General features: G+C 41.2%; 2 protein-coding genes, 1 long non-coding RNA gene, 1 other non-coding gene and 2 pseudogenes across 6 annotated transcripts; 4 read left to right on the top strand and 2 right to left on the bottom strand.

Moving 5' to 3' along the window:
• The first annotated feature begins 28,475 nt into the window (after positions 1-28,475).
• On the top strand, positions 28,476-171,508 carry STON2 (stonin 2). 2 transcript variants are annotated; one of them, XM_078054058.1, is made up of 8 exons: positions 28,476-28,610; positions 59,762-60,037; positions 61,880-62,155; positions 81,452-81,649; positions 111,885-112,055; positions 155,210-157,048; positions 163,051-163,253; positions 164,615-171,508. In XM_078054058.1, the coding sequence occupies exons 2-8, from the start codon at positions 59,950-59,952 to the stop codon at positions 164,696-164,698; spliced, it is 2,859 nt and encodes a 952-aa protein (XP_077910184.1). In that variant the 5' UTR covers positions 28,476-28,610; positions 59,762-59,949; the 3' UTR covers positions 164,699-171,508. The 2 variants fall into 2 exon arrangements, with proteins under 2 accessions (XP_077910184.1, XP_077910185.1); XM_078054059.1 differs by lacking the exon at positions 111,885-112,055.
• LOC118540359 (gametocyte-specific factor 1 pseudogene) lies at positions 128,145-128,706 on the bottom strand (annotated as a pseudogene).
• On the bottom strand, positions 166,093-195,537 carry LOC118536824 (uncharacterized). The gene is made up of 3 exons (XR_013440798.1): positions 195,419-195,537; positions 192,679-192,902; positions 166,093-166,567 (listed from the first exon to the last, which is right to left on the bottom strand). It is a non-coding gene; the product is annotated as an uncharacterized LOC118536824 (long non-coding RNA).
• On the top strand, positions 175,557-175,946 carry LOC118536812 (translation machinery-associated protein 7 pseudogene; annotated as a pseudogene).
• Positions 194,012-238,671, top strand: GTF2A1 (general transcription factor IIA subunit 1). 2 transcript variants are annotated; one of them, XM_036094031.2, is made up of 9 exons: positions 194,012-194,487; positions 198,310-198,411; positions 207,021-207,225; positions 209,058-209,122; positions 213,956-214,031; positions 215,155-215,288; positions 217,812-218,132; positions 224,988-225,077; positions 234,489-238,671. In XM_036094031.2, the coding sequence occupies exons 1-9, from the start codon at positions 194,458-194,460 to the stop codon at positions 234,594-234,596; spliced, it is 1,131 nt and encodes a 376-aa protein (XP_035949924.1). In that variant the 5' UTR covers positions 194,012-194,457; the 3' UTR covers positions 234,597-238,671. The 2 variants fall into 2 exon arrangements, with proteins under 2 accessions (XP_035949924.1, XP_077910186.1); XM_078054060.1 differs by lacking the exon at positions 194,012-194,487 and having other exon boundaries at positions 206,994-207,225.
• On the top strand, positions 208,247-208,390 carry LOC118536827 (small nucleolar RNA SNORA79). Its single transcript, XR_004917837.1, has one exon. It is a non-coding gene; the product is annotated as a small nucleolar RNA SNORA79 (small nucleolar RNA).
• Positions 238,672-242,550: the final 3,879 nt, after the last annotated feature.

Raw genomic sequence — 242,550 nt, 5'->3', positions numbered from 1 at the left:
CCAGGTGTCCCTCTATTACCACTTTTTTAAATCTCTGAGGTCTTTGACTTGAATTAGCCTGTGATATATAGTGAAATGTAATCTCAAGTTTGTTTAATTCATTGCCTTGTCCCAAAAAAGTCTTAAGAGAGGGCTTACAGAGCCACACACAATGATAAAGTTTACATGGATTAAGACGATTCTAGGTAAAGGGAAAGTGAAAAACAACATTAAACCAGGAGTGACCTTGGCACATAAAATGCATGTTAGGCTACAAATCTGGCCCTAACTTCCTAGCAGCCAACTCAAAAGGTAAATTGAGCTAAAATGTTCCAACTTTGAAGCATCAGATCCTTGGATAAAATGTCTGGATGATGCAAATTGTGGCAAGTGAGAAATCGGATCTCAAATGTTGCTTCTGGGAGTGCAATCAGCCACCCCACATGACCTTGACTGACCCTGGCTATAATTAATGTGGGGAAATTGGACATCAGAGCTGTAACATCCGCAGTTCGACCATTCAACTTGGGGTTGGTGTGATGCCTATTTATCACTTAGCCTCTTTCTGAGAAGTCATTAAAATAAGTTCTCGGTCTGCAACTGGATGAGAAACAGCCTCTCTCCTTTAACTTCCTTTAAGATAGTAATTTTGATTGCTTATACTAGCCTTGACATTTGCTAATACTATGTAACAGCATATACGTGAATACATGCAAGTAAATAATTAGAAGTAATTTCTGTAGTAGAAACCATTAAAAAAACTTTTTAGGCAAGGAAAAATGAGCTTTAGAATCTACCAGCTCAAAAGAAGGTGCTGTTGTGTTATGGGTCTTATATTCTTCCCATGTCATTTCTGCCACCACTTAGAAAGTCATCAGGTTAATCTTATGATTGGATCCTGAAACTTCTACCAACTTTGTAATTTATTGTTAGTATTACATTTTGAGCCAAACTCTTGATTTTCCTAGTGGCCAAATATTTTTGGTCTGGATTAATTTCTTTTAAACATGACCTAGTGTTAATGCTGAATTGTGTATTAAACTCTTAAAACCCCACATAATTTTTTCTCGTAGAATGTGGTCAGCTAGTTGACTTCAGAACATTCATATAATTATCTTCTGTTGTTGCTCAGTGCAGTTTCCCTTTGCCTTCTCCCTACCTCTCAATAGAACTAGCCTGTCAGGATTGAAAAGAACATCTCAGAAGTCTTGTAAGTGCTAGATATGAGGTTCAAGTATCCTAAATAAGGATTTGAACTTGGAACCTAAAGACGTCATTGATGTTTTTGCATGATTCAAGATATAAATGTGAACAACAGAAACCTCCATTCTTGGAAACAGATTTATTTCAAGATCTGAAAGCACAGCTGTGGGTTTCAGAGTTGGCACATCTGGGTTTCCCCGCTCACCCACCCACCCCAGGCCCTTGTCTGTAGTTTTTTTTCTTAGACAAATTTCATTAATTGAATTTTTTGTTCTAAATGAAATCTTTTAAAACAAATAGAAACTAATCCTGATTGTGCAAGGGGCGGGGGGGTGGTGGTGAATGTAGAGGAATCATCCAGCTGGTCTTATAGTAAAGAATTTACTTGAATTTTTCCAACCTACACAAATATGTTGTTTTCTCTTTCCATACTCTTTGGACAATGCTCTTTGGCTGGCGACATCTTAAGCAATGCACAGAAATTGGCTGCCAGAACACAGAGGTGAAAACAGTGCAAGATTTTCCTATAGTCCCTGTTTTGACACTAAATTTAAAAGGTGCTCTAAGTGGACTGTCCACACTGGAGCTGCAAACAGCAGCCTCTATGAGTTCAAAGGCAAGAAAAAAAAGCAATTGAAGAAGCCTTAAGTTTGTTTACTTGGTATCTGTGTTGTCTCACTCATTTGAAACTTAAAAGCAATTAAAACTATATAACTAACTTAACTGATACTTTGTGTCTTTGGGTTTGCTAAACCAAAGAAGAATCATTAGGTCTTACCAGACACTGTAAAATAAGTTAGGAACAGGACATTTATGCCTGAAAGCAGTGAAACAGAAGAAAGCCCCAAGAACTAGGATGAAACCCCAAACTTAATTACAGAAAAATTAAATTGCATCCCAGCCGACTTACTACTAATAAAAGGGGCTTTTTACTGATGAGTCATTGTTCTGGTGTAAGAGTCACGTTGACAAGTGGGACAGATGCATAAAGGGCCCCCGCACCACAAGGTGGTTCTTGCCTTCCTGACAGATTCTCCCATTGCCTCTCCAGGGGTGCACCATCCCTTCGTAGAAAAGATTAGTGATCAGTCCTGACCACACCGAATGGCCCTGCAATGCAAAGCAAGAGGGTAAGGACTCCATCATAACAGGGAAGGAGTTCTGCACTGGGCTCTTGTCCCCACAGCAGGTGGGTGGCCGAGGGCAAACCACTCACTTTACATATGCACCATGAGACAGGTTGCAAGGGATGGTCATTAAGGTTCTGTCCAGCCCTTGATGGTCTCAAATGCCAAAAGCAATGGAACTGAGTTATTTTTCCACTGACACCTGATTCTTACAGGACTTTGTGGTAGAGAAATGCCCTAAAGTGCTTGGCTCCAAATAATTTACAGGCAAAGTTATCCTATATGTTAAAAAGGTCAGTCTTAAAGCTTATAACATAGGGTTTCACTTCATCATGCATGCGACAGCCTTTATTAATCACTATGTCCCAGGTACTGAAATGTACATTGAATTTAAAGATGAGTTAAGATCAGGCTCTTGTGCTCTGGGGATCACCACCAACCACCATTAGATTGATTGACCACCAAATGTGAATAGATGACAGGCACTGAGTGCTTTGCATGCATTATTGAACTTAATCTGAAGTACTGCATGATGTTGATTCTATGTGTGTCATTCCCATTTAACAGATGAGGAAACTGAGGTCTAGGCTAAGCCATTTGCTTGAAGCCACTCAGTTTAAGTTATAAAACTGGAATTCACATAAGAGACTGTCTTCACTAGAAAACCCAAGTTCTTTTTTTTTTTTAATTTTTTTATTGTTATGTTAATCCCCATACATTACATCATTAGTTTTAGATATAGTGTTCCATGATTCATTGTTTGTGCATAACACCCAGTGCTCCATGCAGAACGTGCCCTCCTCAATACCCATCACCAGGCTAACCCATCCTCCCACCCCCCTCCCCTCTAGAACCCTCAGTTTGTTTTTCAGAGTCCATCGTCTCTCATGGTTCTTCTAGAAAACCCAAGTTCTTAAGTAGTGTGCTATGCTGTCTCCTCAATGCAGCATGGGGAGGTTTAGAGTGGAGGTGTGAACACAGTGCTGTGGGGAACAGGAAAATGTAACAACCAAATTTTGAATCGTTCTCCAGTTCACATGTCAGCCTTACTCTGGGCCCTGCTAACATGCTGTTCTATTTTCAGCATGTGTTGCTAAAGCCATGTTCGCAGGCATCTACTGCTGCTTTACAATTTAAAGGCATGAAAAAACATCTAGAGCACATGGAGGGAGCTTGGCTCATCTCTGTTCCACGCTGTCTGGGGCCTCTGCTGGGGTGGCTTGAATAGCTTCTGTTTGTTATCTTCCAGGGCCAGAACATCCAAGACAGCTCCTCCACTCACACCTGGTGCCTGGGCTGGGACGGCCTCATCATGTGTCACCCTCATCACGTGTGGGGGTCTCGGGGCCCAGAGTACCTCAAGAGCTGGGGTGGAGCTGCAAGACTTCTTAGGACCTGGCCTTGGAAGTCTCCAACATCATTTCCACTGCATCCTACGGGTCAATGAGCCACCTCGGCCAGCCAGATCCATGGGGTGTGGTGCAGAGGAATAGATGCCACCCCCCCAGTGGAGAATCAGATGGGCGGACAGAGTGAGAAGGAATTGATGACAGCCATCTAGGAGACGGGCCGCCATCATCACACATTTGTTCTCCTTCCTGGCATCAGCAACCTTTGAATTTAACAAATAGTCTGTTGGTTATGGAAAGGTCGGTGTTGGACTTGCTTTTGATAACTTCTCTGTATACAACTCCAGCTATTAATTGTGGGGAGACAGGGTGACACAGTGAATCTGACACCGGGCTCATCCTCGGGGACTCCATTTAAAAATGGCCCCCAGGAGCTCACAACCAAATTTAGCACTAGACCTCCCACATCCTCTTTCCTGAAATAGCTGAACTGGTGAAAAAGATTAATAGCGCCAGCAGGTGAGCGTGTGCATGCGCATTCGTCCCTGGCTTTGGGCATGCGCAGTGTTCATCCTCGGCTTTGGGCATGCGCAGTGTTCATCCCCGGCTTTGTTCAATTCCTTGCCTAGCCCCACATCAAGTCTGCCTCACCTGCTGTATGCCTCCCTCTGTATTTTCCCTTTACAGCACTTATCATTGATTATCCACAGCACTTGTTCAATCTTGGTCTCCTTGTTGGTAAATCCGAGGTAGACAGACACCATTTCCGTCGGACTCACCAGTGTGTGCCCCGAGCTTGGCATGCCTGACACACAAATCAATTCGGTTAATGTTTGAATTTGTGGATGGACTTAAAAATAACATTATTAAAAAACAGTTAAGATCCAGTCAGCTCTTGAGAAAACCTGCTTAAATGCAGATGTATGTGAAGGGTTTATTATTGTGTGATTTACCCACTTGGAGTCAGAGTCCCATGCTCCCCACCCCCACCCCCTCTCTGTTCTTCCCCATTGCCACACAGGGAGGAGAAATCCCTGCTAGAAAACGGCTCTCAGGGGAGGGAGAGCAAGTGGGTGCTTTCACGGGCCGTGGAGGCCCCCCAGAGGGGTGGCTGTGCTCCAAACATAGGGCAGGAGGACGCTACACTGAAGGCAGCCCCCTGAAGGCACAGAGCCCCTTGCAAATGGAAAAGCGGGAAACACGAGTACGGAAGCCACAGCGCAGCCGGCGTCCTCTGCCCAGCACCGCTTCTCCGAGGGTGGACGTAAGTTGTGTTGGGTTATAATGTAGATGCCCCAAGTCCCTTCTGCTGTTGTTTAATTGCTATTCTATGGCTCTCATAGCTAATCTTTTAAAATCGGAATCTTTTCCTCGGAGAATTAAGACTCTGTAGTTACCACAAGATCCACGAGAGGGCACCAAAGGGCTACCCCTGAGCAAAGGGGGCGGAGGCAAAACTGAGGTCTTTTCTGGGGATGGGGGAAATGTGAGGGGCCTATCCTCCCCTGCTTCCCCCAACAAAATCCTTGTACCTGCTAGAAGCACCGCAGGACCTTAATAACCACACCGGACCAGCACTGTGAGGTGTGAAATGTTCACAGAGCTTTTTCGCTTGTGTCACTGACACGAGGCATGCGTCCCCTAAAAATATTTTAGTCACTGTGGCAGGTTCAATGGTGGCTCCAAAAAGACATTTTCATGTCGTAACCCTGGCACCTGTGTATGTGGCCTTTTTCTGGGAAAAGTTACGGATCTCCAGATGAGATATTCTGGATTATCAGAGCAGGCCCTAAATCCCATGACAGATCCTTCTGAGAGAAAGACAGAAGGAGACTTGGCACTGACAGAAAAGGGGAAGACAGAGGAGAGAGTCCATGTGAGGAGGAGACAGAGATGGGAATGACGCAGACATGAGCCAGCAAGTGCCCGGAGTCACCAGAGGCTAGAAGAGGCCAAGGAACAATATCACCCGCCCCCCCAGAGCCTTGGGGGGAGCCTAGCCCTGCTGACACCTTGGTTTTCTACCTCCCGGCTCCAGAACGGTCAGACAATAAATTTCTGCTGTTTCAAGCCACCATGTTTGTGGTGACTTGTTACAACAGCCCAAAGGAACAAATGCAGTCACCCCACACCATGTATTCTCAATAGGGTCCCCAAAGGGGGAAAATTTTTGTTGTTGGGGGAGGGAGTATGTGAAAAAGTCTTAGATATTACGATGGGTTGTCACCCTCCACAGATACACAGTGGATATGTGGCATTAAGATTTTATTCATGGGGAGCTGGGAAGAAGACAATTAGAAAAATAATCTTTAAAAAGCTCCATTGGGGAATGGTAGTTTTTGAAAAGTTGAGAATCACTGCCCTACCCCTATGCTGCCCATACATCAGTACTACTTTTACTTGTCAAGATAACGTCTGAAAAAATTAAGATATAACAAAAACAAAAGGAAAGTAAAAAAAACTAGAACCAATGAGGCATTTTAGACTCTTCCCTCTTTTCTAGCCCCATAAGCACACATAACATGCATGTTGGGCACACTATGTAACACTGAAAAATCAAGCTCACTGCCTTAAGAGAGACACACAGTCCAGAGAGGGGACAGACCAGGCCACACTTTCAACCCAGTGGGTGAGGGGGTGACGGAGATGTGGCCCCGCCCCTCCTGGCTGGGGGAGGGGGACGTGTGGCCCCGCCCCTCCTGGCTGAGTGGGTGGTGATGGAGGTGTGGCCCCGCCCCTCCTGGCTGAGTGGGTGGTGATGGACGTGTGGCCCCGCCCCTCCTGGCTGAGTGGGTGGTGATGGACGTGTGGCCCCATCCCTCCTGGCTGAGTGAGTGGTGATGGACGTGTGGCCCTGCCCCTCCTGGCTGAGTGGGTGGTGATGGACCTGTGGCCCCGCCCCTCCTGGCTGAGTGGGTGGTGATGGAGGTGTGGCCCCGCCCCTCCTGGCTGAGTGGGTGGTGATGGACGTGTGGCCCCATCCCTCCTGGCTGAGTGAGTGGTGATGGACGTGTGGCCCTGCCCCTTCTGGGTGGTGGAGGGAGGTGGTAGCTGGGAGGACTTCCTGAAAGAAGGGCTGGAGTGTAGAGGACAGGTTGGAGTCAGCCAAGAAAGGGAAGCAGGGGCTGGAGGCGGAAGAGACACCCCCATCTGAAAACAGACGCTTCCTCTGTGCTCTGACCCACCCCCTCTACCCTCTCACTCCTACTATTACCATGTTGGCTAAGATCTTCCAGTCCTACCATTTAGCATCTCCATGTCATCTCTGCTCCCCTCCCCTTCGATCTCCCCCGTATACCAGACTAATCTTCCTCAAACAATTTACAAGAGACATGCATCTCCTCTGCTCAAGAACCCTCCATAGCTCACCATTACAGGCTAAAGCCCTCCCCAAGCTTGCTGCCAGAATCCCAACAACCTGGCCCTTCTTACTCTACCGGTCTCCTATCTAACCAATCCTGTGTTTTTACAGATACTGTCACCCCAGAGGTAAAAACATTATCACATTGACACTATTTCTTTGGCTCCAGCTCACCCTCTGTGAGAACCCTGGACCCATCTCAAATTCCTTCCACTTAGTTATTAAGAGTCTCCAAGCAGACTCAGACATGGTCTTGGGATCTCCTGCTAACTCCAGTAATGTCTCCTGTCTTCTTCGGTGGGTGATATTTCTTTTGAATGGTGTGGGCCCCTGCCCCAAAGTGCACAGAGTTACTCCCCATGGAGAATGTGTCTCTCAGCCCCATTCCATTCATTGGTTCCAAAGAAACGTCACCATGTGCTCTGCCCTGAAGAGAGACATTCATGAAGCAGCACCTCCAGATTTATAGCTGCCCCTCAGACTCTCGCAGGAAGCTGGCACACAGGGACAGACTAAGGTCCAGACCCCAGGCTGTACCCCAGGCTGTACTCATCCATCTCTAGTCCACTGTCCCTGGGACATATCTTTATGCTTTGACTGCTGTCAGTGAGTTCTTTCCTGTGAAGATCCTGAGACAAAGCTGGATCCTCAGCAAATACAGCTTGGATTCTCAAACGGTGGCCGACCTGCCTCTATGTATAGGGCCCTCAAGCGCACTGAGTGTGCTCCTTCACCCCCACCCACCGTCATCTTTCCACCCTCTAGATTCACTGTGTTTATCATCTGGGCCTCTATTTGGCATCATCAGTGCAGTCTCCTTGCCCCCCTGTGCTGTTTTGTTCTTTAAAACACTGAGGCAACAGAAGACAGAAGCTGTCTGACAGCAACCCCACACATCATCCTCTCTACCCTGCTGTTGGATACAAGGACATGAGAAGCAAAGACCCGCTCCCAGAGGTCCATCTGTATGCTGCCTCCCAAAGCCTCCTTGTCCTCCGTCTTCCAGTCTTATTCCTTCCACACCCACGAGAAGCTGAGACCGAAACCGGCACTTGTTGTGGGTGTGAAACAATTTCAATCTAAAACAGAACGGGAAGAAACAAAATGGAAAATCTCACGCATGTGCCCTCAGGAAGACCAAACTTAAGGACTAAGAGACAGATTTCCCAGAAGGGCCTGATTTACAGAAAAGTGATAATGTTGGAATTTTCTTGGATGAGAAGTTGATCAGAGATTGTCTCATATCAACCCTGGGAAGCTTTACCAGAGGCATGAGCAGGAGATGACTAGGTTGGGTTCGTCCCACAAAGGGGGCTGACTTGAGCTTTGTTTGTGCCACTGGACTAGTTTTGTCTGCTCGGGAAGCTTTCAAAGCTGGTCTCCATTTTTTTTTTTAATTTTAACGGACTTTAACTGATGTCTCCCCTCTTTCCATTCCCTGCCCACACACACAGCTACCCCAAACCCTCAGCGGACTCACCTGCAGCTTGCTACAGTTCGCTTGTTCCTAATTGCAGTTCTTCGGCTATCCTCAAATAAACTCATATTTTTAAGCTTACCTCAGTTTACCTCTTTGTGCACAGGAAGTGTCTCTCAGTACAGTTAACTCAGAATGGGTAGGGAGAATGTTGACCACATAAGATGATCTCATTTTCCCAATAAGAATCTCCAGAGCCTCTCACTGTTAGCTTGCATTTCTTTTGAGTGCAGATGACCATCTCTGAGTACCGGGAGTCATGCAATTCTTTCTCTGTGGACCATTCATCGTGTCATTTGCTCGCTTTTCCAATTGGGATTATGGATCCTTATTGATTTTTTATGAGTTTCCTATATATTATGGTAATTAATCTCTTGCTGTAAAATGAATCACAGTGTTTCCCCACTTTGATATTTGTTGACTGTGGCCGTGGTGGTTTTGGTCATCATGTTTTTGGTTGTGGAGTCAAATGTATCAATCTTTTCCTTTATGGCTTCGGGGACTTGAGTGATTATTAGAAAACTTTTTTTCTTTTTTTTTTTTAAGATTGTATTTATTTATTTGACAGAGAGAGAAAGAGAGCGCGAGAGAGCACAAGCAGGGGGAGGGGCAGAGGGAGAGGGAGAAGCAGGCTCCACTGAGCAGGGAACCCGATGAGGGGCTCGATCCCAGGACCCCCAGATCATGACCTGAGCCAAATGCAGACGTTTAACTGATTGAGCCACTCAGGGGCCCCACGTTTTTCTCTCTTTAAATGTATGTTTCCAACAAACAAAGAAAGGATGTCTTAGAAAATATGAACACTGATTACAACTAGATCGAGACCCCTAGGCTCCACGGGTAGGCTAATCATGGACACAGATCAAACTAATATTCTTTAAATGTTTGCTCAAGGGGTGGCTCAGATGGTTAAATGTCTGCCTTCAGCTCAGGTCATGATCTCCAGGTCCCGGGATGGGGCCCCACGTCGGGCTCCCTGCTCAGCAGGGAACCTGCTTCTCCCTCTCCCTCTGCCTTTCCCCTTGCTTGGGCTCTCTCACTCTGTCTCTCTCTCAAATGAATAAATAAAATATTTTAAATAAATAAATAAATAAATAAATAAATAAATATTTGTTCGAAATCATTTAGAGAACAGGGTGGAAGGTGGAGAAGGCAGAGGTGGGAGGCAGCTCAGCCTCCCCTCACCATCCTGAGCTGTCCAGCTCACCCTGAATGTGCATAATTCATGCAAGAAACATGCTCTACATCAGAGGGACCCTCTTCCCTGGAAGGCAGCTGGTGGCCACCAGGACTCCCAGAGCAGGTGCCCTGGGTGGGTGAGGGGTCCTGTCCCTCCCTCCGGACACTCCCTGAAGCAGCCCTTCCAGCCCCAGGGTGCGCCCTCCCTGAGAGGAATTCTTGGAAACACAGCGTTCGTCTGGTTGGTTGCATTTTATGGGTGGGTTTTAGCATCTAGGTGACATTTCCTTGCCCCTTGTGACTTGAGGGATCCGCCCCACTGGCCAGCCCTCCAACCTGGCTCTGCTCCTGATGAACGAAAAGAATAGATGCAGGTCAGAAGCAGGAAGCCGATTCAGCCCCAGGAAGGCTGGGCAAGGGGTGGCAATCATTTGCTAGGAGGAAACCAAGTCTGACGGACTGAGAAAGGAAACAGCTGCGTGTGGTGAAGGAAATGGCTCCCTCATCTCTGTGTGTGACCCAGAAAGGGGATCCAAGGGAAACAAGGAGGCTCGCCTATGTGTGAGCCCCATATGTCTTCAGGGGAGAAATGCTCTCCTGTATTAACCAGATCTGAACTGGAGAAGGACCCACAATAATTTTTTTTAATTGTGGGGTTGTTGGTTTTTTTCAATTTCAGCTTTGTTGACGTATACTTGCCATATGCAATTCTAAGATATTTAAAGCGTACATGGTGGTGGTTTGATATTCATATTCATTGGGAATGGATCCCCCACCTAGTTAATTAATACATCCATCACCTCACAAATGGATCTCTCTCTCTCTTTTTGTGTGTGAGATAAGTTCTACTCTCTTAGCAAATTCATTCCCCCTTCATGCCTCTTTTCCTCAAAGAATGTCAAAGGGAGGTTAAGGGTTATCCTAAACTGTTATTGGTGCCGAATGAGTAAATCAGCAGGGAGGAATAAATAGACTTTGACTGAGTGACAACATTTGTGAGGACTTCTTAAAATCTAGATAATCTAAAATCAAGAGAAAACTATGTTAACATTTCAAATGTTTGAATAAGTCAAGAAAGAGTCAAGGTTGTCACTGGAATGCTGTGTTCATTCATCCATCCCATGTCCTGAGGGCAGAGTCGAAGGGAGGCTCCCAGGGTCCTTGTGCTCTGAGGAGGATGCACCTGGTCCAGATGCCAGCAGCCTGGGGACTAAAATCAGACAGTCACCCTCGTCCTCCTGCCACTGGCATCCCATCTTTGCTCCAACATCAACGTGCTCAGTTCCAGAAGGTGGGCCGTGCCAGGTGTAAGTCAGGTGGCATGCCCTGTTGACAGCAGGGACTGAGACAGTGTTAGTGTTTCTCCACTTTGTTTCATTGCTGGTATCCTAAGGAACCATTGTAGATTTGTTCTTCCCCTAATCACCTGCCTCCACCCTCATAAAATTTTAATACCACACATATACTGAATATGTGTTTATGTACACTATGCATATCTGTGCTTTATAAATAGAGGAAGATTTCTTTGCCCCTGCCAAGAACACACTCACACCCCTTTAGGGGTGATATGGTCCCTGTTGAGAATGTGTGGTGTAAGGGATTGCAGCACTGCTGGTAACAGCAGAAGATGAGAAATCACGTGAAGGTGCATTAGTAAGAACTGGTTGGTCAAATTATGCCACACCCAAGGAATATGATACTATGTAGCCACAAAAAAATTAGGAGCCCTTCTGCATATTAATATGTCAAGATGTCCAAAATATATTAAGTGAAAAATGCAAGGAGCAGAATGTTTACAAAATGGTGCTATTCTCGTAAAAATGAGAGGAAGAATGTATATGCATGTGTGTGTACCTCAGTTACCACAAGAGAAAAAATATATGTGGTCCTAGTGACATTGGTGAGCTTAGAGGAAAAAAACTGAGTGATGACAGGACAGAGATGGGAGATAAATTTTGGACTGTATACCCTGAACCATGTGATTATGTTGCTTATACAAACATTCCATTAAAAGCAAAAACAAAAAACAAAAAACTGGGGGCACCTAGGTGGTTCCATTGGTTAAGCATGAGACCCTTGGTTTCCACTCAGGTCATGATCTCATGGGTCCTGGGATGAAGCCCCATGTCAACTGGCACTGGGCAGGGAGTCAGCCTGAGATTCTCTCCTTCTGCCCCTCCTCCAGCTCGAGCTCCCACGCACGTGCACACACACTCTCCCTCCCTCTCTCAAATAAATAAATAAATCTTTTTTAAAAGCAAAAAATCTGAATGTAACAGCATTTACACTTTTTGGTACATCTTCTTTAAACAGTGCTAGCAAAACTAGTAGTGTCCCCCTTTTACATCACCAATCGAAGGATCGTTGTCACAGTAGTTGGATTTAAGGACCTGCTAGAACCACAGGTGGCTTTTGTCCCCATTTTCTGTGTCTACAACACAGGAGTCGGGTTTTATCACCGTGGGGTTTCCCATAACACCTCCCCAACTGGAAGAAAACTCTGTGACGAGCTCGAAAATGGAGCTTCCTGGACTTCCCATTTTCATCTCTCTGCTTAAGCACACAGGTAACTCCCACATGGCCAAATGTGAATCCCCACTGTGGTTTTATACAATGACTTTTCACACTTGCCACAGTAACTTCTGTTCTTGGGCAAAGAGTCCCTGCCTGGTTTGGTGAATATCCTGCAGCCAAAACTTCCCCCAACATTCTTGCCTTCAATGACTCATTTCCTAGGCATGGAATATCGTAAGCCAGTGAGGAGCTCTTTACATGTGCAGTGTGCTGGATTCTTCCCCCTTCTGCCATTAAGGGTGCCACCCATTTGGATGAAGCCTCATTAAGCTCTTTTCTAAATTTACTCATCAGGTTGCCATCAACAGGTATTGAGTAAGTGTTAAGTATGGATTCATGCATTCAGCGCTGATTCCACTCTTGATAAAAACCCATGGCTTAGTCCAAAAGTCACTACTAGGGCATTTTGTTGATGATTAACTTGTATAAAATCATGAGCAAAACCCAAAAAACCATGGAGGTCACTGACATTCTTTTCATAGGTTGTGGAATCACTATGAATATGGTAGCTTTTCCACAGTCAAAAGCGGTGACATCATTGTGTTGGTATTGTTGTCATATCACCTTGAATTTGTCAATACTCGATTTATTTATTTATTTATTTATTTATTTATAAGATTTTATTTATTTATTTTGACAGAGAGAGAGACAGCAAGAGAGGGAACAGAAGTGGTGGGTGGGGGGGGCGGGGAGGGAGAAGCAGGCCTCCCAAAGATCAGGGAGCCTGATGCGGGACTCGATCCCAGGACCCTGGGATCATGACCTGAGCTGAAGGCAGACGCTTAACAACTGAGCCACCCAGGTGCCCCAATACTCGATTTTTTTAAAGATTTAAAAAAATTTTTTTTAGAGAGAGAGAGCACAGGGTGGAGGGTGGAGGCAGAGGGAGAGGAAGAGAATCTCCGGCAGACTCCCCGCTAAGCGAGGAGCCCAATCTGAGGCTTGATCCCACGACCCTGAGATCATGACCTGAGTTGGAATTAAGAGTCGGACGCTTAGCCAACTGAGCCACCCAGGTGCCCCAGTATTTGATTTTTTAGTGCTTGCAAATATGGTCTTCAAAAATAACTCAGTTCTGCCACCTTAGCTTTGGTGGAAGGACCCAGATCTTTCTGTAGTCATTGTATCCTTGCTAAGAATGGGGACACAGTCTGAGGATCTGTGGGTGGAGGTCAGGATGTAGCCCCTCCTGTTGTGGTGTTGGGGTTAGTGAGGGGTTGTGATGGGTCAGGAGCATGGAGCTGGTAGGGAGGGAGAAGTCATAAGGGGTAGGACCCGTAGGGTTAGCGGGGCAGCTGACCTCAATAGGTCTCTCTTGGGTGATGGAGGACCTAATTCCCCATGTCAGCCTGCTGCAATCATAGTTAATAACTAAAGGGGGTACAATGTGGCTCCAGCACCAGGAGGCTGAACTTCTAGCCTTCCAGCTTCAATAGGCACCAGTCTGAAGCCAATCCACTTTCTTCACAAAGGGTTTCTCTTTGTCCTCACCTAACAGCTCTTGCTGGTGTCCAAAACCCTTGGGGATTACCAAATTGTAGTATAACATTTTAAAAGACAATTCTTATCAATTTAGTTGTTAGTTGTCATTTTGATCTCTGGAGGAAAATAGCTGGTTGTACGTTTGACAACTAGAAGTCTCCCATTCCTTTGACGCTTATGAGAACTTGTTCAAATTTCCAAATAGAAGCAGAATTAAATGGAAATGTAATACATTATATTTTAGATTTATTCTGGAAATAATGAAAAATGAATTTATCATTAGGCTGGGGGTGGGGGAGGAAGGTCTCAGAATCATACTAGAAAAAGCTGAAACATTAGAGAGACTAAAGGTCTAGCTAATTGAAATTGTTAGCCCAGCTGTATGAAGCATTAGCCCTGTCACTCTATAAAGATCCAAATCTCTAGGCCCACCCGTCAGCCAGAAGCAGGGTACTGATTGACAGCCTCACTAGGGCTGTGTGATTTGAGGGGGAAAGAAAAGGATTTAGGGCGGGCAGAATCAATAGATTCCATTACAAACACCATATTTATTTTGTGCTCTTAACCCATTTTTTCCCCAGGCAATCAATAATATTCATTCAAGTGCCCAGAATGTCCAGAGCCTTAAATTAAGGGTTCCAAGTCTTTCTCCCTTGAGGAGCTGACACCCTAGCCAGAGAATAGACACACTAACACACCCACTAGTAAACTTAGAAACTGAGATATGACCAAGTACAATCATACACACTTTAAAATTTTTTTAAAAAAGAAGATACCCGAAACAGAACCTGAAACTATTCAGTTTGTGACCGTCCCTCTGACAATCTGAGACAAAAAATCTACATCAATGATTCCCAACTTTTCCCAGTAGAAGGAATCTATTTTTTTATTTCAATAACCTTTAACTAATAGTTGTCATATTTTTGTATATTCAGTTCGTGAACTAGGAAGGCCCACAGACGCATTTACCAGTGGCTTGCAATAACTCTGACTTCCACCAGGAGGCGTCAGCACACATGTTTTTAACCACGAGTCTACAGAACGGCACACTATTTAGATTGATGATGTGACTTCTCGTAATTCTCTTAATTTGTTGCTAGGTCTCTCTTCACCATTAACGTAAGAATGGACTTTGAACAACTGTCGTGGAGATATCTGTGGGATTAAAAAAAAAAAAAAGCATAGGCCCTGAAATCTAAAGACATGATTCTGGTTCCTCCTCTGTGTTTGTGGCTCTGTGATCTACACAAATTATCAACCTCGAGTTGAAACAATGGACATCCTAATAACCCATGCCCTGCCTTCTTCATAGGGTTGTTCTGAAGAGAGAATGTCTTTAACCTGAACTATTATTCAGCTTAATCCTCTGCAAAAATCTCACCCCTCAGTTAACAATAATGAATGTTAAGTGCCCCTTCAGGGATGAGTACATTGTAGATGCTACACAATTGTTCATTTCCTGCCCCCCTAAATATTTCCCAGTAAAATAAAAGATCTAGATCCGCACTGTCCAATACAATAGTCGTTTGCCCCAGGCGACTGCTGAACACTTGAAATGTGGCTAGTTTGAGGTGAGGTGTGCTGTCAAGGGTAAAATTCACAGCAATTTTCAAAGATTTAGCATGAAAAATAGATGTAAAATATTTTATTAATAATTCTCACTCGATTATATGTTGGGATAATACTTTTGATATATCAGATTAAATAAAATATATTACTAAAATGAATGTGGTTACTGAAAATCTTAAATGATGTCTGTGACTCACATTATATTTTTGGTGGTGTTGACCATGCAGGTTTTCAACTTCTGTCCTGCTATGAGGTTCCACGTTTCAAACATAAACACTATGAGATGGGAAAAGAAGTTCCAGGGGAAGCTTGAAATTTAGCTATTCTGCTCCTTGCAAACTATCCTTCAGAAACACACTCATGAGTACCTGTACAGTGCCTGTTTATAGTATTGTGTATAGTTTGAAGAAAATACTGGAAACAGCTGAAATGTTCAACAGTTGGGGACTGATAACTAAACAACGGTACATTCTTATATCGGAAATGTACAACTATTAAAAAGGCAAGACATGGGGCGCCTGGGTGGCTCAGATGGTTAAGCGTCTGCCTTCGGCTCAGGCCATGATCCCAGAGTCCTGGGATCGAGCCCCACATCGGGCTCCTGGCTCAGCGGGGAGTCCGCTTCTCCTTCTCCCACTGCTCATGCTCTCTCTCTATATCTCTGTGTCTCAAATGAATAAATAAAATCTTTAAAAAAAAAAAAGGCAAGACATTTTCCGTAAGAATCACCTGAAATGTTGTACCTAAAATTAATACAATGTTATATGTCAATTATATCTCAACTTCTAAAAATTAAAAAAATTAAGTAATCTCTATACCCAGAGATTCTATGCTCTTCCAACTGAGCCCGCCAGGTGCCCCTAAAAATTTAAAAATTAAAAAAAAAAAAAGAACTACCCAAGACACTTATTAAAAATACAAATCCCTAAAAACTCCTCAGGCCTCCCTCTGAGAAATTCTGACTCAGCGGGTCTGGGGTGAGACTGTATGTTTAAAAAGTGCCCCCAGGAGATTCTGATTCCCAGACAAGTTTGAGACACACTAAAATAATGTGTGTGTGTGTGTGTGTGTGTGTGTGTGTGTGTATGTGTATGTATGGAAAAGATATCCAAGACAGTGTTTGGGAAAATATTACATGGTGACTTTTGTTTATCACACAGTAATTACGTGTCTGTGTAAATATACATATTTATGCATAGCAAAAGTTTTGGATGGCTATGAGCCCCACCGAAACCTGCGGTTGCCTCTGGGAAGCGTAAGGGGAAGAGGAGACATCCTTTCCGTTTTCGCTTGGGTACTCCAACGTTTGTTTGTTTACACATCATTGAAAGGGAGGAGAACGTGTGATTTCATCCGTTCCCAAGTGTTGGGGAGGGAGGCGCGGGCGAGGCTGCCCGCCGCGCTCACAGCCCGGCCACCTTGGGTTCCCCGGTGCCGGCGCGGCCAGGTCCTCCGCCGCAGCTCCGGCCTCGCCAGGGGCTCTTCTCCCTCCCCGGCCCGGCCGCGCGGGGGAGCCCGAAGCCGCCCTAAATTCAGGACTGGGGAAGAGGGCTTTCGGGATCGCAGCTTGGCCAGAGGCAGAGCCAGGGCGGTGAGGTCACCAGCACAGCTGCGAACTATTTCAAGGAAACAGGTGGCCGTTCTGGCCTCGTCCTAGGCTGGGAGTTTGCTGAAACAGGCCATTGCAAGGGCGACCTCAGGGCCCAGCCTTAGAGCCTCTGTGTCTGGGAAAGGGGAGCGCAGGGTGACCCCCGAGCCTCAGGAGCCTGCAGAAAGTACCCTCCCTGACCCCTCAACGAAGGGCGGTCTGGTGGGCCCCGGAGGCCACCAGACGTTGAGCAGTAACCAGGGAATTTCGGCAGTCCTGCGCAGAGCTGTACCCTATCAAATTGGAATGTCTAGGATGAGGTCTAGGCATCAGCATTTTGAAAGCTCCCAGGTGATTCCAATGTACGGCCAAAGTGGGAGACCACTGGGGTAAGACCAGTGGGTATTGCAGTTAAAGTCCCTGGATCTGTAGCATCCCCTGGAAGACTGTTAGAGATGCAGAGTCTTACGCCCCATCCTGGACCTAGGAATTCAGAACTTGCTTTTCCCCCGCCCAGGTCCCAGGAGATCCGTGGGCTCTTTAGGGTTTGGTGGGGCCAGGAGATAACACACAGGCTCTGGGGGCTTGTAAAATGTGTGGAATGCTAGCAAAGCTCTTGACTCCTGTGTGCTCCTCAGGGGCCCCTCTCAGAGCCTCATTCTCCTCACTGATAGAATGAAGATAATGAACTCTCCTTTTAGTGTTGTGATGATTAAATTTGACAACACCTGTAAAGTGCCTGGTCCTCAGCACTCAGGAAATATGAGCTCCTTGTTAGAATTGTTTTCGAGGGGCGCCTGGGTGGCTCAGTCGGTTAAGCGTCTGCCTTCAGCTCAGGTCATGGTCCCAGGGCCCTGGGATCGGGCTCCCCACGCTGCGGGAAGCCTGCTTCTCCCTCTCCCACTCCCCCTGCTTGTGTTCCCTCTCTCACTCTCTCTGTCAAATAAATAAATAAAATCTTAAAAAAAAAAAAAAAAAGAATTGCTTTTGATCCTGAGACAGAACCTGTTCATTTGGCCAGCCTGGTATGAGCATGTGTCGGCCAGGCTTGTTGTCCAGCTCGTCCCCCATCCCACCAGCCTTGAATGTCTTTTCTCTCCAGGGACTCAGACCAGAAAGTCTGTGGCTCAATCCAAACAGTCTCTGAGTCCAGAGTTGTTTTTCCTGTTGAAATCATGTGATTGCTCCATCATTGGGAAAAAAAAAACAATAAAAGGGAGTAGGTTCTTGTCATTGCCATGGAAGCTTTTCTGAGCCAGCTGGAGAAGGGAAGGGCTTGGGGAAGGGGTTTGCCAAATCTCCGCCTGCCTGGGCTTCTTGATTGCAGATTAGCCCCAGATTGAGTGTCTGAGAAGCCGTGTGAAGGCCCCGCCCGGGACGATGTGCGGAACAATATGCTTGAGAAGGACAAGTTGTGTACAAGGTTAAGCAACCCTGTGCTTTTAAGGGTTGTGTAGCTTCAGCCAATAATGGTACTGTTTCGTTTTGTTTTAAAGCACCATTCGTTCACTTAACAGTTCATTAAGCATTTTCTACGTGCCAGGCATTGCATTATCTCATTTCATCATTAAAGTTCCCCCTTGAGGCTGGTATTGCCCTCATTCTATAGGTAAGAAAATAGGCTCAGATGTTTGGTTCGAAGGCCCACCAACCACTGAATGGCAGAATTGGGATTCAGATGAAAACTTTCCTGGACCTACCGCCCACTCTGGTTCACGTTACCTGACTGTTGCAGCCATGAGAGCTGGAGCTCTTTCTCGTTAAAGATGGGATGGTTTGTTATTCTTCGCGTGTTTTCCCCCTGGGGTTTAGAGGCACCATCTCCTGAAGGCCTCTGCCAGTCCCTTCATCCTCTGACAGGAAGCGTGTCAGTTCCACGATGAATCACAATTCTGCATTCGCCTGCAAAATACAAGAGTTTAAAATGATGCACCTTACTCTCTTTCAGCTTTCCATTTAAGAAACATTTATCAGGAATGTCAGGAAATACATAGATGACTAAAAAGGAGACATCAGTCCCACTTGAGAGATGGGAGCAGGAGAGAATGAGCTCTGGCCCCGGGGGGAGTGGAGAATAGTGGTTTTACGAGTCAAAAGGAGGGATTTCAGGCAAAGGGGACAGCATAGGCGATGGCACATAGACATGGGATGTGTCTCTGTGCTATTCTTTTTTTCCAGTTGCTAAAATCAAGGCCCCTTGAAATAAAAGCCAACTGGGATTTTTAAGAACAAACTTTATTTTGAATTTTAAACGAATTCAAAATTGTAATATTAATAGTATTGAATAATTTCTGGGGTTTTTTTTAGAGAGGGGGCAAGGCAGGGAGATGCGGAGGGAGAAGGAGACAGAGAATCTTAAGCAGGCTCCTCACCCAGCGTGAGCCCCACATAGGGCTCCATCTCATGACCCTGAGATCATGACGCGAGCTGAAATCAAGAGTCAGATGCGCCACCCAGGCACTCCAGTATTGAATAATTTCTAATACCATGTGCCACCCACCATCCTAAACACTTAATGTACCTTAACTTACCCCTCTCAAGGACCCATTTTACAGGTGAAGAAATTGAGACACAGAGAGGCTAAGCAACTTGCCTTACAACTATTACATGACTGAGCCAGGATTCAAACCCAAGCCTCTTGGCTCTCAATCTGTGCTCCCACCCACCTGCTATATTGTCTCTCAAATGCCAGATACCCTAACATATCGGTGCAGCCTCTGTCAAACTCATTTTTTTTTAAAGATTTTATTTATTTTAGAGAGAGAGAGAGTATGCACTTGCAAGTGGGGGGAGGGGCAGGGGGAGAGAATCTCAAGCAGGCTTCATGCTGAGCACGGAGCCCTCAGGGCTCAATCTCACGACCCTGAGATCAAACCAAGAGGTGGACATTTAACTGAGAGTCACCCAGGCGCCCCTCTGTCAATCTCATTTTGAAAATTCTTTCTGTAATTTACTTCTAGTGCAGGGCAGGGCTGTATCCCAGGAGATGTGTAGCTCTGCTACAAATATCTGTGTAGTAAAATAAGAATAATAGCTAATATTTATCAAGTATCTACTATATGTCAGAAACAGTGCTAAGTTCTTTATAAGCATCCCCTCATTCAATGCTCACCCAAATCCTCCAATGTAGGTATATTATTATCCCCACTTTATAAAATGGAACCAGGGCTCAGAAACCAAACTAGCATCCCACAGCTGGGAGGAGGCAGAGCTGGGGGTCAATCCCAGGTTGTCTAAAATCAGTTTTCCCTCCCAAAAATATTCCCATGGTGCCTCTTTATCTTGGGGGGTCATTTAGTTTCCTCTTTCTTAGTTTTCTTATATTTCAAGTAAAACTAATAAAAATAATATCTGTGTGCAGTTGTATATATCACAAAGGATTCTCAGGGGTTCAATCTCATTTGACTCTCACAGCAACCTTATCAAAGTAGAAAACACATCTTCCAGCCAGGTCTTCTCTTGAACGCCACATATCTAATCACTGCATTCCTAGAATGCTATCTCTCTCAGTGTTGACCACACCCCTGCCTGCACACACTGCCCCTAGTGGGGAGGAAAGGATGGATGAGAAGAGCACAAGGAACATCCATCCCTCGTCTACATGGCTGAAGACTGACCAGGGAGGGCAAGATGTCACTGCATCGGTCAGAGGCAAGAGAGGACCCCAATCAGAAGGGCCTGCTGGCATTGTGGAGCTGGAAATCCCTGGGAGGGATTCACCACCCCTGAAAACCTGGTGGGGAACCCATGGAGAGGATGGGGTAACTGCCCTGGGTGACAGCACAGAGTGAAGAATGCCTGCCCCCACCCCAGGTGCCCTCAGGTAGACCAGAAGCAGCACTGCAGTTGGAATATGGCCAGTCAAGACCAATGCATGGCCTACACATGAAGTTTAAGCCAACATTTGGCAGAGAACTGTCAGTAACCCAGAGCCCTAAATTCATCTTGTGTATGATGTGAGAGTCACCCCAAATCAGCGTGCCAGCACCACTCTGGCAGCCCAATCTTGGGCAGTCCTGCAAAGGAAGTAACACAGAGGCCAGTGAGGCAATCTATGCTCCAGGTCACTCTCCTGGATGGAGGATCCAGCCATGGGCTACTAAAGAGATCCCATAGGTATGAATCTAAGAGCTTTTCAGGGCCTCTCATCAATTCCATGTGCAGAATAGAGGGTCCAAGAGTGCCCAAAGCAAGAAATGTAATGAGGGAAGAGGTACATTTGGATCCTTGCCTAGGCTCAAGATACCCCAACTAGATAGCGCGTTAGCCCTAGCCAGTCTCCAGAACAAATAGGAAAATTGTGGGGAAAGCCAGTGCCCCATTTACCTAAGGGCAATACTGCGAGCAATACAAGTACTTTTCACAGTTATGGAAAAGCCCTAGACTGCACTAGTTTTTCCAGCCTCTCTTGCAGCTAGGGATGGCCATGCAGCTCACTTCTAGCCAATGGGATATAAAGGGAAGTTTACCAGATGGGTGTTTGGGAAAGATTTTCCTCCCTGATAAAGGAAAACTTCTCTCCCAGCTCAGTCCACTTTCTTCCTTTCTTGTATATGCTTTTCTGAAGATGAGATACCTGGAGTTGTGGCAACCATCTTGCATTCACAAGACAAGCAGCCTAAGATAAAGCCAAAAGCCAAGGGTGGAAGAACAGAAAGAGCCTAGGTCCTTTAGATGTCATGGAACATCATACCTTGGGGCTGCCAGCATCCAGACTGTTTATGTCAGATAATTACATGTCTTTACTGCTTGAACCATTATAACTGGTTATTCTGATACTTGCAGCTGGAAAGCATTCCTAACTTAAATATAGGCTATAATCATCCAACTCAAGAGTGGGCTAGACGTTGATGCCCAACATGCCGAGATTGAAAGAATCTCTTTTGAAAAGGAGCTTCCAGTCTAGAAATGAGATAAATATGCAAACAGATATGACCCCATGATGCCTAGTAACATTCGAAAAGGTGCATAGGTCCAGTCAATTACCTAAGAGAATTCAATCTTACTTGGCCAAGTATGATCACAGATGGACATTCATGGATGGTGGAAAACATTCCTTTATGGACCTGCCTCTCATTCACAGAGATTCAATGACAGATAGGATCCTACAGTCCCTTCTCTCCCAGACCTCCCTTCTTTCTCTGAATCTCCCCTCTGTGTGTTCCTCAGTCTTTTCTGCTGCATATCCAGGTACCATCTCCCCCTTGGTGGTTGCTGTTTATGGGGTGCATTTCTAGTTCCATCCTGGTTGAGCAGCAGAAGAGAGTTCTTGCAGTTGGCAGTTTTTTAAAGTTCTTCTTAGGATTCAATGTGCTTAAAAAAATTCTTCATAGTGGAACAGCTGAAACTTAAAAGCCCTTTTTTCACTCAATATCGACTTTACTTAGGGCATAGTGTCAATAGGTTGTTATGTTCTAAGTTTCCCTTCCCATCAGGTGGTAAATGGAATAATCAAAACAGGCAAAGAGGACAGAACACCATTTCTCACACAAAAATGTCAAGATGACAAAGATACTTGTTGGAAATTGGGTCCAGTGTTACAAGATGCAGGAAGGCATAAAAGAAGGGGCACCTTTGTTGGCTTGGAAGAGACAGGGAAGGCTTCACAAAAGAGTAGCATTTGTGTTGGGACTTCAAGGATGATTAGGAATGTATTAGGATACTTGGTTATAAATAACAAACTCAACTAAAGATAGTTTAGGAAAAAGACTGAATTGTAAAGATATTGGGTCTCTTTCACAACATAAAAGGAAAAGGTGAATGTCCTGAAAGAAGGAGGGGCAAGGAAATAGCTGGTCTGCAGCACAAATGGAGTGGAGAATCTCTTTCTGCTTTGTTTGCCTGTTTCTCTCTGCATCTTAAAGCAGAGAAAGAGTGACACCAATTTTTTGCTCTTCATAGGAAATTCTCAGGAACTCTGGCTGGCTCACCTTGGTTCAGTGGACTACCTGTAGACCAACCAGCTGTGATAAGAGGTGTGGAGTCATGTGAGAATTTGTCGGTCCCTGCCAGAGACACATGGGTGAGGCAGTGGAAGAAGATCCCCCAGAAAAAAAGAGGCAGGTGTTTTGGAAGGAATCCTGTTGTGGTTTGGAGCTGATATGTCTTGCTGTGTGCACGTGTGTGTATGTCTATGTATTTGTAGGGTACTAGGCAGATAAATAGAAATGAGCATAGAAGGGAAATGAAAGATGATAAGGTGGGTGTAGTTGGGGAACAGCATGCCATGTAGAGGGAATAGCACAGAGACATGAGAGTCTATGGTGCACTCCGAGAACTACAAATAGTTCTGTATTGGTGGAATAAAGTTAAAGAGGGTAAGAGTTGAAGGTAGAGAGGTAGGCTAAGCCTGATCCAGGAGGATCTTGTAACCCATGGTAAGGAACAGATTTCTTCCCTTAGGTAATGAAGAGCTATTGAAGGATTTTGAATAGGGGAGAGAAATAATCACATTGAGTTAGATCATTCTGATACCTATGAGAGGGATGGATCAGAGCAGTGTTTACAAATATGTGGTACCCAGCATGAGCAGACTTTATTTGGTGCAGAAGCTGGTTGTAAGTGGAATGGAAAAGGGACATTAAATTTCATTAGCTCAGGTAGTGAGAGAGTTATTCTTTTTGCAATTCTCTTTCAGTCTGTTTGATTTAGCCAAGGGGAAATAATCACTTTGGTGCTGATGTCTTTAATACCTCTCTTGATAATATTTCTCTTTATGAAAGAAAGAGCAGGGCCTCAAACTCAGAACTTTTGCAGCCAACAATAGCCAGCTAAGATTAGATAATGTGGTTTTACTTTCATTGTACTATTTTTGTGGTTAACATTCTATTTATGGCAAGTGATACTTGTTTTTCACGGATGATAATGAGATAAAAATTCCTTTTCAATGAAGCTGAGCTAGACGAGAGCCAATGTAAAGAAACAAGTACATGATAGTGCAGATGATACATGGATATGGAAAGACTAGTGACAGTGAGACACAAATGACTGAGATTTGGGATACACTGGAAAAGAAGAAAATAAGATTAAACACAAGAGACCGGTAAGAAGGATATTGCAATAGTAGAGGAAGAGAGATTTTGAATTCCTTGAGATCAGAGAGCCTTATATTTATTTTGTTTTGCACTCAGGAATAAGCCTTGAGGGCAGCAAGAATGACCGTCCAGTTAGTACCCTTGTCAGCAATGCAAAACACTGTCACAGATGTTGAACTGGATCTTGATGTTAATTCATTCTTTCAAACATTGGTCCTCAAAACTTCCAATATACTACCTCAAATACAATTTTAGAAGGTGGGCAGTATAAATGAATTACATTTTTAAAAATGTTTTAAAAACTTACTCATCCCTCAATTTCCTTTAGCTTAAATGTCACCTCCTCTGAGAAACCTTCCCTGATTTCTCTGTGTACACCCAGCTGCTCCTTGCCCTGTGCTTTCAATGAAACTTCCTACACATTTAGGCCAAACTTTGCAGAATAATTTCTTTGTGTGCCTCTTCATTAGGCTCTAAACTTCCCAGTGACCCTATCTTTCTTTTTATCCACAGCTCCTAGGACTGTTCTGGCATAAAAATAAGCAGAAGCTCAATAAACATTTGTGCAACAAATGAATCTTGCTGTGGGGACACCACATTAAGGAAGAACACTTAGAAAGTCATTACATTCTATCGATTTCAAATTCAGTGAAAGTTCAAAGAAGAGAAAGATCAACATGAACTCGAAGGTGTATTGAAGGAGTTAAGGATGTTACAAGGCTTGGCTTGGAAACAGGAAATCTAAATAAAGATTCTTCAACATCACTTCAGCATCCTAATAGCAAGATTTCCCACTCACTAGAGTGTGTGTGTGTGTGTGTGTGTGTGTGTGTGTGTGTATGGGGGATACTGGAGGGAAGGAAGTAAGGAGCCAGGTCCTTATGAGGGATTTCTCTTGTCTCTTCTCCCTGCCTGCCTTCTTGAGACCAACCCTTTGGAATTTGGCTGACGTTGTCTACAGTCCCTCTTCCCAGAATTCCACAGAGTGCATGGGGCATAAATATTTGTGGAATGGAAGCACCTTGCCATAAAAACAAAACTAAATGCTGTATTATTGACTGAAGTTCATTAAGAGTTCATAGAAGGGAGAAGGGTGGGAGCGGTGAGATCTTATTGAAGGATTTCTAGTGGATACAGGCTGGAGTCAGGCTATGGAACATAAAGACATTGACCCTCCCACTCCGATACCCTCCAGTATTTTTCCATATGGCCAGTTAAGATGATTTCAGTCCTCTAAACCAGCAAAAGCTACACTTAGAGTAGAGTAGCCAATAGCCACATGTGGCTATTTAAATTTAAATGCAATTAAAATTCAGTTCTTCAGTGGTACTAACCACATTTCACATGTCCAATAGCCACATATGCTAGCGGCTTCCAAATTGGATTGCTCAGATAAAGAACATTTCTATTAGCATAGAATGTTTGGTTGGACAATGCGGATCTATGGAGTAAATCCCCTCTCGGTTGCTGACGGTGGGAGGGTTGCTGACGGTGGGAGCATGGAGGTGAGACAAGCCAACTTTTAACTGTGTTTTATAGGCTTTTCTGTTCTTCTACACTTTTACACTGTTGGTTACTAACACTTCAGGATTTAACTAACATTTTCTTCATTGATGGTTTCCAAACTCTCTGAATACCTGCTGTGTACACGTTTTGTTTTGCTTTTTACAACTCGGTGGTTTTTAGTATATTCACAAAGTTTTGCACCCATAACCACTATTTAATTCCAGAACATTTTCATCAACCCAAAAGGAAACCCCATATCCACTCAGCAGTCACTCTCCATTTCTCCTTCCCCTGACCCCTTGGCAACCACAAATCTGCTTTCAGTCTATATAGATTTGCTTATTCTGGATATTTCATCTAAATGGAAACATACAATATGTGGCCTTTTGTTTCTGGCTTCTTTTACTTAGCATAATATTTCCCAGGTTCATCCATTTTGTAGCATATATCAGTCTTCATTCCTTTTTATGGTTGAATAATATTCCATTGTGTGGATGTACCACATTTTGTTTACCTATTCACCAGCTAGTGGATATTTGAGTTGTTTCAATTTTATAGCTATTATAAATAATGTTGCTAAGAATATTCACGTACAAGTTTCTGCATGGGCATATGTTTTAAATTCTCTTGAGTATGTACCAAGGAGTAGAATTACTGGGTCTTAAGGTAACTCTGTTTAACTCTTTGAGAACCACCAAACTATTTTCTAAATTAGCTGCATCATTTCATCTTGTGTAGATTTCAGACCTTATTCTTCTCTTTACCCAACAGTGCCTAACATATAGAAACTACCTATTCACTATTAGACTGGGCAGATGATCACTTTGACTCCCATCAAATATCCAGCCAGCCTGGCACTGGAGGATGCCCTGTTGAACGGCATAGGGGTGTGGCCCCAGTCTCCTTAATGCCACTCTATTACCTGTAAGGAATTTTAGTCAATCAGTTTGTTGAGTACTTGCTACTGAGTTCCATGTACTAGGCCAGGCATTGATAACGAGCTGGAATATTGTTGCTTTGTACTGGAATGAGAATATAACAGGGGCAAGGGGATCACTACCTTTGCCTGGGAGAGTTAGTGAAAGCCTCACCGAGGACAGGACATTTTCGTTGAGTCTTGAGTGCTAAATAGGAGTCACCACAGAAGAAATGTGATGCAGGAGGCACAACTAAGCAAACATTTTGCGAGATGAGATAGGGGACAGACAGATTCATAAACAGTTCCTGCCCACGAGAAGATTCCAGGGTAGACATAGTGGAATCCAGATTCTTCTTTCACTTCTCATCCTTCAGAAGGCTAAGTTTAGTGTGATGCAACCAGGGCTATTGATTTAAGAAATTATCTTGGGTCAACATAGTTCTCCACCTAAAATAGCCTTTCTTCTTTGGAGTGATAGTGTGACCAATCCAAATGGAACTTCTGCTTTGGCAAAAGCCACAGCTATGAAAAGTGAGCAACTGGAATGATGGGCTGATGTCTCCATGTGCTTCTGAAGCTTGGAGAGGGATGCTGGTATAAGAACCTTCCTCACACAGTCTATTTTGCTATGGTGTTCCCATCAGGTGAGGCTCCACCCAGGCCAGTCCATCTTTTCAATATAGAGTGAACTGATTGCTCATCCATTGAAATAAAACTGGGAAAACTGAGCTAATTTCCTTCTAGGGTCCTGGGCTCCTCAAAGTAAATGACGTTAAGCTTACTCTAGGGTAAAAATCAAGCTGTTCAGAGTCGGTCAAGCTGGTTTTCACTCCGGTCTTTCTCTACCAACCCAAATTTGCCCTCTAGAGTTCTGTCAACATAGGAGAATAGAACTAGAGGAAATACTTGTAGGAAAATGGTTACATATTTGTTTTCAAGGTATTAGCGCAACCAAAGTCAAAGATGCTAAAATATAAACTGTGCTACTTTTTTCTACTCACTGTTACCTGGATGCTTAGAGGGGGCTCCTTTTATGAGTGGTAAAACAAAGTTCTGGCGGAACGCTGAATTTATAGTGGTTCTTCTTATTCTTTAGAAAGGCCCAGTTCAGGTGAGACAAAATGTTGGGAGGGCTAAAGAACTATGGGAGAAGAAATGGAAGATAGGAACAATTTTAATTCGCTATGCTCTCTCTCCGTTCTAACTTGCGCCTCTTAACTGCAGTGTGGAATGACTGCTGGTGTGTCTTCCAGATGAAAATCTGTTACGCTCTAGGCTGATGTCACTTGGTCACACGTTTCACAGGACATGTGGACATCTTTAGGTCAGCTGTTTATTGTACTTATGTATTAATATATGCAAAGCACTTAGAAAAGTGCCCGGCAAACAATATGTGCCATAGAAAAGTTAGGGTTATTATTACTATAATTATTATTATTACAATTACCATTATCGTTTAGCCTTGTCTCCCTAGCTAAGTATTAAGGTCCTTGTAAATGAAGATCTATCTCACCATCTTTCTCGCTCTTACTAATTTGTTAACGCGATTAGGACCTCGCACAAGTCGCTTCCCTTTTGCGAACTCTGGTTGGACCACACAGAAATAGATTGTGCGTCAAGTCCAACCTAAGTCCACAAACACAATTTGGCGCCCACTGTTTACAAGCCACTGTCCTGCGTCCTACGCCTTTTTTTTCAGTAAAATGTATGAAAATGAACACGAAGTCAAAACCCCACGTAGGAGTGAGGCCGGAAAAGCAAGGATCCCCGCCGTCCAGCCTTGGTATGGGGTGTGGGAGAGACTCCAAGACGATCCCCACTCCCCGCCACCCCCACGCTACTTGTGCTACTTTCCGCTCCATCGCGTGCTTCCACAACCGGCCTCACTCGGCGCAGAGGGGCAGGATCCCGATTTCGTGTCTGTCTCGGTCCGGAGGTGCAGCGGGGACGCGAGGCAGCGGCGCCGGGGGCACCGGGAGCAGGTCCAGGCTGCGCCCCGCCCATCCCACCGCCCCGGCTCTCGGCCACCCAATCAGGGCGCGGCTCGGGCGCGCGCCGCGGCCAATCAGGAGCGGCGGGAGCGGCGCCAGGAGCCGGCGGGCGCGGAGCGAGCCTAGAGAGTCGGGAGCAGGCGGCGGCGCTGCGGCCGCGAGGGAGGGCAGCGAGAGCGGCGGGGCCGGGCGAGGTTCCCCCGGCCAGCCCTGCTGGCTCTACCGCGGCGGCGTTCCGGCCGACACTTGGGAGCCTGCAGGCGGCGTCGCAGGTAACAGCGCCCGCGTCCCGCGGTGGAGGCGAGCGTGCCCGGCCGGTGGGGCTCCGCAGGTGGAGCGAGCGAGGGGTGGGGGCGGGGGCGGGCCGCCCGCGAGGTCCTAGCGCCGCGGGTGCTGCCCCTCGCCCCGCGGGCCCTGCCCCTCGCCCCGCGGGCCCCCACACCTCCGCGCGTTCCTCGGTCGGAGCCCCGGGGAGGCGCGACATTTCCACCAGCCCGCGGCGTCGAGGGGTGGGAGGGGGTGAGGTGAGCCCGCCCAAGGTGGGCGAAGTGGGGGGGTGTCGTGGAAGACACCTGCGAACCCCTCACCCCTACGCGGACACTATTTGAGGACGGGTGTCTTCCCTGAAATGTGAGTCCCCGCGACATCTTTATTGGCCCGAGTGGGGAGGCGACAACAGGTGTCCCTGGGGACGGTGCCTCCCCCCCCCCCCCCCCGCGTGAAATCCCGGCCTTGGCGTTCCGCCCCACCTTCGGGGTGTCCGGAGACAGGACCCCTGCCTGGCCTCTCAGGCGCGCTGCCCGCTGGACAGCGCCCAGAGGCAGCCTGGACCCGGCAGACCCGGGCTTTGGATGGAGTTTCCTACGCGCGTTGCCAAGCAATTTGCTGGACACCCGCCTCTTGCTGGGTGAAGAAGAGTTGAAGATGAGAGATAGAGAGAGAGAGACCGAGAGAGAGGGAAAGAGAGAGAGAGAGAAAGAGAATGTGTTAAGTGCATGTGTTGTCCCTACTGAAAGGAGCTCCCTAAGGGCTGTGGGTGAATCATTAACTGTCGTCTTGTGCAGCTACTGGCCTCTGAAAGGGAGAGACACCCTTTCTCTCAGGCAGATCCTTCATGCTCTGTGTGCCTCACTCTCCTCATCTGTAAGGTGGCGATAAGTGATTTCACCTGCTCGATAGCTTCCTTTCGAGGATTGAATAAACCAATGCCCGAAAAACACAGAGCGCAATGCTAATACCCAGTAAATGCTGGCTCTTATTTGTTATACGAAGTGGATGGTCTTTTAAAGAGTAAATCAGATGTGTCCTAACGGGCCCAGTGACCATTTGGAGCTCTGAACAGCTTTCTAAACTCAAAGGGGAAAAATGCTATTATTAATGTTTCTGATGGTATCATTTAAAGGTAATACATCCTTTGAGGGATTAAAAAAAAAACTCCATTGGAATGGTGAAAGAGATAAATGGATTCCAATTAGTAACTGAGAAAAACTTTGTAACCTTGAAAAAATTGTTATGAGTGTCGTGTGAGAAGAATATCTTGGTACTTTGTTGACTGCTCATCTTTGATTGGTATGGCTGATGGGGGAGGATTTGAAGGTTCTTATACTTTCCAGTCCTCCCTTAGACAAGTTTAAAGAGTGGGAAAGGAGGAGAAAAACAAATAAAAAGCCCAACCGCACAACAAAGAGCCAGCAGCTCATAGAAACCTAAAATTGCCCTTCCCACTTTAGGCAGTTATTCCCGTGTCTGACCGGGGTGGTCTGGTGCAGTTCTTTGCCACTGTGTCACTTTTCTATCCTTGTTCTTTTCCTTGTTCATTTACCGAAAAATATCAATATGTAGCTGACTTACTTGGAATTCTGAACCCTCTGCTCCTTAATATCCTATCCTGTGACAAACCCAAAAGGACCTTTCCTAAGGTTCCCGAGGCAGTGTCAGTGGGAGTCTGCCTGGCTTAGCACACCACACTACCTGGGAAAGGTACAGACAAAATGCTTCAGTTCTGCAAGCACCCCAGTGCTTTTGCCAAGAGCCTTCGAATAAATCCATCCACTTAGAGGAAGTGATTATCTTCTCAGGGGGTAAGAAGCCCACTTCCAGATGCAAGTCTTTCAAGTGTCAAATTAATTCCACAACCTTTTAAGTTGTTGATAAGTAGACTTTTACTCTCTCCACCAAAATGGGATGATCTGAAAGCTTGCTGATGGAGGAGGGAGGGAGGTGTGTGGGGCACGAGAAAGATTGCTGAACTCAGAGCCAGACCCGCACTCGGTGAAAACTGTTTCTGTGGCTGGGAAACGTAGACAAGTTGCCTTGCTTTTCTGAGCCAAAGTCTCCCACTCTGTAAAATGACGGCTCATTTTTTTTTTTTTTTTAAGAGGAGTTGTTCTAAAGATGGTGCTAATGAATGCAAAGTTCCAAGGACACAATTACAGGTCTGTAGCATCCAAAGGGGATCCTACAGGTAGGAGTCGATCAGTTATACTTAGGAACGAAAAAAGACTTGATTGAGGGGATAACACCTGAGCTGAGTGTAGAATGATGAGCAAATCTCTTATGCAGATAGGATTGAGGTGGGATTGGAAGGAAAGGTAGAGCAGAGGAGAAAGACATTCCAGACAGAGGGAATATGGGGGATCAAATGTGCCATAATGGTCAGTTTAAGCAAAATAACAAATAACCCCAAATCTCAGTGACTTACAGGGCTTATTTCTCACTTATGCTGCAAGTCCAGTGCAGGTCAGTTATGGTTCTGCTCCTTATCTGTTTTCATTCTGAGACACACACTCCCCCCACCGAGGCTTAAGAAACAGCCTCTTTTTGGGACAATACTGATCTTATTTATGGGAATGGGAAAAAAGAGAACATGATAAAACAAAAGTATGGCACTTAATATCTGCTCAGAAGTAGCAGCAGACATCACTTCAACTCTTATGCTCTTGGCCAAGGTAAGCCACATAGCCAAACCCCATGTCAGTGGGATGGGGAAATACGAGCCTCCTGCAGACAGTGAGGTATGGCTGAGTAGGAGGGAAAGTGCAGAAGGAAACGGCCAGGGAGGTGGCCCAGAGGCAGATGATGAAGGGCCCTGGGTCCTGTGCCAGAGGTTTGGAACTTTATCTTATGGGCAAGGAGCAACCACTGAAGGGTTTTTAAGTTGGGGTTTGACATGGTCAGATTTTTCAGGCCAAGCACATGTCTCTAGTGGAAATGTGGGGAGAAGACTGAAATAGGTGAGATTAAAAATGAGAGATGGTAAGGGCCCGAACGAATTCAGCAGCCTTAAATCTCCCTCACTATCTGTCACATGACTTGAGATTCCACTGCTAGAAAATTACTCCCTTCTTTGTAAGTCCTCTCCTAAAATGCACATGCTCTCTCATCTTTTTTTTTTTTTTTAAAGATTTTATTTATTTATTTAACAGAGAGAGAGCACAAGTAGGGGAGCGGCAGGCAGAGGGAGAGGGAGAAGCAGCCTCCCCACTGAGCAGGGAGCCTGATGTGAGGCTCGATCCCAGGACTCTGGGATCATGACCTGAGCCGAAGGCAGACGCTTAACCGACTGAGCCACCCAGGTGCCCCCATGCTCTCTCATCTTAATGTCATCTAAAGCTGCGGTTCTCAAACTCTAGTGTGCCTCAGAATCACCCGGAGCCCTTGAGAAAACATAGATTTGTGGATCCCACCCCTAGAGTTCCTTAATCAGTAGGTCTGGGGTGGCACCTGGGGATTAGCATTTCTGACAAGCGCTCAGGTGATGCTGATGCTGCCAGTCCAAAGTCCACACTTGGAAAACCACAGTGCTAAAGGGAGAAATTAAGATGTGGTTGAGGAAAAGGCCTGAATAGCAGGGCCTAATGGAAGGAGGAGGAGTCTGGAAGGTCCCAGCATTCTCCATTTGGCAGATTTGCTGAAGGCTGGCAGTGACAGTGGGGTCTGTAAGAGTGACTGAGTCTCTAGGTTTTTATTACATTGCGGATGTAATTCTCACCCAGAGGAAATGAAAGAAGCTTGGATTCACAGAAGAAGCATATAAGTGCTACTTTATCTCCTCCCTTTGTAATTCTGCCCTGATTACTCCCTGGCCCCCCCCACCCCCACCACTGGTGAGCACACACCCTTTTGTCTGTCTCGAGACCTCTCACTCAAGTCTGTCAGCGTACATCAGTCCTGATCCATCACACTTCTGCTCATCTCAGCTTTAATTTCTTCTGGAACTGGGGTTTGCCCACTGGGTGGACATTTGGCTGAATTTTTAAATAGTCAGACCAAGAAATTTCTTGCTTCACTTGAGGTCATCTTCATGAATAAACATCTGTACCATATGATCATGCAAAGTGTGATCAACCTTCCCAAGATAAATAACCCCCTGAGAACTCAAGATGTCCATAGTTTAGCTTATACTCATGGGTGGAGCAGGTCGCAACAATGACTCACCGCTCCTGTAATGAGAGAGTATTCCAAGAGTGGACGTGAAGGAGAAAATATGTTGGCATGTACAACATGACACAAGAAATAAAACACAGTGAGGGTTTGTTTTCTTTGTCACTCTATTTTTCTCAATTCTGGATGTGGAAGAAGTGTTAACTCTGCCAGGGTCCTGATAATCAGTGACATGCCTGCCCACACTATGTGAATACATGACATACTTTCAGAGTCAGCATTTTGAGTGCTGGCCAGCAGGTTACAGTATTTGTTTCGAGGTAGTATGAGAGTATTTGTTTCGAGGTGGTATGAGAGTAATAGTCTGGGCCAAATGCCGCACATTGGGGTGTGGATAGACTGTACTAGGAAGTACATGAGCATGAAATTTGTATCAAGTAAGAAATGTCAGGGTGGCCCTGGACTATAAAATGAGATGTGAATAATATTTGAAAAGACCCTTTCCCTAATTGTGATTTGACAAACCACACTTACAAGGTGTGCTTTCTGAAACAGCAGAATGCCCGAGGATTCTGCACACCTCCAGAGGTGGATGAGAAAGTTTGGAGCCATGACCTATAGCCAGGAGGCCTGAGGCCATCTCTGCTGGCCTGTTTCCTCGCCAGGTAATTTTGGAAAAGCCAGTTGTTCCACTTCCTCCTGTGGACTTGGCCTCCCCTTGGTCAGCTCTGCAGTGAAACTCTGTAGCTCCCTCGATCTCAGGTCTCCAGGAAGCTTGGTCTAAAGTTGCAAAAGAAGGGCGCCTGGGTGGCTCAGTTGGTTAAGCGACTGCCTTCGGCTCAGGTCATGATCCTGGAGTCCTGGGATCGAGTCCTGCATCGGGCTCCCTGCTTAGCAGGGAGTCTGCTTCTCCCTCTGACCCTCCTCCCTCTCATGCTCTCTGTCTCTCATTCTCTCTCTCTCAAATAAATAAATAAAATCTTTAAAAAAAAAAAAAATAAATAAATAAATAAATAAATAAAGTTGCAAAAGATGTAGCAGACCAAACCCCAGGCCCGCGTGAGAGTCAGTGAGGGAAAGGGACACTTAAACTAGCCAGGAGGGATCTAAAATGCTGAGCATATTCTTTAGAAAGTGTTACTTTCCCCCATGGAAAAGCATTTATCTGGCAATTTGATATTTAAGAAAAATACACATTAAACCACTACATAAATAGTATCCTCTCTCTGTTTATGTTGAATAAATGTTAAATGTGTCATATATATTATCTCACAACTCTAGCAGTGTCAAGAGGTAGATTTCTTGTGCTATCGCTGGTTTTCTGAAATGCGATTAATGAGAAACAGTTGGCCAAAAATCTATAGACAGATAATAGAAGGGCAGGATTGAAAACTCAAAGTTCCTTGAGTTTTTTTGTTCATTGTGCACACCTCCACTGGCCTCAGCTGGCCTCAGACTAACCCCGACTTGTGCTCTGAGGTGGCTTCACTAACAGGTAAGGGAAGGTTAATGTTCTTTGTGCAGTGTCCTCATAATGAGTGTGAAGCTACTTTGCAGATTGCTAATGGCCCAGTAAAATCTTTTGAAGGCAGCTTCATGGGAATGGCATTGGGCATCTTCTGGGTACAAGGCTCTGGGGAAGATGTTAGGAATTCAGAGAAGTGTAATGCTTATTCTTTCGACACAGCCTCTGATCTGAGGGAGAAAGGGCATAATGTTTATACAGAATTAGTAGTCAGATAACAGTGAGATCAATAGTATAATCAAAGGGGGCACCACATACTGTGAACTCAGAGACGAGGAATCTTTCTGAGGTTGTGCTGGGCTGGGAAGGTTCATAGAGGAGCAGTCACGCTTGATTGGAGGTAGAAATAGGGTTTCGGTGGGCACAGTGGGTTTTAGGGAATGGGCCCCGGCGAACTGTGGCTCTGATAGTCTGTACGAGCTTGTCCAGGTCTGTGGCTAGACTTCTGTGTCTGGAGTGACGGAGTCAAGTAGGAGAGGACAGGGAGGTCTGAGGTAGACCACTTCTTAAAGTCTTCCTTTTTTGACTGCCATGTGATCGTCTAATTCTAATGTTCTGATGGCTCGTATTACATCCTGAAAAATGAAGCCATTTGGTGATTTGTGAGCAGATGAGTAACTCTGGACTCTACTTTGAGCTCTTAACATGTTCATTTTATTAATAGGAAAGCACTATGGAGCTAAGGATGTCAAACCTCTTTATAAATAAAATCTAATCCCGTCATAAACTCTGTCAGACTGGCACGCAGTTGGTTGGTCTCACTCTGCTTGCAAAATGACCTGGGAAGGTCAAGCAACTTGTTTCAAGTCATGCAGGAATCCCCTGGCACATCTGTGTGCACTGGACCCACCTCCCCGGATTTTTGGTGGTGTCCCGCTTAAGTTGCTTCACAGATATTCATAAGAATGGGGGCACTAAGCACTCGGAGCCCCTTCCATCTAATTAGGACTTTCTCCATCTACTCTTATGTCCCACGGGGGCTCTCGGCTGGCACCCCAAAGACCCTCGTTGATTTTAATTTGGGGATGGGATAATTACACACCCTTCTCTTTCAGGCTGAACCCCGGCTCTCACCGAAAGAGGTGCCATTTTCGTGCTGTGGGTCTGTGCACACACACCATCTGAACAAACTGGCCTTCTCAGCACTTTCTGGGCCAAATGCCAGCCAGAGTAGCAGGACTATCAGTGGCTTTCAATCTGCCCGAACTTTGAAGTGAGACACCAGACCCTTGCCAGCCTGATAAAAAATCACTCCGTTGGTTACCCTTTGAAGTTAGCTAATTGCTTAAAAAAAAAATAAAGTGAGATGCTTTAAATGAAAACAGATTTTATTCCTCTGTTTGCTTTAGAAACTAAATATATTTGTCTCTCTTGACTTGAGTTTTTAAAGGAGAAAGATTGTAATACCATAGTTAAGTGGATAAGGCTAGGGTGATCCACAGCCGGTGAGCTTTTTCGTTTGTACGTTATTTAAACGTGTGAACCAGAGCTGTCAGAAATACAGTTTTATTTGTGTATTTTCCCACCTTTGGCCAAATATAAAGTATTAATTTTTTTCTACATCACTCCTTGTCCTTACATTTCCTTCCACTTAAGACTCTAAATAGTCGAAGGGTATGAACAACTTTTATTAGTGAAATTATCAAAATCACTCTCAGTAGCCACCATTCATCGAGTTTTGCTATGTTCCAGGTCTTCTGCTAGCGTTTTACTCCACATTATCTCACTTAATTTCCGCCTCAACTCTGTGAGGTCGGGAATTAGTAGTACCGGGGGTTAAGTAACTGTCAGAGGTTGTCGTGAAGATAGGGCTTTGACCCCACCGCAACCTCCTAATTCTAGAAGCTGTGCGCTTCGTCACTATTGTATCTGGAAACTAAAGGAAAAGTGCTCTAAAGAGTTAACAGGGGCAGTCCATGCACTCTGAGCACACCCACAGAGATCCTGCTAGAAGGAAAACCGTCCTTGTTTTTGCTGTCAGTTCACATTGTCAGCAGGGCTGTTGACACACACGTGCTTCTCTTCTACCTACTTCTTTCTCCTTAATAAATTTGGTATGAGAGTCACATCTATAAGGGGGGGGGGGAGTGTTGGGAGGATCCATTTGAGTAAATTCAGCACATCCCAGGCACTCACCTGCAGCCTAATTGGCCCAGTAGCCTCCACAGCAGCCCCCCTGCCTCAGCTGCACCATCCATCACACTCAGGGGCCCTGGAGCCCTCCTGCTCTGCTGTTGGTCGGTGTTCAGTTCCTGACCCCTGAGCAGGCCTTGGGGAGGCAGTTCCAAGGAGACAGAGTCATTTGCTGTCACATACTAGATTCCGCTGGGTGACCTGGCTGGTCACAGCACAGTGCTGGGGGGGGGGGGGACTTTGGTCCCTTGTCATTTGGTTACCACTTTCCATTGAAGAGGACAGAGAATGCCAGGAACTTGGCAGAGGTGGGCCCCAGCCATAAGAAAGCAAAGTAGGTTCATTTCTGCACTTCCAGGGGGACAAGTCTGTTTCATGGATGGAGCGTGGTGAGTGGTTAAGAGGACAGACTCCAGAGCCAGACTGTCCAGGTTTGAACTGTGTGGTCTTGGGCAAGCTGTTTAACTTCCCAGTGTCTTAGTTTCCTTATCTATGGAAAGGAGATAATAACGGTGCTTGCTTCAGAGAGTTCTTAGGAGGATTAGATGAATTCATTAGTTGTAAAGCACTTTGAGAGCAATGTCTGGGAGATAGGAAGTGTTACATAAGTGTTTTATCAAGTAGCCCATAAAAAGTGGTAGGTGAACATCATTGTACATTGGTAGCCCGCGCTGTGATGGATGAAGTTCACCTAACTGCTTTAGGAGAGATGCTCCTGGCAGGTCGTACACAAACGATGTCTTATCTCATGTATTAGGGGAGCTTGCCATCTTAAGCATGGGAGAAATCTGTTTGCACAGTGTCTTTTTGTAAAATGAACATGAGAAAAACCGTGTAGGAGGAAGAGGGAGGTCCAGGATGACTTGATGTTTTTGTCACTCAGGGCCATGGCAAAGATGGAGCTGCCATCGTGTTGGATGGGGAAGGCTTCTGGATGAGCAGCTTTGGAGGGAAAGTAGCTATTCAGTTATGGAGACGTGACTTTTGAGAGGCCTATTAAACATGGAAGTGAAGGTGCTCAGTGGGCATCAGAGTCAGGGGAGAAGTCAGGGCTGGAAACATCTGTGTGGGGGTCCCTGGCTGGAAATGGGAGCTAAAGCCACGAAAGGATTAAAGCAGACCTAAGAGGAGATGGGGCCGTGGGGCTGAACCTGGGGGCATTCTAGCTCCAGTGGAAAAGTCAAGCCAGCTCTCCTTTTCCGGTTTGTTCTTTTCTTCATTCTCTAGTGTGAAATGAACTATGATGCTGGCGTTTTCCTTTGGAGAGTTTATTGCTTGAGCTCTGTCATGCTTGGACTTCAGAGTCAATAGACTAGGGTCAGATACAACTTGACCTCTTCCTCCCCTTGTGCCCTTGGGCAAGCGCCTTATCATCTGAGTCTCAGTTTCCTTATCTGGAGATGGGAAATGGTAGTAAAAATGCCCATTTCAGAGGTTTGGGGGCTCAGTGAGTGCAGCTATATCAATGTGATGAAGCTGTTAATCGTTTTATCACAGTAAAATTCTCACTGTTCGTGCCGTCGTGTTGGAAGTGAGGAGTGGTGACAGCTCACCACTTTTAAAGCCCTTTGCATTTCCCCTGAACTGAAAACCACATTTCAATTTAACCCATACTGCTATTTTTTTTTTTGTTCTTATTAAAAGTAAAAGAGGTCAAGAAGATACTGCAATAAATTCTGCACACATATGTCAGCCTTGTATGCTTTCTCTGTAATTGAAACACCGCATCCAGAAATCAAGTCTGGCCCGTGGATGCGGCAGTTGGTATGTGAATCACAGATACACAAGCATTCAGAGACCCGAAAACTGAAACACAGAAAAAATGGATATCCTGGCAATGACAGCTTTTCAGTATCATATACGCTAACCTCATGTGTGCTCTTTGCCACTGCAAGCCAGGTGAGAAGGCTCTCGCTTTTCTCTACTAAACTGACCCTTCCTTACTGTTTTAGATTCCAGTTTTATACTTGATTGGAAAATGCATCCAAGGCCTTAATTTCACTCAGCAAATAATATGATTCTGGATCTGCTTTTTAAAAAGTCTCCCTCTCAGAGCGAAATAAGAATCCAGAGGCAGGGAGAATCAAATTCTGAAGTCTTCCTCTGGATTCTCTAATTAGCATGTCTGCTGTGTTTGCATTTATGGGTTTATATGCTTTGAACTTGTGGCTTTTCTGTTTTGCAAGAGTTACCGTCAGTGAGACATCCACCAGAAGACATATAACTATTAGTGGTGGCAGGACCAAATACACATAACGGTGTGGTTGGTTTCTAAATCCCTGCTAGAATTTTTGAGAAAACTTCTCCAGATGGAGGTGGGTGGTATGAGGACTGAAGCAGAAAAAGTAATAGGAAAGAGCTTCCAGTGATTAAATTTTTCTTTCCAGTCTTTCAGGTTGAGGAAGTGAAGAGAATAGGCATAAACGGTGGGAAATTTCCATCAACTTGGAAAAAACAATAGAATAAATAATTCTTGGCCACGAGGTGAGAGCTCAGAGAGTCACAAGGTCAAAGATCCTGTCCCATTTGTCTGTGGTGACAAGCACCCCCCCAAAAAAAGGAACGCCTCACCTTAAACAATGAAGTGTCCCTGGGAAGCTGAAAAAGGTACATGCAAAGGGAATTTTTATAAATCACATCATTTCAGAAGTTCAGCAATAGTTATACTTTTTTATATTTCCCAAGTTTTCTTTAGTGAGAGTGTATTCCTTTCATAATAAAATATACATTAGAAAAATAGATGCAAAAAAGGGAAATTCACCAGGAGCGTGGAGGTGGGTGAGTTGTCACCATTTAAATGTGCCGAGTGGGTTGCATTTTTATAATGAAGATTATTTTGTCCTAGAAGTTGTAACACGTCCTAACTTATCTGCTCTCTAAATTTAACAATCTCCGAAAAAGTACGGGGTGTCGACAGTACCTGTCACCCATCGAAACCCAAGACCCTCGCTAGGAAAGCAGAGCCAGCCCTCAGTCAGCAGACAGTTACTCGCCTCTTGCACCGTGCCAAGCCCACCCAGGGTGGCCACCTTCCTGTCCCCCGCCCCCGTCAGCAGTCATGAACTAGGGATGTTTCTCGTTTGTAAGGGGGCCCGCTGCGTGAGGATCATGTCACAGTCAGCCTGGGGCCCTGCCGTAGCTGCTCCCCGAGAGGCCTGACTTTTAGCGTTGGGCTGGGTTGTTTTGGTTTATGTGCCTGTGGTCTGTTTTGTTGGGGGGGGAGCTGGAGGGGAGGGATTCTTAGAAAAGGGAAGGAGATATCCTCTGCATTACTGAAAACGGAAATAAGGAATTATCAGTTCAGGGTCAGTGGAAGCCACAGCGCCTGGCTTCCTTCTGCTGTGCTCTTCTGGAATGATTTGGTTTTGTTTTGAACAGTCTGAAAGTGACAGGAGCTAGATAAATTTTTCTAGGGTGGAGCTTTCCACAGGGAGCCCAAGAACCCCCTAGGGGATTCGTGGAGGGAACTTGGGCAAAGGTGTCTGTGAAGCACCCGAAATTGTAAATATGTTGCATGTATGTGTATTTACTTGGACATGAGGGTCTCTGGCTTAAATGATACTTCAAACACATCCAGAGATCCATACTCTTTTTTTTTTTTTTTTTTTTTTAATTAAGAGCAGTTCTAGGGGGAGACGTTCAAGTTTTAATTGTACATCTTGGCCTTGACCCAAACTAGAGAACTGTTTCTAACATGTGTATGACACGTGTATGTAGTGGGAGTATTGGTGTCAGTGTGAAAACAACTTAGGCGCACCCACAGAGGCCCGCACTATAGCAAGGGGAGGAAGGTTTCACTTCTTCAAGTGCTGGAGAGCTGGAAGTCCAGAAATGCACGCTCCCTGCATTTCTATCTAATGCCTCCCATTCCCCTTTTCAGCTGTCCTTGAGCTCACGTACAGCTGCCCTAACTCTCTGTCACCTGAAGACTTTGCTTGTTGAAGTTAACACAGTATCTCTTTTACCTGGTCTTCCTCTGGGTTCTAAGTAAACCAGGTTGATTTTGCAACAGAAGGTTGGATTTGGTGCAGGCCTTCATGATGGTGACAGGAGGAGGCATGCTCAGTGACCTCTCCGATGTCTGTTTATCTCATGCCCTGCGTGTGTATGTTGACCTTCACACCCTTCTTGTTTCACCTCCCGTTGTACATTCTCTCTAGGTGACCTACTCCAAACCCATGGCTACCAGTGACCTTTCAATCTGTGTTATTAATACTTATTTTTCTTCTTCTGAGTTCTTGATCTGTTTAACAGACCCTAAGACATCTCAGTGTGGTTGTCCCACAGGCCCATCAAACTCACTGGGTTTAAAACTGAACTCCTCATATCCTACCACCCCTCAATCATTCCTCCCCATGAAGTCCTTCTGAAGGATGGTGAATGTCCAGAAAAGTATCCAGTTTTCTAAAGATCTTTTTCTTTTCCATTTTTTTTTTTTTGAAGATTTTATTTATTTGAGAGAGAGAGAGCACAAGCAGGGTGAAGGGCAGAGGGAGAAGCAGACTCCCCACTGAGCAGGGAGCCCAATGCAGGACGCGATCCCGGGACTCCGGGATCATGACTTGAGCCGAAGGCAGACGCTTAACCGACTGAGCCACCCAGGCGCCCCACTAGTCTTTTTCATCCACTTACTACATCACTACTCCCTCAACCTAAATGAGCTTCAAATAGACTTTATTCCCATGTCTTGATGATCTTTCATTTTCAATGGCTCATAAAAAACATCTTTCCTTTTTATCCCTCATCTTGCCATGCCTCATCACTGTGATTACAAGCTGGTCTTCCCACCCTCCTGTCTGTCTTCCTCATTGCTTCCAGAATGATCTTTCTAAAATACATTGAATCATATCATTTCCTCGTTTAAAATTGTTTAATTGATCTCCATTACCCTATGACAAAACCCAACCTTCTTGGCATGGCTCACAAGGCCCTGTCTGACCTGATTCCTCATCTTTCCAGCCTTTTGCCTTACTATTCTCCAGGCTTATTTCTTCAGTCAGACTGAGCTGCTTGTAGTTTAGAAAATACAACATGCTTTCATTCATCTCATAGACTTTGTATGAACATATCACGTTTTATTATAGCCATTTTACGTGGGGGAACTTATTAAAAACTGTTACACTTCAAGTTTCTAAGTCATGTACAAAACACTCTAGCTCTGCATCACCCCCATCCTGGCTTCCTGCCCCATTCCTAATACCGCTCCTGAATCTCAGGCAATCCCTGAACATAAAATTCATTTCTTAGACTCATCTTCGCCTCATGCCATGTCTTATTCTTATCTTCAGATCCTACCCCATCTCTGATACATACATACTCCAGGGGTTGGGGTCAGTAATGAGTGATGTTCAAGAATGGAGCTGAGGGGGAAGGTCTGGGGATGAATATAAGAGACAAGGATGTCTGTTGCACATACTTTTCGGTACCCAAACTGGTTTTGTATGGTAATGTCACTGTTTAAACATGGCTAAGTCGAATGTCACCCTCTAGTTAACCATGATGCATTGTCTTGTTCTGTTGTTACTGATGCCATACTGCTTGGAATCTCCTTTTTCGCTGCCCCCAGCTAATTTCTGTTCATCTTTCAAGCCCCTGCCCAGGTACCACCTTCCCTCAGTTTTCTTCACTGACCCCAAGATGGGCTAGGTGCCGCTCCTCTCTGTGCTCATGGCACTGTTGGATTCTCCTGGGGTACCCTGATCACACCGTATTGTGATTATCTGTTTAATTTGCCTATCTCCCTCTCCAAGGCAAGGTCTGAGTCTCACTCCTCTGTCTCTAGAATTTCACTAGAACATGCCTAGCAACAGGAGATGCTGAAGAAATCTTACGGAATGAACGAAAAAGGTGTGAACGGATGATGTCTTGTGGCAGTGAGAATTCTAAGAACCTGCAGAAGCTCCATGAGCACAAATAACCCACAGTCCAACATTTATTAGGTCATCTCTTCCATTTTCTGTGTATGTGGGATTGCATACCAGTACTGGTTCCTGGCGAGATTTAACCTTCCTTTGTTGGTCACCTCTTGGGCACCACCTCAAATCCTCTTAGCCCCACTTGCCTCTGGGTTTCCTTGGTGACGGGCTCTGCTGGACTATACCATCCTACCATCCAAGGCCATGTTGGGCTTACTCCCACCACTTTTGGACTCAGTCGAAGCATCACCCTGTAGGGTGTGGGATCTGGCTTTCCCATCTGCTGCTGAAGGAGCCAGACAGTACACCCCAAAAGTATGGGGGAAGTTGGGTCACCATGGAATGAACTTTGGCCCAGTGGGGAACAAGAAACAGGCAGGACGTGGCAGATACTTTCTCTCAGAGCACTGCTCCCTTTGATGGAAACTTTTGGGAGGCTGCAGTCTCTACCAGCCTCTCTGGGGGTGTCTAATATGACCAGTGAGAAGTTTTGTTTCTTGTGAAGGCATGACTGGTCCCGTGCCATTTTATATTTGATTTCACTGTCTCATTTCTTTTTCTAACTCTAGCTTCCCTGGGATTGCCATAGAGCACTGGCCTAGAAGCTTGGTCTCAGGCTGTGACGTCTAAGGAGCCCAGCCTAAGACATTCAAACCTACCACTATTTCCTTAGAGAAATAGGGGCCAGTAAAGGTGGAAGAAGAGGGAGGAGCACTATAGGACAGGTGGTCTCTAGTGTATGGATCTGACAGGCCTTAGCTGGGAGTCTGAGCCTTCAGCCATGTACCCCCTGCCCTCTCTTCCCATGCAGCATTGACTGCCCTCATTTAGGGGAACAGGGCAGATGGGTCCATTAGTAGTAAAAGATCCATCATTTGGAACCTGTGGATCTGGTCCCTGTGTAGGCTGGCCATCTGTTTCATGATTTCCTATTTTTAAAAATCTTTCTAATTAAAAAAAAAAAAAAATCATAGGTCTTTATATGTCATTTATGTAGCAGAATATTATACAGCTGAGAAAATTGATCCTGTGAGGATGTGTGATATATTCTGGGTTTAAAGCCGAGCTTCACCACTTACTGCTTGTGTAGCTTTGAGAAAGTTAGCTGATCCAAGCTTCAGTTTCTTCCTCTGGAAGTGGGCGTTAACAATAGCACTCTCACAGAGCGGTTGCAAAGATCAGCTGAGATAATGCACAGAAGGCCGTCAGCACAGGGCCGTGCAGAGTAAGCTGGCAAAAGCTATTTGCTGGAGTTATTACTATTCTGTCTTTAAAGTACAACTTGAGAGTGATAGAGAGTTAATCTCTGTATGGGAAACAAATGTAAGGTGATATTTTTTAGCCCTTAAAGGTTTGATTGGGTTTCCAAGAGGTGCTTTTTTGGTAAATGTCAGGCCAGTTTTAATCTTGCTAAAACAGGTGGGAAGGCATGCTGAATAAACCCTTCCACAGAAGCAGTGTTTACCTGCTAGGTATTTAATTTTGTTGGACATGTGAGAGTCACATACAGTTTGAGACTAGTTAAATCTATTTCCCGTCTTTCAAGTATTTTCAAGGTTGCAAATGAATTTATATTAATTCCAAATTAATAAATATGTGGAAACAAAAATGGAAAGGTTTTACAACTTTGCTGTGGTCATTCAGAGAATTTGTGGCAGGGGAGATCCCAGGAAATAGCCTCTTGTTCCTTCTCTGAGGTGAGCTTCAGTTTGTGCCAGGTGAAAGGAAAAGTGCTTCCTCCATAGAAACTTGTAATGGGGATTAACAATGTGTGCACTGGTGATTTTTTGCCTTCCTGTACAAAGTTGTATTAAGAGTCATTAAACTTTAAACTGTAATCACAGTATATTATTAACTCTTTACAATGGGGCTTCGAGTCTAGCTGCTTTACTCTGTTCCACAAATGCTTGTTGCTTTCCTTCTGTATCGTTGGCCCTGAGCTTTGGTAATACGGTGACAAAGGGCATAGACCATCCCTCAAGGAGCTAACACTCCAGTTAATCTTCTTAAGGGTCAGCAGTGACCATGCAAGCCCCGTAATGTCTCTCCACAACATTGGACACTAGAGAAACATACCTTCTTGAGAGTTCTCTTGCTTTCATGACCCCAGAGGCCTCTGGTTTTCCTCTTAATTCTCTGCCATCTAGCTCTGTCCCTTTGGGCGTCCCCATTTTTCCTTCTCACTTCTTTGTTTCCCCATAGGTAGGCACACTACAGGACTCAGCCATTTTCTTTTGTCTGTCTTTTTCTTCCTCTGTTGATAACCCTGTTCCTTCCCTTGGCTTCATGTATCATCTTTTGGATGTGTGTGTGTGTGTGTGTGTGTGTGTGTGTCTCAAATCTAACTTTCTACCCCTGATTTTTCTCTAGGCCCCAGATCTGCATTTCCTATATCCACCCTTTTGTTTCACAGTCCTTGAATGTCAGGATATCCCCAATTAAAACTCACTGCCCACCTCCACTCCCAATTAACTCCATGCTCCTCCTTTCCTTAGGATATTTCCCGCCCGTCTCTGCCCTCAGTTCGGCTGCCATCCCCCTGATCACCCAGGCGTCATTGTATTTCCTTTCGCTGTGGTTTCTTTTGTTCTGTTGAATGAAGAATAAGCTCAAGGATTCTTATTGCTGTAAGCATTACTTCCATCTTCTTTCCCAGTCAGGGTTCTCTTCTGAGCATTTGAGATTTTCCTGCTCTTTTTTAAGTGTGGATGAGTGGCAGAAAGACGTGTGCGGGGCTCCAGGAGCAGCATTCCCATAAAGAGGCACTGTTCCTGTTGCCTTGTACGTACGTGAATGGCGCCTCCCAGAGTTGTGCAGCGTGGCGCTTCAGGGGTGTTAGAGTGCCAGGGGATGGAGTGCTGGTGAGGGCTTCTGGAGGTTGGGGGGAGGGATGCTGAAGGGTGGAGTGGCGGGGAAAGAGTTAAGGGGAGTTGGCAGTGCAGCCCAGGAGGAAAGTTATTTCTATGAAAGAGGGAAATATGGGGAAATAGTTTTTCTCTCTTCCTCTACCTGACAGAATAAAGCTCTGTGTTTTTCTAGGTAAATCTGTACTGAGCTGACTTCATTTAGAGCCACCCACCAAGCTTGAGATCGGTGGCTTAGACCTTGGTTTTCCTCTCATTCTAGTTCTTCTTGATATGGGGAGCATTGGCAGGAATTTCTAAAATGAAGGTTCCATGTTGCTGCCGCTGCACCGATACATTGGGATAATCCCAGATTCTCTTGTGACAACTGGACTCTTTTAGATCTGGTTTCCATATGGCCCAAAGGGGTTGGTCACAGCGCTGGTCCCACTGTTGCCCCGTTTGCTGAAACAGCCCAGATGACTGGGCCACACCAGCAGCAGGAGAACTGTGGGGCCGTGGTGTCTACCGTTTGAGGACCCTAGCCGCACCTGTCCAGGCAAGCTGCTGTCTTCAGCTGCATTGGTTGCGCCATGCACCCTCCACGGACGCTGCTCACGTAGATGATCATGCACATGGAGTCCCACAGTGGTCCCGTGTGACGTCCCTGCCTCCTGTACCTCCTCTCGTTAGGCATTTCCAGGCCAACTAATGCCTCGCAGCCAGCTGGTCGGGCCATTTCCTGTGTCAGACTGAAGCTCACACCACTACTTCCTTTTTTCCCCAAATTTCTAGGGTCTCCCCCTTCCTTCCACTTTCACTTCCTGAATGCCATGACCACAGGCATGAAATCAGCAAGTTCTTACCTTGTCTCTCTGCCAGGCTAACTCCTACTCATCCTTAGTAGAAATAATAATGGTAATAGATAACATTAATGAGATGCTTATTTTTTCTTAAAGATTTATTTATTTATTTTAGAGAGAGTGCACGCACGTGTGTGAGCAAGGGGGGAGGGGCAAAGGGAGAGGGAGGGAGAGAATCTTCAGCAGACTCCCTGCTGAGTATGGAGCCCTACTTGGGGCTCGATCTCAAGACCCCAAGATCATGACCTGGGCTGAAATCAAAAGTTGGATGCCCAGTCAACGGGGCCACCCAGTCACCCCAATGGGATGCTTATTATTCCCTGCACTGAAAGTCTCACGTCCAGCATCTTTTTTCATCTTCATAGGACTCTCTGAAACTATTAAGTAAAATTCAGGTTTAGAGAGTTTGAAACATTCTCATGATTATAATTAACAATGAGGGGCTTGGCCTGCTTGACTGCAAACAGAGCTTGTGCTCTGAATCAGTGTGCAATTCATCTTCCTAAAACCCACCTTGGATATAGCCTCTTCTAGGAAGCCTCCCTAGGCTCCTCCACCCCTGTGACCTTTGGTCATCCTCCATAGTAACCCATGCTGTCATTCAAGTTCAGGGCCTCTTAGAGGTGGTGGAGAGAAACCTATGTTCCTTCCTTTTTCTGTGGTTCCCAATATATTAAAGACTGAGGAAGTTCCAAGACAGGGTCAGAAAATATTTTGACTTTTCTTGTGTATTTGCCTTTAACTAAATTAAAGCCTTTAATACATATTCATACACAGAAACCCACAATGAAATATAGTTTTGCTATACACAGGATAATTATAGGAGTTACAAATCATGTTCATTGAACTCTTCAGGCAGAGTAGTTTGGTAATGGGACATGAATTGAAGGTTGTAGGAGGCACCTCTTTCAATTGTTGCAGTATATTCCTGTGACTAAATGTGTGCTTCCATTTTTAATCATATTAAAGTCCTTGGGTCGCCTGGGTGGCTCAGTCGGTTAAGCATCCAACTCAGGTCTTGATCTCAGGGTTGTGAGTTCAAGCCCTGTATTAGGCTCCACTTAAAAAAAGGATAATATTAAAATCCTTCACGAGTCTGGGGCCGTGGGCTGATTGGCCTCTCTGGCTTCTGTAATATCTATTTCTCTATCCCTGAAACTAGCACAGAGTTGGGGCTGACACATTGTAGGCTCTCCGTTCTTGTTGGTTGACTGAATGAATGAGCCAATGATCGTTAGAGAACAGTCTGAGAATTTAGAATGATTTGGGTTGGAATCCCAGCACTACCATTTACTAGCGCTGTGACCTTGTGCAAGTTACTTAATCTCTCTGTTCTCAGCTTTTGTCCTCTCTAAAGTGTTGATATTACTAATAGCACCTACCTCAGAAGGTCAGTTGGAGGAACAAAGGGGATGATGTGCCTCATCTATGGGATGACAGAAGTGAGCTTGCGCATGAAGAGTGCTTGGGGACAGGGTGGGGGAGGTAGGAGATGGGTCTGTGGGCATCGTTGTTAATAAAGGGAGAGCCGCTACAGCTGCTGCCCTGCGCTGTGCCTCTCCCTCCCCGGCCGGCCATGCAGAAGAATGACTGGTGGCCCCAGGGGAGTTGCCAGAGCACCTGACTTTGTTTTCGGGGCCCTCACCCTTTCCCCATTCTGTTGCTTGATTGACAACAATGTGCAGACCTTACTTTTGGAATAATGCTGCAATCGCTTGACTACTCTCACCCACATTGTCTCACTTAATAATTATTCAGAATTGTAAAATTGCCTGTGGTTTCAGGAAATTCCTGCCTTTGTTATAACATGTCTGGTACCTGCCCCTCTCCTGCCGACAGAGTTAGCACTGAGGATATTTGCTCCTGAATTTACTGAGTTCTTTAGCAGCATTTTCATTTTTTTTTTTCTCCAAGCCTGGGATTCAGAGCATCTCTCATGGAGAATGCTCCGTTCCAAACTCTTTTTCTGTTTCCACGAGGCCAGGTAGAGAATGGTCTGGTTGGTCTGGGACCTCTGCCTCCCACATGTCCATGTATTGAAGAGCAGAGCATGGCAGCACTCCCTAACTTGGGCTCCCTCCTCTTTTCTGTCCAGTTGGAGTCACAAGGTCCTGGGCTCTGAGTGGAGCTTCATGGTGTGTCTCCACACTGCCCATGCATACGAGAACATCAGCCACCCTCCTCTTTGGCTACAGTTTCTCTCTGGATGACCTGATCCATTCTGTGTAATGATGACTTTCCAATTTCTATCGCTAGCCCTGAGCTCCAGATTTGCATGTTGAAGTACACAGTTGACCTCTCTCTTGGATGTCTAATAAGCATCCCAAATGCATCATATTTAAAAAGAAATATTTATTTTACCTGTAGATTCTGACTCCTTCCCTCAACCCAATCAATGGCAGTACCATCCAACCCAGTCCTCAACTAGAATCCAGGAGTTACTATTCCACTCTTGCTCTCCCTACATATGGTATCCATTAGAAACTTGGAGACCCTGCTTCCAACATCTCAGATATGCTTCATTCTCTCCATCTTCGTTGCCCCCATCCTGATTCTGGCCACTGTAATTTTTTTTTTTGATAAATGAAACTACTTTTGTTTTCAGTTACAGTGTACTAAGTCACATTAGTTTTATGATATCTTTATTACCCTGTACATTTATAATCAGTAGTAAGAGAGTTCTTAATGCTTTGACAAAAAGTTTTAAAGATCACAAAACAATCATATTTTTCCCTTTGATTATGAAAATTGCTTTGCATACTTTCAACTAACATGGTCATTTTTTAAGAAAAAAAATTTTTTTTTTTTAAAGATTTTATTTATGTATTTGATCGAGAGAGACACAGCGAGAGAGGGAACACAAGCAAGGGGAGTAGGAGAGGGAGAAGCAGGCTTCCTGCAGAGCAGGGAACCCGATGTGGGGCTCGATCCCAGGACCCTGAGATCATGACCTGAGCTGAAGGCAGATGCTTAATGACTGAGCCACCCAGATGCCCCAAGAAAAATTTTTAAAAACTGTGTTCCAATACATAGAAAATTTACCATCTTAACCATTTTTAAGTGTTTTTTAAGTTCAGTGGCATTAAATACATTCATGTTGTTGGGCAACCATCCCTACCATCTATTTCCATAACTCTTTTCATCTTTTGGAACTGAAATTCTTTACCCATGAAACACTACCTCCCCACTCTCCCCACCCCTACCCACTTCAGCCCCCAGCAGCCACCATTCTACTGTTTCTGTGAATGTGACTACTCTAGGGACCTCATATAAGTGGAATCATATGGTATTTGTCCTTTTGTGACAGACTTATTTCATTTAGCCTATGTCCTCAAGGTTCATCCACATTGTAGCAGCATTTCCTTCCTTTTGAAGGTTGAATAATATTCTTTTGTATGTAGATAGCACATTTGTTTATCCATAACCCCAGGGATAGGCACTTGAATTGTTTTAGGCTGCCGTACCTTTCTTTTTTTTTTTTTTTTTTTTTAAAGATTTATTTATTTTAGAGAGAGAGAGAGAGTGTGTGTGTGTGTGTGTGAGTGGGGAGAAGGGCAAAGGGAGAGAGAGAATCTCAAGCAGACTCCCCACTGAGTGTGGAGCACAACGACATGGAGCTTGATCTCATGACCCTGAGATCATGACCTGAGCTGAAACCAAGAGTTGGATGCTCAACCAACTGCGCCACGCAGGCGCCCCTTCAGGCTGCCATCATCTTTCATCTCAACTGTATGACAGCTTCCTAACTGTTCTTTCCACTTCTACTCTTTCGTCTTCCCATCTGTTCTCCACTCAGCTTCTGAAAAGGCGCATTAAATTTTGTTGTTCTTTAAATCCTTCATTGACTTCTCATCGTGCTTAGCATAAAATCTGAACATCTTAGTTTGGCTTGCAAGATCCTATATTCCTAAAAACGAACTGCCTTTACAACCTTATCTTAGGCTCCTTGCTCACTCTACTCCCAGTTCAAGGTTTTTCTTGTTTGTTTGTTTCTATCTCAGACTCTGCCTTTGGTTCCCTCTACCTTGAATACTTTCTACTTCCTGTCCAGTCATGGTTGGCTTCTTCTCATCCTTGAGGTAGTAATTACATGTCACCTCTTCAGAGAGATCTTCTTCTATCACCCTAATAACTAAGATCCCTTCTTATTCCTTGTCTTAACCCTGTACTGATTTGTAGGTATTTTACTTGTTTATAGCTAACTTGTTTCATCCTTGTTTTCCCCTCTTGGATATAAGCCCCTTGAAGGCTTATCTATTTCATATTTATCTCATTTACTTTTTGTATCCTGAACATCTAGCAGGTGTTTGCTAACAATTTAGTGGATGAATTAATAAATATCCTATTTAAAAAGAAAAGTTTGAGAGGCGATTCCACAATCTGTTCTACTTCTTCTTGCCTTCCTTTTTGCTCACTCTCCCCTCATCCAGCCTTTAATACATTCTAAAATGTTAACATCCCTTGTTGTTAGGAAGAGTCATTGGTATGATATCATCATTACTGCACCAGTAAACTGGTTGAATGTTCATTAGCCTCCTGATATTCAAAGGAAAGGTACCCAAAATTGTTCTTTAATTTTTTATATTAAAATGATCACCCTTCCAGCCTTGCCCCCATGTCTCTGGAAAGACAAGCTAATTTTGTAGTGGTCTAAGTAACTAAGGAAGAAAAGGACATTAAACTTTTTGGAGAGAGAAATCCTATGTAGTATGTTCCAAAGTGCTACATGTGTAATTTTGTGTTCTTTTGCTGTTTGTATTATTTTTAATTTATTTCCTACTAGGGATAATAGTTAATGTCAGTTGAAGTTCAGTCCCTTACCCATACTGGGAAGTTATTTTTAAAAGACTTGTCCCTCAAGATTTTGAGCTCTAGAATAAATTCTCCCATTTTTAAACTATGAAGCTGGCATGGGATGGGTGGGTCCTCTATCCACAGTATCACAAAGTTGAAATTAAGGATTGGCCCACTGTGTGCTCACTTGGAACTGAGTCTTCTCCAACTTATGCTTGTGGTTGGCAGGATTCAGTTCCTTGTGGCTTTAGGATTGTAGTCACCCTGTGGTCATCTCTGTCTCAGTAATGGAGACCTTTCCTCTCACACTTTGAATTTCTCTGACTACTTTTGCTACCAGTGAGAGAAAACTCTGCTTTTAGTCACCCCAGTATGTGGAGATCATATGGGGGTCATCTTAAAATTCTTCACAGTTAATCTAGAATTGCACCCATCTTTATGTATCAGAAAACCTTATTACAGTAGTTTAAACAATATCTTTTTCACATAATAAATATAGAGATGAATGATTATTGATACTGGCTCAGTGGCTCAGTGACTGTGATTCTCTTGTCCTTTTCATTTGTGGTTGCAGTGTGATTATCATAGCTCCAGCCATCACAACCATATTCAAGATAGGAAAAAAAGAGAAAGGGAGAAGGATCGGGGCTGCGTGAGCATTATGTCTACTTCATGGAGACATGCAATGCAAAGCAAGACAAAACAAAGACCAAAACACTCTCAGAACTTTAGTTCTCGTCATACCTCTATCTGTGTCTCATTGACCAGAATTTGATCAGGTGGCTACCGCTAGGTGCAAGGGAGTGGGAAAGCAGGAATAGAAATTTTTTGTGACTGGCTTAACCAGTAATGACCCATCCCCTGGTGCTGGATGAGGAGAAGAAATGGATATTGCGTATCCAGCTAACATAACTGTTATACCTATTTTCTGAAAGGCAGAATGTGGTGTAGTGGAAAGAGTATAGAAGTTAGAGTCAGGAGACTTGTGATCCTGTCCCAACTCTGTCATGGTTCACTGGGTGACCTTAGGTTAGTCAAGCAACCTCCCTGAGTCAGTATATGTATCTATCAAATGAGAGAAATATCTGCTTTACTTATCTTAGGGTTATTGTAAGAATGAATTGACATAATCCATGAAGTTCTGTGCATCCTGGAAATATATACTACTAGTAATTTTTGGTTTTTGGTATAAAAATAAGAGTATTTCTTTGATTTCAAGAAATGTGTGTGTGTGTGTGTGTGTGTGTGTGTGTGTATGTGTATACACACACAAATATACATATTTAAAAATATTTTATAATCTCTAAGATGAGATGCATATTACAATCTATGGCATCTTAGTTTCAGTGAAATATAATAATATTTTGTTTAGCTTCTTGGAAAGTCTTAGGGTTATGCCTAGGAATATGGCCACCATTGGGACCCGCAAGATTCCTATAGACTCCTAGGCAACTGAGAGTCTTATGATGGAACATCTAAAGTGATAGACCTATGGCTCTAAAATACAGATGGAAAGAAATTATCCATACCAACTCCTTACTTTCATACAGGCAAAATATTAGTATTCCTATTCCAAATATGAAACTAAAGTGAGCTGAGTTTACCAAGATGGAGTAAGCCAGGACCTCCTAAGAGTTTGAGGTATTAGAAAGTCTTCTGCAAACCTTAAAGGGTGACTTCCTGCCAGGGTTATTCATTACATTCTGAATGTAACACACTGTTCAGGCACCTGGGAACGTCCTTCAGGGTCACTGCCTCAGGAATGCACCAAAGATCAGATACAGCCTGTTTTTTAGGCCAGGCATGACTTAGAGACTTGATTCTGAATGTGGAGCCATAGAGTTCTTTAATAACACAGCTATCAGGATTGTTTATTTTGAAGAAAAATCACATAATAAAATATTTGTAATTATAACCTTGAGATACACATATATGCATGCATGTAAATATATATATATATTTATATGTGTATATTTGTGTATGTGTGTATGTGTATATAATACACAAATAATGACTTTAGAGGGGACAAAAAACAAACATGTAGGGATGGGGAATTATGGTGTATGTGATTGAAAGAGAAATAGTGGGGAGTTGGTTCACAGAGAATCATGGATACATACTGATGTTGGTTGAAATAATGATATATATTCCTTTTGGAGTTCTTATGTATGGTTGACTTGAGGCTAGGGTGTTCATTTTATTCAACAACTTCCAGGGGAAAAGGAGTGATCAGTCTTTTCTTTTTTAGTTTTTAAAGAATAATATATTTAAATGAAAGAAAAAATGGTAAAAAGATAGTAGAAGCATACAACCAAAGCTACTTACCTTTTCCTTTTGGGAACATCAAAGCACCTGTTAATTAAAATGTGTGTGTGTGTGTGTATGTTTGTATGTGTGTGTTTTTTCTCCAGTGTTCAGATTCTGTTAAAATGAACTCTGTTCTCTCCTAAAGGAAAAGACTTGAGAAGAAGGAAGAGAAGCAGTGTTCCAGGTCTTGAATCTGATATAGGTCTTTGTCATAGGGCAATTGTGCCTTCCGGGCTTGTGAAGTTGTGAAACAAGTGGCATGGTTACTTTAACTTCATGATTAAATCTTTGTGATTTCTTTAGCCCACTGTGACAGAGGTCTCAGAGTACAAAACCATGCTGGATATTATTTTGTATCATACATTGCAAATTCTGAGTGCATAGTAGATGTTCAGGAAGTTGGTTGAATGTCTTGCTTTAGAAGAAAGCTTTGCAGAAATACATACGATCTATGTGGTCTTAGTTTTTCATTCTTTCTTCCCAGTTTTCTTTTTGACCTTGAGATGCTTGTCTTTGATCAGAAAAAGGCTGAGGCCTTACTTTAGGGTTTGGAATTGGCAGTAGGACCTAGTTTGAGATGTTTCTGCATAAACCCCAAACAGATGGCTGGATAGTGTTTGCCAGTAGCCTCAAAACCCAACAAGTGGATGCAGACATGTCCAAAGTAACTATCTAGTTGAATACGTATGGCAAAGAGATAGAAGAGGGAGCTGTCTAAATTCTCAGATTTAAATAACCTTTGTGGCTCACTAACCAAACAAGAATTATGTTACAGTATTATAACTCATAGTTAACCTAACAAAACAAAACATTTTCTCAGCTCTGAAGGGATGGAATTAATCCATATAGCTATATGAAACCCTCCTTTCCTTTTCATATGATTTATGAAAGTTTTCTTAAACTTCTAATTAACATTTCCAGGACATCAGTATAAAATCACCCTAATTTAGATGATCTGAACTGGACTCTTTTTTTTATTTTTAAAAATGATTACAAGTCAGAAGGAAATATTTCAGGGGAAGACTTCCAATTTTGGCTGTAACTGGTAACAAACTAGTCTTTGTGCAGTGTACAGCCATGAAACTACTGGATAAAATGTACGCAGCAACTGTTTTTAGGTATTGGTCAACAGAAATCACAGTATTTCAATCCTGAGAGAAGGAAAGCTCATGAGGTGAGCCTGATGATTACCTTGGCTCTCTTCCAGGGGAGAGTTTCCTGATGCAGCATCATATGCTGGAGTCTACACTGAGCACAGCAGTCCTGCTGAGCTAACGAAACAGAGATCAGGGTCTGGGGCAGTTGAAGCAGCTGGAATCTGCTGGACAAGGCATTAGAGAAGAGAGAGTAGCATGGGGTAAGGGGGAGCAGAAATGTGTCTGGGTATACCCAGGGAATCCTTGGCCTGGCTGGAGTGCAAATGTACAGACTGAAACCATGTGAGATTTACCAAAAGTGGTGGCTCCAAGGTTGAGAATGGGACCGAAATACTAGAGGTCAAGCAATATTGGGAGACGTTGACAGTCCAGCCCAGCCACACTGGGAAGATCTCCTTAACATATTATTAACATTCTAAGCATCCAGAAAAGACACAGAAAGTCTTTGTCTTAGGGGTAAGGAACAAGCTTTCAAGCAGGGTTGGTAAAACTCTTTTAAAGAGTTAGATGGTAATTGTTTCAGGTTCTGTGAACTATACAGCATCTGTTGTAACTACTCAAATTTGCTGTTGTAGAGCAAAAGAAGCCATAGATAGTATGTAAATGAATGCACATGGTTTTGTCTCAGTATGACTTTATTTACAAAAAAGGGCAGAGGGCCAGCCTTGGATCATGGCTCTAGTTTGCCGGCTGCTGTTCTAGAGTAAGACCTACTTCAAACCCACCCTAATAAGGTGTAGAGCCAAGTGCTGCTGAAATCTGCCATGGAGATTGAGTTTGGAACTTGAGTTCTGCAGTTGTTAGAGGAGCTTTGGAGACATCTTTGGCTTTTCACGGATCCATCCAACAAAGTGGAAGCCTATACAAGATGAATGTGAGCAAGCATTTTGACTTCTGTCAAAAATCAGCTCTGCAGAGGAAGATCAAATCCAGAATGTCTTCAGTATATCATCAACAATTAATAGGTATGCAAAAAAAAAAAAAAGTCAATAGAAACTAATCCCCAAATGGCCCAGATGTTGGATATGGCAGACAAAACCTCTAATGCAGCTATTACAAATATGTTCAAAGAACTAAAGGAAAACATTGTCATAATGAGTGAACATATAGGGCATCTCAGGTGAGAAATAGAAACTATAAAAGAATCTAATGAAAATTTTAGAATAGAAAAGTGGAATAACTGAGATGAAAAATTCACAGAATGAACTTAATGGGAAATAAAGATGATAGAAGAAAGAGTCAAGGAACTCGAAAACAGATCAGTAGAGGAGGAGAGAAAGCCAACTCCTCATCAGAAACAATAGAGACCAAAATACAAACTACTGAAGGAAAAGAAGTCAACCTCAAATTCTATGTCTACTGAAACATATCCTTCAAAAAACAAAGATGGAATAAAGAATGGACTATTTTAGAGCCATGCTGTTCAATAGAAATAGAGTATAAACCGTATATGTATTATTTTAAATTTTCTAGTTGCCCCATTTAAAAAATGTTAAAAGAAACAGGTGAAGTTAATTTTAATTGAGCCCTAGCACAGAGCTCAGTATACATTCCTGAGGATGCTGGTCCCTGACTTTGCCCAAGACACTGAGGTCCTGTTGTGGCCGATGGCTTCCATCTCCAAGCTTCTTGTCAGTGCAGTCTGAGGAACATTAATCTCCTGTAGGCACATTTCTTCAGTCACTCTCCCCTCTTAAACCTTAGGCAGCTTACCATTTCCCTCTGAACTCTTCTCCTCAGCTGTTAAGTCTACCAATCCTCTCTCCCCACATTTCCTCAGTAGACACCTCAGCTTTTATCAGACTGACCTCTTCACTGGTCTAGAAACAAGCCCAAAAGGTCTGACTCTTATTCTTCCCTTATGCTGATCCTCTGTCCCGAGGATGTCCTTAGATATCCTTACTCTTCCCTTCTGGTGGTCCAGAACCAAGGATATCCTTCCAATCCAAGAAATCTCGGTATTTTTATGGTTCCAGCCCTTGCAGATCTCTCTCTAGCTAAACAGCATTTCTGGTATGTCCTGTAGCAGAATTATTTCCAGATTTGTTGTGTTTGCTCTTCTGTGTCCCCAGCTAGATTGCAAGCTGCTTGAGGGTCACTGGCTCAAAGGTGCTTAGTATATGTCCAAACACATAGGGCTTATGAATATATATCAGAGGATTGGCACAAAACAGACCCATTTCTGTGACTCCCATCTTATCTGCCGACTGTGTTTTCCACCCCCAGATTTTAGTGTGTAAGGGATGCTGAGAAAGAAGCTGCTCTCCGAAGTGGCAACCCAGAGACTTCAGTGAAACTTATAGTGTCTCTTGGTCAGTCCTGCTGCTGATACTGAGTCACTACCCATTTGTGGTGATTTTAAGCTTCACTTTATGATTCACATTCTAAAAATGGGGTGAGGTTTTTATAGAGAACCCAAATTCCAGTGTGAACTTAGCCTCACAATTACTGGGTTCCTCTGTGGTTTCCAGCTGCTGGTACAACCACATCTCGTGGCTTATTGGATGTGGCTGTTTCATGGCAAATACCCAGAATCCATTTCACAGGATTATGATAGGTGGTTCGCTGTAATAAACTTGTTCTACCAGACTTTCTTGGGGCTGCTTATTATCCGTAACCAGCCCATGTCTGGATCTGGGATGGACAAGCTAAGGAAGTGTAGATAAAGCTTTGGGGCTTCTCTTTCACTCATACTTTCTGAGTAGTAGTCTTGGTCCCTTAGCCAGACCGTGCCTGTATCTGTAAAGAGCAGGTTGAGTGCTTGACTCCAAGTAACATCTGGGAGAACTGGTCTAAAAATGATTGAAAAGAGAAATCCCTAATGCCAGAATGTGGAAATGACAGAAACGGCAGGGAGAGGTTTCCATGAAATTTGCATTCTAGTCCCAAGACTTCACTAATGAGCTGGGTGACTTCTGGCAAGTAATTTAACAACAGCAGTGATGACTATAGCTGACATTCATACGGAGTTGGGCCTGGAGCCCGGCATGTAGTAAGCCCTCTGTGCGGTCACCTGCAGTTACCATCATCATTGTTACCGAGGGCTCGTTACTCCCAGTACTAAGCACTCCGTGTATATTATCTCTCTTAAGCCTTAAAATTATGAAGTGAGTCTTGTTATTCCTGCTATACAGGGGTGAAATGAGGCTTAAAGGCTGTACGGGATTCAAATCCCAGGCCCATGCTCTCATTCTCTGTTGCTGCGTTTGATTTCCTTAGGCCTCAGTTTACTCATCTGTGAACTTGAGAGTTAGACTGTTGGTCTTGAAAACCTTTGAGCTCTAAAATTTCTTGGTATTTGTCCCATTGCCCTCACCCTTTCCCTTCTCCTCTTCCCTTGTCCCCTCTCCCCCACCCCCCCACACTCATCTGTGAATTTTGCTGGATTCATCATCACGGGGTTGGGAGGATGTTTTCCCCATTGAGCTATGACGCTGCATGTGTCAGCACATGGACTTGTATTGTGGCTTTTTTGTTGTTGTTGGACCTGGCTTATATGCTGCTGTTATAGGGAGAGGAGGAGTCTTGACTCTTCTCTTTTGCTGTCTTATCTTGGCCTGCAGCCACAAACTCATGTTTGATAGGGCTTGAGAACAGCTTTCAGGGACAAGCCCGCCAGAGGCAGCTCTAGGGTCTTTGGGCTCTGCGTGGTTCTCTGGTGAGATCTGGTTTTGGAGCTCTGTACTCTCCAGGCTGTTTGCACACATCTGGTCCCGTGGTTGGTAAGAATCTTTGGAGAGGGACTTGGAAGAGAGATTTCCAGGCTTTCCATTCTCTGCACAGCTGGGGTATCCTGGCAGATTTCCACATGGGGAGTTTTCACAGATCGTTTCATTATGGTTCTGTTGTAATTGATGTTTGTAAAGTACTTTAGTTGGGTGATTTTTGCATATATTCTGGTACTTTGTGTGTGTGTGTGTGTGTGTGGCTGTGATCCAAAGATCAGAGTGTTTTGGCACCAGAAGACCTAGGTTTCAGGGATGTATCGATCACTTCCTAGCTTGGTGCATCTAACACACCTGCTTATTATGGCTCTAGTCGATCATTCTGTGGATATCAGGGAGAAAAAAGAGTCCATTTGTCACTGTTCTGGGATGTGTGAATTCTTCCAGTTAGAAGCCTGGAGGAAACATCTTAGGGCACCAAACAAGGGCCTGGAAACAATGAAAATGTTGGATAAGCCACTCCTCCCCCCCAAATTTCTTCATCTGTAAAGAAATTATAGTTATATCTGCCTTACTCAACTAAAATGGCTATAGAATCAAATGAAGTATCATTTGGCTCAGGTCATGATCTCACAGTTGTGGGATCAAGCCCCGCATTGGACTGTGCTCAGTGCAGAGTCTGCTTCAGATTCTTTCTCCCTCTCCCTCTGTCTCTCAAATAAATAAATAAAATCTTTCAAAAATATATTAAAAAATATGTTTCTGAAAATTATAAATGTATGCAAGCAGTTATTTTTAGGCAGTATTGTACAGCAAAACTGTTTTAGCTACCAAAAAAGACAAAAACTATTACATATTTCTGTTCTGGTTAACCCCAGCATAGATTATTTATAGCAGGTAATAATCTATACTACAATTTCCTCAACATTTTTTTTATTATGCACCAGTCAGAAGGCTATGAGTTAAATTTTTCTAGACTAAAATGAATATTGTAAGTATTCCATTAATAAGAACTGATATTGTTCAGGGTAAATAGTAGCTCTTTTGTGGAAACACATTAATTTTGCATTATTTCAGGTTTTATTAATTTATCATAAGAGCCAAGAGCTAGGTTCAGATTGTAAATGGACATTAATAGTACAAACAGAATTATGAGTCTATTAAGTATCTTTCTATATACATAGAACATAATTGTGATGTGAGTAAAGGCTAGACTTTTATGTACTAATTCAAATTGGCCTAAATTGAAAATATGTTTCTTTAATTCACATTTTTTACTAAAGCAAATATTCCCTTCCCATTTACTCCAAATGAACAAGATGACTCCATTTCTGTTTCTCTTGATTGGTAAACCATGCTTGGAGATACCATCTGGAGGTGGTTGGGTTTCTGCCAAGGATTTAAATCAGGCTTGCAAAGAGCTACCTGCCTAAGGCAAGAAAGTGCTATGATTTAATAGGAAAGAACATGCTTTTATTTTACCATCTAGTAAAAGAAAGTGAAAATACTTTGAAAAGTTTTAATTTTTGTTTTACAACAATGGCATTGTATTATAAATAGAAGTATTTCCAAAATATAATAATTGGAGAAATTTAGGATCTGATTGCTAAAATTTGCATGATTATTTACAAGTCTGATATGAAGGCCTATACAGAGATCTTGATGCTAAAGGCAGATATTTCTGTACAAGACGTGGGGACAAGACAGGGCAGAGAGAAGTAATACAAGTTGGAAACCACCGACACCTCTTTGTGGGCAGCGTTGAAAACCCTAGACCTGTGTGGGTTGGATATAATGTGATAGTTGTCCTTTTTAATTTTTATTATTTTTTTAAACAGATTTCTGCTTGGCAGATTAGCCAAAGGCAAGAGGGGCCAATCTCTCTACGTTCTGAGTGCCACCCTCTACAAGATCCTCACACCAGAGCCAAGACCCAAGTCCACTGTGCTACCATACCCCCACCCCAGACATTACTCTGGGGTCTGTCTGAGGCCATCAGTGTGAAGATGATCAGTGCCTTCCTAGCATGACGACCTTGGACCATGTGATCGCCACCCACCAGTCAGAGTGGGTCTCCTTCAATGAGGAGCCACTCTTTCCTGTCCCTTCCGAGGGTAAGGAGCACTCTCATTTCTTAAGTGAAGAGATCAGCAAAGAACCACAACTGTTTATAATGACTTCTACTTGATCATTCTTTGGGTGGCATCTTAATATGTGAAAAAGAGCCGGTTTGTCACTTTCCTAAGGTGCACATTCTTCCACTTAGGAGCCTGGGGGAAGCATTTTTAGGAACCTTCGAGTCCCAAACAAAAGGGCCTGGAAACACCAAAAGTATTGGGTGCTTTCTTCTAAGGAGCGTAAACTTCGTATTTACAAACTACTTTATAATCGGCCTTTTAGGGTGTCACTCCCAACAGCAGTTTGGAGTTCCTCGGTTTTTAAAGCATAGCTGTGAAGAGTGACAGGCGCTAGAGACAGATTGCTTGGGCTCGGATCCTGGCTGTCACAGCTGAGTGATATGCCCTTGGGTAGACGGTCTCTTTAACCTCTCTGTGTAGTCGTTTATCTGTGCAGTAGGGGTAATCACAGTACCTTCCTCAGTGGGGCTGTGAGGATTAAATGAATTAATATATGTAAAGTGCTTAGAACAGTGCCTGGCATGTAGGAAGAGCTCAGTTAATTGTCATCCACGATACGATGAAGATGGCTAAATTGACTTCTAGGGACCTGGTGCTCAGGGATGAAGGTCAAGGTAGGGGACGGGAGATCTTTGCAGAGCCTTGTCGGCTGGTTCTGTCCCCCTGCAGCTACTGCTGCCAGCTGCTATCAGCCCAGCTTCACTGAGAGCACCTGGAAAGTGTGAGTGGACAGGTGAGCCGTCCAGTATGGTGGCCATGGGGCTCTTGAGTCCTTGAAACGCAGCTAGTTGGAATTGAAATGTGTCTTAAGTATAAAATACCCACACTGAATTTCAAAGACCTAGTGAAAGTAAGATATTTCATTAATAACTTTTATATTAATTACATGTTAGAATTATAAATTTTCAACATAAGGAGTTGAAATTTATATTAGTAAAAGTAGTTCAGCTCTTTCTACTTTTTTGTAAATGTGGCTACTAAAAAAATTAAAATTACATATGTGGTTCAGCTTTTATTTCTGTTGGGCAGCGCTAGTCTAAAGGGTTTGGTTACATGCAGGTAGACTAGGTTGTGTGGCTAACGATGGCAGAAAAAAATTTTATATTAGTACTTTGATTTTTAAAAAGTTTTCATATAGTAAAATTGACCGCTTTTGGTATGCAGTTGAGAAACTTCAACAGTTGTCTAGATTTGTGTAACCACCACCACCATTAGGGTATAGTTCTTTAAAAAAAATTTTTTTTTGAAGGCTGTTATGTGTTTCAGGACCAATAAAGTGCTAGAAAGTTAGGGGCCTCATTCAGCTGGGCCTCATTCAGCGGATTGTTGGTACAGAGTTTACACCTGGCAGTCTGCAGACACGTGTAGTTTGGACTGCACGGAGTTTGAAGTGTGAATTTGCATGTGTTTAGTCCAGACAGAAGCTCTCCTGTTCAACCAAAGTCTCCGTCAGTCCCTGTTGCCTTTTGCTTTTCTTGTTCGACTCGGTTATATTTCTGTTTGGCCTCTATAAGCATTGTTGTTTGTGACTGCCAAGGCCTGGAGTAGATGCTAGGATAAGAACAGTGAATAAGATTTCCATTCTCAGCTTGCCTGGATACTGAATGTGGGCATGCTGAGGTTATCCTTCGTACACATTATTAGGAAAACACTCCTTTAGCATAGAGGCAGTTGGGCGTGGCTGTTTCTTCACCCGCACCCACCGGAATGGTGAGTCTTGTGATCACCCCTTACATATCCTTGGGATTTTCCTCCATGGGAGTTTTGAAGGGTGGCCTTCCTCACGTGATTGATGATGGTGTCTGGTATGTGTTTCAGGGGGCACCGAAGAGCACCTCCCAGCACTGTCGTCTTACTCAGACCAGTCTGAGAGCTCCTCCGGGGAGAACCACGCGGCGGAAAGAGGCTCTCAGGAGCTTTCCCACTCAGAGCAGGATGACTCCTCTGAAAAGCTGGGCCTCATCTCTGAAGCGACCTCCCCTCCTGGGAGCCCCGAGCAGCCCCCACCTGACCTGGCCTTCGCCATCAGCAACTGGGTTCAATTTGAAGACGACACCCCCTGGGCCAGCACATCACCATCTCAGAAGGAAACAGGTGAGACAGGTGGGAGGCTGGGAAGGGTTCGGGCTTAGGTCCATGCTCACCAGGGGAGCTTTGCCATGAAGAGGTGTGTAAGGACTGCTGGGAATCTGCTTTACCAGAGCCCTCAGGCACCAGCCACACAGCAGTGCTGGCAGAGATCTCTTCTGGCTTAATTCTACAACTAGGCTGTTATCAAAGCCTATGGAAGGATTTATGTGCTCTGGGCCATTTTTAGCCTTCTGTACTTGTCCCTGGCTGTTGACCTGTCTTTGGAAGTATGCATATTTATTTACCTATTAGGTATTGGAATTATGTTTACTCAGCCCCTGAATTATAAGCTCCTTACAGGCAGGAATGAATGTCTCTCAGAGCATGAACCACCATCAATTTCTAATAGAGTCACTAGTTAAACACGGATCTTCTTGTGTCCCAGACCTGTTAGATCTAAATCTTCAGGGGTAGGGACTGTCATTAATGATAATTCTCTTACTTTGTGGCATTGCAGTAGCCAGAAGCTGCACAGGGGAGCTTAGCGAAGCCAGAGTTGTTGTTAGTCCCCTCCCTGGTGACCTGGCTGCTTATTTTATTGTGCACTAAAGCATGCCAACACTGACTGGATAGCCTTCGTGACTGTCTTAGTTCTCTATTTGCTGTGTAACAAATTACCACAAACTTGGTGGTTTAAGCAACATAACTTTATTTTCTTACAGTTTCTGTAGTTCAGAAGTCCAAGTGTTGGATGTGGTGTCACTGGGCTAATTCAAAGCATTGGCAAGGCAGCATTCCTTCCAGGAGGCTCTAGGGAAGAATCTGTTTCCTTGCCCTTTCTAGCTTTTGGATGCTGTCCACATTCCGTGGCACGTGGCCCCTTCTTCTGCCTTCAAAGCCAGCAATGCTGCATCTCTCTGTGCCTTTCTTCTGTCATCTCATCTCCCTCTGATTTCTGCCCGCCTCTTGCACTTTTAAGGACCCTGTGGTTACATTGAGCCCACCAGGATAATCCAGGATAATCACCCCATCCCAGGGTCCTTAACTTCATCACATCTGCAGAGTCCCTTCTGCCATGGAAGGTGACCTATTCCCAGGTTCTGGGGATTAGGACATGGGCATCTTTTGGGGGGCATTATTTTGTCTACCACAGAGACCTACTAGAGAAAAGTAAGGTAGATACGTTTTATTTTGTTGGTGGGTTAAATGTTTTGCTAGTTTTAATTTTTAAAAACAATTCTTTTGGTTTTCAAACATGTTTTCAGCACCAATAAAACAATTGTTAAGAAAATATAAAACATAATTCTATATAATGGACACTTCCATTTTTACATAATTTATATATTATGTATACTTTTTATATTTTTATTTTTTTTAAAGATTTTATTTATTTGAGAGAGAATGAGAGAGAGAGAGAGAGCACATGAGAGGGGGGAGGGTCAGAGGGAGAAGCAGAGTCCCCGCTGAGCAGGGAGCCCGATGCGGGACTCGATCCTGGGACTTCAGGATCATGACCGGAGCCAAAGGCAGTCGCTTAACCAACTGAGCCACCCAGGTACCCTGTATTTTTTAAAAAGATTTTATGTATTTATTTGAGAGAGCGAGGGAGACACAGCCTGTGCACGTGCATGAGCTGTCCGTGGGGGAGGGCAGAAGGAGAGGGACAGACAGACTCCCCACTGAGCAGGGAGCCTGCCCGACCACGCAGGGCTCATCCCCAGGACCCTGAGATCATGACCTGAGCCAAAGTCAAATACGTAACCGACTGAGCCACCCAGGCGCCCCTCTACTTGTTCATATTTAAATATCAGATTTGGGGGCACCTGGGTGGCTCAGTCATTAGGCGTCTGCCTTAAATTCGGGTCATGATACCCAGGGTCCTGGGATCGAGCCCCGCATCGGGCTCCCTGCTCTGCGGGAAGCCTGCTTCTCCCTCTCCCACTCCCCCTGCTTATGTTCCCTCTCTCGCTGTCTCTCTCTCTGTCAAAATAAATAAATAAAATCTTAAAAAAAAAATACTGTATTTAAAATGTTGTTTGAGGGGCACCTGGGTGGCTCAGTCTTTAAGCGCCTGCCTTCGGCTCAGGTCATGATCCCAGGGTCCTGGGATCCAGTCCCGCGTCAGGGTCCCTGCTTGGCGGGAGGCCTGCTTTTCCCTCTCCTGCTCCCCCTGCTTGTGTTCCCTCTCTCACTGTTTTTTCCTCTCTGTCAAAAAATAAATAAAAATCTTTAAAAAAAAATGTTTGATTCCTGAGATTTTTGATTCCCCAAATTTTGTACCCAAAGGGAGTGTCCCTCACTTGCCTTACCCTAGTCCCAGCTCTGCATTCTAATAAGGTTATGGAATGTATTGATATTACTAGAGAACAAGTAAGAAATGACAATTTTCAAATGTGTTGAAAGCATTATTATGGCTTCAAAACTGCTCAAACAATAATCTATATGTTTCCATATGTGAGTTTAACGCATCCTTCTAGAGGTGGAGCCTGTAGGCTGCCTCAGGAGGAGCCTGTGGCTGGTTTTCTAGCAGACTTGAGGCTTGATGTGTGGGCAAGAAGCAGGAATAAAGCATGTGTAGGGCCAGCCCCACTTCAGGTAGTGTTCCAGGGACCCAAGAACCATGCTCAGAGCATCAGAGTGGTAAAGGAAATGGGTAATAAATCCAAGGCTCCAATTCCACCTTTCCTGCCAATACCTAGCCTGACCCATCAATTCCCTATTACCCAAACCAGCCCCACCCATGTAGGCTAATTCCCTCATGGGCTTCCTCACACAGACTGGGTTTGACAACAAGGAAGAATGGTTGATAGAGCTAAGGCCATGTAATAAGGAGAAAGGAGGCTTCGACCCTGTCAACATGGGTAATGCAGACATCCCCCAAGATAGACAGTTCCGTTCTGATGGCTATTGGGCAGCTCAGATTTTAATTTAAATCCAAAAGGTTGGGGTACTGTGCATTGTCAATAATATCATATATGTAACTGTGGGCATTACACCAAAATAACACAGATGTTTAACAGAAGTCTGTTGCAGCAAGTATCCTCATAGTGATAGAGACAGTCTGAGGCTTCTTGCATTCACTGCTGCCTGCTCTGTTCTTTTGGTAATACTGAGTTTTCCTGGTGTGATAGGCAAACTAATGGCCTCCAAAGATATCAGGTCCCACTCCCTGGAACCTGTAAATGTTCACTTATTTGAAGATAGGGTCTTTGCAGATGTGATTAAGTTAAGGATTTTGATTTTGATTGTTTTTATTTTTTAAAGATTTTATTTATTTATTTATCAGAGGGAGGGGGAGAGATAGCACAAGCAGGGCGGAGCGGCAGGCTGAGGGAGAAGCAGGCTCCCTGCTGAACAAGGAGCCTGATGCGGGACTCGATCCCAGGACCCTGGGATCATGACCTGAACCGAAGGCATTCGCTTAACTGACTGAGCCACCCAGACTCCCAAGTTATCGATTTTTAGATTGATATTCCTGGATTATCTTGGGTGGGGGCCCCTAAGTGCAATCACCTATGTTCTTTTAAAAGGGAGGCAGAGGGAGATTTTGCCCACACAAAGAAGGCTATGCAAAGACAGAACAGAAAGGGATTTGAAGATGTGACCTGGAAGACTGGAGTGATGAGTCCACAGCCGAGGAATTCTGGCAGCCCTGAGAAGCCCGGAGAGGCGGGGAATCTGTTCTCCCCCAGAGCCTCTGAAGGGAGGGCTGCCAGGCAGACATCTTGATTGCGGCCTAGCGATTCTGACTTCAGACTTCTGGCTTTCAGAACTGGGAGGGAAGAAAGTTCTGTTGTTTTAAGCCACAAAGTTTGTGTTAATTTGTTATAGCAGTTCCAATAAACAAATGTACCAAATCTCCAAAATCCTAAAACGGAACCATTTGCATAAGACTGAAAATGAGTCAGTCTGGGCTAGGGGAGCATCTATAATAGCGCAGGCCATTATTAAGCATCTGTGTTATCCAGTATGTTTTATTTCCAAAGTTTATAGCCTTTTATAATTTATTCATTGAGTCACTGAATATTTATTAAGCACCTCCTCTCCGTAGTTATCTTAGGTGCAGATATTCAAATACAAAACTGGGTAACAGAGTGCTCAGAATTTAACAGAAGTCCGTTGAGCTTCTTCCTGGGTCTTCTAGTAGGAATCCACAGCCAACGTATGCTCCCATGATTCCCCCATCTGCCTCCAGTTGACCGTCTTTTGGTTACTGCATGTCTTAAAAAAAAAATTTTCCATCTCATGGTAGCTGAAAATTTGAAGGTACTTTGAGGAAGCAAAGGAAGTAGTAGATGTGGGGAGAATTGCTTGCCTAGAAGCTTCATTTTATAACCAGGCCCATCTATCATCTCTTCCTGGGAAGGATCAAAGTTTGAATTTAAAGCATTTTCCCTCATTATTTATCATTTGATTGTGGGTCTTCCCCAGAGCTCTTGTTCCGTTTTGCCCTGGATCAATGGTGCCCACTTGGAGAAAACCATGTGTTGGCTGCATGGCCAGCTTCTATGAAATGAGTGGCCATCTGGTTCTTTTTAGTCTAATCTGACAATATAGAAATGATTTGTCCAAAAATTTCTCATTTATCCGCTCTAAAAAATGCTTCTCTTAGTGTATTAATTTTCAGCAAGCAGACCCTGGGCCTGTTTTGGGCTATAGCTTCACCCTGTGTATATCAAGTAAACTGTTTTTTAGTATGGACAGCCCATGATTGAAATAGAATCGGGGCAAGAGAGATCCTTGATGTGCTGTATTTAAACATGCAGGAATTGGGAATCTGTTGGTGAACTGTGGAATGTACCGGTGTGTCTCAGTGCATGTAGGTGGTGAAGTTCAGCCAGAAATAAGGAAAGTCTGTGGAAACTGTTTACGGCTTCAGCTGTCTTTCTAGCCGCATCAGTATCCCCAGAGCAAACCAATTCTCGTCCCTATAATGTAGCTGCAGTTTCTTTGTTTCTTCCCACTTTATTCCCACGTCCTGTCTGCTTCTGTTACGTGCCTGGCACTTTCTGGTCAGACATCTCTGTGTCAGGAGAAGGGGAAAAATGTGCGTTTTGGACTTGGGAGAAGGAAAGTTTCCTCTACCTTTCAGAATTTCTTCTGGCTGGTCTGAGACTTTAAATTGACATGAGACAGATTCACAGGAGAAAATAAAATATAATTTTGTACTATGGGAACCCCGCATAAACAGGAGGTTCATAGGCAGGTAAAATGAGGTATATATGCCATCCTGAGCTAAGGAATGGGAGAGGGGCCTGAGGCTTCAAAGGGGAGGAGGCCGATTCACAGGACAGTAAGAAGAGCAGATGCTTGAGAATTAGATATTTGCCCTGCCATCCAGATGAGTCACTCGGATAAAATTTATCTCTACTGGTAATAACCCTTCGTCTGGGAAAGATACTCCATTTAGATTCTTTAGGTAGTTAAAGGAAGGGCAAGATTTTCTCTCTAGCCCACAGGATCTCAGTTGCCTTCAGCTCAAAATAGTCCACATGCCAAACTGGCACATTTTGAGGAGACCTGTCTTGAACCCTTTCAGCCCCGTCCCATGCAGCCTCTTTGTGAATATTTTTTATGAGATGATCATGATCTTGACCTAAGAGAAGGAGAATGAGAAAGGAGGATAAATGGAACAGATTAGTGCTATTCCTAGTCTGGATTTTGGGAAGCAAACAGTGGAGCCTTACTAAGCCAGCTGGTCCATACCCTCACATCCAGGCTGGCAAGAAGTTGGGAAAGAAAGCACACGTGTGCACACATGGAGTCGTTAGGTGGAGAAATGTTACGTGGCATACTCCTTTTCCATCCCCTCCCCCAGTTCCCATTCCTGCACTGTTTACAGTTTTCCTGGCAGACAAAGAGCAAAAAACCAAAAGAATTTATCTTTTAAGCTGTGCCACCTACAGATAAAACCAAGAGAGCATTGGATTTCAGCCTGGAATGGGACTGTACTACTTGCTCAAGTTAAAATGCAAGGAGGCTGAAGGCACAGTGGAGTAAGGGACAAAGAGACTGTCACTAGTGGTAAATCTCTTATTTTCGTGGCATATGATTGTCGGAAGCTTCCCTGGGGAACTTAAATAAGCCAGGGAGTTGCTCCTCCCCACCTTGGTGACCTGGCTCCTGATTTTATCTTGCACTGAAGCATACCAAGGTTGACTGGACAATGAGGAGCAACAGCTGATGGGGAAGACAACTCCAGAAATGCTTTAAGTCCATCAGGGGGACACCTTTGTTTTGGGTTTCAACTAGTGCAAGATTTGAAATGAGTAAGTGCCATCATGATTGGTCTGGGAAAACGGAGACACATCATCTCTCTCAGAAAAAATATGAATAAAATCAGTCAATTGAGTGACAAAGCCTTTTGGTAACTACATATATAAGAAAGATTGCTGGCATCAATTCTTGGACCTGAGGATGCTAGGAATGAGGCGCATATGAAGTTGTGCCCCTTTTGTAAATATGGGTTCCTCCATTAAAACCTCTGAAATCTGATGGAGGCTGAATGTGGAATTTATATCTCTTTGACTTAACAAGAACACTTTGGCTCAGGCCATGTTGATAAGTATTCTCTTTAAAAAAAAAGATTTTTATTAGAACCTTAACTGCCAAACACTTAAACTTAAGACTTAAAGGAGCCACGAGAATACTGTTCACATCTTAGTCTGAAAATGCCATGTGATTGAACTGGGTTACCCACTGGAAAATGTCAAGAAATTTAACTGAACACTTATTTGCTGAACCCCGAATCCTAATACACAGATGTTCTGTTAAACCTTAGAAGAGCAGCAGAACACAGCAGATCCAAAGTGTTAAACAAGAAAAAACAGAATAACCCACCAAACTTCTGGTGAATCTGTTCAAATCAAAATAGAATCTTTATATTGTTCTCTAAAGAAATATTTTTGAAAATGAACCTAACCCCAGGTGGTATTTTATTCACATTGGGTCCCTTAGCACTAGTGTTTCTGAGTTTCCCTGGTGGCAAAAAGTTCTCCTAATTTAGTATTTTGTCTCCTACATTTTAAAATTCCACCATGTGCCAGGAGGAATGTAGCAGTCAGCTTACATATCACCTAAAGTCTTTATAAAGATCCTCTCAGAGCAAAGGCTGATTCCATGTATATGCATTTTACAAGTGTATGTGTGTGCTTAGAATATGTTTGCAAATGCATGCAGATAAATGGACTTGAAAGAGCAAAGTTCATTCCCAAAATTAAAAGGAAAAAATTGTGGCACTATTTTCAGCATGAAGCTTCCTGTTCACTCATCGTGTTATGCACTGACCTTCCTCCACAGACATGGCAATTTTGGGCAAGGCCAAGGCTGAATTGGACCCATTATGCAGATGCTGCAGGATACGCATAATTACAAGCATAAAAAAATTTTCATTTCCGGAACATTTGTTGCACAGCCCAAGCAAAACACTAATATTTCCTTGTGCTTCAAGTGTCTTCCCCAAAAGCTTGGGCTAAGGCCTTCCCATTGTGTCTGGGGAAGCTAATTATCTGGGACCAGAGAAAGAGCCGCTTGTTTGGGGGAAGACCAGGGATGATGTCAGCCTTTAAGAGGGAGGCAGGGGTGACAGCTGAGAGACTTAATCCTGAAGAAGACTAGCCCAGTGGTTAATTTCTGTTATACTTTTTATTCTGGCTACTGAGGGGGAATTGGTGGGTGGGAGTGGACTAAGATCCCAACCATTTGGTGAACATGTAGCCAAGGCCCATTGCATTTGACATGCATATGTATTTCCCTCTTCAATAGAGGACGTTTTATTTTCATTTAATACCTTGAATTGTTCTTTGCTTTTAGGAGTAATTAATGACCTTTCCGGAATCCATCTTCGACAGTGATGTACTAAGGAATGGATTCTAACAAAGCCCTTCTTCCTTGGGGCCTGATGCCCTCTGCCTCTCTCCACTGGGCACCACTCTGCTCTAATCACTACCTCTCCTGCCGTTCCTGACAAGCTCATTTCTGCTCTTGCTGGTTCCTTGGCCCCCAGAACTCTTCCCCTACATTTTCACTCAGAGCTCTGCTCAAGCATCATTTCCCCTCGCCCCCACCCCCTTTTTCCTGCATTAAATATCTTTATAGCCCATGTTTCTACCTGAAATTAGGTTATGTTTGTTTGTTTATTGTCTCTCTTCCCCACTAGAGGAGAGAGATACTGTCTATCTCATTTACTCTCTATCCCAGAATATGGAGCATGGAACTTAGTAGGTACTCACTTAGTATTTGTTGGATTAATGAATGAAAGATGAAAGATGTATATGAAACATCCTGCAGAATGACTGACTCCCATTTATGGGGCAAATGAGCTGTTAGGTAGAACTTGAGGCATGGCATCCTCAGTGAAGGTGTTATTCTTTTTTTAACAAAATAGGCAAAGAAACTAGGCTGGCCTCTTCCTCATCATGCCCTTCGGTTATCAGCTGTCATCAGTTTCGATTTCCCATTATTATACACAGAATGCACACACACAAACGTGCATATACATAGCACACAGATACACATACATATGTATACACACATAGTATATGTGCATAACATGTGCTTACATACACATGTGTATATAATATACGCATAACATAACTATGATACATATACAAACACACATATTTTTCCTTCTGGGAGCTGCCTTAGAAAGCACAATTAAAACTGTCCATTATATTTTTGTCATATTTGAAGCTATCATCATGCCATTTGGGCAGGGGAGAGGATCTTTTGAAAGTGACTTCTTCCAGTTATCTAAAAGGGACTTTAAGTATTTTACAAAAACTCCAATATTGTCCTCTTCCAGAATGTGCTAGCTTACCCAAGGGGTCCTTGTGGCCTATCTCACCCTCGGCATGGGACACAAAACACAATAAACTGCCAAGCATGCATTAATTAACTAATTCATTCATGCAAAAAATATTTAGGTGCTGGGAATGCAATTATGAGAAAATTGGCCATAGTCCCTGCTCTCCCCATGCGGAGGTTACCTAACGGTTGGGCAATCTGTTACCAGTGAAGACTTCTGGGGTAAGCAAGAGCTCCTCTGAACCAGTCCTGGGACAGCTGCTTGGTATTGCCAACTATGAGCTACCAGGGGACCACAAATGAAGAATGGAATTAGATCTATTTTATATTAATGCGTGGGCATGTTTACAGCATTGGAGAAATCATATAGCCCTAGTGAGTAGACATCAAAGTATAAATAAAGAATATGGCATCAAAATATATATAAGTATTTAAATTTTAGTCTAGGATCCCAAAGGATAAAAAGAAAATATTGTAGTTGCTGTATTAATTGTTTTAGCTGACAGCTTGTCAGTTTATTATTCATTCAACCAATGGTGCTTTGAATTCTCACTATGTGTCAGTCACTGTTCAGGGCACTGGGGATACAGTGGAATATTCTGGCCCCATGGAGCGTACTTTCTGCTGGAGAAGCCATACCAGAAACAATAAATATGTAGATACAGTGTAAGTGTGTTAGACAGTGTGGTTAGCAGGAAGGAGAGAAACATGAGGGAAAGAAAGAGAATGGAGTGAGGGAGGATGTGAAGTTTTACATAAGATCAGGGAGTGAGTCTCTGAGCAGTAACTTTTGGGTGAAGACATGGGGGAAGTGAGGAGTGAGCCTTGCAGAAATTGGGGAAGGAGCTGTCCAGGTGAAAGGAACTGTAAATGATGAGCCTCTGAAGGGGTGCGGTGTCGTGTTGGTGGTATGTGACTGGAGTGGAGTGACATGGGGAGAAGAGAAGAGTATGAGGTGGAGAGGTCATGAGGACTTAGACCACGAGGTGCTTCGAGGGTACAGGGAGGACCTTGGCTTTCGCTGTGGATGAGGTGGGAAGCCATCAGAGTTTGAGCAGTGATGTGGTGAGGTCTGACTTTGATGTGAACAGGTAATTCTGTGAAAGCTGTGTGACTGTTGCTCTGATGAGAACAGACTGAGAGGAGGAGGACACTTGGGGAAGCAGGGTGACTTGGTGGGGGGCCCCTGTCACCATCCAGAAGGGATGGTTTTTCCATGAAAGAGGGATGTGCAAAAATGACCTCCAAAGGCTACAGGAGCCCTAAGGCCAGAGAGAAAGGCCAACAGGTCCACCTTGATAAGAAGTGGTTTATTAAAGGGACTTAGGGACAGACGCGTGTCTTGGGCAGCTGCAAGCTGAGTAGATCTCTGTGACCCCACTTCCCATAAGACCTGCTTTTGTAGTCCTAGAGGCTGGGGAGTAGTGCGGGTAGACCACCCCGGGGGGAATGTTTGAGAGCAGTTGTGTGTCACGGTCATCTCTCCTGCGCTGATTGAGGACGTTAAGCCCCAAGGGTGTACTTAAGGGTGAGGTTAGACAAGAAAGAATGTTGGGGGATGGGGCAGTGCTCAAGAAGATGTCAGGTCGTCATGCAGATTTTTCCACAGATCTGTCCCGGGATGGTGTTAGTCTGGGTCACACAGCAGTGTCTTGGGTCAGGGTGGTAGCTTGGAGATGGTGGGAAGTGATTGGATTCCAGATGTATTTTGAATGGAGGACTAGCAGAAGTTGTGATGGGCCAAATGTGAGAAGAATCAAGGGTGGCTCAATGGGTTTGTTCTGAGCATCTAGAGGGATGAAGGAGCTGGTGTGGAGGGGATAAGAGGAACTTAGTTTCAGATAGGTAAGGTTGGTGACCTAGGTGGAGATTTCAAGTAGATTTGGACCTAAGTTTAGGTCTGGAAGTAATAACCCACTTGACCCCTTTTCAGTGCTTCCTTTGTGCAGACACTTTTCCACGTGGGTACAGTTTTAAGTCCCATTTTTAAAGGTGAAAACTTTACAGCAGAACAGATAGATTAAGTAACTTGCTTCAGGATGCAAGACCAGATGTAGAATGAGACAGGCAGTCTGGATCCAGGGTCCTTGTACTTAAGCTCTTAGGAAAGGAGGAGTCGCAGATTTCTATCTTTTTTCACTTTATTCTTTGCTGGATGGATGTGGCTGTGAAGAGCCCTGGTGACAGCAATCTGCTGTCCTCTGGCCCAAGTATCAAAGGCCTGGCCCCTGGGAGAAGAGTCAGCTCCAGGCTCCACACTTCCTCTCAATAGTTCAACTCATCTTGTGGCCTGAGGACATTCACTTCAGAACCTAAATAAAGTGATTCATCTGAGATTTCTTTTCTTTCTTTTTTTAAGATTTTTTAAAATTTTTATTTGTTAGAGAAAGCACAAGCAGGGGGAGCAGGCAGGCAGAGGGAGAAGCCGGCTCCCCGCTGAGCAGGGAGTCCAAGGTGGGACTCGATTCCAGGACTCTGAGATCATGACCTGAGCCAAAGGCAGTTGCTTACCCGACTGAGCCATATATCATATCATGTAGATATGATATATGGCAGTATCTCCTACACATGGATGTAGGATAAAGTAGATGGTCTTTCACTCTCTTTATGGTTCCTTTTGTAAAAAGAAGTTCTTAATTTTAATGATATGAAATTTGTTTGTTTTTATGCTTAGTGCTTTCTGTGTCTCGGTAAAGGAAATCTTTCCCTATCCTGATGTCATGAGCATATTTGGGTATATGTCTTCTAAAATGTTTTTCTTTTTTTTTTTTTTTTTAAAGATTTATGTATTTAGGGGCTCAGATGGTTAAGAGTCTGCCTTTGGCTCAGGTCATGATCTCAAGGTCCTGGGATTGAGACCCACATTGGGCTCCCAGCTCAGCAGGGGGTCTGCTTCTCCCTCTCCCTTTGCCTCTCCCCCTGCTTGTGCTCTCTCTGTTTCTCTCTCTCTCAAATGAATAAATAAAATCATTAAAAAAAAAGATTTATGTATTTATTTGAGAGAGAGAGAGAGAACACATGTGAGTATGGGAGAGAGGGGCAAAGGGAGAGAGAGAGAGTCTCAAGCAGACTCCGTGCCGAGCTTGGAGCCTGATACAGAGCTTGATTTCACAACTCTGAGATCATGACCTGAGCCAAAACTAAGAGTTGGACCTCAACCAGCTGTGCCAACCAGGCACTCCTAAAATATTTCTTGTGGAGCCTTTTATGCTTTATATTCAATCCACCTAGAACTGATTTTTCCATTTGGTGTGAAGTAGGAGTTTAATTTCATTTTTTTTCTATATAGTATTTTACTATTATTTCTAATATTTTATTCATTTTTAACATATGTTATTAAAATTCTACTTTGTTCATATCTAAGAAGTGTGATTCTGCTTAATAATATGAGGAAAAATATGCAAGGATTTTGATTGAGAATGTAGTAAATCTATAAACCAATTTGGGGAGAATTAACATCTTCACAACATTAACTTTCTTGAACCTAATTATACCTCTCCACTTATTTAGATATTCTGTACAATCTGTTAATAAACTTTAGGAGTATCTCCTCTGAGGACTTGTGCATCTTTTGTTAGATTTATTACAATATATGCTTGATATTTTTGTTGCTATCATACATGCTACCTTGTTTTAAGTTTACTTTTCTATATATTTCTTTAATTTTCAGAAATGCAATTATTTTTATATATTTATTTTTAAAAACACAAGTACTGTGCTAAAATTATTTGATAATTTATTAGGGTTTCCTGGTTATTTTCTGTATACAAAAATATCATCTGCAAAGAATAGGTTTGGTTTTTGTCACTCCTTTTTTTTTTTTTTTTTTACTGCCTTACTATGTAGGTTCTGACCACAAATAGGATGTTGAATAGAAGTAGGAGTAGCGGGTACCCATCATCTTGATCAGGATCTGCAAGGGAAAGCTCTCCAGCAGTGCACGGTGTTTGCAAAGGGTTTGGGGTTAGCTCTCCTAGGTTTAGGGAGCTTCTTCTGTTTCTAGTCTGCCAAAAATTACTACCACGAATAAATACTAAAATTTACTCAGTGCTTTCTCTATATGTATTATGATGATAATGTGTTTTTTTACTCCTTTAATATATTATTATGGCGAGTTACATTAATTGATTTAGTAACGTTAACCCACACATTATCAACAGGGTGATATTACCTCTAATGGGGCTAAAAATAGTTTGGGGGGGGGCAAAGAAATCTTATTCTTTTTATGTGTACAGCATAGTTATATATACAATACATGATAGATATACAGTATATCTGTCTTAATAAAATTTAAAAGGGAATTGATAAACTGGACCTCATCAAAATTAAAACTTTTGCTTTGTAAAAGGCCCTGTTAAGAGGATAAAGAAAGAAGCTATAGACCGGGAGGAGATATTTGCAAACCACATATCCAACAAAGGACTGGTATCTAGAATATATAAAGAAAACTCAAAACTCAACAGTAAAAAACACCAAGCAATCTAATTAGAAAATGGGCAACAGACATAAACATATGTTTCACTGGAAAGGATATACAGATGGCAAATAAGCACCTGGAAATATGTCCAATATCATTATCAATAGGGAAATGCGAATAAAGTGAGTTACCACACACACATATTAGATGACTTAAAAACAGTGGTAATACTAAATGCTAGTGAGGATGCAGAGAAATTAATTGCATGTTTAGTTTTATAAGGAACTGTCAAACTATTTTCCAAAGTCATTGTTACAGTTTACATTCTCACCAGCAATACATGAATGACCCATTGTATGACCTAGCAGTTGTACTCTGGGGCATTTACCCCGGAGAAATGGAAACCTAGGTTCATATAAAAACCTATACAAAAACCATACATGAATATTCAAAGCACCTTTATTCATAATAGCTAAGAACCAGAAACAGCCGAACTAACTGTGGTTAGTCCATACCGTGGAACACTACTCAGCAATCTAAAGGAATCTCAGAGGCATTATGATGAATAATAACAGCCAATCCTAAAAGGTCACATACTGCATGATTCCATTTATATAGCATTCTTGAAATGACAAAATTATAGAAATGGAAAAACAAATTAATGGTTGCCCTAGGTTAGGAACAGGGCATGAGGGGAAGAGGTAGAAATGAATATAAAAGGTCAGCATCCCTTGTGGTGATGGCACTGTTCTGCATCCTGACTGTGATGGTAGATATATAACCTACACACTGATAACATGACGTAGAACTAAATACATGCCTAAGTACAGGTAAAACTGGGGAAATATGAGTGATATTGGTAGGTTGTATTAATATCAATTTCCTGGTCATGATATTCCACTGGGGAGGGGGTACTTCAAGGGAGAGGATGATTGGGGAAAAAATTTGTCAGTGGAGCAGTAATGAAAAAAAATTGAGAAATACTGTGTTAAACCGACCTTGCATTCACTGGATAAATCCAATTTAGTCATGATGTAATTCTCCTTTTCATCAGTCTCTAGATTCTCTTTGATAATAATTTATTTGGGATTCTTGTATCTATGTCCATGATCGAGGCTGACCTGTAATTCTCATTTTGGAGAATATAAGTATAAATCAGATATACTTTGTCAGGTTTTGATGTCAGGAAATCCTTACCTCATAATGTGAGTTGATGAGTGGTCTCTCTTTTTTGTACTCAAGGACTGAAATATTTTTTTTTCTTTAAAGTTTGCTCGTAATGTGAGTTGATGAGGGATCTCTATTTTTTTGTACTCTGAAAGACTGAAATATTTTTTTTTCTTTAAAATTTGATAGAATTTTTCAGTAAAACCACCTGGCCTGACATTTCCTTATGACAGTTTAAGGATTGATTCACTTTATTTGATGATTATTGGACAAGTCAGGTTTTTAACTTTCTTCTTGAATCAGTTCTGAAGTTATAATTTCCTAGAACTTCTACAGTGTTATCTTTTTTTCAAATGTATTGATGTAAAGACATTCATTATTTCTCCTCATTGCCTTCTACATGTATATAGCATTTGTAATTATGTCTTTTTTCATTCTTAAGGTTATTTGTGCCCTCTTTTTTCTGGATTTTTCTTGACAGTTTTTCAATTCTATTACATAGTCTTAAAGAACCTTTTATCGATGTACTTTTTAAATTTCAATAACTTATGCTTTTATGTTTGTTATTTCCTTTCTAATACTCTTAGTTTATTTTGCAGCTCCTTTTGTAACTCAATAAGTTGGAAGCATATTGTATTAAATTTCAGTTCTTTTTTAATATAAGCAATACAGCTGTTCCTGATAGTACTGCTTACCTGCATTCTTAAAGTTTTCACATATACTATTTTCATTATTGTTTGGTTCTGAATATTTTCTAATATTCATTAATATTTCTTCTTTGACCAATAAATCATTTAAAAGTATGTTTCTTAGTTTCTAAATTTTTCAAATTGTCTTCTCTCTAGTTTAGATAAATAGATGCTAGTTATATCTAGATAAGTGGTTTGGATAACTAGAAACTTCATTGTATTGTGATCAGCGTTCATGGTCTGTTTGATACCAGTTTTTGTTATTTGTTAAAATCTGCTTTATGTCATAGCATGTGGTCACTTGCCATAAGAGTTCTAGGTGTGGGTTATGAAGAATATGTATTCTTCATCTGTTGGTCTATGTATGACCATTAGATCAGCTTGTTCATTTTGTTGTTTATATCTTCTGTTTCCTTGCTGATTTTTCTGCCTGCTTGATCTATCAATTACTGAGAGAGGTGTGTTTAAAAATCTCTCATTATGATGGTGGACATTTCTTGCTTTCTGCAGTTCTATCAGTTTTTGTATTAATAATTTTGAGACTAAGTTATTAAATATATACCAATTTAGGATTGTTATCATATATTTCTGATGAATTAAAACATATAATTTTATTGTGACCCTTTCTAGTACTGCTTTTTACTTTAAAGTCTATAGGCTACAATATATCAAATATATCAGGTTCTTTTCATTAATATATTGTCTTGTATGACTTTCTCATCCCTTTACTTTCATCGTTGACAAATCTTTGTATTTTAGATGTGTCCTTTGTAAACAGCATATTGGATTTCATTTGTTTTTTCAGCTTGATAGTCTTTTTCTTTTAGCTGGAACTTTTAGTCCATATATGTTTATTATCAAGCACTGATATAGTTTATTTCTGTAATATCATGCTTCTTTTTCTCATCTTTCTTTCCTTCTTTTAAATTAATTGTAGTTTTTGTTTGTCTAAATTGTCTTTTTATTCCGTTGACCTCTGAAGGTCTCCTCACTGTGCATATAATCCTATTTGACAGTTATTTTCTGTCAGCTCATGGAAGTGTGCATTGGCTTCTCTTATTGAGAAGGTGGTAGTCAATCTAATCATCATTCCTTTGAAAGTAATCTTATTTAAGATCTTCTCTTTGTCTTTGGTCTTGTATGGTTTTGATGTCTACTTGCACAGTTATTTTTGGTTACCCTGCTTGAGATACCATGGAATCTCTAATCTGACAAATAAAATCTTTCATAAGTTCTGGGAAGTACTCAGTCAGTGGTTTTGTTTTGTTTTATTTTTTTAAATATTGCCTCTCATTCTCACACTCTTCTTAGGAACTCAGGTTATATAGATACCTACAAGACCTTCCCGCTTTCTCTCCCATGTATTTTAAAGATTTTAATTTTAAGTAAGCTCTACACTCAAACATAGGATCTCAGACTCTGAGATCAGGAGTTGCACACTCTATGGACTGAGCCAGCCAGGTACAGTTCCCGTGTGTTTTATTAGCACCACGCTCTAACCAACTGAGCTAACCGGCCACTTGGTTCCCGTGTGTTTTAATCTGCCTTTCATGTTTTCCTCTCTGTCTTTCTATGCCTTCTGGACAATTTTGTATTTACAGTGATATTTTCCTTCTCCAGAAGCTCATTTAGATCTTTTTCAGTTCTGTGTGTTCTTTTCTAATATTTTCATTTTCTTTTCTTCTTTTCTTGTATCCTTAAACATAGTGAACATACTTATATTTCCTGCTTAGTAATTCTAGTGTCTGAATTCTTTGCAGGTCTGATTCTGTTTGCTACACCCCTCCCTCCCCTCCATGTGAAACTGAGGAACATTCTGTCTTGGAAGGCTGGCTTTGAGGTATCTTCCTCCAGAAAGGATTAGTATTTGCTTTTCCCAGGTGCCTGAGGCCACTACCAACCTGGAAATACTTCAGCTATGTTCTCAGACTGGAAGGTTTTCAGACCACACAAGTAGTTTTAGCTGCAAGTCCCTATGTGGGACAGCTTATAGTTATAAATTCTCAGGAGATTTCTTTTCTCTACCCTGCACCCAGGCTTAAGGCTGACAATTTTCTTTGCTATCCTTAGCTTGGGGGTGGGACTTATTCCTAAGCTACCCTTGAACAGATCCCTTTGGGAATTCAAGCTTCATGCATCAAATCTTCCGTTAGATTTCCCATCTTGAGTTAGTTCTAGGTTTTTCCTCCTTTTGCCTTCTTCACAAGACATTTAAAAAAACTCAAGCTGAAGAGTCTCCCTGGTTTGTTCAAAAGCCCCAGAGTATGAAAATCAGGTTGTGTGCTGTTTACCATTCTGGGTTCTGACTTGAACTTGGCCTCTGACAATTCTTTGCTTTCTTGCTCATGCTGTAATGTATTTTAAATAGTGTTACTACATTTTACCTAATATTTTAATTCTGTTTCCCTAATAGCTTAAAGTGTCTAATCCTTTATACTATAGGAAATAGCAGTCCTATAAAAAGCCATTACAAGTTCAGCTTCACTTCTGGCTTTTTGGTTGTTTATTTTTTCTTCTTTAGCCTTTTGAGTTTTATAGGTACAAGTTTAAACAGTCTTTACTTAGCATAGACTGTTAGGAGTGATTTCTGGTGTTTCTGTTGACATAACCAACAAATATTCATTGAGTACCTATTCACACCAGGCATTATTCTAGGAATGGGGGTGCAGAAGTAAACAAAATGGGCCAAAATCCCTGCCTTCCCACCAAGGAGCTTAAATTCTAGTGGGGAAGATACTGGATATGTAGTACATTAGATGGTGATAATGCTAAGGAGAAATGAAGCAGAAAAGGGACTTTGTATCTTCGGAGAGAAGAACTCAGGAATACCTTACTACTGAGAGGGTAACATTTTTAAGAGAGAGCAGGGGTGAGCCATGAGCACTCCAGACAGAGAAGACCTACGTGTCTTGTAACTGTCTAAGAGAATACAGAATGAAAATCCTCTGTGGTTTCATATTTGTTCCATGTCACATATATTGCTATTTATTCTTTTTTCCCAATTTTCTCTTAACCCAAATTTCTCTAAAGCCAACTCTATAATTTTGATTCTCCAGCTAGGAGAACTGACCCTCCCTCCCCTTTTTAAAGATTTCACTTACTTTATTTATTTTTGAGGGAAGGGGGAGGAGCAGAGGGAGAAGGACAAGCAGACTCTGTGCCAAGCGCAGAGCCCGACACAGGGCTCGATCCCGTGACCCTGAGATCATGACCTGAGCAGAAATTGGACACTCATCCGACTGAGCCCCCAGGCCCCCCAGAGAACTGACCCTTCTTGAACAAGCTATTTAACCTCTCTTGAGTCAGTTTTCCTTTGTGTCAAGTAAGACCACTGCCTGTCTCTCAGGATTGGTGGTGAAATGAGGTAACATTTGTAAAAGTGCCTGACATTTCATGAGGACTCAAGAAATGCTAGATCTTTCTCTTTTGTTCTTCCTTCCCTGTCCGCACTCCCTTCGGCGCTTGTTTTTGGTACTTGTCAATACATTCGCAACAAGATCCTCATGTAACACCAGGGAGAAACCATGTGGCAGGTTATTCACTGAAGACAAATGAGGAACATTAGAAAATTTCATTTAAAAAAAAGAAACTTTCCAGAGTGGTTTTGAAAGGCTGAATTTAGTGCTCAGGGTTCAGGAGAGAGTCAAGCCCTGTGCATTTCCCCCTGGAAGTTCTTGTTCATTGTATTATGAATCAGCAGCCCCAGGAATCTCAATTTGTATATGTAACAGTCTGCAGAATCTCCAGTTATAGTCAGGCTCAAGCAGGGGCATATCACATTCCTAGGCGAATACATACATATTCACCTATCTTCTCTTATCCCTTAACCTAACCTAGCTCTGATTTTGCAGTGTAATTTGGTGAGTTTTCTTGAGATTGTTGGCATGCCACTAAGAATGGGTAAGGGTAAGGGTGAAAGTTTTGGTTTGGATGAAGCTGAAATCTCAGTTTAGAAATAGAAGTAGAGCTGAAGATCACTACTTTTCTTTAGTGAGATTTTCTTCAATTTGAGAGTCATGAGACCCCCTTCTTTGTGGTACTGGTTTTGATACTGCCTCAGCGTGGGCTCTCAGTCCATCATTTTCCCCTGTCTGTCATGAGCGATATTGCCATCATTTCCTTGCCTTATATGGCCGTTGCGATCTCATAGGCTGTGAGCACCATCAAGGTAAGACAAGCACTAAAGATAAACAGAGCACAACTATTTATATTGTATGCTTTTGGGTTTTGCTCTGTCCCCAGCCCTGCCGTTGACCGTGCCCTGCTGGACGTGCCCTTCCTTTGACTCCCTGAGGAGATGCCCTCTGACCTCCGAGAGCAGCTGGACCACACATTCTGAAGATACCAGTAGTCCTAGTTTTGATCCCTCATACACAGACCTGCAGCTCATCAGTGCTGAGGAGCAGAGGACTGGCAAGGCTTCTCAGGCTGACTCAACTGGTAAGATGGAGCCCAGAAGGCTTTGCATATCACTTTTGGTGACCCTTTGCTACTTCTAAAATCTCTGCAGCCAGCTTTGTTTGCAGAATGAGTTCAGTGTAGCAGTCACCCAGTCAAAAAGCTAGAATACAGAGTGGTTCAAAATTGCATTAGGAAAAAACACGACACAGATTGGCGGATTGGTTGGCAGAGTGTTAATCCTGGGAAACCATCTGACATTGTATCTTAATATGCTGTTTTCTCATATTCAGTACAAGTACTGTTCCTTGTCAGTTTATTTTCTCCTTGCATGACCAAACTATACGTAATATGCACAAGGCTGAATCTTTCATCCACTCACCTGTGCACCTTCCCTTTTCAGCAAGAGGGAGGTAGATTTAAGCAGAGAAAAAGCAAATGTTATGTGAAGCAGAATGAGAGTCAGGACTCAGCCACTGTGTCCAGACTACAAATCATTTTGCAGTTATGTTTATTCTGTTGTGCTTGACTCGAGCTATACTTCAGTCTGTAACATCCTGTGGTCTCATTTATTAAATTTCTAGGTGTAAGAAGGATGCTGCCTGGCTTTGCAGGTGGAATAAGGGCCTGTTAACAAGCACTGTACTTGGGTTAGATTTAGGATGGCATTGAATAGATGTAGTGTGTTCTTGGTGTTTTTTTTATTTGGCCCAAGGGATTATTTTCCTTTGAAAGTGATAGAATTACCGGTAATTTCTCTGTGGATGAATTTGCCAGGTGTGTCCAACAATATTTGTTTTTCTTCCTCAAAAACATTGTTTAGGCATTTGTCTCTGGATCACTTTTCAAACTTGGGTAACATTTGCCCTTATGCTGTGTGTTATTGGAGGGGTCTACACATAGAGTTCTTGCAGACTAAAGGGTTCAGACAGGATTTGGATTGGTATTTGATAATACTGCAAGGAATCCTAGTTTATCACAGTCTGTCTTCGCAAGCCACAGTCCCTAAGAGCATTTTGTTTTTACACACTCTCCATTCTGGTTAATCTCTGTGGCTGATGATCATGGTCAGTGGCTGAAATGTGTCCCTACAACCCCATCTCCACTGTGGGGAGCCTTTCATGGTGGGAAGGCACCATCAGAAGCCGAGGCAGTTAGGAAGAGGCTGTACTCCGCCCTCGGCCTTCGCGTCTCCTGGCTCTCAGCTGCCTTTCCCAGCCTTCCCCTGGGGGATGCATATAACACACTGGTTAGGAGCACGCAGACTCGGGTTAGACTGCTCAGATCTTCCTCCTTCCATTTACCAGCTGTGTGACCTTAGGCAAGATCATTAGTATCTTTATGACTCTGTTTCCTTACCTGAAAAGTGGAGATAGTAGTCGTACTTACGACGTTGTTGTCCATTCCAAGTGAGACGGTTTATGTAGGACAACTTACATGATGCCGTACACAGAAGTGATCAGCACGGATGGAGTTTCTCCCCTCTCCTGCCCCGGGGTTCCTATCGCTTCAGAGAGGGGGAGGTGGGCTCCCCACTGTGGAAAAGTCAGCATCTCTAGGCTCAGGCTGTTTTTTGTCCAGTGATCTCCCTACTTAGATGAAAATCCCTTCAATTCCTAGAGGTTCCAGGGATGAAAATCAGAGTCCTACTCTGAGTTGGGCATGATTAATCTGTCTCCAAAGCTTATAATTATTTTCAGTGTCTCCCTTTTCTGAAGCCATGTTAACAGTATTACAGTTCCCACTGAGAGAACCTCTTCCCTCATTGTTTTGGTCAGGGTTCTGGCAGTGGGCAGATGGCATCCTCGAAAAGTTTGTCTGAAGAGGGTGTCATGAAGGGACTGCTTCCAGAGCCGGCATGAGCTAGAATCATGGAAGAGGGACTTCCTGATAGGTGCTGTGGCTGTAAGAAGGACAGAGCCACCTCCAGAGATTTGGCGCAGTGGGGAGTGAGGGGGGACTAAATGCCCAGACCTTGTGCTAGGCCTTCCTCCTAGCAGATCCCAGCTGGAAGTCAGAGGTCATTCCACAGGCTGGAGAGCTGCTGGAGAAGGGGGAGGAGAATGGATTTGGGGTGAGGGTGTGGGTGAAGCAAATGCAGAATAGCCAACACACTTTAGTCTTCACCAGGAGCTCAATGGCTGGTGACTCTGGGTGACTCTGGAGAAGCAAAGGCAAAACTAGGACTGTAGAATGAGGAGTGATGAGCTTAGTTCTCTCCTTCAGCAGGAGACAGTTTCTGTAGCTACAGGAGGCTAGAGGGGGCCTTTTGGCAACCATCTCTTTTTACAGAAGTAATAATAAATCATAGCCAGCACTTCCTGAGTCTGTGCTATGTGCTAGTATATGATGTGTGTCATCCCCAGCCTTGACAACAATCCTGCAAGGCAGATATCTTTCTCCCCATTTCCTACTTGATCCCGAGTCTGGAAGGTGAAGATGCTTGTCTGAGATAATACCACTAAGAAATGGATGAACCTGGATTTCAGCCAACTGTCCAAAGCCTTTTTACCATGATTCCCAAACCTGGAAGTGACCCAGAGTCATCATGTTTATCATTTTGCTGTCTTACCTTCCAGACCTTCTGTACAGACACACGTACTTTGCCATGGGGTTTATCTTTTTAAAAAAATTTTTAAAAGATTTATTTATTTGAGAGTGAGCACGTGTACACACAACTGGGGGAAGGGGCAGAGGTAGAGAATCTTCAAGCAGACTCCCTGCTGAGCGTGGAGCCCCACGTGGGGGTCGATCTCACAACCCATGAGATCATGACCTGAGCCAAAACCAAGAGGCAGACGCTTAACTGACTGAGCCACCCAGGCGCCCCAACTGTGGAGTTTATTTTTGGCATAAATAGAATCAAAAGGTTTTTTAAATAAGATGTATAGTAGGTGGAGTCTGAGGAAGAAGTTCATGTTTCCTTAACAGATATGAGCACGTCTAGATAACTGCTGGGTTTGTGTTATGGAAACAAGTTTCTAGACACTCCACTTTGAAAAGAAATCTCCTCATTCGTTAGTAATCGGCCAAGGGCCCAGGTTGGCCCAGGGGCATGCCTCCATCTCCTTCCCACCTCACCTGCACCCAATCTTCCAGGCCCAGAAGTGGCAAGCAGCAAGCCTTGGGGGCCTGGAAAAATGAGAGGCAGTGAGGTGAGTGGCCCAGGCTGTGTGGACAGTGTCTGGATGCAGCCCCAGATAGAGAAGCCCCAGGAGCCTCTTTCTGAACACCCTGACCTGTGTAGTCAAGGGAGACTTTGGCTTTGAAAAGCCTCTAACTCATCCTGGGTAAGGAAGAACAAGGTTTAGGAGAATGACCCGATATTTCTAAACCTGTGGCATTTATCTTCTACTTCAGTAGTGGGGAAATTATAAATGCTTTCATTTGAGCGCTTGAGAGCTTCAAAGAAATCCAGACACACTGGAAAGCCCCCCAGTCAGGTGGCTCCCTGTCCGCCACCTGGCACCAGGCCTGTGCCAGTGGTCAGCCTCTTGGAAGGCTGTACTGGGAGGCTGGGTGGTTCAGTCAGGGTACACTAAATCCTTGTGAGGGTAAGGAGCAGATTCTGGTCTGTCTCTGTCTCTGGGCACATCCTCTCCCTGGAGCCACCGTTCCTCATCTGTGAAGTGGGGTCGAGTGTCTCTGCCCAGGCTGGGCAACAGAGTGTGTGTGGAGGTGCTTCATGCAGCGCAGAGTGCAGCAGGAATTTTTTAAAAATCCTAATTTCACAGCTCTGGGCCTCATTTCCCTTTGCCATGGGAAAGAAGGATAATTACTGCCCCAGAGGACGGTAAACCATACACATGGTGGGATGAGACCTGAGGAGAGTTTTGCAGTCTTCAGAAGTGAGCCGTGGGGTCATGCAGAGAGGTGCTGTGGGAAGTTCATTGTGGTTGTTTTCTGGACCAAGGGCTTGAGGGTCCTGGGGAGCAGCTGCCTTGGGAGACTTTTGGTCTTTGCCCCCTGCCCCATGCCTTTTAGCACTGCAGAGGGAGGTATAGAGGGGGGAGAATCGCAGCCTCCATCAGGAGCGCCCTCGGCCCCAGCTGGCCTGGGCTTTCCCTGGCAGCTCGCTGTGCGAGCCTGCAGCTGGGGCAGAAGCTCTGTGATTCATCTTCTGTGTGCAGAGGGTTACGGGGGCCCAGGCCCAGCCTGTTTTCCTTAGCCCCATTGCTCTGTGCTGGGCCGCAGCAAGCCGCGGACTCCTCCCCTTCTTCTGCCGCAGGACTTCTGCACGGCGTTGGCAATCCCGATCCCCAGCCTACTTGTGGGAGGGCAAGACTCTGTGATCAACCTGCACTTTCTTCTCATTTTCTCACCAAGGGGGTAATGTGGAGGAGGAAGGCAAACAAATCCCCTCACCTTGGTTACATCACAGGGTACGGGGCAGAGCTGGAGAGCATGTTGATATCTGCTCTGGGATTCAGCTCTCCAGAGCAAAAGGCAGGAGAACTGGGAACAGGCAGGATCCTTAATAACACTTGTTTTCTCTCTCACCCACTGCCTCCCCGGGGGTCCCCTTTCCCTGGATGACAGATACACCCTATCATCTTCACCAGACAGCCTCCCTCTGTAACGCCGATAGTTTTCCATGGGATGATAAACAGGAAGAGTGTCGGGGGGAATAAAAATAAGCCTTTGGAAGTCCGTGGCAAGCAGGAAAGAGAAAATACAGAAATGTCTGCAGGAGCACATGCTGTTGTTAAGTGGTGGACTTCCATTTTGGTTTTCTTTTACATACAAGATAAGTGGAGAGTTCAAGTGTGGGATTAGAATGCTCCGTTTGCATTAAGCCTGGATGAAGCACACATAGCAGGTGTTTAATAATTGTCCGTTGAATGGATCCTTGAATGAAAGGAGTGAGACTGCAGGTGGGGAGAGTCATCTGCATCCCAGACATGTGTGTCCCATTTGGGTTTAAGAGGCCAGCATTCCCCCCCAAGTGTATCCCATGTGGCAGTTCAAGAAAAACCAAGATGCCAAGGGCCAGTATGTTAAGTCATGCTGGGCCCCCTCTGTTGGAGATTCATAGCGAGTGTTAGATTATTAAAGACTTCCAAAAGTTCTGAAGTTGTATGTAGGTGTGTATATGTGTAATTTCTATGTATACATATATGCACATAATTTCTATGTGTACCCATACACACATATATTTATGTACATATGAAAATACATTTAGCCTTCCATTAGCTCATACTGCCTCCCTGGTCAGATCTCAATGTTCAGAAACCCAAACATACATACACTGGCAAATTTGACTTGGAAGTTCTTGCCATTGCTAAAGTGTTGGGAAACCAGAAAAAAATATTTCGATGCATTGGTCCAGATTTACAAAGTTAGCCCTGCTATGTCTCAGGCTCTGCTACACCTCTTGGCCTTTCTTTTAAATTCTGGATTCAGCAGACCCAAGACTACATTTTGCCAGTCTTTCTTTGTACTTCAACCCTCGTGGGTTTTAAAACAAATGTAGATCGTATGTTCTTGATTCATTTGCATTGACCTGATCACAGTGCAATTCTGTCAGAACAGTGGGATATCCCCAGGGATCTTGGACTTTTTTTTTTCCCCTCAGAAACAAGTATTTATACTAGGTAGAAAACTATGGACTTGAGACCTCAATTTTTGTGACAAGATCTTTTTAGATGCTCAGAAAGTTTCTCTGGTCATTGTTAGTTAAGGATGGTGGGAGAGCATTATCAGGGCTGTGTGACTCCTTATAAGATAGGACATTTTTCTCTGTTGTCGGTTTTCTCCTAGTCCTGCTGTACTTGGTAGAGCACTAGACAGGAATTGGGGCCCAGATTCCCAGTAAACAGTAATTATTGTGCATGATGGAGTCATGGGGGGTTCTTGTTCTCAAGACACATTCGTATTTCATGACTTTTTTTTTTTTTTTTTACGTTGACTATATTTTCTTGGAAGACAAAAATAATTTGTTTTTAAAATTCTTTTGCCCAGCTACAGATTTCAGCAATATTCATAGTCTTCCAGTACAGTAGTCTCCTCCTCAAAATCAAAGAGCAGTAGAACATTTTTTAAGAAACAAATTACATCCTTTTTGTCTTTCAATAATATATATAAATTTGGCCTCATTTCTCTATTTAGGGTGCCCCAGGATCCTTGATATTCTTGTCTCCATTAAGTTGTTCAATTTGGATTTTAATCAGTGCTGAAAAACAAACAAATGAAAGAACTCCCTCTAATGACTGGTTTCTTTGAAAGTTTCTCCAGAGAGGTTCAAAAGTTTCTCAGAAACACAAATGTTTATTGAGTAAAACTGGTATTTTACCAGTTGTTACAGATATAAAAATGAGTAAGTTATGTGATATCCCAGGACTCCTACAAAGAAATGATAATCTGCAAACAGATTTTTTGCTATTAAAAGGATTTTCATACAGGGGTGCCTGGGTGGTTCAGTTGGTTAAGTGTCAGGCTCTTGGTTTCGGCTCAGGTTGTGATCTCAGGGTCATGAGATCCAGCCCCGAGTCAGGCTCCACACTCAGCCTGGGGTCTGCTTGAGATTCTTTGCCTGTCCTTCTCCCTTTGTACCTGCCCCTGCTTATGCGCTGTCTCTCTAAAATAATTTTTTTAAAAAGGATTTTCATACATAATTTCAATTTTTTTTAAAGATTTTATTTATTTATTTTGAGAGAGAGAGAGCACGAGCAGAGGGGACGGACCGAGAGAGAGGGGGAGAACTCCCTGCTGAGCAGGAAGCCCGACTCAGGGCTCCATCCCAGGACTCTGGGATCATGACCTGAGCTGAAGGCAGTTGCTTAAGTGACTGAGCCACCCAGGCATCCATGATACATAATTGTAAAAATAGTTTCTATTTATAGAATAACTATTATGTGCCAGGAATATGCTACACACACACACACACACACACACACATGCATTATCTCATGTAATCTTCACACTCTTAAAAAAGTAGGTATTACTACTTTATGGATGCAGAAACAATAGCTAAAGAGATTAAATGGTTTGGCTAAAGCCATACAACTTAAAGGGGTAGTGTAGGGGTTCAGCCCAGCTCTCTCTTCTGGGCTCACCTGCCCAGTGCCTGGTACCATGAGAGGTGGTGTTTATGACCCAGTGAACCGTGGGAAGCAGTCACGGAGAGGCTTCTGCACGCCTGCTCCTGACTCCTGTGCGTTCCCAGGGGGCTAAGTACAAACCTGCCTTACGCGCTCATCTCTGGACAGCAATGACTTGTTTAGGGATCCCACTCGACCGAAGCCTTCTTGGAAGCAGGAACCCCCTTGTGTTCATTTCCTATTCCCAGAATGCTGCCTGGCACACTGAAATTATACAGTGGATCTTTGTGGAAGAAATGAACAATTCTGATATAGGGCTGCAAGACCCTTCTTCCCAAACCTGTTCTCCAGTTACTGACGCCTAAGGGTATTTGCCGATTGAAATGTGGCTTCATGATGGGACGGAATTAAAAGAGAACAAGTAGGAGCGTCTAGTGTGGAAGGACACCTCTTTTCCCATGTTTTCAAATAGTCTCCATTCATTTTGTTTCTCCTGTTCTGTTTTGGGGGATTACTATAACCTTTTGAATGTGTCTTAAAAATTGATGTACATGGTTGTGTGTGGGTGTGGTGGGGGGGAGTGCTCCCTAAGTTGGGAGTCTCAGATTCTCACCAACCTTATACTTTCTGCATGTCCCTTCCCTACTTAGCCATCTCAGACACTGGAAAGATGGTGAGATGGGGAAGGCTTTTCTGTGGTAGCGAAATGGGTTCTTGTGGCTGTTGAACCAACTGTTTGGAGCAAAATCTGAGAAAGACAGGCAGAGTTTAAGATGTTGTGTTCCAGGGACGCCTGGGTGGCTCAGTCAGTTAAGCGTCTGCCTTCAGCTCAGGGCATGATCCCAGGGTCCTGGCTCTCGGCTCAGTAGGGAGTCTGCTTCTCCCTGTCCCTTTGTTCCTCACCCCACTCGTGCATGCACGCTCTCTCTCATTCTTTCAAGTAAATAAAATCTTAAAAAAAGAAAAGATGCTGTGTTCTAATCAGAGAATCTGAACTAGATATTGTGGGACCACTTAATTAAAAACCTGTGACCTTCAACCAGAGATTCTGCAAGTCCCTTGTAGAATTGCTAAAGCACTAATCCTAAAGAGGAGGTGATGGCCTTTTATTGATTACCTTCTGTGGTGTTCTTTTTGGCCTTATGATCCTCTTTTTATAGATGAGGACACCAATGCCCGGAACCACACATGAGTTAAGTGACAAAATTGGGATTGACTCCCAGAGTTGCCAACACTCTGCAGCTCACCCAGTCCCATAGGGCAGGGTTTAAGATGTTGTATCCTTTCAGTTTCAGACAGATGATCAAAACTGGGTATTTGCAACCATGTAGAATACAGAGGGTCCATGAATTTGGATGATAGGTCTTTATTGTCTCTCACCTCTCGGGGCTTAGTGAAATGAGCATATTCAATGATTCTGGATGCAGGCAACAAACCCCAGTTGATATTAGCAATACCGCCCACTTGATAATCGAGAGAAATCACAGGTGTTTCCATAGTAGGTTAGAGTTGTGACAAATATCACAAACGATCACTTATTTCATTGCTCCTTGGAAAGCATGGTAGTCATTGGTTGTATTACTGGTAGGGTTAACATGCTGCAGTAATCCAGGTAACGTATATGGTGGCCTGGATTAGGTTAGAGGAAAGTGAACAGATTCAAAAGACATTTAGTATTTAGAACAGATGGAATCCCAATCATACTGTTTCTCTCATTAGGCTTCAAAATGTTCCATTTCTATGTCTCTACTTACTCTTGCTTTTTACCCTGAATAACTAACTCCTTTTGTTCCCATGTGACAAAGTCCTACAGATTGTTTAAGATGAAATTCAAGTGAGGTTTTCTCATGCAAAGTCCTTACTTTGTGCCTTGTATGGTCCTAAAGACTGGGCATTCCTGAGTGAGCTACCCAGAGGGAGTTCTTCCTCGGAGCTTTACTCGAGGTCCCGGTCCCTGTTCCACCTCTGTTTCTGGTTGCATGGTCCTTTCATCTCCGGACCAAAGTCAGGTCCTTGAGGGCGACAATGATATTTTCATTCTTGGATTGTCCCAGCAGTCTGGTCTCCAGCATAAATGCCTGGAACTAAGGAGGTGTCCAGTGGATGTTTTTAGTTCCGTCTCTCTTTGCCCCATTGCGTCTTCACGATACCCTTGCCTCTGACCTCAGAAAAAAAGAAAAGCTTGCCTCCAGACACCATGGCCCCAGGTACACCTGTCTAGAAAGAGAACTTAGAAAAATAGAAATGAGTTTATCAGGTCATAATTTTGAATTGTTTTACGGAATATTTTAAATGTCTGTCATCAAATTCCCCCGTTAAGGTTGTTATCGCCCACTTTAAGTAGCTTTCCCGGTGAGTGATCAACATCACTGATTGAAAGGAGATTAGAAATTGCTCACTAAAGCTCTTGTGCAAACCACTTGACACCCAGCGAAGTCGGGCTTCAAGAAGAATTATGAGCTATGCTTTTCTCAAGTAATAAAATGCTAACTCGAGCACAACAAAATATCAGTGGACATAAAGTGCCCAGACCACAGAGGCTGGTATGCCGTGCCCTTTCAAACATTCATTGTCATTGTTCCTGAAGCTTTCTGGAAATAGATGTATTTGTATTTGGTCTGGGCTCATAATAATTGGTTTGGATTCTTTAACTATCACAGACCTTTACAGTTAGAAGAAATTTAAGAGATTACCTAGTAAAATGTCTTCATTTTATGGGGGAGAAAACCAAGGCCTAAGTATTGGCAGCAGAGCCAGGCCTTATAATTCCTTATCCCTCACCCACCATTTGAATTATTATTATTATTATTATTAAAGATATTTATTTATTTATTTTAGAGAGCGAGCGAGTGGTTGGGGGAGTTGCAGAGGGAAAGGGAGAGAGAACCTCAAGCAGACTCTGCTCTGAGTGCAGAGTCCGACGCAGGGCTCAATCTCACGACCCTGAGATCATGACCTGAGCCAAACCAAGTCAGAGGCTTAACCAACTGAGCCACCCAGGTGCCCCCTCTTTGGATTATTTAAAGAGATTGGCCTGGCACAACTGGCTCTTTTTCATTTTATTCCTCTCTGAATGTTTCGTCATCTTCTTCTTTTCTTTTTTTCTGAATTAAACAATAGATCCTCTTTCCTGAGGGTTCAGTTCACTTGTGAAAAGGTTAAGAGCTCTGGAGCCAGTGGAGACGCAAGCCTGACTCAGATCCAAGGAACCATTTTTTGTTTTTTTTTTTCCTTAATAATTTTGACATGAGATGTGACCATGGAAAGTCTCTAGACTCCCAAGCTAATGTGTTTTAGATCACACAACTCTTTTCCTGGTCCTGAAGTCTGGTGGGGCAAGGTCTAAGTCTTTGTAATTCTCTTTGGGGGCCCTTGTGCAGTGAGCTGCAGGCCATCTTACTGACGACACGCTGAAGAGCTTCTCTTTACAGATCTGTTCTCACCCACCTGACTTTACCGCAGGGGCATCTCTTCCTTCCATTTGCAAATTCCTCAGAGCTTAGAACAGCTCCTTATTAATGTTTTATTAACATAAGCTTTCTTGAAAAATGGGATTTAACTTTTCATGCTTGTTTCAAGGGAGAGAATGAATTCTCAGTTTAAATGAGGAAACAGATTGTGGGTCAAGTGAGGGAACAGATTTTACTATTTCCTATAAAAAGGCAGCTGTCTTTGGTAGAATTCACATCTGCCATGAGCCTCAAGAACAAATTCTTGTCACCACCTTGTGGTTCATCTAGAAACAGAGAGAAGTGCTAAACACAAGGTTATAAACATCAACAAGATGTCAGCCCTTCCCGAAAAATAAAATAAGATGAAAATTGAGAGGGAGGCGAGCCGTAAGAGATGCCAAACTCTCGGGAACTCTCTCTTGTTGGACGGGAGGTGGGAGGAGGGATGGGGTGACAGGGTGATGGACATTAAGGAGGGCACTTGATGTAATGAGCACTGGGTGTTGTATCCTACTGATGAATCACTAAATTCTACCTCTGAAACTAATTAAAGAAGAAAAAAAAGATGTCAGCTCTCCCCAGTGGTAGCACCACGGGTTGCTCATTGGCTCTTTTGCTGTGAAATGCACAATTGATTTATTTTTTATTTTTTATTTTTTAGTTTTATGTGGAGTGTTATGTGTATTAGTTTACCAGGGCTGCCATAACAAAGTACTGTAGGCCGGATGGCTTAAACAACAGAAATTTATTTCCTCATAATTCTGGAGGCCAAAATTCCAAGATTAAGGCATCAACAGAGTTGGTTCTTCTGAAGCTTCTGTCCTGTTTCTTCACGTGGTACTGTCTCTGGGTGTGTCTGTGTCCTGATCTCTTCTTCTTATAAGGATGGTCATACTGGACTAGGGCCTACTCTCAAGACCTCATTTTAATTTAACTACCTTTTTAAAGACCCTATCTTCAAATACAGTCACATACTGAGGAACTAGGGGTTAAGATTTCAACATATAAATTTGGGGACACACAGTTCAGCACATAACACCAGGCAAACAAAAGTTAGAAGTCATCTCCCTTCCCTGCTCAAGATACACAGATTGACGCTATAAACCCATCCTCTGTAGTCGTTGTGGGGCCATCATTAAGAGTGCCACTTGCTGTAGAAACTGGAGTTTGCATCTGATGCTCAACTACCTCCTTCAGCGGTAGTAAGGAGAAAGGAACTGGTTATGCCTCATAAATCCCTCACAGTTATGCCTCATAAATCCCTCACTGGGTGGCTCAGTTGCTTAAGCATCCGACTCTTGATTTTGGCTCAAGTCATGATCTTCGGGTCATGGGATCGAGCTCAGCGCAGAGTCTGCTTGAGACTTTCTCTCTCTCATAAGTAAATAAATAAAATCTTTAAAAAAAAAAAATCCTTCACTCAGCCTTTTCACCTGCTTATCTACAGAATGTCTTGGTGGGTCAGCAAGGAGCAATTTATCCTGCTCGACTGGTTGGCTTCCATGCCAGTTCAAAGTAAATATGTTAGTTCACAAAAGAAGAAATGCAAAGAAGTACTATGAAGAGATGATTAGTCCGCTTTCAGTCATGCAGATTAAACAAGAACGTCTGTCTCCTTGGTAGAGTTTAAATGATTGAAAGCGTCTCGTGTGGGGAGTGGAGAGTTGGGACTTTGCACGCCAGGAGTGTGGAAAGACCTTCCTAGCCCTTGGTGTCAGTTTAAATGTCACACTCTGTAACTCCTAGTTTATCCCTAGGAAGTAACTAGACATGTGCCTGGGTGTACCGTGCAGTACTGCTGACATTAGTAAAAGCAAATGAAACCAAATGGCCAATCACATAATCAAATAAAATGGAATGCTGTGCAGTCATAGAAAGTGTCTCAATTATATTTTTAATTGAAAAAGGTAGGTTAGAGAATAATCATTGTATATTGTATATACATTATACATTTTGTATAATGTATATACATTATACATTTTGTATAATGTATAATCATTTTGCTATATTGGCCTATATATAGTTTTGCTGTATTAGTGTGTGTGTACATATGTATATATGTGTATGTATATCTATATGTGTGTGTGTATATATACATATATATTTGTGTTTCTAAGTATATACAAAAAAGTTTGATAAGATATATCCCAAACTGCTAATATTGGTTATCTCAGGGACTTTCCTCACTGTGTATATTTCTGTGGGATCTATATTATGTATAATATTCATAGATCACTCTAAAAAATCAGAAAAGATAAGAGTGAAAATATTTCCATTTAGAAAATTAAATATGTTACTGGAGCTATTTTTAAATTTTATGATGTGTCTGGGGGCAGGCTTATTTGTCAGGGGTGGGCTGTTGAATGCTGGTCTCTTTGCTTTGGGGTAGGGGGTTAGTATTTCAGATACTGCTGTCATGTACTTGTGTTTCACTTTTCAGCAACATAATGTTAGTTGCGTATTCTTGGCAAGACGTAGATGTAGTGTAATGGAAAGCTACAGTTCTCTGGGTTGGATAGAGTCAAACAGCATCTCTCCTACTCTCCTGCTCTGTGATATTCAGCGAATTATTTAATCACATTGACTTTTAGTTTTCCAACTGCAGAATGGAAATAATAATGGTAATACTGAGCTTGCAAGTTTATTCTGAGGGTTAAGTGAGACCAGGTACGTAAAGTTCCTGGAATATAATAAGGAGTAGCCATTCTGGTGATAGCTGTATAATGTCGTTTTCAGAATTCAGGATTCAGTCTGTGGGAAGAAAATTTCTTAAAGTTGTGGAAAAACAGCTCAATCAAACCTAAAATAAGTTCTGTTTTATGTCCATGGCTGTTTTTTATAAACCACCTTTACAGTAGGGCAGTTTCTTTTGTTCTCTCAGATCCCATTGATTGAAGGGTGGCTCACTCAACATGCTTTGTGAAACCACTTTTGTCTTTGGCTTTTTTTTTTTTTTTTTTTTTTTTTGGCATGGAAATCCGGAAGAAGAGCTTTCCTGAGAAGAGGTGGGAGGGAAGGTGGGGAGGGAAGGTGGGGAGGAGGGGCTAGGGAGCAACCACCAGGAGTTGCTCCCCCTGCCCCTTCAGGATTGACTTGTTTGTACAAATTGGTTGCCTCAAGCAACACGTTATTAGTTTGAGCCAGAATGTATCCCGGGAGACTTACTGCTTTCCCTTTGCCAAGTAATTGTCCTTTTCCTGCAGAGGATGCTGGGATTGTGGGGGCATTTTCCACTTTGGCATGTTTCAATCCAGTTTCCCCCCCTTTCACTGAGTGCTATTTGCAAGGCACTGTGTCATTTCACTGCATTCAGAAAGCAAACAGTTGTGAGCTATTAATGTTTATTTTCAACTCCTGGATTTTTTCCTCCTTCCTTAAATACCTCAGTACTGGTGTCTAAGGAAAGAAGATTCTATTATTGGTCACAATATTCACAGTCCCTCTCTATGATGGAGCCCCCCCCACCCCCAGCAGCATGTTCCTGCCCCACTGACATCAGGCTTGGCCAGTGAAATGCAGGTGGAAATGAGACTTCTGGCATCAAGTTCTAGATGCTTCCACCACCAGTCCTTTTCCTTCTGTCAGACTCACCACATGCCACCCTCAGACCCTGTTGTTTTGGACCCTGTTTTGGTGCTCCTCTGGCTTCACTTGTCCCCAGTCCCCATCTTCTAGATGGTAATCTGGGTAATCTATACCCAGGACTCCAGAATCCTCTTCCTAAACAGCCCCGGGCCTGCGTCCTGGCTTCTTCCTGGACGTGTATACCCCCGTGCCATCTGCACTGTCGGTATGTGCAGCCCCGGGCCTCCAGGGGCTGGGAAGAGAGCTTGAGTGTGTGGCTAGGATGGGGTAGCCTTCATGGTGCAGGCTGGGGTGGGCTGGGCAGGAGGAGGAGGAAGGGAACAGGCTTCAGGCAGGTCCCCTTCCTCCTGCATGCTGATGTTTCTGTGTGGAGCCCTGAGGAGTCTAACAAGTTGCCGTTCTACCTTGGCCTTTCTGGGGTTGTTATGAACATATATCCGTCAAGGAGGATAGGACATACTTTATTTAATAGGTTTTTTTTTTTTAAAGATTTTATTTATTTGAGAGAGAGAGAGAGAGAGCACGAGCTGGGGTAGTGGGAGAGGGAGAAACAGATTCTCCACTGAGTGGGGAGCCCAATGTGGGGCTCAATCCCACGACCTGAGCCGAAGGCAGACGCTTAACCGGCTGAGCCACCCAGGCGCCCCTATTTAACAGTTTTTAAGTTGGTCTGTACTTTTAAATACTGAGACATACGTTAGGCAGCATCTGAATTCTTAGGGCAGTGCCCGCCAGTGCTGGGGATGAGTCTGATGCTCTAGACAGGGCCTGCTCTTTTGGCTCGGGCCTCGGAATGATGTGCAGTAGAGCTGCAGCTAATTCTTGATGGATGTAATTGGAGAGAGAAATCCTTGTAATTGTAAGCCACTGAGATTCTGGGGCTATCTATTCACTGTGGCATAATTTAGATTAAGGTCACTAATTCCAGCATGAAGAGGTGACGTTCGTTGAAGGTGTCTGACTTGACGCACCTTAAATATGATATTGGCACAACTTTTTGTTATTATATGCATGGTAGCGCTACCCAGGAGAGTCTGGAAGAAATCCCAGGAGTTGACTGGAGTTTTCTGAGTGGGCACGTATAGACCCTGTACTTGCCCGATTGCTCTCATTGCTGCTGCGGAATTACTAGCATTTAGTGAAATTTGAGGCCCTTTTTTCCAGTAGTGATGGTTGGTGTTATCAGTACATCTGTCTTGCGTCATTTCCCTTGTGACCCTCCAGATACCGAATTCAGGGCCAGACCTTGGGAAAAAACTTATAAAATGAGAAAATACAAATGAAGCCCCCAACATGAAGAATAGTGGATAGTATTTTTATTAAAAAAAAAAATGTATCTATTATCTGTGAATTTACATTCGAATGTACCTACCTATTTGTCTCCCATCTTGTACCAAAAAGAATGATCCCAATGAATGGTTTCCAGATGATATCTGCTCAGATCGTATCAAGTATGAGGCACTTGCTAGAGTTAAGAATAAGGTCTTTCTGACTCAGAACCAAGAAAAGTCACCTGGACCTCACTAGACAAGTAAAACCATGAACTTGGCCTTAGGAAATCAAATAGAGACATTCATAATAGCAGTTATGGTAATTTTATTGTAGGTGAAAGACACTTGGTTTCAGAAAGCTTTCAAATACATAATTTTATTCATTCTTTATCACAGCCTGTGAGATAAGCAGAAAAATTTCCCTTTTCACAGAGGAGGAAACTAAGGCCTATTAAGTTTTAGTGATCTGCCCTCTGTTCTGCTACCAATATTAATGTTGGTATTAGGAATATTAAGACATCAATCAATGTATTAATATGTATTATATACACATTATATTAATGTTACACTTTATATTTTATATGTTTAATATACTGCATATTATATATCGATATGTATTAATAACAATTAATTAATTTACATAATTCCTTGTCCAGGAGACTAACTGCTCAAACGAGCCCAAGATTTCAGTGGTTCTACACAGTTCCAAGTTTATTTCTCATTCACAGCACTGTGAATGCAGGGTGGGGACAGGGGCTGTACTCCAGAGTTCAGGGACCCAAGCTACTTTGTGTCCTCAGAGTCTCCTCCAGTCAGGTGGGGGGTGGAGGTGCGCATTTTGTTGGCAGAACTCAGGGCCTGGCCACGCCTTACAGCCAGAGGCTAGAAAATGTGGCCTAACTATGTGGCTGGAAAGCAGAGAACAGCAATATTCATGAATACAAGAAATCTCTGCCACAAAAGTTATAGAAATGCATATGATTATAGGGCCCTTGTTTAAGATCCATCTACCATTACATTTTCCCCCCAGCTTTACTGGGGAGTAATAGACATAGACTGCACTAACCATATTTCTAGTGTACAGTGTGAGGAGGATAATGAGCATATCTGCTGTGCCCATTTGTTGCTGGTGTCCATTTGTGACCCTCCCTTTCTCACTGTCCCCCCACCTCCCACCCCACGCACCCACTCTCTGCTTGTGCAGATTTGTTTGTGCTTTCAAGAATTTTGTAGAAATGGAATTGTACAATAGGCTCTTTCATTTGGCTTCTTTCACTTAGCATAATTATTTTGGGATTCAAGCATGTTGCATGTATCAGTAATTCATTTTCTCTCGATGAATAGCGTTCCATTATATTGGTATACTACAATCTGTTTTATTTCAAACAAACAGATGCAACTTTTCAGTGTTAAAGGACCTGTAAGTCATTCCTTCTTGATACTTTGCCTGACAGTCTGAAAAGGCTAAAATGCCCAGTCTTCTTTGGGCAGGTGAGAAGGAACAGCCCCGAGTGTCTCCGACATAACCCTAGTCACAAAAAAAGGAGGAGTAGATGGATCAGGTGTGGTGCTTTTCTTGTTTTTGAACCTTAGATTGGGTAGACTATTAATCAAGTACTGGCCACCTAATGTAGACCTAGCACTGTGCCCTGTGGCCTCGGGAACACAAGAGAAACATGACGGCTGATCCCAGGATTCGATAGTCTGAGATCGGCACTATCATCTGTCTGCTTGTCCCCTGGTCCTGGAGCTGCCGTCCACGCTGTGTGCCCGGTTCATGCCAGCATGGCAGCCCCGTGCCCTCCTGTGTCCACAAACGTTCTGTGATTTCCCCTGCCCAAACTTTGCCCTCCTTACCCCAACATCCATGGCTCACACTGGGGTAGAACCTTTCCCAGCCTCAGTGTCTCACCTATAGCCTGAGGCTGATGATGTGTATCAGGAACTGTTTACCAAATGAACTGTTTCTTTCACTAAATGAAATAAATTACTATTATTGAAATAAAAATTAAATCTTACAAAGTACTTACCCCGTGCCTAGTGGATAGTTCACATTCAAAAATTACATGTTTCCTTTCCTTCTGCCCTTTCTCCCCCCAAGCCCCTGAACCCCGCCTTCTGGCCCTATCTTACCTTTCCAGTCTGATTTTTAACCGCTTCCTCTATCAAATGTGCTCTTCATCCAAACCAAACTCTTTTTTTGTTCCCCAGGCATATACCCTTTGCTTTCCTCCCTTTGGACCTTGGTTTACGGGGTTCCTTTGCCATGGGCACAAATGATGTTCTTCTGTCAAGGTCCAGCCCAAACACCTGCACCTCTGGAAAGCCACCTTCGATTCCTCGTCATGCTCCCCACACGTACACCAACACCCCAAGGTGGGAGTCACTTCTCTGTCACAGCAGCTCCGCTGTGTCCCTGACCACTTTTTGCTTTATCATATTCATCCCAAACTGGCCCGATTGCTGTTCTGTGCCTCAGGGCTCTTTCTCTTGCTAGTCCCTCTGTCTGCAAGAATGTTCAGCAAGACTTGCACACATCTCGCCCCCTTCCTCCATTCAGGTCTCTGCTCGTCTGCCACCTCCCCAGATCACCCCATCTAATGCAGGGCCTCCTGCTCCCAACTTACGCTCTCCTTACCCTGCTTGTATTTCTCCACAGCGCTTAACCCCACCTGATGATAGTTGCTTGTTTCTGATGGTCGTGCCCACATGAACTCCGTGTGCGCAGGGACTTTGTCATGTCACTGGTGTATCGCTAGCACCTGGCACGTAGCAGATGCTTAATAATTATTTGCTGAACAAGTGAATATTCCCCACCAGATTACACTGTAGCCTCTATCAGATGGCCTTGGGGGTAAGAGCTGTGTCAGCGTCTGATTCATTATTAGATCACCTCAAACACATTGCCTGCAATAGTATCAGTAAATAACGACAAAAGTCAACAGTGAGGAGAAAATTCCCCACGGCCCACATGACTCAAGTTCAGGTTCATCCAAAGCTTACTGAGCATCTACTGTTTACCAGGAACCAGATACTTTTATATACGTTGTCTCCTCTGAAGCTCATAGCAATTCTAGTTAGAACCTTGGAAGGTTCCATGACTTCTTCAGCAGCTGCCTCCCTTCCTGTCACTGATGGAGCTGCACCACCTCTCGGCTTGAGGTCTTGCTTAGCGCTGCTGTTGCTGATCATCCATTGGTGGTCAGAGCCCTCTGCCCTGCTCCTTTGGCTTTCATTCATTCACTCACCCTACCCTGAGCCTGTAGCTTTCAGCCCTTGTTGCTGGTAAGGAAATACCTCCTGCCTTCTCTACCTGTACAGTGTGCTCCTTAGAATTCCTTGTCCGGGGGGATTCTGGCTCCCCTGCTCTCTCTGTAGCCCTGATTTCCCGAACTGTGGGAGGACTGACATAATCCCCATTCCCCTGCATTACTTTCGTGCCACTGTTGAGCTGCCATCATTCCACCCTTTTAGATGAACCTCCAGTGCCTACTTCTACCACTGTCTGTCCGGGTCATGCATGTCACACTCCTGACTTTGGCCCTTGACTTACGTCCTCTCCAAGCCTACTTTTCCCTTAAGGGTATTTCTAGTACTCTGGAGTCATGGTGTAGTGAAATGAGCACTGGACTAGGAGTCAGAAGAGCTCATCTGGAAGCCTTGCCCCGTAAACCTCCCTGTCTTCATCTGGAACGTGGCGATAATGATACCCACTCTTCCTGACTACTCACAGGGTTTATTGAGGAATAAAGTGAAGTATGCAATGTCAAGTTACTTTATAAGCTGTGAACATTATGGAGATGTCAGCTATTTTTGGCAATTGCCCTCTTTAGCTATTCTGCGGCATGCCAAACTTTGGATCTCATTTGCAGCTGGAACTTCTCTGGGTGGCTTTCGGGCTTCACTTGCTTTCCAACCCAGGCCGGACCCCAAGGGCAGTTTTTTCTTCAATAGTCTACCAGTAGCCTTAGAATTCTTTGGCCCCTTGACCTTCCACCATACCCCTTGGACAGTTGTCAATCCTGGGTAACCCCTACCAGATATTCAGAGTCCCTGTGCTGCTAAGCTCTGCTAAAAACCAAAGTCCTGAATTGATCCTTTGCCTCATCAAGAACCTTGCTCCTTCAAGTACCACCCCCCTTGCACGTTGTGTATCTTTCTCTCCCCCATCCCTAAATTCTCTCTCCCCTAAATATGCTTCATTAATTCTTACTCTTAACAAAAGTTTTTTCAGTCTTGCCTTTGCTCATGTTGACATTTTTTGAAAGACCATCCTCGATTAAGTTTCAAGTCCTAGTGTAAATTTTGGCAGGACTGACTCCATGGTAAATCCAAGAATATTATTTATGAAGCTTGTGGAACCCATAGGCATGGTCTGAAATCCTGGTCTTCCTCTAATTTAGGTCTTTTTCCCTCCCTCTAGTCTGTCCCATTATCTCCCTTTTAGATGCAGGATTTTTCACATGGCAGTGGGACTGACAGTCCAGCTATGTCCACAGAACCAAGGGAAAGAACAGCTCTTAGGAAGTTAAACAGGGTCTGTTCTTCACCCAGCATCTTCCTCCCGTGTCCTCTGTCTCTCCGGACCCTCCCTGCATATCTCGTTAGATGGAAACAACAGGAAGTGTTGGGGTGGGAAGGGGCAGGCATACTTTGTCAGTTTTTAGGGCTTGTACTGAGATCTCTTTCTCCCTAGCTTCTTTTTTCTTTCTTCCCGTTCTTTCTCTCTTCCTTTTTTCCTTGCCTTTCCATTACCATAGAGAGTTGGTTTTGGAGATTGTCTTGGAGAGTGTCTTGGAGAGTGTCTCTGGTCAGTCTTCATACGGGGAAAGGATCACCATTTTTAGTGCCAACTCTTGTAGTTAAAATTGGCAGCAAGTCTTTTTTTTTTTTTTGGGTGGGGGGAGTGGAGGAAGGCATTCTTTTTTTTCCAGTTTTATTGAAAAACAGTTGATATACATCACTATATACGTTTAAGGTGTGCCACATAATGGTTTGAGATACCTAAATTGTGAAACGCTTACTACAATTAGTTCAGCGAACATCCATCTTCTCGTATAAAAGAAAAGAAAGAAGAAAAGAAAACTTTCTCTTTGTGATGAGAACTCGTGGGATCTACTCTCTTAGTAACTTCCCGGTATGTCCTGCAGTGGTGTTAGGTATCCTCAGTGTGTAGTACATTACATCCCTGGTACTTACTTCTTCTAGAAGTGAGGTGGCTTGGCAATGGCAGCATGTCTTCCTTCAGAAGAGCAGCCTGGCTCCCCGTGTGGCACACCCCTCGCTGTCTGTCAGGCGTTTCCAAACTCCTGTTGTGTTTGTCCTTCCTCGGTGTTCCCTCGGCTCTCTCTCTCTCTGCCTTCTGCCTGCAGGTGCTTTCTTGCACCAGCCTCACTCCGGGAAGCAACAACAGCCCCTGTGCTTCGGATCTCTAAACGAAGACACGTCCCTCTTTCCTTCCAGATGCCCATGAAAGGCATTTTGGAGGCAGTTGGCAAAGAACTGGAAGCAGAAAGGGAGGAAGCTAGGAAGAGGTTGCTGAAGGCCTAGAGTTCTGGTTGTTGTCCCTCAAAACAATACACGGTGGTTGTCGTCACTATTTTAGAGGTTCTGGAAACTTGGTGAAGATTCTCATCTTAATGAGTTCAGGGCTGGATGATGAACTTAATACATTATCAAATTCCTTTGTTTGGAAAGCTCTGTGTAGTGTGTGGTGGGACTTAAATGGTGTCCTAATATTTAAGTAAATGAAGAGAAGGAAAAAAGGGAAACAATGAGCAGTCTTTCAAGAGATCTAATACTTCACTTCTGCTTTATAGGTACTTCTTAGATTCAGCACTTCCAACAGAGAGGAAGTGTGTGTTGGTTTGACCAGTTACGAATGCCCTGGAGGTGGCACGGTGGCTTATGGAAGGGTGGTTTAATAGAATCTTACGTGGCCTTTAATTATCAGGATTATCTTTAGCCACATTGCTGTGCTTGAAGCTCGACATCCATTCTCACTGGAGCTTTCAGGGGCCATGTAGCATCTTCCTCACTGCAGAGACTGGCTTTAGAACAGCAACTTGGACAAGCACACATTTACCACCTGCTTCCAAGGTGAGGAAAGAGGCAGTTTTGGAACAGGTGTGCAAACCTAAATCTTTTCTTCAGATAGAAATCTGAATATTACCTGTGGTGACAGACTGTTTCTCTGCTTTTTAAATGACATACTTTCTGCCAGAGACAAAAAATCTAAATCTATCCAAAGCTAGAAAATAAAATCATGTGGCTACTAAGTAGTGCAACACCATGGAACATGAAGAACTGAGCCTCACCAGGGACCTGAGACGGTCGTTTGCCAGGGTCCCAAGTGAAGCTGAGGTTCTCACCATGGTGATCACTGCCCGACACCTCTTGTTTTGAAGGATGCACTCACTCTCTAGAGAGAGAACCCATGCCGTGTTCATGCAGTGAATGAGGCATCACTTTGCCACCTACCCACTAGTCCTTTGGCAGCTAACTGCCTAATTTGAACGCTAGCTTCCCTACTTACTAGCAGTTTGGCCTTGTATAATACACTTCATTTTTCTGAGCCTCAGTTTCTTTGTAGACAAAATTAGAACCTAGTAACAGTTTCAGAGAGTTGTTGTAAATCTCAATGAAAACACTGTATTTAATACTCCTAGAAAAATGCTTGATAGAGTAGATGTGTTTCATAGATGTCAGCTCTTCCAATAAAATCATAATTATTATTATGGTTACTATTATCCCCATGTCTTGGATCCGTAAAGGACAAATGTATCTTTTTTCCCTATGACAACTTCTTCCCTTTTTGCAAAGAGCTAGACACGATCAGTCCCAGAAACAGTCTACTTGTCAACCTAGTTCTACGAAGATGACAAAGAAGTTCAAAGCACTGAGGTCTGTTTGATATACTCAGACCCATTCAGAGACCTTAATAGTAAAATATTGTAATATATGAATAATGATGATGTATTCCCTGGAATTTCTATCCCCAAAAGAGGGAGTTAAAGAATATTAAAAAAAATAATAACTTTAGTAAGAAAATGATTGGGTTTTCTTTGCTGGATTCAAAGATAATACTTGCTTAATGCTGTATATAAAGTACTTATTCATTCATTCATTCATTCATTCACTGTCTGTCATTTATGTGCTAGAATCTTGGACGTTTTAGAGTGTGAATGTGACTTTTTTCAGAATCATCCCAGATCTGCAAAGCAAGCTGGATGTTCTCATTTGCTGGTAGGTGGCATCAGGCAGCTCAGCCTGTGGCTTCGAGCCCAAGGAGGGCCTGGCCTACAAAGCGCACCATCCGTATTAGTAGGTGCAGTAAGAGCCATGACCTCCACCAACCTTCCCCCTCGCCCCAGTGGTGACACTGAGGAACTTCCTCTGGAGTTTGGTTTTGACAGGCCCAAGAGCTGGGAGAAATCCAGTCACCTCAAAGGGCTTATAACCTCACATGTTTATGACCCATTTTATTGCTGACTTTTGGTTTCAAAGGCGGATCTGCTGTGTTGTTTGAGAAGAAAAATCAGTCTCTTTCAGACAGCCATGGAGTTTGTTCCCTGGGAAGATGACAGGCCAAATCTTCATTAAGCTGTTGAGGAATGAAGGAGGGAGGGGCTCTTTTTTCCCTTCCACAGTGGCTGGCAGCAGTTAGGCTAGGCTGTGTGGGCTCCTGGGAGCCTTTTGTTTGGTTTCTATGGCTCTAACCTCAATTAGCTGCTATGCATGCAGAGGGGGCAGGATGCAGCTTTTCAGCTTACTTTGGTGGCTACAGCGGGGTTCTCTTTTTCTCCTCTGTCCAAGGCTGGAGATATGCATAAAGTCCAAGTCTGTGGAATCATTTGAGTCTCCAGTCAAAGTTCATTGCTTCACTGGTGAGCTTCAGGTATGGAAGAAAAATGGCTAGGGACTAACGGTTTTACCTGCTCCTGGTTCTGTGAGCACACCCCGCCATAGTGTTGAACTCTGATCATGCAGAAAGTCTCTGCTGAACTCACCAAGGCATGAGATCCAATCCTGGCTCTGCCCTTTTCGGGCAGTTTCCCAACCACCGAAACAAGTTTAGGGTGACCCGGTAGGGCCTCTGAATGGAATAAATGAGCGTAGATGTAAAGAACTCAGCACAGTGTCTGGCACATAATACTCCTACCCACATATCCAAAGATGTGCAGGGCCGAAGCCTCCTTGTTGCTTCCAGCAAGTATGCCAAGCATCTGTGGCCATCACAATGGAACAGTAAAAGTCTAAATTCACCGAGAAGGCTCTCATTTGCTTCAGGCTTCAGGTGTGGTACCCATGCGTACACGTATACACACGTGCTCACTCCTGTCTCCCGGCACTGGTGCCTCGGAGGTGGATCCCTTGGCCCCACTTGCATGTTTTGTTCTATGGTCTCCGGTGGTGCCATTTCAGGGCAAACCAATAGGAAATGATTAAGCAGACCCTCACAGTGAGCAGGACGCTTAGTCACAGTCTCTTCTGCCTCTTTCCTTGCCCTAACATAACCACTGGGCAGCTTGTCGTGGCTCATTTTCCAGAAAGGTAGCGAGAAGTCAGTTACATAGTTCCATCCGCAAGGCCAGCTAATCCTGGGGCATGGTGGGCTTTCGAGTAGGTGCGAACAGTTGGTGTGAAAAGAGAGAATTCCTGCTCTGGGGGAGCTAGTCTGGGAAAATAAAACTAGCACATCTGAAATAATTAGCTACCAATTAAGTGTGAAATCGTGTGTTACTGACCCCGTGTTAGTGTGCAGTGTGGGTGGGGGTAAAGTGGAGGGCAGCACTGTCTCCCTAGGTCCCTAGGGCATTGCCTTGGTGGAGGATTGAGCAGTGTTGTAAATATATACGCATATATTTGTTAAATAAATAGTAACAAAACAGCTGCCTCTAACAGCTCTTCCCGCATCTTTTCAAAGAAAATTAGCTCTGAGTTTTAATTTTAAGCATTTTATTATAAAACATTATTATAACATTAAAAGGCATTTTAAGAAAAAAAAAAAAGCCATCCCTAATCCTGCATCCCTAATACAATTAATTTATCAAAGACTTAGTTTCTTTGTTAGTTCTTAGTTTCATTCTTAGTTTCTCCAGTGTCCAGCCCAGTGCGTGGCACACAGAGGGGGCTCAGTGAATGTTTGTGAATGCCCCCCTGGCCCCCAGCACTATTTTGTATTACAAATATCCAGACAGTGGTTTTGTAAAGGGTGCCGAGTCAGGTTCTCTACCACATCATTGCGCTGACTTCTCACAGTGCAAGGGGTGATATGCTGCAGCTCAGCATGGTTAGGCGACTAGGGGAGTGCTTGGGAGCATCACCATTAGACCATAGAGCCTTCCTGAGTTACAGTAAGGATAGAAAGGTGGTGCCTAGGCTGGTGTGCTCCCCCCACCGTGCCTGCCCGGACAGCACCGTTTCCCCTTTCCCCCTTCCCCCTGCCAGGCTCCACAGAGATCGTGCTTATTCCCAAAGTATCCTTGCCAACAAGTTCCATGACTTCTGCCTACCTGCTTTTCAGGTAAAGCAGGCTTGCCTGTTGGTACTTGCATAGCTTTGAAGAGTCAGTCATAGATCCAGTTGAAATAAGATGAATTAAAACGGATCAGGTTCTCTTGTTTAGGATCTCTCCCCTCCTTTGCTCTCTTTCTCACTAGATAGTTGAAGCCAAAGCTAGGCTGATTGGTGCATACCTTTGGTCTCGGTTCACTGGACATATTAGTTTCCTAGGGATGCCGTAGTTACTTAACTACAAACTGGGTGGCCTAAAACAAGAGAAATTTATTCTCTCATAGTTCTGGGGGGTAGAAATCCTATATAGTATGTCAGTAGGGCCATGTTCCCTCAACAGTCCCCTCCAACAGTCCCCATGAAGTAATGCCTAGACACTGATTCTCAATGCCTGCTAAGTGCACAGAACCGGAGTCATCAACTGTTCTATCCAAAAATCAAATATGAGTTTGATCAAGCCCCTAGATCTGACTATGAGTTCACAGGAAATATAGGGGCAGAGGAACATATTATAAATCACACCATCAAATCAAAATGTGATTGTGGGACAATCTCTATGCCAAAAGAACGAGCTGCTTTAACAAATAAATTGCAAGGAAAAAATAAAGGTGGAAAAAAGAAGCTTTAGATTAAAAAAGACAACATTTATCAATCAATTGCCTAATTGATTTGAACAAAGTACCAAAAAAACACCTTTAATAGAGTTGGAGAAATTTAAATACTGATAGGATATTGGATATTAAATAGTTCCCTTTTGGATGTAATAATATTTTGGTTATGTTTATACACAGAATCCTTATCTTTTAGAGATACATACAAAAATGTTTGTGGATAAAACGATATGATCCTGGGGATTTGCTTCAAAATAATCTAGAGTAGGTAGGGAAATAGGTGAAACAAGATTTGAGTGAATTAGTAATTGTTGAAGCTGCTGATGTATGCGTGAAGGTTTGTTACACCTTTGTCTCCACTTTTATATATGTTTGAAATTTTTTATAATAAAAAGTTTAAAAATAGTTTTATAATTATGCTAAAAGTAAGTAGTTCAGAAGGTCTGATAAAGCAAGAAGAATGGAGGAAAAGGTCTGTGTTCACATGAAAATAAGCGGGTCCGTTTTCTACTAGAATTGTGCTCACCTTCTAGTTAGTATCCTGATGGACCTACCTTGGGAACTGCAGCTGAGCAGGCCATGAGCTGGGAGATCGTGAACAACAGAAACAACTTGGTTCCACTTTTAAAGTAATTATCACGCTCTCCCACCAACATATTTAGAGAGCCAGAAGCAGTGATGGTCACTACCTGATACTCGTGTTGTGCTGTGCCATTCACGAAATGTTTTACAGTTAATCTTCAGTCACAGCCTTATGAGGCGGATGATGATATTTGCCTCAGTCGCGAGACTGGGAAGCTGGAACTCTGACCTGTAACTTGATCAGAACATAAGTAGAACTGGGACCCAAGCCCTGTCTTGGATGCAGTCGAGCACTGTGTTCCTTCCCAGCCCCTGATTGCAGAACAGCCGAAGCAAGCGTTTATGTCTTTTAGACGTGTGCATACGTCAGAGCAGGGCTGTGCTCTGTGTACCTGGTGCAGACTTCTTTCTGCAAGGATGGTCACTGCTGAGTGTAATGGAGAATAAGAAGTAATGCACTGGACATGAAGATTATGCTAACAGGATGGGGGACAAATCCCCCCAAAATGAACAAGCTCCTACCATATTCTCGGCACTGTGCTGAGAGCTATAGTCTAAGGTGGGTATGAGAGTCAGAGCTGGAGGAGGGGAAGAGTTACATCCCTGTCTTTTTTTCTTTTTTTAACCCTTAGAGTAAAATGCATAGTATCCACTCAGCTGTAACCACACCAAAGGCATGTGAGTCTCTCTTCCTCCTTCCTTCTCTCAGGTGGGTGGGGAGGAAAAAAAAAGAGAGAGAGAGATAGGAGGATCAGGTCAAAGCATGGACATCCTGAACCAAAGCTAAGGCCTGGAGTGATGTCTCAAACTATAGAGATGCTTCTGCTACCATGTTAATGGGGGAAAGTACCCAGTGGACTAATTTTGAAGGCCTGTGGTTTTTACAGAAAAATAGATAGAGAGAATAAGGTGGTATCGATTCACACCATTCCTCAAATGACCTCTTAAATTCTAAGGCAGGGAAAGCTACGTCTAATTAAATGTCCAGTGCTTGGTCTAACTTGTATATTAATACTATCTCAGATTTGTGATACAATGTATTTTGTATATATGTATAGAATATGTTGGAGTCCCTTAAGCGATCATATGGGGTTGAAATGTATGTACATTTAAAAATTATTTCATGGCTGAGATAGTGTAACAAGGTATATACCCTTAGAGAAGACCCACATATTTTCTGGATTTGATTTTATTGATCAGTAAAAAGAGGGGTTTGTAGGAGCCAATCTCTCAAAATCTCTGAGCCATGGAACCTCATTTTGTTATTTTGAATGATTATGAGATTTGTTGTAGCTCTGTTTTTACAAGATTTTATTATGTCTAGAATGTATAGAAAGGCAAGGTGAGGTTTAGGAACAGAACCCTTAATTACAACATTATTCTTTTTTTTTTTTAATCCCCTATTCTTTTTTAATTATTTTTTTTGATGTAGTGTTCCATGATTCATTGTTTGCATATAACACCCAGTGCTCCATTCAATACGTGCCCTATTTAATACCCATCACCAGGCTAACCCATCCCCCCACCCCGCTCCCCTCTAGAACCCTCAATTTGTTTGTCAGAGTCCACAGTCTCTCATGGTTCGTCTCCCCCTCCGATTTCCCCCCCTTCATCTTTCCCTTCCTACTATCTTCTTTTTTTTTTTTTAACATGTAATGTATTATTTGTTTCAGAGGTACAGGTCTGTGATTCAGTGGTCTTACACAATTCACAGTGCTCACCATAGCACATACCCTCCCCAATACAACATTATTCTTAAGGGGAAAATGGGATCCACTTTATAGTGCCAATTTGAGAAGTAGTGTGGCAAAGATCAGGGTTGCTGACATCACGTTTACTTAATTGATACAACTTGAAGCATTTGTTGTGGACTTGTGTGCTGGATACGCACGGTGAGATGGCTCTTTCAGTCTGTGAATGGGCTAATGGTAACACCTACCTCACAGGGTTGTCAAGAGCAAGGTTTAGTCAAATTAATACATAGAAGGCATTAAGAAAAGTGCCTGGCACAGAGTAACTGCTCAATAAATGGGGTTCTTCTGGGGTGTCATTGTCATCATTGTTATTGATCCTCACAAAAACCTGTGATATGAGGTAGGTTTTAGATCCTTCCTGTCGTATCCATGAGTATCAAGTGTGCAGGTTACTACACAGAGCTGGCAAGGGAGGCTGAGCGTCTGACGCTGAGTCATGAAGCATACTGTGACCCACACGGGGGTCCCTTTTATAAAGCAGTAATCCCATATTATAGATCGACCTTTTACTTTTCTTGGCTCCAGTTTATCAGTAGCAATTCTCTGTGGTGATATGGAAAATTTCAACTATATAAAGATTTTTTTTTTAAGTGCCAGATAACACATCGTGGGCCTGCTTTAATCCTAATTATTTTAAAAGTATTCATATATGCTTCATATGCATAAAAACTTCTAAAGCAGATTCCTAAGAAATTCCTGACAGTAGTTACCTCTGGGGGATGGGACTAGTGTTTACAAAGAAAAGGTCGATTTTTACTTTTTATTTTATACCCTTATATACTGTTTGAACTTTTTTGTCATGAATTTTTTTTATAAATTAAAAAAAAAAAAAACTTAAAAAAAAGACAAGGAAAGTATCCTAGTCCATTTGGGCTGCTATAACAAAGTACCACAGACTGGGTGGCTTATAAAAAACAGAAATTTATTTCTCATAGCTCTGGAGGCTGGAAGTCTGAGATGGGGTGAGAGCATGGTCAGGTAAGGGTCCTCTTTTGGGAGGAAAACTTCTTGTATCCTCACGTGGTGGAAGGGGCTAGGCAACTGTGTGGAATCCCCTTTAGAAGAGTACCAATCCCATTCATGAGGATTCCACCCTTGTTATGTAATCATAGGCCCCACCTCCTAACACCGCATTGGGCATTAGGATTCCACATGTGAGTTTTGGAAGGACACAAACATTCAGATTGTAGCAGAGGGGGAGAAAAAATACAATAACCCATCTCTAGAACAATGTCTCCCAAACCCAAAAGATCCCCTCCTCCCACTCCAAAAGGCTTTGGGAAAGGAAACAGGGCACACTAGGTCCTGAGCTTGGAGACTCACAATATATGTTAGTAAACTAAAGATTGTGAAAAGCCACCATAAAAAAAACCTATATAGAATATTCTTCTTAACCTTTGTTATACCTATTAACATCCTGCAGAATTATATCTCATGGCATATCTGTTTTGGAACTGGTATAAAAACTTAAGAAAAGGCAACCTAGCCTTAGGTCAACTGCAAGTGGAAAAAAGGTGAATAGTTCTTTAGTAATTGTGGGTGACATAGCTGGTGGTAGTATGGTGTGATGATACTGGGTCTTCGATTCAGGCAAACCTGGGTCCAAATCCTGGGTCTTCCATTCCCTAGCTGGCCGAGCCCTCGCCAGGTTACCTAACCTCTGAGTCTCAGTATGCTCACGTGTGAGAGAGGAGGAAGGATACCTCCCTCCTAAAGGCATTTCAGGATTAAATGAGAAAAGTACCCGGTCCGTGGTCGGTACTCCTCACCCTTGGCTCCATCTCTCTATCTCCTTCCGCTGAAATACAGACAAATTGCTGAAGGATCCCTCCATTTTTGAAAGGCTTCACTTGAGGATTTAGCAGAGGCCAGGCTATCAGGTAACAAGTTCTTGCATCTTCAATGGGAATCCATTTCTAAAATCTTGATCTCTGGATACCTATTTCAAGAATGTGTCTCTTGTACAAGGGAAGGTTCACCGACTCTGGGAGACTGTTGAGAATCCTGTTTCTCTAAAAGTTAGAGCCTAAAAGAGAAATTCATTGTCTAAATCACACACCCAGGTTTGCCTTGCTCCAGGCCTTTCCAGGCCCTGCACCAAGGTTGCCCCTTGCTCTCATTTCCTGTGCTAGTGTTAATGCTCACACACAGTGGAAACCAGTTTCAGAGTTGAATTTAAAAGTATGTGCACCAAAGCATTGTCTTTTCAAAGTAACCTTTGTACAAAGCTCCTGGAATCTAATTACCCAAGTGTTATTTACCTCCCCCAAAATACCTGCGCCTGTGCAGATTGAGTTTAAAGTTCAGGAAGTATTAACAAAAGGAATCAGAAGCAAGATCTCAGACACAGCCTCTGAAGAATCTCCCTGTCTGTGCCTGGCCTCTCCCTCCTGGGTGTGCCCGCCTGGGAAGGCCAGTGAGTAACCTGCACATTTTTTTTTTTCCATCTTGGCCCTTCCCACCCAGACGAGAGGACGGAGTGGCAGACAGGCAGGCAGTCGGCGGTGAGCCCTGTTCAAGCATGCACGGAGCATACCTCTACCTGCACCCAGGGCCTGGACCCCTCGGCACCCCCGCCCCACCCCAGGAGGAGTCAGAGCCCCTGCGAGGGTCCGGAGGGGGCCTCTGCTCCCAATGGTAAGGGCTGCCAGCAGCAGGAACACTTCATTCATTTCATTTGCTTTGGTGTTGGCTTTTCTTTCCAATTGCGTTTAGATGGGAGAGTTTCTGATGGAGTTAAAGGTGTTTTGTTTGGTTGATTGGTTAGTTCTCAGTGGTCCCAAGACAAAGAAATGCCTTCCCCCAGCAGGGTTTATTAGAACTTGTAACCTGATAGCCTGGCCTTGAAACAAAACCTAACATACTAATTACTTCTGGTTAGTACAGTTTACCCTTTGGCCCTCTTAAAAAAAAAAAAAAAAAAAAAAAATATATATATATATATATATATATATATATATATATATATTTACCATATAGGTTTTGAAGGAGGAAAAGTGCTAAGGATTGTGGCCATTTTAATACATGGGCACCTCTGACTAATTGAAAAGTAGCTTGTTACTACAGTTTTAAAATAGACCAAGATGACGTTTTGTCCCAAAACGAGCAAACAGAAAACCCTTTTAAAAAGATTTCAGTATTGGACGAAAGATGCTAGCAGAGGGGCTTGAGCAAGGGAGTTACAAGATAAGTTGGTCTAATTAAATATATATGAACATGGAAGTATTGAAGCAAATCTGTAGTGCTCTGGGAAGAAGGGAGTCAGATGTTTGATGTGGGATTCATGTGGTATTTAAGGGAGAAAACTGAGATCTTTGTATAGTGTGCTGAGACTTCTTTGAGTGGAGCGTTGGAAGGCAAATGGAGCAGGCTGGGAAGCAGGTTTTCTGCGTGGGGCTGGTGCCAAGGATTTCTCCCTCAATTGCTGTGGGTGAGAGTAATTCAGAGTAATCAAGTGCTGCATTGTTAACAGGCTTCTGAGTTTCAAATATTTATTCTAAACACAGGCCGTTGATTGCACTGAATGTGAGGGAATAAAGCTGCTGCCCCTGGTTCCTGGCCTAGCCGAAACTTTAATACCTGGGGAGATTTCAGGAAAAAGGTTGTAGGAAAGATAAAGCTATGTGTAATGTGAATTTGATACTACACTATTAGAGTATATTTGAGATCGCCCTGTTCCTTGAACAGCCATGAGGAATTATACTGTGGTTACATTAGAGTGTTAAGATGCTGAGCTAAGGGGTTTCATAGGAGAATGGTGCAGAAACTGCAATAGAAATTGTCCAAAGCCGAGACACTCCCCTGACACATGTGGAAGTTTGCCTTGTGCCCGGATGTTCCTACAAATGCAGCACAGGTTAGTCCTTGGCACCGCTATGCGGGCAACGTAAGGATTCTCTAGGAAGGAGCACCTGGGTGGCTCAGATGGTTAAGCACCTGTCCTCAGCGCAGGTCATGACCTCCAGGTCCTGGGATCGAGCCCCACATCGGGCTCCCAGCCCAGGGGGAAGTCTGCTTCTCCCTCTCCCTCTGCCTCTCCCCTTGCTTGTGCTCTCTCTCAAATGAATAAATAAAGTCTTTAAAAAAAAAAAAAAAAAGCATTCTCTAGGAAGAGCAGCCGGTACTTCACATAGCTAGGTTTTTAGAGCAGCATTAAAAAGCACTACTAAAAAGTAGTGTGCCAAGAAGGGTATGAAGTTGTGATGTGTGTGTGTGTGTGTGTGTGTATGTTCAAGTGGGGAGGAGCACAAGCAGGGTGAAGATCCCCTTCTTAGACTGCATACCCCTCTTCTGACATTCTGTCTTTTTCTGAAAAGAAATCAGTAATTCTTCATCGTTGTCACTATCAATGTTCCTGTGGTGATAATACCAGTAGCTTACTTTCTTAGAGCTTTGGTTTGCCCTTAGCTAATTAATCAAAAGCATAGTCTGACTGCAGCCCAATCCTCCAGCTCATTAAAAGACCATCCAAGAATGCACTTACTTTTATGCCGAGTGAGCAGAAGATGGGGGTGGGAACCCTTATGATGATTTCACCTGGAGATGCACAGTTTCTATTTTGTGACTCTGTTCAGTTGTGATTGAAAAACAAACGGATGCCGCTCGGAGCTGCCCATGGAGTGAACAGCACTGGTAGCAGTTCTAGCCTTTGTGAGCGTTTGCAGTTTGGTTACTGCATGTTCGGGTAGAAAACATCACTATCCCGGGGGGCACCTGGGTGGCACAGTCGGTTAAGCGTCTGACTCTCGGTTTGGGCTCGGGGTCCTGAGATCGAACCCCATGTCGGGCTCCGCACCCGGTGGGGAGTCTGCTAGAGATTTTCCCCCTGCCTCTGCTACTTGTTCCCTCTCTCAAATAAATAAATCTTTAGAAAACCAAACGAAAGCCTCACTAGTGCTGCTGCACCTGCTTGTCTCCTGGATCCCATGCCCAGTGCTCGGGAGTGGAAGACCGTTTAGAGGAGAACGGGCAGTGTTTCCTCCTATTGATGGCCTGTTTTCAGAACTTTGTAGAGTTTCTTCTCAAACTAAATTAAATGCAGTATCTTCTTGAATTTGGCTTTTCTGAGGCATCTTTATGGTCAATTTAGCATTTCTTTTCATTTCATTGTGTTTTTCACTCACTCCTCTTGCTTAACCTTTTGAACAGTGATACCAAGCGGAGTGAAAACTGGCCATACAAATGGGAACCAAATATGCACTTAAGACAACCTTGTGTGTGAGCAGCCCGTGCTTTCTCCTTCCATCTTCCATGTCCCTTCCGAAGAGCCTCCAGGCACTACCCAGCCCTGGCCACTTCTCTGCCATGCTGTATTTTCTGGTTACTGGAATTCTTATCCCTACCGAACCTCACAAGTAGGTGTTTAGCGAAGTTAAGTAGAACTAACCCAAAGGTCATAGTAATTTTTCTAAAAAAACAGAACTGTAATAACTCCTGCTGCATCCCAGCCAGGCTACATACATCTTCAGGCGTGGGTCAGGGACACAGTTGTGGATTCAGCCACCGTCCTTTTACTGCACTTCCTAAGTGGGCACAGTCAAGCACGGCTGAGTGAAGCAGCTGGTGGCTAGAATATAATTAGCCTCAGCCTATAATCTTCAGTAAGCGCCAGTTTCCTGCTCCTCGGGGCGCTTTACCAGCCTAGTGTGTTATCTTTTTCCTGTAATATTTCTTACACTTTGGTGCTCCTCATGTCAAGGCTGTGGAGTCCTTTGCAGGATGTAGCCCTGGGGATCCTTTGGTCACATTTATCTGTAGGCACATCCTACGCCAAGAAGAGACATCGCAGAGAGACTCGCCCTGAACAAGTCCTCATAAGGATGGCATGTCATCCACATCATCTTTAAAAACCTCAAAGGATAATATGAAATAGTGCTGAGAAGAAATAGATTTCTTTTGCTTTCTTTGGGACTGAGGTCTTGAGGAATAAGTAAGGTATGTGTATGCAGGCAGGAATAGAAATGAGGAATATCAGACAAAACTTCACCCTGAGAAGTGTATAACTTCTTGAGATTAGGTGAAAACTTTGGCCTAGAAATCCTATTTGGCTTAAGGCAACCTTTTCTCCCTTCAGTTTTGTAATAGACTTTGAAGCTAGTCTCTTGTGATAATGACCTTGTAGCTCCCCTTATCAAGAGGTAAAGTCTGTTTATCCAGCCCCTGAATCTGAACGAGGCCCTGTAACTTACTCGGGCCAATAGAATACGCAGGAGTGAAAGTGTGCCTATGTACCAGTCCCCAGCATAGGTCTTAAGCAGCCTCATACACGTCTACTTGCTTACCTAGAATCTAGCCTGGTCACCCTATGGATGCTCCTGGACTCAGTTGCTGTTGCCCAGAGACCCTTGTTTCCCTGCTGATAGTGATCTTATACCAGATATATGAATGAGGATATCCTAGACCAGCCAGCTGACCTGATACATGAGCGGGCCCAGCAGAGATCACACAAACTGATCCGGAGACTCAGGAGGAATAATGAGTGCCTATTGTTTTAAGCTACTGAGTTTTGGAATGGTTTGTTATGCTAACAACAACTAATGGATTCATGTGGTCACCTGGAGATGGTACATCTATTTTCACTTTTTGGTCTGTTAACATCATCACAAATGCTTAGTGCAGCTCAGCATAAGAAATTCAGTCAGTGTTTGGAAGGGTTCTATTAGATGGGGGGCATTTCCAGTTCTTGTGATCATCGGCATTACTTTGAGACCTTTTTAACATCACATGTCGGGGTGCCTGGGTGGCTCCGTCAGTTAAACATCTGCCTTCAGCTCAGGTCATGGTTCCAGGGTCCTGGGATGGAGCCCTGCATCGGGCTCCCTGCTCAGCGGGGAGCCTGCTTCTCTCTCTCCCTCTGCTGCTCCCCCTGCTTCTGTTCCCTTTCTCTCAAATAAATAAGTCTTCAAAACAAAAAAACCCAACACACGTCTGGGCCTTATGTCAGATTATTCAACTAAATATCTGTACGTGGGGACTAGGAATCTGTAATTCCGAAAGCTCTAGTGATTATCTAGGATTGAGAACCAATAAGCTAGTGATCTTGTTGGTCCCTTCTGTTACTGAAAGATGCCGTGATTGCAGTTCTTCTGTACTTAGGAAAACAACACTCCCATGGTTCAGAGTTCCTTGATATACTTCAAGCCGCATAAGTAAACTTTGTCATCAACTTCGGACAATCACACTGACCTGATCTTACATGGGGGAAAATTCACAGGTGCAGACAGATGGCTGCAGTTATATGTTGTTTACTATTGTATCCCCTGAGATTTACAACGTGGTATAGACTCCATGAATAAGTCTTTGGCATTGGGGATGTAATAGGACCCTGCTTTGAGGACCTTATAGTCCAATGGGGAGGAAATATCAGAAATCTTTTACTTGTTACATATTAAGAGAACAAAGCAAACAAGTTTTTTTTTTTTTAAAGATTTTATTTATTTGACAGAAAGAGACACAGCAAGAGAGGGAACACAAGCAGGGGGAGTGGGAGAGGGAGAAGCAGGCTTCCTGCCGAGCAGGGAGGCCCATGAGGGGCTCAGTCCCAAGACCCTGGGATCATGACCTGAGCCGAAGGCAGGCGCTTAACACCTGAGCCACCCAGGTCCCCTGCAAACAAGGTTTTGACCCTTAAACTACAGGTGAATACAACACAAAAATCTCTGTAGCATACAACAGTATGTTTTTATTAACCCCTCTGTCTGCAGGTTAGGGTGGGGAGAATCCACTGATCTTGGCTTAGCTTAGTTGGGGGTGGCTTTATTCAACATGTCCCTCAACCTTTCCCTGAGATCAGCTATTAGCTTGGGCACATTCTTCTCATGGTGATGGCAGATATAAAAAAAAGCGTAAGCCACAATTAGCAAGCTCATTTCAAGCTTCTGGTTATGTCATTAATCTGTTAACATCTGTTGATCAAAGCAGGTCACATGGCCAAATCCATTGTCAAAGGCCAGGGAAATATAGATTTGCAGAGAGAAACTGTAAAGTCAGGATGAAGTCATTTCTTTAGATCACACGTTTGCTACCATCATTTCTTTCTCAGGCTAAAAAAAACCAGTTTTCATGTAGTCAGATCATTTGGGACCTTTTCCTAATTCTTAGCCCAGGGTTGCAGTGGTTAAAAGAGATTTGGGTGAATATCCCTTTCTGATGGCCCATCTCTCCCTGGATTGCTTGGTGAAAGACCTTTAGCCTGTGCCTCTGGTTAAGATAGGAAACTAGTGTTCTTAAATATGATTGAGCTGCTCAAGTGTTCTCCAGGGCAGAAACTATGTTTTACAGTGTTACTAAGAATAGCAACGGAGTACAGTTAGCATTGAACAATTCAGGTTTCAACTGAGCAAGTCCACATAGACATGGGTTTTTTACAGTACCGTAAATGTATTTTCTCTTCCTTATGATTTCTTTTTTAAGATTTTATTTATTTATTGGAGAGTGAGAGACAGCCACAAGCAGGGGGAGGGGCAAAGGAAGAGGGAGAAGCAGACTCCCCACATGACCCTGGGATCAGGGCCTGAGCCGAAGGCAGACACTCAACCGACTGAGCCACCCAGATGCCCCTCTTCCTTATGATTTTCTTAAGGAAAGATTTCTTACTTTTAATGTTATCAATAAGGCTTCTAGGCAACAGTTGTCTATTAGTGGTCAGGTTTTGGGGAGTCAAAAGTTACATGTGGATTTTCAACTCTGTCGGGTGTTGGCTTCCCTAACTCCCAGGCTGTTCAAGGGTCAACTGTATTTCAGGCCACTGATGTATAGGCATTGCTATTGATCAGTCTGTGCCTTTGGATCTACAGAGTGTATCAGATTTACCTCTGAGGAAACTGAGGTACAAAAGATTATGGAAATTCCACGAAACCGCATCTCCTGGCCATCCGAGATTAGCAACCTGTCCCGTTGGTTTTTCCACTTTTGCTCGGCAGCCTGATCGATGCTGCCTTGTTTCACAAAAAGCGTATGAGGATATCATTACCTAGTGAGTTTAGCTTCCTAAGAAACCCCTCCCTCATAGTGCTTATGCTCCATGGGAAAAAAAGAAGTCCAGCAGGAAGGTATTCAGTACTGTAAGATTTCTGCACTGCAATGTTAGGGAAAGTAAGCTGGATTATAAGTCCTTTCTAAATTCTCTTTCCTAAGGTTTCTTTGTTACTGTCTTGACCACAGAAGTAAAATGGAGTGGGGGCTGTTTAGATAGAAGTCCTCAGTGCTGCTTCCATGGGTTCTCTGAGCCCTCACCTGTTGTTTCTGTTGCGGACTGACTGACTGTTCAGCAAATGCCTGCAGTGGTTCTCTGACAAACAGGGCTATTTCTATTGTATGTGGAAAGCTGACTTGATTAAACAACTCATTCAAATTAATGCTTTGTAGAAGGCATGATATGGGAATAGGCATTTCTAATGGTGTTCTTGTCAGATTAGCACGTGCAAACAATCAAATAATGGCAGTGGCCCAGAATATGTAGAGACCGCTACAATTAATGTATAAGCTGGTTATCTTGGATAGGTTGTCTCCATTCTGGCGATGGCTTTGCTGAGAACCTCATGTGTCTCCCATATAATGCTGCATAATATGTTGTTATCTGAGCAATGATTTAATATCCTACTCCTCCTCTTGCTCATTGCCAAGGGCCATATCTGCATTGTTTACCGCTGAAAACCTAGGGCCCAGCACAAGAGAATCTAAATAAATAGATATTGGGTGAGTGCACGAGTGAGTGGATACTAGGACTACAATATCCAGTGCCTAAGACAAATTTAGGGTTCTTTCCAGGTAATTCTGCCCCCAACAAGGGGCAGTGAAGGGTTAATGTTCTCTTTGGGAGCTGGAGGGATTTGGATATGGATCTCAGCAGAGCTGCTTGAATCACATTCTTTCTGCTACTATAGCAACAGGTTGAGAATTCTGCAGGCTTTGTCGACTGCCTCCTGCCTACGTTGGAAATAAGAAATGCCTGTGTGCAGGCGACTTCATTGTCTGGGGGACAACTTTTTTTTTCTATGATGTTTCAATGAAGCAGCTTCTTTGCAGAGACAAAGAGGCCAACACAAAGCAGGGGCTAAGAATCATGGAAAGGCAGAGAGAGATCTTGTTTTGATTGGAGGGACATTTCTAGTCTTTTGTCTCCTGAAGAGGTATGAAGTGGGGAAGGATTTGAGGTTTAGTGGTAGTCGGGAGTATCTCTCCCTCCCTTCTTCATGAGACTTCTCTTCTGAGAGACACCCCCTGGCAGCTTTTGGAAACCTTTCTTACTATCTTTGCTTAACAAATAGGGTGGTGGTGAAGCTCTTGGATTATTGCCCATGTTGTGTTCACTTCTAAGTTTGGAGAAGCCAGAGTGGACCAGAATGTAGGTTTTCCCCTCTGTATTCACTCTGTATCTTTGTTGTGTACTGAGAAGGAAGGGCAAGCTAACTGAGACTGAGAAATGGTGGTGTTAGTCTTTACTTGGTGTAGCAGTGTTGTAAAGAGAGGGACGAAGATGGGAAAGCTGCTGAGGAAAGTTGCTTGGGTGGTATTAGATTGCCAGGAGGTGTCACCCGGCATTGAAAAACTGCCCTGTGAACTCAGGGCTCTTCTCAGGTGGGGTTAAGCTTAGCGTTTAGGGCTAATTGTAGTTCCTGCTGGGCTAATGGGTGAAGTCAGTAGACCTTAAATATCACTTTGAATTGGTTGGATCACATTGCCACAATACCGTTTTCACTTCTACATCTTGTTTCCACTTTGCATGTAGACGGCGAAATCCGCCTGGTTCCCTCTTTGTTCCTGGTTCACAGAAACGTTTTGGTCAGAAATACCTGAATGTGTCCAGCCGTTCTGCAGAAGCAGCACTAGGTTCTTTTATTAAAAGTTCAATTTTAGGGGCACCTGGGTGGCTCAGTCGGTTAAACACCTGACTCTTGGTTTCTGCTCAAGTCAGATCTTGAGGTGGTCAGATCAAGGCATTGGGCTCTGGGCTGAGCTTGGATTCTCCCTCTCCCTCCCCCTCTGCACCTCCCCTTCTGTACCTGCCCACCTACCCCCATCACCCCCACGCTCTCTCTCTCTCTCAAATAAATAAATAAATCTTAAACAAAAATTTAAAAGTTCACTTTTAAAAATCTTTTATCCCCAACCCACTACATACCATTTGAATATGGGATAAACCCTATGTCTGTATGTCTCAGAGTTCCCTCAGCTCTGCTTTTTAAGTCTGGTGTGGCCACCGAGACTGCGTTCTTGTGGTGTAGTCCTAAGGGCTTTAGGCTGAGAGCCAGCAGCCCTGGGGGTCTAGTCCTAGCCCCAGTGGCCTTGGGCAGCTCATAGGGGGATCTTAATTCCTTTGCATGTGGAATGAAAGATGTGGATGACATTGCTAACATTTCATTCACGTCTCTCCTACACACAAAAAAATTGGTACTGCAGTTGTTTGAAAAGTAAAAAAAAGCCTTTGCTTTATTGAAGATCTTATAATTTGCAGCTCCCTTAACTCCTACTCATACTTCAGGTCTCCACTTCAGTGTCACTTCCTCAGGGAAGCCTTTCCTGACCCCTGCCCCCCAAAGCACCCCCCCCCCCCCCCGGGCTAGAGCAGGGCTCCAGGCTTATGCTCCCTGCTAAGTGTGTTCTTTTATTTCATCACACTTAGCGCAGTTTGTAATGATCTATTTCTTGCTTGGGGGGGGGGGTGGTTTGTTTTTATCAATTTTCTCTCTCATTCTGAGACTGAGGACTCTGGGAGGCAAGCGCCCAGTCTATTTTATTCACCATTGACTCTGCCTAGGAACCACTCAGTAAACATTTGTTGAAGGCTCAACAGTGCTACATTAGGCTTTCTAGAGGGTACAAAGATGATTATATGACAGTCTCTGCCCTTAAGGATCTTCAGGTTTACTTTTCCTGTTTCTCTTCTCTACCATCCCACCCCACACCCAAAATATGCTGCAAGAAATGAAAACAAAAAACCCTGGGCTCTTGTCATTGACCTGATCATGAGACAGGTTTTAATTTTCCTTGATTGGACTGATTAGTCCTTTGTGACAGAATCCATGAACTGAAGCAAGGTCCTGGAAGGAGGTTATAGGAGATAGTACACAGAATGAAAGTGGTGGACAAAAAAAAAAAAGGGAAAGAGAGAGGGAGGGAGAAATGAGGACAAGACAGCAAGAACATTGAAATCATGGAATTCTATCTTTTTAATTAATTTGTAAGTGTCCTTTTTTGACTGATGGGCTTTATAAGCAAGGACATGTTTCTTAAACAGACTTCTTACCTTAAGTGTTGAGTAATGGAAACACAAAAAATTTGCAACCAAAAGGTGATTATAAGCACACAAAAAGTTGACTTGGCTCCAGAAATCTCTTTGCTTTAAAAACCAGAAGGATACCAGTTTTCAAGAGGATTGGCAGGTTCCTGGAAACCAGTAGAGTTATGATCAATATAAGCATTTGCACTGGGAAACTAGAGCTAGCCATTGCAGATCTAAGCAGCAAGCCTAGACTAGATGCTGCCGGGAGGGAAAAGCAAGAATTCCTTAGGTTGGAGGTGTGATGGATATTCATCAACCAGGTACAGGAGGCATGGAGGGAAGTTGATTGAATTAGAAAGTACAACTCCTTCTGGTCTCACTGAGTTTGCAGTTTATAAGGGGAATGACTTAGGGGAGATTTACTGATTACGTTTCTGTAGAAAGCATGAAATCTCTAGCTTCAAAAAGCCAAATAGCTTCAATTTATCTTGAGAACAGATAGAGAGGTAGAGAGTATGGACAGTTGAGATAAGGTAAAGTTTCCCTTCTGGCTCCTCTCCTTAGAAAGTTCAGCTTCCGCGGCAAAGGACAGCTTTTGCCCGCATAGTTGCCCCAGCTTCCGTTTCTCACCAAAACCCACAGACACGGAGGGTCTCCGTAGCCTGCCTTTACGCTTGGTCCGCTTGGGAGCTTAAACCCCTGCCAGACTATATCCCTCCCAAAGCCATTCCAGGAAGAAAAGAATGACTAAAACAATCACACAATCGCTCTTCTTTATGAGGAGGAAGGAATTTTAGCCAAGAATGCAAGGTGTGCCTGTGGGCTTTGTGCCTACACTGCACAAATCCTACACACGCCCACGCCCACACACACGTATGTCCATTCTGCTTTCCACTTAATTGGCGGGGACAGTATGGTATGCCTTGTTGGCCAAAGACCAGGAAATAACTGTGTTAGGTTGACATGTAGCCAAGCCATCAAGCTCATGTGTCTCACTAGACAATGTTAATTGGCCCTTCCTTCATTTACAAAAATATACTCAACAAAGATAATATGTGGGAACGTGGTGCTTTCCTATCTGATATCCCCTTCCGAGTTAGTTCCAGAGAAGGTCTGCTCCAAGCTCTGTCTTGGTTTCCTAGGAATTTGCCCCTTTCCAGCACTTTCACACAATTCTTTACAAAGCAAATCCCTTTGTTTTCAGTGGTAAAGCTTCTCTTTAATCTCGGTTCTACCACTTCCTACCCGTACAGTTTGGGCATGTTATTTAACCTCTCTGAGCCTCATTTACTTCGTCTTTATATGGAGTCAATAAGAATGTCTCTCTCAGAGGAGCCTTGTGGGAAGGAAATAAGATCATCTAAGAAAAGTTTTTTTGCACAGTGTCTGGCACATTGTTATTGTTTTTAGTCCGATAAAGAGATCTCACCCTTTTCTCTTCTTCTTTGCCCCTCCTGAGTTAGAAACACCCCTTGACATTTGGTACTTCTCAATATCAGGGTTCTGTTCCAGTGTGGGGAGAGGAGAGCAGAGCAGAGATGGCTGGGCAGGAATGGGGGTGATGGAGACCTGTGCCCTTGTTCTTTACTCCCTCCTATCACGTTGCTCTTTCCACCATACGACAGGTTCTGTACCTGTCGATGGCTGGATACAAAACTAGGTGCAGTGCAAAAAGGAATGTGGATTCAGCTGTGTCTTCCAGAAGTGGTAATCTAAGTTCCAGGCTCCCTTTTACCTGTTCTCCAAGTCTGTAACACCTCTTGCTGTTTAGCTCAAATCCTAGCTCAAACCTACCATGTGAACTAATGTGAACTAATGTCGAATACAACAAGCACTCTAGGGTTACCAGTGGTACCGGTATATTTGATCATGGAAGACAGGAGTAGTCATTGAAGCATTTGGCACTTAGAGGAAAACACTTGTAAAAAGTCAAAGAGCAGGTCAGCTAGCAAACTTTCTGAGCTATCCAATCTCTCGGGACTCATGGGCTTGAGAGGAAGGAGTGTGAATCACTGGAGCTGGAAAGAAGGCACAGGAGAAAGGACACAGGAGCTCCCCTGTCCAGCTCCCCTGTGAAAGAGTGGCCATTACAATGCCGCTGAGTAGCGCAGCTGGGACCCTGAGCTGCCGTAGCCCTTGTCTCTGGACCCACCCAGTACAGGGGATGATCAGACCTTCCATAACGTATATAAAGCACATGGCTTTAAGTGCTGGCATAAAGTCAATACTCAAGAAATGTTCACCATGATTAGCTCATGAATAACACCTGGCTGTTCTGCAGTTGGATGCAGAATTCTGCTTCCATATCACCACTTGTTGCTGATGCTGTCTGCAGCTCTGATTAGTCTTGACAGTTTGTAAGGTGGAACTGAATGAGCCGTTTTGAGGGTTCAGAGATACTGTTCTGCTGTTACCGTAGATGGTGAGAAAGAGCATATGACAAGCAGGCTCATCACACCATGAGCGGGCAGCTCTCTGGGGATGATGGCAGGACGGCACTGTATATATTTTTATCTTTAACGTGAATTCATATTTTATTGTTTCTTTCATGAGTCTCATCAAGGCAATGTCTTATTCATTCTGGTGGAAGTGGGGTGGCTTTCATTGCTATCTTTCACAGTAAAAAAAGTGGAAGAGTAGATATAAATTATAGAGTTTTAAACACTAGACAAATTCAGGGTTATCTGATCCAACCCCCTCACTTTCCAAATGGGGAAATTGAGGCCCAAGGGTGTTAAATGAATTCTCTGAGTGGGGCAGAGGGACAGGTCTTCCAGCCCTAATTCAGGGTCCTCTATGTGTGGTCTTTTCATTTATTGCTCTTCCAAAGTGACCATGGGCATCAAACGATTTGAGAGCCATTGTTTTTGAAATGTAAAGGTGGTCATCTGTGTGGAGGATTCTCAAACAAGATAATGACACCTTTGACCCAGTCTCTTCCTGTCTTTGGCACGTTATCCCTGACTCGACACAGGAAATACACATCTGTTATGTGAAAGAGGCAGTGATGACAGAATGAACAGTTCCTGTTTTTCCCCTCTGAAGGAGAACTCCTCCACTAACTCTGTGCGCTTAATACACAGTCATGATCAAAACAGATTCAGATCTCTGAACTCCATACCTGGTCCAGAGGATTGATTGAAGGAATATTTCATCATCTATTGAATATCCATCTTCTATGGAACCTCATCCTCTAGCTCTGGTAATTCAAAGAAAAGGTCAGATCTACAGAGCACAAGACCTGGATATTTATGAGTAGATTTTTCTCAAGGATGATTGGTTAAGTGATTTTTAGTTCTTTTAACTAAGCAAAATTTCAAGATATATGTTGATAAAACAAGAAGGTATGGAGAAAATATGCATTCAAGATATAATACCAATTGTTCAAAACCAAGATTCAAACATTGTAGAATTATCCAGACTAGATTAAGTTTTTCTCTTGATCTATAGATTATCTTCTTAGCAGTTCAGATGCAACATTTGGCATTTCCTTCTCTGTTTAAAGCCAATAATTACTTATTTATCAAGCAATTGTTATGTGTCAGACTCTATAATGATGCTTTTCATGAGATCGCATTTAATTTACATAGTACCCTGAGGTAGGTGTGGTTTTTCTCATTTTATTGATAAGGACACTAAGGGGTCAAGGTAACCAGATTTTTTGGGTGTTTGATGACCTATTTCTGTTCCCATGGAAGCAGGGCAGAGTAAGGTTTTAGGCAAATATCAAGGAAAGATTGTTAATCCAGTTGCTGAACCAAATAAAGCTTGACTATCAGAAGACCAGCCTATTCTACCTGGCAAGTACCATCCTAGAAACCCGCCCTCTGAATTTTGAAGTTGCAGCCTATTAAAGGAGCCATTCTGCCCCGATCCTCCCACAGTCCCTTAGCGTGTATGTCTATGGGTAAAAGATGTTCTCTCGGTAAATCTGGTTTCTTTTGAGAACTTCTGTTTCGTCCATCACTTCTTTCAATTTTCCCTGCACCAATAGCTAGCTACCCTTTCTTCATGGGCCCCTTCATGGGCATTGCTAGGGATGGATTCAGAATTAGAGCATGAGTGTCTAGGTCTCCTCTGACACCAAGAGGCACATCTGTGAATAAATGCTCCAACTACAGTACTTGGGACTCTATGATTGTGTGTTGTTCTTAGAAATAATTTCTGGGTCTGAGCTGGATTGCATAAATCCAGAGACATTGCAAGTCTTGTCACTTACTAATGGTGAAGGCTAAAATCTGTAAACTTTTTTTTTTGTGAAGTCCTTTCAGAACCAATTTACATTCGACAGACAAAAGCCATTCTCCTTCCTTAGTCACAATAATAAAAGCTAAAGATATAATAGCTTCAGATACAGTATCTCATTTACCAGCCACACCCGTCAGAAAGAATGTTAGTCCCTTCTTATGTATAAGGAAATTGAGACTCAAGTAGATGCTCCTGTGTTCAAGATCACATGCTGGGAAATGTCAGAGTACATTTCTCTAACTCTGAAGCCCACACTATGGTGTATTGTCCCTTTTTAAAAAAAAAAAAGGAAATACAGAAATTTACTCACCAGCTTTGACTCTGAGTTTTGAATGTTTTCGAGAAATCAAACCCCGTCAACCTCAAGGAATGAAGATTTGCCACCACTAAGGTCATGTTGAAGAAAACACCATAGTTTCTAAAACACTTCCAAAAGATGTAATCCAGAAATGCCTAATGTTACAATTGTATCAATGCAATATGTGTATGATTTGCCAGCTCAGACTCGTTTGGATGTATAATTTCTTTCTGTTTCTTAAAAATCTCTCTTGTTAATGTTGGCCTGTGCTCTTATTTTGTGAAACATGAAGGGCCTGAGCACGTGATTACTGAGATGATTTCCCAAACACCCTTCCAGTTACAACAGTGTTCCTATAGATTGTCACCCCTTTCCCCCCTGCTGCCTATTCAGGATAATTTAATTTTTAGAAGTGCTCCTTATTTAAATAATATTCTACACAACGTATTATTTGCTCTTCCACTTAAATTATCAGTACTCATTATTATAGCCGTCAGCACAAAAAAAAAAAAAAAGGAGTAATTATCATGCTTAGGCACAGCTGCAGAGCTGTCTTTGCTGGATACTTTGTTAAGGGGTTAATGCTCTGTTGTACCTTTTTATTGTCTGCTTTATTGGAGAATGTGCAGTTTTAGCTAGATTTCCCCTTCTTCATTTCCCTAGGAGCCAATGAGTTGAAAATGCCATTGTTTTTCCTAATGTGAGTGTCTGGGAGAACCAGCCCTGGGATGTCAGAAAGCTCATAGTTTTTAAAAAAAATCATACTTCAGTCATGAAAGGATGAGGACTGAGTTTCAAGAAGGTGAAATTTCTTGTTTGCACAGTGTGACTAGTCAAGCTGTACTTTTGTGCTTAGCACCAAATATAAAAATAGATGATGTCACTACAGGGAGAGTGAATGAAGGAATCAGTGGGATTCTTTGGTTGTAAGCAACAGAAATGGACTCTGGCTAATTTGAAATTTTCTTAGGAGGAGAGTATATTGGAAGGATATGGAGGGACAAAGAGAAGAATGTGCTCACAGAACTGAAGGAAAAACAGAAATCAAGCTGAAAAGCCATACCCAGAAAGGGGAGGTAGAACAGAATTTGGGTCTCTGGCAAGGACTCTCAGATGGTTTCTTCTAGTGCTGTCAACCGTTTTCAGTTTCATTTTCATTCCCTGTAGAGTAAAATTCCAGAGAAAGAGCTTTGTGGTGACTTACTTAGCTTATTAGCTCTTGTGGCTTTGGGGAGGCTTGGGCCTTGTCTGGCAGCCCCACCAGTCAATCTCTAGTAAGGCAGCCCCTAAAAAATGCATTTTAAACAAGAGTCAGAAAGTAATAACTATAAAGGAAAAAACTGGTAAATTAGACTACATTAAAATTAGGACTGTTTACCAGTAGATACTATTAAGAGAGTTAAAAGCAAGCTACATCATGAGAGGAGAAACTTGCAATAGACTTATCTGACTGGAAACTCATATCCAGAATATATAAGGAACTTCTACACATCAACTCCAAAACAGCAGACCACCCAATGGAGAAAAGCCTTGAAAAGGTACTCGCAAAAGAGGCTATCCAGATGAGCAGCAGGTGTACAACTTCATAGCCATCAGGGAAAGCCCAAATAAGGCCACAATTTGACACCACTATACACCTACCATCATAGCTAGAATGAAAAGGACATGGGGCGCCTGGGTGGCTCAGTTGTTTAAACGTCCGAAGAACCCACTGGTAGCAGGAAGAAGCAAGAGTCTTCGAGGGTCGGGATGCCTGGGTGGCTCAGTCGTTAAGCGTCTGCCTTCGGCTCAGGCCATGATCCCAGGGTCCTAAGATCGAGCCCCCAGCAGGGAGCCTGCTTCTCCTGCTGCTGCCACTTCCCCTGCTTGTGCAATCTCTCTCTCTCTCTCTCTGACAAATAAAAAAAAAAAAAGAGGAATCTTCTAGGGTCTGGCATTTGATGAGATAGATACTAAGTTACTGGGCATTTCCATTGTTTTCCGTGGCAGAACATACAGCAGAGACGTGGGAACATGCATGCCTGCAGCCAGGTTACTCTTACGTGCCGTAACTCTGTTGCTTGCAGGGCTGTTGTTGCTGCAGTAGTCAGCTGTGCCCAGACAGATGGGGTGCTGGTCTCTTCCCACTGAGCTTCCTCCCAGTCTTCATCGCAAAGGAGGGGTAAACCGCCTGTGCTCTCAACCAGAGTCTCTTGTCCAGGGTTCCTGGTTTGACAACATCCTGCTCAATACAACTTGTGTCTTCACAGCTTGAGATATGATGACTGATTTTTGGCCCAAGGAAGCTGGTGATGAGCATTGAAAGGACAAAGCCAATTTGCTTGCGACATCAGGATGATTCTTTCTGCCTTTGATAAAATGATAAGACTGCAGACCCTGATCTGGTGGTTTTTATCATAGGAGCATTATAATAGCTTCTCAGGGTCCAGGGAATTGATGTAAGTTTTTTCCGTGTTGGAAATGAAAGAGCTGAATCCAGGTGCTGGGTCGGGCACAGTCTCCCCACATCCAAAGCGCATTGAACTTTAAATGTGTGATTTATGTTGTCTTTTTTCTATGTGTGTTTTATACTTGAATAAAAATTTTATAAAAAGAGAATAATGAAAGCCCTCCAATTCATGCATTCCCTGGAGTAACCATGCCTCCTGACTATCCCTCCCTAACTGTAAGACTTTGAGCAAGTTACTTCTTTTGCCTCCATTTTGTCATTTATAGAAGGGAGAAAATAGCAGTACCTACCTCACTGGGTTGTTGGAAGGCTTAAATGAGATGATCCAGGTAAAGTGTTTATAACACTGCCAGACACACAGAAAGCAGAAAGTAACTGTTAGGTTCATATATTGTGCAGTAAGTTCTCCATACTAGGTATGCTAGGGGATGTAAAGAAGTATAAAACGTGGGCCTCAAAGAGCTTATAACAATCGTAATTAGAAAGACAAGGTATGTAACAGAACAAATCATTGACACTCCAAGAGGGTATTGGGAAATTACAGAGAAGAAAAACCTAAGAATTCAGTGGAAGGAGAAATTACTGTAGGTTGGAATGTTCTGGGCAAAACTCATAGAGTTGTGAGAAGTCAGAAGAGGGGCTGCCCTTGGAGGGGGCATGACAAGAAAGAAGTACAAGGGGATTTCTTTCTACTTCTGGTACGGGTTACATGAATGTAGTCGGTGTGTGAAAACTTCTGACATGTTCGCCCTTCTGTGTGTGTGTTGTACTATATGATTTTGAAGCCTGGTTGATATCTGATCTGAGGCAAGTTACTTCACCTCTGTGAATTTCATTTTCTTCACCTATAAACTATACTTAATATCTTACATAGCGTTGTCACGAGGATTAATGAACAAAGAGTATGTAGAACGCATAGTCCAGGACGGCACAGTAAAATAGTTCATGTACCCGATGTGCTAACTGGGTTAGAAGGTGACAGACTGGGATAGACCTTCCCCATGTTAAGATCTGGAGCCTTTATCTGGGGCTTATTGCTTTGTCGAGGGAATGACCTCATGCCATTATTGGTGTTGTGAATGGAACCTGTCACAGTTTGTCAGTGTGATGGCGCAGTGACTCAACCGCTGGGACAAAGGGCACTTCTGCTTATCAGAACCGCTGCTCGACAATTGTCCCACACCGCCACTGTCCCTTTCCTTTTCCTGTTTAGTCAGAGCTCCACCTGCGAGTGCGAGTCAGTGCCCGATCCAGGTGTGCATCAGTAAACATTTACCGAGTGTCTGCTGACTGTCAGGTATTATGTTAGACCCTGATGGAGCTGGTAATAATGAACAGAAATAGGCTAAAATGTACATAAAATAAGACCTGGGCTTTGCCTTCCAATAGCTATAGTCTAGTAACAAGATATATGTGCTTCTTCTGAAAGCTATTTATTTTCCCCCTCCTCTCCCCTCTTTGTCTCTCCTGTTATCCTCCACTCACCCACCCCTTCCCCCTCACACACCAACCCTTCCCTGAACTCCACTCCGTGGAAGCAGGCTACGAGCCATTTAACATGGCCTCTATCCAACAAAAGCAATCAACTCGTAGCATATATCTTCTTCTTGGCTCCCCCAAAACTTTAGACGGCCATGCCTTCCATTAATTATGATAACAGAAGCAGCCATTTATTAGGTGTCTGGTACATACAAGGCATTATGCCAGGCCCTTGCCTACATTATCTGTAACTCTCACAACATGCTGCAGGGCATCATTATCCCATTTTATAGGTGAGGGACCTGAGGCTCGGAGAACAGAAATCACTTGCCTGACGTTACCCACAGCCTGTTTGCGGTCCAGTGCTCTCTCCCGTGTGCCGTGCTCCTTGTGGAGCTGTTGGCAGTGTTTGCTCTGATGATTAAACATTGTAAACAGCCTTCTGCGTCAGTTCATCAGTCAGCTTCGCACATATAAACCTGTGTGGTTAGCAGAGGCTGGTGCCAGGGCCACTCTTGCTGTAATTATTCTAGCTTGACTGGAAATGTCAATAAAGAGCCACTCAGCCTCGCAAACAACTTCTGACCTCTTGTTTTGTAAATGCCTTAATATTCAGCAGCACTAACGTGCTGTGCCGTCAGGAGGGATACTGAACCTATTTCGTTATCTATATTAAAATCTTGGATGCAGGTGCCTCAGGAAGAGCCTCTGTGTATTGAGAAAATTCTGCCACTTTGGCCCTGCCTCACTAGGCTGTCTCTCTCGGATTAATTTAGTACTTGCCACTAGCCTCTGTTCTAGGGATCTGGAGACCAATAGGGCCATGTGATGCAGGTTAAAGGGAGCATTGCCATGAGCTGGGCACAGAGGAGGCCCCGCAATCAGGTGCATGTTCTGGGTGGTTTTGTGTGGAAAGGCCCAATGCAGAGTGGCTGTTTTTCCCACTAGTCCAGGTGTTTTGGGGTCCTGGGCTCTAACCCCGTGGAAGCCACTCAAACTGAGATAGCCAACTCTATGTAACACAGTCTCATGGCGTATGTTGGGCACAAGTCATGTTCACACGAGGAGGGGGATCAAAAGCCAGCAAATCACTGTGGGTTGCAGGTCTAGTCTTAAGCTTTCCAAGCCTTAGAAAGGTAATCACATTCTTGTTTTGAGAGGTAAGCCTTTCTGGGGATTGACGCACCATCTACAGTAGGGGACATATATTGGCAGTCCGACTAACACCAGTGATTTGCTCAGAAATAAAAGCTACTCTAATTTGAGTTTTTTCTGCCTGTGCTTAGATTTTTAGGTATTATTTCCAGTTCCCACAACCACCCCTCAAGCTGTTGGATAGTTACTCGCATTTCACAAATGTCAGTACTGAGCCAGCATCCCACCCAGGTAGACTTGGTTCCAAATCTTGAGCTCTTTCCACTCTTTCTCAGCACCTGAAAGCACTCTGTCTGCTGTTAGATTTCCAGTGGAGATGTCAGCAGCTTTGCCAGTTTGGCTTCAACCAACTCAGGCAGAATTATCAAGCATTTCCCTTTTTGGGTTCACACAGCACTTTGCATATACCTATAGGAGCACTTTGTATTGTATGGTAATTGCACTGATAATGTCTTACTTGTTTTTTTAATGTAGGGCCCGTTGCAGTACCGGGCAGTGTTGTGTAGTGGAAGGACTGGGTTTAAATCTTGTGTCTGGTTTCGCTAACATTTTATCCTCAGCATGTGACACACCACTTGTTAGCGAACGTATATGCTCAGTAAGTATTGAATGAACTAATGAATGAGTAAATACAATCTTGGCTATTATTTTTCCTCTGTGAATCTTTTTCATTATTAAAACTGAAGGATAATTTTATCTACTTTATAGGGCTCATATGAGAGGGCTCATATCAGTGAAACCAGGGTAAGTGATGGTGTGATAGTGACTTTTGAGATTCAGGTAGTGGTTTTAAGATTTGTCATGTTGCTGTATGTCTAAGCAGTTCACTTAGGTTTATTGCTACAGTAGTACTCTATTATATGAATATGACACAGTTTGCTTAGCCATTCTCCTGTTGATGGGTAGTTGGGGTATTTCCAGTTTTTTACTATAATTAATAAAGCTGCTATGAACATTCTTGAACAAATCTATTTGTGGACATATTTTTCACTTCTCTCACATATAAACATGGTAGTGGAATTGCTGGGTCATAAGTTAGGTGAATGTGCAAATTTATTAGGCTGCTAAACCATTTTTCAAAGTGATTTTACCGCTTTATACTCTTACCAACAATATAAGAGAGTTCTAGTTGTTTTCCATCCTGTAACATATGATATGATCATGCTTTCCAACTTTAGCCTTTCTGGTGGATGTGTCGTATCTCATTGTAGTTCAATTTGCACTTCCTTAGTGTCTAATGATGTTGAGCACCTTATCATGTGCTCTGTGGCCATTCATATAGCTTCTTTTATGAAGGGCCTGTTTTTTTTCATTGGTTATTCTTCTTTTTATTATTGATTTGTGGGAATTCTTTATGTATTCTGGATATGTCTTTTTTTTAATAGCTTGCCTTTTAACTTTTTAAGTGATATCTTGATAAATTGATTGATAAGATGCAATTTATTAAGTTTTTTTTCTTTCATGGTAGTGCTTTTTGTGTCATGAGAAATCACTGCAGCCTGCAAGGTCATGAAATGTTTTTTTATGTTTTCCTACAGAAGTGTTACAGTTTTGGCTCTCATATAGATCTATGACCTTTCTCACTTTAATTCCTGTATATGTAGAAAGAGAGGAAAAGGTTAAGGTCTATTTTTTCCCATATGTGGGTCTAGTTGCTCCAGCACACTTTATTGAAAAGAACTTCCCTCCCCCATTGAATTCTATGGCACCTTTGTCAAAACCCAGATGAGTATATATGTATGGGTCTACTTCTCGACTCTCTATTCTCTTCCATTAACTTATTTGTCTTTCCTATTATACTATCTTAGTTACTGAGTCTTTATAGTAAATCTTAAAATTTAGTAATAAAGCGCTCCAACATTTTTCTTCTTCAAGATTATCTTGGCTATTGACAGGCTTTGATAAAAACTGAGTTTATCAGTTTCTACCAAAGGAAAAAAAAAAAAAAAAGTCCAGGGATTTTGTTTGGATTTGCATTGACTCTATAATTCAATTTCAGAAACTTTTTCATCTTAACATTTTGAATCTTAAAATCCATTAACACTAAATCTCTCCATTGTTTAGGCCTTCTTTAATTTCTCTCATTAGTGTTCTGTAGTTTTCAAGTATAGAGGTCTTACATGTTTAATTTAATCTGTGTTTTTGAAATTTTTATGATATTGTAATTTTAAAAATTTCATTTTCCAGTTATTTGTTACTAGTATTTATTTATTTTTAAAGATTTTATGTATTTACTTGAGAGAGAGCGTGAGAGAGCGGGTAAGAGAGCACAGGCAGGGGGAGCTGCAAAGGGAGAGGGAGAAGCAGGCTTCCTGCTGAGCAGGGAGCCCAACATGGGGCTGGATCCTAGGACCCTGGGATCACAGCCTGAGCCAAAGGTAGACTCTTTTTTTTTTTTTTAATTTCAATTCTATTTTATTTAAATTTTGATTGTGTTTCAAATCTCATCCTCTTTTGTATATATTTCAAGGTTATTTTTTATCTGTTTTAAAGGATTAAACATAGTTACTGTAAAGTCTGTGTCTAATAATTCCATTTATCTGAAATTCTTAAAGGTCTGTTCCGTTTTTTTTTTTTCTCATTCATGGTACCTTGTTTGTGTTATTTATCTATTTATTTATTTATTTTATTATATGATCTTAATCACCGTACATTACATCATTAGTTTTTGATGTAGTGTTCCATGATTCATTGTGTATAACACCCAGTGCTCCATTCAATACATGCCCTCCTTAATACCCATCACCAGGCTAGCCCATCCCCCCACTCCCCTCCCCTCTAGAACCCTCAGTTTGTTTCTCAGAGTCCATCGTCTCTCATGGTTCGTCTCCCGCTCCGATTTCCCCCCCTTCATTTTTCCCTTCCTACTATCTTTTTTTTTTTTTTTAACACATAATGTATTATTTGTTTCAGAGGTACAGGTCTGTGATTCAGCAGTCTTACACAATTCACAGCGCTCACCATAGCACATACCCTCCCCAATGTCCATCACCCAGCCACCCCACCCCTCCCACCCCCTACCACTCCAGCAACCCTCAGTTTGTTAACTGACTGAGCCACCCAGGCGCCCGTTACTAGTACTTAGATATATAATTAGCTTTTTTAAGTAATGACTTTGTATCCTGACACCTTGCTGCATTCGCTCATTGCTTCTATGATTTTGTTGATATTTTTGGATTTGCTGAGTACACAATCATGCCATCTATGAAAAGAGTTTTATCTCTTTCTTTTGCTTTTCATTCCCTTTCCTTACCTTGTTGCCATGCATATGGACTCCACTAGAGTACTAAATAGATGCAATGAGATTGGGGGAAAACATTCAATATTTCACCATTATGATATTAGCTGAGGTGTGTGTGTGTGTGTGTGTGTATACGTATACACACACACACACACACACACACATATGCCCTTTATCAGATTGAGGAAATTGTCCTCCATTTCTAGTGTGCTGAGAGTTTTTATTACTGATGGGTGTTAAATTTTACTTTTCTTCATCTCTTGTGATGGTCTCACAAGGTATTCTTGTACAACACATTATTCTGTGCATGTGTGAATAACTTCTCTAATATTCTGCAGAAGTTCAGAGGAGTTGCGTAAGAGGACACAAGTCCAGGCACGTTTTTCAAAGTGACCACCAGATCCTAGTGCTGTGTGCAGTTTCGTGTCCCATGAGTCCCACCTGCGTCCTACAGTTAATTTGGGAATACTTTGGACTGTTATAATTTTCAGTTTCTCCTTCATCAGCCTTTATAATAGTGCAGATGTCTCTTATCGTGGTGGTAAACGTGGGACTTTGGGTGCTCTCCCCGCCTGCTTGCCTGTATCTTCTAATTTTTTTTCAGTGAACATAGATTGCTTGTGTTAAAAGAAAGTTTTTAACCTTCTGTGTAATTAGTAAGATTACAGATTAGTAGACTTTAGACCCAGTCCTATCAGTTCTTTCTGAAAACTTTTCCTCTATACTCCTAAGTTTTGCAACATTCCATGTTCAGGTGGAGAAGAAGCTGTCCCCTTGCAGAACTGTACGATTACCATTTTTTCTTTTTAAAATATTATTATCACAGGACTGATTGTACACAGGGCTCGTAATAAAATGTTAACACTGTGCTGTGCAACCACAGTGGTCAATCTCCATTGAAGGCGACTTCAAAGGCACCTGAAAGTGGAGTGTTACATCTATGACTTTATTTCTTGCTTCCTCAGTACATTAAACCTAATTTTCACCCTTTCCTTGTGTTTCAACCTCCTGTATAAAAAGTACTGTATTTTCTGCCCATCATACTTTGTGATAAAACTTGAACATGTATAGATCGACTGAAAAAAGAATTCATTTAATGGTAGATGACTAAACTCTTCTTTGCTGACCCTTCTATCCTTAATTTCTGGAGATGTTCCTTTTTTCCTCTTCCCAACTTTGGGTTCCTAGATGAAGCTCCCAGCACAATTCAGTTCAAAAGCCTGTTATGTAGTGGCCAGAATGGGAAAATAAACACAAAGAGATCATGCCTGTGTGTGCTGTGATGGAAGTGTAGATCAAAGACTTCAGCCCTGCTCGGGAGTTTAATGACTTCCAGCAGATTAGTCTGAGTCCAGGGTGGTTTTGCTCAAAGGTAACTCTCTCTAACCTTGGCTTTAAATTCTGGCATTTTTGTCTATCCGATTAACAGTTGAGGATTTAGAGGCCCGGAGCTAGAGAAGCCTCTTTCAGACCAGACTGAGAATGATAGCTCTAAGATGTGGAATAAGGACCAGATATAGGCTGTTATTTCCAGCGGCTGTGCTTTGTTTTCGTGGAACAGGAAGTCATTATCTGGAGAGCCACAAATCCTTGAGAATACATTTCCACTTCCAGAAAGGGAAGTGTCTCTAGCCTGCGAGCACTTAGAGCAGGCTTTATCGCTGGAGCTACAGAGCCCCCCCCCCCCCGCCCCCCCAGAGCCATTCTAAGTCACTGCCTTGTCAAAATAATCACAGGGTTTTTTTTTTCTTTCTAATCACAGATTCCTGATAGAGGGAATGTTTTCTGCTTTTTCTCCATGTTTAATGTGAATATCGGTTACTTCCATTGCCTGATGTTGATTATTAAAATTAAAATGTTCACACGAAACAAAGAACAAACCTCAAAATGAAGAAATAAGTGCCCTTTTTCTTTCTCTTCATTCATCAGTAATAATGAAAGTAATTGAAGATGGATAGCATGCCATATTCTGCAGGTGGCATTCCCATGCATTCCCATGTCTTCTCATTTGGTTGTCACAGCCATGTTGTGGTGGACAGACCAGATTATTTTTATTATGCTTTTTAAAAGTGAAGGAGCTGAGACTTGGAAATGGAGTCACTTGCTCAAGATCAGGTAGTTAAGCAGACACAGAGCGCCGGTCGGCCTTGTGGGAACCCACAGCGGTCAAGCTGAGGGTCGTGAACTCCCAGTTCCTGGGTTCAGACTCTAACTCCACCACTTATTTGTTTGTGACTTTGGTCACTAACCTCCATGCCTCAGTGTCTCCGAGGTAGGACCTACCTTATGTCGGTGTTCCAGGATCAAATCGAGAGTTTCAGTGCAGTCTGGCGGAGCACCTGGCGTCCAGCACATGACTGGTGAGCGTTAGCCCAAGTCACCGCTGTGGTCTTAAACGTGGAGGTGGGGGGGGGGGTGGTTATTATCTTTCTCTCCTTCCAGCTCCCTCTCCTGCCTTAAAACTCAAGTCTACTCCCCAAGTCACCAGAGATCTCCAGACACACTCCAGAAGTCACCAGGGGCTGTGTGGGTTTAGACAATCCAATCCCAATTTAAATACTCTGAAGAAAAACTAACACCATAAAGATCTCTCTCCTTGGCTCAATGTTGCCCTAATTCTGAAGACGGTTTGTGCTTCTCTCCACTGACACATGCCTTACCCCCTTTAATCTTAACCAGAAATCTTAAGGTTTTAGACAGAATAGTTACATTTCTCCTCTCTAAATATTTTTGGGACTATTTATTCTTTATTTGCTAACAGCCTTTATCAAATGCTGACTGATGTATTTGCCCCTGTCTGCTCTTGAGGATAGGATAGAAATTCCTATGCTATGCAGTGCGTGCTCTTGAAAAGTCTTTGAGGAAGCAAACCTCTGTTTTATGTTGTGCAACTTGCCCTCTCATGTAACTGAGGTTCATGCTTTGAGGTGGGCAGATGATTCCACCTTTATGTCCTTCGCTTGACTTCTCTCATTTATGCAAAGAAGGGGCAACAAGTAGGCAAACGCACCAGTTGGCCATGAGTCCAGCTGCAGAGGAGGTTCGGTCTGATCTTAGGAAATGCCCTCAGTGTAGGAAGCAAAGGTTACTATTTTTAAAGAGTGGAAGGCAGCATGTTTGTCAACATTTCAGCATGTCACAGCCAGGCAAGCTTTCGATTTGAAAATAGAAATCCTGATCCCATTACCTCATCTCTGTCTGCTGAAGTCCCTGACTTGAAATGTCAGTGGGATCACATTTACTTCCTGAAACAAATGATCAACATCAATCATCCTTCATCCACGATCACAGTTTCTTACTACCTTTCACATACCCTGCACGTCCCCACCGAGGCAGCCAGACGTTGCATATATGTACTGAAATGAATACCAACTGCCCTCCAGACTCTCTTGGTATACGTAATGCTCGTAGTAACAGCTTGGTCGGATACCGCCAACAGCTGCTGGCCCTTACTGTCTTGCACGCTGCCGGTTTGGAATGTTGTCCCATAGAAACTCTCATCTATGAATATTAAGCAAAAGAAAATGTGGGTTCTGAAACTGTACATGCAGAAGAATCCCTGCTCTGTAGATAGGTATATGTTCATGAATGTGGATGTGCACAGTGAGACAGCTTGAAGGAAACACTGTCATAGTGACATCAGTAATCTCAGGCGGCAGCAAGATTCAGGTGCTTTGATTTCATCTTAAGCAGCCTCCACACCCTGCATGGAGCCTGACCCGGGGCTTGATCTGAGATCATGACCAGAGCTGAAATCAAGAGTCAGATGCTTAACTGATGGAGCCACCCAGGCGCCCAAGGTGCTTTTAATTTTATGTGTTTCTGCACCATCCAAATTTTCTAAAATATAACTTGTTCCTTAAAATCATCAAAAAAGTTCATCTTTATATTACAGAAGCAAATTGTTACTTAGTTTAGAACTTGGTGACTGGAACAATTATAAAAAGCAGTGTGCTTTAAAATGAATTCACATTATGAGTGCCTTAGATTCAGTGGGCCTTAAATCCCAAGTTATCCCAGGCTGAGGCAAAGGACACTCAACCCTGGTCCTATGGACAGTTGGGGAACATGTCAGTTAAGTGGCACCTGTCAGCTCAGGATGTAGAAAGGTATGAGTGTGTTCTTGGCCTTCCACTTTCCCCTGTTCTCTGGTTACTTGATTTCATTTACTTTCTCAGAAATACTAATGGTCTCTGGGAGACTTTTGAAAAGGCTATGACCTCTTTGATCTGACATGTAACCAAGCCTCTCAACACACAGGTTTTGGTTTAATATATCTGTAAATAAGTCTTTATTCCAAGATTGCTTTTTGCATTTCTCTCTCTCTCTCTCTCTCTTTCTCTCTGTCTGTCTCATGCAACAGCTGCCCAGTTAGGACCTACTCAAACAACATGAGAAATTGTAGGACTTATTTGGAGCCTAGAACTACCTCACTATCTGAATAGTAATTACAGACCTTACCAAACAGCAGTTAAGCACTTTTGAATGTTTAGAAACATTCCTACATATATGTTATTTCATATTTGCTTCCAAACTAGAACAGAGATTATGACTATCCCATGTTACAGGTGGGGAAATGGCACAAAGAGACTTGCCCAAGACCATAGCAAGTTTGTGGCAGAGCCCGGACTAGAAATAAAACCTTCTGTTTCATGGCTTTATCGAAGCTCCCACAGTGCCAAATGTCTCTTTCCAAGTTGTTCCCCAAGGGTACCTAGACTCTAAGGAATAATCATTATAATAATACCACCAAATATTTATAAAATGTTTGCTATGTAAACTTTACATAAATTAACTCAGTCCTCACCACAACTTAAGAGGTTAATATTAGGGGCGACTTGGGTGGCTCAGTCGGTTAAGGGTCTGCCTTCGGCTCAGGTCATGATCCCGGGGTCCTGGGATCAAGCCCCACATCGGGCTCCTGGCTCAGCGGGGAGCCTGCTTCTCCTCCCTCTGCCACTCCCCCTGCTTGTGCTTGCTCTCTCTGTCAAATAAAATAAAATAAAATAAAATAGGTAAATATTATTATCTCCATTTTACAGTTGAAGGAAAGCCCTAGTACACTTAAGTAACTTGCCCAAGGTCACAGTGTCGATAGATGGAATAGCCAGGATATGAACCAGCCGAGAGCCACAGCCCGTTGACCACCTGGCAGTGCAGTCAGAACCTATCCATTCCCACCTGTTTTTGCCTATGGTGCCCCAGACCAACGATGACAATTCTTCAGAGAAGAGTCTTAAAATTCCTCCCCTCCAACCTCACCAGAGTTTAAGTATGTGTCTTGTATTGTTTAAGCCATAGGAATACTGTTCTATTTCCTTGTGAAAAGAATGAGGGAGAATGGAGAGGAGCAACAAAATAGTTTGGCTCAAAGCCAGACACGTTTGGAAGGTTCTAGAAATTTATATCTGCCCATGGTTCCTACAAAGATCTTATCATCTGGCTACTAAATAATTTGGATTGCAAGCAACCAGAAGCCCAACTTTACTAACTTTAAGCAAAAGGAATTTATTCTAAGGATATACTAGTTTACAGAATCAGAAGAAAACCTTCATCATGGTCTCCAAATACAGCAAAAGAGGGCAAGCCCCAGTGCACAAGCACCTTTCAAGTTTCTGCTTGTGATCTATTTGATCCTGACTAAAATAAATCACATGCTCCAGCTCAGAGGCAGTGTGGGAAGGGACTGCCCAAGAGCATGGATAGAAGAAGGAAGAATCTGAGGCCATTTTTGCTTTCTCCCACAGATGGTCAGGAACCTTGGCAACTTTAAGCCTCAAGTCAGCAAGAACTAATGTTCAGGCTCTTTAGCGTGCCTCTATCTGAATACCTCAGCTCCCACTATTCTCCTGTGCTGGCGTCAGTCTATCCAAGATTTCCAACAAGTGTCTGACTTTGCTTGGGTCATATGCATCAGGGGTGGGGCACCTTGATTGCTGAAGACTTGAATGAGAGGGGGGAAAAGGTTTGGTTGTGAAGTGGTTACCCAAAATCATGGGGGAGGGATGCAGGAGAGGCAATATGCGATTTCTTCCATCTGTACTGTTCACTCTATTGAATGTGTGTCCTTCTGCTCTGAATTATGTGGGTTGAATTTTCCTCTAAAACTTTATTGAAAGCAAAAGTAACAGTTTCAACCTGTTACTTGAACAACAGGACATTTAAAACATTTAATTTAAAGACACTTGCTGAGGGGTGCCTGGGTCGTGCAGTCGGTTAAGCCTCCAGCTCTCAGTTTTCACTTGGGTCCTGATCTTAGGGTTGTGAGATGAAGCTCCGCTTTGGGCTCCATGCTCAGCATGGAGTCTGCTTGAGCTTCTCTCTCTCCCTCTGTCCCTCCCACTCGTGCTCTCTCACTTTCTCTAAAATAAATAATAAATCTTTAAAAAATAAAATAAATAAATAAAGACACTTACTGTGCTAGTGATGACCCTGGCATGGGTCAGGATCTCACAGGCTCACAGACATCCCTTCTTCCTGCCATTGCTATGTCTTCACTGGGTGCCGGAGTCCAGCTGCAGCCGGGGTGGGTCTCTCGTAGGAAAGGACGGCGTCGGCGAATGAGGAGACACAGACACAGGATCAGGTTGCAAGCATCTCCTCCTGACAGCCTCGGAGGAACTTTATTTATATGTTAGGATATTTTTGTTTTTCCAAATCTTAGATCATTTTCTGGATTACAGCCATAGCCTTCTTTCATTTTTCCTTTGTAACGATTAACATGACCTTTATTGATTTCCGCTTATTGGCTTTCGCTAAAACTAAAAAACAGTACGCAAAGAGAAAGGTGCTAGACAGAGCGTGACCGTCTTGTTATTTTGTTCTATAGAAACTAATTCTTCGTGGAATTAGTTTCATTATGATTGCTTAGATAGGCGTAACTAAGATGAGTAGTCACTTTATCATGAAACCCCAGAAATATTCCCACAATTACAAAGATTGCCATAAACAAAATGAAAGAGAATAGCAGGAGCCAGCTCAGAAATATTCCCACAATTATAAAGATTGCCATAAACAAAATGAAAGAGAAGAGCAGGAGCCAGCTGTGGAGTCCCCTGTTTTCAGGATCGTCCCCCATACTTGGACCTTGTCAAACAGCATGAGTAGCTTGGCTCGCGCCAACTGGGCACCAAGAGGATAAACCAGAAAGGGAGATAAGACTGGTGGTCTGATACTGAGGTCATGCCAGTTCTTGACCCTGGCAGCAACTCCGACATTTATTTAGGTTAATTTCATAATTTCTGCAGAATTGGAAGACTGTTCTTAAAACTCTCTAGAAAGCAAGGAGGAGTGGTGATGAAGTCATATTTAGCTAGGTTCTAGGCAACAGGGAAAGCCTGAGATAGGTCATTAGCATGATCACAGGGGAGCTGGGGCATTTAGGATTGAATTACTGCCCAAATAATAGGAGAGTTTAAGGGAATAATAGATTATTCTTATTTAGCAAGATACTTCTCCCTTTGGACTGACAACCAAGACCATTTTTCTGGTTAAAATAGCCCATTTTTACAAAGAACAGGGAAGAGGTGATATCTTTTTGTATATGTGAAGTCATGCTAAGTATTTGAAACATGCCTAATGTACTATATCAGTTTTCTCTGAATGTTTGGTCACGTTTCTCCAAAGACTTGATCATGAGCCTCTAATGTGTGTGTGTGTATGTGTGTATAATATTATTATTTATAAATTACAAACATACTAGGTATTTTAGTAAATGTTTTATAACATGTAGACAAACATTAGAAATATTTAAAGGATGGGTTAAAAAGTAAACAAAATTAGAAGCTCTGATATTTTCTTCCCACACCCCAGTGGATCATTCTGTGTACATCTTTGGGTGCATTCCCCCACTTTGGGGACTACTTATCTGGAATATGAAAACATCTTAGACCTGCCCAACAATTCCATAGGCAATTCTTAGTACCAGAGGGATAATAGAAAGTTGGATGTTCTGTCTTGAGCAGAGTGTACTCAAGACTTAACACTTCTCTTACGTGATAGACTAGTGCTGCTTTGTTGTAGTCACAATGACGTTGTGAATGTAGACCCTCCTATCTCTTGTCATCCCCAAGCCTTTGGGGATTTATCTATGCAATAATTATGGAAAGATTTGGACTCATGGAATCATAATCTGAGACAGTCCTCTCTCCTTCTCCATCCCTCTTTCCCTTCCTTCCATTTTTCTTCCTCCTTTCCCTCTTCAATATGTCCTTCAATCTCCATCAGATTAATAATACAACTTCAAAGGCATTCTCTCTCTCTCTTTCTTCCCCCTCTCTTTTTTGCTTCCTTGAGAACTCTGAAATAATGTTTACATATTTTTTATTGTGATAGCTAACATTTATTGAGCTGTGGGCCAGTTAAATTCAGTGTCCATTAATGATCCCATCTACCCTCACGACTTTATGTTATTTGCCTTGACAGTTGAGAAATCCTGAGGTTTAGAGAGGGTGAAGTAGGGTGCCCAAGAGCTCATAGTTTTCTAATGGCAGAGCCAGGTTGACCAGACTCCAGGGCCCAAGCTTTACCCTCTCTTGCCTACAGTGACACAAAACAGGCAGTAGAGACCAGCACGAAGCCAGGAATTTAATCCGTCGTTACTTCAAACCACTTTTAAACTAGCCTTTCCCTTAGGAGTCTTGTGTCTACCCAGGAGACGCTGGTGTATATATGCCAGACAGTGTGGATGCTATACCAAGTCAGGAAAAGTACCGAGTGGGTGAACCATCTGGAAATAGCATTTCACTGTCTGCCTGCAGATTATCTACCTCATGAGGGCTTCTGAAAAATTTGAGATGTTCAGAAATACAAATCATCTCTACTTGCAAGAATAAATCTATTGTCGTGCTAGAAATTAGTTGCTGTCCTATTTTTCTAAGAAATTATCTTAACTTGATGTGTTGACAGTTTATAAATTTCATCTACCATCAGTCTGTATAAGAATGTCTGTTGGGCCACCTTGATGGCTCAGTAGGTTAAGTATCCGACTCTTGATTTTGGCTTAGGTCATGATCTCAGATCTCATGATCTCCTGAGATCGAGCCCTGTGTCAGGCTCCCCACTGAGCGTGGAGCTGCTTAAAATTCTCTCCCCTCTCCCCTTGTCCTTCCTCCCACCCTGTGCGTGCATGTGCTCATGCTTTCTCGAAAGAAAGAAAGAAAGAAAGGAAGGAAGGAAGGAAGGAAGGAAGGAAGGAAGGAAGGAAGGAAGGAAGGAAGGAAGAAAAGAAAGAGAAAGAAAGGAAGGAAGGAAGGAAGGAAGAAAAGAAAGAGAAAGAAAGAAAGAAAGAAAGAAAGAAAGAAAGAAAGAAGAAGAAAGAATGTCTCCTTTGATCTTGGTAACTAAACAGGAGCTGGATAAGTACTGAAATGAAAACAAATTACCAACTCCAAATTCAATTGAAAAGAAGTGGCTTATTTCATACAGGAGCTGTTGGTTGTTTTGTTATTGTCATTGCTGGAAAGTCCATATAAAATAAAGTAATGAGCTTTGGGCCATATAGGTGAAAGGGAATCATTTATAGAGATCTTTTCAGCTAGTGGAAATTGCCCTTAACCTTTGTATGGGTGATCTTAGACCAGCTGATGGTACCCCTGCCACCAAGAGACCTTTTGAATTTCTCCTGGAAGCTATATTATAGCCTAGCAGTTCACACATAGAAGATAGGCTTGATATAGACTCAGTCCGAATGCCCGCTCTTCTCCTTATCCCCAACAGACATGTACCCAAGCCTATGTAATACTGTGTGAGAGCCCCCAGCTCTGTTTCTTTGCCCTTATCACAAGCCCCCTGCTGAATTTACAGAGTCAGCCTTGGAGAAGTAGCAGTTCCTGTCACTAAGGCTCAAACGGGTTGTTGCTGGGCTGTTTCCTCATGTGGTAGCCAGAAGAATAGTGAGTAAGGTTAGGGGGGCACACATGGGTGAGACTTCCACTGTGGCAGAGGGACAGGCGGGCCTGATGAGTCACCTGTCCTGGTCACAGTAAGGGCATGGACACTGTCCCAGTGCCCCTGCAGACGGTCCTTGTCCTGGTCCCCACCTCTGGCACTTCCTGGGTATAAAAACTCTGCTCAACTCAGAGTCAGGATGGAGACCTTCTTTTCCCCTCCCATACGTTCTCCCTTACAGTAACTTCTGAATGCTTCTCCTTCTCTTTTAAGCTCCTGAACCAAAAGAACCTTTTCCACTTCTCCTTTCGCCAGAGATGAGTTGTTTTTTGAATTTCTATTTGAGTATAGTTGACACACAATGTTACATTAGTTTCAGGTGCAGAACATAGTGATTCAGGTTCTTTATGCCTTATGCTGTGCACACTGCGAGCGTAGCTACCATCTGTCCCCATACAATGCTACTACAATACCATTAACTATATATTCTCTATGCTGTGTCTTTTATTCTTGTGACGTATTCATTCCATAACTGGAAGCCTGTGTCTCTCACTCCCCTTCATTCATTTTGCCCATCCCCCCACCCCTTTCCCTCTAGCAACTATCAGTTTGTTCCCTGTATTTATAGGTCTCATTCTGTTTTTGTTTCTTCATGTTTTTTAATTCCACATATGAGTGAAATCATATGGTATTTGTCTTTCTCAACCTACTTACTTCACTACCATAATACCCTCTAGGTCCATCCATGTTATTGCAAATGACATGACCTCATCTTTTTTTATGGCTGCATAATATTCCAGTGTGTGTGTGTGTGTGTGTGTGTGTGTGTGTGTGTAGGTGTGTGTGTGTAGGTGTGTGTGTGTGTGTATGTGTGTGTCACATCTTCCTGATCCCTTCATCTATCTGTAGACCCCTTAGGTTTCTTCCATATCTCAGCTATTGTAAATAATGCTACAATAAACATAGTAGTGTATGTATCTTTTCAAATTAGTGTTTTCATTTTCTTTTGGTAAATACCTAGTAGTGGAATTAATGGATCATATGGTAGTTCTATTTTTAATTTTTTGAGGAACCTCCTTACTGTTTCCCACATTGGCTGTCCCAGTTTACATTCCTACCAGCAGTGCACAAAGGTTGCTTTTTCTCCACATCCTTGCCAACGCTTATTACTTGTCTTTTTTATTTTAGCCATTCTGACTGGTGTAAGGTGATAGATATCTCATTGTGGTTTTTATTTGCATTTTCCTGTTGATTAGTGATGTTGAATATCTTTTCATATGTCTGTTGGCCATTTTTTAAAAGATTTTATTTATTTGAGAGAGAAAGAGCACAAGTGGAGGGAGGGGCAGAGGGAGAGGGAGAATCTCAAGCAGATTCCCCACTGAGTGGGGCGCCCCAGGCAGGGCTCGATCCCAGGACTCCGAGGTCATGACCTGAGCCAAAGTCAGATGCTTAACCGACTGAGCTACCCAGGCACCCCTCTGTTGGCCATTTGTCTTGGGAAAATGTCTATTTAGGACATCATAGAAGAATGTTATGGTCCATTAAGCAGAGCTTCATTGCCCATCCAAAAAGGCTTACACCCTAGAAAGCCCTTTTTGTTCACCCCTCTTTGGTGTGCTCAAATGGTCAAGGATGAGAGGGAAATACAGGGGCTTTTTGCTATGGCAATAACAAATAAATGAAACACAGGTAAGGTTCTCAGCAGGCCTTATTACTAGTTAAGTCTTTGATATACCCTAATGTATAAAACGTTGAGATTAATTTATAAAATGGAATGTTGATTTTTCAGTTTGTTATAGATATTGGAATCTATCCCTGCTCCCTGCCTGTGACCTCTGCCGGGGAACTGGATGTGGTTCCCTCAGACAACAGCAAGGTGTTACAATAAGATCTCTGCCCTGGTGGGAGTTGAAGAATAGCGTCTTCATCTAAGACAACATGAGGAGGTGATATCAGAAAGGCATAGTAAGCCAGGGAACCAGTAAGCCAGTTGAGTGGAGGTTTAGTTCTTAGAGGAAGAAGCCAAAAGCAGGGATCCAAAGATTGAGTACTGGCAAAGTGAGCAGGGGCAAAACAGAAGCAAAGGTTTAGAACCAGAGAGAACAGATTCATCAGGAACACAGAAGTTCCTGGGACATTCATCAAACTTAAAGTCTGATGCTTGCTTTTCTGAGCAAAAAGGAGATAAAATGTGTTAGGTTAGCTCATCTTGATAAACGGGGAGGGAGTTGGCAGGGCAACTCAATACTGCTTCCTAGGTCCTCTTAGCAAATAGAAACTAGAATGTAGTGTCAAATGCTCCTGCTAGGGATTTGGTCAAATAGTTAAGTGGTAGTTCTATGAATCAGCTTCTTTACTTTGAGGATATCTCTGACCAGCATCAGTGCATCCATTCTATCTCCCGGAGAATGCTAAGTACAGATGAATAGACTCAAACCCTCTGGCTCTCTTTGTCAGTGTATTGTGATGACTAAGCAGGTCTCAGCTTTTTTTTATCCCAGTTAGAAGCTCCCTTGATAAAGTTCAGACGAATGACTTTTCTCTCACCCTTACACATTCACACATCAGGGGATGACATCACCTGACCTTATGCCCAAAGGCTTCTTTGTATAAATGGATGTAAATCCTTGTTTTAATTTATTTTCCCCTACTGAACAATGCTTCTGAAAAGCTGTGGGTCAAGGTAACTCTTGCCAATCTCAAAGGCAATAGGATTTTAGCTTAACAAACAAGCATTAAGAAAATACCAGAGTTAGTGAACATTAAAAGTAGGACTTTTTTTTTTTTTTTAAGATTTTATTTATTTATTTGACAGAGAGAGAGATCACAAGCAGGGGGAGCGGCGGGCAGCGGGAGAGGGAGAAGCAGGCTCCCCACAGAGCAGGGGGAGTCCAATGTGGGACTTGATCCCAGAATCATGACCTGAGCCAAAGGCAGTCGCTTAACCAACTGAGCCACCCAGGTGCCCAAAAGTAGGACTTTTTAAATGTCACCTTGGGCAGTCCACTTAAACTTCCTGAGCCTTGGTCTTCTCAGCAAAATGAAGGGGTCAAGTTTCATTATTTCTAAAATCTCTTCAAGCCCGAAAATTCCATGTGCCTCTTTTCACTCTACGGATCGATCCACAAATATGTAAGGGCCTGCTCTGCATCTGAGGCTTTCAGTATATGCTCTTGTGTAACAGTGACTGTGGTCTCATCTTGAGAAAACTGCAATAATCTCAGAATATGTGTTCTTGCCACTGAAAATAACTTCCAATGAATAGCTCTCAGTAAGTTTTTTGCATTTGTCATTGAATGCACACATTAGGTTAACAAATGGGGAAAGAAGATGACAGAGTATCTGCTGTATTTACAATATCATAGAAACTTAATCTTCCCCCATGGTTCTGGCGACTTCTTCAGATTAGTGACTTTGACTACCATTGTAATCATTTAATTTAATCTTTGGGGAACTTAAAATAGATTGTGGTCTAACATTGAAAGAATCCTCCATTTCTTTTTTTTTTCTTTTCACTTTTTTAATTTAAATTCAATTAATTAACATATAGTGCAATACAGAGGTAGAGGTTTCAGAGGTAGAAGTCAGTGATTCATCAGTCTAATATAACACCCAGTGCTCATTATATCACGTGCCCTCCTTAATGTCCATCACCCAGTTACCCCGTCCCCCTGCTTCACTCCCCTCCAGTAACCCTCAGTTTGTTTCCTAAGAGTCTCTTATGGTTTGTCTCCCTCTCTGGTTTCGTCTTGTTTTGTTTTTTCCTCTCTTACTCTATGATCCTCTGTTTTGTTTCTTAAATTCCACATATGAGTGAGATCATATGTGGAATTATTTATTCCATTATCACATGATAATTGTCTTTCTCTGACTTATTTTGCTTAGCATAAGACCCTTTAGTTCCATCCACACCATTGCAAATGGCAAGATTTCTTTTTTTTTTTTTTGATGGCTGAGTTGCATTCCATTGTATATATATATATCACATCTTCTTTATCCATTCATCTGTCGATGGACATCTGGGCTCTTTCCATAATTTGGCTATTGTGGACATTGCTGCTATAAACATTGGGGTGCAGGTGCCCCTTTGGATCACTACGTTTGTATCTTTGGGGTAAATACCTAGCAGTGCAATTCTTGGGTCATAGGGTAGCTCTATTTTCTATTTTTTGAGGAACTTCCATACTGTTTTTCAGAGTGGCTGCACCAGCTTGCATTCCCACCAACAGTGTAAGAGGGTTCCCCTTTCTCTGCATCCTCGCCAACATCTGTCGTTTCCTGACTTGCTAATTTTAGCCATTCTGACTGGTGTGAAGTGGTATCTCATTGTGGTTTTGATTTGTCTTTCCCTGATGCCAAGTAATGTTGAGCATTTTTTCATGTGTCTGTTGGCCATTTGGTTGTTTTCCTTGGAGAAATGCCTGTTTATGTCTTCTGCCCATTTCTTGGTTGGATTATTTGTTCTTTGGGTGTTGAGTTTGATAAGTTCTTTATAGATTTTGGATACTAGCCCTTTATCTGATATGTCATTTGCAAATATCTTCTCCCATTCTGTCGGTTGTCTTTTGGTTTTGTCTACTGTTTCCTTTGCTGTGTAAAAGCTTTTTATCTTGATGAAGTCCCAATAGTTCATTTTTGCCTTTGTTTCCCTTGCCTTTGGAGATGTGTCTAGCAAGAAATTGCTGTTGCCAAGGTCAAAGAGGTTGCTGCCTGTGTTCTCCTCAAGGATTTTGATAGATTCCTTTCTCACATGTAGGTCTTTCATCCATTTTGAGTCTATTTTTGTGTATGGTATAAGGAGATGGTCCAGTTTCATTCTTCTGCATGTGGCTGTCCAATTTTCCCAGCACCATTTGTTGAAGAAACTGTCTTTTTTCCATTGGACATTCTTTCCTGCTTTGTCAAAGATTAGTTGACCATAGAGTTGAAGGTCCATATCTGGGCTCTCTATTCTGTTCCATTGATCTATGTGTCTGTTTTTGTGCCAGTACCATACTGTCTTAATGATTACAGCTTTGTAATAGAGCTTGAAATCCAGGATTGTGATGCCACCAACTTTAGTTTTCTTTTTCAACATTCCTTTGGCTATTCGGGGTCTTTCTGGTTCCATGCAAATTTTAGAATTGTTTGTTCCAGCTCTGTGAAAAAAGTTGATGAAAAAAAGCTCTTTGATAGGGATTGCATTGAATGTGTAGACGTTTCTAGGTAGCATAGACATTTTAACACTATTTGTTCTTCCAGTCCATGAGCATGAAACGTTTTTCCATTTCTTTATGTCTTCCTCAATTTTTCATGAATGTTCTATAGTGTTCTGAGTACAGATCCTTTGCCTCTTTGGTTAGGTTTATTTCTAGGTGTCTCATGGTTTTGGGTACAATTGTAAATGGGATCAACTCCTTAATTTCTCTTTTTTTCTGTCTCATTGGTAGTGTATAGAATTGTAACTGATTTCTGTGCATTGATTTTATATCCTGCCACTTTGCTGCATTGATTTTATATCCTGCCACTTTGCTGAATTCTGTATGAGTTCTACCACCATTTCTTTTTTTGTTTGCACCAGTAAAGACATTAGGAAGCTCTTAGGTACTAGCAGTTCTCCCCGTAGTGTCGAATGAGAACCTGATTTTTATACATGGCTTTTGTTTGGCAGCAGCCCAACTCATAATATAAGTAATTTGGAGGTAGCAAGTGGAAGAGATAGTAATTAAAATTATGCTGGATTTTTGGCTTTGGCTTTATTTTATTAAGTCAATAAAATGGAATTCTGGATGATTGTTACTTTTGTTCTGAAGATAATTAGTTTTTGCCTATTTCTTACTGGAGAAATTTGCTGGCTTCCCCGCTCCCCACCTTTAGTGTTTCCAGTATCAGCCACATCAGTCATAAGTGTCATGGGAAAGATCTAACTACTGCTTTATCAACATGGATTACAGCTAAACTGTTTTCTTTCTCTGAGGTTAATTAGCAGGAGTGCTAAAGGTGCGTTTTGACCTTTTATTTCTTTATTTTTGTAAGCAAACGGTATTTTTTTTTTTTTAAGATTTTATTTATTTATTTGACAGAGAGAGACAGCGAGAGAGGGAACGCGAGCAGGCGGAGTGGGAGAGGGAGAAGCAGGCCTCCCGCCGAGCAGGGCGCCCGATGCCAGGGCTCGATCCCAGGACCCTGGGATCATGACCTGAGCCGAAGGCAGACGCTCAACCACTGAGCCACCCAGGCGCCCCAGCAAACAGTATTTTTAATACAGATTTAATATTTTTTAAATCACCTCTTACCCCATAGGAGACATCTGTTTTCACATCAAAATATTATGAACTATTATATTCCAAAGCTTTTTAATACATGTATGCTTTATATCATGAAAATGTACCATTCTAGTAGTAGTAGTAATAACAGTTGACGCCTACTAAACATTTATTACTTGCCAGGCACAATTCTAGCATCTGTATTTTCCCAACAACCCCACCAGGTAGGATTTAATATTTTCTCAGGGAAAACTGAGTTGCAGAGAAATTAAACAACTTGCCCAAAGTCACTTAGCTAATAAGCTGCTGGTACACAATTGAAACCAAGGCAATCTGACTCCAGTTTGTAGGTACCCTTTACTATTCACTCAACAATATATATCATGATCAGCTTCCACGTAAATAAACATGCATCAGTAGCATTGTCTTGATAGCTGCATGGGATTCCGTTTTCGGGGTATGATACTTAATATGACCAGTCTCCCATTATTGGGCATTTAGGTTGTTTCCAATTTTTCTGATACAAACATTACTGTGATAAACATACCACTATATACTCTTTGCATGCCTGTCTTGTTCTTTCCTTAGATTACACTCCTGTGAATAGAGTTTTTGGATCACATTTTTTGAGACTTTTATACAAATTTTCAAATTGCCCCTCAGAAAGATTTTTTGAACACTTCCATCACAGTGTAAAGTCCTTTGTGTCACAAATAATGATTATTAGTCATACTAAATTTTTGTCTCTTTGACACAGAGATAATTGTATTTATTGTTTTATAAGGTTAAACTTCTTTCCCAAATAGTTATTAGACATTTATATTTCTTCATTAGCAAATTATCTGTTCTGACCCTATTTTATTTTATTTAATTTTTTGGTGAGGGTGTATCTTTTTTTTAAGAATCTTTTTTTTTTTTTTAATTTGAGAGAGGGCAAAACATGAGTGCGGTGGGGAGGACAGAGGCAGAGGGAGAAGTGGACTCCCCGCTGAGCAGAGAGCCCGCCTTGGGGCTCCATCCCAGGACTTTGGGATCATGACCTGAGCCCAAGGCAGATGCTTAACTGACTAAGGCACCCAGGCGCCCCAGATGTATCATTTGTATTAAGAATACACTGTCATAGGGCGCCTGGGTGGCTCAGTTGGTTAAGCGACTGCCTTCAGCTCAGGTCATGATCCTGGAGTCCTGGGATCGAGTCCCGCATCGGGCTCCCTGCTCAGCAGGGAGTCTGCTTCTCCCTCTGACTCTCCCCCTCTCATGCTCTCTCTCTCTCAAATAAATAAATAAATCTTTAAAAAAAAAAAAAAGAATACACTGTCATATTACAAAAAGGATACCAAGTTTTTGTCATGTATGATACAAATATTTTCCTCCAGAAATTTTACATACAGGTAAGTTGTTTTTTTACATATGAAAGTCTCAAATAATATAATAAAGAGGTTTTAATAAAAAGAGGCTCAGAACTATGGACTCAGAAACAAACTGAGGGTTTAAGAGGGGAGGGGGTGGGAGGATGGGTTAGCCTGGTGATGGGTATTAAGGAGGGCACGTATTGAATGGAGCACTGGGTGTTATACGCAAACAATGAATCATGGAACACTACATCAAAAAAATTAATTAATTAATTTAAAAAAAAGAGGCTCAGAAAATATATGACCTAATCTTTGCAAAAACAACTGAAGATGTCTTTCAGTCAATGATAAATGATGGAAAAGTAAGAGCTTACAAATAAGGAAGTCAGTGTTAATAAGGGATTCTTTCTTAAAGTTGTATTTGTCAGTCCTTGGGCTCACCCCAAGAAATGCTTTATTTTCATGTGAACTAGAGACCACTTTTGCTTTTCATCTGTAAAAGTATCTTTATTAAGACATTTTTTCTTTATAAATGATTTTGTAGAAAGAAAATCTCATTTCCAGAAATTTGACGTAGGCCCCACTACTGCCCCAAATGATGGATTTTTAAAATGGATTGTAATCATGGGAGATGAAACTGCCAACAGAGAGAATATTTTTTAACAAAGTCCTTTGATTCTTTTTAATGGCTGTCAAAGAGAATACAGAATTTCTAGAAATTAATTTAATTAAAAATTTTCCCTGCAGATTTAAAGAAACTTCATTTAAATTGTATTCCAAGTCTAATGCTTCAAAACTGTCTAGGACTCGGTGTGATTTTAAATAACTTCATTTAGAAAGGAATTTATTGTAAAAAAAAATTATGTTCAGTGGAGACAAAGGCTTTTTTTTTTTCCCCCTCCTTTCTTTTTTGGCTTCATAGAGGAAAATGAGAAATACTATTTTGGGGACAAGATTCTCAACAGAAGGGAATCCTTTGGCAGCAAGAATAAACAGCTTTGGCAGAAAAGCACCCTCCAAAGGAAAAGGACTTCGGCTTGTTCAAACTAGGGAGTGGTGATGAGCCCCAAGGCAAAAAGGATATCCCTGGTACAGGGGCTGGGTCAGTACCAAGCTGTTTGGGTGGGAACAGTACTGTTACAAAAGTGCCTTGGAGCGGCTTCATAAATAATTGATGAGTTTTGAGATGCACTCCTTTTCCAGTTGTCTAGAGAGGATCAGTTACTGTTCCAAGGAAGTGATTATATTTTACTCAGGGCCACATTGTTCCCTTTAGCCTTTGATACAATAATAATAGTAGTAGTAGTAGTAGTAGAAATGATAATGATAATAAAATTTAAATCCTAAAAACCTGGGTTGTTTACTGACCCTTTTCCCTTCATTTTCCAGAAAATAAATCACACATCTGCAAAAGTGGATTAATGATTAATTTGAAGTAAAGTCTCATTTTTAATTTTAAAATGCTTTGAAATCCTTTTGTAGTTGCTGTGCCTACAGAAAATACTTTTTTACCCATTATATTTCTGGGGTGAGTGTGGATATGTGTGTATGCATGCTCACATACTTAGCCTACATTTTCAAAGTGACGTTTTCAGTAGAGGGAATTACTCTTTGTTTGAATAAATACACTCGGAAAGATGAATAACAAGCGAGCCATCCCATCCACGTGTAATTTCACTTGCAATTACGTGTGGCATTGCTGATTTCGTTTGGTTAGATATTTGTGAAGGTTTAGTGAGGTGGTCAGAAAACTCAACTACTTGACTCAACCACTGAGCATCGATTGATTTCTCTTCGATGCCAGATTACTGGCAGTAGAAACAGTGGGTGGAATGGTAGCAGAGATCCCCATACGCATTCCTCCAGGGACAGAGAAAATAGAGCTGCCCCCATGCAAAGTCTCTTTTCTCACTTATTCAATCAACAAACCTTTTATCGAGTATCTACTATATGCCAGACACAGATTTGTTTTCTGTGCCATTCCTTCATCACAGTCCACTCCTTGCTAAAGGCTTCAATTTCCCCCTCCCTTTCCACAATCCCAGCAGATACACAGGGTCTTTATGCTACCTGAAAAGTTTGGCTCTTTCCCACATGGAAACTCAAGTCCTGTATCACCTCCCTTGAAGGCCCTGCTAAGGTGGAGTTTTATTTATAATAACCCCCCTTTCCCCCCATAAGATAAATAAGCCCCAAGATGGAAAAGTATTTTAGAGGAAAAAGAAGAGATTATATTATGAGTGTTTTCTCATGTTACTGCGTACTTGTAAATGTTTTAATGGCTAGGTATTATTCTATTGTATACCCTAGTTTCTTAACATTTACCCAAAACTTGGTTCACAATTTGGATTTATTTCCCTAGGGCAAAATTACAAAGTTACTGTTTATGCACATTTGTAAAACCCTTAATACAAATTGCCAAATGACTTATAGAGAGTTTATAGCAACTCACAGTCCCATTAAAGGTCTGTTTACTGTTCATATCATGGTACCCTTACCCTCACTGAAGACTAAAAACTTTAAAAATCTTCACTGATTGTTTTTAATTTACATTTTTTTTTATTACTAGTGAGATTGGACACTTTTTCACATGCTTATTAGACATTTTTAGTTTCTCTCTCCTGAGCTATCCGTATATGTCCTTTGTCTATATTTCTGTTGGAGTTTGTAGTCTTCTTATTCACTTGTATGAACTTATTTCATCTTAAGGGTGTTAATAATTTGTCTTTAATATTTATTGATCACATTTGGGCGAAAATCCCTCCAATCACATTATTTGCAATCACTTAGAACAGATAATTTGTTTTGTTCAATGAGATGAGATCAGCTTTGTATCATTTTATGTAGGAGGTGGTTTTCAATGTCTAAAAATTAATGTATACCTTAGAGCATAGTAAGGACAACATCTATTCTAGAAACTTCTATCAAAGGGAGAATGTATAAGAGTTAAACTACAAGGGACCTTGGTTTATCAGTGCTTCTATATCGATAGACCCATTTGAATTCTTACTGCATTTGATGTGTGGCCCCTGTGCTGTGCTTATTACAAAATTATAAGATCTGTGCCCAAACTAGCACTTGACACAGGTAATGAGCTGCTTTGGAATTTCCAGGTAAAATTCTAGTCATCCTTCATTCCCATACCTCAGTTTCCCAAACTTCTAAGAGGCCCTGAATAGCAGCCCTCATATGTTCTCCTTTTTCTTTTAGACAGTTCTTCCTCAGTCCAGGAAGATGAAGAGGTAGAGATGGAGGCCATCAGCTGGCAGGCCAGTAGTCCAGCCATGAATGGACATCCTGCCACTCCACTGACCTCTGCTCGTTTCCCCAGCTGGGTCACTTTTGATGACAATGAGGTCAGCTGCCCTTTGCCACCAGTCACCTCTCCCCTGAAGCCAGACCCACCACCTGTGGCATCTGTGATCCCAGATGTGCCTCGTCACTCAGCTGGGTCATTTAAGAAGAGGGAACGTCCCAAGAGCACTTTGATGAACTTTTCCAAAGTTCAGAAGCTGGACATCTCATCCTTAAACCATCCACCTTCCGTAACCGAGGCTCCACCTTGGAGGGCAACCAATCCTTTCCTGAATGAGACTCTGCAGGATGTCCAACCCTCCCCTATCAACCCTTTCATTGCTTTCTTTGAGGAGCAGGAGAGGCGCTCCCAAAACAGTTCCATTTCCAGTGCCACAGGCAAGAGCCAAAGAGATTCTCTCATTGTCATCTATCAGGATGCCATCAGTTTTGATGACTCAAGCAAAAACCAGTCCCACTCTGATGCTGTTGAAAAACTCAAACAACTCCAGATTGATGATCCTGATCGTTTAGGCAGTGTGACATTACCAGATGATGACCCTATAGCCTGGGTTGAACTAGATGACCACCCACCTGGTTCAGCACTGTCCCAGCCCAGGGATGGGTGGCCAATGATGCTAAGGATCCCTGAGAAGAAAAACATCATGTCATCTAGGCACTGGGGACCCATCTACATCAAACTGACAGACAGTGGTTACCTGCAGCTGTATTATGAGCAGGGTCTAGAAAAACCATTCCGTGAGTTCAAGCTGGAGATCTGCCATGAAATTTCGGAACCCCGGCTCCAAAACTATGACGAGAATGGCAGGATCCACAGCTTGCGAATAGACCGTGTCACCTACAAGGAGAAGAAGAAATACCAGCCCAAACCTGCTGTGGCCCACACAGCAGAGAGGGAACAAGTGATGAAGCTGGGCACCACCAATTATGATGACTTCCTGAGTTTCATCCGCGCTGTTCAGGACCAGCTCATGAATCTGCCAGTGTTGTCAGTGGACTTGAGCACAGTTGGCTTGAACTACCTTGAAGAGGAGATTACTGTGGATGTCAAGGATGAATTCTCTGGCATTGTGAGCAAAGGAGACAACCAGATTCTCCAGCACCATGTCTTGACACGGATCCACATTCTGAGTTTCCTCTCTGGGCTGGCAGAGTGCCGCCTGGGCCTCAACGATGTCCTCGTCAAAGGGAACGAAATAGTTTCCCGGCAAGACATCATGCCCACCACCACCACAAAGTGGATCAAGCTCCATCAGTGCCGTTTTCATGGGTGTGTGGATGAGGATGTATTCAACAACTCACGGGTTATTCTGTTCAACCCTTTGGATGCCTGCCGGTTTGAGCTCATGCGGTTCAGGACAGTATTTGCGGAGAAGACCTTGCCTTTCACGCTCAGGACAGCAGCAAGCATCAACGGGGCAGAGGTGGAGGTGCAGAGCTGGCTTAGGATGTCAGCCGGCTTCTCCTCTAACCGAGACCCGCTCACTCAGGTGCCCTGTGAGAATGTGATGGTTCGTTACCCTGTGCCCAGTGAGTGGGTGAAAAACTTCCGCAGGGAAAGCGTCCTGGGGGAAAAGTCTTTAAAAGCCAAAGTGAACCGGGGGGCGAGTTTTGGCTCAACTAGTATGTCTGGCTCTGAGCCTGTCATGAGAGTAACTCTGGGAACTGCCAAGTATGAACATGCCTTCAACTCCATTGTGTGGAGGATAAACCGACTGCCTGACAAAAATTCAGGTAGGTAGTGGTTTCTCTTCTGTGAAAACTGCCACATGGTCACACGAGAGCTGGGGTCAGAGTTCTGCATTCTGTTCCCCTATGAAGGGCTGGGTTTTGTTGTGTGACAGAAATAAGGTTAACGGAGAAGTGGGACCAGAGAAGCAAAAATACTTGAGCAAAAAGTAAGTAACAAACACGAATGACCTAGTTCACTCCGTTTTCTCACTCCCTTATTATCCTACTTCTAGAAAACTCTGCGTTATTCTTCTCAGCTAGCTGCTAAGCAGATTTGCATAGCAACTTACGAATTTGTATTCTTTTTCTGACTCATTTAAGTATTACCTGTGGTGCTGGAAGCTGTCTATTTCTAGATCCTAGAAAGCCTCTGGGTTCTGAAGAGGTATCTTTCTCACTGCCTTGAGTAGGTAAAGGGGCCAGTTTATGGCCAGTCATATATACAGTACAGGGGAGGAGTCAGACTAATGATTCCAGTCTCCCTGTGCGAGACCTGTCAGTCATAACATCTCCAACTCAGAGTTGGGATTTGAGGATGGGGAAGAGGACAAAGGGCTTCTGATCAGACTGAAGATCCAGCCGGGACCAGAAAGGCCAAAAGGGCTGAAATTCTATCAGACACAAAGTAAAGGAAGGTATGTTTGATTGAAACAAAGAAAGCAAGCTTACCGGCCCGAGCTGGGTTGCTCATAGCTATCAGGGATGCTGTTCTGCCTGAGTGAGCACAGAAGGCGATGACTTTCCTCGGGGGTCCAGTGAATTTAATGAAATGACAAAACTAGAGAGTAATCCAGCCAGCTGTAATAGCCTTATTTCTTAGAGTAAGTCTGAGTGACCCCAGTGACAGGCAGTAAGCCCATGATCCTATGATCCATTAAACCACTTCTCTTCTTGTTTATTGTAAACTTCGCCCATTTGTTAACGAAAGTAGATATCCTAGCCAAGCAGAAAGGGTAAGCTTTGGAAGAATTCTTTTTTTTTTTTTTTTAAAGATTTTATTTATTTATTTGAGAGAGAGAGAATGAGAGAGAGTGAGTACATGAGAGGGGGGAGGGTCAGAGGGAGAAGCAGACTCCCTGCCGAGCAGGGAGCCCGATGCGGGACTCGATCCAGGGACTCCAGGATCATGACCTGAGCCGAAGGCAGTCGCCCAACCAACTGAGCCACCCAGGCGCCCCGCTTTGGAAGAATTCTTGACGGAAATGTCCTTCTCTTACGCAAATACTCTTCTTCCATTCTCACTATTAAACCCTGATAGTATGTTTGGAGTCTTCATTTCCTGCGCCGAGTGTGGAGTGGCTGAGTCATCCTACCCGGCATGGGACATGATGTGACTGCAAGAGGCAGGACGGTCTGGTCACCTCCCCAGGCCGTCCAAGCCGTGCACACACACACCGGGGCATTCTGTGCCAGACACTGGGTGTAGTGGTGCAAAATGAAGAGACAATTGGACCTCTGTGTTTGAGGCTGGATTTGCCAGACACCCCCACTCCCACCCCCGTTTCTAAACTGACAGGATTTTTAAAAACAAAGTCTTCCTCTCTGTGCTTGCTTATTCATTTCTCCTGAAATCGGCACTGTATGCTCCTGGTGATAGCACTGTGATTTCTACCTCAGCCACGGAACCCGTCTGAACTGACGGAGGAAAGGAAAAGCCCTGAGCTCTCCTTTGGCACTTGAGAAGAGAAGTGAGGTGGAAGGGGACAAGTTACTGTTGAACCTGCTGGAGACTTGACATCCGAAAAGACAAGGCCTCAGGCTTATGTTTATCGGAATGTTTGGCCCTTCAGTTTGTGAAGCATGGATTCAGATCACTTCATTATGGAATTACTGAGTCTTCAAGGTGGAAGGGGCCTTGGGGATAACTCAGTCAAACCTCTTCCTTCTAGAGATGAGAAAATTAAGGACCGGGAGCAACATGACTTGTCTGAAGTCACAAAGCCACATCCAGGGGTCTTTTCTCAATAACCAAGCTGCCTCTTAGTGGAGGACACCAGATAGACACAAACGTGAAAGAATTTCCTCTAAGAGAAGAGAGATTTGCAGTTTTCTGTGTGTACACATCTATCTCATTTGTTTCAAAGTTCTTTCTCTCAGATATTTAACAGTACTGTATGAGGGGGTTTGGGTTACAAGCAGCAAAGACAACTGAGAAAAAAAAGATTGTTGGAGGGTGGCTCAGGGAACTGAAGGAAAGGTTGGAAAGGTTGAGCATGCAGGCCTACAAAGGATAGCTCTTGGAAGCAGAACTGAGATGTCTCCTCAGGCTGCAGCCATTGGGACAAATCATCACAAGCCATTTTCTGTCCTTGTGCCACTTGGCTCAGGAGTCAAGGGGAGGATAGTGCATTTTGACTGACATGCAGTGCTGGGGAAGATTATTTCCCAAAGCAAGGGGGGGGAAGATTGTTACCAAAAGAAAGGGGGAAATGGGTGCAAGACAAGGGAACATGTAGGTCTTCAGCAAACACTTGCCTTAATGCCTCCCAGCAGGTTAGTGCTCAGTAGGCTCAAGGCCAAGGAAATGCAGCTTATGTATTGCAAATGTATTCCCTGATTACTGGAACCTTTATTTGTGAAAGATTTTTTTTTTTAAACATTTTTTTAAATTATTTATTTATTTGACAGAGAGAGACACAAGCCGGGGAGTGGGAGAGGGAGAAGCAGGCCTCCTGCGGAGCAGGGAGCCCGATGTGGGGCTCGATCCCAGGACCCTGGGACCATGACCCGAGCCAAAGGCAGACGCTCAACCATCGGAACCACCCAGGCGCCCCTGTGAAAGATTTTTGAAATATAGGACAGCATAAGGATCTTTGGGAATGTTTCTCACTTAAGCTACCCCCCCATCACTGCTTTTGCTGTTCATGGTTATACATTTTTATTTTATTTTATTAAAGATTTTATTTATTTGTCAGAGAGCACAAGCAGGGAGAGTGGCAGGCAGAGGGAGAAGCAGGCCCCCCGCTGAGCAAGGAGCCCGATGCAGGGACTCGATCCCAGGACCCCAGGATCATTACCCTAGCCGAAGGCAGATGCATAACCAACTGAGCCACCCAGGCATCCTGGTTATACATTTTTAGTAACAACCCCCACCCCCCCACACACACACCCAGAAGGGTCTTCTTATACTACTCCTGGCCAATGGTATATTTCTGGATAGATTCAGGAAATTGGTAAGACCCTTTTCTGGAAACTTGAGATGTACAGGATCTGAATTGCAGTTAGATGGCAGGTTCTTAGCATCGCCAGTGCTCCCTGTGACCAGCTCCTATTCTCCCCATCCATTGTGCCCTCCGTTAGTTATCATCCCTTTTCTGAGCTCATCTTGGTCTTCAGACAGCTTTGGGAAGGTGCCTTTTACAGGAGATTTTTCATAATTCTCACCCCTCCATTTACAGTAAAGGAGAGCAGAACCTCTGCATGCTTACTCCTGCCTGCGGTGGTCCTGTACCTCTAGCCCCCAGCAGGCAGGGCAGTCAGACCGTAGGCAGCATGGGACCGCAGGTCAGCACCCCTGATCGCTGCAGCTACAGCGGGCTTGTCCCAGTCTAGCCGCCAAATGATTAACAAGCTGCCGCTGGAGTCCAGCATGGTTTAAACTGGCAGGTCCAGCCCAGCCGTGTTCACGTCCAGCCACCCCTGCCTTCCCACCGGGTTATTCAAGGACCCCTCTCACCCTGATCCCTAGAGGTTTTCTTAATCCTAGAAGGTACCAGAACAAGTCCTACTGCTTGCCCAGATCATCTGCCAGGAAACAAAACATTCTGTCCTGCATAGGTAGCTTTCTTTGCTGGAACTCCAGTTCTCTAATATTAGACCAAGAGAAAACAATTTCAATATAGTTTGCCTTTTATGGAAAATGGAAATCTGAATTTTAATGTTAAATTTTCTCACCTTCATCAAGGAAGATGACAAAATGTGTAGGCTCACTTAGTTCATTACCATAAATTATACTAGCTCTCAGAATTGCACTTTCCTACCTGTCCACCAGCCCTACACATCCATTAGTTGATGCTGGGAATCACGAAAGAATGCCACATTCATAGAGTTTGCTTTGAATATACTTTGGAGGGGTGAGCGGAGAGGTCAGCTTTATGGAAAGTAATGATTTCTCGTTATTCCAACCATGTGCAAATAAGGGTAGTTAGGTAAAACTGTTGTTCAAGTTGCCATCGAATTAAAGTAAGAAACTCCTCTGTAATTTATAGTGATCTAAATCTATAGCAATACACAGAGAGGAGTTTAGGACATAATTCAGCATCAGATCTGAGTTTTATTCCTAGTGCTGCAATTTAGTAGCTGTGTGACCTCAGGCAACTTACTTAAACCTCTCAAAGAAATCTTATTGTCCTCATTTACAGAGGAGGGTTATTAATACCTAGCTCATTAAGAAAGAAATTAGATAATGCTTTTAAGTGTTCAGGACAGTCTCTGTCCTGTAATAAATGTAACGGATAGCTATGTAATTACAAATGTAATTTAAAAAAAAATCACATGGATTCATTTTAGATAATGTAATTTTTACTATTATGTGTATCCAACTTAAAATTTCTTTCCTAGAAGCCAGTGCAAATTTCTCAGTTTCCCAGAGTATTACTCTTTGGAAATAACCACTGAAAAATGTTATTTGTGAAGTAGAGCAAAACAAATACTTCACTCTGTAATGTTTTCCTTGGAGAGCGGGTGTGTATGTCCTCACTCTCTGAGATTAAAAAGTCCCGCCCAGGCCAATAAAGAAAATTGGAATTGTTTATTTGGGGAAGCTCAGATAACTAAGGGCCATTGCTATTACATAATGAAGTCAAAGCCATGTCACATTGTTTATCCATGGCAAGTTGCTGTATGGGGGTCCTACAGCTCACTTCTCCACTCATGTCACCCTGCCAACCTGGTCTTGAGGTTGGGGACCCTATGGGAGGCTGTGACTCAGAGTGGATGAAACATCTCGGAGTCAGAGTGCTTGGGTTCAGTCCTCAGTCTGCCACTTTCTAGCTTTGACCTTGGCTAGTTCACTTTCCCTCCCAAAGCCTTTGTTGTGTCCTCATCTGTGGAATGCAATGACTATGACCTCAAGGGATTGTTACGAAGATGCAGGGAGAGGGTGTGCGGGCAGCATTTGAGACAGTACAGAGTGCTCAGCAAACCATGCTTTCAGAGGGTATAGCCACAGAACTGATCTCTCTCTTCACTCAGACATCTAATAACAACCCTCAAATGGAAATCCTTAAGTTTTCCATCCAAGTACAGTAGAACTAGCCATAGATGGATAGAATTGAAGAGCAGGAAGGGACTATGCCTGGCACTGTCCTTTACTACCCATTCTGTTTCTCCACTTTCCAAATCGGGATTTGAGGCGAGGAGAACAAAGGACTTGGGTGCAGGATCTCCGCCACTTCGCAGGAGCGCTAGGAGCCACATGCAGTGCCCTGTTAGTCTCTGTCCTACCCAGTGCACCATGCACACCCTTCATGCATCTACGCTGTTTATAAGGGCTTCGTCATTTACATGTGCCATCCACCCACAAAAACGTGCCAAAGCATTTTTGCAAAAACATGAAATGCTGTTGAGAAAACTCATCTTTCAAAGGGAACCCATTCCTTTGCTCCACGTGGCTGTCATTGATGTTTTATTCGGTGCTAAGTGCTGCTCCCTTTTACTCCTTTCTGCCGATCTACAGATCTGTGCCTCTGTTTCTGGCATTGGTGCTGGGTTCCCATATCGCCCTGACCTCAGCGGGCAGAATGACCCGTTTTTCAGGCTGTGGGTTTTATTGCTAGGATACAAGGCTACTGCAATGAGATAGTTCTCTCAAAGGGTCTGAGGCACGGGCAGTGTGATTTCTGTGGAAGTAAATCCTCTGCTCAGCACTGGACGCTCTGAAAGACTGCCCAGTGCTGAGCTGGCAGGCAGTCTTCAGGCCTTCTTGCTAATTGAGGTGGCTCTGTGGGCCTCTCCTTCCACGTCTCTCTGAAGAACCTAATGTCTAGATTCTTTTCCTTTCATAGCTTCTGGTCACCCACATTGTTTCTTCTGCCACCTTGAACTTGGCTCTGACCGGGAAGTGCCTTCCGGATTTGCCAATCATGTGAATGTTGAGTTCAGCATGCCCACAACTTCTGCCTCCAAAGCCACTGTAAGATCCATCTCCGTGGAAGACAAGACTGACATCAGGAAGTGGGTCAATTATTCCGCACACTACAGCTATAAGGTAACCTCGGGAGGCATTTGGCTAATGTGTCCAAGATCATTTGCTTGCTCCTCTCCCCTCCTCCCCCGCCCCCATCTTGTTCCCTTTAGCAGCGCCTGCCATGAATGCAAGGTGTTCTCTTACTGCCTTAGAGAGAGGTACACCACACATGCCTGTGGATGAGTCTGCTCTGATTTGAATGACTAATCTAGTGAGCAAGAGAAAGGTTGGAAAAAAATAAAGAGGCAGACGAAAGAGGAGAGTATAATGTCTTTCAGTCATCGTGAACATCAAAAGAGTCATGGGGTAAAGGGATTATTATTATTATATAATATATATTATTAATTGTACATTATATAATATGAATATTATGATTGAGTATATCATAATATTATATTCTCATTCATAATATATGTTACAGAAGTTGTGAACTTGGAAAGTGAGGGGAGTTCAGGAAAGTGCTAACCCAAAGCATATATTTCAGCCTCAGAGTTGATGAAGTAGATCTAAGTAAAGTCAGGACACATATGACCAGGTCACTGGGCTATAATCGAAAATCTTAAACTACCAAAAAGAACAAATACTCCATCTTGTGGCCAGGAAAAAAAAAAAAGCACTTTCATCAAGCATGACCCTAGTCAACGGTTTTGTTTCCTTCATCATAAATATCCAAAGTGGTAAAGAGAGGAACAGCTTTAATTGTGAAACTCTCTTGCTTAACGTATTTCTTTTCTGACTTGTCAAAGGCTTCAGTGTGTGTCTCTTTCAAGGCAAGATGAATTTATTAATCCCTTTACAGTTACAGCTACAGTATTTTACAGAAAACACCGGTAGAACTGTAAACACTACCGTACCCAGTTTGGAGACTTTGTAAAGCAATAAAGTAATAGAGAGTATAAACAGCCGGCTGGAAAGGAATCCATTCATTTGGTAAACCTTTGTGCTTGCCTGCTGCATGCCTGCACTATGGGGATACAGTAGTAAAGGAGGGCCTGCCCCTGTCCCACGGAGCCTGTGGAATGCTGGAGCTGGGCATGTGTCCCGGGGCCATGGAAATATGCGTAGGAGGAGCACCGAACTCCCTAATGAGCTGAGAACAGCCTCACAGAAGAGGGGACCTTTGAGCAGCTGTGCAAGGCAAAGAATAAAAATTTTCCAGGTGGACTGTGAGGAAGAGGGAATTCCAGATCGAGGGAAGAGCATGTGTAGAGAATCATGACGTCCTCAGGGCCAGTAGCTCCAATGTGGCTAAAGCCCAAAACAGTGACAAAATTACAGGGACTCTCAGAGAACCTGGTGAGGTACTCTCTTTGCGATTATTTCTTATTGGGATGTTTTTTCTCCTCTTTCTGATATTTCTTTCCAACTTCTGCTCTCAACAGGTGGAAATTGAGCAAAAGAAGAGTTTGAAGCCGGACTTTGAAGGAGATGAAATGGAAAATCCCAGGGAGTGTGGGGTCCAGTGATGAAGCCCTCTTGCAAGGGGGCCTGACCCAAGCGTCATGATAGGATGTCTTCCTGAGCAGCCGGAGTTCAAGGCAGTACCCACCATGGCTACTCTGTGCTGGGAACAGTATATTGGACCTTCCTGTGTGTAGTTACCTGTAATCTAACAGGAAACCTTGAGGTGATTGCGTTGGAGAGCCTCTGATGTGCCTGAAGCAGCTGGTTCCCCTGACTTTTGGAGCTTATTGTCTAATTAAGCCTCCCTCTCTTTGCTCTGTTTCTCTTGTAGTACTTGAGTGTGGCTTGTTGTGACTACTGGAGTCAGGAAGAGAACCTTCCACATCAGTGTTGGCAGGATTTCCTTCTGGTGTCCATCTGTCACTTCCATGATTTTCTAGAAAACACAGTCTTGAGAATCCCCCTCTGTGACGCCCTCTAGAAAAGGTTCAGAAGAGGTACAAAACACATTTCCTCTTTGGGTCTCCTAGGCTTGGGTATGTGTCTCCATTCTTTCAATGTTAACACTATGCAACAGAAGTTTTCAAGACATTTCCCTCCCAGTTTTGGATTGTTTTGAATGAAACACTTTTTCCATCTCTCTAGTCCCAGGGTTCACCACCCTGAGTCACAATACACAATGGAAAAAAGGCACAATAGGATACTTTTTTATTCTGTGATTAGCCCCACATTCTGCAAAGGGTGGCTATGGAAGGGAAAGCAAAATTGAGCTTATTTTTCTTCATTCTGGGGGAAAAGGGACATTAATTGTAAGATTATATTCAATTCAGGAGACATTTTCAATCTCAGTGAATTCTCAAATTCACACTGAAAAATATAGGCCATTTCCGATTCCTGAAACAAATGGATCTATCTATATATATATATTATACCTCAGGCATTTGTCAGGAGCATTTGGGAGCTCTTTTTATACCTCAAGCCTATAGACAGTTGCATGTCTCTTTAACTCAGAATTTACAGGAAATAAAGTGGAAAAGATCATTTTAAAAGCTATTTTAAAACTGAGCTTACATGAGCTTTTCCCCAAAATTCAGAGTTTGATAATCACAGTATTGTAACAGATCTACAAGGCAGAAGTCTCTAGGGTAGAGATGGGGGAAAGCCATATTTTTCTAATGTTGGGAACATTAAGTTCCAATTCCAAGAGTCTGGGATACTCAGTCTTCTTTCCCTTCATAGTTTACATTCTGTATCTCCACTTCTTACTTGTATCTTGGTGTTTTCTTACCATACACCGACCTATATTGGCCATCCCAAACGGGACACCTGCTCAACAATTTACAGGGACGTTCTATCTGCCTGTTTCTCCTATGAAGAAGAGAGTAAGGGGACTGAAAGCATGCTTGTCAGATTTGTCAGATGACACAGAGAAATAAACGATATATCCAGTCTCGACTGGCAGATTTAGGATTAATTTATTCAGTGAATATTCATTGAATTATAACTATGTACTGACACTAGAATATAGACATCATTACCATTTTTTTTTAACTACCTGAACATAAGACTGAAACTAAAAGGATGAAATTCAGTAGACATTAATGAGAAACTATATTCTAGTTGCTTAAATACAGCCCTCTAAATACAGAGAGGTATTACTTACATGTATGTTGATGGGAAGGGTATTGAAAAGTCCTGGTTTCATAGCAGTTCATGTCAAAATAGGAGTTCAGCATTGAATCAGGAGTGCATCATGACCATTCACAAAGTCAGTGCATTCAGCCTGTGGTAATAGAAGCCCAGGGAGCCCTGCATGCCGCATTGGTCAGTCCACATCTGGATGGAGGGTTGAGTTCAATTCTGGGTACCATATTTTAAGAGAGACATTAATAAATTGTGTCCAGAGGCAGGTTCCCAGGGTTGTGAAGGGTCTGATGATACAAGGAAGAGGGGAATAGAATAGGAGAGAATAAAATAATATAGCTGCCTTGAAATTTCTGTTGAGTTATAAAAAAAAAAAGAGGAATTAGACTTACCCTGTGTAACTTCAAAAAGGGCAAAAATAGGAACAAAGAGGAACTTTATAGATGACAGATGTTTTCTTCAACATAAGAAAGAATTTTCTAATAAAAGTGGTTCTAAAGAGGAATAGACTCGAGCAGTAAAATTTCCTGTTGTGGCAAATGCCCAAACAAAGGTTAAAATAACCATCCGTCCCAGATGCTCTGAAAGGGACATTGGATTTGGGCTGGATGGCTATCAAGATCCCATCTGCATATAGGTTCATCTCAATAGTAATAGGACTCTCTAACTCTAGTTGTTTTTTTCTTTGATAAGTGGTTTTGTGTGCTCTTTGAAATACAGTGGGGTTCCCTGGAAGTCTTTGTCAAGTGAGACATAGCCCTTCCCCTGTTGTACGAGAGGCACATGAGATTCCTCATAGAAACATCAAGATGGGCTGAAGAGCTGGCTAAGTGAAGGTCATTCTGGCACCTTCCTTACCCAAGGTCAGCGCTCATGTACCCTCTCAAGATCTCTGCCTCACCTGCTAGCATCACACGTGTATTGCTTATTGAACTTTTTCCCGCACCTTAGTTAATTCTCATTGCCTTTGTGCTTTTACCTGGATTCTTTTTTTTTTTAAACCAAAGGTTAGGAAAATCCTTCCATGCTATCTACATTCAGCAAGCAAATTATTATTAATTTTAAAAAATCTATCACCTTGATTTCATCAAATTTGCTTTCCCACTACTATTTTTGGGAAACTAATTATGGGTAGCATTTAGGGGCTTGGGGAATATAATACTATATATTTTTAGACCTACTGTTTTGTTAATAGGCTACATAGAAAACACAGGCAAATTACCTTTTTGGTGTGTAAATTCTAAGTTTGCCTCTCTGGACCTGGATTGTGTGTGTGTGGTCACAAAAATCCTTGTCTGTGTTATCAATAATGTGAAAATATTAAAAGTAAGTTCATTTTACCAACACATAGTATTACTATTAGAACATAAATTAGATGTCACATGATATTAAGAGCTACGCTTTCTTTTGAGTCTGGTGGCTTGCTTTGTGACTTTATTGTGAAAGAGAATAAGAAATGTTACGATAGGTCAAACGAGAAGTTAAGATATTTTGGGGGGGCATTAAACCCCCTTTGACACTCTTGTAAACATAATACTAGTTATTTCTTATCAAAATTTTGCATTTCACTTATATTAAATATTATCTGGACAGTTTTTTGGGTTTTTTTTTTCCTATTTGGTTCTTTCCCCACTCTCAGCATTCCTGCATTATTGGCAGGACTCAGAACTCTTGAGAATTTTTTTTTTATGTAATATATTTCTTATTTGAAATGGGAGTAATTTCTATTCAAATCCAGTGGGTGAGAGCAAGAGTTTATTTCCCTGGAAATTAATACCCCCAAGAAATATGATCCATGATGGCAAAGAATGTATCTTATTCCTTGTTTTCAATACCTAGAACAAAGCTTGGGGGTATAATAGGTTTCAGCCACTTTAAATCCTTGCTGATAGGACAAACATACATTAATGAAATAAAAGGAAATTATTAGGGGCGCCTGGCTGGCTCAGTTGGTAGAGCATGCAACTCTTGATCTCGGGATTGTGAGTTCGAGCCCCACGCTGGGTGTAGAGCTTACTTAAAAAAAAAAAAGAAGAAATTTTAGGTATTCAATAACTGTTTGCTGAACGAACACTAGCCCTGAAACTCTAAGATACTTAGCCCTTACTTATCTATCATCAGATACTTATATTAAAGCAAGCAAGCATGCTTTATTTCCTGGAAGACTTAAATTTCTTTTTATTCCTGCTTCCCCTGTCCACTAATAATAACTGTCAGCACTTAACGTGCAGCTAAATTTAAACTACAGTTTACCTTACTCATATTGAAAAACATTTTTGTGCCCAAAATACAATAGCACAGATGCTATCCGTAGTGAAGATTATTGACTCAATTTTGTTCCTGCAAGCCCGACAGATCTTGCCCATTTGAATAGCCAGCAGGAGAAGAAAGCATGGCCAGTCTTGGTGTGCGAGGTCCTTGTTTTCCCCAACATTAACCACTGACCAATGTTACTGGGTACTTCCTTTGTCACCTTAAGAGGATGGAGGTTTGAGAGAGTGAGGATGAAACTCGTGAAATGAAATCATGATTTCACAGCTGCTTTCAGTTTCATTATAAGGTTAGTGGTGGGAAAGCACAGGATGATCTGAATTTTTTTTCTTAAAAGCCTTGGGAATATTAAATTAATTTGAGTAAGAAGCACTGCCACCTAGCCTACTTTTAGAGTTCTCCCACTTGGGGCTGGTAACTTTAGCTCTTATACAAATGGTGATCGTAGTTAATTCTAGCATTTCTAGACTTTAGGTCAAGAATGCAATTTATCAGAAAATTTGAACAAAACTGATCCAAAAGATTATATCCACAAAAAAAATATATCACCTAGTATAAGCAAATCGTCTTTAACACCTTATACCAAGTCCCATCCAAACCATGACCACTCTTTATATAAAATTAATCATGGCATTCTTACCAAGTTTTAAAGATGTTTCCTAAACATTACCAATGTTTAAGTGCCAATTCCCTACAAATCACCATTTCTTCATCATTTCTTCATCATTTCTTAATTGAGCTCTTTGTAAATGAAACTTGCTTTGGATATTGTGACTTGTATTTATGTATTTAAGGAATTAAAAGTGGACAAGATGTAGAAAATAAATGTATTGGTAATATTTTCCCATGTATTAACTAAAGGAAGGACTATGGAATTGTCACATTTCTTGTATTGTGCCTTAGCAAATCTGCTTGAGAGCCTAGTCTTTTGTTTTTGTTTTAAGAATTGGAGGGGGGAAAAACATGTATCTGCAATTCCAGGTCTGTAAAGACAGAAATCATCCATGGTAATGTGTTTAGTGCCTGGACAGAGGCAGATAATAACTGTGTATAATGAAAAGCTATAAAAGAACAGACTTAAAAATTAGAATTTCAATATGAAAAGACAAAGTGTAGAGAGGTGACAAATACAGCATTAGCCACCACACCTCAAAAGACTTGAACTAAAGGGCATCCCTTAAAAGTAAGGAGCTCTAGGAAAAATAAAAGATTATGTAGCAGGGATAACAGTAGAACGATTTCAGTTCAACAAATGTTTATCAAGTGTCTACTCTGGTCAAAGTTCTGTGCTGTCAGCCAGCTTCCCTAAACGGAGGTAAGGTCAAAGCCAAGGACACTGAGCATTGTTGATGTGAAGTCATTGGAGGGAAGTGCCCTTTATCAAGGGAAAATTAGGGTTTCTATGAAGCTTTGAAGGACATAGTCATGGAGACAATCACCATGTGAAGTTAACTTGCTATTTTCGCAGTTGGGCCTCAGGAACCTCAGCTAAAAAAATGAGAAAGCTGAACTAATGGTCCCTGCGGGCTCCAGTTTTATGGATTATTTTATAAAAGATCCTTTGGTGCCATTGTCAGTGATACTTCATGTCAGTAGGATTCTTCATATAGTCTTAAGAACCAAGAACCAAGATCAGCTGGCCTATCTTTTTCCTTTTCATGTATCTATCCTTTACCGTCTGCCCAGACAACAAACACAGAAAACCCTGCAGTCCTCTATTTTGTAGTTGGAGGATCAAAAGGATGGTGACCATCAGTTAGAACACTGCTCTGTAAGTTACACCGGCATCACCCAGCACAACAGTGCTGTGAGTATGAGGAGGAACAGACCAGACAGGGCTCCGAAATGGATGGTAGGATTTGGGGATCACTTTGAAGCAGAAGTAGGTCTAGCCCTCCAAGGTACTGAGGGGTACTGAGGGGCCACATTAGGATGATCTAGGATTTATAGTTACGTCCTTTTACACAAAAGACTGCAGAAATTCAGGGAGGAAAGAAATGCTCCATAAACATTCTGGGACTATTTGTCAATCAATTAAGGCAAAATGAGATGAGATGAGAGCAAGGGTCAGTTCTCTCTATCCCCACTGTCTATTAGTAACATGAAAACGTAGTTTAAAAATTTTTTTAAACATCCAGAAGCTACAAAATACCATCTCTTTTATGGTATGTGTTAGTATGATTTTAGTTTCTTGTACTTAGAATGGGGTCAAATGTAATGGCTCGATTCTAACTGAGCAAGGAATTCTAGCATCCTCTTCCTGGTCAGTCCTATGTGCCTCAGATCAAACCCTCAGTGCTAGTCATGGACATCATCTAGCCACCCTCATCTTGCCTCCATGTGCTTCAGGACCAGCAACCCCAGGTAGTATTCAAAGCAAGCAGATCTGGGAAAGCAGATGTGCTGCACAGATCCTGACAGCAACCTGTTGGACCAAAGGGTTTAAGGGTTTTGAAGTATGAGGTAACAGAAGGGAAGATTATGAGCTCCTCTGACCCTAAGCCAGCATTCATTTGACCTTTGTGTCTACCTGCCAACAGAACCTGGAGAAAACTTTACCATATGCAAGAAAATAAACAGAATCAGTGTTTTAGCCAGGGAGTGTGATAAAGGAGATCTCCTCACCCTCCATTTTTGTAATGTCCATCAGTGAATTTCAGTATGTCAGGATGGATGGATCCAAGATCCAATGAGTGATTCAGCTGATCCAAGGCTTTTATTTTCCTTCCTTCATCATCCATCCTCATTTGATGTAACCTCTTGTACTAGTGTGATTAATTTTATGTAAAACCGGTTTACTTTTCTTAAAAAGAATATGTGCCTATGTAATAAAGTCTACACACTGGCTAGCTTTATAGAGGTGAGGTTTTGTTTGTAATTGTTCTGCTGATTATCATCTGTAATACCCTTTTTTTGAGCTATGAAAATGAGCTATTAATAAAAATTTTTAAATAAAATCTGTCACTATGGAAGATTTAATGAGGTGAGGCATAAGGAAAAATGTTTATTATAAAGAAGGCCCATCACCCAGTTAATATGGTTAATGATCATAAGATGACATGTTAACAAGTGACACATTACCAACTGTTTATCCTAGTTTATCATATATATAATTTAGTCAATTCAAGAGGTATTTATTGCGTTCCTATTTTCTGGCCAATTCTGTCAGAAAACAAAATTATATAATCCTTAAGGTTTTCTTGGCAATAAGTGCATACACATATAAGTGAGAAATATAAAAGTACATAATCAAATACCATATCTGCAATGTGTTCCTGGAATATTGTCAGTGCTCAACAAGTAACTGTTCAATCAATGAATCCAAATGACTAATGTCAACATAAACTCAGATGGGAAAAAAAAAATCAATATGGACTAGAATACTTGGAAGGTTTTCACAGAAAATACGACTTTTAAGTGAGACCTGGAGGTCTCAGTGGCAAGAGGAAGGGAGTTTAGAACTGGGAAGAGTCATGTCAAAGTGGCATGCTGGATGAGTGGAAGGTGAGCCTGACCTGAGTGAAGGGCTCATGCACATCAGAAGGTAAGGTTGGGGGGCGCCTGGGTGGCTCAGTGGTTAAGCGACTGCCTTCGGCTCAGGTCATGATCCCAAAGTCCCGGGATTGGTGCTCGCTTCGGCAGCACATATACCAAAGTCCCGGGATCGAGTCCCAAATTGGGCTCCCTGCTCGGCAGGGAGTCTGCTTCTCCCTCTGACCCTCTCCCCTCTCATGCTCTCTCTCACTATCTCTCGCTCTAATAAATAAAATCTTAAAAAAGGTAAGGTTGGTAGCAAAGCCAAGCTGAGGGAGGGCTTGCATCTAGCCTGAGGTCGACTCAACCCAGTAAATGCTATGAAGCCATTTTAGAATCTTACTAATAAAGCACTATTCTAGAAAGACTCACCTGTCTACAATGTGCCGGGTGTTTTTGGACTAGAGAAAAGCTTAAGGCAAAGAAAATCAAGGGTTTTTTTGAGTAAACAAGGAAAGAAAGAAACCAAGCTTTGTGTTTTGTTTAGTTCAAATAGGCCATGGACATCTTACTGCAAAATAAAATGATCTGTAATTAGCCCCCTGTCGTTGAGAGAACTGTGTCCTCAACAGAACACAGAATTCTATAGCCTAGCCAGTATGAAATTACCTGGTATTAATAACTGATAGCAGGTGCACAGAAGGATTAATAGCCAAATAACAGCATAAAATTTTCTTAGCTGAAGAATAATATACTCCTTCGCCCTATTCTTCCATCCTTACCTGTCCAGAGTCCTCTTGAGCAAGTTTTGAGACCTGTCTAGGTCCCACATTGACACAAGGTTTCAGCCTGCTAAGGTTCCCCCTGTACTTTAATATTCAAGTGGAATAATTATGCAAGTAGTTCTCTGAAGCCAAGTGTGCTCCCTAGTGTTCTTCAGGATTTGTGGGAAGAGAAATTGGGAATGAGAGGAAGTGAAGATGAGAATTTAAATGTCCTCCGGGTCATTTGTCAGCTCTTTTCCAAATTCCTCCCACCTTTTTCTTGATCGTCTCTAACTATTTCCTCTTTATTCCTCCATGCTGGACAGCGCTTTCTCTATTCCCAAAACATAATATGAGTTAGCTTTTATGTAGTGTTTATACTCCGGTGCAACCATGTGTACTAAGTATTTTAGATACATTCATATTTAATGAAGGCAGCCCCTCTCTCCATTCCGCAAGGTACTGATAATTCAAGGCTGATGGTACAACTGACATTTATCAAAGGTTAGCAATTAATAGTGAGTACAGCACTGTTAAAACAGGAAAGAACTTAAAACTCAATACCAGACATCCCTGCTCTGAAAGTTCACTGCTCACACCCCACAGAGGGACTCCTTGTTATACATCTTTCTCCCTCACCTCTAGCCTGAGTAAATGGAGCCAACACCTCAAGTCCCCAAAAGATGGTCTCCCTGAATGCCAACGGAAAACTAAAAAATTCTTAAAATCTCATGTTAAGTGGGGATTAAGTTCTAAATTCAACACTCTTGAAAATCAAAGTGCCCGTAAAATAAAGTAGACTAAGGCATAAGTCTTCTTTAATGAAAGTTGCCCTATGACCCTCAATTAATTTTTCAGCTTCTTCATTGAGAATACGGACAGAGTCATCACCACCCCAAATCCCAGCCACCTGAACAATGTGTTCCAGTTCACGGTCAATGTGGGGAAGCCATTAAAATGAGTCACAATTATTTCCTGAGTTTTACCAACATGAATTGACTGTTTCAGGCTTGACAGCATCTTTTCTCTGCCTCACAGACCCACTGAGTGGAATGGCAGACCAAATAACTTGAATAGAAGTGTAATGAGTCTCCATTATAGTTTACTTTCTTATGCAAAGCAAATTTTAGTTCCACTCCATTGCATCCTGTCATGGACCCATTGAAGCATCTTTCCAAACCAAAGAGAAGTCTATCCTAGATCTCCAAAAAGAACTTACATAAACTCACATTTTTTTTCTTTAGAGGTCTAAAAAAATTTACAGATACTATTTTTAGAAAAACTCAGAGCTCAGGGACGCCTGGGTGGCTCAGTTGGTTAAGCATCTGCCTTCGGCTCAGGTCATGATCCCAGGGTCCTGGGATTGAGTCCCGCATTGGGCTCCTTGAGCCTGCTTCTCCCTTTCCCCCTGCCGCTCCCCCTGCTTGTGCGCGCTCTCTCGCTCGCTCTCTCTCCCTGACAAATAAATAAAATCTTTAAAAAAAAAAAAAAGAAAAACTCAGAGCTGAAAAACATGTACTTTCCTTCCCCACACAGTCTAGGTTAACAGAAGGGAACGAGATAAAATATCTTCTACACTTGTAGAAAGCAAACCCCAGGGGTTACTGTTTTTTTATCTTCTTTCCTCTCCCTCACCTCTTCCTCTTCTTCTCTTCCTCTCTGTTCTTTTCACTAAACGCTATAAAGCCCCAAGAGCCTGGACTAGTGTGGCACTGGTGGATAAAGGAACATATCTCAGAGACTGAAATGGTCTCCAATTATTTCTTCCCACGTTGAACTTTTTGAACAAATTGCACATCTCATTTGCCGCCTGTTAACAGTTGTGTGTTGCCTTTTAATATTTTTTATTTATTAGGTTTATCCTCCTCGTTAAAAAGCAATCATTGACTAAAAGAATTGGTCTTCTGGGCATGCAGCAAAAATGCACCGAAAGCAACATAGGAATCAGCAGACATAAATCAGCATACTCTTATCTATGCTACTCTGCCACCTACAGGAAGGTTGTGAGTGGGTCACCCCACTTTCAGGTGACAGCAATGACTAACATATCTGCAAAGTACTCTTCTTTGGAATAATTGCTAATCAATATAGTAGTCATTCAAGAATGTTTGAAACACCCATTCTGTGTTCTATTAGGTTCCAAGGATGCAGAGGTAAATGAGACATGGTCCACCCCCTCCAGAAATACCTTGTTCAGAAGATGGTTTTGATAGCAAATGCATCATCGGGAGCAAGGGCAGCACGTTTGACAGCTTCATTTGAGTTACAAAAGGGCATCCCACTTTCTGGGCTGGTAAAGCCCCACATCAGAACACAGAGAATACTGTAAGTAGATCAAGCCAGGGGTTTCACCTCTGCCTTCTCAGAAGAGTCCTTCTGTGCAACGTAGAAACTACATAATAGTATGTGGCCTCCTCAGTTCTATAGCTGGTACCCAAATCATGAGCGTAGGGATACCTATTTTTTTAAAAAATAGACATGAAAGGGGAGCCTGGGTGGCTCAATCAGTTAAGCGGCCGACTCTTGATCTCGGCTCGGGTCTTGATCTTGGGGTCATGAGTTCAAGCCCCTTGTGGGGCTCCCTGCTGGGTGTGGAGGCTACTTAAAAAAAAAAAGTAAAAATAGACATGAAAATATCTGGAGCCTAGAATTTACGAAAACATAAATCCATACATAAGGAAATACAGAAATAGTAACAATGTTTTAATATTTCATTTTAATCCCTGTATCAGTGAACGTAGGGGAGGAGATGAGGCTACAAGAAACAACAAAGATGATGTATAAAGGGTTTGAAGGGAGGTCTGGCCGCGAAGGTGGCAAGAAGCCCCTGAAGCAGTCTAAGAAGCAGGCCAAGGAGATGGACGAGGAAGATAAGGCATTCAAGCAGAAACAGAAAGAGGAGCAGAAGAAACTCGAGGAGCTAAAAGCGAAGGCCGCGGGGAAGGGCCCCCTGGCCACAGGTGGAATTAAGAAATCTGGCAAAAAGTAAGCTGTTCCATGTGCCCGAGGCAATGATGATCCTTAATTCCATTCCTGTTTAAACATCTGGATTCCCTGTCATAGCATCTGTTGCTACCTATAGCTGGAATGAAGTGTTGTCTTAGATCCTGTTGTACATTTAAGAATAAACTTTTGTAAAAAAAATAAAAAAAATAAAGGGTTTGAAGGGAAAAAAGAGGAGCCACAAATGGGAAACCAAAACCAGTGAAGAGGGGATGGTTGAAGGACAAATGAGCACACCCTTAATCTTGAAACTTTAGGAAAAGGTCATATGTATATTTTAAACAAGCACATGCAGAAATGCTCCTAAGAATGGTTTTGGGAGGTTGCACCACATTGACACATGCTATGAAGCAATGAATTTGCAGCAAGAAGTATTTCGCATGCACTTAGAAAGTTGCATTTGTCATGTGACTACAGACTATTCTTATCCACTCCCTGATATTATCATCATCATCAACAAAGACAATAAATAGTTGGGGAGTTCTTAAGATTATCAAAATAATTGGTTTTAGGGGCACCTGGGTGGCTCAGTCGGTTAAGCATCTGCCTTTGGCTCACGTCATGATCCCAGGGTCCTGGGATCGAGTGCCGCATGGGGCTCCCTGCTCTGCGGGAAGCCTGCTTCTCCCTCTTCCACTCCCCCTGCTTGTGTTCCCTCTCTCGCTATGTCTCTCTCTGTTGAATAAATAAATAAAATCTTTTTTAAAAATTGGTTTTAGCCAAGTACATTAGAAAGCTTAAATATTGTCATTCTTACCCTCAGAAAGAATTATATATAGCAAGATAATGTATAATGCAAGGTATATACAAAGTGCTAAATGACGGATTTTAGAAATCTGGGGAGGAATTCAAATGAATTATTGCAATCAGGGAAAAGTTTTGGAGAAGGGATATGTTTCGGGCCAACTCTTGAAGGAAGGGGTACCACTTCAAAAGGCAAAGTAGGGCATGGCCAGGAGGGCAAGTGCACAAGTAGGGGGAACACCATTATGTAAGTAAAGTAGGCAGAACTCAGTATAAATGGTGGATTTAGATATAATCAGTATATCTATTTGATGAGAATAGTAGAAATAAAAATGGCTAACTAGGACAGACTATATTTTCCTCCAAATAAATGCAATAAATAACAATACTTCCATTCCCAAATGCTCTTCCAGAACCTTCCAGCCCCCATCAAATTGTGGAGTCTATTTCCCCACCCCTTGAATCTGGGCTTTGAATGGTGGGTCTAACGACAGCTCCAACGAATAGAGCACAGTGGATGTGATGCTATGTGACTTCCAAGGTGAGGTCATAACAGGATGCAGTTTCTGCCTCCTTCTCTCTTAGTTCACTCACCTTTCCAACCTGGCTCCATGTTTTGAGGGAGCCCAGACCACGTCCAGTGACCACATGTAGGTATCCCACTCAACAGTCTTAGCTAAGGTCTCAGCTGACAGCTGGAATCAACCAAGACACATAAGTGCGTGGAGATTCAAATGATTCCAGCCCGCAGATTTTGAGGCTTCCAGCTGAGGCACCTGATGTCACAGAAAAGAGATAAGCCATTCCTGCTGTACTCTGTCCGAATTCCTGATCCTCATAATTCATGAGCATAATAAATAATTGTTTCAGGCCAATAAGTTCTGGGGTAATTTGTTACATAGTAGTTACATTCTAGTTCTAGTTACAGAGTAACTAGAACACTAACATTAATTGAGTAATAATCGAATGCCATGTACCACGTTTGATGCCTTATATTTTATATCGGCTAGCTATTTCTGTGTAACAAACCATTCCAAACCTCAGTGGCTTAAAACAATAGTTTTTGCTTATTAAGCTCACATATCTGTGGTCTACTGTGGACTGGCTGACCTAGGCCGGGCTCGCTTACGTGCTTAAGTGTTGCCTGGGAACCCTGCCCTAGCCTGGGCTTGGCTGGGGCATCTTAGTTAGGGCAGATCCACTGTATGTGTCTCTTATCCTCCTCTTGGAAATGACAAGTTTGCCTGGGTAGGTCATTTTCATGGAGAGGCAGGAGTGGAAATACTTAGGCTTCTTAGGGCCTGACGTCAGAAATGGCACACCATCACTTCTACCAAATTCTGTTGGCCAAATGGACTCACATGACCAGGCCCAGATTAATGGCGAAAGAGAACAGACTCCATCTGTTTAATATACTGCAAAGTCACAGGCGAAGGGTGTACACATAGGGAGGGGTGAAGAATTGGAGCCATTAATTCAATCTATTGCATAATTATCAAGTAAGTACCATTATCATCCCCCATCTCATTCATGTCATTGAGAAACTGAAGCACAGAGACTTTAAATAATGTGAGTTAACAGAGTTCCTGGAGCTTCCAGTGAGACTGCTGTTCCTGTGGCTTCTCATCACTGCAACTGTCCAAGACACCAAACTCTCATATGTCTTTGATCTTTAGGTGCTAGATCTCAACTGGCTGCAAGACTGCTGGGTCGTCCGTGCTTCCCACCTTAAACCAATTCCTAACCTTCCTCTAATTGGACCTTAGCATCACTATGCCAATATGTGTTTTTCCATTAGCCTCAGGAACTGCTAGAAATCCCAACTCTTTTCACCCATCACCCCAATTCATCCATGAATACATCTCCCTCTTACACTCCTCCCTAGCTCCCTCGACATTTCCTGTGCCTCTAAGACTCAAGACCTGTCATCAGTACTCTTTATCTATGATACCCTCTCTGGACAGTCCCTTCACTCCCATCTGCCTTCATTTCCAACCCGACTGAAACACTGCTATCCCCCTGTTCCAGGCACATGCTCCCACTGCCCTGAAGTCCTCGCAACAGGATGTGGTTTTTTTCTCTTACACCACGTACCTGTGGGCTTGAAGATGAGAGAGAAGAGAGGTATCCTCTTTGCTTCATAAATCATTCTTCCTCTTCAAAACTTGGATCCTATGGAGTTCATGCTATCACACACTACAACCCCAAATATTGCTATCTCCTTGACCTTCATACAAAGCTTAATTTAGCTTATTTTGCAAGACTAACTTGACCTGGGTTATTTCTTGATTGTGTGTCTGGAAATCATAAGCAAAACTTGAACTGGTTCCCAAGGTTAATATGAGGTCACTACAGACCAATTCTCTATCATTTATGAAAATTCTAATGTTCTAACCAATCACCGTGAAGTATAAATAACCACTGCCTTCCCATTATATAAACTACCCCTGACAGAAGGGGCCTTGCCCTCTAACCATATACCCTGAGCCTCATTCCATGTTTTGGTTTGAGGGCTCCTGGTTTGCAAACTGTATTTTGGTGTGTGCACAATAAACTTTTATGAATTACTAATTGGTCATTCGCTGGTTTTCTGTTATGTATGAACTTCTGACAGTAGTTACTTGCTGAGGCCCAAGACACATGGCTTACTCTCTAGGAAGATGTTCCAGGAGTTGCCCACATCACCTCTTATATGCACTGGATCAAATGTAAGCACAGGGTGACAATCAGCTGCAAAGGAAGCTCAAAAATGTAGTATCTTGCTGGGCAAGACCAGCTAACACTCAGGGAATTTTATTACTAAAGGAAAGGGAAAAATGGGTATTTGGGAACAGTTACTGATCTTTGTCACTTTAGTTAAGCCTCTTACCTACCCACTCTATGCCTTTCCACAAGTAGCTGACTGACACCAGAGAAAAGCACCACAGCCATTATGATTCTTATCCTAAATCTGAAGAAAGCAATTGATTCTCCATAACAACCTTATATACTTTCTAAGATACCTTTGATGTTCTGCCTGCAAAAAATGACTAATTCATATTTTCTCCTCTTTTCTCAAACCTTCAACGATTCCTTCCCACTTTTTACACTGTGTTCTCAGCTGATAACTTACCCTTGTATTTTACTGAAAAATTTTAAATTACAGGAAGTTCCTTTGCTTCCTACCACCAAATCTATCAACTTACCTACACATTTCCACCGTCAGTTCTTTCTTCTCATCCTCTCTCCTTTTACAGTATATGGAAGCTTTCTGTTCCCAGCAAAGATGAACACCTCCCTTTTTGCTCTGAAGCCTATCCTCCCTGGCCTTTCTCAAAGAGTGATGACTGCAATAATATGCAATTTCTTTTGTATCATTATGATTTTTTTTTCCCTGTTGACTATTCCCAGAAATAGTCTCTAACAAATCCCACCTTCAAAAAATCATTTGAGGAAAGGATTCTGGGAAGCTGGTGGAGTAGGAAGCACCAGGAATCAGTCTCCCCACCTAGACATCAATTGCATTGGCAGAATCTGATATAACCATGTTGGAACTCTGGAGTCTATTGAAGGCTTGCAACTTCCAGGCAAAGGCTTGGATGGTAAATTGCAGTTAGGTTCAGTCACTGTCAGCTCTTAGCCACAGGAGCAGCTACCCATCCCCCATCTCCCAGGCCTGTGGCAGGCAGCCCTGCACATACTCCAGAAGCAGCTTGTGTGTGCTTGCCGGAGCCAGAGTAGACACAAAGAACCCTGTCCTCCCAACATGGGGAGTCTGTGCTCTGACTGCTGATTGCTACTTCTGATCATGGAGATACAGAGAAGCTATATTTGCTCTCACCCTTTTCTCACTTCATCTTTTCTTCTCAGTTCACTCCAATTTGTCTTCCATCTCCATTACTACACTATAATGGCTTTTGTCAATGTCCTCTGACTTGACAAATCTAAGATCTTTCCTATCTTCTCTTATGTGCTTCTCAGCAGCATTTGACAGCTTTAACTACTCTCTTTTTGCAACATTCTCTAACCTTGGTGTCCACACCCACTTCCTACCCTCACTCCTCCCATTCTCCTGGTTTATATGCTACATCGTTGCCAACTCCTTCCCAGTCTTGTTTTTTTTGGTTCTTTCTCCTTGGTCCAGTCGGTAAATGTCAGAATGCCTCTACTCTCTCCCCTTATATTCCTCACACAATCTCACACATCCCCATGGCTCTAAGTACCTATATATGCTAAATGATTCCCCAATATTTATTTCCAGGTCAAATTGCTGAGTTCTAAACTTGTATTCAACAGTTTATTTGATGTCTTCACCTCAGTGCTCAACAGACATCTAAACCTAACCATAACAGAATTTTTCTCCCCTAAATGTGTCTTTCCCTCAATTTTCCCCAACCTAAATGGCACCACATCTTCCCAGTCACCTAAGAGAAGCCTATGTGGCATCTCTGATTGCTCATTTTTCTAAAACCCCATGTTGTACCCAAAGCAAACCTTACTGGGTCCCTTTTCAAAACATATGATGAATCTTTCTATCTCTACTCTTCTCACCTGGATTTCTACAAATGCCTAACATATAATATTCTACTTATTTATCTTGTCTGTTGTCTGTTTCACCAGCCTCATGGGCTTCATGAGTGAAGGGAATTCGGTTTGTTTTGTCTTATGCTGTACATTCATGGCTTAGAATAGGGCTTGATGCTCAATAAGTATTTGTTGAATGATTGGCAGAAAAGTCTAGTGGGAATCAGACATGCAAAAATTGAATTATAATACATTCTTTTATTTTTTCTAAATAAACATTTTATTTATTTATTTATTGATAGAGACAGATAGTTACAGAGATATCGAGAGAGAGTACAAGCAGGGGGAGCAGCAGAGGGAGAGGGAGAAGCAGGCTCCCCGCTGAGCAGGGAGCCCGATGCGGGGCTCGATCCCAGAATCCTGGGATCACGACCTGAGCCGAAGGCAGACGATTAACCGACTGAGCCACCCAGGTACCCTATAATACATTCTTTTAAATGGGAGTATGTACAAAACTTAGGAAGGAGAGTATTTCCAGATCTTGAGAATTAGAGACAACGTTAGTCTTTCTTTTTGGATGAGAGAAAAATAAGCCACGAACAAAGAAAATTGTGAAAATATTTGTCTTAATAGTCCCTTTAAAATGTACATTGAAGCCCAATACACAAGTAATTACATCAAATATTATCACTTTCCAAATAATTTACAAAAATAAATATAGAGAAACAATGATGGGGGAAATAATGGAAGGAATTAAAACTTCCAGGAGCTGGGTTTCTCTAGAAAGGAAAAAAGGTAAGTGGAGAAAGACATTGTTAAGTGTGTAATGTGAATAAAGATACAGAAACGAATTTTTAAAAATTCCTTTTTCTGGAGGAATGAGAATGGAGATTGGTCTCAACTTTATAGGACAGGTATGTGGGACCTGTATAAAGTCAGAGAGATAGTGGGGACAATCTATCATGGGTAGCTTGTGACTATCAATTAGTATTTAAAATGTAGAAATCCTAAGACCCATCAACTCCATTTCTAAGAATCTATCCTACAAATGTAATAACAAAAGTGTATAAAGGTACATTCACAAGGACATTGTTGCAGCAAAGTTTAACGTAGCACAAGAGGGAACAGCCTAACTATTCCTTTGTGTACCTACAGAGGTGTCATCAAAGTCATCTGAGAATGTGAAATTTACTGGTCTAGAAAGAGGTCTGTGATATACTGGGTCTATGAAAAAGGCAAAATGGAGCGCCTGGGTGATGCAGCCGGTTAAGCAACCAACTCTTGGTTTTGCCTCGGATCATAATCTCAGGGTTGTGAGATCAAGCCCTGGCGTGAGCCAAGCTACTCATGCTGTTTGACAAGGTCCAAGTATGGGGGACGATCCTGAAAACAGGGGACTCCACAGCTGGCTCCTGCTCTTCTCTTTCATTTTGTTTATGGCAATCTTTATAATTGTGGGAATATTTCTGGGGTTTCATGATAAAGTGACTACTCATCTTAGTTACGCCTATCTAAGCAATCATAATGAAACTAATTCCACGAAGAATTAGTTTCTATAGAACAAAATAACAAGACGTTCACGCTCTGTCTAGCACCTTTCTCTTTGCGTACTGTTTTTTAGTTTTAGCGAAAGCCAATAAGCAGAAATCAATAAAGGTCATGTTAATCATTACAAAGGAAAAATGAAAGAAGGCTATGGCTGTAATCCAGAAAATGATCTAAGATGTGGAAAAACAAAAATATCCTAACATATAAATAAAGTTCCTCCGAGGCTGTCAGGAGGAGATGCTTGCAACCTGATCCTGTGTCTGTGTCTCCTCATTCGCCGACGCCGTCCTTTCCTACGAGAGACCCACCCCGGCTGGAGCTGGACTCCGGCAGAGCCCCATGTGGGGCTCCATGCTCAGCATAAAATCTGCTTGAGATTCTCTCTCCCACTCCCTGTCTCTCCGGCTTATTCGCTCTCTCTCTCTCTCTCAAATAAATAAATAAATAAATCTTTATTTTTTTAAAAAAAGAAAAAAGCAAGTTGTATATAAAATTTAAGGCATGATTCCTTTTTTGTAAAAAACAAAGTGTACTCATATTTATCTACATATATATATCCAGAGATGCTTTGTGGGCATAAGAAAAAATACACGTGTGATCGAAATGTATGACTGGAAAGACAGAAATACATGGGCTTCATCTTTTATTTTATGTAATTTTTTTATTTGATAGCTTTTGGTAATTTAACTTTTCTTGTTTTGTTGTTGTTTTTCCTCCCCAGTAAAATATTTTTTGAATGTCATGATTGGTTCAGGAAAAAAAATCAGAGGGCTAAATATGGAGACTAAGAACATACTGAGATTTTGAAAATGGTATGTATCTGATAATCATTATCCAATCACATTTTTATAAAGTCAGACAGAAATTCCGATTTGATTTTTTAAGCCAATATTGGAAGGGTGAAAATACATTAAGGGCACTGAAAAGAGGCTATGTTTGGTATTCTGTAACTATGGTATTAAAAAGGAAAAAGAAAAGCAAAGGAACAGTAATGGGAGACAATGAGAGGCAAAGAGGGAGGGAAAGAGAAAGGAAGGTAAGTTCAGGGAAGAGGGGAGACAGGAAGAAGGGATTTGGAATTGATTGTATCGTTCACTAAAATTAGAGAAAATTAAGAAGCTATTATGTAATGAAATCTCTCCTTGGAAAATAAAACGATTGTTAGTGATAAATATCCCTAAGGAGGCTACGAAATATATGAAGAAATGAAACACCACCCAGGGACTGTGGTTTCCTAGTTCTGTGTTCTATCTGGGCTCAGGTGTATTTTGTCTTCCTGTGGCCAAATAACAGTATTGATTGTCTTTTATCACACACTACAATATATCTGAAGGCTGGAAAATCTATCATTTCAATTTAACATTTATTGAGGAATGGTAATGCATTCTACACTTGACAAATGAGCAATTATATCTCTCGACTAGAGATTTATATAAGGCCTCCAGTTTTAAACAGTCTGAGTCATTTCAGGAAATAGATGATTTTCAACAAATTTAGAAACAGAAATCAGTTATTCAAATGATTTAACGTCAAAGAAACTGGTGAAAAATTTACTAATTCAGAGTGTAGTATGTGTTTCATCTCAAACTTGGAATTGCTTCCTTCTTTGATTCTAATTTTACAGATGGAAAAAATAAAAAAAAACCCCTACATGTCCGAAAGAGAGATGGCTTTGCTTAATTGGTGAACTCAGTTCAGAAGTATGTTCTAATTCCCATTTGCTCCACTGTTCAACATGATCTAGACAAAGACAAAATGGAACCCATTTAATTTTCTGTTCCATCAATATTATTATTGTTGTTGTTATTGTTGTTATGGTCTTCAATATTTACTGAGGACCTACTTTGTGCCAATCACTGTGCTAAGGGGCTTTACATGGATTAACTCTTAATCATCACACAACTCTCTAAAGTAGGTAATATTACTAAACTGCCACTTTACAGATGAGGTAACTTGCCCGTGGTCAGAGCGGGGACAAGCATCTTAGTCTACATGACTCGAAGTCCACACGCTTGGTTCCTTGCTATACCACTATACCTTTCAGTATATACTGCCTCTTCTGAGTTATTATTGTGCAATGACATTAGAACATGCCCAATTTAATGTATTTTTTAATCTACAGAATCAAAGTTTATGCCACTGGCTTATTAGGTAAAATATAAAGAATTCCTCTTCCTAATGTTCTACCACTAAAAACAGTCATCTTTCATTTTCTTGTTTTATGAAAGCATTTAAAATGTAATGATAAAGCTAGACATAAATGTTTTGATTATAAAGAATCTTGCTAGAAAATGACTGTTCTTGACAAATTCAGTAATTGAGTAGGTGCTACTTAAAATGGGAAATGGATGATTTTCAACTGATGTAAAAACAGAGAAATTAGTTATTTAAATGATTTAATAAATGCTTCTTGATGATGCTTTTATGAAGGCAGTTATATTTAATCAGGGCAAAGTCTCGGTTTCAGGTCTCAGTTTTGCATAAGCTACAGAGTTTCTCTTCTCCCAGACGAAGTTTAACACATTATATAATTAACATACATTTGACAAACTTAAGGAGCAACATGATTTGACTCAAAACCTTTGCATTCTCCTGGATTGATAGTTTCTTATTTCTAAGACAGGTGGAAAGAGCCTTGAACTTGTACCTCTAAAATTTCACAAGTAAACAGCAATATGAACTTGGGCAAGTCACTGCTGAAGGTGAGTCTCAGTTTCCCGTCCACAATGAAGGGATTATATTACTTATCTCATTGGATTGCTGCAAGCTTTAAAGGAAGTACTGTGTGATTAAAGCTTTTAAAGTAAATCCATTATTATTATTGTTGCTTCTCATCTTGGCAGGAACACAAAATAGCAAATTCCTCATTTTTTTTTTTTTAATCTCCATTTTTCCTGTTTAAGCATCTATTATGTTTTGCCTGCTGGCTGTCTCATTACTTTGAAGAAACATCCTACAAAAATAATCCAGAGCCTTGTTCACAACAAGGTATTTGAACTGCAACCCCTTGATTTTCTCACAGAAAACTGTTAAATGGATCAGTCCTCCCATTCTGGTCAGGAATCTCTGAGAGACTTTCTGCTTCCTCCCTTTTTACAAGCTGTACTACCTCTACTACCAGAGGAAGGTAGATTCTGGGAACTGAAAATGGTCTATCTAGTTCCAGTTTACATAATAATTCTCTAAGATATGGTTTGTAAATAAACTACAGATTTATCTATGTTGTGTTTTATTAGAAAGTTATCTACGTAGAATTATCTGCCATATCAGAAGCCTCTATCAAATTGAAGATGTATGAATAAGAAGATAAAGGTGGCATGTAAATAAAAGATAATTTGGGGGAGTCTGGGGGGCTGAATTGGTTAAGTACCTGCCTTTGGCTCAGGTCATGATCTCAGGGTCTTGGAATTGAGTGAGGCTTCCTGCTCAGTGAAGAGTCTGCTCCTCCCTCTCCCTCTGCCCCTCTCCCCTGCTCATGCATTCATTCTCTCTTTCTCAAATAAACGAAGTCTTTAAAAAAAAGATAGTTTGTCTGCTAGAATACTTTTATAAAAACATCAGAGTGAGTACCTTATTTTTCACCATTTTTAACTATCCCAATCACAGCTGTTCAACTTGTGAATCAAGATAAGGTATATGTGGCTGAGGTCCAAGAATCAGAGAAAGAGGAAACCTATGTAATTAAACAGTGTTTAATATTAATTACATTTATAACACAGTACCAGGTCTTCTTGGGGATATGAACTGTTTTTCAACTGGAAGACAAGCCGTCTGGAAAAAGAACCATCACTGGTTGTAAAATAAAGCTTCACTGGACCTATTTTTGACATTTTACATGAACAATTTAATTTAATTCAGTAACTCTTTAATTTCATCAAATATCCAGGAAGTATGCAAATTTCCAATTGTGTCATAATTGTCATTTCTTTTACAGTTATTTGAATTAGGATCCAAATAAGTTCCACACATTGTGATTGATTGATATAACTCTTGTCTTTTAATCTATAGGATCCTCTCTCTCTCTCCCTGAATTTATTTGTTGAAGAAACTGGACCATTTGTCCTATAGCTTCCCAGCGTCTGGATTTTGCTGATTGCATTCCGGATATGTAGTTTGCAATGTCCTTGCACCTTCTGTATTTTTTGAAAATTGTTAGTTGGAACTACAAGCCTAGTCAGATTCAGGGTTTATAATTTTGGGTGGTGGCCGTGAAGGTAAGACTACCTTATTGGTGGTAGCATGTTCTTTATCAGGCCCCATATACATCTGGTTGTTTCCCTTTTTGTGATGTTAGCAGGTGTCAGTGTTTAATGCCTCCATCTCAATTCATTAGAGGTTGTGAAACGGTGATATTTTATCATTCTTTATTCACTTATTAGTTGGACTACTTCTTTAATGAGAAACTTCCTCTCATCTACTGTATTAGTTTCCTGAGGCTGTTGTAATAAATAACCATGAATTTGGTGGCTTAAACACAACAGAAATTTATTCTCTTGCAGTTCTGGAGGCCAGAAGTCTAAGATAAAGGTATTGGCAGGGCCACATTCGTCCCGGAGGCTCTAGGGGAGACTCTGTTCCTTGCCTCTTCCAATTTCTGGTGGCTGCGACATTACCTGTGGCTCTAACTATCCAGCTTCTACCACTGTGGTTACATTACCTCTTCCTTCTCTTTTGCTCACCTCTATGTATCTCTTATAAGGACACCTGTCATCAGATTTAGGGCCTACCAGGGTAATCCAGGATGATCTCCTCACAAACTCCTTAACATAATTATATCTGAAAGACCCTTTTTCTGGGGCACCTGAGTGGCTCAGTCGGTTAAGCATCTGCCTTCAGCTCAGCTCATGAGCTCCGGGTCCTGGGATCGAGCCCCGTGTTAGGCTCCTGGCTCAGCCCGGAAGTCTGCTTCTCTCTCTCCCACTGTCCCCACTCCTTCTATTTCTTGTTCTCTCTCTCAAATAAATAAATAAAATCTTAAGAAAAAACAGACCATTTTTTTTTTTTTTACAAGTAAGGTAACATTCACAGGTTCTGAGGATTAGGACATGGACATTTTCTTTTGGGGGTCACATTCAACCCACGATATCTACCATTTGGTACTCGGTGGTAGAGTTCATGTAGGAAAGGCTAGATAAGTCCTTGATTAGTTTTCTTCATTTACCACTCTTCAGAATAATGAGTTAATTCCCCAGCATCATCCAATAGTGACCAATTAGCATTTTCATGTTTCTTTAACAGTATTATAAATTAATGGATTTAAATATTTGATGTACTTCAACTTGCTATTAAGTTCTATCCTATTGGTACTCCAAGTGTCTCACCTTTGGCCAGTAGGGCCCTCTTCATGTTGGCTCCTAAATTCTCTTGACACGACAGACACTAGCAGTCTTTGGTATCTTCTGTTATGGGTTGAATTGTGTCCTCCAAAAAAGCGATGTTGAAATCTGAACCCCAGTATCTCAGAAAGTGACCTTATTTGGAAATAGGGTGGTCATTAGGGTAAACCCTAATCCAGTATGACTGGCATCCTTACAAAAAGGGGAATTTGGGACACAGAGACAGACACGCATAGAGGGAAAACAATGTAAAGACACAGGGAGAATTCCATGTACAGATGGAGGCAGAGATTGGAGGCATGCGACCATAAGCCAAAGAACACCAAGGATTGCAGGCCAACACCAGAAGCTGGGAAGAGGTGAGGAAGGATTCTACTCAGAGGGTCAGATACAGCATGGTCTCGCTGACACCTTGATTTCAGACTTCCAGGTTTCAGGAGTGTGAGAAAATAAATTTCTATTATTTTAAGTCACCCAGTTTGTGGGACTTTGTTACAATAGCCCAGGGAAACTAATACATCTTCCTTGTGACCTGTATGAAAAGATATTCTAGACTCATTTTGTATTAGGTTGGACAATAATTGGCAATTTCCTCTGGCTCAAACTGATATTTTTCTTGCTCTAATCCTGGAGTCAGCAATATCTGCAAGGAGCCTTGATTCCTTTTAGTGGAAAATGGTATTTCAAGATCATAATCTGAGAGCTAGAGATGCTCACAGTTGCTAGATTGGTCACTGTGTTTAGGCTCTTTCAGAGCTATGTATATTTTACAACTAAAACACTGGGTTTGGGTTTTGTTGTTTTTTAGAAAAAAGACATTTCTTGGTCCTGACCTGGACTCAGAATGAGACATTTCTCCAAGGAATACTGGTCTTGAAATGCCATAATTTAGGCATTAGGTGTACTCATTGCTACTGGATTGGTTATTCCTAGGCCTTTTCAGAGGCAGGGTAAAAAATAAGACAATGCATCATGATGCTTCTAATTCAAATTCGGGATTACAGAATTTTACTTATGTACTTATATCTTACATCTGCATTTCCTTTCCTCCATGTTGGGAATCCTGGTTTTCAAGAACAATTAAGATGATATAATTAGAACATCACATAATTACTCATTTTATTTATCTCACATTTCACATTTAAAAAACCAGAATACATATACAAACATTATCACAGCAATACAGAGAAGAGTGAAAAAAAAAACTTTTCTATTTCTTTGTTTTTAGAAAATATCTCCCTACAGATGTATAGTCAAATTACTGTTTTTAAAAAATATTTTATTTATTTATTTGAGAGAGAGAGCATGAAAGAGAGAGAGAGAGCACAAGCAGGGGGGAGGGGGAGAGGGAAAGGGAAAAGCAGGCTCCCCGTTGAGCAGGGACCCATGACCTGAGCTGAAGGCGATGCTTAACCTACTGAGCCACCCGAGCACCCCAAATTACTGTGTTTTAAGGTCACTTGAAAAGGTTCCCCTCTGTGTGTTATGAAATATACTATTAGGTTTATTTGCTTCATTTTATTTCAGTTTTGAGACCAATTACAATTAATTTTATTTTATAAATAAGTTAATTTCATTTTATAATTAAGTGAATAGGTTTCCAGAGTCAAATATAAAAAATACATTTAAATAAGCCTAGTTTCTATTCCTGTCCTCATCATAATATTTTCTCCCTGTCCTTATAGGTAACCTTCCTTTAAAAAAAATTATGGTTTATCTTTCCTTTTTTTTTTTTTAATATAAGCAAGTGTATGTACACACAATGTTATAGTTCCTCTTTTCTTAGATGGTAGCAGACAAAGAACACTTATCTCTACTTGCTTTTCTCACTTAACACTGTATCCTGAAGATTAGTCCATAGTGGTATATAGAGATATTCCTCATTCCTTGTTATAGCTGTATAGTATTTCACTGTGTGCAAGTACCATAGTTTATTCAACCAATCCCCTTATATGGACATATCAGAGTGTTTCCTTTCTTCTGGTGCTACAAGCAGTCCTATAATTGAATAGTCCTGGGCATATACCTTTTCATATTTCTGCTACTATATCTGTGGGATAGAGTCCTAGAATTGGCATTGCTGAGTCAATGAACAAATTCATATGTAGTTTTGCTAGGTATAATTGTACACATGTATAACCAAGGAACTTGATGAATTACAATGATAGATCAGCATTTAGCTTAAAGAATTTTTTTTTTCCAGAATTATTTGAGAGAGAGAGAGGGTGAGCATGCATGAGTGGGGGTGGGGGGAGGGGTAGAGAGAGAAGAAGCAGACTCCTCGATGAACGTGGAGCCCGACATGGGGCTCAATCTCATGACCCTGAGATCATGACCAGAATCGGAAATCAAGAGTCAGAGGATTAATCGACTGAGCCACCCAGGTGCCCCTTAGGTTAAGGAATCTTATCTCACAACAGCATATATTATATTTACATACAAAAATTACTCTGTATACTCACCACTTAAGTTATCAAAATTTAGCCAAACTTTTTGTGGATAAATTAATCATCAACCACTGGCAGCATTATTAAAATCTCATAGGAGTGTTCTATAAAGTGAGTTAAAAAGATCTTTCCCTTGCTTTGATGTTGTTGATGTAACTTACCATTAATAATAAAAACATCCACCCAATACTTACCAAAGCACTTTCTAGTACCTTTGATCTTCCCAACAATCCATATTTCATCTTATCAAGCACAGAGAAGTTTAGTTACTGCAGAAGGTCTCACAGTAAGGTAATGGCATTGTCAAACCTGACTGCACAGATTCTGCACTAAGTTATTTTTGCTAAGCCACCACTAACTGGCTTATATTTCCATATACAAAAAATAATTGCAAGTTAGTTGCTGTTTTAAGACATGAAGTAGCAATTTTAAACTGTAAGTTAGAAGGAAGAGAACATTAAAAAAAAGAGTTAAAAAAATCTCAGTACATGTATAAAAGTAATTGGTATGGCCAGTAGTTTCTTTTTATACACTGCATCAAACATCAGTGCATGTGGAAATCAACAGGTGTTTTTGTTTTGTTTTTGTAAAGGCCTAAAAAATACGTGAATTCTGAATATAATTTTTTGGTAGTACTGAAATACAGTGCTTTTAATATCTTGAATGAATGCTGTCATTATGCACCATACAATAGGGGCTTTCATTAGGATTGTTAAGCTTGAGTTACAAGATCTTCCCTCTTCACTTCTGTTTTCTCCAAAAGTGCCCAATACTATTGAGTATGTAAGGGCTGCATGATTCCTAAATATGCCAGATAATTAGCTTTATTGATTTATCTATCTATCTATCTATCTATTATTTAAGAACATGGAAACTGAAGGTAAGTTACATAATGAGATTTTAGTTCAAGCTAATTTCCATGAGCAGTCTTTTTAGATTTTTTTTCTTTCTTGGCATTGTTGCTGAAATAGTCATTTGGACAGTAAAACATTTTAATGTTTGGACATATAAGGTTTGGTGTCATTTTGTTTATGGTATATTAAAATTTATGCACTAAATTTTTCGGTTGCTTCTTTTGTTTGGCAGTTATCCAGTGTTTAGGCAGAATATTAACGTTAACAGAAAGAAGTAACTTTTTATTGTCCAGTACAAAACACTTTGAAGTAAAAAAAAAAAAAAAAGATTCACAAAGAAACAGATCACTATATGTATCTGTTTAAATATACGGCTGTTACAAAGTATGAGTTCACAAACTGAAAATCCAGTATAAATGTTTCAAACATGGTTACAAGGAGCTGCTAAAATTAGAAAAGTTATTTAAGCTCCCCTCCCCCAAGAAAAAGTTCAGATAAAAACAATTTAAATATAATGCTAAATCTAGTCTTACATGGGAGGAGCTTTCTATTCACAGATTTCTAGCTTTGTGAATTAAACAGCTGTAGTCTCCAAATTATTCAGACCCAGTATTTTGGTGCAAGATCAGGAAATGTCTCTTTCTGAAACTAAACTGGCTGGCACACATATATAGTGATTGAAGGCATATTACAACTGAATGAGGAATGGAAAACAGTAAATTGGAATGGAATCCATGGTGGTTAGTTAGATGCCAGGCACACTGGAGAGAGAAGGGAAGAGATCTGGGTCAATATTAGTCAAGTGCTTCAGCATTGTTACAGTTTAAAGTGTGTAAAAACAGAGGCCATCTCAGAGCCTCCGAGAAGTATGAAGTATGTCATAAGGAGTCCAGAACTGGGTTTTCTGTCTTTTTAATCCAGTAACTGTATTTTGTTACTTCACAGGTCAGTCTCAATCAGAGCAAAATGGTGACTAATCCCCTTGGGAATAAGTCCATGGAGAATAAATCTCATAGATTTTAACCCATGTTTTGTATGCAGTGGTCTTTATCTTAACTGATGGCAAAACATTTTATCATTTAGTCAAGAATACCAAGGGGTTACGGAAGAAAATGAGGTGGAAGGTGAGGGATTCCAAGTGCAAATACTTGGTAGTATGTATACATAAAGAGGTAAAAAGAAGTCCTAATAAGCCAATACCAGTAGTGGTACTGTTTAGTATAACTTTTCGGGCTAATGGTCACCTGAATATTAAATGAATTACAAAAGGTGATGGAACCCTATTTTTACGTATCAAGAACACTATGATTTCCTAGGACTGTTTTTTAAGTGCCTTCACGCAGGAAGCTGTGCAAGGAACTGAAATGCAACTGGTAAGGCAAGAATGTAGGATCAGCTGTGTTAAAAGAAATCTCAAAATTAATTGATATTCTCTATGCCCATCACAAACATACCGACAACTTCCCATTTCTGAGTATTCCCATTTCTGAGAAAGCCTCTGCTTTCTCTAATTTCTTCCTTCAGGTCCTGGCACGTTGCATCTTTTCCTCTCTCTGGTAGTTGTCTTTGATATTTTCCAAATATGCTTTCAGTTGCATACAACTTTGACATTTCGTTTTGGTTTATGAAGATAAACTCCCTCACTTGTCCAGACTACATTCCATGTCTCTCAAAATTCCTAGGGACAAAGAGAATTAGGTACTGTGAGTTCTGCCTTCTAAACAGAGAATTCTCTGTTCTGCGTGAAACGTTGCCATAAAGGCGGGATTTGCCTGAGCAGAGCAGGTCAACGCCTTTTGATTTATACTCCAAGACATGGACTTTTTTTGCCCGCTCTCTCGCAGCGAGAGGCCACGAGAGTTGGTGGGTCAAGGGGAAGTATTTCAGATGTTAGTCATTACACGCAGGCCATGTGGTTACAGAATTTTGGCAGTATTTTAAAAAAGAGGGGGAGGGGTAAACGTTATCGTGCTGTCATAATCCGGTGGCTCTTGTTTCGTTTATTTTTTTGCATTTCCACCACCGTTATAAGTCACTTAAAGTACTAGTAGGCTAGTAGGTGGCCGAACCTTGGGGAAACTTAAGCCCAGAAACTTTTAGCTGTACTGGTGGAGACAACTCAGCCAGTTCAGGGGTTACTAATTCTGAAATGTGTTAACAGTGGGCCCAAATCAGCTTTCTTCCCGTTTAGGAAGACGTATACAATTTTGCAGGCGAAAGGCCCACCCTTCAGCAGAGTAACGAAAGCCTCAGAGCTTGAAGTCAAAAGACTAGCTCAAGCCCCGAGATGACTCCGCATTTAAAACTCTGCCCCGAGTCCGAGCGCTCCCGGGGCCGGAAGCGGGAACACGTGACCGGTCCTCTGCAGCCATTGCTAGCGAGGCAGCCGCCACCATCCCTTCCATATTTTCTAGCTTCTCTAGCGCCGGGAGACCCAGAAACACCTGACAAGAGTCGGTCCCAGGTAACTCTGGACTGGAGTGTCACCAGAACTCATGCCTTTTCTAGCAATGCTTTGCAAGTCCCTCACCCTAAAAGAGCTGTGGGACACTTCCGCCTGGGTGGCAACCACGTGATCACGCGAGACTTGGGGAGCGGGCAAGCCGACTTGACTACTCCAGTCCCCTGGCTCCGCCCGCCCAGCACCCTCCACGGCGCGTGACGACGCGGCCCACGGCGGCCTCCGCCCCGGCGCGCCTGCGCACGCGGCTCTCGCGGTGTCTCGCGCTCAGCCCCGCCCACCTCTGCCCCCGCCCTTTCCGCCCCTCCCTCCCCCTCCGCCCTGTCTCTCGGCGGCAGCGGCGGCGGCGGTGGCTCGCGCAGCTCGTTGGCTCACTATATAAAGGGGAGAAGCGGGCGGACCGGACGGCTGGAGCTGCAGCCGGTGGCGGCAGCGGCGGCGCGGGGAGCGGCGACCGGTGGTGGTTTCCCTCCTTGGTGCGGGGTGGGGAGCCGGCAACGCCCCCCGGACCCCAGAAGGGTCGTGGCTTTTTTTTTTTTTTAAGGGCGATTCTCGGGGTTTTTAGCTGTGGGAGGACTGCCCCCCTCCTCCTCCTCCTCTCACCGCTCCCCTTTACTCTTTCAGGATTCGATTTTGTTTGAAATTTTTACCCCCAATCTTGCGGTGGCTTGGGCCACCCTCCGGGTTTTTTGGTTTTCTTTTTTTCTTTTTTGGTTTTGTTTTTATCTTGTTTTCTTGGGCTTGCCCCCTCTTGTTTGTGTTGTGTGTGGAAATGGCGAACTCGGCAAATACAAACACCGTGGTAAGGACGTGGTTTGGTGGCCGGCGGGGGCTTCGTCCAGGCGGCAGCAACGGCCGGACCGGGCGGGGGCGGGGACGACGGCGGCGACTCCCGGCCTCTACTCTCCTCAGCCGCCCGCGCGGCCGCCGCCGCTTCCCGCCTCGGGCGGAGCGGGCCGGGGCGGCGGGCGCGGGGGGGCGCCTCGGGCTCGCGGCGGTGGCGGCGGGAGGGCGGGGGCGCCGGCGGGGCCTGGGGCCGCCGCGGGGCGGTCCGGGCCGCGGAGGCCGTTGGGCCGGGGCGAGCGCGCGGCCCTGGCCCCAGACCCCGGCCGCCGGGAGGGAGGGCGGATGGGAAGCCGCCGCTTCCTCCCCGAAGCGAGCTCGGCCGCGCTGTCTCGAGAAGGGCACCCCGAGCAGCCTCAAAACAAAAACCGCGTCTGGGGAATTGGGCGAGTCCACAAGACCCACCGTGGTCCCCTTCAATGCAGTGGAAGGTGAACGGCTACTTTAGGGGTTACTTGGGGTGTTTCTGGCGGTTGTGCTTAGGGAGCCTTCACTGGGGCCATTTTATATTTCTTAAAAAAAAAAAAAAAAAGACGAAGGTTGAAAAGCACTTATCTCGGTTCCTTCCCAATCGGTAAAATGGCGAAGGGGAAGCAAAACCCCCATCGTATCTTCCACTAGCAAAAGCACCAAAGCAAACAAAAAAAGCTTACAGTGGTCAAAGTGCCCCTGCTTTCGCCTTGAAATTTGCCTACTTCTCCCCATTTGTCCCTTTTTGGTTACTTGCGATCACGTAGGTTTGCAAAAAGCAGTCACATAAATAACCTTGTCAGTCACCAACGCAATGTGATCACTAGTCCACCCCACTCTTATTTTTATTCTGACAATAAAACACGTTTTTGCCCGGTCCCAAACGCCGCAGACAAGCCCGCGGCCGCCCGACTCCGTACCGTTGGCGACTCGGGTCGATCCATCATGGCTGCGGCCGCTTACCCTGCTTTTCAGTCCCTGAGCCTTGTGGTCCTCCTCCCTTTGGCTGCCCTGTTTATATAGAGCCATTGCCGCTCTCTAATATAGACTCTGCCAGGATGGGAAGGTGCTTTTCAGGCCTACGTCACCGCCTCTCCATTTAAACACTAGATCCGGCTTTAAATAGTGAGAGCTGCTGAGAGCGGGGCTGGGAGGTGCGTGCTCCCGAGGCGAGAGGCAGGAGCGTGCAAGCTCAGTTTATTTCTAGGTCCTTTCCTTACGCTGTAATTTCGCACCCAACAGGGCAGCTTTCAGAGTCCCAAGTTTTTTGTTGTTGTTTTGATGCAGCAGCTAGGGTTTCCTGTCTTTGTTAGGGGAAAATAGAATTGCTGTACCTTCCTTTTATTTTTATTTTTGCTTTTAAACAGAATTGTAGCTCAGCTGTCTAATCGTTTTTGTATTGGAAAATGCGTTACTCTCGGGAATTAAAAAAAAAAATGCTTCCTACATGAACTGTTAGCTGCAGGGTACTTGACTTTGGTACTGTTCTGTTCTTCAAGTATTCAGAAAATATGTTAGAAATAAAGCTTCTAATATGCCGTTGTTTTTCTATATTAAATGTTGGAGACACGAAGCTTTTTGAAGAAATAAAGTGTCTAAAGCCTCAACATAGGACCTTATGTACACAGTACATTTATGTATAGGCGAATTGTGAGTAATGAGAGTAAGGAGGCTTAGTGTAAACTGGATCTCAAAAAAATTGTAAGTTGGCAGTATTTTTATTTCATTGGATATTAATATTCTAGATGGAAGTTAATCTGATTTACTTTCCAGTGTTCCCCCCCGGGAACTAACATTTTGGAAAGGAACCTACTAAATAATCATTAGATAGTGACAGTCATGGCTCTTTAATTTACCAGTTTGGAATATCTGTGTTTTGAAAACCAGGACAAACCTAAATTACTCTGTATTTTGTTAAAAGGCAAAAACTTTGGCTTAAGTAAGGTTTAGCATTTTAAATAACTTGGAAATTGCTTATTTCAGGGAGTGCCTATGCACCCCCATGCTTTTAAAAACATGAGTATTATGGGGGCTTATCAACTTATGAACAGTTCTGCTAAATTATTGTGTATATGTCATGAAGAATACACATTTCCCTTTAGAGCTTTTATGAAATTAAATGGTCAAATTGTAGGTTAACTAAGGCACATAAGCAAAATCCCAAAACAAGATAAATTCATTAAATAGGGAGTGCCAGAAGAAAGCAAGTTTTGTAGCTGTAAATGTCTGGATCTCCAAGCTGAAGATTTTTAGGAGTGATTGACTTCAGAAAACACCAAACATCCAGTTTGCTGAAAAAATAATTTATATCATCAACTTAAGATTCATAGTAACAATTTAAAATTACACCACCTCTTTATAGTGCATTAAGTATTATTATTGGCTTAAAGAAAACCACTTTTTAAATGTTATTTTTGTAATTCAGTGGTTAAATCACCATAGATAAAATGATACCTATAGTCAGTGACAATTTCCTTATATATAGAATCAGAATGTTAAAATAAGGAGGCCCTATAGAGTTTCACATTTTGCACATGAATAACTTAAAAGTTTACAGAGGCAGATTTGGTAAAATAAAGCAGGTTAGTGAGTGGAATAGCAAAGGTGAGAACCCAGATATATGAATTGTTTTTCTGCTTGTGGTGAAAAGGAGCAAATTTTAATGGTTGAGGTAAGTTATACAGAGGAACTCATTATTTGTAGTTTTGGCAGTGCAAGAACACATTTTCTTAGAGGGTTCTCCTGTGATAACAATATTGCTGTTAGAGATGCTAGTTAAACATTTGTCTTTAAGGTTTGGTTATGAGAGCAAACCCTTGGTTTTATTGGGTAACTAGTAGTTCTTACCTTAAGCAGGCTATAAAACACAAATAATGACAAACATTAAAAGAAAAAGGCTGATACCTTAACTGTGTGTGATAATGGATAGGATTTATAACAAGATAGCTCTAGTTTTATCACACTGACATGCAGACTTCTTGCCTAACACGTTAAAAATAGGATGTGGGTTGGGCAAATTACTATTACCTTTTGATTTTTAAAAAATACTTTATACTTTTGAAAGTGCTTTCACATTTATTCTCCTTTTATTCTTCTGGCAACCTTCTAGAAAGAATCTTCCCCTCCAACCCTTCCCAAGTAATACCAACAATAATAGTAATAATTAGAAAACATTGAGGATGTCCATGATTCTATTTCATGGCATCGTCTAGGTAGTAGTTGAAGGAAAGAAATCCTGGGAAAGAAGTCAGTGTGCCTTGTTCATCTGGGGCTTTAAGACCTGTTATTGTGGGTATATGAACAGTTAAATGGTGTAGCTTAAAGGCACAGACTGGTTGACAGAAAATAGAAATTACGTGATTTTTCAATTAGATTGCAGATAATATCAGGCAAATGACTGCAGGACGTAAGTTTAAGGCTTAGTGAGGAGGTTGTGAGATCTAACAGAAGTCAAAGGAAAGAATAATAGGAACCAGTTATAAGCAACCCATAAGTCTATTTTTTGGGTCACATTAGGTGTTTTGATTATAACAACATAGGAAATTCTAACTGGAAATTGTGTGGACCTTGTATGTGTAAGGACTTCCTGTATATGAATTGCATTAGTCTTTAAGACTTCTTTTAAAATATGCAGTCATAAAATAATCCATTTTAACTGAAGCAAATGATGTTTGTTAGGATGGCCATATCTTTAAAGTTCTATCTTCTAAAATAAATTTTGATTAGTTGGAAAAATGACTTGTATTATATTTAATTTGTTTTGAATATGTGAAAAATGATCTTTTTCAAGTTTTTTATTTTTCCTTTAAAGCCTAAATTGTACAGATCTGTGATTGAAGATGTTATTAATGATGTGAGAGACATCTTTTTGGATGATGGAGTTGATGAACAAGTTCTTATGGAACTAAAAACTGTGAGTTTGCCTCTTGTTGTTGTTTTAATAGTCATACTTTTTTTTTTCCTTAAAATACTCTCTTCAGCCAGAGACTGATCCATAATTTTTCCATGGGATGAGCATTCAACTTTGCTGCAGGAGGCAGTGTGTGGATAGATGAAGGAGACTAGCTTTAGATAGCTCTACCATCCATCCTTCCTCTGCTCTTAGGCACACTGTATTTCAGTTTCATTATGTGTGATATGGGAATTGGTCAGACTTACCTTACAGGTTTGTTTTGAGGATTAAATATAATAACCATATGAAGTGCTTAAGCACAGTGTCTGGCAATAGCATTCACTATTACTAATGGACCGTTAACATTGTATATTTATGGTCTAATTATTTGACATACCTATAGTTTTGTTTTTTCCTCCCTTTTTTTTATGGTCTTAACGTACCTGTATTCTAGAAAGTGTTTATGTTGTGGAGATTAAATAAGTGCTTGATAAAATAATTTTATGTTCTTAAGTCTGAATTTTTTTTTTATGTGGACCAAATATTAGGTTTATGATGTATTTGACATTGGGAGCTGGTTTTCTGTCTCTTGGATTTCTTTGGATTTAAGCAGAAATAATTAGATATTTTTATTTAGCATTTGTGTTTTGGTGTTGTAATGACTCATGAGATTATGGAATATTTTTGCCTTATTGCTCAGAACAGTGGTTCTCAAAATAAGGTCTGTGGAGTCCTGAGGTTTCCCCACAGATTGTTTCAAGAGGTCCATGAGGTTGGCCAGATGCCCAAGTCTGAATAATCATAGTTTGTCATATTTTCAGTAAAAGTTGTGTTCTGTGAAAAGTGGCCAGTTAAAGTTGCTACTCAAATGCACTGAGTACTTTTCCTTGAGATAACTGTTCCATATCCACAGTGCTTTATGTATGCTTCCCATTTTGATGCAGTGAATATTAAAAGGATGTGTACTGAGGAGTCAAGATGAGATCACTGTTAATATTAAGAAATGCGATTATTTGATATTCTTTAATGAAATGTGTTAATATTTGGAATACTGCATAATTCACTGAACTTATATTTTCTAAATGACCAAGGCATGATGTTGCAAAATCCCTTCAAAGTGAAAGATAAATTAATGGATTTTAATCTAAAAGTATGAAAAGTTCATTGGTGTATGGTTTCAGATTCTACATTGTAGCTAACTTTAAGGAAACCATCACTTAAAATACTTCTTCTTTTCCCAGCTGTTTAGGTGTGCGAAGACAGATTTTCTTCATATATTCAACCAAAGTAATAGATGGTTGTATACGCAGATAGGAGAATCCAGCTATTTTTCCTTTAAGCTATTTGTCACTAAATTTGATTTGGTTATTTTTGTTAAAAAATGTATTATTTATGTTAACATGTGATGGATACATTGCTGTTTTTAAATGAATTTGTAAACAAACAAAAAACCCAACTTAGTTAATAATTTCATAAAAGCTCTTTGAGGTTCTCAGTAATTTTTGAAAGTGATAAAGGATCCTGAGACTCAAAAGTTTTAGAACTGCTGGCTTAGAAATTGGGTATTGAGCTCCTTGAGGACTATGTACAAATAAGTAATCATAATTAATGTTAAGAACATTTGTTTTGTTATCATTTATCTACTCAGTGGAAGTGTGAGGCTGCAGTTTAGGAACTTATTTTAAATAAAGTGAACCTCACCTTTATGGTGATGAAATCTATCTTAGAGTATTTAGGCATCTGGGTAACTTCTGTGGAGTTTTTGATAAGAATCTGCCTGTGTGAGGAAGGAAAAATACATACATTTAAGTGAAATGAGGAAATTTGTATTTACCTTGAGAGAAATGTAATGGTTATTAAAAGTGAAGGGTAGGCATCCAAAAATACAAGTGAAAGAATGCCAACTCTTGAGGCCTGAGTTGGAAGAGTGGCAATATAAACTGCTTAAATAGCATAAAGTATCTCAGGATATGAATAAGAGAATAAGATTCCTTTGTGTTATGTGGAGCAAATACTTTGCAGTTTATCTTACACTCATATAATGGTTGTCCTTGAAGTACTTTGACCTTATGTAGAAGATACAACATTTTTAAATGTAGAAAATCCATTCCAAAGTCTTTAATCTACCCTAAATCAAACTAGTAGTCAATCCAGGTTGTTTGTTATCTACTCTTGTAGATAACAAGTGTGGGGAATTGATTTTTCCTACTGGTCCCAGTAGAATCAAAGGATTCTCTCCAAAGAGAAGGAGATGTCTTTGAGATTAAATAGATCTACCTGTATTTTTATTACATTTGACTGTTCAAATATATATTAGTGTAATATATATATATAATGTAGTATATATGAATATTATATATGTTTTATACATTGATTTGTTTGATGGCTAGTTTTTAATGATAAAAATGGCGAATTATTCTACTTTGAATCCCTAGCCTCTGTAGAGCACAGTGCCTCGTATATGTGGTTGGTATTCAGTAAATATTTAATTAAATTAGTTAATAACAAACATGGCTCCAGAACCTAACAGAACAAAGTAGTTTAATATTTTTGCTGTTTTTCAGATGGAGCATACTCTTCTATTGTGGGTTGTAACTGGATTTAAAAATAAACTGTTGGGGCGCCTGGGTGGCTTAGTTGGTAAAGCAACTGCCTTCGGCTCAAGTCATGAACCCAGGGTTCTGGGATCGAGCCCCACATTGGGCTCCTTGCTCAGCAGGGAGCCTCTTTCTCCCTCTACCTACTACTCCACCTGCTGTGCTCTCTCTCTCTGTCAATAAATAAATAAAAAATCTTTAAAAAAAATAAAATAAAAATAAAACTCTTATACTAAATTGAGTTTATGTTATTTTAATTCTCTGTACTAAATTTCTTCAGGATCCCATTAGAATTTCCAGAATGTGCCGTATCTGTGCTCTCCAGTATGGTAGCCACTAGTGACATGTGGCTATTAAGCACTTGAAATGTAGTTAATGGAACTGAAGAACTGAATTTTTAATTATAATTAATTGCAATTTAAATCACCATGTGTGGCTGGTAGATATTATATTAGACTCTATAGGTTTAGACATTCTTGCTGACAAAAACTAACATTAATTTTGTGTTTTATGGTTTACAGAGGACCTTGTCATTAGTTCTAGCCCCTTCCTCCCCACTTTTTGGCTGTTTCACAGACTTTTATCAGAAACTTCACCACTGCTGTGAGGGATACAATGGTGAATTAGATGATGAATTAAGATGAGTAATGACTGTGCATGTAATTTGAAGTTTAACCACAGAATGCTGGAAGAGAGGCGATTAAAAAAAGTCAACCCAATTCTCAGAGGTTATCTCTTGAAACACTTTGGACCTACTTTAATGTATAAACTATGGGAGATAGAAAAAAACACCTAAAACATAGTCTTCATAGTCTTTAATCTGTATTTGAATGTAAATTGTGTTTTGGATTAGTGAGTAATTATGGGTGGGAATGACCGTCTACAAATCCTGTTCAAAGTGAATGATAAAATCATCCTCATTTCTACACTGTTAGACTTATCCATATCTAAACAGCAAGTACCTATAAAACATGACCTCTCTCCTCAATAAAATAAAGTGAGAAGAATTTCCTCAATTGGAGACAAATCTGAAACTCAGTTTATTGGTCTCTAGATCAGGTTTGTCAGCCTTGGCACTACTGTCATTTGTTAATTCTTTGTTGCAGAGAGCTCTTCTGTTCTTTGTAGAATGTTAACAGCATACCTGGCCTCTGCCCACTAAATGCCAGTAGCACTGCTCATTTCTGACAACCAAAAATGTCTCCATGCATTGCCAGATGTCCCTGGGGAGCAAAACCACCACTGATTGAGAACCATTATTCTAAATATACTCTAGTTATATATAAATACTTGGGCCATAACTTGAACAATAATCTATTATTCTCTACTTCATTTATCCTTGGGGAAAACTCTGTACCCTATCCCCATTTCAAGGGAGCCCAGAAATGCAGTTTTCTTGTATTTATTCAGGAGCTAGATGTTTTGTGAAAGTAGAATCCTTCAAATTTCTAGCCTGGCAAACTGCCAGGAAATAGTAGATTTAATCGCAAATTTGTAGATCAAAAAATAGACTCAGAGGGAATATCCTTTGATAAGGTCATTTAGCAAATGGTAGAGACTTGAACGTAGGCCTTTTGTCTCCAGATGACATATACAATAACCAGTAAAAAGGAAGGTACCAGAGTTGTGACTAGACCTTTTGTGATAGCAGCAGTATACTGTAGAGATTAAAACTTGGACCAGAGCTGGGATTAGGTTGAGGCAAGCGAGGGGTCTAGGGTGTAGAATTTAAAGGACATTCAGTCTTCACTCTCAGGGTCCAGGTTCCCTGACTGGGAACACTGGAGTCAGACTGCCTGGATTATTTCCCACTTTTGTCTGCTATTAGTTGGTGGTCTTGGATAAATTATCTAACTTACTGTTCTTCAGGTTCTTTTTCTGTAAAAAGGAGATAGTAACAATGTCTGTGTTATAGGATTTTGTAAAAATGAGTCTGTATGTGTAAAGTTACTTGCAAAGTGCACAGTAAGAATACAATACAGGATTAATCTAGTTAATATGATCTATAGATGTACATTAGAGCCATTTGGGGAACAGAAAATGAGTTTTCTCCATGTCTAATTTCAGAGACCTGGCAAAGATTGATGAAATAGGATTGCCAGAAATAATAGCTACTGTGTTGGAGGGAAAATAGTATTATAAAAATAAAGAGAATTCTTCTGTTTCCTAAGCAAAATAAATAAATACATAACAGTTCAGTATTCTTGATTGTTGTCAGTAGTATTAATATGATCACTGTTGCCGAAAACAGTATTGCATTATTTTAAATAGCTGATATTTAAAAAACAGTATTTTGATAAATACAATTAAAATCATAAAAAAGAAATTGGATTAAAACAAAACATTTAGCTGATTTGAACTCTATATTATTTGATATTATGAGTTTAATGCTAAGTATTTGTACAGTACTATATTTGTGTTTTTCACGTTACCTAGGATAGTATTTGGTACTTAGTAAATGTGGCTTCTCAATAGACTACTCCAACACCCGTTTTTCCTCTGCTGCCTACCCAACCCCAGCAGTTGGAAATGTGTGGGGCCATGTTTGCTTGTCTTAATGACATTGGGCACCTTTGGCATTTAGTCAGCTACAGCCAGGAATGTTGTTTTTTCTGTACACTTCCTGTGGCACTACCCTGTACAGTAAAGAATTGTCCTGGCCAAAATGTCAGTAGCATCCTTACAGAGAAACATTATGCTAGAAAACAACAGTTTGTTTTCCCTTTTCTTCTTTGAAATTACTAAATGTCTGATAAGTTCTTAGTCATTTTGTTAGCTCCTGAATAAGTCTCTGCCTTGAAGGAGTTCATACTTCAGTAGAGAAGGTAGACTTAGTGTGAAAAGTATGATAGAAATATTTCTAGGGTTTGGAGGCAGTGAGTGATTTCTCTTGAGGCTGTGTGACTTTGACGTTTCCATTGTTTAGGGAATCATGAGGGAAGACTGCTAGTCGGAATAGTTTACTAAGATTTAGACACGAGATATGTATGGTATATTCAGGGAACTGCAAGTACTTTGACACTGTTAGGAAAGTAGAATGCGAGTTGTAGTAGCAGAGAAGTAACATAATTCTGTATTAAGGAGCTTGATCTTTACGTGAGAAAGATTTTCTGGGGTGCTAGTTAAAATGCAGATTTTTGGACCTCTGCCCCAGAGAGTCTGACCTGATAGAGGCACAGTCTGACATTTTCTTTTTAATTCAATAACATATACCAAAAAATAAAAAAAAATTAAATTGACTTTTAACAACCCACTAATGGGTTGCAGTGTGCACTTTGAAAAGCATTGGTTTAGACTTTAATAGCGTGCATTAAAGTGACCTGGACAGGTTATTAAAACAGATTTTTGGCTCCATCCCCAGAGTTGCTGAGTCAGTAGGTCTGGCGTGGGGCCTGAGAATTAGTATGCCTAACAAGTTCTCAGGTGATGCTGATCACCACATTTTGAGGACCACTGATTTATAGAGGATAGATTGGAAGAGCAAGTTTTCACTAGAATGTAGACCCTGTGAGGAGGAGGATTTTTGTCAGGTTTGTTCACTGTCTGTTCTCAGTGCCTCTAATAGTGTCTAGTACATAGGAGATCTCAGGAATTATTTGTAGAATTTATGACTTGATGTGGGGAGCTCAGTGGCTTAGTCATTACACTTTATGGTAGTACTGGTGAGAGGAAAGGACTTGAACCAGGGCCATACCAGTAAGGATAGATTGGAACAATGCTTTCCCCTGCTCAGCGGGAAGCCTGCTTCTCCCTCTCCCATTCCCCCTGCTTGTGTTCCCTCTCTCGCTGTCTCTGTCAAATAAATAAATAAAATCTTAAAATTTTTTTTAAAAATCATGGTTTAAACAACTGTATCTTAAAGCATATAAACAATGGTACCTTGATTTTTGGTTTACCAGAGGCCAGGTTTTGTTTTGTTTTAGAACACACAAAAGAAGTGTAGAAGTTTTGGGTGAATGCAGACTATTCAGGAACCTTTGTATGAAATATGTTAGTTGGAATGTATTTTATTCAGTGTGTAAGTGTCCGTTTTGTCCTGTGTGCTATGCTAGATGCCTACTCTACAGAGATGAACCAGATACAACTTGAGCTCTCAGAAAATAATTCTTTGTTACCCTAAGAGGAACTCTAGCTGTTTTTAATTTGAGATTTTTCAGAGACAGATTTCTTAGCTGGAAGTGATTTTAGAAGTAATTCAATTTGTCTTCTTTTTATTTTTATTTTTATTTTCATTTTCAAAGATTTTATTTATTTATTCGACAGAGAGAGACACAGCGAGAGAGGGGACACACGCAGGGGCAGAGGGAGAGGGAGAACCGGACTCCCCGCTGAGCAAGGAGTCCAATGTGGGACTCGATCCCAGGACCCTGGGATCATGGTCTGAGCCGAAGGCAGATGCTTAACAACTGAGCCACCCAGGCGCTCTGTCCTCTTTTTAGATAAAGAGGAAAATGCCCAAGAAAGATACATAATTTGTCCACAAAGCCGAATAGTGGCCAAACCAGGACTGTGTTTCTTACTTTTGGTGAAATGCTCTATTACACTATTAATAGCACCACAACCGTAATAATGAAAACTAACATTTATTGGTCACTGAGTTTATGCTAGATTCTGATAAACGTTTTGCATAAATATGTTACTGAGTCCTTACAACAACCCGTGAGAGAGAGATTGTTACTCTCTCTATAAGAATAGGCTTCAGGCAAATCTAAATAGCTTGCTAAGGGGAATGGTTGCTTTGGGAGATTGACCTTTAGTTTACTTTTTTAGCAAGCCATTAGAGATATGCTGGAAATGTTATTAGCATGTAGCTACAAATATACAATTTCTAGAACAGTTGGAAGTGTTGGAAGATGATAAAGATCTTGTGAGTGTGGTAAAAGGATCCTTTTTGAAGGATCTGATAGAAGTCTAAGGTGTGTTAGGCAGTATTCCACGAGCATATCCTAGGGGAGAAAACAAAATGTGTGTAGGTGCTAGGTGCTTGTGTACAAAATGACTGAATTATTATTATTTTTAAAATATTTCATTTGAGAGAGAGAGAGAGTACATGTGTGCTCAAGAGTGGGGGCGGGGAGGGGGGGAGGAGGGACAAACAGACTGTGCAGAGCCTAACGCCAAAATCAAGAGTTGGACGCTTAACTGACTGAGCCACCCAGGTGCCCCCAAAATAACTGAATTACATTTCATTTGTATATCTAAAAAATGGTTTGTTTCTTTCTTGGGCAATTTATTATAAGGGTTGAGGTTCTCCAGATTGAACACTAAGTCTGGTAGAGAGGAAATGTGTTAGGGAAAAGTATGAAATAGTCATAAGTATTTTATTTTCTGTCTTTTGCCCATGTCTGATTTTTCTTTTCCCCATTGTAATAGCTGTCCTAGGGTGAGGAGAAAATAGAGAAGTGGCAAAGCAGAAAAGGATTGTTATTCCTTGTCATGATGGAAGTTAGGGGAGAATTTCAAAAGGTGTGGAGGGTTGAGAGTGCCTCTAAAAGCATTGGGCATTGCTGTTTCTTTTTTCTTGCGTAGGATCAGACAGATGGAAACTTAGGCTTTTCTAACTTGAGGATTGCCTCTGTAACGTTTCTCATTGTTCAGATCAAGAAAAGATGAATTTATGTTTTACATGTATAATTTAAAAATTAGATATTTCATTAAAGGGAGATTTCCATGAAAATAGTTAAGAATTGATTTGATGTTAAAAAAGGATAATCTTTGATTATTAAAAAATTGCTTATATGAAATTCTGCCTGGAATTACTAAGGAATTACTGAAGAAAGTTTGAAGATATAAAAAGAAACAAAATTTTTCATTACTCTAAAATAGCAAAAAATAAATTTGATACTTTAAAATTAATTTTCATTACTGTATATACTTGGGTAAGAATTAGATTGGTTTATTAGAGATTGGTTTTATCAGTTTTGAAAATGAAAGAATTTTATAAACAGACTAGTAAAATATGGTTTGTCCACATGTTCAGAGTTATCTTCACTAACATTCACTTAGAATGTTCCTTACTTTTCTTTGCCTTAGTTGTGGGAGAATAAACTAATGCAGTCTAGGGCAGTAGATGGATTTCATTCGGAAGAGCAGCAGCTTTTATTGCAAGTTCAGCAGCAGCATCAACCCCAGCAGCAGCAACATCACCACCACCACCACCATCAGCAAACTCAGCCACAGCAGACGGTACCTCAGCAAGCGCAGACCCAGCAGGTCCTTATTCCTGCATCACAGCAAGGTGAGACTGGGTATATTTTTCTGCTTACAACTTGGAAATGAAATTTGTCATTTTCAAAGAAGAGAGATACTGTAGGTTTTTCCTTTCTATTGACTGAGTGGGTAGTCTGTGTGTATTTACGTACAAATTTTGTATAAAACGTGGATTCTGTATTGTAGTAATGATAAACAAGTAGTTAACTAATTGAGAGCCTAAGATGATATAAGTGTATTAATATTTTTTTTGAGAAGGCTACATAATGGTGGATATCCTAAAATACATCAGACCTATAAAGATTTATTTACTAAGGGTTTTGTTATTTTATGTGGTAAAATCGTTACCTACTTTCTTTATGAAATTGATTTATTTCTTCAAAGACATTTAAGTTTGGTTTTTATAAATACATCTTAAACACTGGGGGAGTTTTGTAAGTGTGGCAGTCTGAAATTTCAATTCCCTAATACTTTAAATGTAAATTGACTGAATTAGATTTCTTTTAAGTGAAGAGTATATGTACATAACAATTTATTTACTTAGTTTAAAGGTAAGAAAAACCAAGTATTTATAGAGTGTGTCCATAGTGCTTTGTACTGTGCAAGTAAATTTATAGATTTGTTTCATTGAAGCTTTAAAAAAGGCTTTGTGAAGTAGCTCTTCCAACATTTTCAGTGGTAAGGAAAATTTGGGCCCTGAGAAGGCTAGGAAGCTTGGTCTGTTACATGTAATAAGTATTTTCTGTCTTGACACAGACGTATTCGGTTATGAAACTTACCTAGCATTTGAGTTTTGTAAATCTTGTTACTGGAGAGGAGAAAGAAGATAAATGAAAAGTTTTATTTTAAGGTAACGGTTTAGTTACCCATTTGCCTCATTTGAGAGTATCTGAGAATATATAAGACTTAAAATTGATAGTGATATATAGTAAGTATTGCATGGTAGAAATGTCTGTTTGGATTGTTTTACTGTTTATACCAAATAAGACTTTTAATACTTGGTTTTATTCTATACCTGCATCAAATAATTTTATCCTTTTGATCTGTTTTGATGACTGTTCCTCCTATTGCCTTCAGGCCTGGCACTAGGATTTTAGGTCATCATAAATTAAAATTTGATTTTCTTCACTCAGAGAATGTTAGGATAATGGGATTATCTGTTTATTCTCTGAAATTTGCGGAATCAAACACTTAGTTCCTTTTATACTTACGTAACATTGCCATTCTTTCTTTCATTTTTTTTTTTTTAACATTGCCATTATTTCTGATTTATATTTTTTAAAAAGTTGGTGGAAGTAACTTAAGATTCTGGCAACTGTCAAATGGGAGAAGAGGGCTATGTAGATTAAAGACAACTAGTTAATAGTTTTTTTGAGCTCATTCTTAATGGGTTACTAACTCATTCTAACAGTAGTAGTATATCAACAAAACAATACTGAGTTAGCAAGACAATTAAGTTGTGTTTGAAAATTTCCAGTTTAAGAATGCACAGAGCTGTGTGTATATATATATGTGTGTGTGTGTATATATATATACATATATATATATATATATGTATATATATATGTATAGGTATTAGGTATTTCATAGGTATCTCATTACTTCATGTTCCCAAATTCCTTTGTATCCTTAGGTGTTGTTATTCAAATCTTTTTTTTAGTTGATGTTGTCTAGTATAAGATGGGTATATCACAGCTGTTATTTGCCGTAGAAATTGATAACAGTCTGAGGTATTAAATAGGTGAATGCATTTGAATGCAGAAAACAGGAAAAAAGTTTTCAGCATTGTATAGTATTCTTAGGATTATGAAACAGCCTCATGGTTCCTTGTTTGCACTTGTACTTTTTTTTTTTTAATAGCTGCTGCACCACAAGTTATAGTTCCTGATTCTAAGCTGATACAACATATGAATGCGTCAAACATGGTAAGACTCAGAACATAGCATTTTGCCTCTACTTATTCTAACTCAAAATTGCGATTATGCCCAGGTATGTTCTGTATTAACAACCTGAAGTTTATTCAAAACTTGAACAAAATGGCTGTTTTATTTGGTTTCCTAATTATTGGATTTAGCAGCAGATCTAAAGTTTAACTTGATATTTAGACATAGAGATTCATAAAATTATGCAGTTTTCTGTTGGAAATACCAAAAGAATGATGCTTTGTGAGAGCTCTTTCATCCCAGGCTATTTTTGGAAAATGGGTTTAGGGGACCTACCAAACATAATGTGCCAATTATAGTTGTTTCAGAAGACCCATTAATTACTAGAGGTCAGGAATGCTAAGAATTATAAACTTTAAAAATGAAAATGAACTGTTTCGATAGTTCAGGGTAACTTTTTAAGACCAAACCTTTAAAGAAATTTTTGCTCTGATTTAACAATAGCATAGCTTAATAAGATTTATTACAATGTGTACATTATTACTTTAAAATATATTTTAACCAATTTGAGTTTATTATTCATTAGTCTTTTGGTATTTCTAAAGGATATTCACTGAACCTAAGTCCTCAAATTTTCAAATTTCATTTAGGGTATGTAGTATTTCCCATCAAATACAGTACCATATAACTAAAATTAGAAAAACTACTTCAGATTCTTAGAGAATCTTTACCTATATACTTAAAGTTTTTTTAATAAGACATTAAAATGAAGTTTTATTAGAATAATTATTCCAGCACTTTCTCATAAATGGCTTTTCTTTGTTCTGTTTACAGTAAATAGACTGTTAGTGGAGTCTCACCTCTGACATTCTTAAATTAATCCAAATCTTTATTTAAAGGCAAGAATCACTTTTAAAAAAATCGCTTACTGCTAGCAATGAGATTTTTTTTTTCAGATAGTTCTTTTTTTTTAATGAAAAAGCAAAAATATATATTTTTCAAAGATTTATTTATTTTAGAGAGGGATGGGTGGGGGCGGCGTGGAGAGGGAAAGAGAGTCTTCAGCCGACTCCACACAGAACGGCAGAGCCTGATGCGGGGCTTGCTCTCACAACTCTGAGATCATGACCTGAGCCAAAACCAAGAGTTGAACACTTAACCGACTGTGCCACCGAGGTGCCCTGTAAAAGCAGTATTTTAAAAAATCACTTCTGTTTGGTGAGTAATGAGTAGTTAACCTCAAAGCTCATCTGTGATTGATAAGCCAGATAGGAAACAGGGCTTACGTACTAGACAAATGACTCCTTTTTAAATATACCAGCCTTACAAATTTATAGCTTGACAGAATTACAAATTTCTACATGATAGTAGAAATTACAGTTTTTAAATTCACAAAAGAATCAAGGATATCTATTTGTCCTTGTAGTTCAGGTTGCTGGAATCAGTTCTTCATAAAAATCACAAAATTCCAGCCTATCATGGAATCACAAGAGTTTTTATCATTCAGAAAATTCCATTTCAAGTCTAAGGCCCCAAATTTCCTAACCTCCATTCTTAAAAATGAAAGTCTCACTGTAGGATCTATATTGCAGTTTATGCTATTGAGACTGTTTCCTAGGGAGTAACTTGTGTCCTTTCGTTTTTTAAGATTTATTTATTCATCTAACAGAGAAGGAAAGAGAGAGCATGCGCAGACACAACGCAGGTGGAGGGGCAGAGGGAGGGGGAGCAAGCCCCCCACTGAGTGCAAAGGCAGACACAGGGCTTGATCCCAGGACCCTGAGATCATGACCTGAGCCGAAATCAAGAATCGGCCACTTAAAACACTGAGCCACTCAGGCGCTCTGACTTTTGTCCTTTTAAAACAGAAAATTTTGTAGAATGACTTGCAGTAGGCCCATCTGATTTCTAAGAATTTTAAGTTTTGAAAGAAAATTTTGAATTAAAATAGTATTTAAAGAGACTGGGGCAAAATTAGTGGCCCATCTCTTACTTGTTATGTCTCCTTGATTCTGAAGAGCATGTATTTAAACAGATCATAGGTCAGAAACATCTATCAATAAAAGGTGTTAGCATTTATGGGTATTTTAGTATTTTAGTTGATGTTTTCAGTGTTTGCCCCATGTATTTTATATGTTCTGAAGTACAGTCACTGTAGGCTCTTTACAAATAAAAGTTTTTTGGTTTTGTTTGTTTGAATTATTATTCCTGATTCAAAGATACCCATTTGATTGATTGATTGATTTCCGTTTTCTTTTTTTAATTTAAATTTTAGGTAGTTAACATACAGTGCTATATTGGTTTCTGGAGTAGAATTCAGTGATTAATCACTTACATACACTACCCATTGCTCATCATAACAATTGCCCTCCTTAATACCCATCCCCCTTTAGCCCATTCCCTGTTCACCTCCCTCCATCAACCCTGTTTGTTCTCTTTTGTTAAGAGTCTCTTATGGCTTGTTTTTCCTCCCTCCTCTTTCTTTTCCCCCTTCCCATATGTTCATCCCTTTTCTTTTTTAAATTCCACATATGAGTGAGATCACACAGTATTTGTCTTTCTCTGACTGACTTATTTCACTTAATGTAATACACTTTAGCTCCATCCATGTCATTGCAGATGGCAAGATTTTATTCCAGTTTTGATTTTTTTAAAAGCTAGGCATGCTTTGGAAATGAACATTGAAAAGTTATGTACTTTGGGGCGCCTGGGTGGCTCAGTCGTTAAGCGTCTGCCTTCGGCTCAGGTCATGATCCCAGGGTTCTGGGATCGAGCCCCACATTGGGCTCCCTGCTCAGCAGGAAGCCTGCTTCTCCCTCTCCCACTCCCCCTGCTTGTGTTCCCTCTCTCGCTGTGTCTCTCTCTGTCAAATAAATAAATAAAATCTTTAAAAAAAAAAAAAAGAAAAGTTATGTACTTTAATAAGAATGTAGGATAGTGATAATGTATTAGGGAGAAAGCTATTTCAGGGAACCTACAAAACAGGACCTTATATCAAACCAGTGTTGCAGGTTCTCTTTATGAAATAATTGCTCTAATGCATTATTCATATTAGGGCTGTTTCATAAAATACAAGAAGAAATTTTCAGTAGGCATTGATAAAAGATGGTTTGTGTATGGTATGTCACTCAACAGATATTTATTGATAGCATCTTGAATGTGCAGAGGTTTGCAGGTGGTTATTGTGTCATGTGTGCTGTGTAGAAACTAGAGGTGTCACTTTGCCAGTAGAGGGAGATCTATTAATCTTATAAAATCTGAATATTAATATTTCTGAATAGAATTTCTCAGTAGTAAGTGGTTGTTAATGTGTTCCTTAGACTTAAATTACCTTTCATTTGTCTATACAGACAAGATTTATTTAAAATAAATGAAATGCAGAACCTGCATTTCATGAAAAGAACCTGGTGGGGCTATAGCTGGATTCTGGTTACATAGTGGGAATTTGGGGCTTTAGATGTAGAAACTAGTTAGGCCTATCAAATGGAAACAAGAAGCACGTTTTCTTAGAACACTGTATTTGGAGTCTAGACTAGATAGTAGTGTCATGAACCTACTTGCGTATAATTTTCCAAGAATTGTTGACTTCTCTGGCATTAGCATCTTCAAAGCACAGTTAAATTTATTTCTCAGAGATTACCAAATAGAGGTGTTTCTAAAAATGTGTATGTTAGATTGGTATGTGAAGGCTTGGTACCTTTAAAAAGATTGAAGGATGAGGGAGAAAAATTACCTCTATATATAGTTACAGTGAGATGCATGGAACTACTTTGAGTATAGAATTAAAAAAACAGTAAAAATGTGGTGTAATTCTTTTGGAGGAAAGGGGAGAGGAGAAGTCTCCAGAAGCAGTAAATGAAAAATTTATCCTGGATTTAAAGAGATTCAGAGTACACCCATGTATTTTTTTTTTTTTTTTTGACTTAAATGTCAGATACTACCTCCATTTTAAAATGTAGAAATTAAAGTTGGTGACTTTTAAGATTTTTAGGTATTTTTTTGTGTTAATAAAACTATTATTGATGTATGTTTCACCTACATATAGTGCCAATATTGTCATCTTAGGGCATCGTAGAATTGCTCAGCCTTCTGATACAAGGTTTTCTTTAAAGCCCTGTTGATTCTAGTATAAATTAAAAATACTAAGAATTCTAAAATGAAGATACTTAACATTTTGCTTCAAGTATATTACAGTTGACCTTGAACAATTTGGGTTTGAACTGTATGGGTCCATTTATATGCAGATTTTTCCGATAAATACGGTTATTTTAGATAAATAAGGTATATATTTTCTTTCCTCTAGCTTACTTTATTGTAGAATACAATAGATAACATATATATCATACAAAATAGGTGTTAATTGACCATTTATGTTATTGGTAAGGCTTCTGGTCAACAGTAGGCTATTTAGTTTTTGGGAAGTCAAAAGTTTGTTGTTGGAGAACCACAAAGTGGATTTTCACTTGTGTGAAGAGTTGGTGCCCTTAGCCCCTGCATTGCTTAAGGGTCAACTGTAATTGACAACAAGGAATTGGGAGTAAGGATATAGAGTAGGGAAAGAAATAATGGAATGGATATTTTATAATTGTGTGGCATTGTCAGTATGTGTGAGGTTTCCTTGGAGCACATTCTCCAGGGGAAGAAACACCCCAATTATATTATTCTGCTTCGTTGTTTGAAGTCTTAAGTAAGGCATTTAGGCTAGATGATCTTCATTGTATCATTTTATAAAATGGGGTTTAGTCTTGCTAAAACTTTTCATTTTAGTATGTACTAAACGATAAACTTCAAATACTATGAAAATGTGCCAGAGATAAATTGAGGTACTGTTATGCACATACGTGGTTTTGATTGTTTTTCCTTTGTTTTCTTCAGAGCGCTGCCGCTACAGCTGCTACCTTGGCGCTCCCTGCAGGGGTGACGCCTGTGCAGCAGATACTCACAAATTCAGGTGAGGAGTAACGGGACCATTATATATGTGTGACTCAGAAAATTGTACCATCTAGTCTTCGTTTTGGCCTCCTTGAAAGACAAAATCAGTATTTCTTGTACCATTTGACTTAGGTTATTAAAAAAGACTGAGTACTGTAGCACACTAAGTAATAATTACTGCTGAGGATGCAGTAGAGGAGATGAAAATTGCGCTTGAGCTTTTGATCTGTGAATGAGAATCCTATTATTGAATAAGTATGATTATATAGAAATATTTTTTTACATAGATTTTTGTTAAACACATTTAACCTGCCATATAAGTTAAACTTACTTGAATGAATTTGTGATATCAAACTAAATCCTATAGTATTTTATTGCATTCTGTTTTACATAATATCTCTGCATAGACTGACAAAATTTACTTGTGATTTTTGGCATATTAATGTTGGAAGAATTTATTTACATGGGTTTTAAGTTATTCTCTCTAATTTAATTATAGAATTTCGTTATTTTGTTAATAAGATTCTAAATTTGTAAAGAACTAGGTTTATCTTGTTACATATTTTATTAATATATAATTGTTGCTTTTTAATTAATTGAAGATTCTGTTTAATCTAAAACAACAAAGAGAGGGATTCACTTCTCTGTGTTTAAGCCAGGCATACACTCAGTATTATGTGGCAATGATAATTCAGCAAACTTTTGTTTTAAGCATTTTGAAGCTAAGTATCCTGGTGCTTTGGCTCAAGATATTAATGAACTGTTATACTTTCATGTCTTCAGAGCTTTCAAAAGAAACAGCCTTTGAAACATATGATCTTACTGGTCTTACATGACTCTTAACATGTTAGTAAAGATAATTTAAACTTCTAATCAACTTTCATATCTGTTAAAACTTTATTGGAAAAGAGCTTTATAGGGATGATGAGTAAGGAAAAACATTTTAAGCAATGTATTTGAACATGGAGGGAACTGAGAGAAGGTGAGGATTATGTTTGTTGTGTAGGGCAGCCCTTAATTGTTAGACTTCTTGCTCGATCATTTCTAGGGGATTTTGGTGGCTTGACATTCATTATGAATTCATTTATTTTGAGATGGTCACTGCTAAAATGGTAACTTGTAATACATACTTTCTGCTTTAGGCCAGCTTCTTCAAGTAGTCAGAGCAGCCAATGGTGCCCAGTATATCTTTCAGCCTCAGCAGTCAGTGGTTCTCCAACAACAAGTTATACCACAAATGCAGCCTGGTGGAGTACAAGCTCCTGTTATACAACAGGTAATAGAATAATAAGTTATGATCATGATGGGGTTCTTTTTTCTTCTTCTGTATGAATTCTTCGGGTGGTTCTCCTCCCCTTTCCCATGGCTTTATCTCTACGAATTCTTAGACTATTCTCCAATGTTGTACATCCTGTCGTCGTAAATTCCTCCTGTATACCTTACAGCTTAGCTTACATTTAATATATTTAAGACTAAATTGTTGTTTCCCTGCTTATCTTTCATCATTCCTCTGAATATGCTTTTCTGTCACCCTCCATCCAGCCTCCTCAGCCTCCCAAGTTATCTGGCATTCATTCAATAAGCATTTACTATGTGGCTGTGTATCAGAGTCTTTGCAAGGGACTGGAGATTTAGGAGTGAACAAGGCAGACATGAATCCAGTTTCATGAAGCTTATGTATTTTTAATATGCAAAGTATCATGAAGTCCTACCAATTTTTAATAGTTCCTTTTTTCCAGACTGCAGTTTTGACATGTTTGCAGTTCCTTAATGTTTGAAACTAGTTTTCTTTTCTCGGACTTTCTCATCATTTCCTTACTTCATGCTTTCCTAATTTCCCACTTAAAATACTATTATTATTCTCTCAATAGTATATATACTATATATACTGTGTGTGTGTATAAATAAATACTATATATTATCCTCTTAATTGATTTCCCTGACTCTAATCTTAGGCTTCCTAACTCGTTACTCTGTATTTTATAGTTATTGTTCTAAAAATCTTAAAATCTTTTAATGACTTCTCATTGCCTGTTGGAAAAGGTCTAAAACTCCTCAGCATGGTTCATAGGATCTTTGTTTTTTTTATGGATCTTATTTTTTTGATCTCTTCAGGTTTATTTCTTGCCATGCTTCCAACTATCTGCTTCAGCTGCTATTTAGATCAAAGTTAGATCTTTGTACCTACTTCTGTGCTGGGTGTTAAAATTCTTGTACCGTGAGGACAAAGAGGAAAGAGAAATGGTTATTTTCTTAAAGAACTTAGGTACTTTAAAAAAAGAGACACATTACATAATGTCCATATTATAGTATGATGGTAGAGGTAAGGTCAGAGAAGCATTAATCTAGTCGATTTACAGCTTTCCAGATTTTTGGTTGATGCTATTCTTCTACTTAGAATGCCCTTTCACCTTCCTTCTAGCAACTCCCTTTATTCCCCCCAACAAAAAAAGCAACCGAATGGAAAAGCCTGGCTAATCTTCCAAGCACAAAAGAACTCAAGTATTACCTATTAAGAAGGCTTCCCTGACCATACCTTGTCCCTCAAGCTGAATTTAGTCCTCTCTCCTGTGTTCTCTTAACACCATATCATACTTCTGTTACACCTTCTATCTTTTGAGTTGTGTTACTGCTTTGTCTATTGCACCATTAATCCATAAACTTCTTAAGGGAAATACTGTCTTATTTTGCATTCCTTGAACCTAAAGGCAAGTAATTGCCATTCACTTTTTTATTTATCACTAGGTATTCTCTTTTTATTTATTAATACATGTAATTATAAATATATTTATTGTAAAAGATATAGTTAATATTTGTTAATATGTTCTTTTGAGTTATGGTTTACTTTAGAATTCTAGATGCAGAAGCAGAAAGGAACTTTAGAAATCATCTGATCTGGTGTGGTTGCATGGTTAGAATCAGCTGGAGAGCTTTTTTTTTTTTTTAAAGATTTTATTTATTTATTTGACAGAGAGAGACACAGCGAGAGAGGGAATACAAGCAGGGGGAGCGGGAGAGGGAGAAGCAGGCTTCCCACTGAGCAGGGAGCCCGATGTGGGGCTGGATCCCAGGACCCTGGGATCATGACCTGAGCCGAAGGCAGATGGTTATACTGAGCCACCCAGGCGCCCCAGCTGGAGAGCTTTAAATGATTAGATTTCATCTCACACCAATTAAATCAGAATACTAGGAGTGGGGCCCAAGTACCAGTATTTTTAAGTTACCAGGTGGTTGTAATTTGCAGCCAGGGTTGAGAACCATTGATCCTAGTTTGACAGTGAAGTGACGAAAGCCAAAGGAGGTTAAGTGACATGCCTTTGCTATATCTCAGTCTGGGATCTTAGACAAAACTGGGGCCCAAGACTTCACATTTTCAGTGCAGTGTTCTCCACAGGGAGGCAGTGCAACATAATAATTAGAGCAGAATCAGAAAGCCTGGGTTAAAATTTTGCCTCTTCGTGACTCCAAGCTTGGCAAGTCACTAAACTTGTCCATACATCAAGCAAGTAAATTAATCATATGTGTAACTCTTGGTTTGGAATTTGCCATGTACATAGCAAGTGCTCAGTAAATATTTTCAGAAAATCTTTTTTTCCTTCAGAACTTTGAATGGTAAAATGGAAGTGGGATCATTATACTAGTTAAACTCCTTTTATGCTTTGGTGGTTTTTAGCCGTATGAGATATGGCCATTTTTGGTGATTCTTCAGCATTTACGCCTATTTCTCTGTACCACAAAATGAAACTGGGCTACTTGGTACTCTTACTAGTTTCTTTAATATGGTTTTCTTTTGCCTTAGGTACTGGCCCCTCTTCCTGGAGGGATTTCACCACAGACGGGTGTCATCATTCAGCCACAACAAATCTTATTTACAGGAAATAAGACTCAAGTTATACCTACAACGGTGGCTGCACCTACACCGGCGCAAGCACAGATAACTGCAGCTGGCCAGCAGCAACCACAGGCCCAGCCTGCTCAAGCACAAGCCCCACTGGTGTTACAGGTCGATGGAACCGGGGATACATCATCTGAAGAAGATGAAGATGAAGAAGAAGACTATGATGATGATGAAGAGGAAGACAAAGAGAAAGATGGAGCTGAGGATGGGCAGGTAGAAGAAGTAAGTTTGTAGTAAAAGAATTGAAATGAGAAACTACTCAATCATTTCTTTTACTTGGTGCCAAACTGATGAATTATATTCTATTTTTTCAGAGGCTGTTAAGGTGTTATACAATATAGGATTTTAAATATAAAGTTAGATTGTTTTAACCTAATAAGGTTTTTAAATGGTTCTGGTTGTATTTATCATCATAAAATACTGTTTCTTAGAGCTAGTAATAAAAAATAAATGTATATCATATTGAGTTGTATTTATTAAGGGGGTAGAGAGAATGCAAGTAATTCTAATTTTCTGGCTTATGCATTCATGATGTGATTTAAACATAAGGCATTGGTAGAACACATAAAATGAGGTTAATCTTTGCCTCAATAATTAAAAAGGTATGGCAACATCTGGGAAGAGAGGAGACTTGAGGAAAAAGCTAAATGTCACAGATTTATTCATAACTTCCTTTTGGTCTGTATTCTATACTAGTTCCTTACATCACTTTATCTACTCTTAGTGTCTTTCTTGAGTTAAGCAAACCATTCTTATTCATCTTTAGTTATATATTTCTAGAAGCATATAAATATATCTTTGTTTTCCTCAGTGTTCCTGCTTAACCGGTTACTTGTGTTCAAGATGTTTCTCTTTAAAATTTTTTTTTTATTTTTTAAGATTTTATTTTCATTTATTTGACAGAGAGAGCACAAGCAGGGGGAGCAGACAGGCAGAGGCAGAGGGAGAGGGAGAAGCAGGCTCCCCGCTGAGCAAGGAGCCCGAAGCGGGGCTCGATCCCAGGACCCTGGGATCATGACCTGAGCCGAAGGCAGTTGCTTAACCAACTGAGCCACCCAGGTGTCCCTCAAGATGTTTGTCTTAACCACAGTTTCCTTTGTTAATTGCTTTCTTCAACTTAAGATGTAATTTTATTTTAGGACAAAATTCTTTAATGTTTTTAAAAAATACTGTTTCATTAAATATTGAATAGATACAAATGAATAAAAAGTATTTTAACATAAAAACACCCTTATGTCCACATCTAGTTAAAAATAATCCCATTACGGGGTGCCTGGGTTGCTTAGTCAGTTAAGGTCCTACTCTTCATTTCAGCTCAGGTCATGCATGATCTCAGGGTCATGGGATTGAGTCCGGCATCAAGCTCCACACTCAGCTCAGAGTCTGCTTGAGATTCTCTCTCTCCATCTCCCTCTGCCCCTCCTCCCTGCTCACCAGTGCTCTAAATAAATAAATAAGTAAAATCTTTAAAAACATACAATCCATTATTTTATTTTATTTTATTTTATTTTATTTATTTATTTTTTTAAAGATTTATTTATTTATTTGAGAGAGCGAGAATGAGAGAGAGTACATTAGAGGGGGGAGGGTCAGAGAGAGAAGCAGGCTCCTCGCTGAGCAGGGAGCCCAATGCGGGACTTGATCCCGGGACTCCAGGATCATGACCTGAGCCGAAGGCAGTTGCCCAACCAACTGAGCCACCCAGGCGCCCACAATCCATTATTTTATTAAATTCCCCTGAGTACCTCTCCCCAACCCCCATCCTCTTCCTTCTGTCATCAGAGTAACCATGCTCATGAATTTTGTGTTTATTATCAACTTGCCTTCATGTTTACCATCTGTATTTATATTCCTAAAGAGCATAGTGTTTGGTGTTGAATGCCCATTTATAACATAAATGGAGTAATTCTCTATTTTCTGCAAGTTGATTGCCTTTTTTTTTTTTCCCCTCAAGGTGGTATTTCTGAGGTTCATCTAAGTTGTTGTATATACTGGTTAATTATTTTCACTGTTGTATGTACCATAGTTTATTTCTCCCATTTCTTTTCTGATGTGATGGGCATTAGGGTTGTTTCTATTTGTTTACACTTACAGTTACAAAATATTTTGGAGTGTGTCTTCTGGGGACACATATGCAAGACTTTTTTTTTTTTTAAGATTTTTTTTTTATTTATTTATTTGAGAGAGAGAGAATGAGAAAGAACACATGAGAGGGGGTAGGGTCAGAGGGCAAAGCAGACTCCCTGCCGAGCACGGAGCCCGATGCGGCACTCGATCCAGGGACTCCAGGATCATGACCTGAGCCGAAGGCAGTCGCTTAACCAACTGAGCCACCCAGGCGCCCTGCATGACTTTTTTTTAAGTGTTATACCTAACCATTGAATTACTGGATTCTAAGGCATGCACGTTTTCTTTTCTTTTTTAAAGATTTTTTATTTATTTATTTGAGAGAGAGAATGAGAGAGAGAGCACATGAGAGGGGGAGGGTCAGAGGGAGAAGCAGACTCCCTGCTGAGCAGGGAGCCCGATGCGGGACTCGATCCCGGGACTCCAGGATCATGACCTGAGCCGAAGGCAGTGGCTTAACCAACTGAGCCACCCAGGCGCCCCGGCATGCACGTTTTCAACTTTACAATAAAATGCCAAATTGTTGTACTAATATGTCTTCACCAATACTTAATATCGTCAGGCTTCTTAATTTTTGCCAGTCTAATAGGTAGAAAATGGTGTTTCTTTTTGGTTTTAATTTGATTACTGATGAGATTTAGCATCTTTGATTCTTTCATGTTTTCTCTATAGACAATCAAATATTAAACATGGAAGTTTTTCTTGCCTCATTGGCTTAGCCCTCTAGAACAATATTAATTAGAAATAGCAGGCAGCCTTATCTTGTTCTTAATTTTAAAAGGAACCCTTTCTGTGGTTCACTATTAAGTATAATGTTTACTATAGGCTTTTTTTTTTTAAAGATTTTATTTATTTATTTGAGAGGGAGAATGAGAGACAGAGCATGGAGGGGGGAGGGTGAAAGGGAGAAGCAGACTACTCACTGAGCAGGGATCCCCATGTGGGACTCCATCCTGGGACTCCAGGATCATGACCTGAGCTGAAGGCAGTCACTTAACCACCTGAGCCACCCAGATGCCCTACTATAGTCTTTCTGGACATCTTTTATCAGGTTAAAGAAGGTACCTTTTATTCAGATTAGCTAAGCTTTGCTTTGTTTTTTAAATTCTAAATGAATGTTGAATTTTGTTAGTTTTTCTGCAACTGTTAGATAATCATAAAATTTCTTATCCTTAATCTGTTATTTAATAACTAATTGCACTAATTGGTTTTCTACTTATAGCCAGTTTTGTATTCGTTGGGTAGCACAACTTGATCATTCTGTATTACCCTTTTGATGAATTCCTCAATTCACTTTGTTCAGGACTTTTTCATGTACGTTCATGTATTCTCTGTGATTTTCTGTTCTCATACTCTTCTTGCTAGGTTTTCAGGTTTGTGATAGCATTATAAAATGAATTCTGGTGAGTGCTCTATCTTCCTTGGACTTCCTTTTTTTTTTTTTTTTTTTAAAGATATACTTAATTCTCTGAATATTGGAGCATGCTGCTAAAATTATCTGATTCTAGTAATGTCCTTACTCTGTTCCAAGTTATTTCTTTTTGAGACAGTTTGGATAAATTTTATTTTTCTAGGCTACATATGTAAATTTTTAAGTTAGCATAAAGTTAATGATAATCATCTTTTTGATGCCAGAATCCTTTGTAGTCATTTTCTTTTTTATATTCTCATTTCTGATTTTGTGCTTTCTTGCTCTTTTTCTTGTTCAGTCTAGCCAGAGGTATGTTGATTTCATTAATGTTTTTTAAGAATCAACTTTTAGCTTTATTCTCTCTAGTGTGTTTTTTTCTATTTCATTAATTCTTGTTCTGACTTAACATGTTGTTTTATTTGTAGAGTTATGATCTGTGTAATGTATGAGGAACCACCTTTGAAATTGACTGGGACTTGCTTTATGTAGTCAGTGTTTGCATATGCTTCCTGTATATTTTGAAAAGACTTTTTGCAGTTGTTGGTTGTCTTCTATACATACTATTAGAATTAGATTCTTTGGGTATTATATATCCTTACTCATATTTTTTGTGTGCTTACACCATCATCCATTAGTGAGTGAGATAGGTTCAAATCTCCTACTATGATGGTATATTTATTTGTTTTGTCATTATGCTTTTTATATTTTGAACCTAAAAGTGGATGCACATAAGCTTAAACGTACACTTTCCAGTGAATTGAGCCATTTATGATTATGTAGTTTCCTGCTATTTATCTCTAGTAATTTTTTTTTGCCCATACAGTCTGTTTTGTGTGATATTAATAGAACTGTACCAACTTTATTTTAGTTAGAATAGCTCCTTTCATTCCTTTACTTTCACATTTTTTGGATCCCTAAGCTTTAGGTGTGTCCTTTTTTTTTTTTTTTTAAGATTTTATTTATTTATTTGACAGAGAGAGACACAGTGAGGGAGGGAACACAAGCAGGGGGAGTGGGAGAGGAAGAAGCAGGCTTCCCACGGAGCAGGGAGTCCGTTGCGGGGCTCGATCCCAGGACCCTGGGACCATGACCTGAGCCAAAGGCAGACGCTTAACTGACTGAGCCACCCAAGCGCTCCTAGGTGTGTCTTTTTTTATGTGGAATGCTGCTATGTATGCTATCATTTTATAAAATTTTTACATGGGCCAGGACTATTCAGTAGGAAAAGAATGGTCTTATTTAATAAATGTAGCTTGGACAATTGAATATCCACATGCAAAACAGTGAAATTAGACCCTTACCTCACACCTTACACAAAATTAACTCAAAATGGATCAAAGACCTAAAAGTAAGACCTAGGGGTGCCTGGGTGGCTCAGTCGTTAAGCGTCTGCCTTTGGCTCAGGTCATGATTCCAGGGTCCTGGGATTGAGCCCCACATCAGGCTCCCTGCTCAGCAGGGACCCTGCTTCTCCCTCTCCCACTCCCCCTGCTTGTGTTCCCTCTATCGCGGTCTCTCTCTGTCAGATAAATAAATAAAAATCTTAAAAAAAAAAAGAAATAAAAGTAAGAACTAAAACTATAAAATTCTTAGAAGAAAATAGGGCAGAAGCTTCATAACACTGGGTTTGGAAATAGTTTCTTAAATATGATACCGAAAGCACAAGCAATAAGAAAAATAACAACAGACTTAATAGATTAAAAGCTTTTGTATACCCAAGGACAGTATTCACAAAGTTAAAAGCCTATAAAATAGGAGAAAATATTTGCAAATCCTCTATCTGATAAGGGCTTAATATCCAGAATAGAAAACTTTTAAATTCAACAACAAACAAACAACTCTATTCCAAAGTGGGTAAAGGACTTGAATAGGCATTTCTCCAAGGAGGATATACAAATAGCCAACAAGCATGTGAAAAGATGTTCAACATCACTAGTTATTACAGTAATGCATGTATCAAAACCACAAAGAGATACCACTTCACATTTACCAGGATGACTGTAATCAAAAGAGAGAAAAAAGGAAACGAATGTTGGTGAGGATGTGGAGAAATTGGAACTCTTTTGCATTGCTGGTGGGAATGGGAAATGGTGTAGCTGCTGTGGAAAAGGGTTTGGTGGTTCCTCAAAATGTTAAGCATAAAATTATCGTATGACCCAGCAACTCTCCTAAGTATATGTATAAGAGAATTGAGAACTGTTATTCAAATAAAAGCTTGTACCTGAATATTCAAAACTGTTTACAAAATCCAAAAGATGTAAATAACCCAAATGTCTATCAATTGATGGATGGATAAATTAAAATGTGATTTATCCATGCAAAGGAGTATTATTTAGCCATGAAAAGGAACAGAGTACTGGTTTATGCTACAACATGGATGAACCTCACACAATATAAGTTAAAGAAACCATACCACATGTTGTTATATGTGTATATCATATGTTTGCATTTATATGAACTATCCAGAGGTAAATACATAGTGACAGAACACAGATTAGTGGGGGGGCTGGGGAGGGTGGGGATGGGATTGAGTGACTGTTTAATGGTAAAGGTGATGAAATTGTTCTGGAATTAGATAGTGGTGATAATTGCATACATTATTTATGTACTAAGTATGACTGGTTGTACACTCTAAAATGGTTAAAATGGTGAATTTTATGTTATATGAATTTTACCTCAATAAATTGTTTTTATATTTACATTGGTGATATCTATTTTAAATTAAAGAATACACACACACACACACACACACACACACACATGTGTGTGTGAGGTATAAGCCTAGACTTAATATCATCTTGATTATTTTCCTTTCCACTTTTATTTTGTCCTATCTTCTCTTTCTCTGTTAACTAGAAATCTGAGTTATATCTTTTATCTTCTCAAATAACTGAGGTCGGATTTAACATAGTTAGTCATTTTATGCTTTAGTTAGATCTTGGCTTTTAATTCTCTTTGGGACTGAGACCCCCTTCCACTTCACCCTTCCCACATATATCCTTTTAATCTGAATGCCTTAGTTAAACTACAAGCCTCCACCATTACCATCACAGTGGTAGAAATGCTGGTATTATAAATAGAGTCTTAGTCCTCCACATAGATTCCTAGCCTGTTTTATAGCCTTTTTTTCCTCCTCCAACTTCACCACTGTTTTCCCTTTTACTCTGCTGCTGCTGGTGGTACATAGTACCATTATCTCATTAAACCTTCATATTTTCTTAGGTCCCCTTCTAGGCATCTTAAACAGTTATTGGAGAGAGTAATCCTGTTCTGAAAGAATGAAGGAAATAAACATCTTTTCAGACTTTAAAGTTATATAGCTTAACTATTTTTATTTTTGATTTCTTACTGGAATTTCAGTAAAATTCGCAAAGTCTTAATAAGTGTGTGGTATATATATATGTGTGTATATGCTTCTCTCTGAACCTTCATTCTCAGAGAACATCAAGGTCATTGTATTTCTTTTCCTTGAATATTAGAAGGGCCTTTTTCTAATAATACATGAAGTATAAATAAGTACTCTTCTTTCTTATTTGTAGGAGCCCCTCAACAGTGAAGATGATGTGAGTGATGAGGAAGGACAGGAACTCTTTGATACAGAAAATGTTGTTGTATGCCAATATGATAAGGTAAGGATTTTATCAGGTTACTTACATTTTTTTTGTTGTAATTTCTTCCCTAAATATCTTTTCTACCTTGTTCAAACATTTGGGCAGGATGGATGCCTCTTATATTCAATATAAACAGGGTGAATGTAGACATTGTTATAGTTTAGTAGATTATTTTGGGGTTGTCTTTTAACATTAATAACCCAGTAGAATAACCCTGTTTTCCCTTTAGTTTCAACTACCTCAAACCTAAAAGGCTTTAATTGAATTTTGTCACTTTTTTTTTTATTACTAAGGAGAGAACTAGGGCAATAAACGGGACTGCTAACTAACAAAAGATATGTTTTTACTGAAAATCATTTTAAAAATTATTTAGCTTTGCTGTATTTTTGGCAGCCTTAGGTATTTTTAAACTAGGCCTGTGAGAATTAGCTATTGAATTCTTGTTTTCCTAATTCTTCAAAAGGAAGCTACTTGCCAAGTATTTTTGTTATTGTTATTGGCATTATTGTTGAGATTTTGTTAATTATTGAAACATTTAATTTGGAATAAAATTGTTTTCTATAATCATTAAATTTATAATAAATCCACAAATTATATTGCATTTATAATTTAATTTCAACAATGGTCTTTACCAAATGATGAAAACCCTAACAGAAGCAATTGGGCTTTTTGTTTGTAAGCATACTCATTCACTAAACAAACACTAAGTGTCTGCCTGTGCCAGGCACTGGAGCTGTAGTTATGATCATGCAAATTTGTGCCTTGCATGAATTTCCTTTACAAATGATGAAAATCTTATATTTGTGTTGCTTTTATAGAAATGAATCTTACAAGTAGTCGTACGTATTGCCTATAAATAGCCGTACTTTTTGGAAACCTATCTATAGGGAAATGTCAGAACAATTAATCTTATCATTTTGTAATGAAGAGGTAAAGTCAAGCCAGTTACTTGCAGTGAGATTACAGAATAAAGTCAGTGAAGTCATTCATAAACAGAATTATCAGAGCATCCACTTTTGTACTGTGTGACTTTTGGGTGAGCATTCTTAAAACCTTACACCAGGGACATTATAATATAATTTTTTGTTACACTTGTGTAATGGAAGAGTATTAATGTTAAAATAGATACCAGTAAACCTTATATTGTCAGGAAATGTCAAAGAAACCTCATGCAACCAAATTAGCCAGAACACAGTTTCATGGTGACAAGATGTCAGATTCAGGCAAGAGAGACCTTTACCTTAGCTAGATTGAAGAATATACTTCTAAGTATTTTCATATTGTAAGAATGTATTGTATTCTTGTTTGGTATTGTATTCTCCTTTGGTACAAATTGTACACATAATATTTTAAATGTTAAAATTGGTTGGTTTTGCTCCTAAGACATTTTAATGTTTTAGACAGAAATGGAAAATAGCTTTAAGTAGTGTGTTGAGTAATAAACACTTTAAAGTTCACAGAGATCTAATTTTTAGAATCAAATGAGTTCTTGAGGGCTGGGCCTGATGTTTTACTCAATAATAAAGAATGCAGGTGTTCTATGAATGATTACAATGGGGTTGGATATGGTTTGAGTCAACTTGAATTTTAGGATTTTATTTTTGAAGCCTAAACTTTAGAATTTCAACAATGAGTCAATTTTAGAAACCATTATAGAAAGAATAATGAAGTTTATGTTGCCAGTCAAATCAAAATTGTAGTTAAACCTAATAATGAAGCAGAGTTCTCCCTTATGATAGATAAGGACTGATGGCATCAGGTGTTGAGGCTTCAGCCTTATTTATTGGTAATTTTACTTAATATGTTTGTCATTAGGAAATTTAAGAGCCCTTTCTTCTGAAGTGCTGAGTATATGGACTATTTGATCCTGAAGTTTTTCTATACTTGCTTTTTGCAAATTGTCAGTATAGGAGGATGCGATCAGTTTCTTTAGTTGTCTGGGGAATTTCTTTTTCCTGGCTACTCATGACTTTGTTGCTTATATAATCCCATTGTCTTTCAAGTTGGAGTCACTCGGTTCATGCTGGAAATAAATTTATGTACCCACTTTTCGGATAGTTACTACTTTCTCTATAGGGAGTCAAAGAAAAAAGGAGACAGGTTTTTTCATTCAACAAATAGAGTGTCTATGATGTACCAGGGCACTGCACTAGGAGGTTGAGATACAGTAGTAAACAAAGTAAAACAATCCCTGCCATTGGGAAGTTTAGTTAAGGGAGACAGATGCTAAAATGTAATAAATAAATAAATTATTATGGTATGTTAGAAGCAGATAATTGGTATGGATAATTGGTAGGAAAGGGGCAGGTTACAGTTTTTTAAAAGGTTAGTCTTGTTAGATCTTTTGAGAAGATGACATTTGAACAAAGCCTTGCCTTGTCATTATCTGGTTAACAGAGCCTGCCTGTTTTGTGTGAGGGGTGGCATGGAGGCCAGAGTGGTTGGACTGGGAATGCAGGGGAAGGGATATAGTTAGTAAATTAAGTCAGTGGTAAGTGGGGCAGGTGGTATGGAAGTTTATGAGGACATGGGCTCTTATGAGCGAATTGGAAAGTTATTGGAAGGTCTCAAATAGACAGTTGTAGTATCACTTACATTTTAATTCTAAAAAGATTACTTTGTCTTCTTTGTTGAGAGTGGACTGTGTAGAGGAAGCAGAGTTGAAACAAGGAGACTAACAGAAGGATATTATAGTAATCCAAGTGAGAGATAATGGTGACTTAGGCTAGGGGGATAGTATTGGAAGTGATGAGAAGCAGCTGAATCTTGGGTATGTTTTGAAGGAAGAGTCAGCAGGATTTTCTGACTCTTCTTGACAAGTGGTAGAAAAGAAAAAGAGGAATCAAGAATGATTCAAGATTTTTTGATGAGGAACCAGAAGGAAGAATGGAGATGCCGTCAACTCAGATAGGAAAGGCTGAAGATGGAGCACGTTTGCGTGAGGAGAGTAATTAGTTTTGAACATGATAAGTTTGGTATGTCTGTTGGACATTCAAATTATCTCTCTTAAGATGTTACGTTTAACATCTTATCTCATAGTGTATTTTTAGACCAGAAATATAAGACCACTTAACACAAGAGTTTCTGCCCTAACTGCTATTTTAACTTTATTTTGCTGTATTTTCTTGTAATAAGAAAAACTTGATAAATATTAAACATGTATATTGGGGCGCCTGGGTGGCTCAGTTGGTTAAGCGACTGCCTTCGGCTCAGGTCATGATCCTGGAGTCCCGGGATCGAGTCCCACATCGGGCTCCCTGCTCAGCAGGGAGTCTGCTTCTCCCTCTGACCCTCCTCCCTCTCATGCTCTCTGTCTCTCATTCTCTCTCTCGCAAATAAAAAAAAAAAAAAAAAAAAAAAAATATTAAACATGTATATAACTTAGTGATGTAGAGGAAAAGCATGAGAGTAGTTTTTAAATACATAAAGTGTTGTTTGATTTTTTTTTTTTTTAATTAAGTCCCAGAAGATAGAGCTAGGATCAGTAAGTGGAAGTTTGGAGGAAGCAGATTTCAGTAAGGGGTGAAGTATGAAAGACTTATAAGAGAACAGGCCCAGAGTGGAATAACTTAATTTGCAGTTCTTTGTCCCCCACTTCTAATCATACTCAAGCAGAAACTGAACAACAGCTTGCCAAGAATATGCCATGGAAATGTTTGTATTGGGAGGTTAGAGCATGGAATTTTATGAATGGATTCTCAGAAAATATCTATACATAGTGAGCATTTCTGGATTATTATATGAAATGGCCTGATTTAGTAAAAAAATGTCTTGGATTTGAGAATCATCTTTGCCACAAAATGCTCCTGGTCAAATCATTGAACCTCTCCAAGCTGTGATTATCTTTTTTTGAAAATGAAAGCCTTAACTACTTGATTTCGAGGTCCCTTTAGATCAGAGAAGAGGGAGAACCATGGGTCCTTCTCTGAAGATATGGAGCTTAAGCTGAAAATTGAATGAAGCATGGGACTTACTGGGAAAGGGAAGAAAGGTCATTTCAGTTAATAAGTTTTATAACTCCTTTTCTCCTTAAATCTATGAATTGCAAACAACGAAAAACTATAAATGAAAGTAAAGAGGGTAGTGCCCAGGGTCTGGCCCAATTTGAACACTGCCCTTCCCCCTTTGGCTTAATTGCAGATGCACATAGGTTTTGAAATCTATAAGTGACTGGATGATCAGCATTCCCTCAGATGTATTTGTTAAATACTGCCATGTGTAAGGTTCCATGTTAGGTCTTGGAGAAAACTATAAGGGGTTTTACTTTGGTAGAAGAAATTCTTTGTAATTGTATATACTTAGAAATGATACTAGAAATGTGTTTGGGAATGACACTGAAAATTAATTATTAGGAGAGACTACTTTTAGCTGATGTGATTAGGGAGCGCTTTGAGAGAACACAGTATTTTTGAGGTGGGTCTTGAAATCGGAATTGAATTTGTGAAAATGGGAGCAAGGAATGATACTTCTTTTGATTGAAATACAGTCTTTGAGGAATATGGAAGTAGGAAATAAGCTTGGTAGGTGAGTTATTACCAGGTCATTTAGAAATAGAAATAGTCAAGCAGAGGGGATGGAAGGAAGGTGAGAGTGAAGCCTGGAAATCAGTTGGAAAGTTACTATAATAAATCAGGTAACAAGAGGCTGTTGATATGGTAAACTAGAAGATAATTGGTGGCCATTGAGAAAACAGTTGCCTGGTGTCCTGTAGATAACTAAAGTAGAATTAGAGATAAAGTAATTAGAGGTTAGAAATATTAATATTAGTATGGATATTAATACTGTTGGACCATAGTATTAGAAGAGTTAGCAATATGGAAATTGTTACTGTATGTGAGGAAGAGAATGGTTGTAAACATGATTCCAATATTGAGGATAGATAGTGTCCCGGTGGTCTAGATAAGAATGAAAAAAAGCCTAAGGTTAAATAGTGTAGACATAAAAGGAGTTATGGAGAAAAGGCAAAACAGTGGTCTAGAAGCATCAGGGAAAACAAAGGGTATTCCTATTTTAAAAGTTTGCCAGTATAAAATTTCCTGTGAAAAAAGGGACACATGTATATATAAACTTGGCAAAAATAAGATACTTTGTAGAGAAATGTATTATTAATGAACACAAGTATTAAGAACTGTAAAATAGTACTAATTGCAGATACATTTATTTCTTTAAAAACTCACCTGAGTGAATAGGATTTTTGTTTGTTTGTTTTTTGTCAAATTTAACTTTATTAAGAAACCAGTTTGGGGGTGCCTGGGTGGCTTAATTGGTTAAGTGTCTGCCTTTGGCTCAGGTCATGATCCCGGGGTCCTGGGATGGAGCCCCACATCAGACTCCCTGTTTTGTGGGGAGCCTGCTTCTCCCTCTCCCACTCCCTCTGCCTGCGGCTCTCCCTACTTGTGCTCACTTGTGTGCCCTCTCTCTCTCTGTCAAATCAGTCAGTCAATCTTGTAGAAAAAAAAAGGAAACCAATTTGTCAAAAAAAAAAAAATTTGGCCAGCCACAATGGTATGAAACTAGAAATCAATTACACGAAAAAAATTGGAAAATTCACAAATATTTGGACATTAAACAGCATGCTACTGAATAATCATTGAGTGAAAGAAGAAATCAAAAGAGAAAACAAATCTTGAGACAAATGAAAATGGAAATATAGCATACCAAAACTCACAAGATGTAGTAAAAGCACTTTTAGGAAGGAAGTTAATAGAGATAAATGACTATATCAAGAAACAAGAAACATCTCAGCCTAACTTTGTATCTCAAAGAACTAGAAAAAGAATAAATGAAGTCCAAAGTTAGTAGCAAGAGAGGAAATGACAAAGATCAGAGTGGAAATAAATAGAGAGTAAAAAGACACTAGAAAAGATCAATGAAACTAAGAGCTGGTTCTTTGAAAAGATAAATTGACAAACCTTTAGTTAGACTCACCAAGAAAAAAAGGCTAAGACTCAAATAAAATCAGAAGTGAAAGGGGAGTTATTATAACAGATACCACAAAAATATAAAAAATCATAAGGCTACTGTGAACAATTATTATATGCTAAGAAATTGGACAGCCTAGAAGAAATGGATAAATTCCTAATCAAAAACATTCCGACAAACCATCATAAAACCAGATGGCTTTACTGGTGAACTCTACCACAATAAAGAAGAAATTCTTCAAGAAGAATTAATACCAGTCCTTCTCAAACTTTTCCAAAAAATAGAAGAGGAGGGAACACTTCTAAACTCATTTTATAAGGTCAGTATTACCCGGACACCTAAACCAGACAAGGGCACCACAAGAAAAGAAAATTATAGGCCAGTATTCCTGATGAACACAGATGCCAAAATCCTCAACAAAATATTAGCAAACTGAATTCAAGAATATATTAAGATGATCATATACCATGACCATGTACCAAGTGGGATTTATTTCAGGGAATCCAAGGATGATTCAACATACACAAATCAATGTGGTAACTGACCATATTAACAAAATAAGGATAAAAATCTTACGGTCATCTCAATAGATGCAGAAAAAGCATGTGGCAGAATTCAACATCTGTTTATGATAAGAATTCAAGAAAGTGGGTATTAGAGGGAACATAACTACCTCAACATAAGAAAGGACATACATAACAAACCTGCAAGTAACACACTCAAAGGAGAAAAGCTGAAAACCTTTTCTCTTAAGATCAGGAACAAGACAAGAATGCTTATTCTTGCCATTTTCAACATAGTATTAGAAGTTCTAGCCAGAGCAGTTAGGCAAGAAAAAGAAATAAGCACCAAATTAGAAAGGAAGAAGTAAAACTGTCACTATTTACAGAAGACCAAGTATTATATATAGAAGACCCTGAAGACTCCACCAAAAAACTGTTAGAAGTAATAAACAAATTCAGTGACGTTGCAAGATACAAATCAGTATATAAAATATGTTGCATTTCTATATGCTAATAATAAACTATCAGAAGGGGAAGTTAATTCCATTTATTGCATCAAAAAGAATAAAATCCAAGATATAAATTTAACCAAGATGAAATGTGTGCAGTGAAAACTAAGACATTGATGAAGGAAATTGAAGAAGAGACATGGAAAAATATTTTGTGTTCATTGATTGAAAGAATTAATGTTAAAGTGTCCGCTACTCAAAGTGATCTACGGATTCAACAGTTTTAGTGCAACCCCTATCAAAATGTCAGTGTCATTTTTCACAGAAATGGAACAGATAATTCTAAAATTCAAAAGACCCTGAATAGCCGAAGCAATCTTAAGAAAGAGAGAGGCTTTGTGCTTTCTGATTTTATATTATATTACAAAGCTGTAAGAATCAAAACAGTATGGTATTGGCATAAAATGAGACATGCAGATCTGTGGAACAGGAAAGAGCCCAGAAGTGAACCCAAACATGTATTCAATTCATTTACGACAAAGGAGCTAAGAATATACAATGGGGAAAGGACAATCACTTCAATAAATGGTATTGGGAAAACTGGACAGCCACATGCAAAGGATAAAACCAGACCACTATGTTACAACATACACAAAAATCAACTCAAAATGGTTAAAGACTTGAATGTAAGATCTGAAACCATAAAACTAGAAGAAAACATAGGAAGTAAGCTCCTTGACGTGGGTCTTGGTTGTAATTTTTTAGATTTGGCACCAAAAGCAAAGCCAACAAAAGCAAAATAAACAGGACTACATTAAACTATAAAGCTTCTTCACAGCAAGGGAAACCATCAACAAAATGAAAAGGCAACCTACAGAAAAAATATTTGCAAATCATATCTGATAGTTAATATCCAAAATGTATGGAGAACTCCTACAACTCAATAGCAAAAAAGCAATTCAATTTAAAAAATGGGCAGAACTGAATAGACGTTTTTCCAAAGAAGACATAAAATGGCCAACAGGCACATGAAAAGGCGCTCAACATCACTATTCGTCAGGGAAATACAAATCAAAACCACAATGAGATATCAACTCATACTTGTTAGAATGACTGTTATCAAAAAGATAAGAAATAACAAGTGTTATGTGTGGTTGTGGAAAAATGGGAGCCCTTACACACTTTTGGTAGGAATGTAAATTGGTATAGCCACTATGGAAAACTGTGTGGAGGTTCCTTGAAAATCCAAAATAGAACTACCATATGATTCAGCAATTCTGCTTCCTTAATAGTTATTCAAAGGAGATGAGAACACTAACTCTGAAAGGTTTATGCCCTCCCATGTTCATTGCAGCGTTATTTACAATAGCCAAGGACAGGGAAGCAACTTAAGTGTCCATCAGTGGATGAATGATAAAGAAAATGTGGTATATATTTATATACACATGATATAATATTATTCAGCCATAAAAAAGCAAGCTTGTCATTTATGATAACGTGGGTGGACCTTGAGGCATTATGCTAAGTGAAATGAGAGAGAAAGACAAATATCATATGATCTCACTTTTGTATGTGGATTCTACAACAACCAAGCAAAAAAACCCAACAACCACAAAACAAAAACTGAACTCATAGATACAGAGAACAGATTGGTGGTTGCTAGAGGCCAGAGGGTGGAGATTGGGGCAAATGTTTGAAGGGGGTCAAAAGTATAAACTTGGAAGTTATAAAATAAATAAGTCATAGGGGTGTGATACACAGCATGGTGACTGTAGTTAATGCCATATATACTTGAGTATATACTTGAAAGTTGCTAAAAGAGTAGATCTTAAAAATTCTCATCACATGATGAGAGTGAAAGCTTAATTGAATAATTGAGGAACTCTTATCAACAGTGAAAAGCCTCTGGGTGCGAATCCAAGAATTTTGGAGACTTTGCAGCAGTGGTGGTATCATTGAAACAGTTTCATATCTACATTAGGGGAGAATGGCACTTCATTTGGATGCAAGTAATCATAGTCACTGCATGAGAGTCTACAGTGTGTTAGGAACTTCCTAACTGGTGCGATGTGCTCAGAAGATAGTCTTACACATTCCTGCAGAGAAAGATCAAGGAACCATAAATTGCTTTATTTTGTTGTATGTAGGAAAATAAATGGTGGAATTGAAACATCTACAGTTTTAAGGGGGTCTCTGAAACTGGGCACTTGGAAGATGGCTAGACGTAGGTCTTTTTCTAAATGTGAAATTAATGTCAATAAAGTACTCTTCCGTTCTCAAAAAAAAAAATTCTCATCACATGAAAAAAATTTGTAACTATATATGGTTGTGGGTGTTAACTAGACTTATTTATGATCATTTTGTAATATATACAAGTATCGAATCATTGTGTTGTGCGGCTGTAACTACTGTTACATGTCAATTATCTGTCAATTAAAAGAACAATTTATAAATGGAGTAATGTACAAGACGAAAGATTTTTTGGTGTATGAATGGGTTTTTTGTTTCCTCTGTGTCTTGATTGTATCTCTTACATTCTTTTTTTGTTTATTTAGATACACAGAAGTAAAAACAAATGGAAATTTCACCTCAAGGATGGCATTATGAATCTTAATGGGAGAGATTATATATTTTCCAAAGCCATTGGAGATGCAGAATGGTGAAGAGTTGGTTCTTTTATAAATAAAACAAACTTAAAAAAAATTTAAAGTGGACAGTTTGAAACTTGGGACATACACCAACCAAAACTTAATTTCTGCATGTCAGAAAAGTGCAGTAGAATCAAAGCTACTGGAACAAAGAGACCTTGACAACAGACACTACTAACTGGCAAGCCATGGAACTGTAGCACTGGGGCGGTTGGGGTGGGGGAGGCTGGGGTTTTGGAAAACCATAATTGTTGATTTTAAATACAGGTACCTGCCACCAGTAATTAGCATGTAAAGCTTTGTCTATATTCCTTCCTCCAACTCGGGTTCAATCAGAAGATACTTGTTGAAACGAACTGAAGAAAATTCCCTTTTGATAGATTGAACTGAAACTGCTTATTGTATGTGGTTATATTTGGTAAAAATTGCGTGTGAGCTTTTTACAAAAGGGTAAGAATTGTGTTGAATTTTAATTCACTTGTATAAGGAAACAGTTTAGAACTCTCATTGTAGGTCTTAAATATTTTTACTAGCTATTCTCCCTCAGTAATATATACCTCTTCCTTCCCTGCTTTATGAAATATCTGTTTAAGAGTTAAAGGAAGTAATCAGTGAACAGTTTGGAGGCAAAATTTGACCCAGGAATGATTATTTTAATTAGGTTTTCATACTCATTAAATATAACTTGGGCCTCATTGAGTTGAACAGAATTAAAATGGCAGCTTTGGTTTCCTTACAGAAAAATAATTTGTTTCTTTTAGTCCCATACCTTATAAAGAAACCCCAGAGTGGCTCCTCAGGAATACAGTTTTATTTCACAGAGGTACCATCTAGCTGAAATTACATACATAAGAATAGATAGAGATTTTTTCCTGTTGGGCTGAAGTATATGCTTATACATGTGTTTAATCTTTAAGCTAAACAGACATTTAGATAACATCCTGTGCATTGACTGAAGCATTGGGCAGGTAGTGAGGACCTGGATTTTTTTTAAACAGTTTAGTAATTATAAAAGTTTCTTGTGTTTACTAGTAAAGAATTTAAAAACTGTTCTAATTGAACAAATTTTTTTAATTGCAACTTTGTAATTTGAGGGAGAAATTTGGGGGTTAGAGGGGGTTGGGCCACTAAGTACATATTTACCTCTCTTTCATTTGGTGGCCCTTCCAGGCCATTGATAATGTAGACATGGGCTCCAGTTTGCACATCGAGAAGAAAGCATAGAAAATTTGACTTGTATATTAAGAATAATAGAAATGTAATATGTATATTAAGAATGCACAGCTCTGTATTCTATAAGGGGCTCTAAAGAACAATATGGCAATGCTATGTTCTGTGTGAACTAGTTGCCTGGGAGAACTGTAGGAACATTTGTCTTCATCTATGTTTTCTTATAACTAATTCTTTTTCATGGTCTATCTTGACAAAATTCACATGTGTTTAAGTTACTTGTATATTGATTTTTTTTTTAAGTCTTCCATTTTTGTCTTCTTTTTATTTGCCTTTGTGTGTTTCCAGAAATAACATATTAACACTTTACATTGCAAAGAAAAACTGTGAGCTATTATATGTTTTTTTTAACACAAATCTAAAAAGGCTAATCAATTCTTTTTTTTTTTTTTTTTGCCTACTTCCCACCCCACGTACCAACTTGGTCCCTTTAACTTATGTTCTGAACTTTGGTGTAAATGATGGTTTCTAGCATGCTAGTAGTTAGGTTTTATTCAGATACCGTTAACTGGTAATACGGTTTTAATTTTTACTATATTAATTTAGTTTTTTGGAGGGGAGGTTTATTTGTTTACCCCACTACTCTCAAAGCACACACAAGTTTTTCTGTTTGTTTTTGTTAATGAATCTGGGAGAAGAGAAGGGAGGGAGTGAAATCAAAGAAGTCCTGTTGTTCAGTTGTCCTTCAGTATAGTTGCTAATAGGTTTATATTTACCCAGTGAAGAAGTCAACGACCTGAACTACCTATAAAAGTTTAGCAGTGCTGCAATGTTGATTGAACCCCTTTGGCTATATCGTAGTTCTTCTGCTACTGAACCTTGGATTACTATAGGATATACAGCTCGTGTTTTGGGCCCTCTATGTAGACAAACATTTGTATTCATAGTAGAATTGTATACTGGCCTGTTTTTATAATGTTATTTTCAAATATGAACAACCACTGCTTTCAGAGTGACTCACTAGGGTTATTTTGAAGCAGGAAATAACCATTTGTATTTGCACCTGTGTATTGCATATTAATTATGGCATACTTGGCAAATGCTTTTCTTTTACCTGTTAAAATTCTGAAAGCCGGTCCAAACAACACCGCATACCAAATTGTGCTCTTATGTATTACTGCATCGTGTTCCTTTTTAATCAAATAGAATGTTTTGGTTTTATTATAGTGGCTTGCTATAAGAATGCCACTTGCTTATCTTTTACTGTACTTGAATTCTTAATCATGCTTTTACATTGTATTTAAGAAATCATTTCATTAGGTTCCATAAACTGTCATTCCTTTGAAAAGGCAAGGATTCCCACTTTCAGAATTTTAAAATGAAAATAACATGTTTATTCAAAGAGGGAAAATAGTTCAGACTTGGTATTATGAAAATAAGTAAAGGTTTCAGAAGAGGATTTGTTTAGATTTGCACAGATGGTGATGGCACCTTTTACTACAAAAAAAAAAAAAAAAGGAAAATTTACACAAAATTACTAGGTAAAGTGTGGAAATGTGTGCCTTTCAGTATATGTACTCTTTTTTTGGTGGTCCTTTGGATTATCAGACCATTTGAATTGCCTGAGAGCACATTTAATTTCTGTGGAGAGCCACATTGGGCTAAAACAACTTTAATGTGCAATTAGTTTCTAGAGTAAAATGTCTGTTATATGAGGGGGATCTTTATATTGGGCTTTTATATTTTTTTAAATGTTCACATTTCTTTCTGTTAATTAAATGCCGTCATATCACATTTATATTGTTGCCTCTCTTAAAATCAAAGCCACCTTGATGTTATTCTTAGGAATACATCAGGATCTGAGCGGTGTGTATAGTGATTAAAATGTGTTCTTGAAGAGCATATTCTAATAGATTTTGGTTTTAGCAAGAACATAAAAATATAATAGCTTTTGTATAAAGATTTTCTTTTGCTATATTGAAAGTCAAAGATTTGGTTTTCTTTTTTCTGGCTTTTATGGAGGAATAAAAAAGGGTTGTCTCCCTCTAAGAGTAATTCTTGGTTACCTTACAGCAATAATGTCACCATTCTTTTCAAAAGGTAAATATGCCTTGTACAGGAAAACAGACATAATTTCCTCTTGGGAGTTCCCTTTATAACTTAGCATTTTCTTCCACTTGAGAAAATTCCTATATTTTCGGATTATTTCATCTTGAACTTTTTTGAACTTTTGTGCAATGGAATATTTTATTGATCCATCTTTGTACATTTTCATTTTATTTCATGTCTGTTTCCCATCTATCTGAGTCAGCTATTTCAGATTTTGAATTCATTGGTTAAAGCATAGTTGCTTTAAATAGTTCCTCATGAGTTTATATTAAATAGTTTTGCATTTTAATCTATTATGCTATGGAAATTATTCTGAAGTTTATAATTCCCTTTTTAAGCCTGCCTTAGCCTATCTTTTGTCATTTTTTATGATTTAAGGAAGAACACACCAAACTTAATATTTGTGTTTATTTTGAGGAGCAAGAGAAACGTTTTTCTTCTCTTAAGGGAAGGAACTGCATTGAATTAGTAACTACTATTTTAGTCAAGCTTCCTTAAATCGTTCCAGTATGTGTCAGGGCTACAATTTTGGGGGAGGGGCTAATCCTTTTGCTGTTCTGAGCTACTATTGTCAACTGCTGTTGTACATACTGTTATGTGTAAGGGCGTAAATATATTTATTATGTTTGTAAAATTCATTCTGTACAATTGCAGATCAAGGTTGCTCTTCTGTGATATACAGGATATTATGTTTTAAAGACCATCTTGGAATACAATTAGAGAACTTAGTATTTTGATGTACTAAGACCTATTTTAAGTTTAATATTTTACCTTTGCAAAAACTTTAATTAAAGATGTTATTTAAAAAAGAGTAATGTTGCTTGCTTTGCTTACTAGTGTATAAGACTTTTATATAGGTAACTGACTAAAACTATACAATTTAGAAAGGAAAATGCTTACATTGTTAATAAGTTCCATTTATCAAAAGAAAAGGGCATCATTAAATTCTATACCTTCAAAATAAGTAGGGTGGGATGTCAATCTGAAATACTAAACTGTTACAAGTTCTTAGTAGCTTTTAAGAAGAATAGTTGTATTTTCCAGGCACACAGGAATTTATTTTTATTTTTTATTTATTTTTTTAATTTTATTATGTTATGTTAGTCACCATACAATACATGACCAGTTTTCGATGCAGTGATCCATGATTCATTGTTTGCGTACAACCCCCAGTGCTCCATGCAGTACGTGCCCTCCTTAATACCCATCACCGGGCTAACCAATCCCCCCAGCCCCCTCCCCTCTAGAACCCTCAGTTTGTTTCTCAGAGTCCATCGTCTCTCATGGTTCGTCTCCCCCTCTGATGTCCCCCGCTTCATTTTTCCCTTCCTTCTCCTAATATCCTCCATGCTATTCCTTATGTTCCACAAATAAGTGAAACGATATGATAATTGACTTTCTCTGCTTGACTTACTTCATTTAGCATAATCTCCAGTCCCATCCATATTGATGTAAAAGTTGGGTATTCATCCTTTCTGATGGCTGAGTAATATTCCATTGTATATATGGACCACATTTTCTTTATCCATTCATCTGTTGTAGGGCATCTCGGCTCTTTCCACAGTTTGGCTATTGCGGACATTGCTGCTATGAACATTGGGGTGCATATGGCCCTTCTTTTCACTACATCTGCGTCTTTGGGGTAAATAACCAGTAGTGCAATTGCTGGGTCATAGGGTAGCTCTGCTTTTAAGTTTTTGAGGAAACTCCACACTGTTTTCCAAAGTGACTGTACCAGCTTGCATTCCCACCAGCGATGTGAGAGGGTTCCCCTTTCTCCACAACCTCTCCAACATTTGTTGTTTCTTGCCTTGTCACTTTTTGACCAGGCACACAGGAATTTAAACTGGGCTAAATTCACACCAACAAAATATAACTAAAAATTGATATAATTAACATATTGTAATAAATGAGTAATTCTACTCCAAAGAATAGATTACTTAGGATAAAATTATTTGAGGGCATATTTGTTTTTTAATCTGTTTAGCTAAATCTTTTCCTTAGTTCAGAGTTTGTAAATAATTGCATAATAGGAGAACTGGATTATTGAGGTTTGTATTACGTATATATTTTGTGTTATTTTAGAAGGTATTAAATAATTGGCAGGTATTTTAATTTTATAGTTAATTCAAATGAATCATTAAGAAGGTTGTGGTTTTTTTGTAATTTTTTTATCCTGTTACTACTTTAGGAAACCACCGAATTTTAACCATTAAAACAATCATAAAGACATTTATTGCCAGCAAATCTTGTATTTTTGCACTTTAAGCTCCTTTGTTGATGACCTTAACCATTTTGGCCTCAGTTTCTTCATCTGTAAAATGATGACTGTGATTTTGAGGATTGAGGTATAATGCATGTAAAGCTCTTAGAATTGTGCTTGGTAGCAGCAAGCACTCAGATGTCACAAATTATAGATTTTGTAATTATTTACATAATTTGATTAGTGGAGCTGCAAAAAGTTTTTTTTTAATGGTGAAAAATAGCAAAAGAATGTGATCTGATTAAGTTGAGGCAGTGAAAGATTTGGTTACAACTAAACAAATTAAGCCTGGGAGGTTGAGCTAGTGAAGCAGTGGCAGAAAGTGCCTGAGGGAAGAAAAGCAAAGGACAGGTATAGAAGAGGGTAATGAAACATGGTTAGGAGGCTTTAAGCTTTTCTTTTTTTCACCCTAAAGTAAAAATATTCTGAATTATAGGTCTAAAATAGGTTGAATTTTCCCAAACCTAAAATTAGTAGATTTGCAGCATTTTTAAAAATTACACAATTTTCCTAAATGTCAATGGGTTCTTCCCAATTCATTTGTGGAGAACAACATTGATACTAAAATATTGTTAGGGAAAGATTTTGAAGCTCTGATTACCTCACCTTGAGTCTGACCTGAATCCCTCTCCTAGTGATTGTTGGCAGTCCTACTTCTGGAGGTAAATGGCCTTTGTGTCAACCCTCCTACTCCTCAGCCAAGGAAGAGGCAGATATAAGTAGTTGCTTACTTTTGTTTGTTTTGAAATACAGTTTTCTTAGTCTGAGAAGAAATTGAGCACAGAGCATGTATTAACTCTCATTCAACTCACTCTATAGTGATTTCCCATGAGCCAGGAATTGTGACCAGTATTATTGGAGGACCCAGAGATGAGTAAGACAGTTGCCACCTTTTCAGAGCTGTGAGGTCGAATTGTGTGGGTTCTAATTCTAGTGTAGATTGGATTATTAATGGTGTGAACTTGGGTGTGTTACCAAACCTGACTACCTTGGGGTTGTCATGAAGATGAGATAATGCACGCGTTGCATTTAACACAGTCCTTGGCACATGGTAACTGCTCAGTAAAGGTGTATATACCCATGTATTTTAGTAAGGAATAATGGTCCCAGAAAAGATGTTAGTTTGACTAGGTTACTTATGTGTGTTTTCCTTATCTTCCTACCTTCACAGACACAGGTGAACAACCTGTGATGATGCCTCTGCAATTGAATTGAGGGATTCAGAAGACAATATTAGTGATTATGTTGGGCACTGAGTTTGTCAATAGAAATAGATAATTCTAGAAACTTAATTGTAGATGTGATCTTCACACTGAAAATGAATTTTGCTTTCATGGATCAAGAACATTCTGAGTCTTCACTTACCTTCAAACTTCACCTTTCCGAAGGTTATGGAATTGAAATGATACCAGTTACCTACTGAGTGCTTCTGGAATAGCCCTCTTCCTCAAACACAATGTTACAGAAACAATTCATTCCCATTTCTGTTTCCCTATCCAAACCTCGTTTACCAGTAACTACTGTTTTCCCACTCACTGGGATTTGAAGCTTAGTGTCATCTGAACCTGTTTCTTCCCTAGTCTTATCCAATTTTAGTAAATAGCTCTACTGTCTACCAGGTGCTCAAAACAAAACCCAAGGAGTCAACCCTGAAGCTCTTCTCCCCCCTCCCCCCCACTTTACCACATCCAATCTATCAGCAAGTTTTGCTGTATCTACTGTCAATATATACACTGACAACTTCTATTTTCCCTGGTACGTAGTCTAAGTCACCCCTAAATCAGACTGCCATCAACCAGTCTGACAAAGCTTCTTTTTCACATGAAGGGAGAAACAGTGGGTCAGTCTCCCTCAACTGGATCTCAAATGTGTCCATTGGAGGAGGGCCCCACCATGGCCTGTCTGTTATCCTCTTGCTGACCCTGACTTTAGTAGCTATGTCTCACTAAAGCCCATTAACTCATGTCCGTGGGGAATTCATTCAAAGTCCTGATGCATAAGTGGCAATCACATAGGGACCCATCTGACAACACAAGCATAAAAAATTCCTTTTTTTTTTTTTAAAGATTTTATTTATTTGACAGAGAGAGAGACAGCGAGAAAGGGAACACAAGCAGGGGGAGTGGGAGAGGGAGAAACAGGCTTCCTGCTGAGCAGGGAGCCCGACGCCGTGGGGCTCCATCCCAGGACCCCGGGATCATGACCTGAGCCAAAGGCAGATGCCCAACGACTGAGCCACCCAGGCGCCCCCAAAATTCAATTCCTAAACAAGGCATTTGCACCTGATTTTGCCCTTTGCCTGCAACACTCTCCCTTTATTTTTTATTTTTTAAAATTTTATTTTATTATGTTAATCACCATACATTACATCATTAGTTTTTGGTGTAGTGTTCCATGATTCATTGTTTGCGTATAACACCCAGTGCT

Source organism: Halichoerus grypus, chromosome 8 (assembly GCF_964656455.1).
Source record: "Halichoerus grypus chromosome 8, mHalGry1.hap1.1, whole genome shotgun sequence".
Taxonomy (NCBI): domain Eukaryota; kingdom Metazoa; phylum Chordata; class Mammalia; order Carnivora; family Phocidae; genus Halichoerus; species Halichoerus grypus.
This window is presented reverse-complemented; position numbering and strand designations above follow the sequence as displayed.

Excerpts from the sequence above, each read along its gene's own strand:
- STON2 (XM_078054058.1), top strand. The coding sequence starts at position 59,950 with ATGACGACCTTGGACCATGTGATCGCCACCCACCAGTCAGAGTGGGTC. Across the intron at positions 62,156-81,451 it reads ACCATCTCAGAAGGAAACAG|CCCTGCCGTTGACCGTGCCC; the intron begins GTGAGACAGGTG and ends CTCTGTCCCCAG. Across the intron at positions 81,650-111,884 it reads TTCTCAGGCTGACTCAACTG|ACGAGAGGACGGAGTGGCAG; the intron begins GTAAGATGGAGC and ends CTTCCCACCCAG.
- GTF2A1 (XM_036094031.2), top strand. The coding sequence starts at position 194,458 with ATGGCGAACTCGGCAAATACAAACACCGTG. Across the intron at positions 209,123-213,955 it reads ATATGAATGCGTCAAACATG|AGCGCTGCCGCTACAGCTGC; the intron begins GTAAGACTCAGA and ends TGTTTTCTTCAG. Across the intron at positions 218,133-224,987 it reads AGGATGGGCAGGTAGAAGAA|GAGCCCCTCAACAGTGAAGA; the intron begins GTAAGTTTGTAG and ends TCTTATTTGTAG.